Consider the following 288,358-nt stretch of genomic DNA (forward strand, 5'->3'; position numbering starts at 1 on the left):
CGATGATGTGGAGGTAAACCGGGTGACTTTCTTTTTTTCTAACAGTGTATGAAAAGCATTGTTCAACGTTTTAGTATTATTTAAATACTATTATTATTTTGAGTTTTTATTTTTTATTTTAGTTTAATTTTAAACTATAGATGCTTTTGTCATTCTTATTAGTTTTTTTTTTGTTTTGTATTTCTACTTTTTGTTCATTTCGAAATTGGTTACATTTCAAATTTTAATTTAGGCTTTTAATTTTCATTTCATGTCATTTTTTTGTTTAAATATTTCTATTTTTTTCATTTATTTGTATTTCAGTTTTATTTTTTTTGTCAACTTCAACATATTTTATTTCAATTAGTTGCAAAGGCAACATTTCTATTTTACTTTAGGTTTTTCGTTATTTTATTTTTCATTTTATTTCAGCATGAAAACTGCTGGTGTAGTTTTAGATTTATGTAATAATAATGATTGGTGCAAAGACTTCAGAAAGAAGAACTACAGACTTTATTGTTTTTGCAAACTGGAGGAAGAAGTTAAATAATTGTCTGTTGACAAAAATAATATTCTGTTTTGGAGTTATGCTTTTAATAATCCACATGGTTTTCATTACAATGCAGAGCACTTTTAATTCTGACAAATGTTTATTGTTGGAGATAGTGCATGTTTTAGGAGAATATCTGCAAAGAATCTTCCTCAAAAACGTACAGGAATCCTGGGCTTGTGGCTGCATTTATTTTTTCATGTTTTTTTCTGCAGAGATGGAATCGTTTTGGACGGCAGAAGACTACCATTACACTTTTATTCTGCCACTTTTTTATACGCACATGACAAATGAGTATAAATGAGACCATGTTAAATCACGGAGGGTGTGGTAAATTTTGATCCAGTTGCATCAGAAGGGGGTGTGTACATACTTTTAGCTATGTAGTGTATGGGTTGTTGACAGTTGTAGATAAAAACGTTTTGTTTTGGTATAATGGGAATGCTATAGTTTATGACTCAATTTGTTTTTCTGAGCTCTTCATCATGTTTAATCTTCTTTTACATTTTGCACTCCACTTATATAGTCCTGCTGTATATTTAAAGAACACACAGGCCTGGTTTCACAGACGGGGCTTAGCTTAAGCCAGGACTGGGCCATAGTTAAATTAGGATTTTAAAGTAATTTTTATAAACATGCCTTAGAAAAAAAAAAAAAAAAAACATTACTGGTGGTGTGCATCTTGAGATAAAACAAGGGCACTTGACATATTTCAAGATCAATCAGTGCAAGTTTCTTTCAGATGAAACAGCTCAGACTTACATTTCAGTCGGGGACTAGGCTTAAGCCTTGTCGGTAGCACTTTATTTTACAGTCCTGTTTCTCATGTACATACGATGTACTTATTATAGAAATTACAATAACTAGGTAGTAACTAGGCACTAAGCCTGAACCTACGCCTAAAGCTAACCTTAACCCATGTAGTTACCTTATATCACCTGTACTTTCTTAGATAAGTACATTGTAGGTTCACCTTAAGTATGTAAGTACACATACTGTAAAATAAAGTGCAGCTGGGGGTAAGTCTCTTATCTGTCTGTCTGTCAATCATCTGTCCTCATTTCTTATCTAGCCTAAATGTCAAAGTGCACTCAAATTGAACGGATGTTATTTAATATTTAATTTTTAACATTTCAATTTGAGTTTCTTTTGAACAAGGAGTAGCATTTTACATTTATAGTATTTTAATATGGTCATAAATGAAATGAGAGGGTCCATCATGAGATGATCGACATGCTTTCACTGGCTTCACAGCATTTTTCATGCAGCTCAACTTGCGTCTTCAGTAAGGATTTTAACGCTATTCAAACTGAATGGACCTCATTTCTTACAGATTCATAAAATCTGAAGCTTTGTTCTGGAGTTTTACTGAGCGCTGTTGGAGTGAAAGTGTTTAGTCTGGTGGGCTTGTTGCTTCCTGTTTTTGTATTATTGTGGTTGCAGCTAAAAATATGAGTAACTTGCGTGAGATGCAGAGACTGTAGTGTATCCATTTCTCCATCTCTGCCTAGTTTTTGTTTTTTTGTCGCTCTCATTGTAAATAAGGCATAAAACCGCTTTAAATATTCAAATTTATATCAGCTCATGTTTGTTTAATGAGTCTAAAGTTTGCTAAGACTCCGTTAGCTAGCAGACTAGCACGCTGTGCTAGCTGACCCCAAAATCTTTTTACACGATGTAAACATACAAGAAAACAGTCAGTGTTTTTTCTTTTCTTTATTGTTTATTTTTATTTGGCTTTAATCCGTCGGAATCCGACCGAGTCTGGAGAGCAAAAAGCTTCTCAGGTGAGTCTGACAGACATTAGCTCGATGCTAACGAACGAAACTCATGTTCTAACAGGTTGCAGTTTAACATTTTTGGGACATTCGAGTATGTTTTCAATCACTGTGTAATTTGTTAACCTATTAAGTATTGTAGAAGAATTTGAAAACCAAAACGAATGATAAATCATGTACTTTGACCCGTCTGGGCTGTTAAATGTGGTTGAATTGTGCTGGTTTTGCATTACTCCAATATAACAATATTCAATATATATGTATTCAATATATATATATATATATATATATATATATATATATATATATATATATATATATATATTTTTTTTTTTTTTTTTTTTTTTTTTTTTTATTATTATTTATATATATAAATACACATTTAGGATTTATTGTCAGAGTTTTGCCAACCTTGGGTCCTGGAATATTAAGTTAAGCTCAAACAAAGGTGTGTGTGTGTGTGTGTGTCAATTTAAAGGATTATATAATATTCTGTATGGAAATAAGAAATATTCATTATAAGATGACATCTAGGATCAAAACCAATCAGGTGTAAGTTTAGTGTTTATAGTAAATATCCATATAGGTGTATATGATGGCAACATGCACCATTACACTGAAATTAAGTTCATTTTGAACTTAAACGTGTAATTATGTAAAAATCTAGGGTCATTTAAATCTTTAATAAAGAAATCAAATTTTTTAAAATCTAATTTCTAATTTCATCTAATTTTTCCCATTATATTAAGGATGCACAAGTGTCACATTTACAGTATGCAAACACTATCATCATGCAACAGGCCACAATTTTGAGCTTTATATATATAATTTATTTATTTAATTGGTTAAGATTTCTAGCTTCATTTTGTTCTGAACTCTTTGTTTAAAATTCCCAGACGTCGTCTCCTACAGTCTGGGGAAAGCTGTCATGTCTCGCCTCTGTGTTTCTATATTTGTGTGTTCTGTTCTGTCAGATTGTATGTGGGAGACTTTTTTCACTCTCTTTGGCAACTACCAGCTGGATATCGGATGAGTCAAGACAGATTTAGTTTTAATTTAAGCTGCTTACACACACACCGTTGTCCTGCACTCTCTGCATTGCCAGGATTACGCTGAAGTCCAGTACCATTTGGTATTTAATATGGTGCACATATTTACCATGTTTTTGAATTGATGTTCTATGTTTGGTCTTTTAGGTTATAAGGTTCATAGAATAAGTGGATTATGCTGGTCATGTCACTCAGTGGCATTTATTTGCACCCATTTAAATGATGTAATTGCATCTTGATTTTGATTTCAGCCTCTGTCAGGATATTTGCCATAATATGCCGTGACGTGTCCGTCAGGCTGTGAGCACGAACAGGATCCTGTAACGTCAGCGAATAGAGAAGACATGGACAGCTCAGTCACCCTGTGGCAGTTCCTGCTGCAGCTTCTGTTGGATCCCAGCAATGACCAGCTCATCTGCTGGACCAATGAGGATGGAGAGTTCAAACTGTTGCAGGCGGAGGAGGTGGCTAGATTATGGGGCGCCCGCAAAAACAAACCCAGCATGAACTACGACAAACTCAGCCGGGCTCTGCGTTACTACTACGACAAGGTGTGTATTGTCATCAAGCACTTGAAACATCTCAGCAGTCAGCAGCTTTTTATTCACTCACCTTCATGTTGGTCCAAACTTTTTTGATGTTTTGAAGAATGTGTAAGATGTGGATGGGATTTGTCAAAATGTCAAAATACCATCATAAATGTGGTCTATACAACTTGTGATCAATATTCCAAGTCTTTTAAAGCTGTTATGAGGAGCAGAGTAACATTTTTTTCAGTTTTCGTAGATAGTCATGCCTTCCGTGATTATATTTTCTAATGATATTACCAAGGGGCAACATGTATATTGAAAATAGCAGAGGAGCTAGGACAGATCCTTGTGGCACTCCATACTTTACTGGTGATGGATGAGATGACTCCCCGTTTAAATAAACAAAGTGGTAGCGATCGGACAGATTGGATCTAAACCATCATAAGGCCTACCCTTGAATACCCGTATAGTTTTGTAATCAATCTATGAGTATGTCATGATCTATGGTGTCAAACGCAGCACTTAGATCAAGTAAAACTAGCAATGAGGCGCAGCCTTGGTCTGACGCAAGAAGCAAGTCATTTGTAATATTAGAAAGTGCAGTTTCTGTTCTATGGTGGGGTCTGAAACCTGCCTGAAATCCTTCAGATCTTTTTTTTTTTTTTTTTTTTTTTTTTTTTGCAAGAAGGAGCACAATTGAGCAGACACAACCTTTTCTGAAAGTTTTGACATAAACGGAAGATTTGAAATGTGTCTGTAATTTGCCAGTTCACTAGGATCTACTTGTGGTTTCTTAATGAGAGGGTTAATAACAACCAGCTTAAATGGTTTTGGGATGTGACCTAAAGTCTAAGTGGATATTAGATTAGATTAGATTCAACTTTATTGTCACTGCACATGTAAGGTACAAGGCAACGAAATGCAGTTAGCATCTAACCAGAAGTGCAATAAGCAGTAAGTACAGAATATACAAGGTCTACAATATGTACAATAACTATACAGGTATGTATTATGGACAAAATTTACAGATTTTAAATACTATCAGCATGATATACAGATAGGTGTACTATGAACATATTATACAGATGAAATATGTGAAGTGTATGTACACTATAGGCAGAACTATGAACATATGAACAATTTACACTATTGCAATGGAAAGTAAAGTGCATAGAAAATATTCCAGTGTGCAAATGGGTTATTCAGTGTTCCTGGATGAACAGACAGTAGTGCAAGTAATAGCATGTTTTCTGTTTTTGCTTGTTGTAAATAAATAAATAAATAAATCAGTCAGATGTAGTGATGAAGTGGGGGAGGAGTCTGTGTGTATGGTGTGGGGGGGTGTCAGAGGGCAGAGTTCAGCAAGGAGACAGCTGTAGGGAAAAAGCTGTTCCTGGATCTGCTGGTCCTTGTCTGGAGGCTCCTGAAGCGCCTCCCGGAGGGCAGGAGGTTAAACAGTCTATGGTCAGGGTGAGAGGAGTCCTTAAGAATGCTGCGAGCTCGACGTAGACAGTGTTTCCTCTGGATGTCCTCAATAGCAGGAAGTGGTGTTCCTGTGATGCGTTGGGCAGTTTTCACCACCCTCTGCAGTGCTTTGCGGTCAGCCACCGTGCAGTTCCCATACCAGACTGTGATGCAGCTGGTCAGGATGCTCTCGATGGTATATTTTTATATGTTCACCACTATGGCTGAAGACAGCTGGTTCTTCTTCAGTGTTCTGAGGAAGAAGAGGCGTTGGTGAGCCTTCTTGACCAGGCTGGAGGTGTTTGTGGTCCAGGACAGGTCCTCCGTGATGGTGGTTCCCAGGAACTTGAAGCTGGAGACACGTTCAACAACCAACCCGTTAATGTGGATGGGGTCATGCGTGCTTCCTTTCTTCTTCCTGAAGTCCACAATGAGCTCCTTTGTTTTACTGGTGTTAAGAAGCAGGTTATTGTCAGCGCACCATGTGGCCAGGTGCTGAACCTCCTCCCTGTAGGCAGTCTCATCGTTGTCACTGATGAGGCCAATCACCGTGGTGTCGTCTGCAAACTTAATGATGGAGTTTGATCCATGCACAGGCTTGCAGTCGTGGGTGTAGAGGGAGTAGAGGAATGGGCTCAGCACACAGCCCTGTGGTACGCCGGTGTTAAGTGTGATGGTGGTGGAGTGGGTGTGGCCTGACCGAACATGCTGAGGCCTGTTGGTCAGAAAGTCCATGATCCAGTTGCAGAGGGAGGTGTTAATGTCCAGGTCTCCAAGTTTTGTGGTCAGCTTGGAGGGAATGACGGTGTTAAATGCTAAGCTGAAGTCAACAAACAACATCCGTAGATATGTGTTGTTTTTGTCCAGGTGTGTGAGTGCAGAGTGCAGCACTGTGCATACTGCATCCTCTGTGCTCCTGTTTCTGCGGTAGGCAAATTGATGAGGGTCCCGTGTGGGTGGGAGGCAGTCTTTGAGGTGTGCTAGGACCAGTCGCTCAAAGCACTTCATAATGATGGGTGTGAGTGCTACGGGGCGGTAGTCATTTAAGCACATCGGGGAGGAGTGTTTCGGTACTGGCACAATGGATGTGGACTTAAAACATGTTGGCACAGTTGCTTGGGTGAGGGACAGGTTGAAAATGTCTGTGAAGACCCCTGCAAGCTGCTCTGCACATGCTCTAAGCACACGTCCAGGAATGCAGTGGGGGAATGGATGCTTGTGTGCGTTGATCCGGCTTAATGCAGTGTGGACATCTGTGGAGGTGAGTTTGAGAGGTTGGTGATCTGCTGAATGTGTGGTTTTGGTGGGCGTCTCCTTGCTGTCGCTGTTGAAGCGAGCATAAAAGTCATTTAGCTCGTTAAGGAAGGAGACGTCCGTGACCGTTGGAGTGGAGTTGCTTGGCTTGTAGTCACTGATGGCCTGGATGCCCTGCCACATGCGTCGGGGGTCAGAGTTGTAAAAGTGTTCCTCTACCTTCAGCTTGTAGCAGTACTTGGCCTTTTTGATGCCCCTTTTCAGGTTAGCCCTGGATTTACTGTAGGCCTGAGCGTCATCTGACCTGAAGGCAGTGTTGCGGGCTTTCAGCAGAATTCGCACCTCCTTGTTCATCCATGGCTTCTGATTAGGGTATGTTGTGATCTGTATTTCTGATGTAACTCTGTCAATGGTGGTGTTGATGTAAGTCAGTACAGAGGAGGTATAGATATCAATGTCCGTGTGAGAGCCACAGGCAGCCTGAGAAGCAAACATACTCCGGATATCCATGTAGGGCTGCTCGATTATGGCACAAATCATAATCACGATTATTTTGGTCAATATTGTAATCATGATTATTTAACACGATTATAAGGGGGCCATATGACCAAAACTTTATATGAGTAATTTATTAATTAGAAAATGATACATATCAAATATGTTTTTTCTGTAATAAAGTTTGTTATGACATCTACATTGTAGAGACCAGCGGAATTTCAAACAAACAAACAAAAAGTCCTCAAAATTATTGAAAATAATTAAACTGTCAGTAATAAAAAAGCAAAGGACAAATACAATAGAATAAAAAGATACAAATGAAACAAACTGTGCTTTAATGTTTTTTTTTTATGCAAGTCTCAAGCAGTTTACAGCCTACTACAGAAATGAATAATCAAATGTAAAATAAAACAGCAGTCTTCACTGTAAGAATTAAAGTTTCTTAAAGCTACAAAAATCCTTCACTCAAGAGCAGTGTGTGATTTTTGAATTTGTCTTTTGTTGTTTAATTAATAAGCACACAGTCGCAGCAGGAAAATAGCCCGCTGTCACTTTAAGAGCCGTGCAAATGTCATGTTACATGATTTTACTGATTTACACAGGAAATTGGGCTTTTATGGAGGAATGAAAGCGCAGTAGGGATATGCCGGTATCAAATTTTCATGTTGCGATTAATTGATCATGTTTTACCACGGTATGCGGTATTATCACGGTATTGAAATTAAGTTTTAAAAAAAGTGGTCATAATACAGTATAACAGGTTAAATAACTTTTTTTCTTATAACAAAAATAACTGAACATTTAAATACAATAAAGCAATACAAAAAATATATTTAAAGTTAAAAATTTTACAACCGATTAAAGTGCAAAAGAACTTTAAAGACCCATAGGTATCACTTTACAATAAGACCTCATTAGTTAACCTTGGTTAATGCATTAACATTCACAATGAGCAATAGCTACATTTGCTACAGAAGTTACTAATCTTTGTTAAAAAATACAAGTCTTAGCTCATGATAGATCATTAAATAACACAGCTGCAACTTTCGATTTTAACAATGTGTTATTAAATATTGGAATACCTAAGATTAATGAATGTTCAGAAGAATTTTTCATTGGCAGTTTAACTAATGAAGCCCTAATGTAAAGTGTTAATGAACAATAAAGAATCAAAACACTTTCAAACAATATCTAGGACATGTTATAGTCCAGATTAAAATAGAAAAAAAAATATGGAAATATATAAATATTATTTTATATTATTTAAATGTTTAGAAAGGAGCAGCTGTTTTTATTTATGGGGTTTCCAGGGTAAGGGCTGCAGTTTCTGCAGTTTAGCGCCATCTGCTGTCAGAGAGTGAATGTGCTTTCATTCAGCGCGTCTCTCACGTGTTCCTCCATGTGCTTCTTGTGCGTGCTTGTTTACATCAGAGTTCACACGGGTCTTTAAAGCAGCATACAGGCGTTGTGCATTTTGACCAGTTGATGGGAAAAGTATTCTTAAAATGCATTTAAAATTCTGAATAATTTGTAATATATAATTATTCTCGGTATTTGGAAGTGCCCATGATAACAATATCGTGCATATTAATTACCGCGATATATCGCATTACCGAATACCGGCACAAGTCTAAAGCGCAGCGCTGCAAAAGGGAGCGGAATGGGGCGCAATTATAGTTTTATCTCAATTATTGTATTTTTATAATCGTTGGTGGCCGAACGATCTAACAGATCGAAACCGAAACCGTTTATTTTCGATTAATTGCACAGCCCTACCTCCATGAAATGCGGACAACAACAAAAACAATTTAGATTGAAAAGCTAATTTAAGCAGTTAAAAAAAAAATCTAGACCAAGTGATCTCTTACTGCTTTTTATTAAATGAACAAATGTAGGCCTATATGCAACTGAAGTAGTGCAAAACAAGTACAGAAAGTGCATTCTGTCAACTTTTTTAGTGCATGCAATTCACAATTTAAACTATGCAACTGGGGAAAATAATTATACTGGGATAAGTATTTTATGTAATTTTTTTTTTTTTTTTTTTTTTTTACAAGTTTTTTAAGCTAAGAACACAAGTCTGTCAACTGTCTGCGGTTTTAAGAGAAGCTGTGTGGCATGAAACTATGTTCCCACTGACACTAAAAATCCTCTTAGATGGGGAGCTAGTTGCTGAAGCACATAGCTATTTCTTATATATATGTTGTGTGTTTTGTGTCATTTTTTGTGTTTTATATATATATATATATATATATATATATATATATATATATATATATGTGTGTGAATACCAAAGACTTTTGCACTCTCTCTGTCTATATTTTGAAAACTGGTAAATATAACAGTGAAATTCCCTAATAGTAATTCCAAATGGCTTATGTTTCTCTATTCAGACATCAGCGGTCGAGTAAGTGCATTTATTCAGCGATCACAATCGCAAACAATACAGTTGAGATCTCATGACAGAACACAGACCGGCTGAACGACACTTTCATTAGATCGCTAAACTCCAGCTTGTTAGCGGTTTCAGATCATCGGCGGCGGCGCTTCCGCAATGAGGAGTGAGCACGTGCCAAAATTATTCCGATATTATCGCTAATATTCGATATATCGCCCAGCCCTAGCTCCCACTAAGTCAAATAATGAGAAAGAACCAAATTGCCTATCACAGCTATGCTGATGACACCCAGATTCACCTAGCCTTATCTCCAAATGACTACAGCCCCATTGACTCTCTCTGCCAATGCATTGATGGAATTAATAGCCGGATGTGCCAGAACTTTCTTCAGTTAAACAAGGAGAAAACTGAAGTCATTGCATTTGGAAAAAAGATGAAGTTCTCAAGGTCAATGCTAACCTTGACTCTAGGGGTCTGACAACTAAAGATCAAGTCAAGAATCTTGGTGTGATTCTGGAGACAGACCTTAGGTTCAGTAGTCATGTCAAAGCTGTTACTAAATCAGCATACTATCATCTCAAAAACATTGCAAGAATTAGATGTTTTGTTTCCAGTCAAGATTTGGAGAAAATTGTTTATGCTTTTATCACCAGCAGTGTTGACTACTGTAATGGTCTCCTCACCGGCCTTCCCAAGAAAACCATTAGACAGCTGCAGCTCATCCAGAACGCTGCTGCCAGAATTCTGACTAGCAGCAGAAAATCTGAGCATATCACACCACCCCTCTGGTCCTTACACTGGCTTCCAGTTACATTTAGGATTGATTTTAAAGTACTTTTACTCGTTTATAAACCACTCAATGGCCTAGGACCTGAATACATTGTAGATATGCTCACTGAATATAAACCTAACAGACCACTCAGATCATTAGGATCGAGTCAGTTAGAAATACCAAGGGTTCATACAAAACAAGGGGAGTCTGCTTTTAGCTATTATGCCACCCGCAGTTGGAACCAGCTTCCAGAAGAGATCAGTTGAGCTAAAGCATTAGTCACATTAAAATGCAGACTCAAAACTCACCTGTTTAGCTGTGCATTTATTGAATGAGTACTATGCAATTGTATAATCATTTTCTATTCTTAACTGTTTTAAATTAATTTTAAACCTTTTAAATCTTTTCAAAGTTTTAAAAATTTTTGTTTTATTGTTGTGATTATTTTTATTATTATTATTTTCTTTTCTTTTATGTAAAGCACTTTGATTTACCACTGTGTATGAAATGTGCTATATAAACAAACTTGCCTTGCCTTGCCTAAAGATAACGATGAGTTGATAATATTGAGAAGCGGCTCTTCTGCTACAGGTAACAACTCTTTCAGTAATTTAGTGGGTACAGGATCTAATAGGCATGTTGTTGGTTTAGATGCAGTGATAAGTTTATTTGGCTCTTCTTGTCCTATAGTTGTAAAGCACTGCATTTTTTCTTTGGGTGAGATGAATGAAGCTGAAGTACTAGACGCTGTAGAATCTACATTTGTTGTTGTATTTCTGATGTTATCTATTTTATCAGTGAAGAAAGTCATTACTATTAAACTGTGAGGGAATATAAGATCATGTGGCATCTGGTTACTTGTTAATCTAGCCACTGTGCTAAATAAAAACCTTTGATTGTTTTGATTTAGCAGATGCTTGTATCTGAGGCCACTTACAAATGAGGACAATGGAAGCAATCAAAATCAACAAAAGAGAAATGATATGCAAGTGCTATAACAAGTCTCAGTTGGCCTAATGCAGTACACGTAGCAAGGTTTTTTTATTTTTATTATATAATAAAGAGAAAACAAATAGAATAGAAAAAGAATAGAGCAAGCTAGTGTTAGAGGACTTTTTTTTTTAAGTCTGTGAAAGTGATTTTGTGCCTCTTTGGGATGGCACAATAAATCGATGTTTACTTGGAGAGTGCAAGCTTCTAGAGGGCACATAAGTCTGAAGTAATACATTTAGGTAAAGGGGTGCAGAGCTAGTGGTGGTTTTGTAGGCAAACATTAATGCCTTGAATGCTTAAAGTAGAGGTCTACACTCTATTATAGCAACTTTTTCATTTTAAATATTCAGCTTTTTCATCAACTGTTAATTTCATTGAAGTTATTACATACTTTAGATTATATTTTTTTTTTTAAATATGTCTAAATTAACATGGAAAAATATTATTGGGGAAAACTGTGTAAACCGCATAAAATGGCATAAAAGTTGTCCATACAACTGTATGTACAACATTTATGCCATTTTATGTGGTCTTTCTTTTTTATCCATTTGTCATTATGGAGCTTGATAGTTCCAGTTCAGTTTATTTCACTTCATTGTATGTGGGGAAAAAAGCAGTGTGAATGCTCTGCTAAACTGTTTAAAATATATGTATGCAAAAAATGAATTCTAAATAAATTATGTAAAATTATATACAAATATAATATTTTATAAAAAATATAAATGATAAAATAATTATAGATTGGATGAGATAATCTTCCAGTGATTTCCCTGGTAAACACTGTTGTGCTCAATATTTAAATCAGTGTTTATTATAATTGCTGCTCATCACCCCCACACTCCTCCATCAGTTTTGTTGTTGTAAACACGCAATCAAGTCACTCTGAACTGAAACAAGAGGGTCACCGAGCCCGTTAGTGCAGTACGAAAGTCATGGCCTCTCGCTAGGAGTTGATTCTTGAGTGGGAACCGGGGGTTTGGTGCGCTAGCTTTTCAAGCCTCATTTTGGCACCACAGGTCAAGAAGTATTGTTTTCCACATTCTTTCTGGTCTCTTAACACAGGTTCATTTACTTAATTGCATGTTATTTTGTTTAGTCCAAGTGAGAGAGCGTAGAAGAATGCAACAGACTGGATTGTAAAAATGTACATGCGAGATGTTTTAGTTGATTTGTTTGGTTGATTGCCTAGATATATTTTTAGTTGTATGTAGGACAAAGTCATTCATCAACTAAAATAAACATGAATTTTTTCAGATTTTCTGTTTTTTCCTTGCAGAACATCATCAAAAAAGTAAACGGGCAGAAGTTTGTGTATCGTTTTGTATCGTACCCTGATATCCTAAAGGGAGATGTCATGGCCAGAATGGAGGGTGCAGACGGCGGCTCAAACGGACCTCTGCCCCTCTCTGACAAACCTGCAAATGTCTCCAGGGATAAAGACAGCAAAGCTGCCCCGGACCGAGGTGCAGGAACATTGGGTCAGTCCAAATCGTCTGGTCGGAATGACTATATCCACTCTGGCTTGTATACATCCTTCACGTTGACCTCTCTGCAGTCGGGAACGCAACTTTTTAAATCCATTAAGGTTGAAAATCCAGGAGAAAAGCTAATGGAGAACAAGGCAGCCCAGGAGTTGCCCCAGCCACCCACTGTTATTAAATTTGGGGCCATGCCACAGAGCAGACACACCACTCCGTCTGTTATAGGGAAGCCTGAACTTCCGACACAACAAGCCCAAGCCCCACAGCCTGATCCGGCAGAACCTGAGGCCAAACAGGCCGGCGTCTCACATGTAGTGTGTGCATTTGTGGAGAATCCCACCTCAGAGAATGCCATGATGGGCTTCCCGCTCTCAAGAATCTCTTCATCACCACTCACGCGTTCCCAGTCGCCCTCCTCTTCTCCGATGACGGATTCCCAGGAGCTGGTGATTGACAGTGAAATTGAGTCCCTCTCCTCACAGCCTTCAGAGTTACAGCTGCAGGTATGACACTTAGTGCTGATGCCTACTTAAGCAGGGAAAATACAATAAAACATAAATCATGTGGGAAGCAAGGTGGTGTGTCAAATCCTAGAAGATAAGCTAGCAGCTTTGAGGAGTGTTTACTTCACATTTGCTTTTTTCTGAAGCAGAAACATGCACAAGAAGATTTTAAAATGAATTAGGAATCTTTAGGCATCTCATGATTCGACTGTATTTTGATTCAGAGAGTTGCTGTTGTAAAACAATTCTTTATGAGATTCAGTTTTAAATACTGATAAAGTGTTCATCTCAATCCTATTAAAATTCTGCAGTGTATTGAACCTCGCAAACAGAAGAACATGGCCATCTTTCTCTCCCTGTCTTGATCTATCAGGTCCAGCCCACCTCTGTTTCCAAGGACATTGTTCCAGTGTCTGAGGTGTCTGAATCTCCACTGCGCAATCTCAGCGGAAAGTCTAAGAAACCCAAAGGCCTGGAGTTGATGCCCACGCTGGTGGTGACCAGCTCTGACCTCAGCCCTCTCAATCTGTACAGCCCATCCCTCCCTACGGCCTTACTGCAGGTCAGTCTCCTCCTGACCTCCCCGTCACGTATGGACAATGCTGTTTTTTTTTTTTTCTGTCATTGATTTGTTAGAATCATCAGACCATCAGCAAATGTCGTGTCTGGTCAAATTATCTATCAGTCTCACTAAAAGTACAGTATATCCTCTTGTGCAGTTATTTACTGTTGGTGCCTTATGTCTTTATTAATTAATATAAAATTGCCTACAATTTAAAATGCGTAATATGCTTGCTAATGTAGGCAAGCTGTTGTTAAAAAAAAAAAAAAAAAAAAAAATAGACCAATGAAAATAAAAATCACCTTCTCTGAAGCTGTGTTGTTTAAAAGAAAATGACCAATTACAACCAACATATATTATATATATATATATCTATATATATATATATATATATATATATATATATATAATATATACTTTTTTTTTCAAAATGTGTGGTTATCCTGAACAGGAATATGATGAGGTCTAATTGAAGTCCTTTTGGTTGCATTAATGTAATTGTGAGACAGTAGAGGGCAGTAGTGCACCACTCGAACTGCTGATGATGTGCCTGGAAGACACTCATTGGCTGTTACATGATGCTGATCATATGGTGAGGTTTAGCTGGATGCTGCTTTGATGGATCACCTCGTTAAGACTGCACAATCTTTGCATTTATGAGCACTCATACAGCCAGCCCCAGAGGATCAACCTCCTGCTGTCTCTTCAGCGAGATGAAAGATGAAATATACTATAATTCAAATCTATTATTTATTGTTTTTGGGGAAATGCAGCACCCTTGCCCTGTGATTAATTCTTATTGCTTCTTAAAGTCTCATTAAGCCACTTTTAATTAAACATTTATATTTCAGGGTTATGCCTCTTGCAAATGCAGTGTGCCACGAGCATTTGGAAAGGCATCTTTAATGAAAACAAGCTGGAGTCATATTGTATAAAGATCTGAAAAAGTTCACATTTGTTGCAGACACCCATGCTGCTCACACCCAGTCCACTTCTGTCAAATATCCATTTCTGGAGCACACTCAGTCCGGTGGCACCCAACAGTCCCGCCCGGAGACAGGGCACGCATACCCTCTTTCAGGTGAGCCCCTTGAAATTGTTTACTAAGTTAAAGGCTGTTTTCACACAATTTGATCCCAACCTCCTCAAAACTACAATCACATTTTATGATTTGGATTCAAATCACATCATCTGAGAGCACAACAGATATTCCTTTTCACCCAGAAATGGTGCTGGTGCTCAAACGAGCCCGTAATTCCACTGATTTGAGCAAGACAAAAATTATAAGCAACACGATACAGAGCTTTTAGTGAAAACAGCTTTGTTGAATATAATGGGAGTGATCTCTTTGTTAAAGGTTTAGAAAGACTGAGTTGTTTAGGATTCCCACGGTCCTGGAAAAACATTACAAATTTGCTTTATTTATTTTATCAGTTTTTATTGTTACTAAGCTTTTAAATTAATAAAAAAAATAATTTTTTAATTTTAGTCATTTTAGTACTTTAGTACTTACAGGCAATATTAATGTAGTTTTCATTCAAGTTTTTAAGTTAAATTTTTTTCATCTAATATTTATAGTAGTCACACTTTATTTTAAGGTCCATGTCTCACTATTAAGAAACCATTAACTACAACTATTGCCTAAAACTCCAAATTTGCTGCTTATGAACAGTTAGTAAGGTAGTTTATAAATTTAGCTATTGGGTAGGATTAGGGATGTAGTATATGTGACCCTAGAACACAAGACCAGTCTTAAGTCGCACAGATATATTTTTAGCAATAGCCAAACATACATTGTATGGGTCAAAAGTATCATTTTTTTTCTTTCAGTTAATGAAATCAACACTGGTAAAACCACCTTTAGACACATTGAGATGTTCACAATAAAATCACAATATTCCAAAAAGGATTCTTTCAGTTTTTTTCATTCTGTTTCTTTTCCTTTTATCAGTTTCCTTCTGTACTGAGTTCTGCGCAGTTCTCTGTTCCCGTGTATAATTTAGATGGCACCAACACGCCCGGCCCTCTCTCACCCGACCCACAGAAGATATAAGAGGGGGACAAAGACCAGAACACTTCATCTTTGCCTCATGTTCTTGATTGATAAATGCAGATTATGATGTGATGTCACTGATACTATTCCTTGGGATGTATATCAAGCCATCAGATACATCAGTAAATCTTTTGTTTCTATTTTTTAATGCGCTGGTCTTCAGGGATTGGCTCTAGTGCGACTAAAGCAGATGGCTGTCGATCTGCACAGCTGCCAAAATGGGATTTCATCGTAAAACGTCCATTGTTTGATCATTAGATTAGGATCCGGATTGAATTTCCTTGTGTTTTGTTTCTTGTGGAGCTTAAGACTTCGATCAGACGCAGAAGAGATTCTCACGTGACGTCGGCACCGTGTGTTTGTACAGCGAGATCTTTGTTCTGAATTGGATGAAGAGGGATTGTTTTGTACATAATCTAACAAGTTCACCTCGTCTCAGCTTGTGTTTGCCATTTGTTTGGGAAGTCCTCAAACAAACCTGCCTTGCCAAGCTAAACCGCCTCTTTGCCTTGTGATTTTGATAATGGTGACCTTTGTTTTATCTTGTACCTTTCCTCATGCTGCACTTACTGCCATGTGTTTAAATTGTTCCGTGACCACATAAACAGCACTTAGATGAAAACAAGCTGCACTTACTAGGGCTTCTGCTCCTATTCGTGTTTACTAGCCATCCAGAACAGAAGTGAACTAGTTGGCTTATTTTACTAAATTAATGTCACCCAGGGACACAGTTTGTGTCTACATCTTGAGTTCAGTGCATCACGCTGTAAAGCTAGCTGTGCAACCCTCAAACATATGTTCCTGACAGCATTTTATTATTCGAGAGCCACATGAACACAATCACTTTAAGCAATGATTACAATCAGAATCAGCAGAAGTCAAGTTTATTTGGGATAGTCCACCAAGTCATTCCAAACCTGCATGTCTTTCTGTTTTTTGAGGAACACAATCTTTTGGAGAACGTCCATGCAATGGAAGTCAACAACATTGGATCTTCATTCTGAGTAACATGATACAAATATCATCATTTGTGTTCCACAGAAGAAATAAGTCATGGAGGCTTGTAGCAAAATGACATTCCATTGATTTTTGGATCTCTTTATGAATATTGAGGGTAACATTCAGGACGTTCTTGATGTGACCCTCATCACTGGAAAACACATTTTAAAGTGACGACATCTATCATTAACCCCCTCATTTCTGGTGCTTTGAGCATGATGCACATTTTTGAGTAGGGCAGATTGGCGTCGCCCACGTTGCAATGCTTGATGGCGACTGTCTAATGAAGCGTGTTTCCAGACACGCCCCAACGCCATTGAACCATTACCGTAACACCACCAGATATGCCATGCTTATCATGCAAATCTTTTCATATAAACCATTTCCTCCTCTCTGAAAGACTGGAAGCCATTAGGAATGATTTCAGTTGAGTGGGAAAACCCAAAGACTTGCTTTACTCCAATAGACTGCCGATTCACCATTAATCTAATGGAGCGTACACAGCATAAAATGGAATGGAACGGCACTGGCTCAGTGCTTAAAGCCTCATCCCACCATTAGGATGGCTGGATTGCTGGAGATCGGTTGGATGTGTACCGTAACTGGATGGCTGGCTGTAAAGCCCAGGCCAAATGCTCAAAACCATTCCTGTATTTGTCAGCTTTCCCGGTGTTGTGCAAGATTCAATCCCCCTGCAGAATGCAATCTACCTTGGACAACAAGGCAAAGCTGTTTGTAATGTCCAGTCAGAAGTGTCTGTCCTTGTTGTAGCTGGTTAGCATGGTCCAGTTAACCTCTGCTGGTAGATTAAACCATATATTTTTCTCCATTGATGTTCATTCAGAACTGCCATGTGTTTTTGAAGGCAAGAGAGATATTTGAGTTCACATTATAGTAAATACATAAAACAAAAAAATAAATAAAGTTGCACTAAGTGTGTAGTTTACTGTTTTTGCTTTAATTTTAGTGTAATAAATGTGAGCCCTAGTGAGCATTATAGACTTCTTCAGAAACATAAAAAAAAAAACAACAACAACACCTTGGAGTCTTTTTTTCTTTTGCGCAATAGTGTGTGTCATATGTAATGTACAATTTAAAAGAATCATTACCACTAATTGTTAAGTAGTGTTTCTGATCAGGCATTGTATAGAATACCCAAACAAGTCCAGTGGAGTTTGTATTCTGAAAGAGAATTGAATATTGCACAACTGCAGTAAAGATCACTATCTGAACCAAATACTGCAGCCACTCTTTGCAGTCCTCTTTTGTTGCCAATGCAGTATCGGTGTGTTGTATTTGTAGAGCGTTTGCCAGTTTTACATCTCCAATTATAAACCAGTATAGGAAAATAATGCCCATATGTTGCACAATATAAAATTCTACCTCTAAGAATCTTAAAATCAACAAGCCATGATTTATAACTGACATGCATTAGATGCAAAACTGGAACAAGGCTTAAATGCTGACATTCAAATTGCAGAAACCGAGCTCTGTTAGTCCCTCCCTGTAGGACCACTTAAAGTGCAATGATAAAAATACAAAGGGATGTGTGTGTGTGTGTGTACATATATATATGTATATATATATATATATATATATATATATATATATATATATATATATATAAACAGGAACTGTTCAGCATCTCAAATTAAGCTCTCAGGTATTGTACGATTACCCACATTGTACGAGAGTTCACAAAGCTCTATGTTCATACCTAACATAAATTGATCGGAGTAGAAGAAACTGCTCTTTCACACTCATGCTAATGAGGTGCCTTCTAGTCTTGTTGTCTGTTGCCAGTAAAAAGAAAATTGGCAACAATTTTGCTAATTGTTTCTAAAGGCTATGTTTTGTCCTTTGCCGGCGAAAACAGCTACTAACTAAAACTTCAACTATTTATAGGATTGTTCTGCGTTTGACAGCATTTGTGAGCAATTATTTTGACTCCATTTCAAGAAATGATTTGCCTTAAAACCTAAATTGATGTAATGTAAATGTTTTAAATACAAGCTTAAGTTGTATTTAACCTAGAATATTCCTTTAACATATAACAAACATAGATAATAAGATCTAGAATCTATATTCAGATCCAGTGGAAAAAGGATCATATGAAATATTGATGGTTTACTCATACTTTCTAGTACTGTCGGGTTAATATTTTCAGCCTGTATGCTTAAATCAAGCATAGGGACATTTTATTCCTTTTTATAGCTGCCTTTGTAGTACAAGAGTGCAAACAGCTAACATTTATGTAGTTTTTTGTTATTATTAATTTGTACTGTTGTTTTAAACCTGCATGACAAAAATGAGATGTTTTGCAGAATGTCCTGACCATACAAAAAACAAAATTTGTGTTTAATATTTTTTTTTCTTTTTTCTGGAGCTATACAGTTGTTATGTGCAAAGAACATACTGAAATTTTAGACTTTTTCATATAAAATTACCTTTATGGTGCTTTTGGTATCTTTTTTGGACCTATAAATCTTCTACTTTCTTTGTATGGAAAAAGAGCAGCTCGGACATTCTGCAAAATACCTTCTTTTGTGTTCCACAGAAGAAAGAAATTCATATAAGGTGGATTTTAAAATATTCCTTTAGGAAAATAAGTTCAAATGTTTCATTGTACATACAGTAAGATGTGATGGGATGTCTGTAGCGTTGTGCTGTTGTTTTGTAGTATTTTCACTTTGACCTGTTTTCCCGAGGTCCTGTATTGCGAAGCGTCTTCATTTGCATTCCTGCAGAATTCAGGCTGTGTTTGATTGCTCTTGCCTGTATCGTGAGCACTGCACATGCAATTGCCTTCTCATAGAGGGATATTAAGTTGCTTAATGCCTTTTACATTTTGAATAATGGATTTTGTGCAGTGTGCAATGTGATTTGTTTTTTAACCAGTTTCCATTATTTTTGTTAAATGCTCTCTTATCCACATAGTTTTTTTTTTTTGCTGTTTGTCCACTTAGTCTCCCAGTGGAAAAAATGGGTTTATTATATATGTTTATCTGTTAAGCAGTGATGTTTTGTTTCTTCTGTTTGTTTGAGTTTGGTTTTCTCCCAAGAACATTTTGTAGCTATTGTAGCCATACTGAACATCTGTTGTATTTTAATGCGAGTCTAAAGCACTTAAAAAGATCTCCTTTCCCTCTCTCCTCGTTTTTTCTCTTTACTGGTACTTTGTTTTTTTTTTAGAATCTGTTGTAATGCTAATCTCATGTTATTAGTGGCTCCACCACCATAACACTCAAATTTTGGTTTTGAATCAACATTTGTAAACTATGCATTTAAACTCTTGCTGCAGAGATTTTGTAATTAATTTTAAGACTTTCCAACATAAATAAAATATATTTTATGATTGCTTTATTCGATTACTATAAGAATATTTTCTCTTTAAAGAGATTCTTACTCTAAAAAGTCAAAAAGCTCTATTTTAAAAAAAAATGGCACTTTTTACGAATAGGGTATAAACTGGCGTCATTTTTTGAGCAAGCAAATCACAGTCTTAAAGGGATAGTTCACCCAAAAATGAATTACCCTCATGGTGTTCCAAACCTGTAAGACCTTCGTTCATCTTCGGAACGATTTGAAGAAATTTTTAAATAAAGTCATTATTTTTGTTTTCTTTGCACAAAAAAAGTTTTCTCATAACACTACGCTTGAACCCCTGATGTCACATGGAATATTTTAATGATGTCTTCACTACATTTCTGGGTCTTGAACGTGTCAGTTGTGTTGCTGTCTATGCAGGATCAGAAAGCTCTCGGATTTCATCAAAAATATCTTAATTTGTGTTCCGAATATGAACGAAGGTCTTTTGGGTTTGGAAGGTCATGAGGGTGAGTAATTAATGACAGAATTTTCATTTTTGGGTGAACTATTCCTTTAAAGAGAACTATTAAGAATGTTCAAATATTATATAATATAAAAAGTAATTGATATTCAATTAAACTATATTAGATATTTTACCTACATGCTATTTAGCTATTCCACATCTGCCTGGAACCTGATTATCACATCATTCCATTTTGTAAATTTGTACACATTGTGTTAACTATATTCTTAACCATTCCAATATATACATACATACATACACACACACACACACACACATATATATATATATATTTCTTTTTATAATTTATATGAAATATGTTTGCCATTTAATACAAACCAACACTTGGCAAACTATCCCCTGCTGAGTGAAAAATAAGTATTTGCAACCCTTTTACCCATTATGGTATATTTTATTTGCATTTTATCGCAAGAGCACCACAACAAAAAAATACAAATTAAGCTTTTAACCCATATTCAGACATTTCTCAAATTCTGATGAGAAGTTTTTGGAAACTCTATGTACAATAGACATTTCTTTCTTATGTATCACAACATCTTCAATAATAATATCTTCAATATTTTAAACATGCTTCAAAGGTTAATAGTTAAAGTTTTGTACCCTATTCTTGGAAAGTGCCAGTGTTTTCAGAAATGTCGACATCATAACTGCATTGCATTTAGAACAATGTTTTGTTTCTCATGAGCAAATTTGTATTTTGTGGAAAAAAGGGATGATGTAATAAAAAGTGTGATTAATTCTACTGTCATAGTACAATATTGGCACCAAATGTTTTCAGTATTTTTGTGCAAATGTATTTTCAGATTGTCTCTCTCTCAAATGTTTACAAATTCTATGTTCATTGGCATACCTGTTGTACTAATCTGTGGATGTTGGAAGGGAAGGAAGATTTCTATAAAAAACAAATGTGTAACTCGTTTGGCTTGTGTGTCTTCATCAAATACAGCTGCAGAAAGCTGACCTCATTTATGCAGCGATTGTGTTAACGTTAGCAGGTCTGACACCTGCGTAAACCAGAAAAAAAATAAGAATAAAATTTTACCCAGGCCAAGAGAAATACGCTGACACAGCAAGCTCCTACGATCAGGATCGCCCACCTGAGTGCCGAGGTCACTGGTTTAGGGGAACCGTCAGACCTGAGGCCGTACAACACAATACAAGGAAACTTTTACAGGAAGACGGTAGGATGTCCTTTTTAGACCTTTTAATCTCCTAACCACAATTGTGTTATAAGCACTTCAGCTTTGGCAGAGAATTAATTAGCTACTGATCGTCAGTAGGGTTTGAGCGATTCCAGTACAATGCAGAGTTGCTTTAAAAAAAACTTGTAGGGTTTTTACATATTCAAAAAATACTGTATTTTATGTCATTATTTTGATCCAATGAAACCATATATATATTCAAGTGCTGATTGGTCAGTGTGTTTTAACAAACACCAAACCAACTTTTCTCTAGAAAAGTTATTGTATTGCACATATCCAGTGACATTGCTGCCATTGAGAATGATTCAATTGTGACATTTGTGCACAAGATCATTTAATTCATCAAAAATATTTTAATACAAAAATAAACATTTCAATTTTTTAGCTCTGTTGATTGTCAATGATTTGCATGATCATCCAAGGATATGTCCCTGAGTCAACAACACAATGTCCCTTTGCTCCTGTCATATTTTCGTCCATCTTCTCCATGGTTACGGATCGATGGATGCTTTCTACTCTGACCTGTCCCATGAGTTCAGCACGGCAGCAGAACAGGTCTTGATCCCATTTTCCTCAAGTCTTTCGGTAGGGGAGTTACTAGGGAAAGCTGTGAAATAAACGTGAAGATATGTTATAAAGTGACCTCTGCATTTTGCAAATGCATGATAAGCCAAACAGTTTAAGCTCACAGTACAAGACTACTTTTATGTAACTATGTAGAAGAGTATGGCTTAAGCAATGGTAAGGGTCATAGGTGTGATTCCCAATAAACACACAAATATATACTGTGAACTCTATGTAAGTTGCTTTAAATAAAAGCATCTTCCAAATACATTAGAAAAAGTCAATTTTCAGTTTGATTCTGATTACGGGCAATGACGTGAATTCACAGAGTCGACGCACCTTCTGTGGAGTTTTTGTGACTTTGCTGGACAAAGAACAGCAGAATGAAGAAAGCGAATCCCAGGCAGCCGAAGATCATTCCGCACAACAGGAAACTGAAGCTACCTTGATTGTGCATCACCTGAGGGAGGAAAGAGACTCAACAGTTACAAGAATAGCTCAACTGGTAGACCATGACGGCACTAGCAATGCAAAGGTCATGGGTTCAATTCCCAGGAGCCAAGATGTAAAAATTTAAGCCAGACTTACTGAACCCACGATCACCTGGAGTAACATCTCGCCCATCCCTGCGCTGGTCACCATGATTGTGGTGGCACAACCTGAAGATGAAACAAAACACAATCAACTCAGATTTTCTCTTTTTTTAAATCTACGCAATAAGTTTAAAAATACAATTAAAAAGAAAAACTGAAATGGTTTCTCAAAATTGTTGCAGCAACATTCAAACTGCCATTGAAATCTGATGACAACTGAACTTGAAAATTAGCTTGTGTTTTACTTACTTACCCCGAAGCATCCTAGGTGTATATGACTTTCTTCTTCCAGACGAATCCAGTCGGAGTTATATTAAAAATTGTCCTGGTTATTCCCAGCTCTATCATTGCAGTCAGCAGGTGTTACAGTTGAACAGTCCACAAGTCGTCAAATAAAGCTCACACATTCATAATAAAACGTGCTGCAGACGGCTCCGGGGGATGAATAAAGGCCCCCTGTTGCGAATCCATGTATTTTTGTAAGAAAAATATCCATATTTCAAAAGTAATAAAAACTTTTCTCTCACTTCCGTTATCTGTCATACGCAGATCCGTTACGGCGGATGACGCAGAACTTTATATATGCCTCTGAGATATGCTAGTGTTGCGAGTTTGTTTATAGGAGCAAAGGAAGCAACGTTTCCTTACTTTAGCAAAGGAAAACCAGTCTCCTCTTGATTTATATTAAAATCCTCCAACAAAAGTCCTCGGATTGTACTTCTAAATCATGACTGGCATTTTGTTTTGTTCTCTCTCCACATTCGTCACTAATCACGCAACGTCTTATGTTGGAACTGCTTCAGTGTATGACAGTCGGCGGAAGTGAGAGAAAAGTGTTTATTACGTTTGAAATATGGATATTTTTCTTACAAAAACTCATGGATTTACAACAGGGGGCCTTTATTCATCCCCCGGAGCCATCTGCGGCAGATTTTATTATGATTTATTGTAGACTGTTCAACTGCAACACCCGCTGACTGCAATGATAGAGATTAGAATAACCAGGACAATCTTTAATATAACTCCGAATAGATTCGTCTGAAAGAAGAAAGTCATATACACCTAGGCTGCTTCGAAGGCGAGTAAAACACAAGCTAATTTTTTTATTTTTGGGTGAACTAACCCTTTAAATAAAGCTAACTTAGGGCTTCAAGATTTGGGGGATAAAAAAATCCAATTGCGATTTTTATGATTAAAATGCAATCCCCCCCCCCCCCCCCCCCCCCCAAAACAGTGATTGTTTGTAGGTATGTATAGTTTGGCCAAAGACTTGGTAATTATACCTCAAAATGACTATAAAGAAATTAATATTAGAAAAAATTAATATTACAACATTTCACTGTAAAACAAAGTGTCAAAAACTAAGAAATCAAACGGAAAAAAATAACTTTTACAGTACAACTAAAATAACAATACCATGAGGATTAATTTAGTTAACTAAAACAAACATTTTTTACTTAAAATAAATGTTAACTGACATGAAATATATATTTTTCTCTTTTACCATTTAGTTTAACTTGATATACTACAATATCTAAAACTAAAAACTATAGTCATATTTGGAAAAAAAAAAAGATATAATAAAAATGAAGAATGAAAAATGGATACAAGATTATTAAAAATATTAAAATTTAAAATGAATACAAAATTAAAAACCAATTCAAAATAATAATACAATATAATTCTGTAGTATCTTAATGATACTAAAAGAACACATTGCCATGCTTCACTCTGGAACACACATGTATTTCAATAAATCACAACCTTTGCTATTTGACGAAAGCCAAACTGAAATTTTGTGTTTTTTTTTTTTGCTTAATCGCCACATTAACTCGCACTGCATTTTTTAATGCAGGTCCATTTAACACACTGTCGATGTCTCGATCAAAAAACTGAGTGGCACTTTTAAGTCAGGACTTCCCTTGCAACAGCGATGAGATTTCTCCCATTCATTTTTATTCAGATTGTCCAGGATTCATATGCATTTAAATATCTGTTCTGTTACAACCAGTCTGAAACCAGTCTGTTAAATTCCTGCCCAGACCTGCTAATGATAGAGGTATTTTTAATGATAATGACATTTTTTTTTTTTAATCGCTCTACCCTAACAGCCGCCATATCTGCGGCACACAGAGGGCACTCAGTAATTAGCCATTTTTTTTTAGATAATTTCTCCCAATGGGTTTGACCACTGGGTTTAAAAATGATCATCTCTGCCGTTAAGACACAAGACCTGTCGGGCCAAACCTTCCCAGAAAGTCGAAGGCCAATGGTGGAAAGAATTAAACGGGGCGGCTCCTGTTGCCTTCGGCTCAGCAGTAAACCTTGAATAAATACTCAACTTTGAAACCATCAGTGGCTACTGTCAAATCAATGAAAGCTGTGGACAAAAAGGCGATTTAACAATGCCGGAGACAGCGGCGGTCCATCTGTCGCAATACCTTTGTACTCCAGGACGTCTTCTGTGAATGCGAGCATGCAGGGGAAGATACTGCTTATAAATAGGCCGAGACAGCAGGTGCCGATGAAGAGGAACACACTGCTGTTGGAGAAGATCAGCAGCAGAAGCAGTGTGACTATCACACCCACCTAAGAGAGAACAGAATGGAGAGGATTTGCATTTGGACACGCGCCATCAACAAAGGCTTTGTTATTTGAGGTGAACAACCCCTGCTTCATCTGCGCAAGGAACGGATATTAAGAGGCCCACTGTCATATACTTTTGGTGCAAATTAAAGCGTGAAAATAGAAATGAGCCTTAGTCACACCAGATAAACAAATGTCCCGTCTGGCGAATGGACAGGGCAGAGCAGGATGCAGTACAAGGATGTTTGTTCCTGTCCAAAGTTTCCCTTGGTGCATCATGGGTGACACACCTTTTCTGATAGTGTAAACCTCTTTTATAGTCCATCTGGCTCAACAGCAGTCTGTCAGGAGAGAGTCTGTAATGGACTGACAAATGATGCTTTTCTAAGCTCCGCCCCCACTTGGTTGTTGTTGTTTAGAACATTTTCAACTAAATACGCAAAACTTTGTATGAGTTTTGGCCATATGTTAACATGTTTATTTGACGGCTTGAAATTGCAAAATTGGTTTCAAAGTGAATGTTTTTGAAGACAGGACCATTATTGTATGCATGTAAACTATGAAAACATCGATGATCAAAACTGAAATAAATAAATAACATGTAAAATAATAATAATAATATATATATATATATATATATATATATATATATATATATATATAATATATATATATATATATATAATATATCTATAACTATGAATAAAAATACATAAATAATATTTGATAAATCACATTAAAATTAAATATTATATTATTAACATGTTTATTTCTGTTAATTTTCACACTTACATGACCAGCCAAAAAGTGGCCCAAAACCCTCTAAAAATTATTACTGTATATTATATTATATTGTATATAAAGCCACTTTATGTAGAAAAATAAATAAATAAATAAATGTAGACAAAATAGGAACAAAAAGGGTAGACAAATCTAATTTATAATAGCTGAGTGGCAAATCAGCATATTAGAGTGATTTCTGAAGGATCATGTGACTCTGCAGACTGAAGTAATGATGCTGAAAATTCAGCTCTGATCATAGGAATAAATTACATCTTAAAATACATTCAAATAGAAAATCGTTCTTTAAAACTGCAATAACATATCACAATATTATTGTTTTTACTGTATTTTTGCAAAAACAAAATGTTTGCATACTATCTAGGGGTGGAATGGTTCAACTTTTTTCAGGGTTCAGTTTGTATCACGGTTTTAGAGTCACGGTTTCGGTATGGTTCGATATGTGCTATGTTTATGGAAAAACTACTTTCAAATAAAAATACAGAAAAAAAGAATATTCTGTCTAACTACAAGCAACAGCACAGATATATATATATTTTTTTAGGTAGGTCTAGCATTAGTTTTTAGGTACAGAAATTGAATAAAGTAATCAAATGTTATACAGCATTGCATATTTGACTGTATAAATTAAAGATTAATCTTTAATAAAGTAACAAAAGCTATTTAATCAAGAGCAATGACAGTGAGTGATTTATTTGATGTTGCTGTTCGATTAATATTAAGACTGTCACTTTAAGAGAATGCACTGATCCAGTGCACTGATAGAGTACGTTCAGCCGGCTATGTCTGCTATAGGATGCTTATTAAGAAGGGGGTTTTTTTGTAATTTTTTTTTTTGTTTGTTTGTTCATTCAAAATAATTAATAGAGAGAGAGCTTTATATCTGCGCGTGTTATGAGGGGTTTGGTTTTTTAGGATTAGTGTATGCACAAATCTTCTCACTGCACCCACAAGCTCGCATCCTCTGGCTCTTAAATGTTTAAACTGGCAAAGCTTAAATGAGTTTAGTTTAAACACGGATATCAACGTGTGCTGTTCAGGTCTCACCTGTGCGCACGCGCCTCAGCAACCGGGTGATGACGGAAGAAATGACTGCTCATATTCCAGCACATGGCATTCGCATTGATCAAGAGTGAATGGTTTGTCCACGGGTTGTTTTTTTTTTTTTCTTTCTCATCGCTGTTGTTGCAATGTACTGGAAAGCCAGAATGCGCATCCATCAACAGAAACATACATTAGCCAAACCCGTTTTTTTTACATGTTATTTATAAGAAACATAGCCTATTACAGATGTGTTGTCAGATTTAAGTTGAACCGCAGTCCTAGCGCGTGCTGAACCGGTTCGATTTTTTTTTGCGAACCGTCCCACCCCTAATACTATCTGGTTACCTTGTACACTTAAGAGTCATCAGCAACTTTTTTTTAAATAATTTCCACAAAACTGGCTTTAAAAGCAAACCAAAGATACTGACCTGACTAACGATGAGCAAGTGTACAGGTTTAAATCGATAAGACAGAGGAATGGCGGACAGTCGGCCGACGGTGATCGCCGCCCAGAAGACACACGTCAAGTATCCAGCGGTCTTGTGAGGTAGATTCATAGGGGGCGCCACTGCGTAGGTGTACACAAAGCCTGTGTATGAGCCCTGAGGTGCGTGAGATTAAATAATACATGAGCTCAAGTAATTAAGCAAATACTCTTCAATTACAGAGCTGTGAAGTGCTAATCCTACTTACCACTATACCGTCAGAAAAGAAGAGCACCAGACCCCCGAGGATATGGATCCCAAAGAAAGACAACGGAAAGCTGTGCGCGTTGCCAAGGAGACAGCAGCTGAACAAGTCTACGTGGCCTGAGGAGACACAAGAGCGGGAAGATTACAGAAACCTCCTTTCTGGATTTTATGCGCATCTGACGGCATGTTATTCCTGACATGTGCTTCAACAGTAACTGTGAACGTGGTCTGATCCCACACGGTAATTGATTCAACAATGTCAGTGGTGCAGAAGTTCTGGCGGGTTGGGATCTTACTTCTGGAAGTCTCTTTCTGATGTCCAGTGTCTTCTGACAGACGCGTGGTTCCCCAGGTTTTCATCGCTAGCACGTCTCCATCTAGTAAACGCCGACTGGGGTCTGATCCGCACGTGAACAGCCGCTCCCGATACATCAGGATTAATATGCCGATGGGTACAGGAAGCTTTATACAGAGAAGACAAGAGTTATGCATGTAAAAAGGACTTGTGATGATTCATAAAGGAATCGTTCTTTTGAACAGATTCAGTTTGAAAAGCATTTATAAAGAGATTGTTCACTCAAAAATGAAAATTCTGTCATTAATTACTCACCCTCACGTCGTTCCAAACCCGTAAGACCTTCGTTCATTCTCAGAATACAAATGAAGATATTTTTGATGAAATCCAAGAGCTTTCTGACCCTGCATAGACAGCAATATTATTCAAGGCTCAGAAACGTAGTAAGGACATCGATAAAATAGTTAATGTAACACCAAAAGTATTCTCGTAGCTTCGTAAAATTAAGGTTGGACCACTGATGTCACATGGACTATTTTAATAAATGTCCTTACTACCTTTTTGGGCCTTGAGCTTTTCCGTTGCGTTGCCATCTATTCAGGGTCAGAAAGCTCTCAGATTTCATCAAAAATACCTTTATTTGTGTTCAGAAGATGAACGAAGGTCTTACGGGTTTGGAACGACATGAGGGTGAGTAATTAATGACAGCATTTTCATTTTTGGGTGAACTAACCCTTTAAAACTCTAAAGAAGACTTGATGGAAACTATATAACCTCAGACAGCGCAGCAGTATTAACAAGTGTAAATAAATTTGATTACAAACACACAAATTATAAATGTAAAGGTATCCTTTTATTATTTCTCAGACAAAATCCTGAAAATTTTGGTAAAATTTAAAACAAACCCCAAATCAAATGAATAAATAACACGTATAAATGAAATAATATTTTAATGCATTTTAATCATGATCCAAACAAAGATGCAGCATACATGCAGCATGAGCAGTTTTTGATTTAAATTAGATTTGTATCATTTTGTTATTTGAAGCAAAAACAGAATGGTCTGACTTTAGCTTCATGAAACTATACTACATAAAACATCTAAATGAAACAAAAACAGAAGACGGCCTGAATGAAAACTCAGGTAGTGCTTATATAACAGTGGCAATATAAATACTGTGCTTATAAATACTACTATATTATTCATTATACGCATTATACTCCCCCCCCCCCCCCCTTTGCTACACTGATCAGGTGTTAGGTGTGTATCAGTTACACTAACACTATTTCTCCACTACATTATAGCCAGTGTGTAAACAGAACTGTTGGATGGAGTACAGTTGCCAAGGAGACAATCATTGATTCATTTCTTTTATTCAAATACCCTCCCAACTGCCCTTCCTTTGACATTAGAGCTGACAGAGCATTTAGTATGGCACACTTACTCCACACAAGTAGTCCAGCTTGTGTTCTGATGGTACACCACTCTTAAAACAAACTCGTAAAACTCAATACAAAAAAAAAAAAGCTCTTACATTGATGATAGCCATGATCCAGAAGGCATAGGAAACGTTAGTGACCACCTCTCCGTCGGTGTGGAGGTGGACACTGGACACGTTGTGCACATGTCTGCCTGCGAGCTTGTTCCTCAGATGTCTTAATGATGTTGCATTGGTGGTGCTGTTCCCAATCACACAGCTGGTCTCAGACAGGAAGGGGTCAGCGATGAGGGGACTCACTAAGGCTCCAAGACCCACAAAGAAGTGAAGGGCCTAGAAGAGATCAGAGACAACCCAGACGAGAAGGAGAGTCAGCAATGATGTTAGATTCTTACAAAGCAAAAGTTTTAGAGCAACTTTATAAAACACAGTTCTGATTGGATGTTTGTTTAAAACTGAAACAATGGTCGCTTCAGGAAGAAATCACAGGTGCATATTAATATGCCAAATTTACAATAGCAAGATGTTGCTTCCAAATGAATTATATTATATTAACAATTGTCAAAGTTTTTTTTTTTTGAGTTTTCATTTTAATTTTAGAATTTTTTAGCACTTTATATGTTTTTGTTATTTGTATTTGTTTTTTATTATATATTTTTCTACTTTACAGTTCAGGTTGAATTGATTTATTCTTTCAGTTTTAGTTTTTACTTATTAAGTTAACAATAATAATAATTCTATTAAGTTAACAATAATAAAATACTCTTAAAACAACACAACTAAAACTTATAATAGTTAACAGTAATAGCCCTGTGGTTTTTAGTGATTTTTACCTCATGATTTTATACAGAATCCACGTGTGAAAGGAGATCGATTATGTTTGATTACACTGATTACACTTACAAGTTTTTCTAATCATTGCTTTCTATGATATGATTGTAATGTAACAGCAGAAATGTTATCTTTCACAACATTGAGATCAAACTTTTTAACTGGCGGAGCAAATATAAGCTGTTACATAAATATGAACTTCCTCCTTAAGAAACTGGTAGAGCAACATCACACTCTCAATTATGCTGTTGCTCTGAATAGGACTGCAAAACTGGTGTGGTTTGCTTAAATATTTCTTACTGTTAAACATTTTTAACCCTTTTGTATACTAAGGGTGTATCTGCTTTTTACTTGGAACTGTTTTTAAAATGGTAGAGAAATCTATAGGATGACACTGAAACTGGTTCTGACACAAAATATAGCTTTTTTTTTTTTGCAAAATATAGCTTTTTTTTTTTTTTTGATTTTTAGTTTATTTTTTATTATGTTTTTGTTAGGGATGAATGCTGATCAGAAAAACACATCAGCTCAAATGAACCTACATTTAACCCACCATATCAATCATCTCCTTAAATATAATGTAAATTGCAAAACTGAACACCCACAATCCTTCACCACAGAGTTTCATTTCTGAGAAAATCCCCTTGGGTGAGTTTCTCTCCTCCCCAAAATATGACTAAACACTGGCAATGATGAGCTCAAGTTTTAATGTTGTTTTTAAAGTGATCTTGAGTGTAAATTTTGTTTGATTTTCTTAATGAGTAGTTTTTTAGTGAGATTTTATTCCATTAGAAAAACCAGTGTAGCATAGCATTGTACATGTTAATATATATATATATTCATATATTATATATATATATATATATCATATATATATATATATATATATACTATATTATATATATTATAAAATATATATATATAAATAAATAAGCATACAAACTATATAATATAAACTTTAAGTTATGACATTTCAAATATTACAGAAGATTTCCATTTCAAATAAATGCTGCTTTTTACTTTCTACTCAAAGAATCCTACAATATGACTGGAGAACTGATGCTGAAAATTTGGCTTTATCAAATTAAATTTTTAAATATACTGAAATAGTAAACAGTTATTTTAAATGGGAATAATATTTCACACTATTACAGTTTGTATTGTGTTTTTGATCAAACAAATGCAGCCTGAGTGAGCATAAAAGACCTGCATCCCCTAGCTTTTGAACGGTAGTGTATATACAGTTCATAAGAACTCCTTTTGTGTTCTAGAGAAAAGTCAAATAGGTTTTGAAGGTGGGTAGATGACAACACAACTTTTTGTTTAAAGAAAATGATTTGTATACATTGCGTGTAAAGGCTTCATACATGTGAATTGAACATTTCTGCCACAGCCTTTCAGACAAACACTGCAATCATGCAAGGTAAAAGATACCATTTTTACATTTTTTGGAAGTTACTAAGTAGAAACTGACCTGCAGGAAAACTGTGGAGTCTTTCTGGTAGATCTTGACCAGTTGTAGGTTAGAGATGGTGTCAATGACGCCCATGGCAAGACCAGATACAGCCAAGGCAAAGGCCAACAGGAGCAACTTATGGCATAGTGGGATGACGGCAAAAACCACAGAGATGGTGAGGCTGGACACAGTCAGCGCTGACAAAGAATGCACAAGCCTAAGAGAGAAAAAAAGCACTAAAATAATAGTACTAGTAATCAGGTTTGTGACAGCCAGTTCAGAATACAGCTACGAGCCTTCAGAATGTTTGCCAAAATACAGTGCATTCTCTAGAGGTAAAACTTTTTATAGTAGAAAACTATAAACAGATCTCATTTGAAACAGCCTCAGGTGTGTCTTTTGAAATAAAGTTGTTCTGTGGCGGGATTTTATTTTCAGACATCTCTGACTTTATTTTCACCTTGGCCCATTTAATTCCTGTTTGCATGCCTTATCAAATGTTGCTTTTACTGATAACAGGTGATACCAGTGGATATGTGACACTTGCATGCTTGATACCAGTTTTCTACCAGTCACGTGCTATCGGAAATGTCCCACTTAAGTTTGTCGTGTTTAAGTGCTTTATTTTCAGAAAGAATAGCCATCAAAGAGGATACAAGGTTCTATTTCTTGAGGAAGTCTTATTATAAAGCTAAAATGTAATGAAGACTTTTTTTTGTATAAAATGTAGCATCTCATTTCTTGACAAGCATATAAACATTACTCGCACTATTGCATTGCATACCATGCGCTTACTGTATCATCTTGCTAACATTTCAGTCACTTAAATGCTGTTTTCACTGAGTAAAATGCATAGAATGCATCAAATGATTTTTTATATACATAAATATGCATGACTGTAATGGCAAGAGAAAGCAGAGTGTATGGTCTGGAAAAAAAACTAAAAGTTTCCATTCAGGTCCAATTTCCATCTCCGATATCCGATATCACGTGAAAACAGCATTAAGTTGCATGCAACAAACTGTAAAATCAATAGAGCAGAACAGACAGAATGTTATGTGGTTAAATATAGTCAGGACTGTAAAACAGAGATAAAGATCTTTCTTTTAGAGGGGAGTAATAAAATAATCAGAGATAATAAAAGTAGTGTGTTTGATTTTTTGTTGTGAGGAATAATAGAAGAAAGTGTAATGATGGCACAAGTTTCCAAATAAAAGCAATTAAAAGAGCACAAGAAAGCCACGCTGGCTGTAGTATCCACATAGTTTTACTTGTTTTTCAGTCAATAATTCCATGTCTTAGAACTGTGGTGTGACCTACAAAATAATATAAAGAGTAATTATCAGCAGTTATTTGCTTATAGCCATAGAAATCACTCCGCTCTTCCTTGAATGTTGCTTTAAAGGAGCAGATGTTGTTCCTAACCTTTTTGAACCCAATTCTTTTAAAATTTGAAAATTTCTTTATCACATCTTTATCTGTCAGGCAAAACAACAGTAGGGCAGTGTATGTTTTCATGGCTTGCATCCCAGATAACTGAGACAGCACGACTTTAATGAGCACATGACCACTACTGGGATTTCCAGAGAGAGGCCACGGATGGGTTAGAAACCGATCAGTCCTAAAGAAATCAAATAATCAGTTACGATGATTAGAGGCAGTTTACTATCATGCAGGATGCATTTAAAATGCTTTATCTAATGAGGAAGTGTAAGATACATGGCTGGGAGAGGGAAAAAAAAACTTCTGTTGTCACACTACATGACTTCCCCCCAATTTACAGTCTTCTGGGAGTGTGTGATCCTCAGTCGTTAAGTGTATGATGGCCAGTTTTCTTCTGTGACTGTTTACAAAGTCGATAAGTGTATGATGCCCAGTGTAGTGTATTCCAGCCTTTACTCTTTCTAATAACTTTTAAGCACAACTGTATCTTTAAATAAGTCTATAGAGAGAGCAGAACATAAATTGTTACTTTTGAAACAAACAAACAAAGGTTACGAAAGTAAACAGTTAACCATCTTCTTGGTTATAGATTAAAATGTTTGAAACATATTTCTTTTGATTTGTGTAGGAATCCAGATTACCCAAAAAAGCAATATGGTTTTTAATATCAGCCCCCATACAATTCATTATTATATCAGTAATTATCAGTATAGTAGTATATATCAAAACTCCTTCAAAAACAGATAGATAGATAGATAGATAGATAGATAGATAGATAGATAGATAGATAGATAGATAATCTTCGAAAGCCCTATTTTTCAGTTCCTTATTGTTTTGAGGAAGTAGGCTAAGTAAATGTTTTTCTCTTAAAAACTGTAAAACCACAAATAAAATATTATATGAGGAAGCTGCCTTATAACAGGCCCATTCAACCTTTTTATTCATCATAGATATTTATGATTACAGTGCATATCTTTGGGGGTTAAAATGCCCTTTTTTAAATATTTAAAATAATTTAGAATTTTTTTAAAAGTACCAATATTCTATATTACATTAATGTAAGAGCTGCATGTGCGGCATAACCATTAAGGTCGGGGATATAAACTGGGATATTTTACATTGAAATATTTTAAAATTAATTTCACCATGTCCTGAAACAGTTTAAAATTACATATCAGCCATTCAAAAATAAAGAAAAAAATATATAACAAATTACAATAGATCTCTTCAAAACACTCACGTTTTACTGAAGAATCCTCCAATGGTGCTTCCAATAAAGAGGCAAAACTGTTGGGAGAAGAAGACCAGAGTGATCTCCTGTAGCGTGGACTGAGTTTGACATCTCAGGTCCAGGATGGTCGGACCCAGGAAAGCGACACATAGTCCAAAACTAAAGAAAACACTCCAGTATGTGAGAGTATGCTGCCAGTTACTGCGGAATAATGCGCAGATCCGCTCATTAATCAGCTGCTTCATGCTGGAGAAAGTTTCTGAGGTGTTTCTGGAAGCATTTACGCGGTGGAATTTATCCTGGGTGTGAGAGGAGACTTGCCTGAAGTGATAGTCGCGTGTTCAGAGTCGATTCTTGTCCGATTCGCGATTGAGTTGTTCATTCAAATCGGCCCTTTTGAATGATTCAGTCTGAACGGACCCGTTCGTGGAGAAACGCTGGTAAACATATTTTAGTCATATTTTGCATCAAGTATGTAATTTATGTTTTATGTGTGTTTTTTTTTGAAAAGTCAAAAAAAAAAAAAAAAAAAAAAAAAAAAAAAACTAGCAAATTATAATCTTGTACAGCGCCCCATTAGACATAAATTTAAACATACTTAAGTCGTTATCAACGTAAAATATTACATATATTGGCCTACAGTTAAATAAAAAAATATATACCAACCATACGACGACGAACATTTAACTTAGGCTAATATTTAACTGCAATAAATGCCACGCAGCGACTTAATTGTGGGAACACAGTTGGATTAAGAATTATTTAACCTAAAATTATTTAACCTTCCAAACATAGTCTGTGCTTCCAACACTATCAGGAGAAGATCAGTGCCACAGGTTTTATCAAACCTGGTCCTGGTCAAAAATAACACTATCGACTCATGACTCAAACGAACCGGTTCAAGAAAACGAAGTGATTCATTTAAAAGATTCAAACAGATCCGTGCAACAGGTGTGTTTCCTATTCCCCAACAGTTTGGTCGCCATCAAAGTCAACATGAATGTGAGGGAAGGTAAGAAATCACGCATTGCTGCCTGGAGCGTCACGCATATTTGGACTGTTTTGTTTTATAGATATTTTCATGTGAACCCTACCGAGTGCATCTGACAGGTCCAACGAGTTTTTTTTTTTTTTTTTTTTTGGGTCGCAGCTATGCTAACAACGCACACACTAATTTGCACACAGGTTTATCTTGCTGTCCAGGAGACAGTATAATGCACTAGACCAAATCCTATTTCAAGTTTACTTTGTGAAGTGTACTAATGCCAAATAGCACCATTCAAGACAGTAAGACTATTGTTTGAGACGAGGTTAGTCAACATTCCCATGGTTCAACTCAACGTCATAACTTATTTCGTTTATTTAATTATTTTTGGCATTTTCGCAGTCACAATACATTCAGCTTCAGAATATCATAATAGAATAGACAAATCACACAAAATATTCTGTCACATTTCATACAAAAATCTAAATCTTTTATAAAACATTTAGACATCATCTAAGTTTTTTTCTGGCAAAAGTTCACTGAGAATAAAGAAAACACATTTATATATTAATTCTTTTCAATAGAGTATTTAAAATATTTTCATTTACCACAAAACACATAAATTAGTGCCGCTGCTTCATTAACGTTAAACTATAACCTATAGCTTTTCATTTCTGTCCACTGTAAAACTAGTTTGTGCTCAGTGCCGTTTACAACAAAGAGTCATAGTGCTTTCATTTTTAAACTACAAGATACAGTAGGAGAAGGTGAACAACATTAGGTTTCAGGTCCAGGACACTTGCATGCCATGTGCAAATACGGAGTAGCAATTAGATTAAATGACAAAACGAATATCTGCTTGTGCAATTACTTGAAAGGACCGAGATCCTTGAGGAGATTGAAGTAGATGGTTTTTCGAAAGGCGTAAAATTGGACCCCATCATCTCTTACGGTCTGCAAAAGGCACCTTTTGAAGATTTCATAAATTTGTAACTAGTTAAAGATGCTGTAAGCGAGTATACCTTTTTTTCAAGCCAGATACACTCTTTGCCTGTCAGTCATTTTGTGGACAGGGTGGGATTTAGACGAATTTGGCTCTAGAATCGCTTACAGCACCTTTAGTAGTTGAACTTAAATGGTATCATGACAGAATTCAAGTAATTCTCTATTCAATGGCTCAAATGTTTATACGACAATTTACATTTTTAATGTGTCAACTCTTCTCTGTATTATAGTATTGAATGAATGCTTATGAAATAAACCGCAATATCAGCTTGTGCAGTGACTCATCAAACACGTATGGCAAAACAAGTCAAACCTCAAACAGAAATGAAGGAAATTTTAACTCAATGGAAAAAGTAGGACATGAAGCTACCATGTTTCTTGCACATACACATACACGCACAATTAAAAATACTAAGAATGTCTGAAAATACGACTAGATCCAGGCGGAGAAGAGGCTGAAGTCAAGTCTAAATGTCTTTAGCTTTAGGATCAGTGTGGTTTTTAGGTTTGGAGAGATTTGACTGAGCCTTGGTTACACTTGTAAGCAGCTCATGACTGAGGATGATTCACTTCTATTCAGTCTGTTTTCTGAAGTACAGACTAATAATTTGGTGTGTATGTGAATCGATGCCTGCATGCACGTTTTGCATGGAGAAACAACGCTATTTGCTTCATAATGGTTTTGTTCTGGCGATCTCTTCATGCACACCACTTTGATTCCAGTCTTCAGAATATACTTTGTCTGCGGTTCTTGCCTCGACCTGGATTTGGAGAAAATGACCCACTGTTAGACGGAGTAGGCAGTGCAGGTGAGTATGTTTTAAAGCATTTAATCTTACAAGTTTATGGATGGGATTAATGTGCATGGCTAAACATAATCAAGTTGCGCTCTGCAAATTGAAATGAGTAATGTCAAAGCAATGGAATTAAATACCCAGCGGCTGGAATACTGAGCTCTTGTGTCCCAGATCCTTCTGTAGCTGGATCTCCCTCAGTGAAAACACAGACGAGGCTAGAGAGGATGGAAGACAAGGGGGGGATGATCAAAGCAAATGTATTGTCTTGTTTGTTGTTTCATCAAGGTGAAAGGCAGATTATAAGACTCGTTTTGAGGTGATGTTATATAGAAGCAGACTCTAGAAATTATGAAAATATTGGGATAAACTCACTGTCAGGTATGGAGTGAATGTTGTCGCCCAGAGTCAGGAAGTAAGAGTGTCTCAGAGAAGACTCGGCCGAAATCCGGCGCTTGGTGTCGTACTGAACAGAAACAAAAGAAAAATGAGGCGAAAACAGAGAATTGGTGCATTTTTTATTGGATAGGGTTTTATCGACCCAGTGTATTTATGTTGCGTATGTATTCGTCGGACTACATATGATAAAATTGTTTAAAATAAATTGTAAAAATATAAATTATTATAATACATGCAACCAGTGGTGGCTGGTGGAAAATTGTCTAGTTGGGGCGCCACATCCAACAATTTTAGCATACATTTATCCCAGTATAACAAAAGGAAAAGTATAAAGACTTGAAACATTTTAAATAAATATAATTGTTTTACCAAGCTTTTTTTCAAGAAAAATAAAAACATTTGGTTTTTAATTTAAAAAATAATAAATCACAATTGATGTATTGGTCTACGATGCAACAGCAAAAACGGTGAGAGAAAATGAATCTTACATTTATTTTCTATACATTTATAAATATCTACAAAATAAGCTGCAATTCCAAGCGGAGGTGCCAACAGAAAACTAAAATACCAGTCGCCTTAATCTGACTGTAATGTTACTATATAAATATATACGGATCTCCATTCAGAATTATTAATAAAAGCATTTGAATTTACATTCTGAATTTGTCGAATGCAGCAATCTGAAGGCAGCTTGACATTACCAGTGAACAGTTCCTCTGTCAGTGTGAGTGCTGATGCCCGTTTGTATACATAAACACCACTGACCATTGCAAACTCTTATGAAAACAAGCTTCTTCAGCTAGTGTCCACATTATAAAACATTTGGCAGACATGCGGCCATAGCTACTGAAATGTGCTTATAAAGCTATCAGATCACACTAATAATAACAGGCTTGTGTTGGTAAGATACTGGTTTGCTTTATTCAACACCCCCCATCCCAAACACACACACACACACACACACACACACACACACACACACACACACACACACACACACACACACACACACACACACACACACACATACATGCATGCATATAATATACATTTCAGAATGTTTTATATTGTAGAAGAGAAAGATTACACGTTCGTTTTAGTCAATTTAAGTTTGAATTAAATTGTTTTATCGATTTTTAGAAGTACAGTAGATACTCTCAAAGCTAACAAAAAATGCAATAAAGTGAACTTGAACACTGATCCTTTGTGACGTGTGCGCATGCGCAACGCTTCTTTCAGTGGTTTGTGCGCTAGGCTAGAGCGCGTTACAGTAGCCGCCTGTGATCTTCCCCATCGTGTGTGCTCTTCACTAATGACTCGATTTGAGCACAGCTCCCCTGACTTGTTGATGCCTCAGCTATAAAATAGTTTTAAATAATGAAGCACCCATCACCCTGCTGTCATCTCACACAAAGTTATAAAATTGTCAAAGTTTGGCGGTGTTTCAAGTGAGCAGAGCGTTTAGAGCGCATTGTGTGAGGCTGACGGCGCGATCAGTCAGCGGGGTTTGATGAGAAACAGGTGCACGGTTCGGACTCATTAAGGCCGCTGTCACCATTAACGAATCGCGCGCTCTGCGGTCTTTCATCATAATGACAGGTCAGCGCGCACTCAAGCTGCGCGCACCATCAGAAGGCGCAGAGAGAGAGAGACGCATTCTACACAAATACCTCATTCTACCAAAAATACAAACAGCACACAATCTTAGACCTCCCATTGACTGCTTCTTCTGTTGTTAAATTAAAAGAATCGTAACTATTACACACTGACCCTACCTCTTTTTCATGCTTTTTACCATCTGACACCATCAGGGTACAGTTTGAAGTTATAGATTTTTTAAAGACATTATTTGGCACATTTATACATTAAAAAAAAAAAAAAAAAACATTTACCCAACTGTCATACTGGAGACCAAGTGTATTAACTTTAAAATGTTGTAAATTAAGCTAATAGTTTGATGGTTTTAGCTGGTTTCCAGTCTGACCAGCCAAAAGTGACCCAAAGCCCCTCTAAAACCAGCACAAAAAATAATTAAAAAAAGTCTGACCAGGTTGGAAGACTAAGACCAGCAAACCCAATTATTGAAGAGATATCTATCTATCTATCTATCTATCTATCTATCTATCTATCTATCTATCTATCTATCTATCTATCTATCTATCTATCTATCATTAATTATTTATTTTATTTATTTATTTATGATCTGCTGGCTTCGACCAGCTAAAAAGGGGTCAAATCCGTCTAAAACCAGCAAAAAGATCATTCTTTTTTAAAGAAGTGAATAAAGACATATTTATTTAGTTGCTCTGAATTATAAATTCCAAAAAGATCTTCTCAGATTTTGAAGACATTTTTTGTTTATTTTTATTTTTTGCATTTTTTTGTCCTGAATTGTGTACTGAAAAAGAAAAAAAGGAAAAAACTTAGAAATTGCTGGTAAATTTCAGAATTAACTACAGAGTAATGGCAAGAAAAACATTAATTACATTTTGAAGTAGAAAAAAACTGTAAAAATATTTTTTTTTGTAAAATCTACATCAATAATCTGTTGTTCATTCATTTTTTTCCAACTTCGAAAAATCTTTATTTACAATAAAATATATAGGCTAGTTCTACCACTTGCATGTATTACTGTATATGCAACGTATACTGTAGACTAGAGTCAGAGTGCTGTGATCAGCATTGAGTCTTTGGCCTGTGGCACCCCTCTTTGTTCAGTCATTCTCCCAACATAATCTTGAACAGTATTCCTCTGAAAGGTCCTTACTCTTGGCTGTACCTGAGTAAAGCGTGGAGGTGTCAGCCTGCGTTTGTTTACCTGTGTTTTGATAACGCTATAATGCTCCGTGCCTGACACCCCTGCCTGTATCAAACTAATTGGACCTGGAGGAGAGCAGGCAGAGAGGGGAAGTTGACACCATAATTAGCTTCTGAGCTCACTCCGTCTCGGCAGCGAAACTCTTAACAAGGGCCTTTTTTCTCCCGGGGATTTGTGGGAGCTGAAGACAGTTGCAGTTCCATGGCATTAAACAGCACCTCACTGGCCTCTGAGTCTGCACATGTGCTGCTGTGTTAGAAATTAGGGCTGTGTATCGGCAAGAAACTGGCGATACGATACATATCACGATATAATATATTGCGATACTGTAAGCAAGGCAATATATTGGGATATTTCTTATTTTAGGAATAGGATATATTTGTAGGCAAGCTGTCATTAAGAACACACCACCATATGCAAACAATAAAGTAAATAAATATAATAAAAACTGTTTAACACTGCGATCTGCATTTGCATTTGGGGGGGTGGGTATTGCTTAATATCAATTGATATTGCTTAATATCAATGAAAAATAAAGTTCTTACAGGATTCCTAAAGAAAACAAAACAATTGTAAAACAATAAAATAAATACGATAGTGGCGTGCCTTAATGCTGGTATTTCCTGTCACTGTTTAAGTTCAGAGATGAAGACTGCTATCTAACGGTCGGGATACGACCTCAAAATGAAACAACTGCCATGAATCTTGTATAATTTTTTTTTTAATTCAATATTCCATTTTTGAGAATCTATACAGTATCGCCAAACAAAATATCGCGATACTCACGTGTATCAATATTTTCCCCTATTAGAAATCACACATAAATATCTGGTCTAATGCTAGAGCTTGAACAATGATGTTGTTGTTGTTGTTGTTTTTCTTTTTTGTTTTATATGGATTTTAGTTATGATTGGTTGATTTTATTTGAATAGTACAGTTCATTTTTAATTGATTAGTAGTTGATCTTATTTTTAAGTTATTTTATTGCTTAGTTTTGCCAGAATAATTATGATTTTTGTTTAAATTTGAAATTATTCTGATTTCTTGTTGTTGTTGTTATTATATTTTAGATTTTTGATCCGATGCATAATGATTTATTAGTTAGTTACAATAATTGTTTTTTTTTATTTGATATTATTCTGATATATTACTATTATTATTATTCTGTTTAATTTATTAATAGTTGATCTTATAATATATCTTATTTGTAATAATGATTTCTAAATTTTGACAATAATTCATATTATTGATAATACATATACATGATTAGACTATTAGAAGACTAGGGGCTTGTGTTAGTAAAACATAAATTTGTAATATTTTGATATTATAATTTGTTCTGATTGCAAAACATATTTTGCATAAGTACAATTGCTTATTATTTATAGTCATTTTAATTATAATTTTTTAATAATTATTAGATTTTTGACACTATGCATAATGATTAGAGTAACGCAAGGTTAAAAACACAGTGTTAAAAAACATGAATATCTGTGACCAGTCTGAGTCTAACATTGTTATTGATAATAATAAAAATACTTATAGTACGAAAAATGCTGCTGATATGTGTTTCTCAGCTGAGAATGAGAGCTTTTACATAAATTATAGAATGTTGTAGGGATGTGTTGGAGACATTTATCAGAATAACCTGATATTAACCAATAGAAAAGTGTGAATATCACTGTTATGGGATTATTAATCTCTTATTATGCAGATGTCAACAGAATTGCATGCATAGTTGCATGGCTGTATTTACAGGTGCACACCTGGGGTTATTGTTATCATCTGTTAAGACAGCAGTGTTTTTAACAATAAATGGACACTTTATCAGATGTATAGACAGGACTTACTCACATTTTTCTATCGAAATAGGCAGTGATTTTCCTGTTTTATCCAGTGCTGTGATACCCGAAATACTGTCTTCCTGCTATTCTGCCAAATGTTGTCCTCCGATGACCTTCTTCACCAGCAGAGAGTTTCTAAACAGTACCACTGCTGGCTAGGAATGTGTGTGTTTTTGGACTATTCTCCATTATTTCTGACATCTGATATAGACTGGCAAATCCTCATATTGTGTGAAACTATTATCTCATATCTTATTGGCTCCTCCTCAACATTCCAAGAAAAGGAAAGATAACTATTGACAGAGCAGTGCACCTCAGATAATATATTTTCAGTAAGAATGTGCACGTACATAGCTAAAGGACTTGACGCTTATTTTATTATTATTATTTATTTTTTTTACCAAGGAGCATATGTGCTGCTTATTTTAAATATTTAGCAGGGCATAAATAATTAAAAGTGCAATGAAAGTGTAGATGTAGCTGTGATGAAAGTCCAGTGATGTTTCTTCATTGGAACATATTGAGAGAAATGTAGCATTAAATCACTCTGGATCCTCTGCAGTGAATGGGTGCCGTCAGAGTGAGAGTCAAACAGCTGATAAAAACATCACAATAATCCACACGACTCCAATCCATCAATTAACGTCTTATGAAGCAAAAAGCTGTGGGTTTGTAAGAAACAATTCAACCATTAACATATTTTGTATTTTTGTATCACATGACATTAATTGATGGACTGGAGTGGTGTGGATTGTGGATTATTGTGATGTTTTTATCAGCTGTTTGGACTCTCATTCTGACGGCACCCATTCACTGCAGAGGATCAATTGCTGAGCAGTGTAATGATAGTTTCTCCAAATCTGTTCTGATGAAGAATCAAACATCTTGGTTTTTTGGGGGGTAAACTATTGCTTTAATAATTATGAAATTGTGTATATTCTAAACATTGAAATTAATGTCATTAAATGGTTTTTGTAACCAAAAAAATAATAATAAAAAATAAGAAAGAAAATGTTCTGTACAATGCAGGACTTTTAATTATAAACAACCCAGAACCACTCACACTTGTGGCGCATTGGCTGAGGTTTCAAATTTGTTTGCATACTTGCATAAAGTATGTTTTTAGCTCAAATCAGAATAACCCCCCCCCCACAAAAAATAAAAAAATCCCCAGATTATTACACTTACCAGCAATAGAGTGGTAAGAAGATCTATTCCCTCCGTGTCAAGCCTTAAAAAAACAAACAAAAACAAAAAAACATGCTTTATATTACAATATTCACCATCTATAATTCATAGCATGCAAAGTCTCCAAAACATAGCCCTCTGTTTGTTTTTTATACATACAGGTGTGTTTTTGTTTGTACGTTTTAATTTAAAGAAGCCGAAAGCTAGTGAGTCTGTGGTGTTTCTGTGGTACCTGGGCACATGATTAATGAGCGCTTGTGCTCTGTACTGAGGAAACAGGTAGGATTTGAATTCCTCATTAGCTGTGATTCCGGGCCAGGTCTCCTCAGTCGGGGTGCCTGGTTACGGAAAGAAGTGAAAGTATTTTAGTATGTGTCCTACAGTGAGATAATTAGACCTCCATTCAGCCTCAGATGGGGCACCCACGACCACCCACAGCCCGTTCACTGACCGCCTTGATGCATATTGCATAAAAAATAGCAGATGTTTTGTTGATCTGGCAAACTCTGATCCGGTTGGCTGGCTTTGCACAGCTTCTGAATCAAATTGCACAGGTTGTCATGTTTACAGCTGGTTGCTGGAACGAGCGCTTTTGAGGAGCATGAAATCACTGTCTGAGAGTTTGCCAGCAATTCACTTAGTAGTAAGTAACGCTGAAACAAGTAGTTTTGGATACAAAGAAAGTCTACACGTTTTTGTGTGTGTGTGATTTATAGAAAGGCAAATGTTGAACAAGTCTGGTCTTGTCCTATATATTTTCTTTTTTGAAAGTAATTACTCTTATTCACAAAGAACCCATTAAATTGATCAAAAGTGACATTTATACTGTTACTAAAGGTTTTAATTTTAAATCAGCATATTAGAGGGTTTCTGAAGGATCATGTGACACTGTAGACAGGAGTAATGATGCTAAAAATTCAGCTTTGCATCACAGGAATAAATTGCTTTTTAAATATATTCAAATAGAAACAATTGTTTCAAATTGTTATAATAGTTTGCAATATTACTGCACTCTGAAAAATGCTGGGTTCAGCCAATTGGGTCATTTTATTGGGTTTTTAAAATATTTTTTTTACCCAGGTGCTGGGTAGTTTTTAATTTTATTTTTTTCTACCCAACCACTGGGTTGAGCCTGTCTCCGGCAAAACAACCAGCTGCTGAGTTACAGTGAGATCACAGGCTTTTTGAGTCCACTACAGGAGAGAGGTTTGATTTCGTCGACACACCGGCACGAAAATTAGCATTATTTTGGAAAAAAGCAATTACAGAGAACGGTTGAATACATTTTAATTAAAATGCTTCTTTTAAAGATGTTTTTTTGGTCTAAAATGCTTATTAAAGGAGTTTAAATGTATGTAATATTGTAAACTATGCTGTACTCACCCAAATAAATTAAATTTGTCTTTTATTTTGTCCATGGGTGTTCTTGCTTAATAATAAATGTTCATCTTTTGATTATTGTTGTAGCCTAGTAATTCTGTGTGTGTGTGTGTGTGTGTGTGTGTGTGTGTGTGTGTGTGTGTGTGTGTGTGTGTGTGTGTGTGTGTGTGTGTGTGTGTTTTTTTCAGTGCATTTTTAGCCAGCATTATAATAACTTTTAAACAATATTTGACTTAAATAATAAAAATAAAAAAAACGTACACGGTTACGAACAAAAAGTACTGAAAGGGAACCAAGCATGTTAATTATAAACATTTAACCCAACCAGCTGGGTCAAAATAACCCAGCATGTGTTCTGTTCAATATTTACCCAGCGCTGGGTTGCCAAAGAACCTAAATTGGATTGTCTTTAACCCAGCATTTTTTAGAGTGTGTTTTTACTGTATTTTTAATAAAATAAATGCAGACTTGGTGAGCAAAAGACATATTTTAAAAAAACATTTAAAAACCTAACTTTTGAATGGTTGTGTATAGTTGTTTTAACTAGACAAATTGATCTAATTAAAATGAGAAATGTAACTAATTTAAATATGCAAATGTAACCAGATTTTCACATTTGCCTTAAAAGACCAAATTTTTGGTTCCCAAAAGAACCTTTCTTAAAACAACTTTTTTTCCCCTCTGTGTAAGAACATTTTAATAATCTAAAGAACTTTTTTCCACTTTAAAGAAGCTTTTGTAGATTGGAAAGATTTCATGAATGTTAAAAGTTCTTCATGGAAGCACAGATGCCAATAAAGAGCCTTTATAATTTATACATAACAATTAAAATGACACAGAATGTATCTCGTACCCATGAGGCGAAATATCAGGTGTAGTTCCTCTTTGACAGTCGATCCAGGAAACATGGGACGGCCTGTCGCCATTTCATACAGGATACAGCCCACGCCCCTAGTGATACAGAGACAACCTTCATTTTACTGCTGAGTTATGATCAAACAATCTCTTTAATTTCAGTGCTGTTATTCTATACGTCAAAGCTTTTAAATGAAGCCAGCAGACATCATTTGAATATATCAGATCAGGACTGTCACAGATGTTTTAGATACGGCGTCTCTGAGAATATTCTCCTATCACAGTTTGACGTCTGCTTGACTGGAGGGTAGTTTCGGGAAAGCTGCGAGGTGGAGATATGGGAAAGACACATGTGGCTGCTGTCACGCTCGGATTGATTAGCCCACTGGACTAATCCTGAGGATTAAACACAACGGCATTTTTATTGAACAGGACGGCTTAGCTTTAAAAAAGCATTTATGTCCGAGTCCGTGTCAGCTATCCAAGGTTGCCCGAGGAGTGCGTGTCAGGGTGCGCGTGTGATGTTAAAAGGTTGTGTCAGGAAAGACAGAATTCAATTTTCTAACTTAATGTTTCTTCTGGAGGACTGATCAACAGTCAAGAGCTCTTTGGCACGATCAAAAGGCAGTTTGTAAATGGGATTTTTTTTTTTTTCTAAAACAAAAGGTTATGTGAACCCATTCATTTAGTTATTTTGACATGATATGTTGAATAAATAAAAAAAGATTGAATTGAATGTGTTTAAGTGCTGACAAAGCAAAAAAACAAACAAACAAACCAAAAAACCTTCCAGTGATGGCAATCATCTCAAAAACACTTTATAATAAATAAAACTTGACTCATGTTAACAGTACTGTATATAATAAATGCTTGGCCTATATGTAAAAATTTTCATCCATTAAAGTTTTAACATTAGATTAATGTGATGCACATTCATCAGTCATGCATATACAAAAAAATTATGATTTATATAACTGCACTAATTTACTGAATTTATTTAAATGCAAAATAACCAGGTATATGTAATTATCATACATCTAATTTACAATATGTAAACTGATCTCATACATTTTAATTAAGTGAATATTGCTTGTTCCACCGCTAGCCTTTTATTTTATCATTTTATTTTATTTGCCAATTAAATGTATTCAGTTTATTCAAATTAAAATAATTTGAATGAGTAATTGTATTATTATTTTTTAACTCATATTGATGCAAATACTAAGCTATGCCATGATTTATTTTGAGTGTACAGAGTTAAATTGAGTAAGTGATTAATGACAATATTTTCATTTTGGGATGGAGTATCCCTTTAAATGGCTACATTGGCTACCGTAGTTAAATGGCTCAATGTATCTAGAGAAAGAAAATATGAGTGGTGCTTTTTTTTTTACAAGTTACTGGTTGCTGCGATGTTGTTTACTGACCCAAGTCAAAAGAACCTGGTCTCCAGTGTATATCATGATTTTAGATTGTGGACTATTTTTGCATTTTTATAGTCTAGCATTGTGTATGAGCAGTATTATTAGTTTAGCTTGAAGCTTTCCTGATGTTAGCAACACATTGTGGCCGATGCCTTACTGTAGCTCTATTGTATTCAGTGTTTTCTAGCAGCGGTTTTTGGGAGAAACATCTTACCACATGTCTATCGGTGTTGAGTACTCTGTGGAACCCAGCAGGACATCAGGAGGTCGATACCACAGGGTCACAACCTCATTCGAATAGGTTTTTGTTGGGACAGATTTTGCTCTGGCCAAACCTTAACAAGCAAGATTAGAAGATAGTTAAGGCGATGAACAAACGTTGCTGGAGAGTCACATAGGAGACAGCTGCTGGGTAGTTTGCTAAAAACAAGTCAGATATTCTTTGTACAGTGTACCAAAGTAAATGCATCAGTGAAAATTCAGGCCTTGTAAGAAAGTCTCACCAAAGTCTGCCAGTTTGAGTTCTCCCTTGTCATTAATGAGCAGATTCTGAGGCTTCAGGTCCCGGTGGAGAATCTTCCTCTTATGACAATATGATAAACCACGAAGAAGCTGGAACATAAATATCTACAAGGACAGAGAGGCGGATGTTAGCTTTTCTAAACTTAAAGTACCAACAAAGACAGCATTTTTAAATGTAGACGGCTGCCTTCTAAGATGCCTAATTTTGAGCAAATTTTAAAGCAACATCACATGTATCCACTGCAAATTTGATATATATATATATATATATATATATATATATATATATATATATATATATATATATATATATATATATATATATAGTAATATTTTATATTTATTTTTAATTAGTTATGTTGATTTGTGTGGTGTGTTTTTAATAGCTTTTAATAGTTTTTATGTAGTTATTAGTATATTATCTATAGTTAAACTAAATGTTTTTTGAGTTCTTATATATTTTATTTCAGTTTATTTTACATTGCATTGAAAGGGATAATGAAATAAAAATTGTTGTGATTTACACTTTAAAGCACAATCCCAGAATGCATTGCGAAATGCATTTGAAAGTTTAAAATTCAGCTATTACTTTTTTTTATTCATTAGACAAATATCAATGAAATTTGTTTAATATAAAATTTAAAAGACCTTATTTTATTTTATTTTATTTTATTCCTGACACCATTTTTTTATCCATGCGCAACGTGATGAAGTGACATGCAAAAAGCTATTAGCTGTCAAATTAGAAAAGTTGATTACTGCTGTTAGTGTAGTTTTTATTAATTGATAAATTTTCAGCCTAAATTCCCCATTACCATAAAACATATGGGCTATTTCCAAATCATTAGATGCTGTTAATCAGTGTTTGAAATGTCAGCAAGAGATCTAATTTCTATTTAATTTTCTTTTAATAAATTGACTTATTAGTCATTAAAACAAACTAATTAGTCAATTATGGGTTCCCAATGCTCTAATTTCCACCAGAGTTTTCCCTATAGGTAAGAAAAATCACAAATGAGACCTCATTGTTTCTCTGCATGGGTCTGCTAGGTAGCCCCGCCCAGTGAAATCTCATTGGTCCAAAATCCTGCTCTTCGTAACTGTATATTGAGGCATATCTTTTGATTGGCTGTGATTTTGTCGAGCAGCTTTGTGCTCGAAATCGACAAATGACTTGTCATTTGAAACTTAGCAACATGTTAACATGTCACACTCTATCAGAATCAACCATCATGTCTCTATTACGATTTAGCGTTAGGATGCTGCTTATGTAGACAGCTCTGTTGAGTTTTTATTGGTATGCTTGTTGATGTTTTTCACTGTTACCTTCACATTGTGCATGCTCATTAGGTTTCCACAGTTGTCGAGGTACTGCTTCAAGTCACTGTCCTGCAAAGACAATAGGTTATGACTAGGGCTGCAACTAACGATTATTTTGATAATCGATTAATCGGTCGATTATTTTTACGATTAATCGATGAATCGGTTTATGTACTTATATTTTAGTTTTGCCAATTTTTTCCCCAAGTAAATTATTAACAAAGGGTCTTTATCATTCAACATAGACTTTTTAGAGATTTTAATCATTTTGCATTGTCATATCCTCATCAAAAACATACCTGGAGTTGTGTTTTATTATGTTAGTTATCCTTTGTCGAACTCTTCTGCAATCAAAACACTGACCCATACATACTCTAGCAAATTTCACAAGGAGGTTTCAAGTAATGTTTTCACCATGGCAATCCTTAGGGCTCCTAAAGTAGTTTAACATCCCGAAGAAAGCTTATTAAGGAATCTTTCAGAACATATTATCACGAAGAATAAGAATAAAACAGAATTAAAATTGCAGTAAATTGCATTTTATTATTTTTTTCCTGTAAACACACAGCTTATAACTGGGAAACAGCTTTATAGCTTATGCTGTGAAATCGTAAACAATCCTTCGAATAAAGTCCCAATGGCATCAAACCTGAATGGAACTCACATTTTAAAGTAAAATTTTAAGTAAAATCCATCAGAAGGTTGTCCAGAAAAAAAATTGGACACACAAAAAACCTGCTGTGTAAAAAAGGAGCAGTGAATACTTAGAAAAAAGTGCATTTCAAATACATTTAAACATTAACCTCTCTCAATCAGTCATAATTAGGCTGCAAGACTGAATTATGAACTGGTAAACGACAAAGCTTTAAATGTTAATTGTTAAAAAGCAATGTTATCAGCTTTTACGACTAAACATTTGCAAACAACATTGTACTGCAGAATCTACACAAATAAAAGTCTTTGCACACTGTGATTTTGATCGGATTTAAATATGTAGTGGTCCTTATAACAGTGCAAAATTCAAAAATGTAATAAAGCGATAAAATGTTAACAAAACAGCTTATGCCTGAACTGACAGGAATTCGACTACCTTTGGGAAATGAGGCAGAACACTATTCACTCATTATTTGAGAAAAACTTTGCATTGCAGTGCAAAAAGGTCAACATGTCCAAATGTTCAGGGCTTAACAGTTTGGCTTGCTCTCTTTTTGCTCCCACACTTTGGATGACTTCGTCCGATTAGTTTTATCTTCCGCTTTTTTCTTTTTGTTACTCGAGCTTACTCCACTGCCGCCTGCCTCACCCATCACGCTGAATGCTGCAGAGAGACGCTGTGCGGGAAGCACGTGACATAAAACGAGGCCAGCTATTGGCTAGTCGCTGCTTCTCCTGCTGTACTGGCTGAGTAAAACCTCCGGTGGCTCATTACTGCCACACTTTGGTCACCGCAGATTTAAAATATGCACGAAATGAGCCGCTTATGGCAAATAAAAATTATTTAGCAACGAATCGATTACTAAATTAGTTGACAACTATTTTAATAATCGATTTTAATCGATTAAATCGATTAGTTGTTTCAGCTCTGGTTATGACGTTAAAATGGCATTTAAAGCAAAGACTGGTCCTGTCACTTTGAAGAGAAATATATGTCAAATACCACCCTGCCCAAAATCACAAAGCACTGTGGGAAGAACTGTAGCCTATACAGATAGCTCCTCATAGCATCCAAAAGAAAGCTGTGCGAAGTGGCTTACCAGATACTCAAAGACAAGGGTGAGACATCTGTCCGTGTGGATGATGTCATGCAGCGTTACGATGTTGGCGTGTTTCAGGTTCTTCAGCAGCGACACTGGCGCAACACAACAACAATATGATGACAATGAGCACCAATAATTATATCCTCCAGCAGGGTTGTGCAACATCCGGAATTTGAAATGAAATTGGCTTTTGAAATTTTAATCCAGTTCCTGAATTTTAATCAAGCCAAACAGGATGCAGAATTGTTATTCAAATTAGAAAACTATTCTAAGAGTTGTTTTGTAATAATTCATACTGAAAAATGAGACAGTATTACCCATAAACAGACAACATATTTGCTATTTCTGGAAACATATTAATAGTTTATTTCTTAATAAAAGGCAAAAAAAAAAAAAAAAAAAAAATATATATATATATATATATATATATATATATATATATATATATATATATATATATATATATATATTTTTTTTTTTTGACTCTCTAACTCTAGAACTCTCTATTCTAATTATTTTTAATGTATTTTTCTTTTTTTATTAAGAAAAAAATCCCCCTCTAACACATAAACTCTATTTCTTTTTCTAACTGCTTGTTTTCTTATATATATGTATAATAAAAAGAAAACAAATAGATAGACCAGAAAAAGAATAGGGAACTGTTTTGCTATATGTACTGCATTAGGCTAACCTTTTTTTGGTTTTGATTGCTTCTATTGTCCTAATTTGTAAGCCGCTTTGGATAAAAGTGTCTGCTTGATGACTAAATATAAATATATTGAAATATTTTACCAATATGTGTGTACATATTTAAATATTTTGGCTAATGAATGACTAATAATGAAAACAAAAACCCTAATCATATTCTAATATGATGATTTGAAAACAGTTGTGCTGCTTATTATTTCTTTAAAAAAATATTTCATGAATAAAAACTTTCAAAAACAGCTTTTAAAAAAAATAAAAAATCTTTAGCAACATTATAAATGTCTTGAATGCCATTTTTGATCAATTTATTGTGTCCTTACTGAATTAAAAATCTCTAAAGAATTATATCTTTATATCTAATTACTCAATATGATTTATTTGTCATTTTAATTAAATAATTACTAATATGGATTTCTAAGAAAATCTTTTTTTATGCAATATGAAATAATTAAATATTAAAGGGAGAATGATTGCACACTTTTGCTGAGGTCTTCTGTCTCAACCTTTTCTTTAAAGAAAGGGATCCCCGTCATTTTAAATCTGAAACAAGTTGATACTTAAATCAAGTCTCAGAGCTGTAAAAGAACTCAATTTTGCCTAACCCTGATCTCTCCAGTCCTGACATGTTTTGTAATGCATTCCATCATGGTGTGTTCCCTTCAGCGAGAGCTCAGCAGCCACTGGGTGGCAGCCTTGCTTCACATGGGAGTTTTCCATTAGCAACCCCGCTCACGTACTCCATCTCATTTAGATGGAGTGATTCAGGATGGGTGAAGAAGATGCCTGTGGCTTGCCAGTTTAGAGTGTATACTCTTTGTGACAATGTGGGTTTTGAGCTTGAAATCATAGTTGTTTCTTTGAGGGAGGAGGACGCTACCTTCCCGTATGGCCGTGCATGGGGCGCCCTCTTCGTGCTCCAGACGAATCTCTTTCAGGGCCACCAGGTTTTCTGTGAGTTTGCTGCGGCCTTTGAATACTGTTGCGTATGTGCCCTGTTTGACAGACAGGAAGACAAAAATATGTCAATCTTCTGGGGAAGAGGAGTGGTGCTGAATAGATCAGTGGTACTCTACTTGGGTTTTGCTTGAGGACCCAGATTTCACTCTGGTAGCCCAAAATGTATTGCACAAAAGCAAACAGAATTGTCTTCTTGTGTAATCGCAGCAATATGACAAATTAAGAGTATGTTTTATTCTCAAATGTCTCTTGAATTTTGATGGACAATCGTTGGTTTGACGGCATGATACTCAACCTGTCTGCATCTGTCTGATTTCACAAGCTTCTACCAAGTGACAGATTAATTTGTGCAAAAATATTATAGAGGTTGACTTGAAATGTGGTCATTGATGTCAACAAGAAACCACTTTGTTTGTCCTAAAAAATAATTGTGGTAAATTGCATTGTGTTTTTGACTTCAACATTGTTTTGTCCAAAACTAATTCAGACTTACAATTCACTAGATGAGAACCACTGAATTAGACCAGTATGAAACTTCACACAGTCCTCAGACAGATCTGTGGGAGTGTTGATCTAGTTTCTAGTTTGGTTCGAGAGCTTTGTCTACCACAATGTCTAGAAAATCCAAACTGCTCTTTAAAACCCGTGATCTGTTGTCTATTAAAGTCATTTCATATTGACCGTGTTTCACTGTATGTTGGCTAGAGATGAGCATAGCTAGGAAAAAATATGTTCAAATTCCAAAAATGCTTTTGATGTTTTATGACACTTTTTGGTATACTATGTTTTAAGTGGATAATGCATTTATTTGGGGAAAAAAATACAGTCAAAATGTTTATATAGTGAAATATTTGTATAATTTAAATGTTTTCTATGTGATGATATTGTCAAATGTAATTGTATTCCTGTGATGCAAAGCTAAATTTTCAGCATCATTACTCCAGTCTTTATAGTGTCACATGATCCTTCAAAATCATTCTAATATGCTGATTTTTCAATAAACATTTCTTAAATTCATTTATTTAATATTTCTGTGGAAATGGTGATAGAAAGTTTTAAGGAACAGCCTTTATTCAAAAATCTTATGTAACAATATAAATGTGTTTACTGTCTCTTTTGATCACTTTATATATATATATATATATATAAAACCTTCAGTGGGTTCAATTTGGTTCAAAGTCTTACTAGGTACTTAGACCTAAGATTGCTCAAAGGCGATTGTCCTTGTAAATTGATAATTCTTATAAATTAATTTGTATAAAAGTCTGCTAAATGACATGCCTATTAAGGTTTATAAATGTGATATTACTGATATTTTACTCACAAAAGAGCAATTTCTAGCTGATGTAATATTTTAGAGCTGAGCATAACTAGAATAAAACCATATCACACTTTTAAAAATTGTATTAATTTCCCTGTCTTTTCCAGGCAGAGCTAAAAGCACCTTTAAACATTAATGAAAACATTTGTAACTGCTAATACAAAGATATGAAAACCTGCTTTACCGCCATTTGTTTCTTTATTGAAGTGAGTTCACTGCAGCCCGAGTCCAGTATTTTTCCAATACTTCAGGTTTTTCTCACGCAGTCATTAGATACGGTATTCCTTGGGGTTGTACTGTATGTAGTACATTATTTCTCACAATTTGCAATGTGCATGCTTTGTTGCACTTAATGGAAAATTGACGGGCTAGTCGCAGTACAGCTTTGAGCATATAAAGACTGATGTCTCTTCATGCCAAAAAAAAGCACATTAAATCAGAATCCACATTCAACACGACTCATATTCACTGTAATCGCCTGCGGGGAATCTCGTAATGAACACATTTGATTCTTCATTTCGATGGCTGCTGTTTTATGTTTTTAATTTTTGCCTATGGCATCTTTTTTTTTTTTTTTTCGCCAAGGAAAGCAACTCACCTCTCCTAGTTTGCCCAACTTCACATAGGTCTCCAGTTTCCCAAAGCCAATGTCCGACTGGAAAAGAATGGAATACAGTGTGACTAACATGTCTTCAGTTTGTTGAAATAGTTTGTTGACAACATTTATGAACCGTTTTAGAAGTTGTAAACAGTGCATGGATATCAGCATATGTAAATAAGCACATTGAAGAGCAAGATGTGCAAGTGAGGCTGTTGTTAGGGTTGCTAATATTGTTTAACGTGAAGTAGAACGAGTGAAGGGCATTGTGTAGGAACAACTGAGGTTTTTCTGTGTGTAGCAGAAGGACACGCTTAGACAATAAAAATAAAACATATTCTGTGAATGTGACCAATGTCTTGAAAGCATGTAAACCTGCTGTACATCAAGTTTTATTTTCAAAAGCAGTAGTAGGCCTATAGTTTGATAGTAGTTGAACTTAATGCTCGCTATAGAGTGTAATGAAGTAAACACACCATTCATTTTCTCCATAGTGAATCATCTTTGAATAGAAGGCTCAACTTAAAAACCTACAAGTCAGACCTACTGTGAGCTACAAGGTTGTTAATCAATATTATATGCTTCTATTGAAGACATCAGCCAACATTAATTCATTTTATTGCATTCAACAGTGGAATACCTGGTGAAAACTACATTTCCCATGATTCTGCAGAGAAATTTCCACCAATCACAGAACTGTGAATGATGTAGATTCAGCTTTCTTATACTCTCAAACTACTATTTGTATGCATAATACGCATTTACATTTCTTTAATTAACAACTTTAAATCAATACTTTTATTTTTTCCAGAGTTTTCACAATGCTTCATGTGATTGTTATTCTTTTCCTTAGTAAAGCCATTCATGGTTCATGCTTTATAGCTCTAAACAAAACATTAAAAAAAAATCCCTGTGGGAAAAATCTATGCAAAAAATACTTCCAGGACCCAGGCCACTGAACAAGCTTGTTGCAGTGCATTCTGGGATACCATCTGCAAAAACACATGTGTTGTTTAATATACAAGCCATTTTTTTTTTCTCAGAATTGTACAATACAAACTCACAATCCTGACTTTTTTCTCAGAAGTGTATGATATAAACTTGCAATTGCGAGTTATAAAGTCAGAATAGTTGGATATAAACTCGGAATTGCGAGAAATAAATTCAGAATTGCAAGATAAAAACTCACCGTTCTGAGAAAAAAGTCATAATTGTGAGTTTATATATCGTAATTCTAAGGTTTTTTTTTCCTTGCAATTGCGAGATTATATCATGCAATACTATATAACTCACAAATGCGAGTTTGTATCACACAAATCTGAGAAAAAAAAAACTCAGAATTGCGAGAGAAAAATTTGCAGTTACCTCATTTATTTTTTTATTCAGTGGTACAAATGGGCTTCCATAGTTTAAGATTAAAAAAAGAAAATAAATAAAATGGGTATCTGTGTACTGTTGTATGCCTATAATGCATAAAAATGTTTACTGGGTTTGAAGCTCTTATGTTTTTGAACAGGATTTGTATTTATGCACTGCAGACAGGTTTGCTTTTCTAGCAATTTTGTTGAGATATTAACTACATATTTATAATTAATGTTCTTTTTTTATTTTATTTTCGTTTTATTGTAGCTATTCAATTTTAAATGCAAAAAGTTTAGGAGGGTTAGATTTTCGTTTTTTCTGTAGTTATTAGTGTGAACTTATAAGTTTTGATTGCTAACTAACTGTCTAAATGAGTTTAGTTTGGTTACTAACCAGTGAGGCTCTTCTGGACATGCGACTGAGCGGTTTGCACGGTGGAGGACTTTCCATCTGTAACTTCTTCAGAAACTCTGGTGGGAGACGAACATCCATGGGAAGAGACATCCTCTTAGTTACATCCTGCACACACATCAAAGAGCTGTCAGCTATTAGCGTGCAGCTAGCACACATATGAAAACACAGCATGTCAAGGTGAATGTGACAGCTTTCTCCACTGCGCAACACAACTCTACGCCTATAGGCAGAGCTGACTATTCTTACCATGACGAACTCAGCATGACAATGAGAAAACCTGTCACTTTTCTCCAGTACGAAGACTCTCACTCAATAAAGGATTCTGGCATAATCTTAACACGCCAAGGCAGGGTAGGACAAAATATTGTATCTTACGACGAGCTGAAGTATAACCAACAATCTTCTTGCATTTAAGAAGCTCAGATGGAGTTAGTTTGTTACTTGATTCATCTCCATGGTTAGGACAGGCCCAAAAATAGCACGACAATGAGGGGGAATCTTATGTACACTGAAAAATGAGAGTACTCCCTGTGATTCCTGCCACTCTGCCTTGTGGCTGAGTTTGTACGGTCGTGCAATAAAACTAGCCAGTGATTCTCAATAAACCCAGTGAATAAAAAGTCCTCCTTTCTCTTCAACGCTCTCCCGTCATGCCTGTGGGAATAAAATAAGGGTGCATGGTGCAGATAAAAGGGTTGCGAGAGCAGAAAGAAGCCGACGGATTTGAAAATGGGAGAGGGCATTCATTCCAATTTTCCCCCTGTAGATTCATGGCCGCTGAATAAGAAAGCTGACAGCCGAGGCAAAGAACACTCCGAATGTGGAGTCTGTCTTTTGTGGTGCCGGACTAACTTACAGGTAATACTTCCACTCCATTTAATGATGGACTCCATCTTTCTCTTTCCTATCATATAGATACTGAATCGCTTGGTTGATTATGGTGGAAGAGAGGAGAAAAACAGGGAAGTTGATCAAAGCAGGCCTCTGATTAATATGTTGTCATTCAGCAATCCACTTGGCATGGTATATTTTGAACTTGCTTATTTATGGCACTATATATGTACACACCACATTTTCTGCTTAAATCCCAATACAATTAGAGAAAATTAGACCATTTCCCAAAATCTATAAAAGGTGCATAATATATATAATACACACACACACAAACAGTGGAGATCAAAATTAGAGAACAACCTACAATTTCATAAATTTCAAGGTCATTGCTTAGTCGCATTTGAAGATATCCTAACAGGAGTAGAAGGGCAGTTTTCTAAGCATATTTCATAAATTAATTGTATTCTGAAGCACGGTATAAAAAAATTCATTAGAAAGTTGTAAAATTATAATTTGATATTTGAAAAAGAACTCTGATCAATATTAGAGAACACTTACATACACCTACAAGTTATTGGTATTAATCTGGCGCCACGTGTTAATTTCCTTAATTATGAGACAAACACTATTTAATTGGCAGCATTCCTCTAATTTTCACTGAGATTGTGGGCTGCTCTAAGGTGACTGAAACCCTGCAACAGGAGGCTGTCCAGATGAAAGCCAAAGGGATGGCCCTTTCAGCCATTACAAGTGAAGTTGGTCATTCCAAATCTGTGATTCGAATATTGCAGCTTTACAATGACACTAATTCATTTAAGTTCCTCCTTAAAGACTGGTCATCCATGTAAATTCATGAGAAGACAGGATAATGCAGAGACTCTCAATGGCAAATCGGTTCAACATTGCAGCTGGAATTGCTCGCCAGTTCAGAGCTGAACAGTGTAAGGATCTGTCTCAGCACGAGACTGGCTCAAGTCTGACTAAAAATGAGCTCTGCAGTATGCAACTCATCAACAGAAATAATCAAAAGGCAAGCCTAACCACTATTGCATTCCCCTGGAAAAAACTTTGCACTCAAGAAACGAACAAAAGGGAAACACAAAAGTAACTGAGAATGCAAATTCATTCAAATATAATTCTTCCTCCCATCTTATATTTTTACCATTACCGTGTCCCTTTAGGGCTGAACTTATAATTTGGATATAACGATGTACCTTTAGGTGCTTGATAATAATTATTAATATTTTACGATTAAAAATGGTTGAGATGTTGTTTAAAGGGGTCATATGATGCGATTTCACATTTTCCTTTCTCTTTGGAGTGTTACAAGCTCTTGGTGAATAAAAAAGATCTGTGAAGTCGTATAGATGCTGTGTGTTGTGAAAGCGAAACTACTTTGTTTGGCCTTCCAAAAGAGGACGATATCCGCTTCGTCATGCCTGGGGCTGACTGTCTCGTCGCTCCGGCCGGACAAGGCATCACAATATGTTAAGATTCGTAACATTTCCGTCACACGCTTGAGGCATTCGGCCAATCACAACACACTGGATAGCTGGCCAATCACAGCACACCTCGCTTTTCAGAGAGATGAGCCTTGTGAAAATCGACGCTTTTCAGAAGGCAGGGCATAGAGGAGAAACAATAATGTACAGTATGTGGAAAATAATGTGTTTTTTAACCTTAAACCGCATAAACATTTCATTACACCAAATGCACAAAATAATGTTCTTTTTAGCAGCATCATATGACCTCTTTAATAAATCGCGATACAATTGGGGGTGGGACTGTGTGTTTATATGAATGTATCTTTGAGGGGAACTGACTATGTTTAGAAAAGTTTACATGGTATTTTCTTTTCATCTTGCCTCTGTATAATGCATATTAAATTAGTGTTCATAACCACAGTGCTGCTTTGTTTACAGTGGCAACTACAGAAACGCTGTATCGCCGCTGTTCCATAAGCACCACCTTCTGAGTGTATTCGCGTCTCATTCAGGCCGTCTGCTGTATTTGTTTCGATCAGATTTTTTTGTCAGATTTAACTTTTATGTAGTATAGTTTCACAAAACCTGTTTTAGTTTCAAATTTTGAAATTATACAATCCAATTTAGATTAAAATCTGCTCATGCTGCATGTATGCAGCATCTTTGTTTGGATCATAATTAAAATAGGCCTACAGAGGTTGCCTCTAATTTTAAATGGAAAGAGCACAGTCAAAGTTTTGTTTGTTTATATTAAAAGATTTCTTTCATTTCTGTTATTCATTTGATTTGGAGTTTGTTTTAAAACTACAATCTTGTTTTGTTATATTTCAGTTTCACAAAGAAATATTTAGCAATTTTGTCTGAGAAATAATAAGAGGACACCTTTTTATTTCTAATTTGTCTTAAATCTCATTCAGTCGTATCGTGAAATCAGTATAGTGAATCGTATCGCGTCATGAGTTGAGTGAATCGTTACATCCCTAGTTTATAGACAAAAACTTGTCATTGCTTTAGTACTATTATGTGACTAGTCTCACCTTAAAGAGAAACAAAGCATTTGATAACGAGGCTTTAGTGCCTCTGGCAAGGACTTTATAAAGTACTCAGACAAGATTACAAGCAGAGCTCCATCAAAGCCTCTGTTAAGAGCACTTGGCTGGGCTTTAGCATGGAGAAGGATGAGATGATTAAACAAGACTCACCTCCATGGAGAATCGGCGGTGCTGGACTTTGTTGCGGTACTGCAGTTGGGTGGGAGATTGAGCCTGGCTGTCTGGAGCCACTGGACTGGGCTGGAGACTGTGTAAACCCAGACTATTGGGCACCACACCTGTAAGACACAAAGACACGTCTTACAGTTACTTTAAAGATATATAGAAGATTCTGGTACCCATAGTTCTCACTTTATATCTTTTTTCACACAACTTTATCTGAAAATAGTAAGAAGATTTTTTATAGTATATTTTTGTATATATAGTTGTTTCTTTTTATCTTTTTTTCACACAACTTCATATTTAATAACTATAGATTTTTTTTTATAGTAGTAACAATGTTAATAATACTTATTATTTTTAATTATTGTGCTAGTATTTTCTGCCTAATAATGATAATGAATCTAAAATATTTAAATATAATGACTATTTCTGAAAACAAACATGTTAACATAATAATAATAATACAAAATAATAAGTTCTTTATTAAATTAAGTAGTTGTCCTATTATTGTCTTGTAAAATTGTTTGGGATGTGAATATAATTTCCTTTATTTTAATTTGGCCATATTAATAGTTAGCATCACCATAAAAACAAAATGTCTGCAGCGTTTTATAGATGTGATGTGCAGAATATGATTATTTTGTCAACACTGTAAGGATTTTCTGTCAGACTGTGGTTCAGTAGATGGAGCTGATAGTCAGAAACCATCCTGTAGCCTCAACTCATTCAATATTTATAATAAATCTTTGACAGTATTCTTGTATCTAAGGTTATTGAGTGATAGGCAAGGAAAAGCACATTTTGTGAGTGAATGGAAGAAGCAGGAGAGCATAAGCGAACACTTCTGAGCATGCTTTACCATAAAAGAAAAACAATCGCTTGATATACAGTATACAGTAAACTTTAATAATTATTTTTTCAGTTGTGTACCCACACTCAAAGTCTATAGGCCATGTTTTAGTGATCCTGCTATGCATTGTTTGGTTGTTGCTTCTATTATTTCAGAAACCTAAATGGCAACTGTAGCATTCATTAGGTCATAAGAGTCGTTTGAAGAGCCTCAACAATCTCTTGTGCCTCTCTTGAGCTGTAGTCGCCCCACCTCTTCTCTGATTAGCCTGCTAACTCAATAACCGTGAGGTCAGCTTTGGCATATGCTGATGACGGCATCATTAATCAAGCCCACCGCAGTTAGCAGAGCGATCACAATTATCACGCCGAGTTTCATGCATTTATGAGGTGGCTGTCTAAGTGCATGTCAATCCAGCCACCCCAATTAATAACGTCTGTGTCAACAGACTGTCAGCGCAAATCCAATTACGCCCCTATACGGCACGTCCGATAAGGACCCACAGACGCTACGGCTGACCCCCTTCGCAAGCACACGGCAGATGCCCACGGCAGCCTGGCATTATCACTGCCAAACCGTGTTTTCGAAGGTGAGAACGAAAATCAAAGTGGCTTTTCTGCTCCATCAGTTCAATTTGGACGAGGGGGCTTGACGGGCCTCCGGAGGCGTCAGGGTGGGAGCCCCTGGTCCATTTCACAGAGCCGTGGCGGCATAATTGAGATCCACCTCATTATTGGGCCGAGCCCGGCGCTGAATGAGAATTGCCTGCCAGGCTCATCCATTCTCATTTATGCCGGTCTCATCCTCTCCGGACCGCACAAATGAACTTATCGGAGCCATTTAGATGGGAACGCCGTAAAATGTCACATCTGGCAGAGACGTCCGGTCGACGCTGTCGCATTACCCATGGCTGTCTTTATTTTATCTGAAATGATCGCGACAGCTGTTTTGCGTGTTCCAGTTATGACTGAATATTAGGGCTGAGTTGCCAGTATCAATCAATCATTTTTTTTTAACAAACCTCATTTAATCTCGATATCCATTCTTTAATAACAAGGTCGATCTCTTAAGGCCCATTAACACTAAAAACAATAACCATTAAGAGAACTACATTAGCATCCACACCATAGTACTGTAATGTTCTGTTTTTTAATACATTTATGTCAGCTGTTGTTTTAAATGTGCAGTATGTTATGTTGCCAGTTAGTGGTTGTAATGGGTACTGCAGTCAAAATTTAAAATATTGATTCCCCACCCCCCTTCTCAGACTCGTGCTCATACGGGTTGCCAGATTGAGGATATGCCACAGGAACAAGCGCAATTCACAATGGAAAGGGGACGAGCCTTACAACATTGTTACAAGTTGATTTCACATTTTAATATACCTTTGGTTATAGAGTTTTTTAGACTGATGCCGAGGCTTTTTAGGTTGGATAGAATCTGCGATCACTGATGAAATTAATTTGCAGGCTTCCATGGCTGCAATATGCAATGTTTTCCACCTACTGGCAACCCACGGTGTTGCAGTACTATTGGGTAAATTAGCAGTGGGTGGAGTCACAAAGACCAAACAAAAACAGACATTCTGACACTGAACACACAGTAGAATAAATGTTATCTTAGCATGTTTCTTAAATATCTGCAAACATTGTATGCTTTAGTACAGTCAAAAAATTGCATACAGCTCCTTTAAATGCTTGATTTCATTCTAATTCCTAATGTTTTGTTGTGCATCAGCTGGAAAAAATTGTTCAGAGAATGATTCCTATGATTTTGTTTCTTTGTGCCGTTAAGAGTTCCATGTTCTCATTGAATTATAATGATTTTTACTTTAGTTTGTTGTAAACTTTATTTATTGGTATAGTTATCGTCATTGGTGTGAACTGGCTTTTAAGTCTTTCCTGTTGATGCATGAACAAAACTTAACTAAATATTTTTTGTAGCATGCCTGCCAACCAAATATTGCAGTTTTGTGATAAGAAACAATGTTTTAGCTTTCAAATTATGTCAATTTTATCACTAAATTCAAACCATAAATGACATTTTGTCACTATTTAATGTGCCATGACAGATAACTGTAGAGCATGTGAACGATCATCTCTTCCTAATTATTACTATAGCATGAAATAAACATAGATGAAGATCAGAAGGTATCTCATCAGAAGGTAATGGTAATGCATTAACCAAAGATAATAAATAATAGGACCTAATTGAATTGTTACCATTTTTTCCTTATCCTGTTATTTCTATTTTATTTAATTTTTGAAAAAATCTGTCTGAATAACAAGTACTGTACCTGAGATATATCCAGATTAACTGATATCGAATCAAGAGCTTGTAAATTGGAATCAAATTGTGAAATCTGTGTCAGTGCACAGCCCTACTGAATCTACAAGTGATTTGGAGTCAGACCCTGCAGTCGCCCAACTAATACTGCATTTGAATTCCTTGTGGTGTGCACAGGTTAATATCGACGGCTCTAATCTCACTTGGCATTTGCTGTTGTCCTGAGTTTGTGCAGGGATCAGAATCCCTCCCTGTGACAGGCCAGAGGGGTATTAGAGTCCTGACCCCAGAGCATGTGTCGACGACAGGGTCAGAAATTGGATCTGAACTGCTTGAGCGACTCGGGCCCCCACCAAACATCAAAGCCCATCTCATCTGATCCGGTCAGGCACACAAACTGACCTCCAACATCACGCTCTCACTGTACCTCTCCGCTCGGGCTAACAGCGACGTGATGAAAGGCAAGGATGACCGCCTGCATCGACTAGCTTGCCCAGACAGTCTCAATGCACAGTCACTGGTTTCTGTACTGACGAACAAGGAGGAGAGATGTAAAGCTTTGAAAATCATCAAAGCTACATGAGGGTGTGAAAGATCCAACTGTGCGAATGGAGGGAGAGACATGACTCTCAGGTCATAGATGGGAACTGACAAAGACTGGGACAGATGCTCACGTTTTGTTATTAATTAAGGCACCTTATGAGAAGAGGAATATCCACTGCATTGTTTTCAGATAAAGTATTACTAAAATATTGATGTCAAAATATGGTATACTCTATATTATGCCAAGAATAGTAGTCTTCCCTTTATATTGTTCATTCAGACTGATTGATGAACATGCCCGAACACAAAAGGCGGGATTTATTGCATGAACCAATCAAAGCCAAACATAACCAGTTTCATCCAATGATGACAGAATTGTCAGTTTTTGGAGATCATATTCAGGTTTCTGACCTTGTCACTGGTTCAGGAAAAGCCATGGCATAACTAATAATAATCACTGTCCTGGTGAAGGATAAAATGTCGGTTTACAAAACAGCTAAACAGTCACTTTGAGTATAAATAAAATGAATAGATGACAGATTGTCCTATTCTCCTTTTTTACTCAGTTTCATTTGTTGTAGCCTTTCATGCCTCCCCTCATTCTCTTTTTAAAACCCTTTTTAGGTGCACAAAAAATGACTAATGCTCCTTTATGTCAATGACAGACTTGAAAGCAAGAGTAGGCCTTTCTGGGCGATCAAAAGCCCGTCTCGCTCCCTCCCTCTCTGTATATAATGAGACTAAGGCTTCAGCCCGTTCCCTTCTTTATTTGGCGAACCTGAGTATCCCCATTAACATGCCAAATTGCAAGGATGAATCACAGTTTCCGTTCAGTGATATTTGATGTTTCAGGTAATAAGGGTGGCTTAGCACTTTCATATTCAAAGGCTATCATACTCGGGTAATTTGTTTTTTCAATGGAAAATCATTAGTAACAGGATTATAACTGCAAAGTGCACCCTGGAGGCTCTTCACTTTCTCAGCAATAGCATCGTTCAACACGTCGTATCAATGCATTTATGTAGATGTTTCCTAATGTTCACTCAGTAACGTGATTTCTGATTGGAGGATGCCAAAGACCTCAACCAATCATATGTCCACTTTACGTTTTTGGATTCTGAGCACAGTAGATATCTCAAAGTAATTTGTTTTCTTCATCCAGAAAGTGATTCTTCTGTAGTGATTTCAATTTCATAAAGCATGTTTAAAAACAAAATTTACTTTGAAGAACTGAACTATCTATAACACTAATGAGAAATCGACCATTCAGAAAAGATTTTTATTTTTTTTTTTAATCAGATTTTCATGTAATTGTTTTGCTTTAAATTAAAATGTGATTCATTTCGGAGCTACTTGATTCGTTCATGGCATTGTTGGAGATATTTTTGAAAAAAATTTGAAAAAGTGTGAGGTCACTGTAAGATATATACGTGTTGTATGTGTACCTTAGTAAACTAGGCTTCAGGCTCTTATGTATTGTGAGATATAGAGTGTACTTCAGCATTTAGCGATACCTCACAACTTTTCTCTCTCACTCTGAAACGTTTTTCGATTCCCCTAGCAATCACACACAGCCAGCATTTTTTTCCCTCCTCTATTGTTCGGCAGCATGAATCTCAACTTGTCTCTGATGTTTAAATGCATGCTGCCATTTAATTGCTTGTTGCCATGACAACGCAGACTGTTAACAAAGGCAATGTCGGGATCCGGATAACAAGAGATAGCTATTCTGTCTCTCAGGTAGCCATCTGATTCATCAATATTTATATCACATCCTGCTTTTCAGCAGATCTGAAATTCAATACCAGGTCCCCCACACAGCCTTAGATGTTTGTTCTCTCTCTCGCTCTCTCTCTCACACTCGCTCTTTCTCTATTGTTCTCATATTGATTTAATTGCATTTTATGTTCACGCCTGGCCTTGGAATGCAGCGGGGGATGGTTTTGCCCAAACAGACGGGTAAATGTTTTGCTATCCTTGATTTGTTAAGAGAGAGGTAAATGTCCCCTAGCCCACATATGCAAATTAAAAAAACAGACAAAGAGTGGAAAACTGAGAGAATGACTAGTGAGAGGAGCGTTGGAGGGCTGGTTGGTGTTGCGTTTCAGTAAACATCAAGAGAATGACGGTTAAAGGAGTAGTTCAGCCAAACAAAAAAGAAAATCCTGTCCTCATTTACTCACTTTCATGTCATTCCAGACCTGTAGGACTGACTTTCTTCAGTAAAAGCAAGAACAAAACTTCCTGTTGACTTACAGGTAATTAGGAGAATAAGAAAAAGCAGATATCATTGTAGTAAAACATGTGACTCTTGCATTATATTACAAGCAGGGCCTATATTGCTACAAATATAACTATGTGTTATATAAAAATATTATAATTATATATAATAATTAAATATTATTATTACTACTGCTACTGCTTCTACTACATGTATTAATAAAACCTAAAGAAATCACTAAAGAAATCAGTGGTGATTTGGTTCTCGAATTCAGCTATCGGCGTATCTTACATAAAGCTATCATACAGCTTCAGATGATCTGAACTTTAGTTAATGAGTCATATAACCTACTTTCATGATCCTTTATGGTGTTTCTGTGTCTTTTTATGGTTTATTCACTTTCACTGATTGTGTCCATATATACATATATTTATTCATGCATCCATCCACACATTTGTATTGAATAATGTTTCTATTAAAATATTTGTTACTCTTGTCTTGACCGCCTGTTCTTGATTCAAACTAGAGCAATTGATTCAAAATTAAAATCTGATTAATGTCATTATATGCTGATTATGAATCACAGTTAATCACATACAGAAATGTTTTTCCCTGAAGAGTTACGTTAAAAAAAAAAATTATTACAGCAAATAAGTAAATCATTGAATGGACATTACAAAAAATAATTTTAGAAGCTAGTATATTGTATTATTATGCGAAAAATGTCTGTACCTTCTGCGCCGTGCTCTTGCTGCTTTCACATTTTCCAGCTGATAGTCTTAAAGAGACGGTACCGCTTTTCATGCAAATCAATGTAATCTCAATGCAAATGCTACAAATGATGCATGTAAACAATTTTATGTAAGATTTGAATGACCATTATACACTCTAATATATTATGGCAATATAAAAATGTATGAATTTATTAAACAGGCTCCTACAGTTGGCTTTCAGTTTCATTATAATTCAGCAGTAGGCGAAAGAAACTGTTATATACTGCTTTCAAACCCCGAATGAGTGAGAGAGAGAGAGAGAGAGGGCGGCGGTGGGCCTTGCTCTCCTTCATTTGCAGATATGAAAAGCGAGGCCCTATCCAGGCTCATCATTTAAATATCACAGTGGCTGCGAGCTCTTTGATCTCCTCGGTGGTAATTGGGGTCGTAGCAGGCGAGTCATTTTCTGCTCTTTCTCTTTCTGGTCCTCTCGCGCTCTATCTGAGAGATTGTCCTCTCCAGGAAATCCAGCTACAATCTGGACTCCCCACCAATATTTCATATCCTTCATCTACCTACTGGACATGTCAAATCATATCCTGGCCTTCTCTAGTGACAAAATCCAGAACCGCCACTGAAGGTTTCAAGCAAATAGCTTGCTGGGCGAGCAAATACAAGGGGACGCGCTCAGGAGATTTGTCTTTCCTTCATTTCTTAGATGTCCAGTCTTGGGGAGAGATTGCGTAAGCGGTGAATTTTTGAGGTGAAATCGGAAAAGGGTTGAACAGTTTAATTTTTCCTTCTAATTTTTAATAATAGCTTTAATATTTTTAGCTGTGCTGCTTTAAAGGAATGTATTTATAAATGCAGAGAGGGTTTTCGCATGCAGACACCATGTTGTTATGCTGTCAGTATGGTAAATGCTCTCCATAGAGTTGCATCTCTAAATTCATCCGTTCTAAAGCACTGCTGTTACTGCTTTTGTAACAAATCTGTCTTCAGCAATATATTTCAAGGCATAATACTGTGTTTTATGTAGTTTTGTATATAGCTTATGGTTCTTTAAGCCATATATTTGTTGAATGTCTGTCACTTACTCCTTTTTGCATTCGGTTGGTGCTACGTACGAACAAATGACATTAAGACAAAATGCATCAAAACTGTATTTTTTTTCTGTTTTGTTCCATCAAACTGTTTTGATTTGAATGATTTTGATTTTCCTTCTTAAAATTTCAAGATTGATATTTTAATGTACAGTATATGAATCATTCTGATGGGCTCTTCACTGTATTAGAAAACAAATGGAACAGTTAATAGAAAATGTATAAACTCTAAAAGTCAATTCATAGATATCTAATGTATATAAATGTAAATTTATACATATTGATATTGTAATTTATATTTATCTATAATGAAAATACTAAATATAAAATGTAAAATTTAATATATAAAATATTTAAATTGGCTATTTATAAATACTACATATTATATTTAATACTAATCTGTAATATATATACTAAATATTTATTTATACAGTGCTTAACAAATTTATTAGACCACCTGCCATAATGAAGAGAGAAAATAAATATTTTAGGAATCTGTCAAAAACATGTTAAAAAATAAAAATACTATCATCATTTATTTACCAAATAACAAACTGAAACAACTAAATAGTCTTTATTCACACATAATAACAACAACAAAAAACCTTCTATATTTTATTTTTATTTTGTTTGGCCTCTTTCTTTGGCTTTGATAACAGCTTGCATTCATGATGGCATTGTTTTTATGTACTTTTCCACAGTCTCTGTTGTTACTGACTTCCAAATAGTTTCTAGTTGTACCCAAATACTTGCATTTGAATAAACTTTTGTTAACAATAATTCTATTTTGTATTAGAAACACTACTGTGACTAAAGAGGCTTACACATACTGGTGTGGATTCACCATTACAGAAACGTGAAAATTTATTTTGGTATTTGGTATTTTGGTAATCACCAATACGTTTAGTTTAGGGCAGCCCAAAGAGTGAGTCTCTTACGATCATCAAGGCTGTATTTATTTGATCAACAATACAGAAAAAAACAATAATATTGTGTAATATTTTTGCACTTTCTAATAATGGTTTTCTATTTTAAGGTCCTTTAAAATATTATTTATTTCTGTGACGCAAAACTCAATTTTCTCCTGTCTTCAGTGTCACATGATCCCTCAGATATTATTCTAATATGCTTATTTATAATCAATGTTGGAAATGGTTGTGCTGTCATTACAATTGCAACCTATATAGCTATGTTTCGATCACCCTGTTTTTAAGCGCATTTTGAAATATCGCATCAGAAATGAGTGATGGAAACGGCAATCTTCAGAAAAAAAATCCCTTAATTTCCAAAAATGTTTTTTATGCTTGCTTGAGGTGGTTTTTGACTTGTGCGAAAAAAGGTTAATGCGAATCATGGGAGATGGAAATGCATTTGCTGAATAAATTCTGCATGCGCATGGATGGAAACCTGGCTAATGTTGGATAAAATACTGAAGTAGAAAATAGAAGCAAAGCCCTGCAGTTTGACCCTTTGTAGTGTCTCCTCAGAGTCTGTGAAGAGGTCAAAAGGAATAATAGATATGTCTGACAACATCTTCATACAGCTAACTGTTTGAAAGCATCGGTTACCAGCACTCTGTCCTGAAATGACTTTCTGTGCACCGGGACATGCACTAGTATTTGTGCTTGCCCTGCCGGTAGGCTGCTGACCCTGGATGCCAGAGTATGTGTGTGTCCTATTTCTTAGAGGCCTCAGGGCTCAGACAGCCCTCTGCCCAGACAGCTTTCTCCCATTGGGCTCCAGCAGAGTCTGTCTGCACATCTAAACACACGTATCAGGTCTATTAAGAACCTTCCTACATCTCTGTGAACTTCCAAGAGCTCAAACCTCCCTTGAGGAATTGTATCGGAGGCTTATGTCTGTATTAAAGCTATCCCATAAGTCCCATGGGGCCATAAAACAGCCGGTGAGCTAGTAGTTGCTGGGAGAACATGAATTGGTTAGGGTGAATTGCCTTGCGACTTGTTTCCATTGTGTTGCATTTTTTTGATCACGTTCTGCTAATTTTGTTGTGTTGCAGCTTATGTTGTGATGTGCTAATTCCATTGTGTTGCGGCATGTTTCCGTTGTGTTGTGCTGATTTTGTTGTGTTGTTGCGGCTTTTTTTCATTGTATTGTGCTGATTTCGTGGTGTTGTGCAATATTGGGTGACTATACAGATTGGTTCAAACATGGCTATGCAACAAGGTCATGTGTGTTGCAACGACATGAGGGTGAGTAAAAGATGATATAATTAGAATTCCTTTCATTAAAGGAAACGAAACATTTGTCTTTGCTTTTTCTCCAGGCCTAACTTCCTTTTTCAAGTAGACATTCCCTGTTCGGAGACAAAAGCTCTCAACACATTAATAATGCAGAGAAATCGAGCTGTCATTGAAACAAAGGTGGCTCAGTGGTTGAGGTGAATCACTGATAAGCCATGTTGCTGTGCCCTTGTGGGTTTGGACCTTTCTCTGGGGTGGTGATTAAAGATCTGGGCTAGTAACTGAAAGGTTTGTAGGTTTGAACCAAGAGAGACCGCTTGTAAAACTAATGTTACTGTTAACCTAGCCAGTGATATTTTACTTCATTATGGGGTTACAGGTGACACATGCAGCTAATTATACAGAATTGAAACTAGGTCATCAGATGTTAGGCACATTTTGTGTCATAAGGCTTTGACCCGCTGGACTATAACTGATTATGTAGAAAACTATTAGGACTCCTCATTTACAAATTAATTAATAAAAGAACATAGAAGGCTAAATACTTAGACCAAAGACACTTTCATATGATTGATGTCAGGGCTTCCGTGCATATCCCAGCAAACATAATGCACTGCTTTGGCCATCACTGTATGATGTTAAGTCATGGAAGAGGGAGTTTATGTTAAGGTAAGAAAGTGTTCTCAGTAAACCGTGAGATTAGTGAAAGCAAATTAAAGAGGTGACATGCATTTGAGCCAAGGTTTTTTTTTTTTAATTGTTAACAAAAACTGTTTTGAAAAATGTTTTGTTAACCCACCTGCAGTGTTAGGGTTAAGAGACAATAGGTTTGTTAATAATTATATTTAAAAAAAAAATGGTGCAATTAAATATTTACTGTTGAAAAGTTTGGGGTCAGTAAGATTAATTTTTTTTATTTTATTTTATTATTTTATTTTTTTATTTTATAGAGAGAAGTCTCTTATGCTTACCAAGGCTGCATTTATTTTATAAAAATACAGTAAAAACATTAATATTGTTAAATATTATTAAAATTAAAATAACTAAATTTTAATCATTTAATAATCTTTTAAAATGTCATTTATTTCCGTTATGCAAAGCTTAATTTTCAGCAGCCATTACTCCAGTCTTCAATGGTCAAATGATCCATCAGAAATTATTGATTTGGTGCTCAAGAAACATTTATTATTGTCAATGTTAAAAACAGTTGTGCCGCTAAAAGTTTTTGTGGAAACAGTTGTAGAATTTTTTTTCATAACTATTTGATGAATAGAAACGGATTTTATTTGAAATGTACAAGGTATATATAATTTTTACAAAGACTTTCTGCAATTTGATCAGTTTGATGCATCCTTACAAAAAAAAAAAATCTTTCTGACACTAAATTTTAATGATTGATTGATTTGCTTTTTATTTACTTACTGCCATAGGGTTTGTTTATAATAAAAAATGGTGAAGTGGTGTAATGAGATGTCTAACAGTTCAGAGACTTAAATATAGAGTTGCACATACAGAGTTAAATTTGACTTAAACTTTGAATTTTGCAATGCACCATTAAATCTCTCAGGAATGCTCTGTTTTGTATCTGTTTTGTTTTTTGCTCCACAGAATTCATAGGAAACATGAGTTTTGTGAAAGGCCCTCAAGTCATTTTTGGTCTAGTTATTTTTCTCCTGACGTGTGTGCTTGAATATAAGCTATTTGATGTGCACCTGAACACCTGCTTCCTTGTTGTGGTGTTCATGTGATTGTTTTGATTCGTACCTCTGAGCGAAACCATTCAGACACTGCAGTCCTTGCCGTTTTTCATCGGAAATGAGCACACTCTTTATTCATGCCTAGCCAGAGGGCCACACAGACAGCTGGTGGTTATTTTGATGGCTGTCTCTAAATGAGATGCCTCTCCTTTCAGTTCTGCCCAACACACATTACATTCATCCTTTGCAGTATAAACTACTCAATGAGATTTAGTGTGTGTGTGTGCGTGGGTGTTTCTGGGTCTGTAATTATGTTCGAACCCTCCAAGGAATATGTCGAAAAGTCATTTTGTAAGCATTATCATTAAATATAGCTTACATCTTTGTGGTAATCAAGAAACACTTGTTAACTAAAAGACTGCGCTAACATTTGCATGATGGCTCCATCATGGGCGCCTCTCCATGGAGAATGACTCGGTTGCGTCTCGATCAGTGATACATCACAAATATAATGAGATAATGAGATAGACATGCTGGCAGGGAGGAAATATGAGGTCCGACTCCCTAACGTGACTCGGATCGGTTTCTTCCACATTAACCTTGCAGTAATTGAGTTCTTAAAATCTTAGGTACATGGGCGAGAAAATTGGAACGAAGCGCTCCATTTCTCAAGTTGTTTCTGATGCTTTTTCCATCCCGACCCGTAGACGGCTCTCCCGCCACGCTTGGCTTGGAGGTTCATTTGCAGCTGGAGGGAAGGGGACGGGGTAAATAGACGAAAAGCGTTCTTGCATCTCCTCCCCGCCTGTCCTCGGATCCGCTTCCTCCTTCCAAACTCCATCCTGCTCCAGCTGTCTCCATCGCTGCCGTGTCTCCCGGTGGTGGAGGAAGTAACAGCTTACCGTCCCATCAGCCAATGGGAGCAGCTGGTTCGTGGTGGGGGAAAAATTGGGCGTTGTGGAAACAGCTGTCTCAGACAGCTGAGGAACCTGATTGCTCCCCAAACAAATGTTTTGTTCCCAGCATGCAACCAGGTCCAAATCCCCATCCTGCCATGGACCAAGGGTTCATCGCCTGGTTTCTTATTCAATCTTGTGTAGCCAGAGTTTTGTCTTATAACAAAGTCCTATGCACCTTACAACTTATTCTGACCAGGAAATGCTTGCTTAGACAGGAAGAGATCATTGGAGTGACCAAACTATGCCATTTAGGGCAAATTTAGGGCAATTTGATGTCACTAATCTTCACTGTCAGTTTAAAGGGATTGTTCACCAAAAATTGAAAATTACCCCAGGATTTACTACTCACCCTCAAGCCATCCTAGGTGTACATGACTTTCTTCTTTCAGATGAATTCAATTGGCATTATGTTGAAAAATGTCCTGGCTCTTCCAAGCTTTATAATGGCAGTAAATGGTTCAAGATTTTGAAGCAAAATAAAGTGCATCCATCCATCATAAAAAGTGCTCCACATGGCTTCAGGGGGTTAATAAAGGCCTCCTGAAGTGAATTGATACATTTGTGTAAAACAAAATGTACATATTTAGAACTTTATAAACTGTAATCTCTAGCTTCCGCTAACTGTCATACATGCGTTCACTAGAGAGTGGTGTCCAGTGCATGACGTAGGTGTAGTGTAAGCTCCGGTGAGAATATGCTAGTCTCATGAGAACCAAGTTTTGTTTACAGCAAAGGAAAACCAGTCTCTTCTTGGCTTATATCCATGTATGTCACTTCTTACTGGAGCTTATGATAATTTTCGTGAGCCACGTGTGTGAAAACCAAGTGGCAACCTTCCGGTCTCTCTCGAAACCAACACGGAAGTGACTAAAACTGCAATTCATCGACTGGCCGCTAGATGCTGGCTCCAAAAGGGAGTCAGTGCCATAGACTCCCCATATTAAAATGCCCAACTTTACAGCAGAAAAAATGTGTTTACAGCCTAGTACAAAAAGTGGTTTTGGTCTATATATTAATTTTGCCCTTTATAACAACTGTGAAGGGGGTGGATTTTTTTTTATAACTCATCCGTTTAAATTATATTAAGCCTTAAGGTTCTGCATAATTAAGGGCGTGGCCACTTGAGTGACAGGTGGATTGCCGCTGCTGTCACCATCGTCACGCTAGGCGGTGTCCATTTTCGATTATCCGGGAGTGACATGCAGCCAAGATGGTGATGGGCGTCTCCGCGCACTTTGAGCTTCAAAAATGCTCTTCAGAAACCTACGGGTGACGCCACGGACACTACGTCCATGTTTTTTTTTTACAGTCTATGGTGAAAACCGTCTCCTTATTGGTCAGAATGTTTGTGTGCTGTTTAAAAGTTTGAGGTCAGCAAGATTTTATTTTAATAGTCTCCTATGTTCACCAAAGCTGCATTTATTTGATCAAACATAAAAATAGTAAAATGATGAAATATTATTACAATTTAAAATAACTGCTTTCTATTTGAATATATTGTAAAATGCAATTTATTCCTTTGACGCAAAGCTGAATTTTAAGCATTTTAATTAGTCCATGTGTTGAATTGCTGCTGAAGAAAAATTTCTTATTATTATTAATGTTGGGAAATTATTTTTATGTTGTGCTGCTTAATATTTTTTGTGGAAACCATGATTTATTTTTTATTTATGATTGATGCATCCTTGCTAAGTAAAAGTAATAATTTCTTCATTTCTAAAATATTGAATGGTAGGGTATATTTGTAGCTTCAGCTCATTTCCAAATTTGAAAATAGCTGGAGAACATCTCTGTGGGTTAATTGTGGTTTTCTTGCTGTACAATTATTCCACTATTTCTATATTTACAGTTTGTACAGGAACCAGGGCTAAGTTTGAAAAACATTATTGCCAGGCACATTTGACAGAAGAGGCACTTTTGATTTTTGTGGTTTGTACCTTTGTTGTGATGCTTAAAGTTGTATAAAACCAGACATGAAGGTTGAAAATTTCACTGGTTTTTACAAATGACATGAAACAGGATACACAACACTTCCATAATGTAATGCATTTCCAAGTGAAACCTAATATATATTCTTTCTTTTTTTTTTTTTTTTTCTACAATAATAATACTGTTTTTTGTTCATAAAGTTGATTGGAATTCAGAATAAAGAGTATAAACGCTCTTTCTTTAGAGTTAAAACAAGATACACACTGGCCAATAACAAGCATTATCGATTTATATCGCAAGACCGAAGGTGTGCGAAAACCCCTGTAGATCTTTGACACAGTCTTAAATTCTTAAAGTGGTCTTGCTTGTAGTCTCTCCCTTGAAATTCGATTTAATATTGACTCGAGAAGGCGTTAAGACCATAGAGCCAGAGAGCGGAGCAGAATTGTACTATTACCACTGCATTAATAATGTAGGCACAAAGATAAGCACCACTGTGAACGAAGAGCGAAGACGCTGGAGGGTCAGAATCCCGTTTCCTCCTCATCTTCTCCAGAGTGGCTCTGACCCCCGAGGTCCTCGCAGGCCGCTAGATGCATCTCTCTTCCATCTCTTGGAGAGGTTATCAAACTCTTATGGGCCACTCATTTTCCCGGCCTCTTGGTGAGATCTCATTCCATTTGAGAAAAATCCAGAAGGCTTCGAATTGCAAAAGGTAGCCTCAGTTGACTTTCGGTGATGCTTCAAAATTGACACTACAGTATTTACTTCCTTTATTAAATGTTCCTGCTTTTTATTGTGTGCAATTCATCAGTTTAACAAATTCCCATTTGATAAAATGTCCCACCCTAAATTTTATCCGGTTGAATATCCTGTTTCCCTCATGTTATGGATGTTTGGCATGTCTTTGGTTGAGTTTAAAAAACAAAGTTGTGTTAATCTTGAATCAAAATGTAGTTAGTTTTTCCACCTCAGTCAGAATCAGTAGTTTATAGGAATACATATATTTACTAGATTTTTTATGAACATCTAGAATGAACTTTTATTTTTATATTTTAAGTTTAAATTTTTAAATTAATGTTAAATTAATTAAATTAATTTAAGTTTTAATTTTGTTTAATTAATTTTTTATTTTGTCATTGTATTAGCTTTTAATAAAGTACTTTTTAGATTTCATTTAATTTTTATTTTGGTTTATATTTTTTTATATAATATTAATATTTTAATTTATTTAATCTTTATTTCAAGCAACAAAAATGTTTTTTTTTTTTATAGTTTTATTTTTACAGAAGCTAACAAGAGTAACCATCAACTTCTCCAACCAACATCTCTCCTGCTGACCTGATGAATAAAATTAATTCCTAAAGATCATCATTGCTTTCTGTATATTCAGTTTCACACAAAGATCCATCACTTTGTAAAAGTTTCATGTTTTTAATAAATCTACAATTTTACACTTTTTTTTTTCCTCTCTAGATTTATTATGTTTAAAAGGCCACAACAAAGCAAACAAACCTTAGATGCCAAAATCAGGATTAAATGCCTTTTGTTGTTATAAATTCTGGTTATGCATGAAATTAATGAAAAACAAACAGTTCATATTGTGGGATTATAGACTAAAGCCCTGTTTGGATGGGACTAGTGTTCCCTCAGGAGGTCAGGTGCATGTGTGTTATACAGAATTTGTAATTTTTATTTTTTTAATGCCATCTGAATCAGTTTTTTCACTCAGGCGTCCTCTGAGAAATCGAATCCTGCTGGATAGGACTATCTTTGATCATAGTATATATTTACCCTTCTCATTTGTTTTGACCTTTGTTGGAAACCAATGAATCTACTTTTCTCATTGTGCTACATAGTGCACTATCTTTATAGATTTGAACCAACTTCCTGGATAAAATAATGGTTTGTGATTCAAGTGAGTCAATAAAAAGCATCTGATCACTGTAGTAATGGCATCAGGTATGATCTATATAATAAGTAACACAAGTCTTGTTTATTCAGTGGGTTTCATGATGCTCGCGTCAGACTCTTGTGCTTTGAATGGGAGATGCAAAAGTCAAAAGCAAAGCCATACCTTCATTGCAGCAGATTTTGAGCTGGTTTATCTGTTCAGTAAACTCGTTCTCCTCTATCGTCTCTGTTCGTGGCACAGAAAGTGAGAAACGCCTCTTGAAGTTCTTCATCTTATTCATGTCGCTGGACCAGAAGTCCTGTGGAGGATGCAAGAACAGTGTGAGTTAATGTGTTATTTTATTTGAGATGATGATATTTGTTTTGTTGTGCTCTCTACATGAAAGCTGTCATGATTTTATTGGGCTCTCTTGTGCTTTTGTCTTTTAAAATGTAGCCGAAGTATCTGAGATTGAATGTTTACAACGTTTCAGAGAGATTTGCCTCTGTTCTGGCATCGCTTGCTGTTTTACGCTCTGTCAGAGCGCCAAGTTTGGTGTTGTGTACACAAAAACTCCAAAATAACAAGTCTGCATTCAAAAGTCAGAGATCTCAGTAATGAACTCAAATGTTTTTCATTAAATACCTCCAAGTAGAAATGATCTGAGCTGCTATCTGCATTCATTTTGTAGCTCTATACTCTTGCTTAAGGTCAGCTATTGAATCATTTGTGTCTGTTTTTTTTCTCCCCAAGGGAATTTTTGGAGAACAATCTGAGACTTTATGATTCATGAGCTATAAAAGAGCAATCTGTGTAATATTTTTTTCTCGGGGTAGTTCTATCGAAACAGATGTGTTCATATCTGTCCAACTAGGGGTGTGCGATATGAACATAACAATGATTTCTCTGTATTTGGGAGGACTTTGTCAATAACAATAATTAAACAATATTTTTCTGAGTGGGTTTTTGAACTGGTACTTTGGCTGGTTTAGACCCGTAATGGATAAAAAATAAAAAATAAATAAATAAAAAAAAATAGACTATAACATTAAAACTGCCAGTAGGTGGCAGCAAGTCCCTTTCTAAATGAGTGATTAATTTAATCATTGATTCAAACGATTTGAATGACTGTCTTTATGAATGGATCATTGAATCACTGACTCAGATTCATTCAGGAATAAATCACTGCAGTGTTGCTCTGAGACTCACAAATGTTCTAATCAGACTTTGGAACTATTAAAAAAACAATATTGTGTCTATAATGCAACTCATTCAATATTCTTGTTAGTTAGAGAAAGGGCAAAAATGAAGATCATTTTGATGTAAGACTTCTTTACTAATAAAGTGTATGGAAAAATGTACTATAATACACTTGAAAAGGGTACATTATGTCCCTTTTAAGCGATAACGTGGTTGCTGTATATGCATATGGACTAACACTCTGTTTAAAGAGACAGAATTAATAGATATTTAATAATATTAAATTTCTCCACAGCTGAAGTTCAGCTCCGTCTCACTGGAGCTTATCAAAATCTCCTGTATTCTCTTCCTTTCTGCTCCTACGTTACCAGGCAGAGCGGTTGCTAAGGGTTCCAGTGCTGTTCATTTAATTCCGGGTGTGAGATTGTGCTGTGTGCTTTACTAATTATTTTGAAAGTGGGAGACTAGCCAATACTCCCATTGCCAATTAGCGTCAGCTACTCCTAAAATAACTGTGTCTCAGAGACCCATTGTATCTCAAATGACTCTGAAACAGAAATGCAAAATAATAAAATAAATACTAATAGTGCTGAAAAAGTTCCCTTGTCAGCTGTGGAGGTGTTTCCCCCTCCTCTCAAACTTGTTCTCTGCCTCGCGTTCTCTTCCTCTTTTTGATTATAGTGGTTGTTTTTGCTTAGGATAATGATTTAGTCTTCCTGTCTTTGAAACATGACTCTCATAAGACAATAATTGCTCCATGCAGTCCCATCATAGGGCTGATGAAGCGCAGACCAGTGTCTGTCTGAATAAGCTCATCATCTACATCGTATTTATGGGATCTTACTGGTTCTAGCGTGAAACAATGTTTGACGCAATCTTTTGTTTGGGTTATAAGCATAGACCATTTATCTTGTTTCAAATGTTTATTTTGTCATCATTTGCTATACCCAGCAAAGTAAACCAAAAGATTGAAGGGTGATTCTCAAAAATCTGTATTTTCTACAAGCTTTTTTCAAGATAAATTTAGATGTCTTTCCAAAAAAAGGACACTTAGAAACTCCAAAAGGACACCAAAGAACCAAATGATAAGGAGCCCATATAAGCACATATGAAAGAAAAAAAATAATTATAAGAAGAATTCTTAAAAACATTCTAAAAAAGAATTGTATAGTATGTGTACAGTGCAACAGCAAAGAGCTTTTTTGCATTTTAGAGAAGTCAAGTTGCTGTACCGAACAGGACTACATGGAGATGCCAAAAAAAAAACAATCGCCTGCTGCCTGCATATACTGTATCTACTATGATGAGCGTGATTTCACCAAGTAAAACATCTTCCTGGATCAACATCATCCTTGTTGAACCCGGAACAGCATTCAAATCAACCAGTCAGAATTGAGATATAACTTTTCAGGAAATATCTGTTTTAGGCTTACAATCGGGGTTAGGTGTTTCTGCACCCTTGTTATTCAGCTATAATTTCATACTGATTTTAGGAACAAATTATGAGTAGGATTAGGTTTAGAGGTAGGGATTGGGTTAAGTCTATATTTTTGAAGTGTTGATGCAGGATCATCAAAAGATGTTGATCCAGGAACATGTCTTACTTGGCAAAATCATGGCGACCGATGCTGGTAGCATAATCTAATGGGTAGCACTTTTTGCTATTGATTTGTCCTACCTATCTTTTTAATGCAAGGTAGCAAAATCTGAGCGGGTAGCACAAATCGTCAGAACTCTGGACCACAACCGTGTGCAGTGTGAACGCTCTGATCCGTTAACATGGGTGTGGAAAATAATACGCACCGCAAACGCACTGCAAACGGAGTATGTGTGAAACAGGCGTCAATCAGTATGGAAAGACATCAGCAAAACAGTTTGTAAACAAAATGCCACATAGATCATTTCACAAAATATTGCACTATACTCATATTCTACTTTACCTGTTAGTCTTAATTATTTAATGTATGTTTAAATGAATCTGTTATGAGACATGTTATGAGAGCCACTGTGTAACTGAATATATTTTAACAAATAGAATTTTTTTTAATTTATAAGTTAATTTAAAAACTGCATTATGTGCAATTCACGTTTGCATATATATTTTTAAGTTGAATGTTGATTATTATATTTAAAAATAAATATTTATTACATTTAAGTTTGGTTAAGTTGTTAATTGTAACCTTATAATGTAATAGGGCTCCCTATAGTTTAAAGGATAAGCTGATGTAGATTTTTATCACTAAGAAAATTTTAATTATAAATGAATGTATTTAAAGAAAGAGCAACTTGCTCAGTAAACCACTATAAAAAAAATTATTGTTTTTCCACCTGCTGTACTGAAATCATACTGAACCGTAACGTTAAAACCGAAGTACATACCAAACTGTCATATTTCTGTACCGTTACACCATACATTATATATATATATATATGTATGTATATATATATATATATATATATATATATATATATATATATATATATATATATATATATATATATATACATACATTATATATTCACACTGCACACGGTTGCGGTTTGGTGTTCTGACGATTTGTGCTACCTCCCATTAAAAAGATAGGTAGCAAAATTGATAGCTAAAAGTGCTATTAATGTCCACAGCTACCCCTACCCTAAACACACCCGCCAATACCTACCCTTACCCAGGGGCATAAATTTCGTCTAACAGTTGGGAGGGACAATAAACATAAAATTTCTCTAGCGATTTTTGAAGGGGACACAAATAATACAGCTAAAATTTAGATTGTAGGATATGTATACACAGAGCAAAGCCTTAATACTATTAGTGCAGCAGGGAGACCATGCCAAATTTAACCCGATCTAATAAAAGTGCGTATAAATAGTATGCCAAATACGCATTTCCATGAGACCGGGCTTGCCAAGTTACACAACGACAAGCTGTTGTGGTCGCGCCGCGACAGCGCTAGTGTCCGTTGTATCCGTCACACTGTTGCCAAGTCTGTGGAATTGGGCTATTTTATCACTGTTGCTGCGGGTTGTTTTCATGTTCGTGGGTTGAAGCAACTCCAATAACATGTATTTTAGCCCCTGGAACTGGATTTTTACCGGGGAACCCCTCGTAACGCGGTTAGTTTGGGCTAGATTTGGTTAGCAGTTGGGAGGGTTTTGTTGTAAAAAACCTGGCAACCCTTTCCATCAAGCATGTAACGTTATTATTGCTAGTATAGTGACTCATCGAAAAATACATTGGCATAATCTCTATTACAGAGAAAATATTAATCCAACATTTAAGTGAATAAAATAGCCTTGACAGCCTTGGAATTCCACAACTATTGACTTTGTTCTCTCTCACCGGACTGATCGCGGGCACTCTAGTCAATGCTTGTGTTTGTACCAGCACGTTTCTGAACCGTCCCGGAAGTGGCTCTCTGTGGCGTTTATACAGCGATCAGTCATGCCACACCAAAGACTGTGAAAACACCATTTAATGTTTGAATTTCCTGGAAAAAAAAAATGCTGTATACCGAAAGACCAGTATGTGTACCGTTACACCCCTAAATATATATATATGTGTGTGTATATATATATATATATATATATATATATACATGCATACATACATGTACAACAACCCTTTTAAATCAATTACATATAGGCTATATAGCTATAATACCAGATGACAATTAGAGTGTGTATATATATTTATTTATTTATTTATTTATTTTAATATATGGCTGTTAATTGAGGAAAATGAATGTTTTATCACTGACCAGCTAACCAGCAAATACTTTAACCTCATGTGTGCCAAGAACTGGTGTCTGAACAAGTCTTTGTGAAAGAAAAATCTAACTATAAGTGTCACTGAAATAAGTCTAAAACTGTTGGATTCAAAGGGCAGAATATTAACATGATTTTTAAAGATCTCGATATCTTACAGTTTCCTAGTATTAATCACACACAGTGGAGATATTTTATTGATATTCTCTCCCACTTCTGTATTCACTCTGATTGAATCCAAAATCTCATACAAGTGTAATTGCGTCCTGAACTCCAGGGACCCTCCAAAGATGTGAGGGTGTCATAAGCAGATGTTAACCAAATCATCCGGAGAGGTGACCTTATATTCTCTGTCAAACTTCCTGTGGTGGCTGGTTTTTCCATCTATAATTTATTCTAATTGTTATTCTGAAGGAGAGTTTCATCTCTCTAATGCTATTGCAGATAAAACTGAGTTTGCGTTTGTCTGACTTTATTAATGTGCTGCCAACTTACTGACTCCCAAAAATGCTTCATGTACTTCAACTAATTCACAGCCTTCTCGTCTCATTTGACCGACCCCGTCCATCAGCCACCGCCTCGCTGCCTTTTGCATTTGCTACGTGCCTCAGTTCCACAGGGAATCACGGTGACTCAAAATAGAGCCACCTATCCTCCGCCGTGATGCCATCTCCTCCAGACACGTCTGAAGAAGCTGAAGGAATTTTCAGAGTGACTCATTCGGCGTTCTGTACTCACTATGCCCCGCAGGGACGCGACATCTCCTTGGCAGGGAATCTATTAATAGGTGTTTTTTTGGTTTGGTCGGTGGGCAGTGGCATATGGAGGCTGAGGGACTCTGTGTTCCTGGAGTGGGCTGCTTTCTGTTGATCAGAGATTCATTGAAGAAGTAGTGGTGATGGAGAAGCTGCTCATCTCATGTGTTCTGATGATCGTGCATTAGCCAAACTGGCGTGGTTTAATAGCTAGATGTAGATGCAGTGATAGTCTGTTACTGGCAGTAGCTGGTTAGGTTAGTTAGTTGCCTCATGTAAGCCAGTGTGATCTGCCGATTTGGTACACAAAGCCTTTTAGAGCAGTAAGCAGCAGTATGTTAAAGTTGTTACCATCTCATAGGTTCTGCAGAAGCACTCAAGATCGCTGTTTTCATGTTCATGTAGCCCAATCATCTTTAACTGCATGCATTAACATTATAAACCATCATAATAAATGTCATATTTACCTGTGCCCTTCTGCAGAAATGTACAGAAATTGAAATTGAAGTTATCAAACACTAAATTCTAAATAAAATATAGATGAATCCTTAAAGCTATAAAAGTTATTTTTCCTCTTTTTTTCTTTGTCCTTTGATTAATAGACATCACAGCAGTTGGTTATTAGGGTTTTTTTTGGCTGTTATTTCTTTAAGAGCTGCCGCTGCTGAACATGACACAGATCTGACACGCATCATATTTTCTCTTTTTACCTTTTCTGACCCACTTCAGGTCTTAAAGTCACTATTAATGAGTTGACGGGTTAAATCGGGTGTGTTAGATGAGTGAGACAGTGCTGGGCTGCTCCAGGACAGTTTTGAAAACCATTTCAGAGACATATTCTTAAATGTGACTCATATAAAATATATGTATGCATGCACAGTTTTAAGGCAACTTTAATCACCTTTTTACCTTCATGACTTAACTGACCACAACATTGCATGCACGTAATTTTGCGCTTTGATATGAAAGAATACAGGCTACAACATGCGCCGGTGCCTTTGTGCGTGCATTTGAAGAGCACGCGCTGTGGGCACAGTACCATTTCCACACTTGTTTGACTTGCACCTGGCGCTGAGGTGAAGTGAAGTGGGCAAAAATCTTACAAAAATGAACCTAAAACACATACATAAAGGTTATTATACTGCCTGCCAATGCTGGTCAGTAGTGCCAGCTACACAAAATATCCATCCCATAATAGGACTTATTCAGTTATTATGCATGACGCTCAGATTTGTTGGTCTCTGAGTTGTTGTTTTAATAAAAGTGCATTAAAAATGAAAAATATAACTTAAATTTATATATATTTTCTAGTCTAAAATAAGCTCACTATGGAGCCTTGAGAGCATGTGACCTAACATGCTAATGTCTTCTTTACTACTAAGTTACCAAAAATGTGAAGCACATGGTTAATAAATTTAAATTTTACTGGTTTAAAGGGATGTCATTTGACATCACTAAAATAAAATTTTGTTGGTTGAACATTAATATTGTATTTTAAATGCATTTTTCTTAGCGTCATTTATAAATGACGATATCCCATAGAGGGTTATACTGTATATAATTAAGATTTTCTTTTCTGTACATTTGTGTTAATATTCATCTTTAGATGCCTTATTAAAATCCTTGGAGCAGGAGTAGTTTTGTCATAAAGTTTCTTGTTTTCTGTAATTATCAATTCTGCATGTGTATGTGACCTAAAGGCCTACGGTGAATGAAATTAGTAAACTCCATGTGCACCCTTCAGTATTATTAATGAATGTAGCATGAAATTCATAAATTATTATAATATAAGCTTCAAAAGGGCATGCTGTGCATACAGCCATGTACTCCTCATGGTGACATTTTTTCTGATCTGACCCTCGAGTTAAAATTCTAATGACACTTATATCATATTAGAATTTAACTCTATTGTCTTTATCCACCTTATTTTGCAACGCGGAAGTAAATACAATAATGTACTACCTTATAATGGGTTAAACTTTCGTTTGGCTAGCTGGTAGGTAAGGAGCGTATGGAGCGGTGGTGTATTACACAGTGGGAGGATGAAATTAAGAAGTGGCCTGCCACAACTTATGAGGACATTTTTAATTATTTTGTTTTGTCGCTTGGTGTAGATGGGTCTTCGATGCAGAATTATAAAAGCACTGAGGCATATCAGTATTTGATTATTTGGTTTTTTGGTTTGGTGCTGCTACATGAAGCAGAAAGTGAATTTGTGTTTTTAAAAGAATACGTGAATCCATGTGATTGTATTGAGGATTTAGGTAACTGGTAAATGACTAATGTCTCCTTTGTCTCTTTCATCTGTAAAAGCACGTGTTGATAGTTTCAAAGTAGTTTTAAAGTTTTTTTGTCCTTATCTGTAAACTGATTACTATACAGTGCAGAATTAGGGCTGATTAATTGCATCCAAAATAAAAGTTCTAATAATATATATATATATATGTTTTATGCAAAATTTTATAATTTTATTTGGATGCAATTAATTGTTTGACACCCCTATTCAGAATGTTTTCCATTTGTTCCATGAGTTTAGAAAAAGTGACAAACTGACGAAAATGTACCTAGCATTGCTAAACTGTATAATTTTCAGTGGGGGAAAAACCAAATAAACTGCACCTTGACATTTTGATTGTATGTTTGTGTGTGTGCATATATAAGAAGAAAGAAGTAATATAAGATCTTGAAAATATTTGTGTAAAAACAGTATATTTAATGGTCACACTGAATAATTCCAAACAACTACACAATGTATCCAAAATTACTACTCCATTCTAAATTTCATATAAAATGCCATGGGATGTGGACTCTTATGTGCTCCTCCATTGTATCAATCCAGTAGGAGATAATTTGGCTTACTACACTCTGGGACACATCAAAGCGTTCAGCAAGATCTCCTTGAAGTAAATTCATCTTCAGCTTTATCATGGTCATCAGAATTTGATCCATTATGTGCATCTTAAAATTGGAAGTGTAGAATTGCTGGAGATATTAAACATGTTCTTTGAAGCCACGAGAAAAGGGTGAAGCCAGTGTACAATAAAGAGCTAGTGTCATTCTTGAGAATGGCAAGGGCTAAGGAATCTTCACTTCAACTGTGTTGCCTTGTGTAACATTATTTTATCCCCTTAGGAATAAGTGTGGTCTGTCAATGCCTGGACCCCCCACTGAGTGCAGGCATCACTGTACTGAAGGAGCAGCTGCAATGGCTCCGTTTGTGCAGCCTTATGGTCACCTTGCTCATCATCTGCAAAACACAACACTGAAGTCAGTCAGATGCTCAGGAGAAACTGATAAATTCTCCACCCCCTGTTTATAAAAAGTATTACAAAAAAGTAGCAAAAGTATTTTGTACATGGCACCATAGTGTTCCAGTCGCAGTACAGTGGTATTTTTATTCAGTACAATCACAGTACCTGGCTTTAAGTGAGTTGTTCTTAACCTGTATAAATTTATTTGTTCTACTGAACACAAAGGAGGATATTTGGAATAATGTTAATATAAAAAACTATTCTTGGGTCCCATTCACCTCTTACTACTATGGAAGTGAATGGGACCCATGATTTGCTTGTTACAAACATTCTTCGAAATATCTTCCTTTGTGTTCAGCAGCAAAAAGTAATTAACACAGGTTTGGTTAACAACTCGAAAGTAAGTAAATGACAGAATTTTAATTTTGGCTATCCCTCTGTGGGCTTAATTGTAACAATAGGAGTGTCAGCAATAAAGAAATACTTTAAACAATGTCTTTTGTTAGAGTACATAACTTAACAAGAAGCTGTAACATACCTGTTTGTGGATATATCCTGACGAGACGTTGCCACGGAGTCTTCACTGACGCATTGTTTCTCGAGGAATGGATGATTTTCCGTGGGTCAGCCATCAACGAAGTGGAAAGGTGGTTTCTTTAAGTTTAAGGCTTTTAACCAAAGCCGACGAGCTTCTTCTCCCTTTGGAGGGGTGTGCAAATCATAGGGTGCCCCAAATCCAAATTCAGCTCTGGTGCGTGGATTATGGTCAAAACAAATGTCTTGCAGGTTACGCTTGAACCAGCTACTATGACACCCCCTAACTACACAAAGTACGTCAGTCTTTCTGTGGTCCATATTAAAAGTAAACTAGACTGTAAAATCTACACAGTGAACACAAAAATACAGAATCACAATACAGCTACTGTTAGTGGAGGTGCTTTACTGGAAATCTGACACTTTATAGTTCGAAAATGGCGGTGCCCATGCTTCCGTGAAAAATAAGGTGGATAATCGCATTGTTTGCCCTTCCTCTCCTTCCAGTTGTTCAGTTACTCAATACATAATTTTCTCACTGTTGTGTCAATCTCTGCTTACAGTACATTCCCAGAACGAGTCAATAGGTAGTGGTGACTCTTAATTTAGCACTGCACTGTTAGCAAAGCAGAACACTGCAGTCTGATACGTATTGACCTCTGAATGAGTCTGTGGATGAGCCAGTGAGGCACAGCTGTGCTGCCAAACCTCCACCAAAAAGCCCCTGCTGTCCTTGACTACCCCTCTCCATCTCCCCCTCCAGACGCCAAGATCAAAGATCACATTAACATTGGTGAGACGTGCAAAGGCACTGAATGTTTAACCTTTCTGTCTGTGTGTGCTTGTTGTTTGCTGAAAAGGCTGATAAAAATAGACTCTTCATTTCCTGAAGAAGATTTGTAATCTCCCTGTATGGATTTTTGTTTTTATATGATATGATAGTTATATCATGCAAGCAAGAGTGTCATTTTTCCAAATATTAATGTTGGTGCATGAGCACAATCGCAGATGTTGTATTGATTTTATACAGATAAATAATTTTTGTCAGTATTTATTGTCCACCATAATATTGTAATTGGTGTGCTAACTACAGTTATGTTATAGAATGTCATTAATTTTGCGAAAAACAAGCAAAACGTTTTTTTTTTTTTTTTATAAATATATATTTCTAAGATATGATAGTTATGCAAGTAGCTATATTAACTTTATACAATAGTTCAAAAAACAAGGAGTTAATATTGAGTGAGTTACTTTTAAACATAGCATTGTCTGTTTGTTTGTTTTTCTGTTTTGCAACTGAAAATAGTTCCAAATAAAGTTGGATCAGAACATTTGTGCATCTCAAAGCAACATTGCAGTGTTTACTTCCAAATCAATCTATTTTTGGGTAGTCAATGTTTCAATACTCCATTCATAAAGACAGCCACTTGCTTTGTTTCTTAATGAATCAGTAGTTTTGAACAAATCGTTTGAATGAATGATTCAATAAATCACTCATTAAGGCCCGACCTGCTGGTGGATGTAGTGTATTAAAAAAAACATGAAGTAAAATATTGTTTAATTATCTTTATCATAAAAAAATAAGTCAGAAAACTATTGAGATATCATTTTTTGTCCTTATCACACACTCCTACCACCATGATGCTATAGTGTTGCTCTGTGGTCTTTTTTTAAGGAATAGTTCAGCCAGAAATGAAAATTCTGTCATCATTTACTCACCCTGAAGTTGTTAGAACAAGACACTTTGATTAGATCCACCTTTTCTCTCCTCTTTTACGCTTTCTTACCGGAGCAGCTTAATTGCTCATTGCCAGGAATGCATTCCAAATCAGGATGCACCCCATTTGTCTTCTTTACAGACTACAGATCTGGTTTTGCACGGACCAGAGAGCACACACTGGCACATTGTGTGCCCGGCCAAAAGGCAAATATCCATGCAGGTCTCATTCACGACCCTGCATACAAAGCGAAAAGTGCAACCAGAACTCCTGCATAGCAAAACACACTGAAAAACAAACCCTAATTTACTTTTCCACAGACTCCGTAGACTGGACACTCCGCAGGGTACGACGGTTTTGATTGGGAACATGACTTCCCACATGAAAAGATGTGAGAAAATAATGAGAAGATTCTGATCTCTCTGACAGAGTTTGGCCGCTCCATTCTGGCTCGCCATCATCAAATGGCATCTGCTCTCTTTCTCGTGCCAGATCAACTTGGCCCTCGGCTCTGAGTGGGAAAACCCATCATTTGGCAGCGGGACGCCCTTGATGGTGCAACAGTGATGTCTCAAGCTGCTTTCTCTACGGTTGCGAGTCAGAATAATTCGCCTTTTCTGCGTTCGTCCAAACTAGAGAGAAAACATAAAGGTTTTTTTTTTTTTTTTTGACTCATCTGCCTATTAGATTCCCACTCATGGCCGCGAGTGACAGTCACATGGCGCTTGATTTTGAGTTTGACCCCTTTTTGTTTCCCCAAAGAATCGTCCAGCCGCAAGGTCATCGTTAAGTGGTTATTGTTCAAAGAACGGAGCTCAAATCTAGTTGCGAGTCTGGTTATTGAATGCGTTACGAAACTTTTCAGGCATTCGCACGCCCTGCAGAGATTGTTTGCGACATTAAAAACAATGTTTTTTCTCCCATTTGGCTATGCTGCTGCTATTACAGTACTAGCATTACTGCACAGATGTCAGTCCACCAAGTCCATTTATTGAGCAATGAGAAAACAACATGACATTTGCCTCTGGCGAACACGGCTAAGCCCTCCAGCGGAGCGGCGTCAGTGCATTGTGGAGGCTGAGTACTGATGTACAGAGAGGGAAATCATTTCACCTACACTTTAATTGATGCTTAGGCACCTGTGGGTTCGGTTCATTCAATACTGCGGCTGATCAAATGCTAGTTTTTGTCCAGGGAGAGAGCATGCAGAGACGGCTACGAGGAGATCTCGGTGGTGCTGAATAGTATTGTGATTTGATTGGAAGGTGAAAAGGGATATCCTCGTCTCATGCACAAAGAAATGACAGCTTGTTGCTTGTAATTGTATGGAGGAAATGTCACTGGTAATCAGCTGTAGCGCAGAAATTTTTTGTCATTTTCAGCTTTTTGGGAAATAGCAGGGTTTTGATTTGGAAAATTATATGTATATATATTAGTATATGCATATTAGGATATTTCCTCAGGTTTTTTTCCTCTGTGTCATTGTTATTATTGATTTTGACTTGTTCACTGGGTGGTTTGTAAGGCACTTCCTCACAAATGTGGAGAAACTTTGTTTCTATACCAAAATAATTAATTTTTTTTTAATATACCAATATTTATTTTGTGTTTTGAGTCTCTTGCATCTTACATTTTTTGCATTAATAAATCAACAAATAAATTAATAATAATAATAATAATAATAATAATAATAATAAAGGAACTTTTTACATTTTGATGCACAATATATGCACCATATTGGTTATTAGGTAATATTAGTTTTTTAGTTTATTGATTTAATTCTTAGATTAATTTAAATGTATATTGGTTGATATTTAAAGTTGCATGCTCATTTCTGTTTTTTTTTTTTTTTTTTTTTTTTGCATTTTAGATTTACCTTTAGCCCTCACTAAAATTTAATCTAAAATGAAACAACCAGTTTAGTAACAATAGTATTTTATTAAGTTTAATAAGAAAAACAATGTGATATATGCGTTTGAAATATTTAAAGATTTGCTCTGCACTTATAGCAGCTTTTCTAGAAAACAACTCATCCAGAAACAATCATTATATTTTATACGAACCCTTGACTCTCTCAGTATGTGTCTGTAAAGAGAAGACCTAGATCCTGTCAGACGCCCAGGGGATCGACTGAGTCATTCATCTGGAAGTGCACCCCTGTAATATCATCTCAGGAGGAATAAAGGTGCTACTCCAGTAAAAGGAAAAATCCAGGAATCCAGTGTTCAATCTGTCCAGAGTCACTTGCATTGGCTTTTATTTTCCCAAACTGTTGAGATGATTTGCTGAGACATTGGTGTTAAAAATCGTAAAACCTTTAGGGCCTGAAACTGTGGGGTTGTTTTTAAAGTTGATAATGAAAGGCAACAGATAATGATGTGTTTTACCTCCAGATTTGCCAATATTCTGAGTAAAATGAGTAAAAAAACTATGGCAGTTTGAAGCAGACGTGTAATTTAAGCTTGCTGTTGTTTGAGTTATATTCAGTAAAGGGAGGAATGACTAACTAGGGGAAACACAGATCGTTCTCTTTCTCCTTATTGCTCTGTTTGAGTGCTAGTTTTGGGGAAGTCGTGAGGACACAGTGGAAGTGGAATAAACAGGACTGGTCGGGGGTCTGGACAGATTAATGAGGAGAAGAGTCCCCTTCCACACACTGGTCAGAGCAATAAAGAGTGTTTTACTTTTGTTCTGGCGTTGTAATGAATCATGATCTCTCACAGAGTTGTGGATAAGTGTTTCTGTATTAAAAACAATAATGTCTCCGTCTCAGTGGCTTCATGGGTAGAAATATGAGTGTGGAAATGGCTAGAGGAGAATTTGATTGTCCACAGGTGTCTCCTTCATAGCTCAGGGTAGATCATTTTCTCAGTAAAGTATCCTTGTTAGGCCTGTCACGATAACAACTTTTTGTTGTGCGATATATTGCCCCAGAAATAATTGCAATAAGCGATATTATTGTCATTTTAAAGACCATTTTCTTTCCTTCTTTTCTCTGTAAATTAAGGGTGCACACTATTGCTGAAAAACAAAATCACTACTTAGCAGTCAGATGTCTGTATGCACAAAGGCACAGATCCCTAAACAAGGCCATATCTGCAGATGAAATTTGAAAAAGCACTTTTTAAATTTGAACTAGCACCTCATGACTACACCATGTTAAGTACAAGAAGCTGCAAAAGACACAGGCAGCTTGTTGTTGCTGTCTAGGAGAAGCAAGTTAGATATTGAAAATATGTCATTGATGTGATAAGTCTTTCCAATGGGTGATTCGAAAAGATCATTTTCTCATCCATGCATCATATTCGGTACATTTACAACTTATGCATTTGTTGCCAGGTTCTCTTTAATCTAATATATTAAATTAGCATACCTGTCCGTAAGAAGATTCATCTCCATCATCTAAAGATGGTCTGCCTCTGCAATAATGCATTAAAGGCTACATTAGGAGCTAACCCAGATTCTCAGTTCTGACTCAAACCAAAACCACATAAAGACAGGCCAAGCTCAGTCCTGCGGTCAGATGAGTTTACGCCTCAGTGACAGGAGCGCTCGCTCAGATGCATGCTTTAGTGCCGTTTTACAACTCCCAATATGCCAGCACAGCTTTGCCCTTGTTTTTCAGAATGACATCGCTACAAGCAGTTACACTGCATTCCTCCTATCCTGCCAAAGCCTGTTCTTTTAGAAAGGCAAAAAGAAGAGAAACACTGTGACTTGTCTGTTTAACTATTGAGTTGGCACTTCTCAGGGCTACAGAATGGGAATAAAATATTTACAAATTTGTGGCAAAAAATTTAAATCTAAACGTCCTATGGACAGGAAAGTTTTATCTTTAGAGTGTTGACCGTACCTTTATACTACACAGACAAACAGCTTAAAAACATAAAATATCGCAAGATTAACATAGCATTAGATGTAAACTCCAATAAACATAACTGGCCAGCTAAGAAACTTTTTTGAAATAAAAAAAAAAGTCAGCTGTCATACAGTGAATGTCAGTTTGTTTTTTTCACTGTAAATTATAAGATGACTTGTTCTTTGCACTTCCATAAGCTACATTTAACTGTATTTTGCTGTAAAAATTACATTAAATGTCTCAGCAGGTTTTACTGTAGCATTTTTAGTATCTTACTGTTAAAATTACAATTATTTCTGATAGTGTATACCTAAGGCCAATTGTAGGGTTGAATTTAAGGGAGAACTTTGCATTTAAACAACCACTTATATTGAAAGATTTTGTTATTTGACAACTTAAATTCATTTAAATGTTTCATTTTGGGTGCCAGTGGCTCTCTAGTCATTTTATTATCTGGAGCCAGTGGTTGATTGAATGCACTGTAACTGACCTCGTACAGCGGCCTGTCCGGCCCTGGCGCTTGCGAAATTGAGACGTCCCCCTTAAGACGGATGGCGATACCTCACACGCATATCGCCCCAATACAATATTCCTGCCTGTCAAGCTGAAAATCGTACGACTAAACTAAGACAAATGGGTTCCATGGACACGAAGACAGCTTAATATTCGGCAAAGCTGAAAATGACATGACAGAATGGGCCATTTGTCATTGCCTTTGGCTTCACGGCATGTGTGGACATAGATAAAGATGCATATTACTTTGACGGTCACATTAGACTGGAAAGGAGCGAGCTGTGAATGATGCATTAGTAATGTTGTTAGTGCCGGTGTCATATAATTTTCCTTCATTTGTTCATACGCTTTTCATTACATGAGTAAACAGTTGACGTGGCTCCAAAATGCACATAAATCTGGGGGAGGGAGTGATTATATATTTTTAGAAAGCCTACCAGCAGTAAATGCCTGCGGTTCCCCGTCCCATTTAGACGAAGCAATAAAGACCACCTTTGTTTTCACTGTATGTGTCGCTATAACCAGTGCCAGAGATGTCTTGTTTGACTACAAGAAGCTCTTTTTTTAGTTGTGTAGATGCACTAAGCAAAAAAATGTTCGGCCGTCAAGCTCAAACAGTGGCTCTAGTTTTACAAAGACATAATAAAACACAACTGCCAACTATCAGCTTAAACGAGTATAATAGTTGTGCTAGTGTTCGTTCAGCTGGATCACAATTATGTGAAAAGAAACTAAGCCTGGTGAGAAGGAACAAACTGTGATTTTTATCGAGACTACATGGTCATTTTGTTGCTCTTTAGATGTGTTGGGTTTGTTTCCTCCTGCTGTGACGATTGCTAGCAGGCTCTAGCTGTTATCAATATCTTTAGCAATCTGTAAAAACAGCATTTTGCTTTGTTGGATATTAAGTCAAAATGTTGCCCTTTTGATGAGTAAAACTGGATTAGCTTGAAATGCTGGGCAACATTCTTATAAAGACCTTCCTTTATTTACTGCAAACAGCAGGCTAACTACTGTAAACATTACTGGGAACGAGCCTGGATGAGGCACACATGAACGTTAGTGCTTTTGCTAAGCTCTCTCTCTCTTTCTACTGATTTAACCTGTGCACTTTTGATTGCTTTATATTCAGTGGTTGCTTCTTCTTAGCTCAGGAGACTTAATAGGGTTTTGGATGAGGTTTAATGCATCTGCGTTTCTCCTCAAATGTCTTTTTATGCTAATAGTTTGGGGGGGTTGGGGGGGGGGTACAATCCAACACTCTCCATTAACTTTGTATAGCGGAAAGCTGCCTCCTTGTCATTTCTGACGATGCCCAAAAGCTGCTGTGTGACAAGGTGTACAGTAAACAAGCTAAAAAACCCCAGAACTACATTTTATAAGCTGTCAACCCCCAAAAACGAGCTTTTAGGACACAAAAGTAGAGTGCAACGTGTCATATTACTTTGAGAACTGCACCCACTGGAGGGAAATGTAATCGGCGTCAGGAAACATTCATTATTTTTAACCATGTCAAAGGATTATTTTACCATCCTATGTGAATCTGAGAGGAGGAGAACTAATTTTAAGAAACTAAATTTTATTGGTCTATGTCAGTGCCCCTTTTCCTTACCTTCCTTTTGTTTGAGAAATGATCCAACTGAACAGCCCAACGTGAAATGACCTGACATCTACAATAATTTGTATCCTTAAACGCTTGTTTTTTTGGGGGGGTTAACAGCTTATAAAAACGTAGTTCTGTTTTTTTTTTTTTTTTGCTTTTTTGTTGTACTTGTTGTGTAGTAGCATTTAATTTAGCATTGTTCTGTTTTTTTTGTTAAAAGTCAGAAATGATAAGGAAAGTCAATGGAGAGCGTTGGATTGTTTCGCCTTGGTGTGGGCGTGGCCTAAATGCGCTCTGTCTCTATAACGGACTGGTGTGTAAAACTCCTGGACGTTTTTTGAAGAGTCTATGCTGTGAACTTTACATATTTCACATACTTTTGAAAACCCAGCTTGTAATAGAATAAGCGATCATTGTCACAGTTGTAAACATGACAGCTTTCTTCCTCCATGAGAGGGTTTGGCACCAAGGCATCTTTGTTTCCAGGCAGAATGTTAAAGAACTCGACACACACCTCTCCTGGAAATCCTGCAGAATTCAAGCAGTCACATGACAACAAGTTTCGAACTCCTGAACTGTTTCCAATTTTGTGTGATATGCATCAGACTTTCAGCCAACGGTTTGTGAGCATGACATCTGAGGTTGAGACTAATATTAGCATAATTGTTAGCAAACTAAACACAATGAAAGATAATTCAGTCTGCATGAGGGGATATTTTCTCAACCTAAAATAAGTTTGACACCACTTGCTTAAATTTGCGATTTTTCTTTTCTATATGACCGCAACTGAAAAATGAATAAGTCATTGCTGGACAGAGTCTGTATAAGCAACAGCAAAGAAAATAAAGCTATACAGCTAAATGACTAGCCACCTGTGAAATAGGGTTTTCTGTGCAGGATTTAACACGTCAGTGTGTGCTGTGTTGAAGGAACCGGTCCCATGCTGGTTTGCTAGAGGCTGCACAGAAGTTATGACCCATAAATGGCCCCAACAAGCGATGATTTATAGAAATAAAAGTGTGATGACAGACTAACCTCCTCAGAGCTGCTGGGTGACTAGCTCTGTTTGCACTGTGGGTGGCACTTCCTCACCCTGATATTCACAGAGATAAGACTGATCTGAAAACAGTTTGTTTTTCTTTAAAATGCCAAAATTAAAGGATTGAACAGGGGAAGTTGGCCATAAATGACCACAAACAGACACATGCAACACATGGGGGACTTTACAGTGACTAACTTGTAGTGTTTGTCTATTATTATAGGTCTTATGTGTCACCCCTTTGTGATATGAGTCATCCCATAATCCAGGGGTCACTTTAAATAACTTTACTTGCCTTCAGATGCAAAGAAATTGGGTCATTATAGAAATCATATATGAAATTAAAATATAAAACTACAGGTTGTAAGATGTGGGATATGATCAAGTTCCATGAAAGCCGAAGCCAAATCTTGATTAACAATATTTGTCTAAGCTAAGCTAAACCTTTGTGGCTATAGCTGTTCACTATGTGTCAAACACTGCGTGTACTAGATGAATGCATTTTTGTGAGTGCTGCTTAATGCTCTTAATGCTAAGCTGTTCGGAGTAGTTATAATTGCTAGGCTGAGTGTTTTTTTTTTGTGTGTGTGTGTTGCTATGCAGTTGCTAGGCTGTTCAGATTGTATTTGTGTTGCTACGCAGCTGATCTTAGTGTTTTTGTGTTGCTATGCAGTTACTAGGCTGTTCAGTGTTGTTTGTGTTGCTATGCAGTTGCTAGGCTGTTCAGAGTGTATTTGTGTTGCTACGCAGCTGATCTTAGTGTTTTTGTGTTGCTATGCAGTTACTAGGCTGTTCAGTGTTGTTTGTGTTGCTATGCAGTTGCTAGGCTGTTCAGAGTGTATTTGTGTTGCTACGCAGCTGATCTTAGTGTTTTTGTGTTGCTATGCAGTTACTAGGCTGTTCAGTGTTGTTTGTGTTGCTAGTATGCAGCTTTTCTGAGTGATTTTTGTGTTGCTATGCAGTGGCTAGGCTGTTATGAGTGTTTTTTGTGTGTGTGTGTTGCTATGCAGTTGCTAGGCTGTTCTGAGTGTTTTTATGTTGCTATGCAGTTGCTAGGCTGTTCTGAGTGTTTATACATTGGATGAAATGTATATGGGTGAAATTAATGTTTTATGCCTTCATTTGATAACCAGAAAAATTTAAATACACAACACAGAATTTCTGAGCTCACAAAGCTACTTTAAGAAAAAATTAAATGAATAAATTAAATTGTGTTAGGCATTCAAATAGTTAGACATGCTAAAACACAGAATTTGGTAACAATAAAAAATATAAATAATATGGTGAGAAAACATGTATTTTTTGTTAAACTTTTAATAAATTGATGTGAAAATATATATACTATTAAAAAGGAGTTGAGAAAAATTAAATGGAGAGAAAAAAAAACTTTTTTTATTAATGTAGAAATCAGTTTACTAAATAATAAACTTGGCTGACTGCTACTTTAAAGGGATATTATTTGTGTTTTTTATTATTTATTTTAATGTATACTATATAATTTTGTGCAATTACTTGCCTGTCAGTTGAGTTTGTGGCAAAACCTTTTGCAGTGTTTACATGTTTATACCTGCATAAAATTTATTAAAATAGATGTTTAATTTCACAAAGTACAATATGATTTCAGAATGCACCTAAATTTTTTTTTTTTTTTTTTTTTGCATTTTGTGTTTTTCAGTTAAATAAAATAAAAATGTTCCCTATATATTTCATCATTAAGGATTTCTTTAAAAAAGTTGAAAAATCTCATCTCTTCTCATTCTCGTGAATCCAGTCTCGTGTCTCATAAGTGTCTCATCACACCTCTAGTTCTAGGCTTTTGTGAGTATTTTGTGTGTGTTTCTACACCACTTCAGTTTTGAATAATGGTTATTGCGTGCAGTTTCTAGGGTATTCTTCCTGGTTTGAGTGCATTAAGTACATTTTTTGTCTTTTTTGTTATTGGGAAGGTATTAGGTATATGACGGTATCAAATTTTCATGTTGCGATTAATTGCTAATGCTTTTATCACGGCATACAGTGGCAAATGCCATTAATACTAAGTCTATTCATTCGATCTATTCTTTTATTTGAAGAACGGTTGCATTTGTTCTGCAAAAGGTACCAGCTCTGACAATCTACAGACAGACATGTTAAGCTTATGTATATATGCATACTGTATATAGCCAGAGATAAAATACACAGCACACAATAAATTACGTTTGCCCATAGTAATTAAAATACACTGAACGCAGAACCTTTGTCTCTCTGTGCCATATGCCGTGTAATAAAGAACTGTTAAATTATGAGGGTCTAATTATTTGTCTAGTTAGCAGGCCATTCATCTCCTGTAATCACTCACAGATTTATAGTGATGCCATCAGTGCTCTGAAACCATGCTTGATCAATAAGCACTCAGTCCTATAAGTTATTTCTAGTAAATCAATAAGAGCCCTATAGAGACTTTAAACAGCAAAATAAGTCTGTGCAGATCAATAGTGTATCTCTCTTTTTCTCTCAGTGACTATTCAGGGTTCAAGTTATAAAAAGGGAGAAGGTTGAATCTCCCAAAAGAAGGCTTTATATGTGTAAAATTCATCTATTACAGTAAATACTTAATTTTGACTGTTTTCAATCTGCAACTGTTAAGATCAGTCAATTTTTTTTTTACATTTTATAATTTAAAAAAAATAATTATATTTACAAGTTTAGTGTCAGAATGATCACTGATTATCTAGTTGTGCTTGGTGCACCAAAATACAACAAACTTAAAATGAAAAACTCCACCCTGAAAGTCATTATATAATTTGCACACTGACTGTATTACTACAATAGAGCATGTGTCTCTCTGTGAATGTAATTAGCTGAATGTTAATTACTCATTATTTCAATTGCACATGTCTTTAAGTACTTAAGCTTACATATCAACATGCAATTTGTTGATTAGGGCAAACAAGGGCTGGGTGGTGTGAGGATATGTACCACATTGTATTCAGAGTTTAGATGCTTATGTTTGGTCTTTGAGCAAAATTGCACCTTACCATATTAATATAGAAATGTGCTCACAAGCACTATTCGTGCAATAGTATTTAACAATGGCTCATTCAATCAGAAACAGAGCAATACATTTTATAATATTTGTTTAATGTTGATACTTTTACTTAATTGTTATATAATATTACTGTTAAGCCAATTGAGACTTGTTGTAACATTTGCGTATCATTGCTCTTCTGTTGATTTTGATTGCTTTCATTGTCCTCATTTGTAAGTCACTTTCAATGAAACTTCTGCTAAATAATTAAATGTAATAAGGTGATTTATTAATTTGTTATGAATCATTTTTTGTTATGAAAAATGTTAAGTTTTGATTTGCATCCCAAAAGGTCCAAATAAGTAGTGGTTGATTAGTGTATAATAATCTTATAATATATTATTATAATAATCTTATATTATTATTACTATTATTATTATATGCTATATATATATATCTATATATATATATATATATATATATATATATATATATATATATAATATATATATATATAAGTGCTGTCAAACGATTAATCGTGATTAATCGCATCCAAAATAAACGTTTTTGTTTACGTAATATATGAGTGTGTACTGTGTATATTTGTTATGTATATATAAATACTCACACATGCATGGATATACAGTATGTAAGAAAGATATGTTATGTTTATTTATTAAATATATTTATATAATATATAAGTTGTACTAATATAGCAATATATTAATATAACTATATACATGTATATATTTTCAAAATATATACTGTATGTGTATGTGTGTGTGTTTATATATACATAATAAATACACTGTATATACACACACATTATGTAAACAAAAACTTATTTCGGATATGATTAATCACAATTAATCATTTGACAGCACTAATATATATATAATATATATATATATATATATATATACATATACAGTACAGGTCAAAAGTTTGGAAAAATTACTATTTTAATGTTTTTGAAAAGAAGTTTCTTCTGCTCATCAAGCCTGCATTTATTTGATCAAAAATACAGAAAAAAAAACATTAATATTGTGAAATATTATTACAACTTAAAATAATAGTTTTCTGTTTGAATATACTTTAAAAAAATAATTTATTCCTGTGATGCAAAGCTGAATTTTCAGCATCATTACTCCAGTCTTCAGTGTCACATGTAACATCCAGTCTATCACATGATCATTTAGAAATCATTCTAATATTCTGATTTATTATGAGTGTTGGAAAACAGTTCTGCTGTCTAATATATTTGATGAATAAAAGGTTAAAAAAGAACTGCATGTATTCAAAATAAAAAATAAAAAAATTCTAATAATATATATTTCTAATAATATATTTTCTTTACTATCACTTTTTATCAATTTAACACATCCTTGCTGAGTAAAAGTATTGATTTTATTTAAAAAAAGAAAGGAAAAAAAATTACTGACCCCAAATTACTGACCAGTAGTGTATATTGTTATTACAAAATATTTATATTTTAAAAACAGGAAAAAAAATTATTTTTTTTTTTTTTTTGATTTTTATTGTTTATTGTTTTTTAAAAATGTTTATATTTTTCTGAAAAAATATTAAGCAGCAGAACTGTTTCCAACTTTGATAATGAATCATCATATCAGAATGATTTCTAAAGGATCATGTGATAATGATCCTAAAAATTCAGCTTTGCATCACAGAAATAAATGATAATTTAAAGGATAATAAATTTAAAAACAATTATTTTAAATTGTAATAATATATCACAATATAAATTTTTTTTTCTGTATTTTTGATCAAATAAATGCAGGCTTGATGAGCAGAAGAAACTTCTTTCAAAAACATTAAAAATAGTAATGTTTCCAAACTTTTGACCTGTAGTGTATATATACATACATACATACATACACACATATATATATATATATATTATATATATATATATATATATATATATATAATATATATATATAGATATATATATATATATATATTATATATATATATATATAAAATAAAATTGAAATAATTAATGACAAAAAGCAATGTGTTTTTTTCTAAAACTTTTAAATCATTTAATCATTTTATTTTATTTTTAATTATATTTAAGATTAAAAAATTATATTTAGGATTTAAAATTAACATAATATTAAATAAAATGTATATATTTGTTATTATTGTTATTATTATTATTATTATATAATATTTACAAATATAAATTGATTGAATCATGATTAAAAAAAACAATGATTGAAATACTATATATAAATATAAATGATACAGTTGATTGTGATTATTATTTATGAGGGTTTTTTTTGTACTTGATGGAACTTTAGAATAAGACATATCATTTATTAACTATTAATTATTACCTATTATTAACTATTATTAACTTTTTTCATGCAAAAATATCGACAATGTGATTTCTTACCATAGTATAAATGGACTCATACTGTGATTAAGATTTTGGTCATTCCTCCCATCCCTGTTGCAAACTCGTGAAAGTTTCAGACATAAGTTGCGCAAGTTCATTGACAACATCCAGCATTTTGTTTTGTGTGATAAATCCGTCGGTGGTGTGAACGTTACTGAGAAGTGCTCGCTAGCGGTGTGAACAGAGGTTATTCGTTCACAGGACCGTGGGCACTGATGCCAGTGAGGCGAGAGATAGCAAGAGGGAGGGTTGTTTGTGGGTTGGTTGGACAGATGCGTGTGTGTGCTGGGCCTGTACTGTGGTGTGGTTTTTATGTTTTGTTGTCATTATTCTCTTCTTGTTGTCATTATTGCACAGCAGCTCTTTTGACTAACAATAACCATGCACAATACAGGCCGGCGTATGTGCATATTCATTCTCCCCATGTGCTATTTCTATCTAGACAGGGAATTTTGTGTTATTTCCATTTCAAAGCCGGAGAAGAAAGGCAAAGAGCACTTCTTTATAATCACAGGGCTCTGAAATTGTATCCCAGCTTGAATACAAACAACGGGGAAATTCTTGAAGGAGCTTTTGTTGTCTCCCGATACTTTGCTCCCTCACACCGATCCATTAACATCACCGGATCCAAGCACATGATATATGATATGTTTTGCTTAGGACATTTTTTTGCGTCACTGCAGCCGTCACTATATGCCAGGCACCATTTATCTCAAACGAGCAATAAAACCTCTCATTTGATGCTGTTCTCCTAGGCCAAATTGCGCAATTATCTTCAATCGCCTTCTCGAAGTACGGCTTCACAGCCGAGGAAGGAAATTAACTGAGTTAGAAGACCAACAAACCTCAATTGCTCCTCCTGAATACACAATTTAGCTTTGAGAGGAAATGCTGGCTGTCTAGACTGAGGTGATAATATCTGTCATATTGTCATCCTAAGGAACTCATAAACTTACATAATGCCATTGTCTTCACCACATCTCAGGTTTGTCCTCGTGCTCTCTCTGTCTATTAAATGAAGGTTATCTTCCACATGTGGAATAAAGTTTGTGGAGCAAATTATGAGGAGACTGACTGGTCAGCATGAGTAACTAATAAAAATAACCATTTCTATTATTGTCTCCACTGGTTTTCCAATTATAGCAAGGAACACACACATATATAGACAGTTGTTTTGTTTTAGATGAAATAGAGACTTTTGCTATTGTTTTTTTCTCCAGTGCACTAATGTTAATATAGGCACCAATTCTCACTATTAACTAGTTGCTTATTAGCATGCCTATTATTAACATATTGGCTGTTTATAAGTACTTATAAAGCATGACCATATTCTACATCCCTAATCATACCCAATACCTAAACTTCCCTTTCTAACTATTAATAAGCAGAGTTTATTGAGGCAAAAGTCATAATTAATGGTTTGTTGATGGCAAGCATTGGACCTTAAAAAAGTGTGACCTTAAACTCAAATGTTTCTCATCCAGTTCTACAAAGACCTAATGATCTGAGCTACTGTATATAACATTGAGCTCTTATGCATTTTAGTACCAAAAGCATTTTAGAGATAAGAGTTGCTGCTTAATGCAATTACTGTGGATTTCTCATGAGCAACATGTAGCCAGTCCCAAAGTTGTTTTAACATTTTAATAAAAGTAACCTTCCCTCAAGCAAACTTAAACATAATTTGCGTCTTTTCACATGCCCTCACTGGATCATCTTCATGATCACATGAGCTTTTCAGACCTTCTTCTCTGAAAAGTTGCACAAGTTGCTTGTGTATTCATGCATTCTCTGTTGACTCTTTCAAACAGCTCAACCTTTACTTGTTCGTTCTGTGGGAAACCATCACATACTGTTGCTTTCAAGATCCAGAAACCATAACTCTTGTCTGCTTGAAAAACTTTTTACTCTTACAAAGAGCCCAAAACGGCCTTGATAGGCTTTGTTTTTAAGAGTGCGGCCACAGCCAGTGGGCTGTTTGACTTCAAGATGCATGACTCGTTTATTAATAGCTCCTTTCTGCATTAATGAGACACTGCCAGCCGCCTAGTGTGCCTTCACACTGGTCCTGCTTCACACTAATGTTATTGACTGACTCTATTTGTGCGTTCGAGTGGTGTGCCTACTGTCAGATATGCTGCGATAAGCAGGCGTGTAATGTAAACATTGCAATGTGTCACTTTTAAGGATGCTCTCTGCAAATGTAGAGTCCCAGCCGTGAATCATGTGCATATCAAAGCCCACCCCGCTGAACACGCATGACCCCGAAGCCGCATATATTGCGTCAGCGTGTGGGTTTAGAAAGATGCAAAACCTGAATGGAAAGAGCCTTTATGGCATTATTCCAGTGCTAGATGTAGATGTACACGGTTTCAGCTTTTAAATAACAACATGGTCAACATCACCTCAAGCATGTCATTAAGTCAGTTCACAACAGTTCATGTCACAACACAGACACGGTTGCATACTCACAGGAGTGGCTGGAGTCTGCAGGAGGCAAATAGTAGACCGTCTCTACTCTACTCTTCCTTCAGTGTGAAAGGGAGGAGAAAGAGAAGGAGGAGGGCGGCCTCCAGGTCTGGAGGCAGTCAGTGCACCGCCAGACAGATAATCCAAAACTGGAGGTGTCTTATTTAGTCTGCAGCATGCATTGCACGCGTGCATGCAGTAGAGACAGGCTCAGGCGTTTGTCTCGCGTCCCTCTCTGCGCTCCCTCCTGCTTCTGCTCATGAGAGAGCCTTCTGACAGGAGGAGATGCCGGAAAACATAACAGAAAATAAATACAAAAATAAACACATACAGGAAGCAAATGTGTCTCTCTAAAGGATTTTATAATCATGCTGGGTCTCCACCCCCACTTGCCTGTCTCTCCTCCCCTATTGTTATAGCAACGGCCAATCAAAGCGCTTCATAACACAAGCCCTCTCTGCCTGCCGGGAGACTGTGATTCTTTCACACCGGAGCTTGTTCAATATGGCTGTGGACCAATAGTCTGTGTGTGTTGTGGATGCTGTTAATTAGCTGATCTGTCTAGTGGAAGTTTAAAGTGGGTTTCGCTGTACTGAGCTGTCAAACCTTTTGTTTTTTGTTTTTCTGCTTTGTGGTTTACCATCTTCACACGACCCACAGTTATTAGCGTGCGCTCCTAAGAGAGATATCAAACATGTCTGTGTAGACTAATTAGGGAACAGCTTTGAGAAAGTGCAGGTTTTCAATGGCTAGTCAGTTGCTTGTTTGGCTTTAATAAAGAAATGCACTGTTAAAAGACATTATTAGAGGTTAATATGTGCTGAAAAGTGTTCTTAATGAGTGTTGTTGTCTTGTTTAACAGTTTAATTTTCTAAAAATCTCTAACGCGAGATCATTTACTTGAAGCAACACTGCATGATGACATACTATTATATTAGGATATATTTCATCTTGAATATAATTTTTTTACTGCACTGACAGATTTTTTGACTTCTTGTTTATACTTAAAAAAGGTTTAAAAAACTGACAGAACAGTACAAAAACACTAGTGTTAAAGATCCATTCTCTGAAAACAAGTTGTTATATCTTAAACAGTGTTGCTTCTCTTTTTTTTATCTTTAAAGGAATTTTTGATATTTTACTTGGAAAAACAAACCCAAAATCACTCAAAACTCATGAAAATCTCAGTGTATGAATTTCTTTAATGTGAGAAAAACAGAATGAGACAATTTGCTTAATGTCCAAGCTGCTCTTTTCCATACAATAAAATTAACAGGAATGGACTCAATATACTCTCTCTCTCTCTCTCTCTCTCTCTCTCTCTCTCTCTCTCCCTCTCTCTCTCTCTCTCTCTATATGCTCTCCGCTCTCTCTCTCTAATATATATATATATATATATATAATATATATTTTATATATATATATATATATATATATATACATTATAACTAAAATTGAAATATAAATTCTACACACACATAGCTTTTTATTTTTATTTCAGTTTAAGTACTAGTTTTAATATTTAGAGTTTATTTATATATAATATAAATTTTTCATCCAATATTTATTTTATGTTTAAATGCAACAATTGTTGCAACCGTGTGAACACTAAATGCTTTAGTGGTATTGCAAAACTTCTGTTTTTGTGTTTCACCAAAGCAAGTGAGTCAAACCGGTTTGGAAGGACATGAGGGTGAGTAAATGATGACAAAATTTCTGAACTATTCATACGGTTTAGTTCTGTTCCTTTAAAACACAGAGGGGTGTTAAAATGCAGCTGGAAATTGACAAAATCCCTGTTAGATGTTGTGCGTCTCACAGCGGTAAGACAGTCAGAGCTCCTTTTCATTAAGCAAGCAGCTCAGATGTTCAAACAACTTCCAGCTTGATTTCAAACATGAGGTTTGTGGATGTTTGTGTGTCCGTGTGTGTCTTTACCTGCTGTATACATAGTGCACTACATATAGCAGATGATCTCAGAGCCAATGACCCGGACAGCAGTAGAACGAGTACTGCTCAGCAAAAATTAGGCATCCAAATGAGGTTTTCACACCTGGATTGGAAAAAGTAATTTCACTGAAATGAGGTTCAGAGAACCATGGGTACGGCAGAAATAGAGGATTGTGCACCTTTCACACATTTTCTGCTGAAGCATGTCAGCAGATTTTATTTTTTATGTTAGAATCAGACAGTAATTGATAGTGATGTTTACAGAAGACCACGACTAAAGTTACTGGTACAAAAAAGAGAGACTTTTCTGTACTTTCTTAGTACTGTATGTTCTGAACACAATTATTTTTAATGAAATGGTGGCTTTCAGTAAGGGATCATGTGCAGTTAGGCGATCATTATCGGAAAATAAACCCTCAACCCTGATGGGAAGTGGAGCATAAATAATGAAGACCTTAACTAACTAACTTGTAACCTTTTGTTTAATTGCACTCAAAAATCTTCTCTACTATCTGCTGTTATGCACTTCCTCTTCTTGTTGTTGAAGTTTGGTCAAGTAGCATGTCTGATATTGTTTTCTATCTTGGATGAATCTGTTCTTCTCCTCATTTGTAGGACACTTTGGATAAAAGCTTCTGCTAAGTGAATAAATATAAATGTAAATTGTTTTATAGGTCCTATGTTACTTAGCAGTTCAAGTGAAGTTTGTATATACATTTGAATCTACATTAAAATATAAGTAATTCATAGAAGTAATTATGCATTATATTTTTTCTTAGAGTAAATACAGACTCTGTACCGCTGAGTGAGCTGCCTTGCTGTTTACCGTCTACAAATGCAGCTGCCTTGTAAGATTGCAGCTCTGATGGTCCCTCATAAGTATTATTATATTATATTTAAGTCCTATTAAAATATAAGTACTTATTCTAAATATAGATTCTGTAAATGTAGACATTTTTCATAGCGTGACTTATTTGCAATGTATCATTTACAGTAGAAATTATTTTTACTACATTTCAAGTGCATATGTGCTATATAATAAATAAAATACTATAAATATAAGTTCAAAAATTTTATATATTACATTATATTATATTATATTCATAACATGACTGATTTGCAACACTAATTTCAAGTAGGATTTATTTTTTTTTACCATTTCAAATGCCTTTTTGCTTTATATTATAATTAATTTAAAATATATATATAATTTATAAATAATGAATTATATTATTATACTTATTTAATTTTTAATTATCATTTATGTTATGATTTAAACAAAGAGTGAAATTATGTGACAAATATTTACATTTTCTAAAATTATGACATTCTTACAGTCAATGTTTCCTTTAAGCTGCATATGCGCAGAAGAAATTATATGCCACGCACAGGACAGACAGACACAAATATGAGTTGAGAAAGCCATTTGATTGAATTCCAATGATATTCGTAATGCTCGGGCAAACCGCTATTGAGTCAGTGTCGCTGTAGAGATAGAACCAATATTTTCATTTTGGGGTGCAGTATCCCTTTAAAGGGGTGGTTCACCACTTTTTTTTTTCTTGGCTTGATTGTGTTTATGGGGTGCAATCTAACATGTTAATGCTTAGTTTAAAAAAAAAAAAAATTAGCTGAGAATTATTTTTATGTTTTTTATTCACCGCTCTGTCCCTGCTCCTATTAACACACTGATCATTTCTTGCTTTTATGAAGCCCCTACCTCAGAAATTGGCGATAGGCTCTGATTGGTTAGCTAGCCCAGTGTGTTTTGATTGTTGTGTGTTGTGCTAAACCACCTCTAGAGCGCATCTAAACTTCCCACCCCTCACCTCGGTGATATGTGCTCCGGTTGTATTGTAGACAACGGCATCGTTAATATCGCTTATCAGTTTGAGCCTGATTGAGAAGCTGAGAATATTATTGAAGAGGATCGTGCAGAACCTAATGGTAGGCCTATGTTTTTTGTTTGTTGTTGTCCAATCAGAACTCTGTACTGTAACAAGCTGTGCACAAGCTGAAGAAAGTGTCCATCATTTTTCGTGCAAAATGGTTCAAGCGCAACTTTAGAAGTTCTTTAAAAAGAAGACAACAGAAGGTATGATTTTTTGTTGATTAGAATTTAAAGACATTCCCCTGACATAATGTCATTACGCTGTATGTGTGACTGTGAGGGACTGAGAGATGATAGGAGAGCTCACGAGTATGTCACCGACTTTGCAAAACACATCTTGAGAGTCCAGAAGCATTCACTGCGCAATAATGTCTTTCGAGTGCAGTAATGTGGAGACAGATTAATCTCAAATATAATTCACGCAAAAAACACGATTCACACATGCGTAAACAATTTTCTCATGCATGAAACCTAATCCACGTACACACAAAAAAAATTCACGTGCGTGAAAAAAATAATATATATTCACAAAAAAGCAATTCACATGCGCAAAATAAAATTATATATTCATAAAATACATTTCACAAATGAAAAACACAATTCGTAGATATACAACTGTGCACAAAAACCTTTGAATGTTTAAAATGTACGAGTGTCTGAATGTACAAATCGTCATTTACTACGAATCCACTCGGATTTGTGTGTGTGTGTGTTTTTGAGACTTTCCTGGCAGAGCTCTCTTCCTACGTGGGTCTGTCGTACTCTTTAGCCGATCAGATGCGAGCTTACCATTCAACCAATCATATCATAAGCCACTGAGAGTGCATCAGAAGCTCGCAGGCAATCGGGGAGACGTCAAGAGAGAAGCCCATAGAAGCCCTGGCGTTACATTTTAAAATACTATACAAAATAATTAATCAGAAAACTTACTCCTGCTCACTCACGCCAAAGAACTCCCCGCTCAAGCTTGCAGTCTCTGCAAGATTAACGATGGCAGTTTGCACGCACAGCTACTAGAAGATTTACATCTGTCAGACAGGTTGCTGACGTCATCAAGCTTAGTTTGAGTCTGCGCGTCAGAAACGGAAGTTCTAAAAATTGCTAAAAAATGGGCTTCACTTGTCTCAATTGAGTTCCATTTGGGGTCGCTGTGTCCATTTCTTTTACTGTCTATGGGATTACTGATGTAAAGGCTTAATTTCCGTTCTAATTGATCCATATTGCGCAAAAGGTGCGCAGAATTGTGCTCCTTGAATGCACTCTCGGTGGCTTATGATATGATTGGTTGAATGGTTAAGCTCGCATCTGATTGGCTAAAGAGTACGACAGACCCACGTGGGAAGAGAGCTCTGCCAGGAAAGTCTCAAAAACACACACACACACAAATCCGAGTGGATTCTTAGTAAATTACGATTTGTACATTCAGACACTCTTACATTTTAAACATTCAAAGGTTTTTGTGCACAGTTGTATATCTACGAATTGTGTTTTGCATTTGTGAAATGTATTTTATGAATATATAATTTTTATTTTGCGAATGTGAATTGCTTTTTTGTGAATATATTTTTTTTTTCACGCACGTGAATTTTTTTTGTGTGTACGTGAATTAGGTTTCATGCATGTGAAATTGTCTACGCATGTGTGAATCGTGTTTTTTGCGTGAATTATATTTGAGACTAATCTGTCTCCATAGTTGGGCGGATCAGAATGCATAACCCAGTGAGCTGTTCTTGTATCACTGTCGGGATGATCAGGCAAGTCTGAGGTTGAATCAACTGAATGAGACTGAGGTGGTAAAGCGGTTCCATCATCTTTGTACAGGAAGTTAATAGGGAGCAAAAGATTCCTGTGCACATTCTTTTCTCTGCCCGTTTCTGTGTCTCTTATCCGATAGACATTAATTGGTGACCTTACAGACATCACTTCATAGAGATTGGACTCCCACTTATCTGCAATTTTCTGTTTGCCATGCAAACCTCAATTCGCCAGAAGGACTCTGTCACCAACAGTCAAAGGGGATCCCTTCACTTTCTGATTTTAGATCTTTGCATGCCGAGCTTGCTTAGTAGAACTGTGCTTCTGTGCAAACTTTGCAGCATGCCAAAGTCACTTTTAAGCCTGGATAGGAAATCTGAATACTTCATAACAGTCTCATCCCTGAGAACATGTTAGAACATCACATCGATAGGAAAGGCTGTGGTCTCATGAACAGTGCAATTATAACAGAATGTCAGCATCTGCAAAGACTGTGGCCACTTGGCTTTGGACTGGAGAGGTAAGGATCTTATCATGTTCCCTAAGGTTCTGTTAAAGCATTTGGTGATTCTGTTTCCCATAGGGTGGTAAGGAGTGGTATGTGATTTCTTAATACCTGCCAAATGTAGCAACTCCATCAATTTGCTCTCAAAACTCGAATGCACACGCATTGATGCACATACTTGATCCAAAATGCACACACCTAGGGAATCTGTAAACACAGAAGAGACCATTCCATAAATGATGAACAACCTGCTTCTCAGACTGGTTCTTACAGGGAAAAGCATAGGCTAATTGGGTAAAATGGTCTGTTGCTACCAGAACCTCCACACTCCTGTTATCACCCTGCTTTGCTATCCAGAAATCGATGCAGATGAGTTACATCAGCTCGGAGGTGTGCACGTTCTCACACAGTCTTTTGGTTCAGGGTTCTTGCCTACAATACACCGCATGTAATTCCTCACATAGTTAGCTATGTCCCGTATCATGCCTGTCCAAAAGAACCGTTGTCTGGCCAGCGAAAGTGTCCTGGAGTGGCCTTGATGACCAGCAGTGTCTTGCAGACCATGAAGCACTTCAGAGCATCTGGGACGATGAATTGATGCAACTTTTTATTCATGTGATTATCTCTCTTGACTCTGAAAAGCATACCATCTCGGATGGTAAGTTTATTCCAATACTTAAGAAGCCTTAGGACAGTACGAGGCTAACTAGCACATTCATGTTTCTCAGGACGTCGGTGTCTTTGAACATAAAAGAGTGCTCTACTCACAGTGTTATCCTGTTCTTGTGCAGCTGACAGAGTGCTCACGTTGAGTGCAGTAGTCTGGTCCACATTGATGAAATGCGGAATGCTTTCCATGCCCATCATCTGTCCTACACCTCCAGAACAATGCGCATCCAATACTGCAGCTACATTCTGTGAACTCAAAGCACCTGCCATCATCTGACCTTGGCCCCTAACTCTAGTCTCAACAGAAGGATCATCAACAGGACTTAGTACTTGACAGTTAGTGGTAATCTTGAATGACTTTAGACTTGTGCCGGTATTCGGTAATGCGATATATCGCGGTAATGAATATGCATGGTATTGTTATCATGGGCACTTCTAAATACCGTGAATAATTATATATTACTAATTATTCAGAATTTGGAATGCATTTTAAGAATATTTTTCCCATCAACTGCTCAAAATGTACAACACCGCTGTATGCTGCTTGAAAGAAGCATGCGCTCTGATGTAAACAAGCACGCATGAGAAGCACATGGGGGAACATGTGAGAGACACGCTGAATGAAAGCACATTCACTCTCTGACAGCAGATGGCGCTAAACTGCAGCCCTTACCCTGTAAACCCCATTAATAAAGCAGCTGCTACTTTCTAAACCAATGCAATCTTAGCATTTCTTCTTAATGTAAACGCACTGTTTGTGTGGTTTATAACTTTCACAGATATCCAGCCATCGCCCCATAAAGATGTGATGACTCGACTAACCATGATCTGCTTAGGGCTACATTTGGATTGGGTAGGTTCCACAAGCACTGTGCTTCCCACAGATGTCGCAGTGCCTACAGGAAGCTTGCCCCACACAAGATGTTCACTCTGGGGTTGAAGTGTCACACTGTGCTTGAGCTTAACGGTACCTACTTTGTCAGGTACATGATTGCCTCTCCATCGCTGTGTGTTGGACAGCAAAGAAATGAACTCTAGACTCTCATTCTCTCCATTACCGCTCGGTAGTGAGAGAAATTTCCAGTAGTCATTTGAATTCTTCAGGATTGTGAGCAGGCTTTTGATGGCATTACTGTCCAAGATCATCTCATCTGTTTGGCCTGGAATGATCAGCACAGGTATTATCATTTTACATCCGTAAACACAGATGGACAAATCATACATCGCCGTTGGTGTGACTCAATGACCACCACATCCAATAATCACAACATCATCAGCAGAATACTTTGACAATGTAGAAGCATTTGCCAACAGCTTGGCTTCAGCTGCCTCACTGATAGTGCAGGCCACTGAACCACTGTCGAGTAATAAGGTAATAAGTAATAAGACTGGCCATTTTCCACAGATATAGTAGTGTAAAATAATGAATCCGCTCTGGGGACTCTTTGTATTCCTTGAAAGACAGCGGTTTTATCAGGCGAGACACTTGGTTTATACTGTTTATATATATACTCATAATCTTGTGTGTCGAAGATGGAGGATTATCAATATGGTGTGTACTAACCTCTCTTGCGCACAGACCTTTCAGTTTTCCTGATTGTCTGAGGCGATTGTCTCCACCTAGGGCAGAATCGTCTGGAGTGACCTGGAGACTGACACTGAAAACATATTCAATGCTCATGACAATGTGTTAAGGCGGAGTGGGCAGCATTGTTACAGATAGCACATGGCAAAGCATCAAAACCTTCAATCCTAGGAAGTCTGCTGTAAGGCTGCTGTTTAGGATGGAACTGAGTTCTGTAAGTATTAGTCAGCAGGACTTTTTCAAGCATGTCGACGACTTTCTCTAGAGCAGAGAAATCTGTGCTTTTTGGCGATGCACTATACTGGTGGCTTTGAATGATAAGTTAGTTTGATAGTCATTAAGCACAGCCTGTACTTCATGGGCTGAGCAAGGTTAAGGTTATGGCTAAGTCTTTACTCGGGCAGTGTCTGATAAAAATGTGGACTATTTCAACACTGGGCTTGTCAAGTGTTTTACCTACAATTCAATTCAAGTTTATTTGTATAGCGCTTTTTACGATACAAATCATTGCAAAGCAACTTTACAGAAAATTAAGTTTCTACAATATTTAGTAGTAGCTTATCAGTGGTGACTGTCAGTTCATGTGCATATGGCAGAAATTTTCAGAAAAATCAATAAAAGACATAAACAAACAGACGATTAACACTTTTAACAGCAATTACGCAATCAAACTTATAGCAAAATGTGGTAGTTCTGTATGTTGTCTCTGGGTTAGCATCATCTGAGGTCCTCTGAGGGGTTGGCATCATCTCTTCTCAGGTGTTCTGGATCCAGACTGGAGCTTGTGTAAATCCTAGTTACCACGGGATATAAAAATCCCGTGGCAAAGCAGAGAAACAAATAGAAACATAATTAGCATAGCTGCTGTTCCAGCCAAGTAAAATTAATTAGTTTAACCCAAGCTAAAGAATAATAATGCACATTTGATCAGATATAACTGCAGTCCAAAATTATGAGATGCATTATTTGAATGCTTGGCCAAAGAGGTGTGTTTTTTAATCTAGATTTAAACAGAGGAAGTGTGTCTGAACCCCGAACATTATCAGGAAAGCTATTCCAGAGTTTGGGAGCCAAATGCGAAAAAGCTCTACCTACCTTTAGTGGACTTTGCTGTCCTAGGTACTATCAAAAGTCCAGCGTTTTGTGACCTTAGGGAGCGTGATGGGTTGTAGCGTGGTAGAAGACTAGTTAGGTACGCAGGAGCTAAGCCATTAAGGGCCTTATAAGTAAGTAATAATATTTTGTAACTGATACAGAACTTAATAGGTAGCCAGTGCAGAGACTGTAGTATGGGGGTAATATGATCATATTTTCTTGACCTGGTAAGGACTCTAGCCGCTGCATTTTGGACTACCTGTAGCTTGTTTATTGAGGATGCAGGACAACCACCTAGCAGTGCATTACAATAATCCATTCTAGAGGTCATGAATGCATGAACTAGCTTTTCTGCATCAGGAACAGGTAACATGTTTCGTAGCTTGGCAATGTTTCTAAGATGGAAGAATGCTGTTTTTGTAACATGGGAAATATGATTTTCAAAAGACAAGTTACTGTCTAATATAACACCCAGATTTTTGACAGTAGAGGAAGTAACAGTACATCCATCTAGTTGCAAATTGTAATCTACGAGATTCTGTGTAATGTTTTCTGGTCCAATAAGTAATATCTCTGTCTTATCTGAATTTAATAGGAGAAAATTATTGGTCATCGCAATCTTTTACTTTTTTAACACAATCTGTTAGCTTAGATAATTTTGAAGTTTCACCTGGTCTTGTTGAGATATATAGTTGAGGATCATCAGCATAACAGTGGAAACTAATCCCGTATTTTCTAATGATATTACCAAGGGGCAACATGTATATTGAAAATAGCAGAGGACCTAGGACAGATCCTTGTGGCACTCCATATTTTACTGGTGATAAATGAGATGACTTCCCATTTAGATAAACAAAGTGGTAGCGATCGGACAGGTAGGACCTAAACCATCTTAAAACCTGCCCTTGGATACCTGTATAGTTTTGTTATCTATCTATGAGTATGTCGTGATCTATGGTGTCGAACGCAGCACTAAGATCAAGTAAAACTAGCAATGAGATGCAGCCTTGATTTGAAGCAAGAAGCAAGTCATTTGTAATTTTAACAAGTGCAGTTTCTGTGCTATGATGGGGCCTGAAACCCGAATGAAATTCTTCATGGAGTTCATTTTTTTTGCAGGAAGGAGCACAATTGGGCAGACACAACTTTTTCTAGAAATTTTAGACATAAATGGAAGATTTGAAATGGGTCTGTAATTTGCCAGTTCACTAGGATCTAGTTGTGGTTTCTTAATAAGAGGCTTAATAACCGCCAGCTTGAATGGTTTTGGGACGTGACCTAAAGATAACGACGAGTTAATAATATTGAGAAGCGTTTTAGCGACTGCTACAGGTAACAACTCTTTCAGTAATTTAGTGGGTACAGGATCTAATAAACATGTTGTTGGTTTAGATGCAGTGATAAGTTTATTTAGCTCTTCCTGTCCTATAGTTGTAAAGCACTGCAGTTTATCTTTGGGTGCGATGGATAAAACTAAAGTATTAGACGCTGTAGAATCTACATTTGTTATTGTATTTCTGATGTTATCTATTTTATCAGTGAAGAAATTCATAAAGTCATTACTATTTAACTGTGAGGGAATATTTAGATCAGGTGGCGTCTGGTTGTTTGTTAATCTAGCCACTGTGCTAAATAAAAACCTTGGGTTGTTTTGGTTGTTTTCTATGAGTTTGTGGATATGCTCGGCCCTGGCAGTTTTTAGAGCCTGTCTATAGCTGGACATACTGTTTTTCCACGCAATTCTAAAACTTCCAAGTTAGTTTTTCTCCATTTGCGCTCAAGACTACGAGTTTCTTTCTTGAGAGCGTGGGTATTACTGTTGTACCATGGCAAAGTACGTTTTTCTCTAACCTTTTTCAATTTGATGGGGGCAACAGCTTCTAATGTATTAGAGAAAATAGTGCCCATGTTGCCAGTCATTTTGTCTAGTTCATGTGTATTTTATGGGTACACAGAGCAGTTGAGATAAATAAGGCAGGTTATTTGCCAATCTGTCTTTGGTGGCTGGAACAATAGTTCTGCCCAGATGATAACTTGTGGGTATATAGTTATTATCATCAATACGCAAAATGCACGATACAAGGGAATGGTCAGTAACATCATCACTTTGAGGTACGATATCTATGTCAGTAAGATCGATTCCATGCGATATAATTAAGTCTAGCGTATGATTAAAATGATGAGTGGGCCCGGTGACATTTTGCTTTACTCCAAAACAGTTTAATAAGTTAGTAAACGCAAGTCCTAATGCATCATTTGTATTATCAATATGAATGTTAAAATCTCCGAAAATTAGCGCTTTATCAGCGGTAACCAACAGGTCTGAGAGGAAATCTCCAAATTCTTTTAGGAATTCTGTATACGGCCCTGGTGGTCTATACACAGTAGCCAGAGAAAGAGATACAATAGATTTCTTTTGCATATCTGACAGTGTAACATTAAGCATATGTATTTCAAATGATTTAAACCTGTATGCTGTTTTCTGGGTAACACTGAGAATATCACTATATATTGTTGCAACACCTCCCCCACGACCAGTCTGACGGGGCTCATGTTTATAACAGTAGTTTGATGGAGTAGACTCATTTAGACCAATATAATCATTTGTTTTAGCCAGGTTTCATTCAAGCAGAGTACATCAAAACTATTATCTGTGATCATTTCTTTTACAATAACTGCTTTGGGTGTGAGTGATCTAATGTTTATGAGCCCAAACTTTAAAAATTGTTTTTGTTGATTTATTTTACGTTTTTCTGGTTTAATCATGATAAGATTTTTTCTAGATCCTACATTAAATTTATATTTTGACCTCACTATTCGGGGAACAGACACAGTCTTAATAGATTGGACAGTGCAAGTACTTCTAACATTTAAGCGGGTAGAACAAAAGCCATCATAGCAGTTATTTGAGAATTGGCTTACTAGTCATATGGAGTGAAGAGTCCTGGAGATGTTGTCCGACAGGAGTTCCGCTCCGACTCTGCTTGGGTGCAGGCCATCAGCGCGAAAAAGCCTAGGACGCTCTTGCAAGTATTCAGAAGCGACATCTGCTGCTTTGTGGAGTCTCAGCCAGTGCAAGGATTTTCTTCCTCCTCGGGTACGGTAGTATAAAAATCAGCAAGAGGAACAATAATCACAATACTTGACCTAAAAAAAATAAATTGTGTTGTTTCTTAATTCTTATTTGCCATATTATGATGAGATAAGTTTGCAAACAGCCTGCTTAGCTACAGCAGAGATCGCTGAATGCCGTTATACATGCCTATGTCCATATTAGGGTTTTCCTGGCATGTCACGTTACTTCTATGAGTCCATTTTGTACTTTCTGCACGAGAGAGCACCCTCCGGCTTAAAGTATGAATGAAACACCCCCGTGTATTCTACACTCATGCAGCTGAACAACTCTGCTAGTGCTAACGTTAATTCACCTATTTCTCCATCAACAGCAGCACTCCATTCTCCAGGGTCAACCTCCCCTACACAACAGTGTACAGGTACATCAATCTACGTTTTCCTACTATGTAGTTGCCTAGTCACTGTTGTTTATTTCGTTTATGTGGCCGATGAGCCAGACTATGACCAAGCATAGTTATATACTGTCCACTACTGTACTACTAGCTACTGTCCTGCTGATTTGATGCTGTCTATCTGTCAGATGTACGCACGCATGTGTGGTGTGGCCGCCATGCTAATGCTGTTTTTATCGTCATGTTCTTAACACTGCTTATAATGACATACAGGCTTATGCTCTGATTAAATGGTGATGTAAATTCAAGCAGGTGTAACTGTTAGTTGTGTTGGCCTATTTTGATAACAGATGCATTTTAGGCTAGGCCCACCCAGATTGTAATTCCTGGCTACACTAGTGGTATTATGGGCATAGAACGGTAACAAAACTCTGAGACATTTACATTCACAAACAGGTCAAGTAGTGTGCAAACTCTACTACATGGGGAACTGTGAAAGAATTCACATTTACATTTATATACTGTGTATATATATATATATATATATATATATATATATATATATATATATATATATATATATATATATATATATATATATATATATTATAAGCCAAATAAATAAACTGACCTCAAAAAGAGAATTCATGAGCAATAACTGCTTTATTTTTATCATGTCATATATCATATATCATATCATATCATATCATATCATATATTATATTATATTATATTATATTATATTATTATAAAGAATTGAACTGTTCTGAATCAGAATCAGAAAGAGCTTTATTGCCAAGTATGCTTACGCATACAAGGAATTTGTTTTAGTGACATGAGCTTCCAGTACACAGAGACAACAACACCACACAAAAAAAAACTAATTTCAAATAAATAAATTGTATGAACAGTTGTGCTATAGATGATAATGGAATAGAATATAGTAAGATGCAGAGATGTACTTGGATGGGGGGGTAACAAATAATATAGGAATATTGCACATTTTTTGCATAAGAGGGAAACATTTAACTGTTCATGAGGTAGATTGCCTGGGGGAAGAAACTGTTCTTGTGCCTGACTGTCCTGGTATTTGCGGCGCTGAAGCGCCGGCCAGATGGCAAAAGTTCAAAAAGGGGGTAACTTGGATGAGAGGGATCCAGAGTGATTTTCTGAGCCCTTTTCCTCACTCTGGATGTATACAGAGTCCAGATTTTTAAACAGATTGAGATTTTTAAATAATTTTTAATAGAATTTCTTGGGAAGTCTAGGCTTACACAGCACTGTAAAAAAAAAAAAAATCTCAGGTAATCTAAAATGTGCATCATTTAGTTGCATAAAGGATCAACTCAAACATAAATAGCACATTAAAATTAAAAGTTACACACTTTTTTGTGTGTGTACTGTACTGGTCTGATGTAAAGTTTTTTTTTGATTACAATTTTTTGTAGAATACAATATTGTTTTTGGTTTTGTTGATGAAGTGTATAAAAATTAGAGGGAACATTTCTTACAATTCATCACAGTTCTAATGGAATTATTTCCACCCTGAAGAACTGCGGTACTTGTTTCTCAAGGAGACAACAGTGTCAGTGAAGAGACATGACATAAAAAAATCAAAAAAACCTCAAACAAAATACTTTTGTGTCATTGTTAACCAAGCTGTAATTATCATACTGCAAATATATATATATAAAATAAACACCAGATCTTTGCCAGATCTCCCCCTAATGTCGCCTCTGATTCTACCTTACACAGTACCTTAAAAATGATTATAATTATTATTTTGAATGGATAATATTGATATTAGAAACTAGGATTGTTTACACAACAGGTTTCATAAATGTGATGGTTTATCAGCTTTGATGATAATAATAGCGTGAAGTAGGGTGTTAGTGAACCGTTATGTTTCGTGGCTCTGTTGAAGCTGTCAAACGCCTCTGTGCTGTCAGGACTGACAGAATGATAGGATCACATGCACCTCTGTGATGGAAACTACTGGAACACATCAAACAACATGATCAAAGCCTGTGTTTGCCTCAGAACCTTGTTGTTCGGTGAGCGGTACAAATAAGTTTTATATGCTGAAGTTCAGTGTCACTTTCCTTCTTAATTTCAAATGGAAAGACTTTGTTTGTGGAAATAAAAGCAGCAGTGAGGATCTGATGGTGAGCTCTTTCTCTAAAAGACTGCAAACATTAAAACCAGCCAGTGACCCTTAATCGTTTCAGGCGCTTGTAATGGTGTGAAATACCAACACACTTTTATTTTATAGCATGATGACGATACACTTTGAGGGCCACCGACGGTAGGAAAAGAAGAAACAGTAACTGCATTATACAAACCCGATTCAAAAAAAAGTTGGGACACTGTACAAATTGTGAGTAAAAAAGGAATGGAATAATTTACAAATCTCATAAACTTATATTTTATTCACAATAGAAAATAGATAACATATCAAATGTTGAAAGTGAGACATTTTGAAATGTCATGCCAAATATTGGCTCATTTTGGATTTCATGAGAGCTACACATTCCAGAAAAGTTGGGACAGGTATCAATAAGAGGCCGGAAAAGTTAAATGTACATATAAGGAACAGCTGGAGGACCAATTTGCAACTTATTAGGTCAATTGGCAACATGATTAGGTATAAAAAGAGCCTCTCAGAGTGGCAGTGTCTCTCAGAAGTCAATTCCCCCAATGCTGCGGCGAAAAATAGTGGAACAATATCAGAAAGGAGTTTCTCAGAGAAAAATTGCAAAGAGTTTGAAGTTATCATCATCTACAGTGCATAATATCATTCAAAGATTCAGAGAATCTGGAACAATCTCTGTGCGTAAGGGTCAAGGCCGGAAAACCATACTGGATGTCCGTGATCTTCGGGCCCTAAGACGGCACTGCATCACATACAGGAATGCTACTGTAATGGAAATCACAACATGGGCTAAGAAATACTTCCAGAAAACATTGTCGGTGAACACAATCCACCGTGCCATTAGCCGTTGCGGGCTAAACTCTATAGGTCAAAAAATAAGCCATATATAAACATGATCCAGAAGCGCAGGCGTTTTCTCTGGGCCAAGGCTCATTTAAAATGGACTGTGGCAAAGTGGAAAACTGTTCTGTGGTCAGAGGAATCAAAATTTGAAGTTCTTTTTGGAAAACTTGGATGCCATGTCATCCGGACTAAAGAGGACAGGGGCAACCCAAGTTGTTATCAGCGCTCAGTTCAGAAGCCTGCATCTCTGATGGTATGGGGTTGCATGAGTGCATGTGGCATGGGCAGCTTACACATCTGGAAAGGCACCATCAATGCTAAGAGGTATATCCAAGTTCTAGAACAACATATGATCCCATCCAGACGTCGTCTCTTTCAGAAAAGACCATGCATTTTCCAACATGACAATGCCAGACCACATACTGCATCAATTACAACATCATGGCTGCGTAGAAGGAGGATCCGGGTACTGAAATGGCCAGCCTGCAGTCCAGATCTTTCACTCATAGAAAACATTTGCCGCATCATAAAGAGGAAGATGCGACAAAGAAGACCGAAGACAGTTGAGCAACTAGAAGCCTGTATTAGACAAGAATGGGACAACATTCCTATTCCTAAACTTGAGCAACTTGTCTCCTCAGTCCCAGACGTTTGCAGACTGTTATAAGAAGAAGAGGGGATGCCACACAGTGGTAAACATGGCCTTGTCCCAACTCTTTTGAGATGTTGATACCATGAAATTTAAAATCAACTTATTTTTCCCTTAAAATGATACATTTTCTCAGTTTAAACATTTGATGTGTCATCTATGTTGTATTCTGAATAAAATATTGAAATTTGAAACTTCCACATCATTGCATTTTGTTTTTTTTTATTATTTGTTTGTTGTTTGTACTTCGGGTTTGTATCTTTTGAATCTGTTAAATTTATTGAAAGTTTTGATGAAAGTACAGAATACGTGAATACATTTCCTTTTTGTTCTATATGATCTTTGAAAGGTCTTGATGATAGTGGAGTGCTGTTAGACTAAATGCAGTATGTATACTATGCATATTAAATGTAATTTTTAATGTTTAATCACATTATGTGGTTGTAATAATTTTTTATTAATATTTGAGGAGCAAAATATCCAGCTTCTCATTACAGTGACATATTTTAACACCTTTTGAATAATTTGACAACATCACAGCTTGATTGCAAATGATGCAGCTGTTCACAACAATTAATTGCCTTGACTTTCCTTAGTTTTCTTCATATATTATGTCTCATATTTCATCTCGGACTCTTCAGAGACATTGTTGTCTCCTTGGTAACCAAGATGGAAATCAACATGGGAAAAAATGAAACTTTTTTTTTTTTTAATTATTGAAATTTAGAGTTTTGCATTTTTACCGCTCATTTAAAGTTTAATAATTCATTCACTGACTGTTTTTTTTACACAGACCCCACTGGTCAAAAGTTTAGAATAATTACATAAAAAAAAAATAAAAAATGTTTTTACTGGATCAAAAATGCAGTAAAAAATTATATTGTAAAAAGTTATTACAATCTCAATTTACTGTATTTAATATATTTTTCGATACATACATACATAGACACACACACACAAACATTGTCATTTAGCAGACACTTTTATCCAAAGCGACTTACAAATGAGGACAATGGAAGCAATCAAAATCAACAAAAGAGCAATGTCACATTTTATTTTATGTTTGAATAAATCCATCAGGCTTTTAAGACAGCCACCATAAAACCAAAAAAAAAAAAAAAAAAAAAAAAAAAACGAAGTAGAAATATATTTAATTGTAACTTTATTATTTTAAAAACTTCATTGTGTAATTTTAGCAGTTGTACTACAAATCAGTCACTTTTAACCTTCAATATTAAAGTAGTACCAACTGACTCTTAATATATATTTTACAGCATTAGATGGTTCTTATTATCAATTTTAAAAACATTTTTTGCTGCTTAATAATGATACTCTTTTTTTTTGAGCCATTCTTTGACTACAAAGAACAGCATTTATTTCAAATAGAAATCCTCTATCGTTTGTGCTATAAATGTTTTACTGTCACTTTTGATCAATATAATTCCTCTTATAATGAATAAATATTTGAATGGTAGTGTATCAGGGTTTGGATAAAAAAAATGTTTCTTGAACATCAAATAATCATATTAGAATGATTTCTGAAGGATCATGTGACACTGAAGACTGGTGTTATGATGCTGAAAATTCAGCTTTGCATCACAGAAATAAATTACATTCTTAAACATATTCAAAAAGAAAACAGCTATTTTAAATCGTAATAATATTTTACAATATTGCTGTTTTTATTGTACTTTTTATCAAATGCTGATTTTTTTTTGTCAAATGCTGACTAAGCACAAAATGTACCATAGGCGGAATGTTGGATTGCTAACTGGTTAACTTAACTGAACATAAAAGACTTCTTTCAAAAACATTAAAAAAAAAAGAATTATTCCAAACTTTGGCTTGTGCTTATAAAAAAAATTGACAAATAAAAGTCACATTTTTTTGATGTCACTTGATGTCAAACATGAAATTAGCTGAATTTCTAGATTTCTGCTTTGCATGCTGGAAAATGCTGATACTGTATATAGTTGTACTTGGCAGCACTAGACTGACAATAATCAACATATGAATTTAAATCTGACAGAACAGAGTATTTTTAAGTGAGCTGTGTTAATAACATCAAGCCTTTTCTCCTGAGTCACTCAGTCGACCAACCTGGAAAACTCTGCTGACAAAGAGACCGAAACAGCCGAGTGACCTTGTCGGGAACGAGAAAGAAAGAGATTGAGCAGCAGAGGGACAGGGTTCTCTCCCGCAGGCAACACGCTGAGATCTGATTAGATCAGTGATGCCCTTCACAGTGAACTCGGATACGAGCGGGGACAAACGAACGCTCCAGAAAATGAAAATCTATTTCAGGGGGAGCGGGCACCAAACGGCCGGGGTTAATATTTAATGAACAAACAGGAGTGTGATGTGGTGGCAAGCTGTAGGACCCGCCGTGTTTGCACAAAAACAATCTGCAGCTTTTTTAAAGAGCAGCTTTGATTTATGCGGTGAGAGGAGACACCCTGGGAGAGAGGACATGTCTGATGGAGTCTGTGTGGGGAAAGCATGGAGTCAGCACTTTGACTGGATAACAAGACTCTTCATCAAGGTTTCCCCTGTGAGAGAACTCGTTTCAGTGGCTCTCGATCGATTTAGCTGTATCCTCTTCTCATTTGGGAGTGTGGTTCCTTTGTGACGGTGTGTAGAAGTGCCTGATGGGAAGTCTGCTGCTGCTCTTCAGAACTTTGGAGCTTCTGTTGAGATCTTTGCTTTTTTAACCCTTTAAAGCCTAGATACACACTTTTCTAATGCCTCTAAATGCGTGATCAACAGTTTTCTGAAAAACCTGTTGTACACAATCTACATGCCTTCTGTCATCTGATTAATTAATTAATTATTATTATTATTATTATTTTACATTTTTTTCCTGAGAAATATTTACTGATTCTTCTTCTTCTTGATATCAAACAATTCCTTCTCTTCTTTGTTATTGTTGTTGTTGTTCTTCTTCTATCATAAAAATTCTTCATCATCAATGTATTCTTTCTCTTGTTATCTTAAAAGTTCTTTTTTTGGTTCTTCTATCATGTAATTTCTTCCATCATTAAAAAAATCTTCATCTTTATATGATATCATGCAATTTCTTTTTTTCTTCTATCATACAAATTCATCTTTTTCTGATATCATGCAACTTCTTTTTCTTTCTCTCTTTCTTTCTATTATTCAATTTCTTCATCTTTTTCTGATATAATGTATTTCTTCTTCTTTACTTTTTCTTCATCATTATCATTATCATCATAAAAATTTACCATATTTTACTGTCTTAAAACGTTGCCGTGAACAAATCCAGTTCACTCCATTCCAAAGAAAAACTTTTCTTTCATCAAAATGTAATAACTTTCTCAGCCCAAAAGCCATTTAGACGTTCACTCAGAAATATGTCACAGTACAGAACTAAAATGTGCCATGAATGTCTTATGTTGACCAAGTTTAAAATCTGTTTAATTAACTTTAATAATACTCTAATAATCCTAAGACTTATAATAATCATTTATCAGAGAAGTGCTGTAAACAATCACTAAATACAATAAGCTTGTTTATTTACTTGTTGATTAAAAGGAATGGGTGAATTGTCTGCACTCTGTGGTACAAGAAATATAATCACTCCGCAAGGTCAGAAAATAAGAGTGATTAAACTCCTGGTGGAAATTCCATCTGAACCCAACCGTGAGGTGAGCAGAAGACAAAGGAACAAACTGTGTTCTTGAGATTCCTCTCAGTTAATCTCATTCAGATCTCGGTGAGGCTTAATTCTGATTAGTGACGCTCTTTGTCAGTAGGCCGCATGCACACTGCGTTCAGTCAGGGCCAATTGCTAGTTTTCTGATGACCTTAGTGGCAATAAAAGCTCCATTATCAGACCGTGATGCCATCATTCCATTACACTGCGTGAAGATGATATATTGTCGCAGGCCGGAACAAAAGATACTTCACAATAGGTGTGACTGGTGGCCTCAACATTCTGGGAATACTTTCAAGTTTTTCTTTTTTTTTTGGAGAGAAAAACGATTCTTAGTCCAATAGAAATATATATTTTTATTTAATAAAAAAGATGAGTTTGTCCATGTCCCTGTCATATTGGGGAATCCGCACCTTTAAAAAAAGTCCATCCTCTTTCGTGACAACAGATTTGTTTTGTCTCTTCAGTGGTGTTCTGCATTATATGTCACCCCGTCATGTGCTGGTCCACCCTGTCATCTTGATATTTTACAATAATATTTTAAGTAATAATTCAGTCATATCTATATAATTCAGTGTGTTCAATAGCTAGGTGTGGGATAAATAACATGCAAACAAAAAAACTGCATCCAAATATCACAGTTTTCTCCAAATAAGAAAAAATACATGTGTGAATTGTATGAGTTTTGTTCAATAGCTAGGTTTTGGGTGAATTATTTTTTTTATTTTTATTTTGAATGCTTGCAAATAACCCTGTTTAGGAAAGAGTCATCATACCTTTCAGAAAATATAATTTGCATCTTAATTTTGCAATGAAAACGTATAACAATAAAACACAGTGTATGCCCATGACAGGGTGGACATATCTTATGGTTTATGCTTCAAACAATGGGTTATAATTATCTAAAAGAAAATGTGTGGGAGCTCAGCTAATATGTTTCTATAATACTTGAGTGTCTACTATTTATGATATCACAAGCGAATGGGAAATTAAAACCAAAATTTAGTGTGAGGTATTGTGAGGTTTGAAAGGCACTTTACGGTGATATTGATCCCGTTTCTAATTTATTTCAGCATAATTTAAAAGGCAGTTTTACTTGAAGGCTCAACACTTGCTAACTCCACTCAAATGCAACACAACTATTGTTCTCGCTTTCACTTGCTTTCTCCTCTCAGAAGAGCCTCTCTCATCTCATGTGAAAGCGAGAGCAGAAGAGCAGAACTCCCTTCAGCTGTGCTGCTGCGGCTCAGCAGCGCCGGCTCCAGGTTTCACCACAGCAGCTCGGAGACGCTGAGGGATGAAAGGCACTAGCCTCTCTCAACAAAAGCATTAGTTGGCCTTTGAATTATGCAAGTTCCACACTTAAAGGAGCTTCGAACTGATATTTCTTAAGTCAAAGAACAAAAGAGATGAAAGGCAAATGCGTCCCTGTGAAGACAGACGGCCACTATTTCATTAAGACTGGATCTTCATTCAAAGAGGCTCATCTTGAGACAATAAAACCGGGCTTAATATTTTACAGTTCTCTGCCAAGGATTTCTTCCATCTTTTCTCATATGTTAAACATATGATGAGTAACAGCCGACAACATTAGCAGTCAACTAGCATTTCTAATAGCTCTGATTCATATGTCATAATGATTATACAACCTTATAAAGAAGGCTGAAGAAGACTAAAGACCTTAGTCAGAAGACACCGCGTTTAATTTTGGGAGAATGAAAGCAAGGTCATGAGACAAAATGATAAGTCTGAAAATCTGATCCATTTTGCAACTTCTTCTAGCCAAGAACCACCCACTTAAAAAGTAAAAAAAAATCTGATTGACATTTAAAGCAATCAAACAATGTTAGCTTAGTTGTTACATGTCATTTAGGAGCAAATAATGTGTAGTTGGTTGACTACTATGTAGAGTTTTTTTTTTTACAATCAATTATATTGAATTACCTGGATCTGAATGTACAGTATATCTATCTATCTATCTATCTATCTATCTATCTATCTATATATATATATATATATATATATATATATATATATATATATATATATATATATATATATATATATATATATATAGGTATATGTATATATATATATATATATGTATATATATATATATATATATATATATATACAAATATATGACTGCTAAAAGGCTGAACTGTACGTGGCTTATTAGAAACAGGTATTAAAGTGTATAATAATTGTAAAATTTGATGCTACTAACTTGAAAACCTTAGCCTAATCCAGTCTGTTCTCTTCATAATTGCTTATTGTTTGAAGCCTTTATCTAGTAAACCTGATTTTGTTTCTAGATGGACCATTGCATCCGACTCCCGGAAGATGTGTAATGCTTACCAATCCGATTGGAACTGCCAATTACCAGCTCTGACCTTCCTTTCAGTATACAGTATACCAGAATGTTCGGTGCGATGACGCTTTTGAATTGAAACAACAGATCCCTATGGGGCTATTCACACCAGGCGCGATCATTCGCAGTGCAAAAAAAAGAGAATTTATTTATTGTCACATTCTTAATATAATTTCAGTTAATTCTTCACTGGATTATGTGATCTGGAGTGTCCGTTTTCTTCCACGTGCACAAATGTTATGTGAGTCAGAGCGCGTTCACTCTCTAGATCTTCTGTATTAAAAAAAATCATGTGAAACATATTTCTACACATGAAGCAAATAGACATATGATTGACGATACATTTTCTGTATGTGTTTTGTAGGCAGCTCATGGTATTTTTTATAACGATAAAGGATGTTTATGACAATAAACACACAAAGAGTCCTTGTCTGCCTATTATTGAATCAAAATCCATTATAGATCACAATCGGAAGTTATTACAAGCACTCGATGATAGTTTAAAATGGGTTTTAAGCAACAACAATAATAATTGCATACATTTTCAAATGTGGCTTAATGCTAATTGAACTTCTGTTTGTATTTTAAGATTTTTGCTTGTAAGCATTATAAATAGTTTGTGTTTCTGGCATAGAACCAAATTTTATTTATCTTAATTTAATGCTGTACATTGAGCAGTGAACAATGTTAAGTCAAAGTCTCTTTAAGACAAGTCATTTCACTCAGCGGCCATCTTTGAAACACCTCTCAGGCATGCAAGTGAAGCTCCTATCTCTTTGAATGGAGAAATGTCAAATTCTCCAAAACAAAGCTTACAATTAAATTACATATTTAAAATCACCAATGAAATCTGACAACAACTGCCTTATAAATATTGTTTTTTATGCTCTAATAGCATTAAAAATAGCGTATTTTTCCGGCTAGATCAGCCAGTGTGCATGAGCAGTCTCAGAATGGTGACTGTTTCTATAGCAACCAGAATGTTTCTAACGGCAGTTGCAGTGATGCGCTTGCTTTAGAGATTAGCGATTGGTTCTTTTACTCAGAAGGCAGGGCTTCGTTCGATAGCATATTGAGCGTTGCATTTTTCCCCATTCAAAACTGTATGAGTGACACGTCTTGGGTATTCTTGGGTATATCTTGGGTATTTTATTCTTTGGTTAAGTTCATATATGGGATACATATCTGAGGAAAAAGGCATTGTTGGCTGGCGCCACCTAGCATGCAGGCGTGAATTAGCAGAAGGTGATCAATTGTTTCACGCTCTGTGTGAAACCACCGATCTTTGGTGATTCGGCTCGCTTTTTCACATCGCGCTCAGTGTGAAACTGCTTTAAGGCTATAGTTTACCTGACAACATCTGCTGTCTATTTATGATATGTTTTACATACATGTGATAAGAGTTACTGTACTTAAAATGACAGAAATCATCTTTGGCAAAAATTTTATTTGAAGCATAATTGATTTTTAAATTTGGCTCACGTCCCATTTGTTTACATGGAGATGGTGGGGTTTACTGCAGCCAGGCACCAGGGGGTGATGGAAATGTTTTGGCTTCACTTTTCAGGACGTGTTCAGTTTATACCAAAAATATGTTTGTATTAAAGATGCGTATATATATTTTGAAGAATGTTAGTAACCAAACAGTTGACGGTAGCCATTGATTCCATAGTACTATGGAAGGCTACAGTACCATCAAATGTTTGTTAACAAAGACTTAAATTTGTCAGTGAACTACCCCTTAAGTTCTCTTGTTTTAAAGGGAATTTTCACCCAAAAATTAGTATGGGAAAAAAGTCCCATCAAAGTCAATAGGGACCAACAACTGTTTGGTTACATACATGCTTCCAAATATCTTCTTTTGTGTTCAGCAGAAGATAGAAACTCATAAAGGTTTGGAACAACTTGAAAGTGACTAAATAATGGCAAAATTGTACATTCTTAGATACTCTGCCTGCAAAATAAGTCAAAAATACTTGTATTAAATAGTTGTTGTTGTTTTTTTTTTTTTTTTTTTTTTTTTTTTTTTTGCAGTGCACAGCCTGATTTTCATTTATGTCAATCTAAATAATGCTGTTTACTCCATTTAGAGTTTAAAAATGTCCATTTTGGGATGCTAGAAGTGAAACCAGTTGGTAAACTCTTAAATTTGGTGTCTCACCACTGATTTGTAGGGTGACATATTTCACATAAGTGGCAGAGGAACTACTGTACATAACCAGCATGCATATGTGGTAACCTGCAGAAGTGACACATTGGTTAAACTGCTGTTTTGCTATTTGTGCTCACCTGACACTTATTTTTAACTAGCATGTCCTTCCAGAGTTATCTTTAGGGTTTAAATGAAGTGTGTTTAGCATTAGTTTGTCTGCGTTGGCAGCAGTCCTCTCATTAAGCTGATAGAAGCTCAAAATAGTCTACGCAGACACCTCCCCAGCAGTGTGTGAATTGCCTTTACACCGAGATAATTATGGCTGTTTTCAGTGGAACGTTTGTTTGCATTTTTTTCCGCGCTTTTATCTGTGGGAAAATAAAGCAAGGCCTCAGGAGATGCCGAGACGTTTATTTCCCTCTGTCGAAAGTTTTTTTCCGACTTGTGTTCTGAATCTCATCACAGAACAGGACAGATGTGGAGCGGGGAGGGCCGGTGGTGCTCCGTTAACAACCCAAAATCGAATCTGTTGCATAAGCATGTGGGGTTACACTGAGTGAATGATGTACAGCGAACTAAAAACAATTCTGAGTAGATATTTCTCACTGGGAATAAACTGCATTACAGCTAGTTTGTCTTCATCCTCCCATTCCATCATTTCGGCTGTCATTTTGCACTTTCTTCTTGTTTCAAGTAACGTATTTACACCTTCGGTTGTAATACATGTGTTCTTTAATGCCTTGGAGCACTAAACGCACTTGTGCAATAAATTTGTGATGTTTTATGCATGCGTTTCTTTAAAGCTTCCAATCCGTGCAGTTCCTCAGCGAAGACATTTAATGTCCTAGATCACGTCTCGTTTCCTCAAGCCTTGTTTTCCATCGTTTTTTTTTCTGCAGGATGTTTTTCAGTCTTTTTTTGCATATTATAATTGTTTCCCCTAGCAATAAGATTAAATGGAGAGCAAATTGAGATGTTTATTCAGCTTTATCCATTTCATTATAGAATAGATCTCAGCAGTGCCTCAAACTGTGCTCAGATTTGCCAAGGTATCAAAGTTTCTCATCAGGTTTTCCAAAGAGCAAATGCTCTCAGCTGCCATGCAGCAGTTTTTCTGTCAAAATAAAAGATTGATGGTTTAATGTTTGAAAATTAAGAAATTAAGACAACCATAAATATTAGTATTGAAATATTTGCAATACTATATAAATTATTATTATTTTTTAATTGCTAGTTTTATAACACAGTAAAATTTACAATAGTAATATATTTTTTGTATTTTTTTTAGTATTATTTTTTATTCCTTTATAGTCACATTAATAAAATCACACGTTTTTATCAGAATTGTTTTTTTTTTCAACATATTGTGCAGCCACACTCTGTTTTTATTGTACGTTGACTATTGCATAATTTTCTCCAGAATTTTAGGAGAAACATACGAAGCAGACTTGACTTAAAGGATGAAGCGTGTCATTTCTGCACTGCTATTTTAACATCAAAACAAAAGCAGAAGCCTTCAGGTCTCCTGAGCGCTGAAAAAGCGAAGTCTGAGCAATAACATGTTTCTCGGGGAGTGTTGCTCTATTTCTCTTTATCTGTCCTCTAAATACATGTCTGCACCCCCTTCATGCATCGGCAGGCTTTGAGTTCTCCGGCTTTCTCTCTCTGTCTCATCTCTCTCCTGAACCCTCTCTCCTCCACATCTTAAACCCAATCAACAGCTCTCGCTTCCAGCCCGCTAGCAAGATGTCTGACCTCAGAGAGCGAAAGAGAGAGAGGATGAGAGGACAGATGAACAAATGATAGAAACGAGGCAGAGGTTGAGAGTGGTAGATTGATATCAGAATCAGAGAGAGAGAGAGAGAGAGAGAGAGTGATGGGGGGTTTAGGAAAATCAGAGGATGATATGAAGGAGAAACAGGTTTAAGAGAGTGACAGTGAAAAACAAGCTGTTAGACTGGAACCAACAAAAGACGACTTACAAAAGACCTTCAAAGTTTTCACAGATAGAGGACAGGTATAATGTCCTCTAGACGAACACGTCCTCTAGTGATTTAGATGATTCCTGTTTAATCATTAACATAATTCATTAAATATGATTTAATAAGAGGCCACAGAGATACAAGAGTTATCTTTTGTTAACTTACAGTGTAATAAATTAATAGATACTATAGATGGGTGGGTGGATGGATAGATAGATAGATAGTTGAGCAGATGGATAGATGAAGACATGTATAGTCGGATGCATGGATAGATAGTCAGATGAATAGATACATACTGTAGATGATAGATGGAAAAATGGATGCATATTCAGCTGGATGGATGATGGACAGATAGATAGTCAGGTGGATAGATAGATAGATAGATAGATAGATAGATAGATAGATAGATAGATAGATAGAAGGAAAGAAAATAGAAAGGAAAGAAGAAAGAGACGAAAGAAAGAAAGGGAAAGAAAGAAGAGGACAAGAAAGATAACTTGTTTATGATCAGAAATTAAGTTGTTTGTTTGAAGAAAGAAAAGAAGAAAGAAAGAAAGAAAGAAAGAAAGAAAGAAAGATAGATAGATAGAAAGTTGGACAGATTTTTTTCTGAGTGGCAATGTTATAGAAATTCTTTCTATTTTTCTTTCTTTCCAAAGCTACAGAAACCCTTCTACTTACGACCCTACCACGTGGCTACGCGCTTCCCCAGCAGCAAGAAAGGCCCCAGCGAAAGAATGGAAAAAGCACACAGACCGCAAAAGAACGACAGTTTTTACGGCCAGACCAGACCATTCTCGTTTCTTCGGCTCTTCAATGTTATAGAAATTCTTTCTATTTTTCTTTCTTTCCAAAGCTACAGAAACCCTAAATATAATATAGCAGCTGTAGAATCTGTGGCATCTGAAGTGCCAGAAATGCTGTTGCTCAGTGTGAGCTGATGTCACACTCCTCCACTAGATGGCAGACCAGTGTCACGAGCCTTTGCTTATGGAGCAATTCAAATATCATCTGCTGAAAAAGGCCATATACCATCACACTCCTATAAAAGCCAGTCATATTGTCTGTATTACAGTGTACAGAAATATTGGAATTTTTTTTTTAGTAAAAAGATGCTGTGGTGCCTTTCTGATGATACTGAATATAATAGACCATCTTTCTCAAGAAACCACGGTAAAGCAGAATGTGTTGCCCGCAGACATATCTTGAGTGTCAAGGTGATGTATAAAAGATTTGAAGAGCCTCTTTTATGTGTTCTGTGTGTCTAAAGCTAGAACAAGAACTGAAATAAGAGACAGTAGACATTGTAAATCAAAACTCAATGAAAATTGTCAACAAGTTTTTGATCATGCAGAGCGCCCTGCGCATTTTGAGGGCAGAGGCAGGAAATTGCGGTTTGAAATCAGACAAAAGTCCTTTGATTCCGGGAGACATAGAGGTCAGTGCATCGCAAACAATCCTCCGACAATAGTCTTTTAATGAAGAGTGTTTCCAGCTTTCCGCACAGTTGGTTATAAGATTGGATATCTAATAGTACCACCCCCACTTTTCCATACCCATAACAATTCTCAACTGCCTGTTTGAATAATTTCAGGGGTGTAGCGTCTCGCTAAAGGCTATTTAATTTCACAGCGTATTCTCTGTTCTGATCTGTGCATGGGAATACAAATGCAGGCTTCTGACTGTCATCAATAGAGTGCCCGACTAATTTGAGAAAAGCGGTTTCATTAAAACAAGTAATCTGAAAAAATCCCCACCACTTAATTCTTGGAATCTGCCAAGGATTATTAACTAACGTGTGAGAATTAAGAGCACCGGGATGCATTAATGGTGCAGTTTGTTGACATTATTTCCACAATATGAAGAATTTTCATTTTGGCCGGATTCAGTATGTGAAAAAGTGTCCAACCAGAGGACCATTTTATTGCCATTTTGTTGAGATTCAATGGTATTTTCAGATATATTTACTTATAATATCAACATTGTATCAGATGCTTTTTGTAAAATTCTTTTGGATGAATAAAAATAGAAACCATTTTAGATGTACAGAGCTATAAAATGAATGGATAGCTCAGAAAATGAGAAATGTTTTGAGTTTTCCCTCAATAAAATCCTAATTTGCTGCTTACTGATATTAAGGTAGTTGTTGTAGTAGTTATGTTGCTAACACTTTAGATGAGGGAACGCTCAATATTAACTAGCTGCTTATTAGCATGCATATTACTAGAATATTGTCTGTTTTAGTTCTTATTAAGCTCATATTAGTGCATGACCATATTCTTCATCCCTTAACCCTAAACATACAGTAACTAGTTACTATCAGTAAGCAGCAAATTGGGAGTTTATTGATTAAGACTTTATAAGATAACCCACTTTTGAGGAGTACTTGGGACATGGAGGCTGAAAGTCAAATTCACTTCTTGAGAGCAACATATCACAAAGGTAACACCTCTTTTCAAATTGTAATATCAGAACCTTTATTACTTTAGTGTTACACAGCAAGGCTGCTTTAACAGCACTTTTTGGAGAATAGTTTGGTAAACCTTGACCTACAGCTACAGCATGAAAGAATAAGTAAATAGCTGTTTGGTTACTGGTTAGCATTAACCAGTAGTACATACTCTTAAATCTAGGATTCCATGAAGAACCTTTAACTTTCATGGAATCTTTCCATTCCACAAAATATTCTTAACAGTGAAAAAGTGGTTCTTCAGAGATTAAATAAAGAATTTAATAAAAAATGGTTCTTTTAAGAACTGTTCACTGGAAGGCTCTTTGGGGAACCGAAAATTGTTCTTCTGTGGCATCACAGTGGAAAGCTCCTTTTGGAACCTTTACTTTTAAGAGTTTAATGTGACGTTGCTAAAAAGAAAAATAGTGTCAGATGCTGAGAACATATTTTGATGGAGAAGTAAACAGTTGCATGTTGAATGTTAAGACTGTAAATTACATTTCTTGGATTATATCCATTGTGCAGGTGTTCTTCCGTGAAAGTAATTATGTTCAATCAAGTCAACGCACCAAGTTACGAAGAAACACAGATTGTATTCCCACAAGTCCACAAACACATTACTCACTATTAACCCCTTTTTTCCCTACATATTCACATATTGGCTCAAAAAGCCCAGCAATTCAAAAGCCACAAAACTCACCTCGTCTTCTTATCGGCTGAAATCCAGTGACATTTGGGGCCGGTGGCCACGTCATTAGCAGATCGACCTCTGTGGGAGCAGGTGGAGGGGGTAGACTGTGGCTCTGAGTCAGTGTCAGGGGCAACACCGTGGGCAGAATTTTAATAAAGCAGCTCGCCCATGTGTCACTGGCGTTCTCTCCATCTCACCCGGTGAAAAAAGCGATGACACATAGACCAAGCATCCGCATGTCCCTGTCTGAGCCCGTCCCTGCCTCCCCTGCCACCCCCGCATGCATACGCTCTTCTGGCAGGGAGCGTTTTGTCAATCCTCGGAGAAATCTCGAGGTCTAAAAGCTGGAGCTGTAAGCTAGTCACATCCTGTCTGAGGGCCAGATCCTCAGAGGTTCTTACTCGACTTTTTTCTTTTTTCGAAAAGCTCGGTTGCAGTCCAAGCGTAAGTCGCCGTGTTGAATTACAAGTGAGAGGAGACCCGTCAAGTGAGATCTGTCACGTCAAAGCCTCTCGATGTGAGTTAATGCTGATTAATGGAGCCCTTCTGTGTGGCGGTTTTGATCCATGAAATGACATGAATGGATGTTTGCTTCACACAGACACGTTGCTTTCACCCGACTGTCATCTAAACTGATTAAAACACTCTGACTGAATGGAATCGTGGCTCATTTCATCATTAAATGATGGTTTTCTCAGAAGTTGCTTGCTTCTTTAACAAATATTGACCACAGTTTTGACAAAATACTATAATTACTCCAACTATTAATGGTTTTTATGGTGTTTCCATCGCTGTTTATAAACTTTTTGCCTGGCAGGTGATCAAATCCTCTAGTCTTACACTGAAGGAGGAACTTAAGCTAGATCTTAAGACTTGGATAATGGAAATAACCTGATAGCTGACCAAAACAACCTAGCAGTAGATTTTGCACAAACATTTTCTTCAGAAACTCTAAAAACCTTGCAGAACATTTTGCCATTTAAGTGATATTTTGAAAAACACTAGAGACTTTTATTGTAACAGTACCTATAGGTATGATATTTTATGTGAAACTATGATAGAATAGGTTAACTATTTAGCTGTTTACCAAGTCGTCTTGGAGCTTGGATTAATCAACATTGATTTTGGTTGGAAATAAATAGACTGGTTCTGTTGGATTCATAATCTTTCTTTCTTCATCGCATATTGACAAAAACGGTAAGCTTTTAGCACAAATGCAACAAAATGAAAAGTGTCTTGATTTGTAATTGATGCTTTATCTGGATTTTATCATTTTTGCATGACTGCGGAGAATTTGTTTGTTCTCACAAGAGCTTACTGCAAAAAATTTTTTTATTTAAATGCTGACTATTTTTGGCTTAGAAATATCTAAACATAATAAACAGTTGTTTTCTGAAAAAAGTATTAAAATTTAAAAAATAAACTTGTTTTCCCTTTGAATTAAGTTTATTTTTCTTAACCCATTGACAGAATGTGTGTGTGTGTGTGTGTGTGTAAGACATTTACTTGAAAAGCAAAATGACATATATTTAGTCTTATTTTCTAAAAGAAGCATCGATTTTTAAGTGAGTTTTTTCTTGAAAAAAATACTATGCCAGTGGGATAAGAAAAGTAATCTTGTTTTCACTTTGAATTAAGTTTATTTTTCTTACCCCGCTGGCAGATATTTTTCCTGTGCTAAGCAAATCTTAAACAAGCCTTTATATCTTAAATCATTTTACTTCTCAAGTAAATGTTTCTTGATTTCTTGAGGAATGTTTAGATATTCATACTATAATACAGTAAGTATTTTTTCCAGCTAGCTTTATCTCTGTTATCAATAAAAAAAAATTTTACAGTCAAGATTCATAATTAAACCTTTATTATGACCTGTACCAGTTATCATCCTCCATTTGTTAATTAACAAACCGGCCAACTCAAAAAATCAGGGCTCAAATAAAACCGGAATTCTTTTGTAAATATGATCATTCTTTATACTGTAGCTGATACATGCCATTTTTTAGTGTTAAAATACTTTATCCAATCCCAGTTTCTGTAAAGATACAATTGGCAGGGCTATATGTTTGGTTTGCAATGGAAGATGGGGTAAGTGTTTGTGAAACCAGGCTCAGAAATTACGTTTCACCTTTAATAACTCTAATATATGGATATGGTATCATGACAATGGCTGTATATTCTTGTACACCCACAACCCAAGTCAAATAAGGTTGTCTTCCCTTTTAGGGATGTTGTAATTCTCAACACATCCCAAACCCCGGGAGATCATTTCCTCTAAAGTTTCACTTTGAATCGTACAGTAAGTTCCTCTCTCGAAAACTTAGTACCTTTCTGACAGACACTGCAGCCCAAAGCTTTATATAGAGCGGAGAGAGAAGAAACATTCTGCTCCGCTCCGATTGTCTGGATAACAAAGAGAAATGGCAGATGGTGTCAAACTTCCTCACAGCTGCCACATGATAACTAGTGAGTGAGAGAGTGTGTGTGTAATGTGTGTTGCCCCGGGTCGCATGTCTCAATGTCTATCACACCAGTAAAGTAGATGTTCTATTCTGCACCTGATTCCCTCATATAGAGCAAATGAAATCCTGTAAAACCCATTTCGTAGAGGACACACTCTGATAACACAGTAATCGCGCTCGCAGAGATGTGGCCTGACTGCAGACACATAATTCCAATGTTTTTTTGTTGTTTCATTTGATAATTTTTAACCTGCGAGCGCATTCTATACGTTGCGCGATTCGTCTTAGCTGTCAAAGATCTCAGAAGAAAGCGATGAGACATCTGTCTGGGTTTTAATGTGAAGGAGAAAAGGGGGAGGAAAAGTAGATATAGAATCAGAGATATTGGGGGGAAAAGTAGTTCCTTTCCGCGCTCGGTCCATCAGAGAGACAGAAAGAGACAAGGAGAGATAGACGCAATGAATGGACGAGCTGAAAGGAGAGTGAGAGCGATAGATACACAGCTTTAAAAGACAGAATGTGTGTGGGAGAGAGATAACACGAGACAGGGATGTCACTGAGATGGAGAGAGGGATAAACACAAGCGGGGACATATGGAGACAGAACGGTGGTTAGAGAACAGCGTATATACCATTACGCATGTAAAAACACGTATGCACACTTATAGAAGTAGTTCTCCTGAAAATGAAAATGCTTTTGCAAACAGCCCTAGATTGGGTTTTAACATTGGTTAAATCTTCACAAATTAATGTTCATCCTTGCCAGTCTGTAGTGTGTGTATATAATATGTAGATGTATGCAATTTCTTTTAAACACATAGTTGGCAACACTTTAGATTAGGGAACAGATATTCACTAGTAACTAAGAGTTTTTCTTCAATAAACACCTAATTTGCTGTTTATTGATAGTAAGTGAGGCAGTTGTTGTAGTATGTTATATGGGGTAGGGTTAAAGGGGTGGTTGACTTGAATTTTTTTAATGTTCTTTTGAGTTTTTTTTGTTTGTTCATTTATTCAGTATCTGCAAATTTATGAAGCTGAAAGTTCTGTTCAAATGGAGATTTTGAAATTATGGCAGTTCAATGCCTACAAAAACGGCTCGTAGGGAATACAATAAGTTACTTCCTGGGTTTGTGACATCACAAACCCTAATAAACCCCGCCCCTGGAGAGAAGAGGAAAAGTTGTTGCCATGCCATCAAAACTAGTGGTGCACGAAAAATCTATTCATATATGAATCACGATTCTGTCTTCTAATGATTCTAATGGATTCACAAGTTTCACAATTAATGTTCTAAATTAGCGGTTCTTAATACTGTTCCTCATGTCGCCCTGCTCTGCACATGCTCTGCTCTGCATATCTCTCACCTAATTCAGATCATCAGGTCAGCTCCAATAAACTGTGTTCCAATTATACACTTTATGTGTATAGACAGACAGATATTTTTCACATAGCTATGAGAAGCGTTAAACATGGACACACACACGGTTGCTGTGCTGTATTAAAGCTTTAATCAGGATAAAACCGTATATTAAAAGCTAACAGAAGCAGTAGCATTTACAAATAACAGCGTATCTAAAAGTATAAGACAACAACACAGAAAAAAACATACCATTAAGAGCCATGCTTGCGCAGGTTCTGCTCGATCCTCTTCACTAATATCTTCTGTGTCTCAATCGGGCTTAAATTGATAAGCTATATTGACAGCGCCATTATTTACAGTACAACCAGAGCACATGCTGCTGAGCTGAGGGGTGTGATGTTTCAGTTTAGTGTTGCAGTTTAGTGAATCACAACATGCTTGGCCAGCTAGCCAATCAGAGCCCATTTTGTATTTCTGAGGGAGGGGCTTCATAAAAACAGGAAATCATCAACGCGTTTATAAGAGAAGGGACAGAGCGGTTTAGAATAAAGGTAAATTATGTGAAAAATAATGTTTAAAAAAAAAAAAAAAAAAAACTAAGCATTAACACATGTTAAACTACACCCCATAAACATAATGGAACCTACAAAAAAAGTCAACCACCCCTTTAAGGGATTTAGAATGTGGACATGCAGAATAAAGCATAAATATGTGCTTTATTAATACTAATAAACAGCCAATATTCTGGTAATATGCATGCTAATAAGCAACTAGTTAATAGTGAATAACGTTCCCCAATCTATATTGTATACTTTTAATTTTTTTGAGCTTTGGAGCAAATTCTTCATAACATCTGTAGATGTATAAAGTTGGATGATTATATGTATATTTATGTACTATTCTTATTGTTCCACTTTACAATAAGTTTGAATATGTTAACATTAGTTATGAAATAACAACAAACAATACTTACAAACAGTATTTAGGTTAATGTTAATTTCTACATTTACATCTGAAACATTTCCAGTTATATAGTTGTACGTAATAAACAAATAAAATAATAAATATTTTATGTATTTATCTTTAAAAAAAGTATTCAAATATTATGTAAGAAATTAACAAAGTAGGAATTATAAATTAAATTAATTTAAATTAAATTAAATTAACTAGTATTTTTATTTATAAATACATAAAATATATTTAAGATTTTTTTTTAATAATTATATATTATATTATATTTATTATATTATATTTATTATTATTATTATTATATTATATTATATTATATTATATTATATTATATTATAAAACCTGTTCAAAAGTATACTATCATAACATAACTATGACTTTTGTCTCAATAAACTCCTAATTCGCTGCTTATTAATAGTTTGTAATGTAGTTGTTAAGTTTAGTTATGGGGTAGGATTAAGGGATCTAAAATATGGTTATGCAGAATAAGGCATTAATATGTGCTTTATAAGTACTAATAAACAGCCAATATGCTAGTACTATGCATACTAATAAGCAGCTAGTTAATACTGAGAATTGGTCCTTAAAATAAAGTGTTACCAAAATAATAATAGCGTAATTTAAATGATAAAAAGTGCATTGTTAGTTCTTGATGCCTACTGCATGAAGTAATATTAAACATATTGAAATTTACTGTAAAGTATTACCATAAAAACACCAAATTTAGGTTTATGAATCTGTATATATGCACCTTAGACCGTAGAAAATATGAATTATTATTAGCAGAGAGATGAAATGCATGAATTTACATAAAAGCTTTGGGGCTATGTTATAAATTCCAGAAACGTGACCCAGAAAATTCTTTGAAAAACAAATAATAACATTCTGAGACACAGAATATTGTATGAATAATTATTTTCTTTAAAGGAAATGCCGGTATATATAGTCTCACTTCATGTAGGGATGCAAGGAACTCAGCGTGTTTAGCAGGATTGCATCGGTTCTAAATGTCGAATGTGTGATGTGAATATGATGCAGGTCTTGGTCACTTCAGATAGAGGTGAGGGCCAAACAGACAGCGGGTGACCAGGGCATCTCGCCGCCGGTAATGGAAGCAAAGGATTCTGGGATAGATTGTGCACCAAGGGGGTAGAAAGAGAAAGATGGGGAGATATGTTATGATTGACAGTGAGGGAAAGAGAGAGAGGAGGCTTGATTCAGACTGATTCCTGCTGTTCTGCCCGCCACACGTCCTCAGTCTGTCATATGTGCACATGTTGAGGGGGATGCTGAATTCATGCACCCGGCGCTCGCTCACATTCACGTTACTCATCCGCCGTGTGTGTGTGTGCGTGCAAGGGCTCCCACGTACAAACAGGAGATTGTCTCCCACTGTTCTCTTTCCATTAAAAACCAACTCCCACTGCTCAACGAGTGCCATGCGCAGTCGACCGAGGACGTATGCGCAGTCGACAGAGGGCGTTGTATCTAGACGTGTATATTGACCGCGAGAGTTTGACTCGTTTTAGAAAAACGGGCAGACTGCCACCGTATGTGTGAATCTAATCACTTGTAGTCGTTTAGTAATCAGCATAAAGTCTGTTCCTCATTGCAGCTTATTCAGAAGAACAGACTGTCTGTCTGGTGTATAACGTGACCAAACACTGGTTTGATTATTACTGGTTAGTAGTTGAAATGCATTTTATCACAAAAACACACTGGCCTGGAAAAAATGGTCCATTTGAAATATTGCATAACAGTTTTTGCAAACATGCTAGAGAAAAAAAATAAAAAATAGGGGAAAATTTGTGTAGACTTTGTGATCAAAGTTTCTGTCTGTTTAAAATTAATGAGTACTTTAAAGCAAGTCAGTTCACTCGACGACTATATTATTAACGCCCCCGGCAGCTATTTAAGCCTTATATAAGAACATCCGCTGTCTAGATGAATGGGTAAAGACTTGACTGTTTGTCGAAATTCTGTTTTAATAAGGTAAGAAATAAATACGACAGTAAAGGTACCATAAATTTTGTCCTTGATGTTTTTTATGCTGACCAATGCTGCTTGTTTAATCAAAAATATTTATTAAACATTATTAAAGTTTAAAATAACTGTTTTGTTTGAAGTGTCACATGATCCTTCCGAAATCATTCTGATATGCTGCTCAAGAAACATTTCTTATGTTGAGAACAGTTTTGCTGCTTTATATATATATATATAATATATATATATATATATATATCTATATATATATATATATATATATTTATTTTTTTTTTTTTTTTTTTAACTGAATCTTTGATGAAGATCAAAAGAACAGCATCCGAAATAGAAATCTTTTATAACTAGGGGTGGGCGATATGACCAAAATCTTATCACGATATGAGTAACTTTATTTGATGGTAATGATATTTATCACAATATAGTTATTTTTGCTTTAAAAAGGTCTTTGATAGCCAAATTTTTTATACCATAGAAGTTTCATAATTCTTGTCACTTGTGACAATAACACTAAAAAATAATACTAGACTTGAAAAAAAAAACAAGTTCACTGAAGACATGTGAACGGTCAGTGATTATATAGGAATAAGAAACTAATTACAAGCAGTAGGACAAAAAAAAACAGCAGAACAAATAAATAATAAATGCTACAAATACTGAATAATGTAATCAAATTAAAACACTGCATATTCTTCCTGTAAATTAAATAAATATTTCTTCTTATTAAAGTTACAAAAGTGATTTAGTCCAGAGCAGTGAGAAATTTTCTCTCTTTTGTAGTTTGATTAACATGAATGACAGACAGCAGGAATATTAGACTCCTGTCACTTTAAGAGCTGCCCGGATCCAATATACTGTTACACGTTTCTTTCTCAGCTGTTTGTTTTCACTTAAGATCTAAAGTACTGTGTTTACAAGGATACTTGCAAAGACAGGCATTTTGACACAAAAGTGTGTGTATTTAACTGTTCAAGGCCTATAAAGTAGCAACAATAATTCCGTTCACTACTCCTATGTTTTATGAGCACCGTCTATAGCGGAATGAGCGCATATAGTGAATTGAATTCTCTTTTGCTGCTTATTGCATTACAATGGCTTAAAATCACTGCTTAAAAATGCATGTTTTTTTAATCATCACGTGAGCACCGCAAAACATCTATGTTGACAGATTGATAATCCAAAATCTCTACCTGGTCGCCAACGGCTCATGATTGTTTTTCATGATCATAGCGTGGGAGATTATAGTGAGAGATGTTTATTGGTTGTCTCTTTTGTTTGTCTTATTTATGTCTGTTTGTATTTTGTGAATTTTATGTATGGTTTTTTAAAACAAAATCAGGTGATTGATTCCTACAGCTGTATATTGTGTTTGCATTAGGGTATTGTTATTAAATTAAACAAACAGGTGATTGATTCTTATTATTTTTTATGTTTTTTTTTTTTTTTTTTTGGAGTTTATTAGTTTAATTTGAATTTTTGTGAATTTTTTTATTTTATTTTTTTTGTTTTATTTGTTTGTTTTGTTCTTAAAAACAAGTTCTTCCTTATTTCGATTTAAGCATTTCCCTCTATTTGTGCCTGAATTAATATTCCTTTAATGCCATTGGATTAATATTGCTCTTACAGATAATTGCACCATTTTTCCACTTAAATATCTAAAAATCCTTGACATGACAAGCAACACCAGGATATGAGACTAGATTTTATTAATTGTGTTTTGAACATAAGTTCATTTTTTCGTACCGCACTGGCTGAGACAAAACATGCTTATATTTATATACAAAATAATATCCTATGCGCTGTTGCTTTTGACCTAAGTGCACCATGTTTTAAAGTGTCATGAAACCCTAAAACACGTTTTAAGATGTTAACATATATGAACAGGTTGCACATTAGTGAAAACTACATAGGACTCATTATTTATATTATTAAGGGAAAAGTGGTTAATTTTTTTCGAACTATTTTTTTTTTTCAACTTGTGGGTTGAGTCAAGCCAAAAGCTAATGATATCAATTACCATTACGTTTTCAAAAATAAAGAGCGATACATAATATGGATTCTGAAACCCTGATCAGTCTCTGTTTAAACATATACAGATGGATTGATTTAATATTGCCACTTGCCATTGTGTAGTGTTTACTACTTCAGTGTTTACTGCTACTTCAAGCAAGTGAATGTGGAGCAGGTTTGAGTGGAGACAGGGGACTAATCTGCATATTCCTGTTTCCTGGGGTGTAGAGTGACATTGAAGCCATTATCAAAGCTGAGTTTTTCTGTAAGTGACTAAAATTAGTAACTTTGAGGGACTCTGAGGTGAAAAACAAATTAAGCAGTAGTTTTATTTCCAGTGTACCATGGTATAAACCACAACTTACATGAGTCAGTTGCGAAAAGCCACCCAATGAAACTTAAAACTGACAGTTTCAGTCAGCACTTGCTATTTTTCTGTGACCAGGCGGATGGGAAACAGACGTGTGGTTCTTGGACATCTTGAATCTGGCTTGCCCTTCGAGACAGATTTTTGTTTTTGGAAACGGTGTGTGAAATGACTAGTGCGTGTCGGCGCTGTACATTATACAATGCCCTTTTGAAGTGCGTAGGCTAGTGTATGTTCTGAGAGTTCTTACCCACGCTGCCTCCTGTGTGTCATCAGTGAATGAAAGGCCCTCGTCTCGTTGGAAACATGTGAGGGAAGAGCGCGTCAGATCTCCGGCAAGCTCTGGCATCAATTATACAACTGACACCGGCGTGAAGTGTCTCTCTCCGTCTCTCCCTGTAGCACATGTAGCTTACGAGACCATAATGAGTCATCCATCTTAATTAACAAATGAATGGTACGGCGTCAGGAGCGACTGTCACGCTTGTTTACGCGCCATCTTGCCCTGCTGAGTTTCGCCTTTGTGTCAAAGCAAACACGCGATATTGCCGACTCAGAACTCCTGTCACCCAATTAGCTTTGAATGATCGTAGCGGGAAAAACGTAACGGCGGCAAATACTCCCGGGATGAGTTGAACAAAGAAGTGTCTCTCTCTCTCTTTCACGCGCTCTCGTTCGGTCCCTCTCTTGTTTTCTCTTCAAGGGTCCCCTCAGGGTTCCCACGTTGCTTTTTAAATGAATAGCCTGCCCCGATAAGGACTATTTGTTTGTTTGTTGCGGTTTCCTAATGTGTGCCTGTCTATTCAATATCCATTAGGGGCCGGCGTGAGGCGCTTGGCATCCAAATGCAAAGTGACAAAAACACCTTGATGTGGAGTTTGTTTTCTCTCTCTCGGCCGTCGCGTCCTTTTGTTTAGGATGGAGACAAGCGTCCGTCTTTGTTAAGGCGGCTAATTGCTTCTCTGGTGGCGCGGCTGTAGCTTTGGCTGTCTGGTGGCTGATAAAGTATTGATTGTCTGTCTATGAGGAGGAGAAGAGTGTGGAAGAGGTTAGAAGGGGATAGAAAAGGAATTAGGTTCTTTGCACTTGCTTCTACCTGTGGCACAAAAGCGACTTGAGTTTAGTTGTGAAAGGACAAAAACGCTGACCATTAGTTAGCTTGCAGGCTATAGTTTTATAACAATGCCGTATTACGAACACTGTGTGCTCCGCCACAGCCATAGAAAGAGCAGCATTGTGTCTGGAGAGGAAATTAAACGCTAATGAGCTTCTCAAGCTTCAAACTTTCACCTTCGCATCAGCTGCTGAAATTGCATTGGCTGTAGAGATAATGCCTTTTGACCTGCAAGAACGATTGATTTCAGATTCACCTGAGAAAGCATCGAGAAGACACATCAAAGCAGTTAATGAGGTGGTTATTTTAGAATTGTGCAAAAAAAAAAAAAAAACAGCTTAAATCACAGAGCTAGTTTTTCTTCTTTTTAATGATTCTGTTAAACTGATTCACAGTGATTTGAGAGTGAAACTGAGGTGGGTGGCATGAATCATATGCCATAAACCAAATATTTAAAACAATTTGTAAATCCCATTTCGATATGTAGCATTATTTAAAAGATTTTTTAATGTGCAATGTACTTGGAATGGAAGGAATCTGCTCGAACATTGAAAATGTGGACTGGCCTCCTCAAAGTCCAGACCTCAACCCCATCGAGCAAATTTAGGGTGAGTTAGTAAATAAACTAGACAGATCTATTGTACAGTCAAAGAAAAGCTGTTGGCTTGAGTTGCAGAAGGCATGGGATAACATTAGTGCTGAAGTTCTCAGGAAATATATTGACACTATGCCAGAGAGATGTGCTACTGTAATTGCTGCAGGTGGACATACCAAATATTAATGTTAAAAGTAGATAAAAACAGTACGACTCACTTCAGCTGATATTTGTTGAATTAATTGTAATTGCTGCAGGTGGAAATATATAATTATGATATATATTCATGTATATATATAGTATATATATCTATAGATAGCTTATATATAATAAAAATTTATAATAGTAAAAATATTTATAATTGTACTTTATTTTTTTTATAAAATAATAAAGTTTGCTAATACTATTATATTTTTTAATTAAAAATAATAATTATTAAATAAAAATACAATTATTTTATAGTACACTTGCAATGTAATGCTAATATTTAAAATATTTTATTTTATTAATTTTTTTATATTAATGTATAACATTATTAAACCTAAAATCTGCAAGCTTTTTTGTTTGTTTTTTTGGGTTGCCGGCAAGTAAGTGTATGTATTGAAGGTTTTAGCACTGCCAAGTGCAGCTTGTCAGTGAATCAAATGTTTTGCTTATTTACAGTTTTGTGTATTTGCTCTGCGGCAGCGCATAGATTTATGCATTTAGTTCAAATGGAAATCTTGCAATATTACAGTTAGTCAATCTAAAACAGTGATTTTGCATTAATAGACGTCAACCATGTCAGTGCGCAAATGAGCGGCCTGAACTTATTTACCCAGCACATTTTTTATTTATTTTTTTGATCATGCATGTGCACCTGCGCACCATTTATCTGCACCCCTATTTAAATATATATCATGCTATGAATCAAGCCATGTACAAGGTTGTTCTGGTAGAAAACTTGCTTCCTTCTGCTCTGACAATGTCACCCAACTCTGAGGATTGGGATTTTCTTGCAGGACAGTTCTCAATGTCACACAGCCAGGTCAGTCAAGGTGTAGATGGAGGACCACCAGATCAAGACCCTGTCATGGCCAGCTCAATCTCCAGACCTGAACCCCACTGAAAACCTCTGGAATGTGATCAAGAGCATGAAAGCTGTAATTGAAAATCAGGGTTATTCCACCAACTATTGATTTATGAACTCTTCCAAAGACAAAGCATTAGTATTGTGTTGTTTAAAAATGACTGTAAACATGTTTTCTGGGCATTATTTGAGGTCTGAAACCACTGAATCTTTTTTGTAATTTTGACCATTTTCTGCAAATGAATGCTCTAAATGACCATGTTTATTTGAAATGTAGGAGAAATGCTGTTAGTAGTTTATAGAATAAAACAAAAATTGTTCATTTTACTCAAACACACACACATAGAAATAGTACAAAACACACAAACTAGTCATTTTGTCATTAGTCATGACACCACGGAAATGCTTTATAGATGAGGTTGTATGCTAAGGATTATTTGCAGTTCCCTTTTTCTCCACACTTTTGCTTTCCAATCACTTAGATAAAGGTTAATCTTTGTCTCATTGGTCCATAAAGTCAGTTCCAAAACTACTGGCTCACCTTTGTGCTTTTTTGCAAACTCTAATCTTGTTTTTCTATTTTTGGTGCTGTTCAGAAGTTTGCATCTTGCTGTGTAGACTCTGTAATTCTGTGTCAAAGTCTCCTGCGAACAGTTTGTCAGAGCATCACCCCAGCTTTCTGGAGGTTGTTGGTGATTTTACAGACATGTATTTTAGGGTTCATTTTCACAGCTTATATGATTTGTCTGTCATCAACTACTGTTGTTTTTCTCAACCGATCAGGTCGTCGTTGGCTGCTGCTGTCGCTGGTCCAAAGTTTTGATTTCTCCTTGCCCTTTGTTTTTGCTATAGCTCTAATTAACTTCCTCTTTTCTTTTAGCATCCAAATTGCTTGCTTTTCTCTCAGAGTCGGCTTCCTCGTCTTCATCCTGGTTTGTGTGTCGTCATCGAATGCAAGACTTAGAATGCAGAAGCAATGGATATAACTGGTATGACACATTACCTGCTTTTAATATCTGAAGAATTAATGCAACAGGACACAGCTGAACACTTAGAAAGACCTGTGAGGCAACTGTTCCAATACTTATGCTCACATCGATAGAGGGATGAAACTCTAAAAGTGCTGATCTTCTTAGCTGGTAAAACATCTATGTGTTGAATCACCCAATAATAAAATGTGAAATTCTGTAGTTTTGTCTGGTATCCATCTTTTAATCAGATTTACAGAATTCTTGACTCCACAGCAAACAGAACAATTGTATTACAAATTTTATTTCTTTACTGTCCCAATACTTATGAAAAGCACTATATATATCTATATAATATATATATATATATATATATATATATATATCTATATATATATATATATATATATATATATCAGTGAATCGCTGCTATTAATTGTATTTGTTTTATCTTCTGAATCAGATTACTTGGCACTCAGAATAAGGAGTAAGACACATAAACAAAGATAGCAGCATAGCATATTTTCAACTCTCTTTTCATAGGCAAGCAATAGTAGTTCTTGTTTTATCAAGTGCTTCACATAAAATCAGAAAATGTAGCATGAGGCTTCTGAGTGCACTATTAAGTGATGAATTGGTTTCTTGAACTGATTCATTGAGACAAACGAAGCACTTCACTAAAATGCATTGGACTTCCCAGTGCTGATGTCAAATAGCAGTGACATGATTAAAATCTAGTTTGGACCAGCAGCCTTTTAGCCTGTGTGCTTCACTGCAGCTCATTGGCTTCATCTCCACTTCATTAGATCTGTAGAATGGTCCCAGATCCCAAAATATTGGCCTGGGAGAGGAAAGAGAGAGCTGGAGACACTTTTTACATTCTCTGAAGAAAATGTGAATGGTGCATACCCGTGCAAAACTAGTCACCATGATGCTATAGAGTGTTGTAGGTGGTTGTCAGGTTGTCAACTATATTGTTGCTAGGTGTTTTGAGTGTTTTAGCATGTTTCTGTATGATTGCTAGGGCAATAAAAGTGTTGAGAATACTTTTAATGAGAATAAACATACATATATAATTTCAATGCTATGGCCTTTGTAGACATTTAAATTGTGTCAATGCCAATCACCAGTTTATTATTAATATTCATATTTTTATCCTATTCCAAAAAGTATGGCACATTTTCATGGTTCAGTACTGTTTTTTCTTCAATAAAGTTCAGGATTATTACTCTTATTTTTTTTTTTATTAATTTTTTTACATTTCATTTAGTATCCATTTAAACTCTTTCCATGCTAAGTTTATTTATATATATATAGGTGCATCTCAATAAATTAGAATGTCATGGAAAAGTTCATTTTTTCAGTAATTCAACTCAAATTGTGAAACTCGTGTATTAAATAAATTCAATGCAAACAGACTGAAGTAGTTTAAGTCTTTGGTTCTTTTAATTGTGATGATTTTGGCTCACGTTTAACAAAAACCCACCAATTCACTATCTCAACAAATTAGAATATGGTGACATGCCAATCAGCTAATCAGTTCAAAACACAACCAACTGAGAGAACCGCAGCCTTATGAGGATTGTCAAGCAAAACTGATTCAAGAATTTGAGTGAACTTCATAAGGAATGGACTGAGGCTGGGGTGAAGGCATCAAGAGCCACCACACACAGACATGTCAAGGAATTTGGCTACAGTTGTCGTATTCCTCTTGTTAAGCCACTCCTGAACCACAGACAACGTCAGAGACGTCTTACCTGGGCTAAGGAGAAGAAGGAACAGGGACTGTTGCCCAGTGGTCCAAAGTCCTCTTTTCAGATGAGAGCATGTTTTGTATTTAATTTGGAAACCAAGGTCCTAGAGTCTGGAGGAAGGGTGGAGAAGCTCATAGTCCAAGTTTCTTGAAGTCTAGTGTTAAGTTTCCACAGTCTGTGATGATTTGGGGTGCAATGTCTTCTGCTGGTGTTGGTCCATTGTGTTTTACCAAGAAATTTTGGAGCACTTCATGCTTCCTTCTGCTGACCAGCATTTTGAAGATGCTGATTTCATTTTCCAGCAGGATTTGACATCTGCCCACACTGCCAAAAGCACCAAAAGTTGGTTAAATGACCATGGTGTGCTTGACTGGCTAGCAAACTCACCAGACCTGAACCCCAGAGAGAATCTATGGGGTATTGTCAAGAGGAAAATGAGAAACAAGAGACCAAAAAATGCAGATGAGCTGAAGGCCACTGTCAAAGAAACCTGGGCTTCCATACCACCTCAGCAGTGCCACAAACTGATCACCTCCATGCCTCGTCGAATTGAGGCAGCAATTAAAGCAAAAGGAGCCCCTACCAAGTATTGAGTACATGAACAGTAAATGAAGATGGTGAATTGGTGTGGTTTTGTTAAATGTGATGCTAAGTTGGTCTTTGTGCATTGAATTTATTTAATACACAAGTTTCACAATTTGAGTTGAATTACTGAAAAAAAAAAAAAAACTTTTCCACGACATTCGTCTTTATTGAGATGCACCTGTGTGTGTGTATATATGTATTTATATAATATATATGTGTGTGTGTGTGTGTGTGTGTGTGTGTTATATGTGTGTTGTGTATATATATATATATATATATATATATATATATATATATATATATATAAGATAGAAGATAGATAGATAGATAGATAGATAGATTTATATAATGTTGCCAGCATTTTTGATAATTTCCACAAATTTTCAAGTTTCATTAAAAAAAAAAAAAAAAAAGCAACAGATGTGTTTTTGTTAAACACCATGTCTGGATCAAATTCAGAATGATGATCAAAATGTGATGGAATATTGGTTAATCAACACCCCCAAAGCTTTCACAGTCCCTTATCAATTCCTGGATCATCATTTTATTTGGTAACATTGGGCAGGTTTGATTCATATGCTTTCTGGCGATCACGTTATTTTACATATGCATCTGCTTACATATGCTATCGCTTGTTTCTGCTGCTTCTTCACCATGTTTTGATTCAAACGTTCAGTAGTCTTACAGAAGATGTGTATTAGTGCCTCCTACCATAAAACAGTGAAAACATGGAAATTCGTCCATCAAACTCCATCAATGGCTGGAATAGAGTTAAAAACTATTGGTTGATTAAAAAAAGTGTGGTCCAACTTTTTGGTTGGTTGTTTGGTTAAATCAATCAAGCACCACTAAATGCTGTGTGGAGGTTAGGGATGGAAGTTCAGCAGATCTTAAGAGAAGGATCAAAGCGAAAAGACCTAGGAAAACCTTCCCACCATCCGTGCACAGACTCCTCTCAGGCGATGTGATTGCATTGATGGCTCTTTGTTTTGTTTATGCGTTGGTGTTCGGGTCAGTCAGAGTTAGTGTTTGTGAGGCTGACATTAGCGATGGGAAGGACCGCTCGCCAAGAGAACCGATTGTTTGTTTGAGATCAGTAGTGGTCAGTGGCATTTGTCTAAGCTGTGAGTCAAGGAACAGCGTGACGTTGGTGTTGCCGCGGGGATGAAATGACCTTACAGAGCCCATAGATCAAGAGTAATAGGAGACACTGGTGTCAGTAGAACATTTTAAACTTCCTAAAAGAGCAACTTGTTTCAGTTCAAACGTCACTGCACGGCTTTATTAGTGTGGCAGAGAACTGCAGAAGCCTGCAAGGTTAGTCAAGAAACAGGTGTCAGGGTTTAACATTTAGGTGTGGGAGAATTTTGGGTTTCAGATGCCAATTTATGCTACATCCAATAATCATGTGCATGTGTTTTAATGTCTTGCAAAGGCATTAGATATTTTGAAAACTTTCTATATATTTTGCTACATGTATTTAACAATTGTGCTGTTTCAAATTTCATAAAGGAAATGCTATCAACTGGCTAATATAGACAATATAAGGTTACAGACAATAATGTAGGTTTTGTTGAAAATGATTGTAAAATCATTATATATAAAATCTATGTTTTTTAATATTTGTATTAATTTTTAAATTATATATAGTGTTATCACATCCGTCAAAAGAAACATTGGAATATTAGAACCCAAATTATCAACATATACTCATGGCCATTAATCACTTGACTGAATACTTGCCAGCTAAGAAATAAATAAGTATTACCTTACAATCTGTTTTTCAAATCCACATCATCTGAATATCCCAATATGAATGTCTGTCAAAAAATGACATGCACAATGCACAGTAGTATTTACAAAAAGAAGAGGTCAAGCGACTACACGCATTTGACTGTCACCACTTTCAGAGAAGAAGGAGAAAATGTTGGTCTGGGCAGCTTTAACATGCTGTCTGTCAGAGACGATAACGCACATAATACATTAAGACACACATCAGTAGAAATTGAATTGGAATGATCAGAGAACTGTGTGAAATATTACACTGCACGCTACTTGCTTAGCAATGCACTGGCAAAGAAAAGCTCTTTTGATTATCGACAACTAGATATCGCAATAACCGACTGTGTTTTTGATCAGGCATTGAAGATTTAGTGATTGTCTGCTGATAGAGGCACAGTTTTGTTTGTCCTTGTTAAACTGCTGCTTTTAAACTTGGTTGTGAAATTTGATTATTATTCATGTAAACAACCAAATTCAGAACATCATGAGGCAAACAGAAGAGTAGGGATGGCATGTACTGTACGTGGCCATAAAGATGAAAACTGGACTGATGTTCTTTGAATTATGTAAACCTTAGTTTATAATGAAAGAGATTTGATAATGAGCTTATGCATGTAAAGCTTTGAATGCATTCATATATATATATATATATATATATATATATATATATATATATATATATATATATATATATACAATCTGATCTTTCAATTTCAGTGTTTCTATATAACGCTCTAACACACACATTCCCACACACCCCCAAAAGTAACGTCCCCAGTTAGAATCCCATCAGAGAAACAGGTCAAGAGGGTCAATATTTACAGCATCAAGCCCAGATTGCAATTACCTTCACGGAGGCCAGACGGCAAGGAGGGAGGTGGCGGCCGCAGAGCAGTTTAGGATGAGCCGTGATGCGATAACCCCCCCCCCCCCAAGATTCCTTCTCTTCTGATTGCGCTGCTCCCCAGCCTCCAGTGTGGCTAACACTTGTAGAAATTACCTGACAGAACCAATTTAATGTTATTACCCAGCCACGTGCATCCAGCTGTCTCGAAGAGAGGCGTTCATCGAGATATTGGAGCAGAGCCTCAACCTCCCCACCCTCCCCAATTTATTTCTCACAAATGAAAATGAATTATGCATTTTCCAGTGTCACTCTCGCACATAAATGCCGAGAACACATTCGCCTGCTTCTATTACTTGCAAAGGCAATATGAGGCAGATACTTGTTGAGATGATGTTGTTTAAAACTATCAACTTGCCACCAAGTTTTATTAGCAAAGGGCTAAGGTAGAACTATGCACTGTGCAGTTTAATTGACCTTTAATTAGTTCAATTTACATGTATGCATCTGGCAAATACTTTTATCTAATAATTGGAAAAAAAAATCTGTGATACATTGATACTATTTGAACTATGACCTTTAATTAGTTCAATTTACATGTATGCATCTGGCACATACTTTTCAACGTCAAGCCCGTTTAATTCCAAGAGAATGTGTGAACACAGTGCAAGCCAGATGCTAATATAGATGAATGTTAAAAACTATAATAAATCATCACAAAATAAATATTACAAGAGATATTTATAATATTTATAGCATTAGTAATAAACATATTTATGCAATTATAAAAAAAATACATTTTAAATACAATTAAATTATAAACAATATATAAACGTGTATATACAGTATTGTGTATGCATATCATAGTGTATATAAATATAGATTTTATATTATACATAAAATATAATTATTAGATATATCTAATATATGACATATATTAAATAAAGTTAAAATATATCGAAAAAAATATAAAAAGTGTATAGTAATATCATATTTGTTTCTTACATAGATAAAATTGAGTTGATAAAAAAACATTGTTTAGTACTGTACAGTATATCCGCACATAGTACATCTGAATGTTTATATGGGCAAATCAGTATTTGCATTTTAAATATTACAAATGCAATTAACATAAGCCACATAAACAGTGCAAAATGTTAGGAGTGACAAATGTGATTCTGCATAAATTATTATTTTATCCAAAGTACTTGCATTGCATTTGCATTGCATCAGTGGATGCTCTCCGTGGGAATTGAACCCATAAGCCTACTATTGCGAATACCATGCATTTCTATTCGATCTACATGTTATTGGCTGCATTTTCTTCAGGTTTGTTATTAAAATCACCTTCCAGAAAATAGCAAAGGTGTATGAACTCGAGACTGGCTGCATTAATGTCTCCACATTTCCAGTTCTCTCACACGTTGCTCATTAGAAATGGCAGAGCTTCATTGCCCTCATCAATACAAGACTGATATTCTCGCATGAATGCGTTATATCTATAACCGTTGTCCCCCTGGTTGCAAATGGCTGTCCTTCCACAAGGTCGTCTAACATCTGCCAACTTAAGAATTCTCCTCACATTCTCGCTAATCCTTAGCATTTGAGCTGGCAATACAAACAAATTTAACTCCGCCTGTAAGACAGGCTTTTGTAATACCCAGCGGAGTGTTTAGTATTCTAGCCATCATTCATCACTGCATCCCTATTCTCTACGCTGTCCTTTCTGTACGATACTGTAAGGAAGCGGGAAAGACTAGCATGCTAACCATACCCATGAACAGAGAAAAATAAGTTGGCCTTTCTTTTCCAGACCCTGATTCGTGATGCTTGGAAAGCTATTATCTCCTGCTAAGCTGCATGGGACGCCTGCGTACCATCGTGATGGTGATAAGAGGAGCGTGAGATGGGTCCTGTGTGTGCTCTGGCAGTAAGTAGCTATTAGGGCGATGACATTTTAGTGGGGTCTTATTGACCGTGACATGCACATGGATGAGTTTGGCTAATGGGTGTCAGGCCCACGTTTTGGCACCCCACACCCAGAGGGCTGTCAAACAAAAATAATAGCCCATAATAGCCTGCTAAATCATCTCATTTTCCATTGCACTTTTTTTTCAGATCGGGACGTAACACATATTTGGATTGGAAAATACGTCAGAAAACACAACACTCTGGATGCCCTCAACAGACTCTGTACGTTTCTCTCGGGTCATCAGTACGTGATGTTGGTAGGATTTAAGGCTTGTGCACTATACAGAATTGAATTGAGAATGGCATTTGAATTCTAATTCAGCTGGTAAGGTTAAAAATTTAATTGAATTGACTATATGCAGAATTACATTTTGAATTTGCATGTAGATTTAAATTTCATTGAAACTCTGAATATTGACTTTACAGAGCCCCGTTTGAAAGTTGTAAAAAATGTTTGCAATTCCAGTTTGAATGTTTGCATACTGAGAAAATGATGGATGGATGAATAGATCTAATCACTGGTGTGTGTTGTGTGTGTATACTATATATATAATATATATATATATATACTAATATACATATATATATATATACATACATACATACATACATACATATATACATACATAATATCATATACATATATATATATATATATATTATATATATATATATCTATATATATATATATATACATATAATATATATATATATATATATATATATATATATATATATACATATACATATACATATACATTCATATATACATATTTTAATTTATCACAAAAAATTTTTACATGCCCAAGTCTCATCCGCCTCATAATAGAAAGATGCTTGACATTTCTGGCCTTTGGTGTTTCTAGTCAAATTATTGCACAGCTTAATCCTTCGAATTTACTTATATTTTAAAAGTTTTAGTTTAATTAATTCAATCAATCTTTTTACTGCTTTAACAGCTTGAAAATAATATATGTATTTTATAGTTATATTCTAATATTCTAAAACTTTAATACTTGATTTTATTTTTTTGCACAGAGATCCAGAGGTGTAAAATATTTGAGTAATTTTCTTGATTACTGTACTTGAGTATTATTTTGGGGGATTTGTACTATATTCAAGTACAATTTAAAATGACTACTACTACTTTTTCTTGATTACATTTCTGAAGAAAAAAACAGTACTTTTTACTCCTTACAATTTTATTTCATCTTGAAAAGTACATTATAGCTTTATTTTATCTTAAGCACATTTAATTTGGTAAACAGAAGCTCAAACGTGCATGCTTGCCGTGAGAACCAATAATCATTGTTTTAACGCATCAAGCACACACATTTCTACTTCAGTTATGACTTTCATCAGGTAATGTCTGGCTTCACAAGTTCACCATCAAATCTGAGGAAGCATATTGAGGTAGCAAAGTTGTGTTTTCCCAAGAAAACGTTTATTCATTATTCTTTCTGTTTTGATAGAGCTATTAACTGTGTAATACATTGGCTGAATGCACAAGATTGAGTGCAAATAAAATCAGTGATGAGAATTTAAATACAAGTAATATTTTTGTGGGTGTGATTGTTTTTTTTTTTTTTTTTTTTTTTTATTAAATGTTACAAACCTCCAAAAAAGTGTTTAAATGAACATTGTATGTTAAATTAATTGTAATTCATGTTTAGTGATGTTCTTACCAGGTAGTGGATAAGTTGTATTTATAATATGTCATTATATGACACATTGAATAGCAATTAGGACTGCCAATTAATATTTTTTCATCTTAATGATTACATGATTTGCTCATTAATTAATCTAATTAGTCACAAATAATTACTTATAAATATTTGCTGAGAAAAAAACTATAAATGTCCCGAATAAACAATTAAAAGTTGAATTATCCTTTCAGACAGTGACGTTGAATAGACAACACAAAAAAGTTGGTCTTTCCATTAATGTTGTATGTTTTATTTCCATGACTCTCCTCATTAATTCAACACTCTTGTATTCTGTCTGGAATATGTTTCTAGCCTCTGCATCACATCCTGCTCTTCAAAGGGAGAGTTCACCCAAAAATGAAAATTCTCTCATTATTTACTTACTCTCATGCTGTCCCAGATGTTTGTGTCTTTCTTTCATCAGATGAACACAAGCAAAGATTTTTAGTCCATTTAATGCAAGGGGACAGGGCCACTTCAGAAACCGCACAAAGTGTAATAAAATAAAATATTTAAAATATTAGTATTTGTATTTTTTTTTCTTACACATGTCTATCGTTTTGCTTAAGAAGACACTGATTCATCAACAGGGGTTGTATGAGTTACTGTCATATTCACTTCGTGTAGTTTTTGAAGTGTCATTTTTCGATGTCCCATACACTTGCGTTATGAAGAGAGATTTTTTTTTTTTTTTTCTAAAACTTTTCGTTTGTGTTCATCTGATAAATGAAAGTCATATATATGGGATGGCATGAGGGTGGAAAGGATGGAGTTTCCTTTTAATCCCATTCCCTCTATTTTTTTGTTTTGTTTTGTGTGTTCCTCTGTGCTGTTTTTTTTGTTGCACTAGATAAATGCGTTTACCCTGTGCGATTGCATTTTGTCCCTTTAATCAAACTTCTGTATGTCTGTCAGAAAAAAAGTACTTCTACTTTTTAATACTTGAGTACAATTTAAAGTTGTACTTCTTTACTTTTACTTAAGTATGTTTTTGGCCAGATACTTTTAATTGAGTAAAATTTTCACTGAGTATCTGTACTTTCACTTGAGTAAAATTTTTTAGTACTTTTTCCACCTCTGTAGAGATCTAGTCAGTAGTGGCAGATTTCGTAAAGCAAATTATTTTATTAACATTCAATATTTATATTTTTATATTTTAAAGGTGCTGTATAAAAGATTTTGACTCTACTAAAGCATAAAAATACCATAATATGTTTGCAGATATTTAAGCAACATGCTAAGTTAACATACTTGTTTATCTGAAAAACAATGCTTCAGTCAGTTATTCTCCTTTGAAAATATGCGTTCAGGGCCAGAATGTAGGTGTTTGTTTTGGTTTGTGAAACCAGCCCACTGGCAGTTTACCCAATTGGATTTCGGCACCCCAGTGTATTTCATTTTGTTCTTCGTCTAGTGTGCTCGTTCCTATTTGTGTTGTCAATCTGGCAACCTGCGTGTGCATCAATTCTGAGGAGGAGGGGCGGAGTGAAAAAACCCTCTCCAACATTTTGAATTTGGACTGTAATACCTAGTTCAACCACTCGGTGTCAATCCTACATAAAGCACCTTTAATGTTTAATATTTATATATATATTTTTTTTATATTGCACAGTAATATATGTATATATTATTAGATAATAGATTAGATCTCTATTAATTAGATCTATATTGATTATATCTCTAATAGATAGATTTAATAAATAGATAAATATATTATATATTCACTATTTAAAAATATATATATTTTCTTAATTATCATTTAATAAAGAATACTTAATTTCCCAGAATGCATTACCTGTTAAATTTCTTTGAATTGCAATTCAGTAAAATTACTCTCCCTGTCATTCCAACTCAAATTCAAGCTTCCTGTCTGTTGTGGCCAATTCACTTCCAATCCACGCTCATTAATTAAAATGGAGTCAGTTCTTAAATTCCGAATTTTGCACCACCCTGGAAGAGATTTCATATTGCAGAGGTTGAGACCAGAGGGATATCGGCAACAGGAAAGGCTCGGGCACGGTTGCTTTCCCCCTGTGTGGCACTGGGAACGGGCTGCCTTGAGTAGTGGCAGTGCCACGGGCTACCAAAGTGTGAAATCGCTCGGTGGTTATCCCATTACGCTTCATTTGTCAACACACCGCGCCATCCCTCACTTTTGACAAGTTTCTTAACCGCTGGAAAACAGTCAGGGGCATGAGGCAGGGGAAAGATGGCTCGCGCACGGAGGGGGCAGGGGCGAAAGCCTGTTCTGCCGCATCTGGAGCAGGATTGTAATAAAGCCAGGCGCTGCCATGGAAACAGGAGGAGAGACACCCCAACATCCTCCGAGCAGGGAGAGACCCTGAGGAGCATCTCTCTCGCACTCCGTCTTTGAGCGTGGCAAATGGCCCAGTGCCTCCGACCCATGCAGAAGCAGGCGCCTTGCCAGCGAAAGGGGGCCAGATAAGGGTGCGTAAAATTAGCTGTGGCTTCCAGAAAAAGAGGGGGAAATGTGCAACCTAGTCCCCCATGAAAGGAATTTCACACAGACGCTTCTATCGCATTTTCCCGCTCCGTGCACCGTGACTGCCAGTCCCGCAGTCAGACGTCCACGGGGCGAAAAAGACAAGTACAAAGGGTCGACCGTGTCTGCTGTGGGTGCAGGAAGCAGCATGCATTATGGGATTGGGTGGCACTGGTTCCAGCCTCCTTTTCCCAGTTTTCTGCATTAAAAAAAGGTGGCACCTGCACCTGCCGGTATCCTTAACGGATTACTGGCCGATTTGCACGGTTAACTCGTGCGCCCAGCTGTTTTCACACAGCACATCTTCTAAAGGAAAGCCAGAGTTCTCCTCTTCTGTTTTTCACTGCTGCCTTTCAAGTGACACCAGACTGATGAAAGTGGAAGAAAAAAGGAGACAGCAGCGGTGGCGGGGAGAGAGAAAAGGAGTTGCGAAATGAAAGAGTTGACTTGTTTCCCTTGAGGGGGGTTTCCCTCAGCCGGCGTGTGAAGTGATGCCCTCAGTGATTCATGGGAAATTTACACATTGAGTGTGAAATGCCCCTTGGCTCACATTAAAGATTGGGTTTTAATATCTGACTAATACAAAGGCTTAATAAGATTCTTTTTTCTGCCCCCTTTCCTGCTTTCTGTGGGTTTATTAGGGAATTGATGAAAGAAGCAGCTGGCAAATGTCTGGCTTCGTATTTATTCACAAATGGATTTGAAAATTGCCTGTATGCAAATGGCTTTGTAGAGCAAAGCTTAATTCCTCTTCTGAGAAATTGCAGGAATGTGTCCGTATAGCCCTCATCTGACGCAACCATTGGTGTACTTCAAACAATAATTGTTTACCTCTCTGAAATCCTGATTGAAGCACATTCCATGTGTCTCCTTTCACGATGCCTCGTCTTTGCTCTTCAACTTGGAGGTCATTGGAAACCACATGGGCCTCTGTCCCTTGTTCAGTTTTACAGGTCTCGTTGTTCTAAGAACTTCATGCTTTTTCACTGCGACAAACTTCCTGCCCTGTTTTCATTCCTCCATGAACGAGCAGCTCAGGAGACGGTCAGACTGACAGTGGTTGATTAGATCTGCCTCCTGCTGAGCTTTGATAATTCGTAGCGAAGGAAGCACAACAGGAAGTTTTTTAATATTCAAATGCATTCTTCCAAATTCTAAAAGCAAAGACGAGAGATAACAGTCTGACTTTACTCAGAGCAACAGGGCTCTTTGTAGTCCAGATGTTGCAGGAACTATGATTATCATTACTTTTTGTGCCCCACTTACACCTTGAATAACATTCCTGCGTCTCTCATTTAGACATTGCCTTCCCAGCTGTGTCTGTAGGCACTCTTGGCCCTGTGGACTTCACTCAATCACTAGTAAATGATATTTGCAAACTAAGTTCATAATATATATAGTATATAATATATATTGATATTACATATATAAAATGATATAACACATACTCTTTCAGTATCATTTCACATAATTAAAGGTTGATGCGTGTTAAAAAAAATGATTCACAATTGATATTAACTTTGATTTTTCTGTTTTCTTCACTGTCTCTCACACTCTTCACCAACACTGTTGTCTCCTTGGTAACCAGGTAAAGCACACCAATTATTAAAAAACTATTAGTGACAAAATTGTTTATTGTGACTGTGGTGAAAATGACACCACATTATTTATTTATTTATGAATTTGAGAAACCATTTAGAAATAATTTGCATACAACAGATATTAAATGGTATTATTATTTATAAAAGGATATTAAAAATATATTAAAATTTCACTCTTTAAAAATGTTACTAATTTAAATGATCTTATTTATAATATAATAATAAATAATATTAATTTACAATAATTAATTACAGTAATAATAATATTAATTCATTTTCAGAATGGATTTTCATTTTTAAGATTTTACGTATAAAAAAAAAAATAAATATATATCTAATATATATATTATATATATATATATATATATATATATATATATATATATTATATATATATATATATATATATATATACAATGAAGAAAAAATCCCACTCAGTCCCACAGTTTTCAAAAACACAATATTTAATGTGACGTTTTGGTCATCTGACCTTCATTTGTATTATTTGAACACTGTAATAAATATTAATATATAATAAATATTATATTTTGATTTTTGTTAAGTGTTTTTTTTAGTAAAGTAAAATTGTAAAAATAAACAATATAATTGAAGATGTAGGTATGTGGCGTTGTTTTAATGTGGCATTGTTTTGATGTGGAGTTAGCTGGAATCACTTAGCATTAATAAAAAACAATTTTTATGACACAAGTTGCCTGTAGTTGAAGAAACACCAAGGTATGGATAGCATTAGCATGCTTGGTAATTCATAGTTTCCTGCACATTCCAAAGCAATGTTTATATAACAAATGACGGATCTAACATGTTCTCCATTCATCTTTGTAGGCCCACCATTGTAAAATCCAGTAACCATCACCAGATGCGACCACTCCACTAAAGTGGAATACGCCAGAACGTACGACTGCATTCATGTAAGATGCGTGGTGAGAAAAATCACAAAGATGAAGTGAGTTAAGATGCTGTTTAAGGCAGTCGGTGGACTTTCATGATCTCTGGCATATATTTGACGTGCTCAAAAGCCTCTCGCTCGTAGGGGCTCATCATTCCGCCTCACAGCGACTGTGGCATCCAGCGGTAAAGTAGAGATGAAGTGTAGGATTACACTGATGCCTTTCATCAGCACGTAACCTAACAGCAGCCGCATGAAAGGGAATACAAGGTAGTCTCTGGCGTCTGGAGACACCGCCCGTTGGCTCCGGGTGCGTGGGACGGCTCTGTGATGTGTCCTTCCCAATAATCCTCAACGATAAACTTTGCTGAGGGCTCAGCCAACGGAGGTGGCAGCTCTGAGCCTTCCCATTTTTCCCCCCTCTTTTTTAATTGCTTTTATTACAGAGCCATTGATCGAGACTGAGTTGGCGTGGAAAAAGAAGAAGAGCGATCCTACGGCGGCGCTTTGTTTACCGTGAAGTGCGAGGTGTTGAGTCTTTGTAGGTGCTCTGCCTGTCAGCTAACTTCCTTTTCATCAGCGACGTGATGGCTGTTTGGTTGCTTGTACGTGGCCTGAAAAGTCAGAGCGGAAGATGACCAAGTTTTCAAATTAGTCAGAGGACCATATACCTTCAGCTTTGGATCGACTAACAAGAGTCAGCTGTAAACACTCGTACTGTCGCGGTGTGTGTAGTGTGTGATCACCGGCTGAATCCCGGTTTAATTAAATGAGGGTTAGGTGAAGGGTGTCGAAGCGCAGATGGTGTAGGTGTGGGAACTGGAAGTGTGTGCACATACCTTAATCGCTTCCTGTGGGAATCGAGTCGAAGTGATGGCCGTGGTCTCTGAATGACAGTTTTATTGCATTTATAATGTCTGTATACACAGCAGCGCGAGGTGAGAGTCTATGAAAGAGAGGGAGAGAGGGAGACAGAATCGTTGGCTGTCACTCTCCGATCCCCCTTTTCCCCTCCCCGTGCCTCTGGCCCCTCACTTCTGTCAATCATATTTGTGAAAAGGGCACTGGCTCTTAATACGGTGAATGACAATGATTTTTTTAATAATAATAACCTGGATCCGCTAGAGGAGCAGGCGAGGGCATCCCTTTATATTCTGACATTTAAGATAAGCAAACTTTCTCATAACGTCAACACGGATAACAAATACCCTAGAATAGCGCACAGTTGCCCTTTAGTGGGATTTGCACGGCTAAGAGAGTTTGAAGCCATCTAATTATGGCAAGTATAAGCATCGTGCTGGTCAAACTTCCTCTCAGACTTCGCTGTGAGTTGGCTTAACTAGCCGGTGAGTCATAGGCAAGCAAAAAAACTCACGTGAAAACAGTCTGTACTCTTACAAAAAGGACAAACATTATGGCAACCCATAGGAAAATGTTATTATCAGAGGTTGCTCTTGAGGGAGTTCTCAGTTATGTGTCATGTAAGCTGTTCTCGGGAGAAATAAAAACAGACAAATGAGTCAATATTTGACTACAGAGATAATATGGAGCTATAAAATGAATGTGGATAGCAGCTCTTGGAAGAACTGGATGAGAATCATTGAAGTTGATATTAAAGCAGGATTTTTGATTGCAAACCTGAGCGCAGTTTAAGAAAGTGTTGAGATTTCTTCTACAATGTGTGATCTGTGAGGAGAAACCTCTGAATAGCAGGTGATTTTTTTCTGTTTCTCTGTTCAAACTTGATGAAATATGGCCAGTGGGGAACCACCTAGTAATCCTTTGAACATCCCAGCAACCGAGTGGAACACTAACTCATATTTTTTTCGTCTTCTTCAAAAAAGTAATTTTAATGCTTTTACTTATAATAATAATAATAATAATAATAATAATAATAATAACTGTAACTCTATTTTTGGAGAAAATTATCATCTGTGGTGGTAAATATTTATGATGAAAACCCCTTTAACTGAACTTAAGAACTAAAAAACCTGTTCAAGTACTACAAAACTATGAATCTAGAAAACTAGGATTACCTTATTATAAGTTTAATAAGTGTAAAACCTCTAAAATGAAGTCTAGGAACTACAGAACTTGTTAATGTTGACTTCCTCTTTCTATTTCACAGCTATTCACATACATAGTTAAGATGGTAGTAAAGTTTTATAAATGTAAACATTATAAAAAAAATTAATAAATAAATACTCTAGCAACCACCTAACAACACCAGCATCACCAATGTTTCTTTTGAACAGGTAAGTACCACTCAAATTTTACTCTTGTAACAATAGCTGTACCTGTGTGTAATGAAAGCTATGCTAATGCTAGAGTTTTAGCTTACTAAAATCAAGCTTAAGAACTTCAAAACCTGTTGATGTAATACCAGTCATCTTCCACCTCCTTTTCCAGAACTGTTCACAAGGACTGTGATGAAGAACTGGACTAGTAAACAATCACCTTTAACTCACCCAGAATGTCCTACAAGGACTGTGATGAAGAAGTGGGTTTTTTTGAAGAGGCACGTTTTCTTCATACAGCTGTACCTTGGTGTGGAAATAACTATGCAAATACTAAAGTTTTGGCTTTCTAAAATCAAGCTACAAAACCTGTTGGATTAATACAGTACACATTGTCGTCTTGCTATTCCAGAGCTGTTCACAAGGACCGTGCAGCTCTAGCCTTGGGTGAAGTGTGTCGAGGCCATTTGAGAGATAGAGAGAGAGACTAACAGAATAAAGTGGAAAGGCCTCTTGAAGGGCTCGGCTTCTTTTTACAGACAGATGGAGCAGAAAGTGAGAGAGAGGACACCTGCTGGTCCACAGCACTGCCCCCCTCCTGCTTCTCCTTTTCTCTACCTCTTTTTCTCACTCCTGCATTAGAATTCAGCATATCTTCTGCCTCGTCTGAGTGAGTGGGTTACTGAAGCGTGTCACAGTAAGAACCAGTGAATGATAATGAACTGAACGTGTGCGAGAGGGAGGGGAAGAGGGAGGAGATCCGAGAGGATTCCAGTAAGCTGGCTCTTTTCTTAAATCGCGGATAGCGAAAGAAAGAAAATAGTGAGGGAGAGAGAGGACGAACGAGGTTGTCGACTGAATCACCACCACCTCCACCACTTCACCACTCCTTTCTCTTGGCACGGGGGAGTGAGTGTGGGACGGGACGCCCCACACTGTTCCCTCTCCCCCATTCCCGTCCTCCACCAGCAGACCCAATTCTCCGAATGAATTCATTCATCATCTTCCCTCCTTTTGTCATTTTCATGTCAACCTCCCTCCGCTTTATATTATTATTTTATTTTCTCTCCTTCTCTCCCCCCTTGTTCTCTTTTCCGAGCTCTCCCACACACTGCTATCCCACTCGTTTTGTCACAGCCAAGGAAAAGAAAATGATCGGCCGACAAGCTGTGAGAGCAAAAGAGGAACACCGGTAAGAGGAGAGCTCCGTCCGGACGTGGAGCTCAAAGCTGCAAGAAGCCGGTCCCCTCCTGATGGATTATCCCGAGCGGAGAACTCGGAATGGCAGAGAGAAAAGACCCGCGCTGAAAACCTGAGGGCGGGGGGGGGCGATTGTTCTTGTTCTTTTCTAACATTCAGATAGTTCACAACTCGTTCTGCGTTGTTTAATTCGATCTCTTGTTTCTCGCTCGCGTCTCCGAACCCCCTTCCCACCCTCTCTCGTCTCTGATTTGGGACGTTCTGGCTGCTCATTGTGAAGAATTCTTGGGACTGGGCTCTGAAAAGCACTTTTCAATCTAATTAATTCCTTTCTGAGCCGAGACTCGAAAAGAAGCCTTTTTTCCCTCTTGGTCTCCCTCCTTTTAAGACCTAAATAATTGGAGCCGTGGACTCCACTGTAACCGTGCCACAGGAGCAAGTTGGACCAATCCGGACACAACACCTGGTGCAGTGTTTGCCAGAGGAGCCACCCGCCCCCTTCCAAATCACTTTATTATCTCTGGGAGGGGGGCACAACCACCCAAGCCTTGGGCCTTAGTGATCCGGATATGCTGAAGAAAAAATTGAAAAAGAGAGACCTCCAAAGAGATGAAAGCCAAAGCAAACTTGGTCTTTGAGCCCAAATACGAGATCTTGATGAACCTGACACAATGAGAGACAGTTCTGATCTTGAGACACTTGACAGTCTTGGGTATCTGCTCAAGACCTACAAAACCAGCTAGAATAGATGAACTATCATCTCTTTCCTCATTTCTTGTCTTAACTTAAGTCAAATGTTAAGGGAAAAAAGCAGGTGTACCACGAATTGGCCTTTTGCGCTCAGTTCCAAGGCTCTGAAGAAACTTGGACAAGACTGGAAATCCTTTCTTTCGCTGTATTGTACTTTTTTCCCTAGCCTTTTCTTTGCCTCCGCCCCCCTCTTTCTACGTGAAGTCATTTACTGGGGCACTTTCACTCCCCCCTTCCCCCTTTCGGAAGCTGAAAGCCGTTGATCGCTAATCCACGGCCGTTTCATCAGATTCTCGTGCTGATTTCTACATTGATTGGCCGTCTACTTAAGAACCTCTCTGGCTCCCTCCTCTCGCTTTTTCACTCTCCTTCATCCACTTCTCACTCTCTCATCCCCCTCCCTCCTTTTCTCTCTCTCTCTCTCGCCCTGCCTCATTGTCTCTGTGTGCGGCAACAGTGCTGCTGGAAGCCAGTCCTTTTCACTGCTCGCCAGACAGAGGAAGGCAGAGGTGAGTCCCGTCAAACGCCATTGCCCAGTCTGTCTCTGACATTGCTCTCTGAATGTGAATGTCCATCATTGTGTTCGTTTACTTATACTCAAAGTCTGTGTTGTTGTCTGACACAAATGTGATTTTTGTGTTTTTCCTCATTGTTTTGGAGGTGTGTGTGAGTACGTTGGTGTGTGGTGGTTGGCTCCTGGCAGGTGTTTTTGGTGGTCAGATGCAGTTTTGGGCTGGTTACTAGAGTGTGTGTGTCTGACTGGGATGCTTTGCTGCTCTTGGAGCATTGCTGTCGTTGCCTTATCTCCAAGTTCAGCATGCAAAAATCCTTCAGGCTCCAAAACGCTCTGCAAAATGAGAGAATCACTGACCGGTGCCTCAGTTTTATATGCTTTACGTAGTGCTGCTGTATATGCATCCTTGCATAGTTACAGGACTCAAATTAATAAATACATACATATAAATATATACATATAAATATGTACTTAAAAACTTCTAACTTTAATTCTCAAACACACTCTCAGAAAACATGTATTTCACTATGGCAAATGTAGGTGTATCCCCAGGGCTGGACCGAAATAGATCCCAAGCTAAATCAGGACAAGCACCAAGACTCCATGGAAAAAAGGTGTTACGCACGACCAGGCTTCCGCGTAAAAACAGAAAATGAATTAAAATACAGTGTTTTAATGGCGATAAAGAAAAGACAGCCTGAAAACAAGCAAAGGTGGATTTAAATTATACAGGTTTTGTGTGTTTTATCGTATTTTACCGCCGTCTCTCCATTTGTCCCATAAAAAGCTGTTCCCTCACTATCACCTCATCCCTAAATTGGATCACCGATATTGCACCAATACCCTCATCTCTTATTGGATGCTAATATCTGTTATTGTAAATACTTTATATACAGTGTATATATATATATATATATATATATATATATATATATATATATATATATATATATATTACTTTTTGTTCAGTATGTATTGTCTACCGTCTGCTACTGTTTTCTGTTTTTTTTTTTTTTACCATCACATTAAAACCTCTTTGTTCTACAGACTTCTATAGAGACCTTGGTCTAGCATTGTTGCTTTTAAGTTGTTTGGTTTCCACTGGGGTTTCTTGCGGCAGCTTAGATGACTTAAGTTTATCTTCATTTGCTGCATGGGTGCCGATACAAAAGAATGACATGTTTCCTTATTACTCCTCACAAAATGTCAGCAAATGTAGCTTAAGCTCATATAAGACAACAAGTGGAACCGTAGACGGTTGTGCAGAGTCAAAAGACATCGTAAAGTGGATTTTCACAGCTAAACAGGATTCCCTCTACATTCAGGGTTTCCCTGCCACTTTGAGATGGAAAGTATAATGTGTCTGTGTGTGTGTTTGAGCGGAGGGAAGGGGAGGGGAGTCGGACACACATGCTGCGAGAGACGATTGACAGTAGCTAAATTGGTTCAGACACATTAGGTTGGATCTATCCTTTCTATGCAGCGGGAATGGACACCAACGGAGGCTACGATATATGTTGTCGTCTCAAAAGCAGCAGGTCTTCTGAATCCTGTCCTATCGTGTGAATGCCTGTCTGCATGAACAAAGGGGTCCAAAAGGTTGAGGGATAGTTGTACGCACCCTACGTGACACAAAATACAATCCAGCAGTAACAATAGCTAGCCCGTAGTAAAAAATAGTGATTTCTGTGTTAAAAATACCAAGAGTGGCAGAATGGAAGTGCAGAAGCGACAGGGTCTGGCGGTCTCACTGAGATGCCGGTGTCCAGAGATGGCAATTCCTCCACACCTCCGCGCTCAGATACTTAAGATGACACCCCTGACAGCCCCGCTGTCAGTATCAGACTCTGCCGAGAGATTATCATCCGCCTCGAACAATGTCTCAGAGTCCTCTATTGTCCCTTCCACAACTCTCCAGCTGCACTCATTTGGTTTCCTACGATGGTTTTCCAGGGAACTCAGTGACCCTGAGGACAGGTTTCAAGATGCTGCACAAGTCCTTGACATTTAAACTTGAATTCAGAGTTCATCTGGTTAAATCGGTATGGTTTGGATGTAATCGCTCTGTTGTGGTTATTTCAGTGATTTTGGAGGGTAGAAATCGTAATTTGCTGCTACTAAAGTATAAACTGTTTAAAATGCAATTTTGGATCCCATAGGCAATCAACCATTACATCATTCTGTAGCCTGTTGCTGTGGGCGTCACCCTTTGAGAAGGGTGGCGTGACTTTTGCCGCCCCCCATCCAATCGCTGTTTATACCTCCTCTGCCCAGCTGCATATTCAGGGTGTGGCACATTCTCTCTGACAGCCATCATTCTGTCTGTTTTGTCATTCAGCTTTCGAAGTCGAAGAAGTTAAAAATATAGTTAATCAAAAAATTACAATTTTCTGATTATTTTACTCAACCCACGTGCGTTGTTCCAATTCTGTATGACACAAAATATCAAATTAGCTTTTGAAATATATTTTTTGTGTACTGCAGAAGTCAAACTGGTTTGGAAAAACATAAAAGTGAGAATTTTCATTTTTGGCTGAACTGTACCTTTAAAAAATACAAATTTTCCAGAGTAATAAATACCAGTTAGTGATTTATACTGATTTTACATTTACAATATAGTTGTGGCACCCCACGGTGATGTCTTAAGCTCGTTTCATTTCGTTTTTTTCTTTTTTTTTGTCAGATGAGCATGATGTGATTGTGTTTTCGAGGGGGGAACCCTGCCTAGTGCATAGCAGCTGCCAGTCTTGTATCAAAAAAGAGGGGGAGAGTTGAGCATCCTACGTTTGAATGATGAGAGCTCTCCAGCATACAGAAGCGTGGTCATACTGAAGCCCATTCACTCCCTAACATTCCCTGGCTTTTACTCATTTTCTTTGAAGAGGGGCACCCACCAGCCTCCTTTCGACGCCTCCCTCCTCCGTTTTTATTTATCCATTCTCTCATTTTGCTAGTAATGACTCTCTCCCATCAATTAGGGTAACCCGTCGCCAACGTTCCTGAGGTGAATGAATACATGATGATGCCTCCTCTGCCGGCCCTCTACTCCTGGGAGGTGCAAAGAAAAAATCAGTGTGATCTTGCAGGGGAAGGCATTTGCCAGAGATAAAGCTAATTTAATCTGATGAAATGTGACATTTGGTGGCGGACGCTCCCAGTCGGCCAGAGTGCAGGTGCTGCATCAAGATTAATGAATCACCAACAGCCCATCCATTCGCACCGAGAGAGAGAAACGGAGGGCGCAGGGGGTAGGGCCGGCGAGAATGACTGAGATGGAGTGAAAGAGAAAGGGAAAAAGAAAGAAACAGAGAAAGAATCGTTGAATGCGATAGAAGACAGCGGTTGGTGGGAGGTCAGGTACTCTGTGAAAGGAGGGCGTTGAGCTGCGTGCTGTGTTTTGTCACCGGGGACCTGCTGCAAGAGATTGAGAAGGCGGCTACCTTGATTAGAAGTGAGAGTTCTTGCTCCCCATCTATCTTTTTTTTTCATCTTTGCGTTCCTCCTCTTCATTCCGCGAGTCCACTGCTGTTCTGAACCGACTTGTATAAGAGGCCACGGCTTGTTTATGCACACATATGTGCGAGTATGTTTACTTGCGTAGTTAACGACGCCCACAGTTGGTGGGGAATTTCCTCGCGTGAAGCGCGCGCCGGTGCCAAATGAAGCAGATTGGCACTTTCGACTCATGCCAGAGCGTAATAAATACTTACGGCCTCTCACGATTACTTCTGCTTGGAATTTCATTAGAAAATCAGGCCTATTAACTCTAAACTATTAGCTTTTCAAGTCAACATTGCAGTTATGAAGTGCTCACTTGCCTTCTGCTAGCTGAGATTTCAATGAAAGCAATTTTTGAGTAATAGTAGAAATACACACAAAATATTAATTATATACATATATATATATATATACAATTATTCAGAATTTAAGTCTTAAATATACATTTTCTGCATATTTTAGATTTTTATTTTGCATTCTGAAAATATTATTTGATTATTTATCATTTTATTTATTATATATAATTTATATACTATACAAACACACAAATTAACTTGGTACAAAAAATTTAATTTGCCATTCTGATCCAATTAGAATATCCTAAACTAGGCACTATGTTTTAAAATGAAAGACTTTGGTCCCATTATAGACAGGTAGCAGGTGAGAGGGCCTTCGGATTCCCCTTCCATCGGTTTCCGATATCACCTTGACCTTCTTGTCTCCTACCTGGGAGGGTGACAGGATGTCCTCATTAGAGGAGGAAAAGAGGGCGTTCTGCATTCACCAGGGGACTTGATTACCATATAAAGTGACAGTGTACAAAAAACAAAACAGTAATATGCAGTAGGAATCTCAACTTTTGACCTTGATGAGAGATACTTTGCTGCGAACTGGCTACATATTAGCTTGATACTGAATTATAGTTCCCAAGAGCCATCTGTACCCACCGAACCGGTAACAGTATCTTTTTCCTATGCAAATAGAGCATTTATGCGGAAATGATAACCAGAGGAGCTACAAAACCTGCTGTTTGCAGGAAACTGCACCTCCTCTGCAATCACCAAATGTTTTTCTCAGTATTTCTGTGAGTTTCTTGCATATTTATCCGTATGGTCTTGAGATACTGCATTGCGTTGCGTCATAGTGACCGCTAGCGCTAAATCCAGGCGAATTGTTAGCATAAATCCATGCTGACACTAGATCATAATACATATAAGGGTTATACAATGAGCCAGTATAATAATAACTTAATAACAAAATAAACACACAAAAAATTAATGCAAACTATTGATTTTAAGTTTAAATGAGAGTGACAAGGGACTCTGTTGCCTGGAACAACATTCCATTATGCAAATAACATCTGACTGTAGAATTCCATGATTGGCCAATCAGAATCAATACTTCCCTAGAGCCATGCATTGATCAGAAATGTCTCTAAATCAGATTCACTTAAGAATACAGACCTTCTTTTATACTCACCTCCACTCACTGACATCCGGTTCAGTTTCACCAGTCATGTAGTGAAACTCTGCATCTGTGGCATTTCTGTAAAAGCATTGTGACCTTTTCTTACCTGGTTACGCTGCTTGGTTTTTCACCTGGTTACTTGAAGATAATCCTCCGTGAGCAAAGCACAACATCACTTACCCGCACATCACTGTTTTTATTTAAGAGCGATCAGATCTAGCATGTCAGGCCGTCTCCACAGGAGGCAGAAATAGGCTTTTCCTCCTTTTGAGCTCCTCATTCCAATCGGCCGCTTGAATTTCTTGCTTTGAATGTGCTCTCTGCGGAGAGCTTTACTATGTGGGCCAGGATCTTTCCATATGATTAGTGAGCCTGATAAATGGGACTGTATAATTATGTTGTGACTATTAAGGAGTAGCGGTTAAGCCGTTCTATAAGAAGTGTGTATATAATTACATGCCGTTTTATCAATAGGGTTGTGCACATCTCAAAAGAGCTCATGCTGAAGGCAGCTGCTCTGTAGTGCTGGGCAGCACAAAGACCAAATAGAGAGTCCTCTCTCTCGCTCTCTCTCGTATCTTTCTTTCATATCCCCGCTCTGCTTAATCCTGTGAAAGATCCATTTGCCATATCCTAGTGCTGCTTAGTGAGGTTACGGTGGCCTAGCGGTTTTGAGATTTGGGCTGCTAACACAACGGTTGTGGGTTCAGTAATACTGAATACATGTATGATATATTGAATATTAATGTTAGTAATACCAAGTTTACTAACAACATGAATATCGCAATACTTTTAAATTTAGTTGTAATTTATTTGGTCATTTAATTTTTCTAAATATTGTTGTAAGACGGTTTTCGCACCCGCTTCTTGTAAAATGCTTTGATAACATTTCTGATTCAAACATCAGTGACAAAAATGTTCATAGAGTTGCAAAGCTACTAAGTCAATCCTTTTTAGTCCCAGTTTTACATGCTTAAAATGTCACAGCAAAAAATCTATATTGTTTGTGACTATATATTAGTAATTTCTATCTATCTATCTATCTATCTATCTATCTATCTATCTATCTATCTATCTATCTATCTATCTATCTATCTATCTATCTATCTGTCTGTCTGTCTGTCTGTCTGTCTGTCTGTCTATCTATCTATCTATCTATCTATATATATTCTCTTGAAATATTAAAAGAATTATTTTAATATTTCAAGAGAGAAGAGAATTAAGTGTGTAAGAGATTCATTCTCTATTCTCTATTGCTCTTTAAACTGCTTTAAACTGCAGGTTGCCACAGCAGAATTATAGTGCTAGTATAAATAACCTGCCTCAGTAAAATGTGTGTGTGTGTGTGTGTGTGTGTGTGTGTGTGTGTGTGTGTGTGTGTGTGTGTGTGTGTGTGTGTGTGTGTGTGTGTGTGTGCGCTAAACATGTACCAAAAAAAACAGCAACAGAGCCCTGAACATTCACTTTTAGAGGTTCTGAATTTCTATTGTCTTCCTCTAGAGGGAGCTGTTGCGTCCAGTCATTATATAGCAGCGTAAAATACAGTTTTGTGTTTTTAAGGTCATATCTGAAAGAGGACATCGCACCCTGTGGTTTCTTATTTGCTGCCACTTCATCGACTTAACCTAGACGGACAGGTAGCCCTCATTTACAATGCTAGTTTTGACCACCGGTGGCCTTCACAAAGAGCTGTTTGGTTGTGCTCTCCTCCTCTAGAAAAAAAGGGAAAGGAAAAAAAGAAGGAAGGGTAAAAAAAAAAAGTGCTGTAAGTGTCTTGAATGGAGGCTTTGTTACAGGGTCCAGGACCCAGCATGAGAGGGCTGAGGGCAGAGATGGATAGTAATACCTGGCCCCCCTGGTGCCTCAAATGCCTCAGTGAGATACCACCTCCACAAACACTGCCTCTGTCCGGCTCTCGTCCCGCTTTCCCTGCCCAGCTTTTTGTGTTTGAACAACCAAAGCTTTTTTCTTAGCTTCACCCCCCACCCATACACACATACACCCTTTCCCGCCGGTCTTCCATTTTTCACACAAGACCAGAGGGAGGGGTTGTCCAGCTGTCCGTACTCACCTGTGGATGGTGAGCTGGAGATTTGGGAGGAAACAAGAGAGCAAAGTGTTGCGTTTTCTTAGAAAACCCTGAATTTAGAGAGGTTTTGGTGTAGTTTCTTGGAGACTAGTGGAAGAGAGGACGTGTGGCCCACAGGATCAACCAAGAACACTCAGCACAGCTAGAGGAAAGGTCTGTTTTCCCCCTTCAATATGATCAGAGATTGTTTTCATTGCATATCATGCAAATTAGTTTCTAGAGTGGGCTATTCACTTGATCAAAATGATCACAAATTTTCAAAATGACACCGCAAAAATGGAAAATGTGCCTTAAAACTATTTCTAAATTATTTTGATTGGTCTAACCTAGTTTATTCTGGTCATAGAATTATCATTATTATTAATATTTTATTAATTTAATGATTTAATATAAAGTAGTACTTGCAGATTACCTGACAACACAAAGTGTGAATAATGTTTACAGATTTACAATGTTAAATATTCACACTATATATATATATATATATATATATATAATAGTTTATAAATAATTTATTCTATAAGTAATAAAGAACTAATTGTATATTTTGTGGTTAAAAAGACTGTAAAAAAAAAGAAATGTGGCATACATTTTTACCTAATTTGACACATATCAATGACTTTGATTGGTCTAACCTTGCGTATTCTGATTGATTTGATCATAGTAAGTAATATTTTTGACTTTTTGGCAGTTAATTTAGCTGAATTGAGCATTTTAGGATTATTTAAAAGCATGACGTAACTCATGTTTACAATGTTATAGTTTTTAAAATAACATCATTAACAGTAATTTATTCTAGAAGCCACTAAATGGTATATTTTTGTCAAATAATACACAAATGTTCAAAAATTGTTAAATTAACTGTAAAAAGTGAAAATGTGGAATAAATACCTGATATGGCCATCAGAAATGACTTTGACTGCTCTAACCTAGCAAGTTCTGATTGATTTAATCACAGTAAGTAAGATTTTTTTTGACTTTTTGACAGTTAATTTATCTGATTTAATTTAATTTTGTGTGTTTAGATTGTGTGAATGATTTTTTCAATGTTACCTTTTTATTTATTTATCTTTTAATAATTTATTCTGAAAGCCACTAAAGTGTATATTTTCATCAATAATACATATTTTGTTCTAGATTGAAGGTACAAGTGGTGGCTGTTGATGATGAAATGTTAGTGCTATTCCAGGAGACAAGATCCCTGTGCTGCAAACATAAGCAGTCTATGGATTCCCAAATACTTTTATCCGTGTCTGTTTTGTACAAAAGTGAATTCAAAAGCTTGTCGACTGAATTTCCAGAGTTGTCTTAACCTTAATACACACTCAGAAGATGGGAACTTACCGCCTCAGTGCATTTGCAAACAGTGTGGCTTTTCATTCTAAGTTTTCTTTGTTTTTCTGTTTTTTTTTTTGGGGGGGAAGAGTATGACTCACTTCTCCTCTCCCCTTTCCCTTGTCTTCCTTTCCGTCGCTCTTTCTTTTTTCAGACAGTTTTGAGACAGATCTGTGCCACTGATCAATGGCGCTCTGCCTCACTTTTTACCAGACACTTTCATCTTTCTCAGGGTGCTTTTCTGGCCACCGTCCATTTCATTCTTCACCGGCCAAATAGATCTGCGGAAGGAGAGAGATTGAGTTCTTTTTGTTTGCTCGTTCGTTCCCCCTCATTGCGTTTTGAAAGGACTGACGCACACGAGACAAAACCAATCAATTGCCCTCTCTGTGGATCTTTTTCGAAACGACCGATAACCTGATCGAAACATGATGCTGTTCACACCGGAATTTGATCAGTGGCTAGAAAGAGGGTAATAAAATTTATCACGGCCGACCCATAACAGTATATCACATCGTACCCTTTAGCCCGTGTTCCCGGCGAGACGGAGAGCTCTGAGATCAGATGGATGGCTTTAAATTGTAGAGAAAGACAATGGTAATAGGCTTGTGGTCAAACTTTGTTTCTCTGTTGACTGTTAGGATTAGCTGTCGGATTTGGTCCCTCACGTCCACGGCTGGAAAACCGTGGCTTATCTTTTCTGTCTTCCCAGGAAATAAATAAATAAGACTACTGTCTGTTGCCACAGAGATCTTGATAATGGCACAAATCAGCTTAGAATCCCCTTCTGCACAAACCTATCTCCCCCAGGATGTTGAAGGCAGGGAAGGACTTAAATCTGTTTTTCCCCCTCTTCTTTTCATTCTGTCATTCTTTGGAGCTCACAAAGTCAGAAGGAACTCCCCTGCTGAATAGGAAGTGAGGATTAAGCTGTTCCTCCAACAAATAGCCAATCTATCATATTCTCTATTCTGTGTATCTGTCAGTCTCGCTATACAGTATATCTATCTATACAACCATTCAAGAGTTTGGGGTCAATAAGAATTCGTTTTTGAAAGGAGCTCACCAAGGCTGCATTTATTTGATCAAAAATATGGTATAATATTGTGAAATATTATTACAATTTTAAATAATTGTGCAAAGCTAAATTTTCAGCATCATAACTCCAGTCGTCAGTGTCACGTGATCCTTCAGAAATCATTCTAATATGCTGATTTGCTGCTCAAGAAACATTTAGTATTATTAATATCAGTTGTGCTTTTTAAAATTTTTGTGTAAAGCATGATTTTAGGATTCTTGAAATGTTCTAGAAAGTTTGAAAGAACAGCCTTTATTTACATTTTAAATTCTTCAAAAAAAAATTATATAAATAAAAAAATAAAATAAAAAATGAACACATTTGCTGCACATTTCCTCCACCTATGCTTTTTAAACAAACAACAACACGCATACATTTTTGCTCTTCAAAATGTAACCTTGCTCCGCCTACAAAATCTATTTCCTTTTTGACTGACATCACCAAAATTTCTATTTTGTTTTAACCCCCTAATCATCTGATTCCAATTAGTAACACCCATTTTTTAATGATCCAATCAGTTCCTCATTAATAAATCAAGCCCCTCCCCCCATTTTTTCTCTTATGTTCTATTTAATGTTCTGAGTCACATTCACTTTAATAGAAACTAGGTTTAATTCAATGGTACTTAAGACTTATGAAAAGCTAAAACAAGGTCATTGTGGTTTAGAAGCAAACAACAAGGCAGTAATGAAATGCTGATGCTTGTTGCTAGCGGTGCGCTATGAGTCATTCCAGTTAGGATGGTTAATAATTTATTATAGGATTTATATGTTTTGCCTCACAAGTAGTATTTTCAACTTCCCTTAAAAATGAGGTGAAAACAAATCCAATTTGAACAGAATATTCAAATTTTGCAAAGGCCTGTGAAGCAGTGCTAGCTTAGCTCATTCGCTCAGTCTGTCAAGAAATAAAATTCCCCCTGAGGGGTTGACATTCAGGGAGTCACTTACTCCAAGGAGCAGATATCAGCTTCACTCTTCATGTTTTGTGGCTGGTGTTTGTGGTCTTCCTGTCAGCACTTCGGCCCGTGGTTTTATCTGACGCCGCCACATCTAGCTAAACCCACATTGGAGTTCCTCTCCACGGTAGACAGATCGATGCTGAGGGATCGTGGGACCACTGGGCCGTTCAGCCGGGCTTGTCAGTGCCACACAGAGAGTGATTGAGAGTCTCTCCGGAGGGCTTCTGAGGTGGGGAAAGCGTAGGTCGAGAAGGAAGGAAGGAAGGAAGGAGAATGGGATGGCTGGAGTGTCTTGGCTGTCTCACTTGGTCACTGCTGTGTTTTATGGCTTTCTATTCCTATGTGATTTTCTTCTGTCATGTCACATAGGGTTCAAAGCCATTGGGTACAGAGTGGAAGCTCAACTGAAAGACTGAGGACCACCTGAGAAGGTTTTGAACCATCCTTCCACATCGGGGCAATCTTAATTGAAAGTTTCATTAAAGTGTTTTCATTCAACACCATGTCCTAACCAAGTAATTGAAATTTAAATTCAATTCTTTAAATTTTTAATTCAATATTACGCTTTTAAAATGACTTCTTTGAGCTAATCTGGCTTTTCAAACGCTCCCCACCAACCGCCTCTATTTTTCATGATCCATTCAGTTCCCCATAGATAAAAGGAAGTCCTGCTCATCACTTTTTTCATTAAATATCTTATTTCACTCATCAAATTAAAGAACTGCATCAAGCCATGCAGGTAGCAAACAGCAACTACAATTGAAATTTAAAGTATAACTGAAAAAGTGTTATCTTTAAAAAGAAAAATTAAGGTTTTTCATGAACACATTTAATGTTGGCTTGATTAAATTTTGAAGTCTTAACAAGATGGAAGAACATTTGGAACTTAGTTTCTCAGAATTCCATTTCCTTTGAAATTTCTCTGATTTATCATTCAAAATTCCAATTTGAATTCAAACTCGTATACTGAAAATGAATTTAATATTAGAAATTAAATATATTCTCATCAGGGTTGGTCTAATTTCATAATTGAAGAATTGGCACCTTTTAACCCTTTAAAGTTTTTCACAATATATTAAACATCTGGATACATTTGTAAATATTGTATCAGAGGGAAACCATGCATCACGTCATCAACCCGTTGATTATCTCTTATAATATAGCCTACAAGAAACAATTCCGTTAATAATCAGAACATGTATATGTGTGCAAGTTAATATACACTTGCAATTTGATTGTGGCCATTAAAATGTTGCGCACCGTAGCACCACCACAGCGCGTTTCCTTGTTCCACAGTGTTTTTTGTGGATCATTGTGCATTACATTTCACTTCTCTGCCAGCACAAAACACCACCTCAACTATCGTGAATCCATTTTCGTAATGAACTTAGCATTGAGTCCCGGAGTGCAGTCACGCTTGTGATGGGCTAATTAGATATGTAGCTACGATGAATAGAAACATTTTTTTCTTCTCGTTGACAACTATGACATTACAGCATTCAGGATGTGGCAAGCCTGCACAATACTGACAATAATCCGTGATTCTTTTCCTTTCTCTCTCGTTCTTGCTGTCACACACAAGTTGTGCCCTTGGGCACTGTGTCTGTAGGCTTGTAAGCCCCCCATTGCACTGTGGCTGGTTTTTGTTCCTGTGGCTGGCAGTTTTACCCGAGCGTCAAAAGCACAGCGCCAAACCGCCACACCGTCTGCTGAGTTAGGCTGTTTTTAACAAAGCCTGCAGTATTTATCACCAGCTTCCCTCTCTTAATTAGACTCATTGGGAGCAGCGCGGGGAGAGTGAAATGTTAATGTTTTATTTCCTCCCAGGCGCAATATCACCTCTGCTTGTTATTGTGATCAGGGCAGGGTTTGCGGTGCTACCTGGGGGAATAACTGAAAGAAGAAGTAATTTGGACAAATAAAAAACCGGCAGTGTTAAAGCTGGGAGTTTTTGTGTGTGTGTGTGTGTGTGTGCAGTCAGACCAACCCCCACTGGTTCGCCGCACCATGAAGACTTGTCGATGCGTGAGTTCTCAACAGTCAGATAAAAGCTTTCTCCGGGTTTTTCCATGTTAAGTTCATCCACTGCTGAATTTTCGTCCAGCTTTGTTGTAGCTACAGAGCTGCACCTGACACGAAATAATGACAATAATAACACTTATCGACTGCAAACTCAGCAACCGCTGCTTTTCCACTCAATTCTCAAACCACTAAGAGTGCCACTCAAGTGCCGTGTGCATAGACACTCTCCCAGAAGCCCTGCCGAACTGACCTTGATTTGAAAATAATCACAGACGTGCCACATTTGCTTGGACTTTAGCCTTGAACTGAACTCCATTAGGGACGTTCAGTCTTGGTTCCAAATATTCAAATCAGTTTTTACAAATTTAAATTTTGATCATATCAGGGGACCGCTATCTAGAAGATGGAGTCATGATGGATACAACAATATAGTCTGTGTAACTTGTTCACAAGTCCATTCTTATGTAAATTGAATGATAATGCACAATAGTATAACAAACAATATATAAAAGGTATGGAAATCTTTCCCTTATGGAATTTTTCTTAAGTAAATTTAGCGTTAATGCACAATTATGCAACAAAAAACACAAAGTTTGGTTTTAGGAATATATTTTGGTCATTTTTGTGTTTTTGTACCATTGAATGGTAAATATTGGCAAATACAAATTTTTATATTGCATTAACCTATTTCCAATTTTTTATTTTTTATGTGTGTTTTTTTTTGTACTAATGATTTTGTGACAGTGCGACAAATTACATAATAGTTTTTTACTCATAATCGTTTTTTTTTTTTTTTTTTTTTTGGGAATAATTCAAAGAGAAATGAATTATTTTTGCAATTGATAAAAAAGGCCCCGTTTAATTTTTGGTGGTCAAAATCTTTTTCTCACCAGCATGTTTGATTTGGCATCATTGCAGAGTGTCTGACTAATTCATGAGTTGTTTGACTAAACCAGGGACCCTCAGGAGTGCAAATGGAGGTCTGCGTTGTCTAGGACGCGGGTGCTTGTGGTTTAGTGGCTTTAAGGTGCTTACACGTGTAGTCCTCATCACTGGAGTGCCCTCAACCATTAGTGGCAAGTACCCTAATGGGACCATGGGGACCATCCACAGTTCTGCAAAGTCAAATACATTCAGCACAGTCCAGCCCAGTCATACTGCTTTTCTTTCCATGTCCTGCCGCACATCTTGACACACACTGTTTAATTTCCCAGCACCGCTCCATATGCATACGCACAATTCTGTTTATCATACATGGCAGGATATAGACTCTTTTTGAAGGGGTCTATATATGAACAAACCGCCGTTCACGTATTCACATGCACGTGTGCGGTGCTTGACCTTCCTGCTTCCGTAAGACTTAAGACTGAAGATTTCAGGCATCTCAATTCCCAGAGCAAAAGCCGCACTCGAGTTAATTGCAGTCTGCACAGGATATGATAGCTGCGATTTTGCCCTGTCCTCTCACAGGAAGCTCATCAGCGCGTGAGCCGCTCGGCTCAGCCAGCCGAGTCCGAAATGCATTCAGCATGTAATCTCCTCTCTGCAGAACACAAGCAAACCTACAGCCTGAAACAATGCGGTGCAGATAACGCGCCAGTCATGCTGAGGTTCTGCTTTAGCGCGTTTTGCCTGTATTATGGCCCTTCAGAATTACGTTATTGAACTTCATAATTGAGAGACTCTTGCATTTTCAGTTCATGACGTCCAGTGTTTAACAAGCTTTGTTGCGAGAGAATAAAGCGGCAAATTCACTAAACTCTTTTGCGCGAACCATTTGCAATAGTTTAATCGCGCACTATCTGTGCTAGTACAGCACTGTGCCACTTTTAAAGTATTTTAATTAAGTGACTGTCAATATTTTAGTGTAAACACACCTTCCTATGTAAATATTTATTATATTATATTTATTACAGATCATGCTGGCTTTGTTGCAAAAAAAAAAAAAAAAAAAACAAAGTTTACATTTATGCATTTTGCAGACCTTTATCCAAAGTGACTTAAACTGTATTGAAGGTATATAGTTTGTTCATGCATTTCTTGTGAATCGAAACCATGGCTTTGACATTGCTAGCACCATGCTCTACTGTTCTATTGTAACATATTTTAGGAAAGTCTTTCAAAATGTACATAAACTTCTCCTGCTATATATCTTCATCTTTTTAACAAAAATTTAGTTTTGTTTGATCTTGTCTTTTAAAACAAAATTTAGTTTTGTTTCAGTGTTGTCTTAAATAATTTTTGTTTTCTTTTTTAAAAAACAAAATTCTGTTTCAATTATTTTGTAAATAATGATTTTAGATTAAATTTTACATTTTATTTTATAAAATATATAATTTTAATTTTATTAAATATATATATTCACACACAAAAATTATTTTCGTAATTTTAACTAATCAAAATTGTATTCAATGTTTTTTATAAATTTGCGCTTTTACCTTAATTGCTTTATTTTACTTCTCACTTTTACTTAAAGAGCACTGAGATTTGCCAGTAACCATGATTTACTTGACTGGTACCTACATTTCTCTTTCTCTCTTTCCATCTCTGCAGGTTTGTGGAGATCCAGAGATAGGTAGACTATGCCTCAGTTCACCTTTGCCTGCTTCTGTGGCCTTCATGGCCTCTGCGGAAGGAAAAAGAAGAAAAAGGAGCAAGAGAGACCACCACAACAGGACTATGAAACTGAGGTTTGAGATGATGTCTGGACTGGGAAGATTCTCAAGGTTTCAGTAGCTCACAAAGGGAACCAGATGCAGGACATGACCTCGATGTCGGTCCAGATGTCAGGGCTGAGAAACAGAGGCGATATCAGAACCCTGTACATGATTTTAATGTACTTACCTGTAAGACGATCTGTTTATTTTCACAGTTTAAACACTGAAAGAGCAGTTGAAAGTACAAAGGTGCAGGGACGTACTGTTGCACTTTAAAAATCTAATTTTAAATATATTAAAATTTATATTCACATTTAGAGGTCCCAAAAAGCATTAGTACACTTTTAAAAAATTCATTACCTTAGATTGCACAATATAAAAAAGTTAATAGGTTAATAGATAGTTCATATTTTTACTAAAATGTTTGTTCTGATAAAATCCTTTGCTTGTTTTATCCAACCTGTTTTAATATTTTTATCAAATATAATAATATCATATGTTGTTATCTAATGCATTAAAAGTGGCTACAAATATGTGAAAATAAGTAGTTTTGGGGCCGCTAAATGAATGTATAATCTGTATTCTAGAGTACAGAATAGAATGTATATTCTATTCTATGTATATTCCATAGGGTATTTTTTGCAAGCATACGCCTCGACACACGCTGAATGTTGAATCTTGATTACCATTTAACACGTTTAAATATTGACTTATTCAATGCAAATACGCCTGGAGGCAACTGTTGATGCCAAAAATTCCTCTACAGACACATTATTATTACTATTATTATTACAGATATATTTTGGTGAATGTACATTTTTGTGTTTATTATAGCGGCTTTAGAAGCAATGTCTCGCTATAATTATAGTTTAAGGTGAGAAATTGATATTCTTTCAACAAATAACATTAACAGGGGTCTATAGCACCTAGATATGGTGCCTTTATCTTTACCAGTTTGCCTATTAAATGCCTCCAAGGTAATTCGCAAATGCCGCCACGGTAAAGGATGGCTACCATCTGTCATTTCTCAGTAACATTTCAAATCTGGCCCTGGGCATGTTTCACCTGACTTCCCCTCAATTATTGTGCGGAACTTGGAGACGACGCACCATGAATTTGAATGAAACGTCTGGATGTCGTTTGTGTGTCCTAGGGAGAAGTGAGTCTGGAAAGTGTTCACGACACTACATCAAAGCATGTAATCAGCCAGAGAGAGGCTTATTCACGCTGTGAATTGGACCTTACCAATCATACCGCACCAGAACTGGCTGGCAAAGCCACGATAGTTGTGGCCGTGAAACGTTTTCCAATAAGAAAAAAAAATGATTTGGCCGTCTCAGGTCGTTTCAGGTTGTTCACATGGACCGCCCCCCTGAAGCCGCAGGCTTTGCTGTAGGGTGATAAATAGGAAGTTTATTTCCAAATACATTTCTGGCTCTATTTTTCCCCTCAAAGATTAATGTGGTTGCAGGAGTAATTTACCATGATTTACCGTGCAACACAAAAGTCGGTCTAAAACCATGACGGGAGCCATTTTTTCCAGCCATCCTCTTCTGCCCAGCATAGATCCATAATTGGCACTATTTTTAGTACTTTTATGCACGTGTACCCCCAAACCTGTGTGTATAACCGTCAGATCCACATTAATATATTCAATTAAAGTGGAATTTTAAAAAAACTCACCATGGCAACCAGTCTGACCAAAACTTTGGCCTTTGGGTGTGAGGTTTGAATGGGTTTGAAAATAGTAATTGTGGCGGTAAATGGCAGCCCTCATTAGCGGAGGTGATTATGCAGTTCGTGCACGCGCGGATGGGGCGACGCAATTAATCTTTCTCAACAGGAAGCAGTCCAGGATGACGGATGCCCTAAATCTGATGTCACCGAAACAAAAGGCGGAAAAAAAAAATCAGAGACTGAAACTTCGGCTAATCGCCTTAAAGCAAAGGCTTATGAAAACAATTTTAGCTTAGCTTTGTTTTTATTACGGGGGGATCTTTAATCAGCTTTCTCCTGTATTCATAACTTAAGAACTCCGAGGCTGTATTTATGTCAGAAATGGCTTTAATTCTTATTGCGTTTTTCTTTCTTTCGGATATTTGTTTTGACCCCAGAGTCAAGCTTAAAAAGCTGGCGAGTCGAATTTCACATCCATTAAATGAACATCTCTATCAAGCGCAGGCTGAATCGATTTCGCAGAGGTGAATGTCTGTTTATCGTAGCGGATCTGCTCTGTCTGTGGGTGGACCTGGTTTAATGAGCAAGAGATTCAAATGACCTCAAATTATTATCTACAGTCACGCTAATTGGCTGCGTGTCTCTCACCGCCTCTGATAGCACCCTCTCTCAAAACATGCGTCGCAGGAAAGTTCACTCCTGCAGATTTTGTCCAGTTTTGAACCAGTTTTTAATTTACTCCTGTCAGCAGGTAAAATGTAATTATGACCTAGGTGTTTTTATAGATAAAAGCAGAAAAGAAAAGGGATGTGCACAGACCTGATGTATTGTGATGTTAAGTGAGACAAAAGGAATAATTCACCCAAAAATTACTCTTTTGTCCTAAAGATAAAATGGAAAATTTCTTTATTTTGTAAAACACAAATGGAGAAATTCTGTTTTCCATACAACAAACATGGGGGTTTATTTTTACTCACAAAAATCGTTTATTTTGCACAATTTTTACTTGACCTTTTTAAAGGTTGCATTAAAAGGCATCATTTTTGAACAAGTGCAAATGAGATTTGTTGTCAAGTTAAATTTATGTCTAATGACTAATAAATTAAGAGGATTTTTTGTCTAATTACACTGGTAGATTTTTTTATCACTCATTTTAAAGGCATAGTTCACCCATAAATAAATATTTTGTCATTATTTACTCACCCTCATTTCATTTCAAAAGTGTTTCTTATGTTGAACACAAACAATTGTTAGTCCGGATTGACTTCCATAGTAGAGAAAGAAATACTATGGAAGTCAATGGGAACCATCAACTGTTTGATTACCAGCATTCTTCAAAATATCTTCTTTGATTTTTAACATAAGAAAGAAATGCATATAGGTTTGGAACAACATGAGGGTGAGTAAATGATGACAAAACTTTCATTTTGGGTGAACTATCCCTTTAAGTATAAATAAGATGAAAATAAGTTAAGGGGGGAATATCTAATTGGCCTAAGCCAATTTTTGCCATATTTTATTCAAGATACTTTCTTTGAAAACAAGTCTTAATTCAAGTTCTAAAACTAATTTTTGGGCTGTGTTTTACTGAAGTTCTAAGCGGCCATCCATTATAATTTTTTTTCCTTTTTGTTTTCTCGTTATAACGACTTAATTTTCTCGTTATCTCGACATAACGAAAGTCGTTTTCTCGTTATAGCGACATTTTTTCTCGTTATCTCGACATAACGAAAGTTTGTTTTCTCGTTATAACGACATGAAAGTTTTACTGTTGCTATAGTAACGAACTCAACTTTGACAGGCATCTGATGGACAGCCATGCAGGCGCTCTTACTGTAGCCTATTTTCAGCAAATGTTGCTTCGCCTAGGTAATAATAACGTCTACAATACTGTAAAAATAAAGGCTGATCAATCACTGTTGATTTTTTCCAGAGACAGTACAACGAACGTTTTGTTTTTTGTAATTAACGTTTAAATGGCAACACCGCGCCATTAGAGCTGCTTGGATTAAACTCACTTTTAATTTTCCCTTTATATGAAATAAAATTATATATAATTTTGTATTTGTAGTAGTCATTATGTGGCAGATATCATGTGTGTTACAAGCTTCTGTTTGAAAAAGAGCGTTCATGTGTTACGTGTAGTGTATGTGTGTTGTAGAGAAAAAACCATTACAACATTACAGAACAAAACTGAATTAAATTAGCCTATGGATTTTACATATACATCACATTTCTCATCAATATGGTTAACAATAAAGATTAGTAATAAGGAAAAGAAGCATATCAGCCTACATCGTTAAATCCCGCCCTAGATAAACAGAACATCTCCGCTTATTAACTACCTAATCATTAAATTAAAATTAAATTTAAATTAATCGATATATATTGGTGCAAACAGAATACAGTGATGTCAACCTTGGTTTTGATAAGCAGTTATTGATGAAACAGAATGCGTTGGTGAAACTCATGCATCTAGCAGGAACTTAATACACAAAATATCATATTGATTCAAGCATTTTAACATTTATGAATTAATTAAATGTCAGTAATAAACAAGACTGCACAAATTTATAGCGATCACGAGGAAGGCCCGCGTTACAGTAAAGTGGATAGTATACAACACCCCATCAGTTATATTTAGGTCTATAGTGCCACCTGCTGGCGCAGTTTTGTAAATTCTTAGAGAAAATTAAGTCGCTATAACGAGAAAAAACGAACTTCGTTATGTCGAGATAACGAGAAAATTAAGTCGTTATAACGAGAAAACGAACTTCGTTATGTCGAGATAACGAGAAAATTAAGTCGTTATAACGAGAAAACAAAAAGAAAAAAAATTATAATGCATGGCCGCTTAGAACTTCCGTAGTGTTTATCCTTTTTGGAGTAAAAATCACAGTCCACCTTTGTTGTAGGGAAAACAAAACATTCTATCATCTCGTTTTCTGTTTCCCAGAATAAAAAATAATAATACGAGGCTGGAATGACATGTGGTGAGTAAATGATGACAAAGTTTTCATTTCAAGCCATCTATTTCTTTATGGGCTTCTTTCTTTATTGAAGATGAGATCGCCATCGGGCCGAAACGAAGCGTCTCATGCTTCATTTCTCACCATACACCATGAAAAGTTTCACGTTTCTCCAAAGCAGACAGCGAGAGAGACTAAATGAGAGTCAAAGAGAGAGGTCATACACGTCGCTTCTCACTGATGGCAGCGGTCCCTCTCGGCGGTGACAGTCGGGATGTCTTCTCAGCATAATGAAAATTAAAGTGGGTTTCCTCCTCTTAAGTTACCCTAATTAGCCAATCGTCCAAACGGACAGGCGAGGCGATGGCAGTCTCTGGTAGAGAAGGGTGAGCGGGGAAAGTGAGATTGTGTAATTGCAAAGGTAATGGATTTTGTCAGGAGCACCTGTCAGGGCCCTGGTGAAAACAGACGCTGAAGCCAGAGAAGGGAATTGGAGTCAGGATGCCAGCGAGCAGAGCCTCATCCAAGCCAACCTCACCTGATTGCCAATTTGTGCGAGTCTTCATACATCAAGCGGCTGGACACGTGTGTTAAGAGGCCCGGTGGGTGGCGCTTCCGCGGGCGAACCATTAAAGAATGTGTCAAAGTAAGAGGGCAGACCGGAGAGATTGAAAGATAAAACCCACAGACGTTTAATTCCCAATTTAATGTGTGAAAGATGAAAACGGAGCGCGCCACCATACTAGATGGGGGCTCGACTGCACAGAGTTGACGAAACTAGACTAGGCAGCCTCATTGGCGAGAATACGGCCAAATGAGGAAAAAACCCAAAGCAAGAAGGTAGAAAAATACCAAATGAACAGCCTGGGCGACCGCCGTCTCCCTCGTGTGAATATGGCCAGGTAATAGGAAATGGAAATGTTCCTTAGACGAAGTGCTGTTGGCATGTGCTTTAAACTTTCGTCTTCCAGATTGCCGTCGGCTTTTGAATGTTGTCAGACCTTCCAGAGCAGCTTCAAATAGAAGTCAAGTATATAATTCAATTGGTGCAGAAGATCACATATCCTCTCGAAAACGCTTCGTACTTTGAAATAAACAAAGTAAAGTAAAGTTGTTGGAATGAAGAATCGATTTGAATTCCTTCTGCTGTCGAAACTACCATCAGGGTCTGCAATGCGGCTCATTTGTGCAAATTGTTGTTTGGAAACAGGCTGTTTTAAATAGTATGGAATGTATTGAGGATAGTGAGTTGATGCGAACACATTGATGTGGAATTCAGCCATCAGAAATGAAAGATGTGATTCGAGAGCAGTTTTAAGAGAGACTGTATCAACATTATAATGAGACAAGCTATCCCTAATGAAAATTCACCATGGTAACCATAGTTTCCACCAAAATACCATAGTTGCTATTGCAGTCATTACTGCAATAAACTGTGCCAACCACTGTTTATTGAAGCCAACGTGAAATCAAAATAGATGCTGCTTGCTTACTTAACACATACTCCTGGTGTTATTATAAATGTGTAAACTTGTAAAATTGTAAACTTATGTTCTCAGTTGACATTACTAGTCTTATTTTATTTTTCAGCTGTCCTCTACAAACGCATGACTCTGTTCTGGTATGTAACAACCACTTTTCGTGATCCAATCAAACCCTGTTGGAAAAATCAGCAGCACAACTGTTTTCAACATTGATAGTAGCCTAATAATGTTTCTTGAGCAGCAAATCAGAATTTTACAATGATTTCTAAAAAATCACATGACATTGAAGACTGAAGTTGTGACGCTGCATCACAGGAATTAATTACGTGTTATATGTTAAAGTAGAAAACAGTTATTTTTAAAATATTGTGATAATATTACTATTTTACTCTTTTTTTTTATCAAATAAATGCAGCCTTGGTTAGCAGGAGAAACCTCAAACCCAAACTTTTGAAGGGTAGATTGGGAAAAAGACATTCTATTTGCTTTTAAATGCATTGGGCAAGTTCTGAATAAAGTTTTCGCCAGCAAAATAACCGTTCTGGGTTTCACGCTGATAGTTAATCTTAATCAGCTTTCCATGAGTTAATCAATTACACCTCCCCCGAAATTCTGTCTATCTTTCCCCCTCCCCGTCAGACGCGAGGAGGGAGCTTAGATGAACACTGATTGCGGTGAGAATAGCCCTTTCACTTCATCCGCGGAATGTGAGACGGCTGCCGAGTTTCGCCAGACCCGTATAATTCGAGGTTGCGGGAGACAAACAATCGTTCATTTGTCTTCATTAATGTGCCTTTCTCTCGACAGCTCGCAGCACGGACAATGGAAAATATCTGTATTATAATCCATCTTCTCATTCCCACAATGCCTCTTGCTCTTTGCGCAATGAGGTACGCCCTATTGATCTGTTTGTTGTCTTTTTCATTAGCGCGTCGCATTTGCTCTTTACAGAGCGTGTGTGTAACCATCACGCATAATGATTCCATTTATATCGTTTCGTTTCGATAAAGAGCCATTTTTCTGGTTCGGCTAGGAACGGGGGCACTTTTGTCTCCTCCGCTGGCTTCCACATACAGACGGAGCCGCGAGCCTTATGTTTTTCTTTTGTGTAGATTGACTCGCACACCCTTTCAGCAGCTTTTGTGTGTTTCGTCTCATTTGGGAGATTTGATGAAGCGGCTTAGCGTGCTTCCTTGCTCCCTCTCTCTGGCTGTCTTTGGCATTATCTTCCAACGCCCGAAATCAGCAGCCGTGGCAGGCGCTATGCCGCTGTAAGCTCCTCACTTTGTTCCAGGCACAAAGTTACATTATTCATTTGAGTGAATCCCGCAGGCAGCGAGCTCTGGCGTGCTGTCAGGAGGGGTGTGAAGGGAAAGCAAGACTAGGTGGTACGCGCTGTTCCTAGCGCTCTAAATAATACAGATATAACAGAACAGGTACGACGGAACGTGAAGACGAACGCGGTCCCCGTTTATTGTGCGAGGCCTTTTCCGCTCACCTTGTGCTCTTCATCAGGCAGCTTCCTCCTCTTCAGCCGAGCTTATGGCAATTTTGTTGATTTAAACCGTATGTGCACGTGCTCATGTCTGTTCCACAACCTAGTGAGATGCCTCGCTGTCTACTGCTTAGACTGGCAGCAACAGCTTGAGATACGTTTACTCTACTAGTTGAGTAGAAATGGATGTCATTTAAGCGTTTTGTGACTACTTGAAAAAAAAAAAAAAAAAAAAACCTTAAGACAGCATCCCAGCAATCATGGAACCTCATGAATGAGTGATTTGGAACAAATCATAAAATAAAAAATCTATGTTGAGGAAGTTTATCTATCCATATACATACATACATACATACATACATACACACACACATATATATATATATATATATATATATATATATTTATACACACACACACACACACACACACATACACATACATATATATATATATATATATATATATATATATATATATATTTATTTTAATTTATTTATCCAAAATCTTGCAGTGTGTTCTGCGATTGGCCTTCTCAAATCTTTTCTCAGAAATTGGCAAAGGATGCATGTGGTGCTGCTTTACAATTTGGCCAAAAAAGAGGCATCTTAGAAGGCAGCAAAATTAATTTGCCTACCTTTTGGAACAGCCTTCACGCCTTTGATCCCTCAAAATGCCTCCTCAATAGGTAGCTCACTTGGTTCTGGAACAGAGCGCATCTTTGCACGAGGGGAACATAAGCAGTTAGCCACAGATGTGTGGCGAGAAGCTTGTTTATTTTTCGTAATCAGGTTTACGAGCCCCTCTTTCACTCGCCTCGTCTCAGGGAAGGATGAATTTGGTATGCATACTGTGCATCATGCCTCAAGGTTAACGACACTTCAGAGGAGTCAGAAGCACACAGAGAAAGAGAGAGCAAAATATTGCACAATCCCCCCTATTAGGGGAAGGAGAATACCATCGCAGAGCCAAAGCATCGGCCCACATCTACTCAGCGTGACATGTATGTTGGAGGCCAGGGTTAAGACAGGACCCCTACCCCCGTCTGAATGTGTGTATGTGTGTGTGTGTGCTTGGGATGCTGGGCACGTCTTCGTCCGATGGATTCTTCCGGCCCGGGGAGCCTCATTAGAACAACTTGTGCAGCAGCTTTAAAGCCGGGATAAGCTTAGCAGGCAGGCGCTGCCGATAAAAGAGTTATGTATCACGTTCTTACACAAGCATGACAAAAAGCCCCCTTATCCAGGTGCCACGCAAGCCTGAACTCCTACAGCTCACTGCCGAGGACAACGGTGCTGAATCTGTGCAAATTGTTCTTAGTCGATCCTTCTGCATTGAGAGGAAACAATAATAAGTTTGTCAGAAAATGGAATGGATTTAGCCAGGGCTTTTTGTGATTGTAATACGCTTTTAACTTGATTTGTTTCAATGCAATATGTCTTAAGTCGAAATGGAAAAAAAAATGACAGCTAGGCTTTAAGGCATAAATTAAGTCCGCGGAAATAATTTGCTTAAACTGTGCTTAATTCTATTCCGAGCCTAGCACACGCATACATTTCACGTTTTCAGAGGTTGTTTTAGTTTCTTTCCCTAAACTCTGAAAACCAAACAAATATTTTGAGATCCAATATTTTTTATTTGCTGTGTGGCCTGGACCGTGTTTTCTCTTTAAATTGGGTTTTCTTAGAAGAACGTATGCGATGCTGTAACCTCTTTTCATTGATTTGCCATTAATAAAATTCAGTGTACAGGGGGAAAATACAATATCTGACACTGTGTCCAAATCACAACACTGGTACTGTAATGTAAATATATTTCTGCTGCAGACGGTGGTATGTTGGAGATGTAATATTCAAAGTGTACTGCCATATCAAAGTCATTTTCCTTCTATTGTGCACTTACTATCATTGCTGAACATGAAAGTGAAATGTACTGTGTGCCTTTATCAATATTAATGAGGAGGTAATAATGAATATGCATTTTCATTCCGGGAGAGCCATACAGCTAATAAGCCATGATCTGGTGAAATGAGATGCAAATGTTTTTCATCAATAAAATATATTACTGTGAGTGCTTCTTGTGTATGCATCTCTTCAATGCTTACAAAAGATTATTCCCACAATCAGTTCTCATATGAATGCTTCCTTTCGGTGGCCACTTCCAACGTGGCTACCAAAAATCTCAGATCTGTAAGAAAAACGATGCCTAATAAAAGTACACCCCGATACTTTTGAATAAAACATCTTTTGCACTGTAAAGAGACTCCTTTGTGGTTCCTTCAAACAAGCATGCTCTGCAACTGATTTTTGGTGTGAATCTCCCTCAAAGGTTTATTAATGTCCTCACACTAGCACCTCTGACTAAAACTTTTTCACACAACACCTCGTTATCGTTCCTAATGCAACCTTTATGCACGCGCACTCATGCACACCGTGTAGCTAGTTAGCACTTGTGTTTTGGTTTGATTCTGGGCTTCCGCTGTTGCAAAGCGGATTGAGGGGGATTTCAGGATTTCTTCAGCATACTGTAGATAATCCTCGAGTGTCTCCATGGTCTGATCTCTTGGTTAGTGTCTCCCCGGATCTCACGGCATGGCCAAGCTCCTCGACCTCCCCCCCTCTCAATCCGAAAGCGATGGCAGCTCTCCATCAGCGAAGAAATAGAAGTCCTGTTCTCATTTACAGGGGCCAGAAATCATTGGTGTGAAAATCGGTCGTCTTGGTCCCATCAGGTTAGTGCAGTGAAGAAGGGCCAAGACTCATCGATTTCTCTGAAGGATCTAGTAACCTAGCAACAAGCTCTGGCCCAGTCCTGGAGGACAAACTCTTAATCCTGGTAATTTCAATAGTTGCTGACTAAATGCAGATTTAAAGTTTTTCATTAGTTGTGGCTCTATGTGCAAGATCCATTTTTATCTCTGCTCTGCGTTACGTGGTCACTTTCTGTATCGTCATTTGGTCATAAGAATGTAATATTCAAACACACTCTTTGGCGAAGCTCTTAATTAAAGCACTACTTTCTTATAGTGCTCTTAAAGTTAATTATTTTTTATTTGTATTTTTTTTTTCTTTTCATGTGGTGGTTGCAGCACCAAGGTTACAGATTCAATTCCAGGCAAACACACAGTGATAAAGTTTTTATCTTATTATTAGTCACTTTGCATATTTACAGATATAGATATAGAAACAGTTCACCTTAAATTAGAAATGGTCATTTACTCACCCATTCATCATTCCAAATGTCTATGACTTACTTTTTTCTGTAGAACACAAAAGCAGATGTTTAGCACAATGTTCATGCTGCTCTTTTCCATACAACACAATGGAAATGCTTCTAATCAATCTTAGCACATAAGGATTCAAATTTATACTGTACATACTATAAAACAGTACCTTTCTAAAGTTTAAAGTTTTCATTTTTATAAAGAAATTAATACTTTAATTCAGCAAGGCTGCATTAAATTGATCAAAAGTGACTGCAAAGACTTCCACATTGTTATAGAATAACAAATTCTATTTCAAAAAATAAATGCACATCTGCAGCACATCTGTTTTCAACATTGATAATAATAAGAAATACTTTTTGAGCAGAAAAATGAAATGACACTGAAGACTGGCTTAATGACTGCTGAAAATTCAGCTTTGAATAACAAGAATAAACTACATTTTAAAATGTACTGAAATAGAAAACCATTATTTTGAATTGTAATAATATTTCACAATATTACTGTTTTTACTGGAGTTTTGTTCAAATCAATGCTGCCTTGGTGAGCAGAAGAACATTAAAATCTTACCGACCTCAAAAATTTAAACGGTAGTGTAATCTTAATAGGATATTGTACAAAACTAGTTTTCTCATAAGGGTTTTAAAGATGTTTCCCTTCGTATCTTTTCTGTAGATTGATTGTGTGAGCCGTCAATATGCCTTACCATTTTTCCTGACAAAGCAAACTCTGGAAAATTACAAGAATGGATGTTTGCAATCAATACAGCCTGCAGATACGAGTATAACCCAGAATAAATTTCCTCTCACTTGAACGAGAAGGGAAGACATTAATGTTTGAATATGGAATATTAAATTCAAGCCAACAGATGCACTCATCTGCCAACAGTATTCTGACAGGTGTTTTGACAGGAAAAGGATATGGATATGCTCATAAAAACCCCTTAGTGACAATGAAATTGCTTTGGAGGACATTCTCACTTGAAGTCCTCTAGATTAATCCACTTATTATTATAATTTACAGTAAACTTTTGGTTGACTTGCTTCAGACAGTTAAATAAGAACTCATACTGCAATTCTTTATGTGCACAAGATTCACGTAACTATAAACATGATTTAAAGGAATAGATCAACCAAAAATATATATTCTGTCCACACTAAGGTGACCAGATTTCTGAAACTGGGGACATTTATTTGTTTAGTGGTGAAAACTTAAAGGTGCAGTGTATAATATTTAGGAGGATCTATTGTGAGAAATGCAATATAATATACAAAAATATGATTTCAGAGGTGTATAAAGACCTTACAAAATGAACCATTATGTTTTTATTACCTTAGAATGAGCAATTTCTATCTACATACACCATGGGTCCCCATACAGTACATGGAAGTCGTTATTTTGCACCGACATGTTTCTACAGTAACCCTAAACGGACAAACTGCTCTACAGAGCATGTCTGTCACTATGCTGTTCTTGCGAATAAAACATTGACACAATGATGAACAAGTAACAATAATATTCGCAATAACATCGGTTTACTGAATAATTAAGTAAAAAAAAAAAACGCAAGATTCTCAAGATCCTCACCGCTAGATGCCTCTAAAATTGACACAATGCACCTTTAATTGCAGTTTTTTCCCAACACGCTAAACTTTAATTCGCAACATGCTGAACTGCTCATTACACGTTTTCTCCCCATAGATTGTTGAAATCGCTAAACATGGCTTAATGGACAAAGACATTGATATAAAAACCCAAATTTGGTGTATCTAAATATAGGCTATACTGCAGTTAAGCAGATGCCAGAATATGAATGTCCATTGAATTGCACGTAAAGCATTCTCCTCCAATAGAAAACCATTATAAAGAAAACGTTTAATGCGGCTTAATGGAGGAAGACATTGCTATAAAAAGAGCAAATCTGGTGTATTATTAAAAGTATGTACTGTGTACAGGCAAGCAGATGAGCCCAGAATATGAATGCAATGCACGAAGCTTACATTAAGCATTTTCTTCCCTCAAAAAACAAAAAAACAAAAAAACTGTTAGGCCTATATAGAAAATGCTTAATTTTGCTTAATGGGGAAGTCATGGCCTAATGGTTAGAGCAGGGATCTCCAACCCTGCTCCTGGAGAGCTACCATCCTGCAGACTTCAGTTCCAACCCTGCTCCAATACACCTGTCTGTAATTATCAATTAGCCCTGAACACCTTGATTAGCTGGTTCAGGTGTGTTCGATTGGGGTTGGAGCTGAAATCTGCAGGACAGCATCTCTCCAGGAGCAGGGTTGGAGACCCCTGGGTTAGAGAGTCGGGCTTGTTACCCAAAGGTTGAGTCTTTGTACCAGCAGGGATTGTATGTGGGGGGAGTGAATAACCAGTGCTCTCTTCCATCTTCAGTACCACGACTGAGATGAGACCCTTGAGCATGGCAGCAAAAAAAATGGCTGCCCACTGTTTTGCCACTTTAAGCTTTTCAGGATGTCCCAAAACGGTGCCTTAAACTGAGCACTGACCATATTTCTTTACACTTGAGTCCAAGTTAAAAATAAAACTATGAACTTCTCCATTGTATATGTACAGAGGTGGGAACATTGCAAGCTGTAAAGTAAACAGGAAGCGTTTGAACTCAACAGGTTTTGCGAGAGAACACAACTGTTTTGTCAGCGAATACAAAGTTGTGAGATTTTTTTTTTTCTCCTATCCTGTATTTTTTTTTCCACCACCATGTCGCTTTAGGGGCTTCATAGCTTTCTGTAAATGTACAAAAAAAAAAAAAAATTACTGGGTTGTGACAGCGGGACTTTCGAAAACGTTTTGAAGGTGCATAGGTAACTGTCTTCAGAAACATTTCTTGCTATGCTGGTTGAACGTTTCTTCACATCCCCACAGCAATCATTAAATTAAGTGGTCTAAATGTATTTTATGTATTTATATATTCTGTGAAAGGTTAAGGACCAAGAAATGTTTGTCCAATCAAAATATTCGGTCCGAACATTACGAGAGGCTTTCCTACCTGCCTGTCAACATATGCATTTGCATACCACTGCACACCCGGTTCGCGCAAACAGGATACATCATCAGCGCGTTCACGCACGCTGTGCAGACAGAACGAGAATGGCAGGTTGGTTACAAAACGAAACTGAACACCTAAGAGCAGAGAGCGAACACACAAATATAAAGCATATTTTAAAAACTTAATTATAAATGTATATTTATTTGTTACACATTAAGAACAATAAGATAGGACATTTCTGTTGTTGCCACGTTGTCATAGTAATATTACCATTGAAGATAATGAGGAAATTACATTGTCTTTCATCGCTCCCTTCACCAAGTGCATTCCAAACAGCTTCATTAATGCCTTGCTCCCTCCAAAGTCTGCACTTCAAGGGCTATGCCCTTCGTAGTGAGTAGGGCAAAAAGATGCTAACTTCTGTTTGGAATTTGCCCAATTACTTACTACACAATTGCCCTGGTAACCAGCAGGTTATGATGGTTGGGCTTTTTGCAGCATATCTGTGGGCTGTTTTAAATGTGCTGCACAACAGGGACATTTCCAGGGACCAAAAACCAGGACTGTCTGGTCATCCTAGTAGTCCACACTAGTGAATGATACTGTACTGATTGTTAAAAGTACCTTAATGATGTGCCTCTATGTTTTTGGTTTCCTCTCTCTCTAAACAAATTAAACTAAGAACAGTAGGTGCTCATCATAAACTCACCCAGATCCTCAGTGGCAGTCCCACTACAAGCTAGGTCTGATGTATTAAGGCTGAGGAACAGAGTGTTTTGTACTGTCGTAGGTTTTTCTTAGAGTGGGTGAGCGAAGAACATGGACATATGTTACTATGCGTAACATATGTACGAAGAACATATTTTACTGCTATTAACAATGACTAAAAAAAGTCTGAGGGAACACTCCTATACTGCTCATAGATTTAGGACACGTATTGATTTTTAATAGTGGACTTCTTTGTATCCAAAAGGAAGAAAATGAAATTAGTGAACAATCATTTCAGAGGGTCTTCAAAGCCGTTCCTTGCTTCCTCATTACTTATGTTCCTCGGGTTTATTATAAAGTGTTAAATGTGCATTGACACTTCATTAAAGTGTGATAAAACTCTCATGTAGCCAAGAGGAGGTAAGACGGTGGTTTGAGGATTTAATCAGCTCAAGTCCTCGGCTTATTAAGGGCCACAAACCACCCAGCCTAATATTAATTATATTAAATGAACGTTATTTTGAGTTTAGCTCTATGGACACCATCTTTGAGAGCAATATCAGAAAGAGAAATCCACCGACAAGTATTCTGTTGGCAAATGCATTAAAAATGTACTGCTAAAAGGGTGATTAAGGTATCTCTACAGCTCAAAACACACATTTCTGTATGAAACAAATAATGTAATCACTTTAACAAAACACATTTTTGTTTTTAAACGCTCTGCAATGTCTTGCCCACAGACTTCCACTGTAACTGCAATACTGGAAACTATTGTCTATAGTAATCAACAGCATGTCACAGATGAGTACACAGAGCTGGTTTCAAAATTCCTTTAAGTTATTTAATATTTCATTTTTATCTACTGTTACACTAAGTACTTACAAAAGTGGAAATAAACTTTCATAGTGAGCATATGAGAAATATGAGTGTTAAACAGTGCTTGCAAACTCACTAAATCACTAACACTGGTTGCCAACATATTGTCTTTCTTTTTAGAAAAATATTCGAAGTAACCCACTGACCATGACAACTGATGACATTATAAACAAAAAACTAAATGCTACATACAAATAAAAAGAGAAGACAATGGTTACTGCTTGACTAAATTAAGTCCTAAAAGGCATTTGAGATGCAATCAGTTTACTTTTGGCTCATTGACATATGACTTCATTGGATCTGTTGTAAAAATAACTGAATTTTAATGGCTATCTAAAGTGTCACACACTATTACACACATATCAATTCAGCTTCAACCTAGGCACATTAAAACACTAGAGAATGACTGTACACATGCATTTCAAGATGAATAGACTCGCAGTTCAAATTCAAGTGTTTTGTATTACAGACATTTTAATTAACAGAGCAACAGATCCAGTGAAAAATATGTCCCAATGAAATGCTGAAAGTGGACTGATTGTGTTTATATATCAGCATTAAAAAAACATTAAGATGGGCAAAGACTCCACAGGAAAGTTATCTAGCCGTTAGCGTCCTTGATGTAGCAATTCTATTAGCATGAATACAGGTCAGTTGGCGGCCCTAACTGAAATATGATTGCGATACACTGCATAATGCAGTTTGAATATAAATTTAATGAAAGCTTTGTTGATTTGACGTTGCACACTGGCAGTAGTTCTAACTCGTTTTTGGCCAATGGGTAGTTAGTAATTTGGCTCTCCTATGTCAGGTCAGCTCTGAGGCTGAGAGAGCTGTTCAGTTCAGGGCAGCTCTGCTGAGAACTACTGGCAGATCTGGGCCAGCTGTGTCCATGAATACCATAGACCTCATTTCACTGTTTTATCGCACAGGCCATCAAAAACACTCGAAGTGTGTGGGATGTGTGTCAGATGGAAGGAGGAACAGTGTATGGAGAGTTGAGGTAAAATATACAGCAGTGTCACTGTCTAGTCAATGCGAGAGTTCTCTTACCTAAAAATTATATTTTTGACTCTAATTTTGTTCCAGACCACTATGCTACATTGTTTTTTCCACAATACAGAATTTAAAGAATTTTTGTGAAGCCCAATCAATGACAAGTGACTATAAAAGCTACTACAAACATAGTATACAGTGCACCTTTACTTTTCAGAGTCAGTGTTTAAGTATTTCCTGTTGAAACATGAAGATTGCGTGCAAAATGGGACCAATTTTCTTCTCTGTTTTCCTGGACTAGAAAGACTATACATTGTACCGTATATTGGTTAAAAATGTTTATTTAGCCAACTTTAAGCAGTATGCTATCATACAGACCCAAGCTATAATACATTTGGGTTTTGATTTTTAAAGGAAGTATATTACACTGCTTTTATTCTATGGTGTTTCTTTTGTTCTTTTTGGAGTTTGATACAGTAGCTGTGGACATGCTGTAGGCTAAAGTAGATGTGACATGAAATCACATGAGGGTGAGTAAGTAATCAGAATTTTTATGTCTGAGATTTTTGTGCTGCGGGATGATGTATTTTTGTAGGCCAAAACCAGGAAATGAGTTAGCATTTTAGTACCCAAAGTCAATACCCGAATTAAGGTCTGTGGTTGACACAAAGATATTTTACCCACACATTTTATTCTATGACATAAAATACATCATTAATAAGCACTTGTGATTTTGTTTTAAAGCTTTTACTTGTCTTGAAAAAAAAGCAGTTTGTCAGTGGAACCTAAGCGATGCCAATGTCCGGGTTGACCTTCAAAAATACATCATTGCATCACACTGTTAGCTTACCAAATCTAACTGCTTTCTTTAGATTCCTACAGTGCATTAAGATACATATCAAAATACCTCAGCCAAAACTTCTCATTTCGCTAATTTCCTTCCTATCACATCCTAAGCATTCTTGGATAACCACAGAGGTAAACTAGCACTTGTAAACATTATTCATTAATGCTCTTGCTGATGTTATTAATTGTGTGCCAGCCGTTAGCCGTGCTAGTTGAGTTTGTGTCTATACAGTGGGTTGGCTGGTTGTTAAAAAACTCCCATCCTTCTCAACCATGAAATATTCAGTTATCTAATTAGAGAGAAGCTTAGTGGTTGGATGACGGCCTTATTTCTCACAGCACGGTGGCGTTTGTCTGATTAGGTGCTTCCTGTCGTTCTTTACTCAGCTCACGCTGATACCGCTGCACTTGACGGGAAGAAAACACACCTGACAGGGGTTTCACGGAGGGGACATGGTGTGCTTGAGGATGGATGTGTGTGGGTATGTTGGGTGGGGGATGAGCGGTCGTGCTCCAGTTGGCACACCTTGCATCACATTACATTTCCGCCCACGTCGAAAAGCCACCCGAGGGGAAAAAAGAGCGCGAGAACAAACGACTGGGTTGTTTAGATCCGGCTAACGGCCTCAACGTATCAAGTTTGCAGTGTCTGATCTAAATGCGAAGAAAAATGGGGAGGTCTCATGCAACCCCTTATTACTCTGTCACTTACCATTAAACAGCTTGGGCTCCCCACATCACCCAGGCATTTTATTTCACTGGCTTTTTAATGAGAGTAAAATTGCATCCATCGCCGAATGTGCCTCAGTAATTTCAAGTGCATTAAAAAGAGGGGAAACACTGTTTGAATTTGTTCTGCAATGTTCCCTGCACGTATAGGAATTATTTGATTATGAAAAGTTGCTCAAATGTTTACAGAATAAAATTAGATTTTGGATGGGCTGCTGACGCAGAAAGTTGTCTTTGATCAGCGAGGAGATGTTTGCTGTTGGTTCAGCTGGTGTGTATCAAAATCAAGCTGCTCCGGGATTAACACGTACCTTGTAGCTATAATCAAACTATGGTCAACAAAACTGGGTATCGACATGCTATGATGCAGCTGGGAGTGTGTGAACATAAATTAAATGAGTCTTAAAAGTACACGGAAATTTATATAACCATTCTTATGGAAACTGTCATATTGACAGAATAATTTTACTAATTATTTACAAAAAAAAACTGCCCACTTCATGAATGAGACCCATTTTTGCACAGCTTTTTTGTTTTAGTTTTGTTTTAAATCTAAATTTGAGCTTGTACATTTTTCCATTGGGTTCAAATTTCAAATCCTTTATGCCGAAAAAACTTAGTATAGTGACTGTGGTCAGTATACATGTAGGATAACAGAATAGCATACAAACAAACTACAATTTCTCCACTATGTAAAAATGCACAACATACAGCAGAGCATTGCATGCCATCCCATGCTGTATCCCACAATGCAATTTGCTCAAATTGACCATCAGTTTCCAGTGTGACAAAGAAAAGTTGAATCAAAATTGCAACAATGATGACAACAGTGTAGCATATAACTAAAAAGTCCAAATGTAAAATGTAGACAGTTTCATTCTTAGTACACATTTATGGTCTTATTGTGCACTGATAATTTGTACCAGTTTTACAACATTTCACAATCCAATCAATCTCCAGCAGATAAATTCAAGTCTCACCCTACAATATTTTCTCATTGCGTATCTTGTTCCACTGATGAATGTCTCATTCAATAATAAATAGGTAAATGCATCTTGATTCTGTTCATTGCAATGTGATCTTGGATTTTGCAATACTTTAAAAAACAGTAGACTGTTCATAGCAAGTGGTAAGTTAGTATTCCATTCTGAACTTCTGTACATTTGTACTGACAGATACAGGAGTATTCTAGGAAGGCATGTAGTCCAATCCTGAAGCCATCTTAATCAGAGAATGTTTTCTTGGATAAATCTAAATCCTGCTTGTCAGCTTGTCACCATGGCCGCATATCTTTGTTTTGCCACATCGTTTGATGTGCTCCATGCAGAAGCAAAGTTAGCTGTTCAACAGTTTGTTTTGGTGCTTTATTAAAAACAAATCTCTCCCTATTGACAGACCCCAGCAATAAAACAATGCACTCTGCACGGCTTAGCAGAGCAACGCTACAACATCCAGAAGCGGAGCGAGAGAGAGAGAGCAAACAGTAAACAAAAGTAACTGTTTGCTTGTGTATATTACAAAAATACACTTCAGCTAAAGGGTTAGATCCCCTATGGGATGGACATTTGTTATCATCGAGGACTATGGCAATGTTAACGGTGCTGAAATAAAATAAAACTGACATTTCCAAGCATAAAGTCCTTGACAAAAACAGGAAGATGTGCACTAATGGGATTGAAAGGCAATGCTTGTGTTTGTTGAATTAGTCATGTTTATTTACAAAAAAGGTTTACGGTTTGTTCCATCTAAACAGGTTAAAGCCAACATGAAATTGAAATTTCGCATCTATGGTCTTCCAAAGAATAACACTGCACACTTACATTCAGATTCGGATCTGAAAGCCTACATTTTACAATCAAATCGATTTCCAAGTCACACCCTACAGTATTTTCTCATTACTTATCTTATTTCATTCATAATATGTCACATTGCAGAAATAAAATGGGTTGTAAATGCTGTTTGTTGTAATATGATCACACTTCTTGCAATATTCAGGTTCTCAACTTAGGTTATGACCCATATATAGAACATTTTGCAACCCTCTTCCATTTTGTGTTTTGTCTTGAATTTCATTTAAATCTGCAAGCAAACCCAGTTTTGGTGTTCTGGGTAATAAATAAATAAATAAAAGTGTTTAAAACAATAAACAGGATGTTTCTGATCATTTGATTGCTGTTTTCTCCGATGTTGTTTTCTCCTCAAACAGACTGTCAGGTCTTTGTTGCGTTGTTCTATATATTGTGTAATATGCAAATGTTATACTGCAATGCAAGTTCAAACCCACCCAAACATCCCTGAACTGCTTAAATATGTGCTTCATGTACTCAGATGGCTGCCAAGCGCTCAGTTACATTTGAGTTTGTAATCAAGCTGGTTTCATCCGAATAGAAGCACTTATCTGAGCATCAAGACTCAGCCACCCCAGCCCATCAGCCCTCGCCGTAAATGAGTTTAATCAGTGTGCTAATTATGTCATTTGGTACATTTAACTCAGTGTGAAACTTTGGGCTTTATTGTGTAACAATCTATTGTTCCTCTCTGTGATTTAAAAGTGGCGAGCTAATGTCATGCTTAGTACAAGATTCCTTTGTTTGGCATGCCTTCAAACGGGATTCTGTCTCATTTTGTGTTATCTCAAGACACTTTCAGAAGCATCTTTGTGAGATGAAATACGGGCTTGAAGTGAGCAGTGAAACAGTGCCACCTTTTGACTTATGGCAGCATCACGGTCCTTCTTGAGGCTTTGAATGTCCAATTCCAGCTATTCCATCTCAAAGAAAACGCTTGGCTTCAGGTCAGAATGGAGCTACTGCCAGAGACGAGATGAACAGAAACCCCCCGTCCCCATGAAAGATCGATGATAGTTGCCTGAAAATGCATTTTATTATAATATCGACTGGCCTGGTTCTCACTTCTCATATGAATAAATAATAACCCAAGATGCTCAAAACCTCACAGAGGTGTTTGATTAATTTTCTAAGCCGGATAATTCTTCTGGCCTTTCAGAGCAGCCAATAAGCAGGGGTTATTTGCGCATGTATGATATTTTCATGTTTTAGTTTCCACAAGATAAAGCGTATGCCTGTATAAATGGAAAAATTATAGGTATTCTCAAATACACATGTATTTTATATGTTTAATTACTATGGTACTAAATGATTATATTCATGCACCACGGTATTCCAACCTAAGGCATTATTCCAGTTTCCAAAAACCAACCCATTCCCTTGGTGCCTTGTCCAAAAACCATGGTAATTCTGTGTGAAACCTGTGTGAACAACCAACACCGAATACCAAAATGCTTCCTTTCTAATATCTTTTATACTGCAATAGAGCAGAGCAGTGTGATGCAACTAAATTCGATTTCTCCTATTCTAATTCCCTGTCCACACTGAAAACAAAAATGCTTGATATGACTTAATCTATGTGCTGGTTTAACAATCTAAAACAGTGGACGTCTAAAGTATGACACAATCTAAATGTTATCCATATGAACAGTCTCATATACAGATCTCCATAAAGTAGCTCCATAGCAATCTCTATATTAGACTGTTCATATGGTTAACCCGCACTACTTTCACACTGTGGACTCACTTTCTGTTCTTTCATACAAATGCAACTTCACACGATTTTAGTTAATACTGAAATAGTAAAATTGAAAAATAGTAAATATTGAAAATCACCTCAGAGGACATGAGTATAACAAGTCATGATGAAAAGGAAGTAACGACAGTGATTAAAAAAGGAAAAGTGTTTCCTTTGCGTTTTTTGCATACAGATGATAACGTTGTCAAAATGATTCCCATTCACACGGATCTGCAAATCAACTAAAAACGCTGCATGCCAGGCCAGTAGTTGTCAATGTCACTTTGTAAAGAAACACTACGAGACTATATACTGAACGCAATATGCATGCGCCTGACCACCATTTTCACAGATTTGCGTTTTTTTGTAGTTTACATGGAGACAATAATGGTATTGTTTAAAAAAAACTTGCACTTTAAAACCCCTTTTCAAATGTTTGTTTTCAGGGTCCCAAAATGCCATTGTCAAGTTAATGAGTGGAACGTATAACAAGTTTTCACTTTTTGGTTGAAAACATTGTATAAATAGCCCCTATCCTTCAGACATGCCAGAAAAAATGCCAGCCTTTTCAATATTTGCCCCTTTCAGCCACTGGTTAACAAACAAATAGCCCCAACCCACGCCATTGGTTGAGTCAGTGCTGTTGTGTTGGGCAAGATGGGTCAAAACAAACAGGGGAATTTTCATTGGGTAACAGTGTTCATAGATTTAGAGAAAATTAACTTGTAAATTGCTAACAGTTGTCGTTAGACTTGGGATAAGTTTTTTAAAGTTTAAATGTTAATGTACAGTATAGTAAAGTAATATGTGTGTATACACACACACACACACACACACACACACACACACACACAGGTGCATCTCAATAAATTAGAATGTTGTGTAATAGTTCATTTATTTCAGTAATTCAACTAAAAATGTGAAACTCGTGTATTAAATAAATTCAGTGCACACAGACTGAAGTAATTTAAGTCTTTGGTTCTTTTAATTGTGATGACTTTGGCTCACATTTAACAAAAACCCACCAATTCACTATCTCAACAAATTAGAATATGGTGACATGCCAATCAGCTAATCAACTCAAAACACTTGCAAAGGTTTCCTGAGCCTTCAAAATGGTCTCTCAGTTTGGTTCACTGGGCTACACAATCATGGGGAAGACTGCTGATCTGACAGTTGTCCAGAAGACAATCATTGACACCCTTCACAGGGAGGGTAAGCCACAAACATTCATTGCCAAAGAAGCTGGCTGTTCACAGAGTGCTGTATCCAAGCATGTTATCAGAAAGTTAAGACTGAAGGAAAAAGGGTGGAAGAAAAAGATGCAAAACCAACTGAGAGAACCGCAGCCTTATGAGGATTGTCAAGCAAAATCGATTCAAGAATTTGAGTGAACTTCACAAGGAATGGACTGAGGCTGGGGTCAAGGCATCAAGAGCCACCACACACAGACGTGTCAAGGAATTTGGCTACAGTTGTCGTATTCCTTTTGTTAAGCCACTCCTGAACCACAGACAACATCAGAGGCATCTTACCTGGCCTAAGGAGAAGAAGAACTGGACTGTTTCCCAGTGGTCCAAAGTCCCTTTTTTCAGATGAGAGCAAGTTTTGTATTTCATTTGGAAACCAAGGTCCTAGAGTCTGGAGGAAGGGTGGAGAAGCTCATAGCCCAAGTTGCTTGAAGTCCAGTGTTAAGTTTCCACAGTCCGTGATGATTTGGGGTGCAATGTCATCAGCTGGTGTTGGTCCATTGTGTTTTTTGGAAACCAAAGTCACTGCACCCGTTTACCAAGAAATTTTGGAGCACTTCATGCTTCCTTCTGCTGACCAGCTTTTTGAAGATGCTGATTTCATTTTCCAGCAGGATTTTGCACCTGCCCACACTGCCAAAAGTTGGTTAAATGACCATGGTGTTGGTGTGCTTGACTGGCCAGCAAACTCACCAGACCTGAACCCCATAGAGAATCTATGTGGTATTATCAAGAGGAAAATGAGAAACAAGAGACCAAAAAATGCAGATGAGCTGAAGGCCACTGCAAAAGGAGCCCCTACCAAGTATTGAGTACATGTACAGTAAATGAACATACGTTCCAGAAGGCCAACAATTCATTAAAAATTGTATTTTTTTGTTGGTCTTATGAAGTATTCTAATTTGTTGAGATTAATTGTTTGTTTTTTGATAAATGTGAGCCAAAATCATCACAATTAAAAGAACCAAAGACTTAAACTACTTCAGTCTGTGTGCACTAAATTTAATACACGAGTTTCACAATTTGAGTTGAAATAATTGAACTTAAATGAACTTTTCCACGACATTCTAATTTATTGAGATGCACCTGTAATATATATATATATATATATATATATATATATATATATATATATATATATATATATATATATATATATATATATATATATATATATATATATATATATAGGCCTATATACATAATTGCTAGTTGGTGGTTAATAGACCATCATGACTCGTGATTTTTCTTTATTGCATCACACGCTTGAGGTGTAAACAGCTCGGTTAATTATAATGGAATCGTTCTAGTTTTGCCACATCCCGTTGTGCCACACACTTGCCGCGTCGACACGCAGCGTTTCGCTTGAGGAGAGATCGGTCAGTCGGTCTCTAGAGCCCCTGCTTCTCCTCAACCTGGCTGCATTCAACCTGTTCCTCTCACCTCTTTCTGTAGCTTTTGGCATCACTCAAATGCCGCTGAATAACTAACTCACTCTTCACCTTTATTCATGAGGCGTTTCATCTCTTCTCTTCATGTGTCAGTTTCTTCACAGCTGTCTGGACAGGTTTTATGGAAGTCCAGGGTCCCACAGACAGCTCTGGCTGAAATATTTTTCACTGTGTGTTGTTGGGAGCGTTGTAATGAATGGTGCCATTCAAAACCAAAATGCCATAAAGAAAAGAGATGAGAGCTGGAGAGATTGAAATGGCCCAGGTGACCGACTCCAGACTGCTCTGTCCTTGTAAAACTTTACCGTGGTAAGCATAGTTTCTGCTCAAATACACTTTACAGAGAGTACTGTGGTGGTACCAAGTTATATCAGACTTTAATGCTATGAATTATGATACTCTGACCGTGCTTATGTACATGAACACAAAAAAGGTATGCTTAGAAGTACTTTGGAGAGCCATGAAATATGTATAACCATGGTACTGTCACAGTACTTTTTCAAAAGGAAATTTGGTAGCACTTTATTTTACAGTCCTGTTCCTCATGTACATACTATGTACTTATTATAATAATTACAATAACTATGTAATAACTAGGTACTAACCCTGAACCTACCCCTAAACCTAACCCTAACCCATGTAGTTACCTTGTATTACCAGAACTTTCTTATATAAATACACTATAAGTACACTATAAGTACATGTAAGTACACGTACTGTAAAATAAAGTCCAACCGGAAATTTACATGGCACTCCAATGTGCTTTGACCATGGTAAGCGTAATTTCCATGGTACTGTGATAGCTGGTACCTTGGTACTTTATAATATAACATGTTTTTGAATGATAACAATACTCATGTACATAAATACCACAAAAAGTGCTACCATGATTACTCTGGCGTATATATATACCATAGTTTATATCAAAATGATATGGTATTACCACTATCACTGTACCATTGCACTGCCCCAGTACCCTCTTAAAATGGTATTTAGATGGTACCCGAAGGTACACCTAAAAATCTAAATGTTGGTGTTATTCATGTTAAAGCCATAACAACATGGCTAAAGATGTGAATTTACATTCCTAAAAAAATTCTCCTAACCATCTATAAAAAAAAAAATACACTAATGCTGCTTTAATTACCCACAGATTATGTCACATCTGGCTCTAAGGTATAACCTTGCAACAGGCAAAATAAATGCTTCTTTATTGCAACAAGAACAAAAAAGCATCATATCTAGGTCTTGTTGTTATTCTGTAACTATGTCCTAGTTATGGCAAAATGGCCTATTTGTGTATGGCAATATCTCACTTGAACATCCCACTCCTAATGGCTGTTTTATTTTAAACAATGCGTCTCAGTCCCTGGGCATACTATTATCAGCGAGTGCAGTCTTCGGGGAACGCTCGATGTGACGGCGCGTGGGAGGCCAACTCCAGCTCCACTCATCTGTCACCTCATAAGGGTTTCCATGGCAACCAAAGAGCGCATAGCAAAGTAATGAGGCAGCCCATAATTGTTCACCGTGACCTTGCTGATCCCATCAAGGTTGTATCCCTTGCCTCGGTGCTACGTGTCTGCGCAAATGTTAATGCGAAACCATCAGATGGATAAGATGCAGTCCCATGTTTAGGCCGTTTGAGTGAGGCTGGACTTAATCGGTTTTACAATCTAGCTGATATATAGAGTATCATCCAGGGGATGAATCATCACGCTTACGTCTGCCATAACCCGATTAACACAGGGGCTCGAACACTGCAATTTTGCAATTACACACAGATGCCAAAAGCCTCTCAGTCTTATTTATCCATATTCGCTCTTCTGATTGGCTTGTTTTCTTCAGACAATCAGCTCCTTCCTTCAAAACTGTCGCCGGATGCAGGACTTGGCACTGTCTCTGTCTGTGTTTACCTGTCTCTGGAGAGACATGACAGGTGGCTGAAATGCACTGTGGTAACAGCCATTAGTTATTTGCTAAACTGTCGTCAGCTCTCTCCGGATTGAATTTGGGAAAGACGATTTAAGGTGAAATGGGATGTTGTGTTTTCTGTCAGAATTACATGGATTTGCTGCAGGTTACATGCAACACTTTAGCAACTAGGAAGTCATCATTTTAGATATGGTTCAAGTGCTCACATAAGGCTTTTTGCATGCTAGAGTCATCATCGTTTTTCTTGTGCCTGTGTCTTTTTCATATTTTGGCCAAGAGCGGCTGTTCGTCAATAGTGCATTCTGCGCTAACCTAATTAGGGTGCATTTAAAAGGATTGCAGTGTATTTGCCAAGACCTCATATTTGTTTATCCAGAATAATCGCTTCTAATGATGATGTTTCCACAGTTGTTGAAGCAACTGGAAGTTTTTGAAATGTAAATTCATGCACATGAGTCTTATGGGCATATGTTTTCAGCAGAAGCGTTTTCTCTGTGACTAACTAATATCTTCAAAGAGTCAGAATGTACCTGCAGTTCAGAACATCTTATATAATAAGACACAAGTGAGCAAAAATAGTTCTGCAGCTACTTGCAGTTTTAATACTCTGAGTAAATTGAACTTGTGAACTTGTAACCCAATTTAGATTGAAATTAAAATGTAGAAATATCCATATTCATGTGGTTTCACTTTCGATTTTACAGTAAGTCCCACAGGGTGGGGGGGGGGGCAGCTCAATAAAGGTGCAGCTGACAGATTCCAACATTCTTCAAAATATCTTCTTTTGAGTTTAACAGAAACAACATGAGGATGAGTAAATGATGATAAAACTTGGGGTGAAGTAACCCTTTACTGAGATTGATTGATTGATTGATTGATTTTTAATTTTATTTGTTAATTTAGATTTTCCTGTGGGACCCTTTATTAACGCACTTGTTTTTCTTCATACTAAGAAAAAGTACCCTTGTAAACTCAAATGCTATCAGTAGTAAATAGTAAATAAAAAATCAGTAAAAACAGCAATATTGTCATTGTCATATAAAGTTTAAAAGAGCAGCATTTATTCGAAATAGAAATGTTTAATAACATTATAAATGCCTTTACTGGCATTTTCAATCAATTTAAAGCATCCTTGCTCAATAAAAGTACTCATTTATTTAAAAAAATCTTACTGACCCCAAACTTTTGAATAGTAGCATATGACAACAATTGACTCTTGAGAGAGAAACATCAGTGATAAAAGCGATACTGAGAACCACACGTCTTCTACGCTGCAAAAGAGCAAACTTTATGCAATAAAACTTTCCTTTGGAGTAAAACTGACTAATCTGATGTGTATTTTTAAAAGGAAAGTCTGACAACGTCACTCAGCATCCTTGACTTACAAAAGTGTTAAAGCCTCATAAGTTAAAGCTACAACAGAGATCTTCACAGATTGCTTAGCATGAATGTCAGAAATTGAAGGATTACTTTGTACTTCAAGGAAAGTGTTTCCGTCGGAGTGTTTTGGGAATCAACACTCCTCACCTCCCTTTTGTTTTGTTATTGTACTCTTGCTTGTGGCATACAGACTTATATTGGTTTAAATTAAACCTGAATTAGGAGTAGATTGTTTTACATTTTCTCAAGAAAATGTGCATCTGTAAACAGTTTATTATAAGAATGATTATGTAAAATGAAATGAGTAAGAAGCCATACAAATTGAGAAGCAGATGGTGTGAGAATACTAGTCTTAAGTATGAGCAACAGTAATAGTGAGGCTTGGTTTGGCAAACACCACTCTGGCTAACCTAACGGTTAAAAGTAAACGCAGTTAGCATGTGAACCATTACAACCTTTTACTAATAGAGACAGAAAATCAATTGGGTGCTTTATCCGACTTCAGAAACTGGTGAGTAATGAAGGGAAAGGCTGAAATAATAGGGTTTTAAAAGAGAAAATTGCTAATATGATGTTTGCTAGAACAAAGAAGTAGCTTAACTGCACAACTGGCTTAAGAGTTAGCATGACATGAATAGCAATACAAACAAAATTAATTTTCAGCAAAGGTTGGTTGGTTCTTGACTGTTTACTGTTTTTTCTCCATTAATATCAGTCACAAAAATGACAAAAAGGTCAAGATATCTGCTTGGTTGGCTTGGTTTGTTGTGGTAGGCACTTTACATGGCACAAATCAGTACTTTGTGTGTCTGTGGGAGATATTGACAGTGGCAGAGTATATACCAGTGTCATATCTATCAGTCTTGAAGCACTCTTGGGAACCGTACACCCAGGGCTCATGAGGCCAGAGTCTATTTTCAGGTCTCATTTCATCTTGGTCCGGCAGCGGCTGAGATTTGTACCAATTAAGGTGATAAAGACAACAGGCTGCCATATTTCTCTCTACACCAAGGCTGGAAAATTCAGGCCAGCGAGAATCCTTGAGAGACCGCTATGATGAATACTCTTCTTCCTTCACAGGGCAGTGCTGGGTTGCAATATAGCACGCTGACCTTTCTCATAAGATCGTTTTGCTGGTAAGATTCATTTACTAAAATCCCAGTATACGCATTAATGCTGCATGGGGGCACATTTTCACTTCTTATTGCCTGCTCTTCGAGTGGACTCAGCGGGAGAGCTTTTCCATCCACTCAGTTAGGGCTTAATTCGATGTGTTATCAGTGCTCCAGTAACCGGTTTGTGGCCAGAGATATGAAGCGGACACATGCAGTGATGGATGTGTTTTTGTGAATTTAAAGAGCTCGCCGTGCTGTCAATAGTTTGAAATCGCTGTTTCACACTGCTGTCCTTGACCTGGCTTATATTTTCATTAGGAGCCTCTTGACGAAAGGCACTGTAAATGAAATAAAGCCTGAGCCGCTGATCTGATACTGATGAAAGGTGAATGAGTCATCGTCAGAACGGGCCTCGCTAGAAAGTCACCCAAGAACTGAGTGGCGCCATGCAGAAAATCCAATGAAAATACTGAATGATACATCTCCCTTTAATTTATTTCATGTTTAGAAATACAATGTTGGGAATAGTGTTCTTTGCATTAAAATACATACATAAAATTGTTCATTGTCTGCTTTCAAACACCATTTGACAATTATTTTTAAATCTAGAATGGCATTTAAGATTATACTGTAAGTTATACTGCCACATGAACAGTGTTGGGAAGGTTGCTGGAAATTTAATAAGTTACAGATTACAAGTTACCCTATTTAAAATGTAATATGTAGTGTAACTATATCAGTTACTTTATTAAAGTAACAACAGATTGCATTTGATTACTTTTCTACATTTTTAACGAATGTTTTCAACTATAAAACATTTTATACCAGGCAGGGTTAACCCCATGGTAGTACTCAACAGTGATTACTGTCATCACTTGAATTAAGATTATAATAAATGTATGTTAAAGTACAGTCTCCACAAAATCAGACTTTAGCACCTCTTTTTACTTTGAGACCATTCTGAGGTTAAATACAGATTGAAAGTCATAACAAGAAATAAATATTAATACAAGAAATACTCAGGTGTATAACACACACATTTCTTTCCAGTCCTCCACACTCACTGAAGCCTTGTTCGCACTGCCAGTACTTGGTCACTGCATGTCGCCAGTCATTGTACTGCTCAGTTTCTAGTAGGCGTTCCTTTTTCTAGTTGCCCTAGTAACAGTTGTGAGCATCTCTGCTGCCAAGATGTCTTTTCATGCCATTCCATGTTGGGATTGAATGTGATTAAATACGTTTTTTTTCTTTCTTTTTTCAGTTTGTTTGTACAGCTGATCACAAATGAGATGTATTGGCAGTTTAAATGTCATTCTCTGTTGATAATTTGCTGCCAAAAATCTGCCCACAACATTTTGGTGAAGGAAGCATCTTAGCAAATGCAGAGCATCACACAGGCAACAATCTACAGCACTGTAGCATTGTGGTAGAGTTATGCACAGGCACTCCTTCAGAAAATGTACAGTTCTACTCTTAATTCTCGCTCAGATGTCAACAAACTCATCATGCCACTGCACATGAGAGGCCGAACTGCTCATCCACAGTGATCTCAAAGTGGTATTTTCCAGGAAGTGCGGAGGATAAGTCATGGTGCCTCATCTTCCACTTTCACACCTGAGTTACACTCTGCCCCAGGCAGCTCCAGCTTCCACTATTAGATAAAAGTCTGAAAATACCAAGCATCACCAAGAGAGCCCGCCAGGCCATGTCTATCACTCGATAACTCCACACTGCATATAATGTCAGCATCAAATTGCTTGAAAATTGTATTTTTTATTATTATTTAGAATGGAATGCATTAGGACTTGTATGAGAGCTCATTTTTATTAGTTAACTAGTCATGTACTGTAATTGCAAAAAATAAAGTAATTCTAAAATAGTATTTGCAACTTTTTATCGCACAATCTGACTTTATTTCTTTATTTCAGTTATTTTCTGCAATTCTGAGTTTATATCTCACAGTTCTGTTTTTTTCTATGCAATTCATACATTAAAAAAATAAATAATAATCAGAATTGTGAGATATAAATTCAGACTTGTGAGTGGTTTGGGTTATACGTTAAAAATGTTGTGTGTGGTTTTAAGTAATTTTTTTATAAATTGTAGTTTTATATCACAATATAGTTAATTTTGCTTTAAATAATGTCTTTATGATATCAAAATGTTTGATACCATAAAATGTTGATTATATTTGTCACCAGTATCAGTATCACAAAAGAACTAATACTAGCCTAAATTAAAATAAATAAATAAAGATCACTGAAGACAAGTACACAGTCAGCGATTAAATAAGAATGAGAAACTAATAGGACAAAAATCACAGTAGAACAAATAAGTAAGAAATGCTACATATATTGTATAAAGTAATCAAATGTATAAAATCACTGCATATTATTCACTGTGTAAATTAAATATATATATTTATTCTCATTATAAAGTTACAAAAGTGATTTAGTCCAGAGCAGTGAGAGATTTTCTCTCTTTTGTAGTTTGATTAACATGAATGACAGACAGCAGGAATATTAGACTGCTGTCACTTTAAGAGCTGCCCGGATCCAATATACTGTTACACGTGTTTTTTTTTTTTTAAATGGCACAAATCTGGGAAGAAAAACCCAAATTGTGAAATGTAAACAAGCAATAGCGAGAAAAACAAAAACAAAAGAGAGATGTAAACTCAGAAATGTGAGAAAAATATTCATAATTGCAGGTATAAACTCAGAATTGTGAGTAATATTCATCACAGAATTAAAAAAAGGTGGGGGAAAAAAGGTAAAGGACTTCTTTCTCACAGTTCTGACTTGCAGCTGCAAGTTTATATGTTGTAATTCTGAGGTTTTTTTTTTTGTTGTTGTTGTTGTTTGTTTGTTTGTTTGCAGAAATTGAGTTCCATAGGTTATGCATCAATTCTGGCTGGTATGTGAATGCTTAAACTGAATTTCAGGGGAATGTTCCTGAAACAGAAGTCACGTGATCCACATTAAGTCGACACAGACTAGACTAGTCCCTAGTAGGTATTCTTATTATATCAGTTATGCTGTTCTGTTATTTGGCTTCATAATTCACTGAGACTCTGCAGTCTGAAATACTTTCATCATCCCAAGGAGTGCATAAATCAGCGCTAAATTAGCAGGGTGTTTTTATCAAGAGGCTGCAGCGAGACTGTCTGGATGAGGCAGACAGAAAATGATCACCAGGACGCTACAAATTTCTCACCCCATGCCCTCTCGTTAGCATTTCATCCCATGCATGCTAATTATGTGGTATGTTAATTTTTGTGATTTTTTTTTTAAATTGGCAATCAAATTCCACAAAATGTGTTTTTTTGTCTGTACCAAGTACCATCTTTATAATTAACTCACAGTTGCCATCCTCCGCATGAAATCTTGCCCATGGACGAATATGAACATCTACTGTATGATGTGAAGAGAGTACAATTGGATTACGGAGACTATTATGCCCAGTTTTGGGGTGATTTTTCATGCATGATTTTACCTCTTTTCTAAATTTAGTTAATCAGGACCAGATAGTCCCTGCTGGCATTTTTCTGCACATATTTTAAGAGACAAAATGCAGAATTCTCTGTAACGGATTTAAAAGTATTCCAGATTCAACTAATAAGTATGCCAGAAGTACATTAAAAAAAAAGAAAACTTATGTCAGACTCTGTTCCAACCTTTTATTTAAAGAAAATGTATTTGAAAATCAGACAAAAAGATTTGAAAACTTAAATGAGGGAAAGAACTACAATCCCATAAAGCACTGCAAATGACAGTCCAATTAAAAACTATTAAGTATTAACTATTAAGCAATATAATGTGGGTTAACAGGTTGTTTTCGCTCTGATTGAGAGTTAATACTAACATTTAAAAAAAAAAAAATCTGGAAACAGTAGCAGTTTTTGTGATGCCCTTGGAGACATTAGACTCTGTTAACATCCTAAGAAAAATTGCTGAAAGTCCTTGTGTGTGTGTTACAAGTCCAGAAAGACTTAATAAGGTTCTAATTTGACCCCCATCACCTCAAGCAATATAATTGCATCCCACAGTAATCCTAAGATCAAAGGTTCTTTTAAAACTTTTGACACCCTACTTAGTTCACAAATGAGAGTCGCACAACGGATAAATGGAAAACACCCAAGCATCCCTTCAGATGATGTGGAATCAGTCATGATTGCAGCTTCTGATTCCTGCTTTTTGGTTTCAGACATCAAACCATGCCCCAGGCACCTGCTGTTCTCTGTATTGTAGTTAATGTGTTGTCCTCATGCTTGGGAAGCAGCATCTTCTATTACAACAGCACAGTGCAACATAAAAGTGGCATTTCTTTTGACATTATTCATTATTAACGACACTTGGTGGACTGCGGAGCACAAAACACGTCTTTTATTGTGTGCGTGGGTGTACATCTTTCATGTTTTATCACAAAGACGCCCTTAGTGTTGGACTTCTCGCCGTAATTACTTCTCGTGGGTTATCTGCACAAGCGGGTCAGGTCTCCAGTGGACTTGGCAGGCTACGGCAACATAAGTCTGGACAAGCGGTGGTGGAAATCTAGGGCAACTTGGAGCTTGATGTTGTGATTGGCATCGCCTGGTTCAAAGGAAGGACTCGGGGAGCTATATATAGATTAATTATTGTTGCACAAAGACGTCCTTCTGGAGTGTTTGCAGATAAGATGTTTACAGACTAGGCTAAAGAAGAGAGGAGGGGGACAGGGCTGTGTGCCATTCAGAGCTGAATCAAGAAAGCCTTTTAAATGTATAAATGGAATTTGAACAGAGGTAGCAAACAAGATTTGAATTTGAATCTGCATACTGTACATTTGCTGAAAAAAGGCTCAGTTTTGATATGAATTCATCTTAAACATTTTATCAGACGCTGCTATTTCTAGAAATATTTAATAATAAAAATAATCAGTATTTAAACCTAATACTGAAATTTAAATTGTATTTATTTTTATTATAAATGTGGTAGATATTTTGAATAATGTTGACAATAAAAAATCTATTTTAATTAACTAAATTAATTGAACTAAATAAACTTCATCCATTTAAGGCAATACTGAATTGTAAAAATATCTAATCAATTCTAATGTATTCTATGTTTAGAAGGCATAATTGAAAATTAGTCCAAATTAATTAACCTTAAACATTTTATCATACACATAACATTTGTGCTATTTTTAGAATTAGAATTTTTAGAAGTTTAAAATTTCTTAAATATTTTTTTATTTATGTATATATATATATATATATATATATATATATATATATATATATATATATATATATATTACTTAAGAAGTGTGTGTGTGTGTGTGTGTGTGTGTGTGTGTGTGTGTGTGTGTGTGTGTGTGTATATATATATATATATATATATATATATATATATATATATATATATATATATATATATATATATATATAGTATTCTAGGACATAATTGCATAATCAGCCCAAATTAATTATGTATGTTTTTTCAAGAAACGTCCCTGTTGAATTTCTTTAGTTAATAAATAATAATTCCATCTCAACTTCCTATGGGGCGTGGCCAATTTGGTTCAAACTTCTTAAATCTAAAGTGATCCAGTTCTTAAATGCGAAATTTTCTGTTGAGGTGATGAAGATCAGCAACAACACAAACCCCAAGAGAAACGACTCCTGCAACTTTTCATTTCCTCACAGGGAGCGTCATTTGCGTAGATGTTACAATGAGATGGACTTACAGTATGTAGGTTATCAGACGCACTGGAGCCCCCTTGAGCATTTCTGAAATTAATGTCAGAATGACGAATATGAATGGCTGCGATGAATATTTCATGTGTGACCCATATGAGGGAACGAGAGAGGGAGAGAGCAGCAGAGATGCTGAGACGCTGAGAGGGCTTCGGCGGAGCCTGAGCTGCTGCTGCTGCTGCTGCTGATGCGCGGCGGCTGACAGACACAGAGGAAGAGGGAGGGAGGGTCTATTCCACGCGTGGATTATTATTGCTCCGCATCGAGCTCTATCCATAAGGGAAGCAGCCGAGGAGAATCGGAAGAAACCGAAGCCCAGACCCGAAAAGTAAGTGATTAATTTCCAAACCTCTATGCTTTGATGTGATGCATGTACAGTATAGTGAGGTGATCAGTGTTTTCACTGTTTACACTTGACAGCGAGCTAGCCTACACTCTATATCGCAGTGATACTGTATATTTACTGTAGGCTACAGTATGACAAATCAAACTACTGTACTTTGTTATCCATTGTGTCTGTTTTCGGCAATTAATGCAGCTTATAGCCTAGGCTACTGTTTACAGACTCCATTCAAACTTTACTGTGTGGATAATGTCTGAGATTTGTTGAGGCTTAGGCTTTTGTAAGAAACGTAAGATTAAAGTTAGTTAATCTCTCGTTCACTTTTAATTAGTTTGAATGTTAGCTGCTGTGATGGGACCATCATTGTATTTGCATACTAAATCGCAATTGGTCTTCTTTCCTGTATTTATTTTGTAAGCATTGTGGCTGTTCTTATTTTCTTTATTAAAAAAGTATACTCATGCACTATTCTATTCTGTTTTGTAGTATAAATAGCGTAAATAGTGCGTTTAGACTGCAATAAGGAATGACAAAATAACATTATAAAGCTCATTCCTACATACAGTACATAGTGCCTAGTTACATAGTGTATAGTGCATCATTTGGGACACAATTTATGTTCTAGTCTGAATGCAGTCTACTGTACATTAGTCATGTTGTCATTGACATGTGACCTACCAGCATCAGTTGTGTCACCCCTCCCGTGGCTTCATGGCATAGTAAATGTCCACTGGAGTAGTAGGTCATTATTGTACTGCTGTAGTAGGGAAGTATGCATATTTGGATGAGTTTAAAAACAGATGGTTCCATCCCAAACTCTCACAATTTGTTGCGCTAATGTTGTTGTATCTACTAAAGAAACATATTTTGATTCCATTGGGGGTCAATAGTGTCACAGACATAACATCCTTTTAAACTTTTTTTAAGTTGATTATCATGCACTGCAAACAGAGAGCTATGATGTGACATTGATGTTTTGCACAACACAGTACCAAAGCCTTAAAACTTTATAACTATAGTTTTTACTGATATCAAACTGCAGTAACAAAAATATTGTTTTCTTTTTTATCTGGAATTGACCAGATTGTGAAAAGTGATTGTTTTATGTCAGAATATGGTGGGGGTGGAGAGGGGCTGAAAAGTGAGAGGGCTTTCCAATTTAGTTTGATTCAAAAATGAAAGTCATTTCAGAAGCAGTGCAAGTTATTACATTTAGAGAAAATGATTAAATATGTCTAGGAAGCAGTGCAAGTTATTACATGTCAGGTGATTGTCTTCAGAAATGATTAAATATGTCTTCAGAAACATTTTTCAGGACCAAGAAATGTTCGTCCAATCAAAACGCTTGGTCCGAGTGTTTTAATTGGCTTTCCTACCTGCCTGTCAATGTATGTATTAGCATACCTCTGCACTCCCGGTCCACGCAGACAGGGTACGTCATCAGGGGGCGTGGCTTTGAATGGCGATTTGAGGGAGGGTGGGACGTTCGCTTTCAGTGCTTTCAGGCTAAAGTTAGCATTTTCCAAGATCTCTGGGATCTCCTACTGCACCTTTAAATTTTAAATTTAAGTTGGAATTTATAAATTTATGTTCTAAAATATTTTTCCAAGCCATATATTTCAGTTGAGAGAAGACAGATTTTTATTTTATTTGTTTTTTAAGTTACCATAACATTACTGGTGACTCAAAGTGTAATTTTCACTCAGTACAGAAAATCTAAAAGAATGTTCTGTAAAGGTTTATTCCTAAGATTTACGCAATGTTAGTCAACGTTGTTACCACATTTGAAGCCCTTTTTGCATACTTAACTATTTTTTATTTAAAGTGGCAGTCCGTAACATTTGTGCTCAAAATTTACAACATTAATATAATAAGTGAGGACATCATGAATCCATTTTCGGGCTGCAGCTTTAAAATAATAATTGAGCGCAATAAGACCAAGAACATGCATTCAGAACGTAAATAGGGTTCATTTTGACCTTAAGGTAACTTTTGACAGCATACCTGTGAATGTCAGGCAGGCTACAGTAACTGAATTGGACGTTAGTAGGTCAAATGGAAAATAGAGCAGTACTAGTAAGCTACTTTTGCTTGAGATCTCTCACCCTTTGGTAAAGATGTCACACCTTCATTCACGACGACAAGACTTTTAAGTATGGATCGCATTTGTCTACCTGAAAGGTCACAGCCTTTTGCGAGCAGTCAGTCAGCCTTCTCATTTGAATGCAGCGGATAATGTGTATTAAAGGTTAGAGCACTTTGACTCACAGCTCTCTCGCAGGGCATTTTCAAAAAGGGGAATATTTGCTCTGCAAGCTTTTCCCCCAAAGCTCAGACTAGCCAATTTCTGAAGACTGTTTCAGCCTGCTTTAAACCACGACTGCATAATGTCTGCCCGCTCCAAATATTAACTGTCTGCAGCAGTGACAGCCTGCCAAGTTTTCAGAGTCGAGCGTCAGTGATTTCTCGCCGTACTGGTGTCTTTAAACACCACGGGGAATAGCCGGTCTGCTGATTAAGGATCCGCGGCCTTGGACTCATTCATATTGTAGGAAGGTATTTCCATAGCAATTAGCTATGAGACCTTTTGGCTCTCGCTTTAGAGAAATACATCCCCAGCTCCCATTTGTAATCTTCCTGCCGAATCCTCATTCGGACCAGTCTCATCCACATTATTATCCCACTGCATTTATATTCAAATGGAATGCTGAAGGCCTTCGTAATTGAATCTAATCCACTCGGTTTGATCAAAGGCCTTTTACAGGAGTCATAGTTTAATTTGTTGAATCAATGGAGCAGCTATGGTTTTGTCCATGCCTGACCTAGATTTCTCTGGGTTTTATTACACCGCCTAAGTTAGCCGGCTTTTTTGGGAAAGTGTGTTGCAGGGAGTTTCGAATATAAAAATCGTCACGGTAAGACAAACGTGTTTTATGTAATCCTCCAGGGAACGGCGATGACAGAATTGCATTAGGTTCTGTATCATGCGCTCGTGCACTGAATTCAGGGTTGCTATGGAAATGATCTGCTCTGCTACAGTTGACATTGGCCAGACAATGAGCACAAAGGATTAAGGAAGCAGCAAATGAATAAAGAAGAGGTCAGGTATAGTATTCTCCCATTTAGCTCTGTTATATCATGATCCTTTGAAACTAGGCGTGGGAGGTGGGAGCAAAATTAGATTGAAGGATGGGCTGTTTTATATCAGGATGATGTTATATATCACAATATAGATTTTGTTTGTTTTTGCTTCTTGCTGGAAATTTTACGAAAAAGCTTTATATATTAAATAATGCCTATTTTGGGGTATTGCAGTGAGATACTTTACAAATGAGAAGTGCTTCCTCTCTAATGGTTATTTTTTTTCTTTTTATTTGGAACTTTGTGGTGAAAAGTGAAAAGATTCAAATTATGAAATGCTTTAAAAAGTACTATTTGTAAGAGCCTTATTTCTATATAAAGATGTGCATTTAATGAATGATATATTTAAATATTTCTGAAAACTTTCTATTATACTGTATATCTTTATGATAGTGACGTCATTCTGTGAAGTAATGTTCATTTTTGACATACTCTATAGAGCCTAATGTACTGGTTTAATATGAAGGAAATTTCCATTTTGAACAGGTGTTTTGAATTACATATTTTGAATTATGCATTGTATTATGTTGTGTTTTAGACTTAAAGCTAATATTAGGGGTAGGCGATATGACCAAAATCTTATATCACAATATGTGTAATTTTACTTCACGGTAACAGTATAGTTATTTTTGGTTTAAATAAGGTCTTTATGATATTACAATTTTTGATACCATAGAAATGTCATAATTCTTGTCACCAGTGTCAATATCACAGAAAACTACAAAAATAAAATAAAATTAAGCTCACTGAAGACAAGTAAACAGTCAGCGATTAAGATTACAAGCAACAGGACAAAAAAATGTATTGCTTCCATTGTCCTCATTTGTAGGTCGCTTTGTATAAAAGTGTCTGCTAAATGACTAAATGTAAATGTAAAAAAAAAAAAATACAGTAGAACAAATAACTAAGAAATGCTATAGTATAAAGTAATCAAATGTATAAAAACACTGTATTCTTCACTGTGTAGCCTTTCTTCTTATTAAAGTTACAAAAGTGATTTAGTCAAGAGCAGTGAACAATTTTCTCTCTTTTGTTGTTTGATTAACATGAATGACAGATGCAAATATTAGACTGCTGTCTGCAAGTATTAGACTGCTGCGAATATTAGGAATATTAGACTGCTGTCACTTTAAGAGCTGCCTGGATCCAATATACTGTTCCACATGCGTTTTCTGTCTCAGCTGTTTGTTTTCACTTAAAACCTAAGTGAGTGTGTTTACAATGATACTTGGAAAGATGGGCATTTTGACACATACAAGTGTGTGCATTTAACCGCTCAAGTCCTATAAATCGGCAAAAATAACGCTTTCACTGCTGATTGCATTTTAATGGCTTAAAATCACTCTTTTTTAAACCACAATGCTTAAAAACATGTGCAAGTGATCAGTTTTCGTGACCACATACCGCAGCAAGTTCATGTGAGCCTGTAACAGCGACAGAGATGATAGTCCAAAATCTCTGCTGATTGACAAATTTCTGCCGATTTTCTGTTTTTGTATATACAGAAGTATATTAAATTGGAATGATACCATTTTTTTTTCCAGTTTCCAGTAAATTATGTTAATAAACATTCCTAAATGAAGTTACTGAAATATTAAATATAGAATATGGAATATTTAGTGAACTCAAGCTCGCATATCACAGAGGTGAAAAGAAATTCCAATTTCATTCTAAAAATGTTCCAATTTCATTCTAAAAATGGCATTTACTCCTATGATTAACCAGCATTTACAAGAAGTTAGCCAACATTGTTTTAGTGTTTCCTGTTGGGTGTAAATTCTGACCACATATGAAACCTTTTTTTGTCATTTTTCACTTATAGATAGCTTACATAGTGATTCTAAATACTGCAGTATGCACTCGTAAAAAGAACGATTATTTATTGCCATCAATGGTTCCATGCAGAACCTTTAACATCCATGAAATCTTTTCATTGCACAAAGGTTCTTTATAATGGAAAAATCCCTCAGACTATTATAAATGTTCTTTTTGCAATACAAAAGAAATGGTTCTATTAAGAACTGTTCACTTGAAGGTTCTTTGGGGAACCTAAAATGGATTTTCAATGGCATTGCTGTAAAAGCTTCCTATATTTTTAAGAGTGCAGCAAATTTTCTAACCGCTGACACGTTTCTATCATCACACAGTATTGTCATAACATTTTGTCTTATTTGACACTGAAAGCAAATGTAAATTGAAAAGAAGATGGAACAGAGAGTCCCCCGTAGAACTATAACAACGCTCGGCAGATAGACCCTCCCAGGATCATTTTGTTCTGATTAAGAACTGCACTTTTGTGGACTTTAGAGTTGGCGCTGTTTGAATTCAGAGAGGCTAATTAAATAGAAGTTGATAAACGCTTACCTGCTGGGGCCTTATGGATTCACCAGAGGAGGGAATGACAAGAAGACCTTAAATGGATAATTTGCGTAAAGTCTATTGGATGATACTCGCAGCTAATAGCGCAGGTTAGGATACAATGAGGTGCAGAATTAAGCCTAAGTTATGTATTGGGGATGGGAGACTAACTAATTAAAAGTTTGAAAAGGATGCACACTGATTGTAAATGACTTCGGTGGGTGCTCGTAGGCCTACTGTTGATCTCAAGCTGTTCGAGCAGTTAATTAACCAAAAGAAGAAGACATGGCGGAGCAAATCATTACAGATTGCAATTAATGCGATTTGCAAGCATGCCAAGAGTGAGCAATCCCGCTTCGTTAACAAGAGAACGTCAGCTCGGGTCAAAGGGGTAAGATCGCTGTGATTTTTGTTTGTTTGTTAATACATCATTAAAAGCGAAGAAGGCTTCAGCGCAGAAGCCCCGGTTCCCGCATCTTGAGATCGTCTCATTGTTTCTATGGCAACCCATTTCTGCATACCAATTCGAGGGGGGGAAGGAAAAACGAGACTTGAGAAATATGTCTTTCCTTGAGCTTTCTTTTAAGTTTCTGTCTTCTCTTGGATGAGACGTACGACAGCTTGGCCTGTAAACGATGGTGGAGATAGTCGAAACCCCAGGTGAAAGACTGCGATTGGAATACAAAGGCAGGGAAAGAAAGGCAGAGGGTTGGACTCTGAGGAAAAAACCTTCTCATCTCAGCTCGCCTTTGACAGTCAATTTACATCTGAGAATATCTCCCCAAGTTACAGCTCGCCCGGCTCGGCTTCATGGCTCTTTGTAATTGTTACGTGAAACATTTATTTAAATCTGAACTGATAATCTACACTACAAACGCGCTTCAAAAAGTTATGTTTTTGTCGGTGACTGAACATCAAACGGCTAATTGGAAACAGATCCATTTTTTCACATTCGAGAGGGATTTTATCGTAGGATCAAGGAATTTTAGGGGATTGTCTTTTAAAAAGCATAAAAAAGGCTGGTTGACCAAGCAAGGCTTGCTGGTTAGACTAGATAAAAATCTTAAAAGTTAAAAAGATCTTTACCTATTAATGTGTTTTTTTTTCCCTACTTTTCATGTTATGAGTTTCATTTGCCTATCAACTTCATCTTTTTCTTAAAAGCATTTTATTCTCAGTTGTGAAGCAACCTTGAGCTTTTGGAAGGGTGCTTAATAAAACATTTTCATGTTTTTAATATTTTTTCACAGTTTTATATATTTTAAAATATATATTTCATATAAAAAGATACAAATGTTAATATATAAATATGATAAAACAAAAAATAAAAGTTTGTGATCAGAATTTTTAATATGGTTACTCAGCAAAGATGCATTAAATTAGTCAAAAGTGATAAAAATATGTATGATGATACATTTATTTCAAACAAATACTGGTCTTTTGAACTCTAGTATGAAAAATATTAGGCAAATGTTTTTAATCATAAATATATAAACAAATATATGAATAATTAAATAAATATATGTTTTTCATTATTACGAACTAAATAAAAAATAAAATCTAGGAAATACTGCAGCAAAGCAGCATATTGGAATGATTTCTGAAGGATCATGTGACACTGAAGAATGGAGTAATGATGCTGAAAATTAGAGAAATAAATTCCATTTTAAAATGTATTCAAATAGAAAACAGTTATTTTAAATTATTTCAAAATATTACTGCTTTTACTGTATTTTTGATTAAAATAAATGCAGCTTTGGTGACAGGGTTTGTAAAGTTTGAGGGATTTTTCTTATAACATGATGTTTCTCAATCTTTTAAAATCGATTGCTCCCCTTTGTCTATGTTTGATGTTTAATATACTTGAGGAACGGGATTTTTGGTCCTGTGAGCACCCTCAAGATGGCAATATGTGGAAAGAAAATGAGAAAGTCTGACAGAGTTAGTGATATTTTGAACCTGTGTGTCAGCGCAAGAGAAAGAGACACTGAGAGATCAGCTCATTTTAAACTGTGATTGGACTTGATGAAGTGTTCACCATTCTCAGGGGTCTCTGTGTAGTTAACACAATCACTAGAGGACCAGAGCTCTCCACCTGTAATAAGCCAGTTTAATCGATACTATCTGATACTATCTACAATGAGAACAGAGTGGCCAAACACTTCTACTCGGTGATCAACTTTTCAGAGAAGCCCATCAGAGACTCGGCATCCACCTGAACAGCTACAAATGGCACTGAAATGGAAACATTTCTGAATGAAGGTCCTGTAAATTGAGACGCGTCCTGGCAGATTTGTCACACTTTCTGATGACTAGCATTGTAGGCTAATTACAGTATAGCAACACTATATAACTTTACTACAGTTGTCAGTAGTGTGGCAGTAGCTCAACTCTTTTCAAAGTAGTGTACTGTAGTTTAAAAAATTATGAAAAATTTCAAAAATACATTTGATCGAAAATACAATAAAAACTCTATATTGTAATATTTTATTACTATTTGAAATATTACAATTGTAAAATATTTTTATTTAGTATTTATAAATAAATGTATTTTCTTTATCATTTTAGTTATGTATTATTTAATTTTTAATTTTGTATTTTTTATTTTGGTTGTGATGCATTTTATCCCAGATTCTTTCAAAGAACAGCTTGTTTACTTTTTTGTGCTTTCTTGTCACTTGATGAAATTATTACAGCCTTGCTAAATAAAAATATTTCTTTATTTAAAAAACAAATAATTAAAAGTACACAAAACAATTAAAAATAATCTTATTTACATCAGTTACTCAAAGTTTCCCTACTGTGGACAGATGTCAAGCGAGGGTCAAATTAAGACATAAATAATAGTTTCCTTTCACATAATGAAGCATCTTTGTTGTGCACATTTAAAAACAAACAGGTTGTTCAATAATAATTGGATTTCACTTTGAAGCTAATGTGTGGTTTGTTGACATCTGCTTTAATGATTAGCTGCAATACTTCTAATTTTTTTCCCGTTATGTTTAAGTCTTGTGCTCAAGCGAGGGTTGTAAATGAAGGTGACCTGTCGTACTGGAAAGACAGGGACTGAGGGAGATATAGTGCGGTGAAGACCACAGTTGCCTGGATACTGGATGCTAAGCCGTGGTACAACAGCCCACTTCAAGCTCATTGTGTACACAGCTGAGGAGAGAAGAACAGTTGTGTGAAATTGGTTGCGTCAATTGAATCAAGTGATGATGCTATTCTGGGCCGTCTTCCATATCTCTGCCTCCACTTGGATGAAAATAGAACATAAAAAAAGTGTTTGCATATCTTAAGCCATGGACTTCACAGCCATAAATAACACAAAATGTGCTGTTCTTTGTTTGCTGGGATACATTTTGTAACAACTGTGAGCTTTTCTTTCTTGGTTGAAGTCTTTGATATGCATTAGCCGTCTGTAATTAGTCCCTGTATTATTTGGCTTAATATGATTACACAATAATTGTAGCACTGTAATAAATAGTGCTTTGTATATAAGTATGTGCTAAAGGGAAAACAAAAACAAGCTTTAATTACATTGCATGTTTGTTTTTAGCAGAAACTATATCTATTTCACTCTCAACTATACTAAGAAAGTCATCATGAAATAAAGATGTATTTACTTTATAAAGTGCATTGTATATATATATATATATATATATATATATATATATATATATATATATATTAATTATATTATAAATATAGCACTGAACTTGCATAATGTACAAAGGAAATAATTTGGCTATTATCTGATTGTTGGGTTAGAATACGTTTTAAGGTCCAGTTTTGCCATTAATGATCCATTAACCACGAAATTTGCCTCAATAAACTCCTAATTTGCTGCTTATTAATAGTTAGTAAGGTAGCTGTTAAGTTTAGGTACTGAGTAGGATTAGGGATGTAGAATATGGTCATGCAGAATATGTGCTTTATAAGTATTAATAAACAGCCCATATGTTAAAAATAGGCATGATAATAAGCAGCTGTCAGTAGTGAGAATTGGAACCTATACTAAAGTTCTACTGATTGTTAAATAAATAATGGACAGATTAATCAGTTATCAAGACTGTTTGCCCTAATAGCAGATTCTAGGGCAGACAGCCAAGAATAAACAATCAAAATACCAAGAAGAAACATGCAGGCTGGAAATGCAAGACACTCCAGTGATGCCTCATATATATTCAGAGATGTTATGAGATGAGTCAAGCATCATATCCCAGTCAGCTGTGGGAATAGTAGGCGACAGAGAATATATAGACATTGCGAATGTTGTAATCACTGTACACATTGTCATAATTGCTGCATGAATCGCATACAGCAGATACAGTAGTGACTACTAAACTTCAAAACTGTTCTAGATGTGGGCTGAATGTAGAGTTTGTTTTACAGGAGCTGACGTGAGGAAGCACAGCGACCGGTCGGGGTGATGACGGTGCCCTCGGCTCATGAGTTTCACTGGCAGAGCCTGGCATGTCTTTCCAGCGCCCGCGTCTATCACTCATTGGCTGATGTCGGGGGGCAGTTGTATATGGTGGGGGGTTGCGATGCTTCGGGTCGACCCACCAGTGCTCTCGAGCTCTACTCCCCTGAGGTGGACCGCTGGCTCAGTCTCTCTCCGATGCCCACGCCGAGAGCCGGAGCGGCAGTGGCTGTCTTAGGTAAGCAGCTGCTAGTGGTCGGGGGAATGGGGAAGGACCAGCGCCCCCTGAAGGCCGTGGAGGTGTATAACACAGAAGAAGGCAAATGGAGGAAGAGGTGCTCGCTCAGAGAGGCATCCATGGGGCTTTCTGTCACTGTTAAAGGTAGAAAAACTTATTTTATAATCAACATGGAGTGGTGTTCACTACAAATATAGTCAGTTATTAATTAAAAAAATGCAAGGACTTTAATTTTATTCATGTAAAATGAATTGTTTAATTCATATCTTAAATGAATTTTATCGATATGATATATTAATAATATATTAATGGATAGCGAAAAGTGTCTCTATATTACAATTTGAAGAGAAACAACCGAAAACAATTAAAATTCTGATGAAATGTTGTGAAGATAAATATAAATATTAAAAGAATACATATTGAATTTTGTATAAATACTACCAGTCGAAAGTTTGGAATAATTAAGCTTTTTCTTATTGAAGAAGAATAAATGCTTATGGTGGCTGCAATTATTTGATGTAAAATACAGTAAAAACAAACAAACAAAAAAAAAAACAGTAATATTGTGAAATATTATTACAATTACAAATAACTTTTGTAATTTAAATTAAACGTTTTTCAAAAACATTGCAACTTAAATCTATGTGTGTATGTGTACACACACAAACACACACAGTGAACTGTTGATATGCATAAATGTATATTTTATACACTAAAAAAAGTAAGATTTTCTTAAATAATTTTCACTCAGAAATTGCTAGTAAACTTAAAAATTTAGAAAAGAAACAGTTAACATTGAATTAAACAATAATCTTTGTTTTATTTATGACTGAACTATTTTTTAAACCTTTTGAACTGTTTTTGAAAAAAGTACAATTTAAATTATATTAGAAAACAAAGATTTTTGTATAATTCAGTGTTACTTGTATCTTTCCTAATTATTTGTGAAGTTTTCTAGCAATGTTTGAGTGAAAGATTTTTCAAAGAAAATCCTACAGCTTTTTCAATGTTTAAAATATACTTTCTTTCATTTGGAATCATATGTACTGATGAATTATGCAAAATAAAAAAGAATGTGTATTAAAGAATGAAATAAATGGTTTTATTTCATGTTGACTTTAAACAACAACAAAAAAACATGTCAGTCACTTTAAATAGTCTCCTCTTTTTAGCGACAGTTCTGTCAGCACATGACATTTAAAGCATTTATTCATTGTTTACTTGACATTGTACTTGACATTGTAAGATGAAAGAGTTGTTCAACAGTTCTTTGTTGTAAACAAAGACCTTGATTTGACTCGCTTCACCTCTGTTCAGACGGCAGAGCTCTTACTGTTGGGGGAATGGGAGCAGACCTCCTGCCTAGAAGTGTTCTCCAGCAGTATGACCTTCGCAAGGATGTGTGGGCACTCCTTCCGGCCATGCCCACCCCGCGCTACGATACTAGCGTCTGCCTACTGGGCTCCAAGATCTACGTGGCAGGTTTGCTGAGCAGAGAGAGTCCTTGTGTATCTGCAATCTACCCTTGTGCATTAAATACTTTACGTGTGTGTGTGTGTGTGTGTGTGTGTGTGTGTGTGTGTGTGTGTGTGTGTGTGTGTGTGTGTGTGTGTTTGTGTGTTCCTGACCTTGCTGTAGTTTTGGGGACAACACTGCTGAAAATGTCTCCTGAAGTTTGCTAAATCTGAAAAAAACTAATTAATAAGAGGGCTTCTGCAGGTCTTAGAAAGTCTTTTACAAATTAAGGCCTTAAAAAGGTCTCAAAATGGAGCAGAAAGTTGTAAATTCCTAAAGTCATAGCATTAAATTTTGCATATACTGTTAGTTTTGTCTTGTTTTCCAAATGTCTACATCCTCAAGATATATTTACTTGAGAAAATGAAGATATTAGGTCATTTTCTGAGAAGCTGAACAAAGCTAAGTGGATTATACTTACCCAAGAACAAATACCCATCACTCGAGTAGGAAAACTTGTTTTGCTTTGAATTTTTCTGTGCCCACTGGCAGATATTTGTTCTTGTTTTAATAAGTTTCTCTGAAAACAAGACTTCTTATCTTGCATCATTTTGCTTATCAAGCAAATGTGTCTTTATTTAAAAGTCTTTAGGCATTTGCAATGGAAAATAACACAAAAATACTAAGGAAAAGCATCATTTTTTTTTTTTGTAGTGTGATCAAGAGGGTACAGTAAAAGATATTTCAGTATTCTAGCAGTTTTTGTAAAGTGTTTTTTTATGTATATTTGGCAAAACTTTTTCTAATACAACTTGTTGTTTAGGCATTTATATTTAGAGAACATATTGATATAATTTGTTACCTTCGATTTTTCCTTCACTTGGTCTTAAAATGGGCTTTAGTTTTAGTTGTAATTTTATAAAACATGCAAAAAACCTGAAATAAATACTCCAACTGATAAACAAAGACATGGGCTTTAGTTTTAATTGTAACTTTATAAAACATGCAAACAAACCTGAAATAAATACTCCAAACGATAAACAAAGACATAAGTGGCTTATAAAATTTGTGTTTAATTCAAAATATGCCAGATACTTGGTGTTATTCACCATGCAAAAATGACCATTCACCATCAATATCTGTGTTCCTTCAGGAGGACGTCAGTGTAAGCGTTTGGTGAAGGCGTTTGAGGTCTTTGACATGGAAAGCCGTACCTGGTCCTCTCTACCCAGCCTGCCTTGTAAGAGATCTTATTCTGGGGTCTTATGGGACAGCGCCGGGCGTCTCTGCTGGTTGGGAGGGCTCAGACAAGGAGGAATACACCAAAGGTCAAAGTTTACCAAGAATGTTAACATCTTTGACACCAACCAAGGTAAATTATCTAGACATGCCAACAGTATGAGTACAAGTATGTCTCTCATATTTACATCCAAATGAACATTAATTTAGATAGAACAGCACCCAAACTTCAAATTGAAGCTATAAAATGCTTTAATGGTTAGTTCACCCACAAATGAAAATTATCCCATGATTTATACGCCTTCAGTCTATCTTAGGTGTATGACTTTATTCTTTCAGACAAATACAATCAAAGTTTTATTAAAAAAGTGAATGGGGGTTGAGATTTTGGAGGCCCAAAAAGTGCATCCATCCATCAAAAAAGTGGTCCACATAGCTCCAGGGGGTTTATAAAGACCTTCCAAAGTGAAGCAATGCGTTTGTATAAAAAAAAAAAAAAAAAAAAAAACCATGTTTAAAACTTCATTAACCATAATCTCTAGCTTTCGCTAACTGTCATACACACATTCACCAGGGAGTGCGTGGCAATCGTGGAGTATCATCATCAAGTAGTTTTTTGGGGAACTATCACTTTAAATTGTCTGTATTCAATCAGATTTGGGATTATTAAGATTTTATTTCAAGAAATTAATATTTTTATTTCTTTTGATGTTTTTTATTCATCAAAAAGCTTTCATAAAAATATTATGCAGCACAACAGGAAGACTGGATTAATGGTGCTGAAAATTCAGCTTTGCATTACAGTAAAACATTTATTTAAAATATATTGAAATAAAAAATATTTCAGACTATTACTGTTTTTTTAATCATTATTATTGATAAAGTAACTGCAGCCTTGGTGAGTGTTAAAAAAAAATAATGAATACGTGAATAGTGTATTTTATCCATGTTGCAATGTTGAAAAAAGACTGAAAGGTTGCCAATCGCACATATAAAATCAATATCCTAGACCATCTTAAGCAGGCCCGGAGACTAACTGAGACCATTAAACCATCTTAGGCTGGTTTAATATGTTTTTTTCCCACAGGGTTTTCAGCACACAGTGCATTGCAAGAATAGGCTTAGTGTTGAAAGTCTGTGAATACGGTAACCGGTGAATATAAGCACCAAATTAAATAAGCTCTGCTTGTGCATGTGGCATGAAACAGACATTAGGTTTAATCTGTGAAATCGCTAAGAAAAATTGTTTTAGCTGTTGAATGCGTATCAGCAAAAATGTTTCAATGCACAAATATATTAGTAATCTTGATAACTGTTCCCTTTTTATTAGATTTTTTTTCTCGGATTAACCCAAAAAAAGGGGGTGGAAAGATACAAGGTGTGACAAAACGTAAGACCTGCTGAAATGAGTTATTGATTTCTCTCCAGCTTCTCACGCTTTTTCTTCCTCTGCATCATTTCCGCTCAAATTTGATCTTTTCTAATCAGATTTAGCAGATGGGAAAATATGACTTTTTTGGCCCCAAGGGCGATAAAAAAGTTCCTATCGTAAGTGGGCAGCGAGGAGGTCATCTTGAACAACTGAACTTTGCACGCTGCCGTGTGAATCATTTCTTTCTTTTTTAATTATACCATTACTGGCACATGTGTCAGTCAACAGGTGCGTGAGCCGCCGTTCACAGAGCACCATGAGGGATTAAGCCTTGCTATCTAATTTCCTTCTGCCCAGATCCGCCACTGGCAATAAAGCCCTCGCGTACAAGTCTCCCAGTCTAATATAACTAGGCGATAAGATCATGGGATAGGAAGGGGCGTTAAATGATGCTATTCAGAAACACATTGTCATCCCTTATCCAGAGCTCATCCTGATAGATAGTTGAGCCCATCTGCTCTTTTGTCTTAACGCTGGCTGCCGTGGAGAGGGTTATATCCCAAGAAAATCCCAGTTCTAGGCAAGATGGATGTGCTCTTTATTAAACATCCAACTTGACACTGTATACTTGCTAACTGAGCAGCGGTAGACCCAGAACAGCATGTTTTTATAACTTAATGCCAACTGAACAGGCACCAGGACGGACCCCACCACCTGTTTGAAGGGAATATGAGTTTGCATCTGAATAAAAAGCATGCTTGGCATCAGAAAAAGTGAAAGGGCATCATTGTTCAACAGAGAAAACGTCTGATTTTCGGCCAACAACAGTGTGAGCGTTGCACGCCAAGGGCTGAAATCAATATCCTGTCCAAAGCTGACAGACCCTTCATTGCTCATTCAAGTCGGACACTTTGATCCTGATCCAAATTGCCAAATTAGCAGCAAAACATCAATAAATGATTTAACTAAAATCAACTGAGAAAAACAAACTCAGTGAGCATCCTTGTCCACTGACTACATAGGCCGCTACCATTAAAGCAGCTTCCTGGATGAATATTGCGTAAGGTCTTTAAATACCATAAAGTTGTTATGATCTCTCAAAAAAGGCGATGGAGTTGTAGATAATCCACAAAATGACTTTAATTATAATCCACACGAATACAAGGAAGTAACTCTGGTAGCAGAAACACATGTAACACAAAACAATAACTGACAAACTACTAAACAGAAGGAAGAGGCGGAGTGGATGGAGGGAGGAGCCAGGGAGGAGCCCGGAGCAGGAGGAGCCAGATGGGAATCCAGAGCCCAGTCAGGATAGCAGCCCACAGTGGAGTCGACGGCAGGAGGAGCCATGTTGGAGTTAAGGCTGACCCCACCAGGGGGCCGACTGACGGAGACTGAGCTGATGGAAGAGGAGACCAGGATGGAGTCGAGCAGATGGAGAGCCAGGGCGATACTGAGGATCCGGTAGGCCATGGCGGAGCTGAAGGCTCAGGCGACCGAGGCGGAGGTGGGGCTCAGGAAGACCATTGTGGAGCCGGAGCGACTGAGGATGGAGGCAGAGCCGGAGGAGAGAGAGCATGAGAGTGGGGGTGAAGCGACTGAGGATGGAGGCAATGCCAGAGAAAAAAAAAAGGGAGCCTGGGATGGTCGACGACTGACCAAGGCAGAGCCGGAGGGACGAGGGAGCCAGGTGAAGCTGCTGGGATGATGGGCCATGGTGGAGACGAAAGGAGCCAGGAGCCAAGGTGGAGCCGATGGGTCGGAGGACCGAGGTGGAGTCCGGGTCTCGAAGGCAGAGATAGGGGATCCTCCAACCTCAAGGTAGCTGGTGACAGGAAGTCCCGAAGCACAACTGACCCACCTTCCCTCCAAGCCCTCGATCTCCACCAAAAGTCCCTTGAGAACGGATGATCTTGTTGGTTAATGCACTTAGTCAGATGATGATCGAGGCTCAGGCTCCGTGTCGATGCTCAGCTCAGTCGCAATGGGCTCAGGCTCTCTGCCTGCAGTGGGCTCAGGCAGTAACTCTGTGCAGTGGGATGACGGCTGGCTGGCTGGCTGGCTGGTCTCTGGTTCGTGAGTGGGGGTGAAGATGTCCTACTCAGCGAGGCAGATGGAGAAATACAGTCCATTTCTCTTCAGCACCCACTCTGCAAAAGTGGCGAAATTCTCCTTGGGACCGTTTGCTGGCAGGCATGCCTTACACTTCCTGGACCGCTCGATCTGCGTATTCTACATCACCACCCTAAGCAAGTGGTCCGGGAAGTGTGTAAGGCTCGCCAGATCTAAAAAGTCCCTTGTATGGTCCTCCAGTGAACAGTCCTGTTGCTCCAGGCAAAGGAGTTGCACAGCTGGGTTGGCCATTCCTGTAGGAGGAGGAAAACAAAACAAAAAGAAAGAAAAATGCAGCTATTTTAAATACTCGTTTCGTAAATACAGCAAGCGCTGCTTTGTTTACATTTCGTATATCTGCATTTATCTCGTATATCTTTGTTTCGGTTTCTCCTTTTCAATGATGAATATATACTATTAAATCAGAACTGACATGTAAAGCAAACAACAACAGTTTGTCATCCTTTTTACGTAACTTTTTTTTTGTTTTTGTTTTTTTTTTTTTTTTTTTTTTTTTATACAGCAGTGACAGCATGATGCTAAATTAATGATGTTAGAACTATTGTGTAGAAAGTCATTACTGGATCAGTTTTAATTAGGATGATCTTTTTTCAAATAAATAAATATACACTGCTCAAAAAAATTAAAGGAACACTTTTGAATTTGAGTGTAGAATTTTTTATATTAGTATTGTGTGATGTTGATTTGGTTTGTTGGGTATTGGTGTGGTTTGTTAATTAGTTTAGGGTGCTTTGGTGTTAATAAAATGAACAACAGGTGCAATAGATGGGCAACCATTAGAAAACCCCCAAAACAGGAATGGTTTTACAGGTGGAGGCCACTGACATTTTTTTCCCTACTAATCTTTTCTGATTGTTTTTCACTAGTTTTGCATTTGGCTAGGGTCAGTGTCACTACTGGTAGCATAAGGCGATACCTCGACCCTACAAAGGTTGCACAAGCAGTCCAACACCTCCAGGGTGGTACATCAATATGTGCCATTGCCAGAAGGTTTGCCGTGTCTCCAAGCACAGTCTCAAGAGCATGTAGGAGATTCCAGGAGACGGGCAGTTACTCTAGGAGAGCTGGACAGGGCAGTAGAAGGTCCTTAACCCATCAGCAGGACCTGTATCTGCTCCATTGTGTGCAAGGAGGAACAGGATGAGCACTCCCAGAGCCTTACAAAATGACCTCCAGCAGGCCACTGGTGTGAATGCCTCTGAGAAAACAATCAGAAACAGACTTCATGAGGGTTTCCTGAGGGCCTGACGTCCTCTAGTGGGCTCTGTACTCACTGCCTGGCACCGTGTAGCTTGATTGGCATTTGCCATTGAACACCAGATTTGGCAGGTCCGCCTCTGGCGCTCTGTGCTTTTCACAGATGAGAGCAGGTTCACCCTGAGCATGTGTGACAGATGTAAAAGGGTCTGGAAAAGCGGTGGAGAATGTTATGCTGCCTGTAACATTGTTCAGCATGACCGGTTTGGTGGAGGATCAGTGATGGTCTGGGTAGGCATATCCATGGAGGAACACAGAGACCTCTACAGGCTAGACAATGGCACACTTACTGCCATTAGGTATCGGGATGGAATCCTTGGACCCGTTGTCAGACCCTGCGCTGGTGCATTGGGTCCTTGTTCCTCCTGGTGCACGACAATGCCTGGCCTCATGTGGCAAGAGTATGCAGTCAGTTCCAGAAGGATGAAGGAATTGATACCACTGAATGTCCCCCACGCTCGCCTGACCTAAATCCAATAGAACACCTCTGAGACATTATGTTTTGGTCCATCTGAAATTGCCAGGTTGCACTTCAGACTGTCCAGGAGCTCAGATCTGGGAGGGAATAGCCCTGGTCAAGATCTGCCCCAGGACAAAGTAGATTGTCTTGTTTTTGTCATGCATGGATACTGTCACGTGGGGGCCTTACAAACTACTGAGTACCATTTTGAGTTGCTGCAATGAATTTTCAGCTTAATGGACTAGCCTGCTGCATCATTTTTTCACTTTAATTTTGAGTGTCTTTGAATTCAGCCCTCTGTAGGTTGATCATTTTCATTTCCATTAAACAATGTGGCATCTTTTCATTCCTAACAAATTACCCAGTCCAGTATAGATATCCTGCATTATATTTTTCCCCATTGAGATCTGATGTGTTTTCAAAGTGTTCCTTTAATTTTTTTGAGCAATGTAATGTACACACATATCAGAGAGGCAGTGCCTCCTCAAAATATTGGATAAGAAAAAAATCACAGTACAAAAATAAAGCAACACCAATATTACAAAATATAACATTAAAAAATATATAAATCACTAGTTTTTCTAAAGAAACACTGTCCAACGCATTTTTTTAGATTTTTTTTTAAATGTATGTACATTCCTAACACTCTACTTTGTACCATTTTGTTACATCAAGACTTGAAATGACTTGAAATGCCCTGAAAACATGATCTGTGGGTTTTTTTAGAGAGTAATTAGCTTGGTGAAATTTGAGGTAAATCAACGTGTCTGTGACCAATATTTGCTGAGCTTTGATGACTGCCCTAGTGAAAAATAAATGTAATAAAATGTATTTGAAATACATTTATTTCATGCTAAGTAGTACTCCAAATAAAGTTCAATTATAATTTTTTATATCAGTAAGTTTCGAGTGATATGTCAATAAATACTATATATATATACATATATATAATATATATATATATATATATATATATATATATATATATATATATATATATATATATATATTGCTATACACATACTGTATGTATGTACTGTGTGTGTGTGTGTGTGTGTGTGTGTGTGTGTGTGTGTGTGTGTGTGTGAGAGAGAGAGAGAGAGAAAGAGAGAGAGAGAGTACTACTATCAGAAAATATTAATAATTAATTAATTAATAATTGAAAAAGAATGTTATTTCTCTCCACTCAACCAACATTTTTTTTTTTCACATCACTTGTTACAGTGCATTTTAGGGTTGCCTGTTTTGTGAAAATTGTCTGCAATGAATACAACAAATTGTGTTGCTCTTGCATTTTGAAATGGTTTTGATCAGTTATATATACATAAGTGCTGTGAGCATCTGCATTCATGTCTTTGCAATCAAAAGCTCATCACATGTTTTTCAACAGTATGTAAACAAGCATGGCAGAAGGAGTTGGCGTCTCTCAAACAACCATCATTATTCTAATGCCGTTTGTGTGTTATTGGCTGTGATTGTGCTTTTTGGCTGATTAGGTTGACTGAGAAATGTAAATAATGTGCCAAATTAACATTCTACATCTGTGAAATACAGAAAGCTGCACAGCTCCAACTTCCTTTTCAAAGCAATTAAAGTGTTCTAGCTCAGTAATTTTTTGAAGAAATGGTCCTTGCATTTATTACGGCAAGCCATTGGCTAGTTATTAGACATATATTAGATCCTGCAAATGGAAAACAGTCTGTCAGCTTTAATCGACAAGCTTGCAGGCTCTAATCTGCAGGAAAGCCCTTTATTTCCATTTCCTCTTTAGACATTTTAGGAAAAGCTGTCGAATGAAACAGTTTCAAATCACAAATAAGCCAGTTAATTTTCTTTCACTCATTGTATAAATCTGATTTATTGTGTCAGATTTTAAATCACATCGTGTTAATGATGAATAGTGTGTAATTTATTCTAAGTTAAAATGCTCTCTTGCATCCTATTTTAATGTACAAACTATACGTAAGCCATTGCTAAAATGACATCTTGTAAATTGCTGCTAGTGGTGCAAGAATTACTCTCTTCACCTTTAATATTTAGCATTTTATTATTGTTATTTGTGTCTGTTTTAACTTGTAGGAACTTGGTTGAAATCAGAGGACACTGTACCCTTGAAAACCAAGCGAGCAGACTTTGCCGCAGCCATAGTGCGAGGCAGAATGATTGTGGCGGGAGGCCTAGGTATGGAAGTTGCATCATAATATATTTATCTACTGCACAGTTGCTGTCACGGTTGGTGTCATCCAAACATCTGCTCTCTTCCTACAGGCCATCAGCCATCAGTGCTGGACACCGTCGAAGCCTTCCATCCCGAAAAAAGAAAATGGGAGAGGCTGTCGCCCATGTCGACACCACGTTGCTCTGCCTCCAGCATTGTGATCCGTGATCGACTACTGGTAGTAGGAGGTGTCAATCAAGTCCCAAGCTCCGCCCATGAGATTCTATATGTAAAAGAGGAGGAGATTCTTTAACCATAGAATTATAGGTTTACACATCAGAAAAAGTTGCCTTCAATGATCAAGTAAAACACAAATTTTCACTCTAAATGTGTGGTCACGTTTACCGTTGCTTGGTGAAATTTTGCATCAAAATCCAGTCTGCGCAATTGGGAGTTTCACATGAGGGCGAAAAAGTTCTCGATTCAGTTTTCACTCATGTTCAAGTTGGTTATGCAAATCCGTCATGCTGAGCAATAGAAATCTGCTACGCTATTGACCTATCTTGATAGTTGGGATTTTTGCAAAAAATTCGAACACAGATTTTGCTTGTTTGTATTAGTCACACGAATTTGCCAAGCTAACCTACAGAAAACTGCTGGGCTCATGTAGCGAATTTTCATAACTAACTTGAATACTAGCAAAAACTGTGTGAAGAAGTTTATCGTAACCAAGCAGCTTCCTATTGGTTAGCTCAGTGAATTGACAGGACTAACTTCTCTGTGCTGGGAACTATATTTGCCCTCATGTGAAATTCCCAATCATGTGGAATAGATTTTGCCAGCAAAATTTTGCTAATGTGGCCGCACCTTAAAGCCTGAAATATACTCTACTCAAATACGCAAATGTGAATCTTGCAATGCACTGCAAATGCAATAGGCGAGGGTGTAGTTTCCTTCAAACATTTGTCTTAAATTGAATTCAGGTAGCTAGCTACAAACATGTAAATGTAAAATGTAATTTTTGCTAGCCCTATCACATGATTCTCTTCAAACTGTTGCTCCGCTATGACAGTAGTTTAGCTGAAACAGAAAAATGACTGTAGAAGACGTTTACACTGATGCCTACTATAGCGCCCCTTGTGGCAATGCTGACATATTTCATATGACAATGCATGAAATCAAATTAGATTTGGTGTTTATGTACTTATGTAGAGATTGTTTTGAGCTAATTATCAGCACAACAAGGTTCTTGAATGCTCGACTGTTCAAATAAATAAGCTGCACTATGCGACTAGGAATAACTAAAGCACATTAGAGGGAACAACATGTATTTTAGTTCCACGAAGCTCACCGTTAATTCCATTATTACAAACTGCACAGCAACGACAATCTGCCTTTTAAAGCCAACAGCACCAAACACCCTCTGAATGATCTAAGCCAACAACATATATGCACAAACACACATTCAGAGACACAATAAATCAGTGTTTGAAATAGAAACAGATTTAGCAGTCTCCCTATAACAGTGTCTTGAGATATTTTTAGGGTATTTACAGGGTTGCTAATTAATCTACTGCTATTTTTAGCATGATCATTTAGAAATACAGCAGATGTCTTGTTAATAAATTGAAGAGTTAACTTTAGGATATTATTTGTGCATACCTCACTGCATTAGTTGTTTAGGAGGTGTTATGTTAACAGATTTTGGTGGTTTGTATGATGAATATTGTTGGTTATTTTTCAATCATTCTGGTCAGTTTCATCCTTGTCAAAGGTAACTTGCACTGCTGTAGCAAATACATGCAATCCTTATTCTATATATTTACAGAGTCTTCAGCAATTTACGGTAGCATCAAGTACTTTGTCTTTAAAAAACCCCTTGAAATCAAAAATAGGTAGTTTTGTAACCTAAAAAAAAATAAAAAAAGAAGAGCCTTTCCAAAGTCCTGCCCCAACATGACCAAAAACTCCAAGGATTTCATGGGGTTTTAAATACTATACTAATAGGATACTGAGTGTGTTTACATGCATAACAATCCCGACAATGCAAGAAACGTTTACATGAGTTTAGAAATGATTGGTTTGCATACAGTATGCACACACTAAATAAACCACCAGGATTGTGGCTTAAACCATTTATGACCTTCAACTGATAAAAGAAAACCATTTGTGTGTTAACATGACCTTACATGCTGCTGGGTTATTAAGCATAATCAGTGTAAGACAGTGCAAGTAAACACACTCATTGTCAGTACAAGGTTCAGAGATGCGGTATTTTGAATTGAAATAAAGTTGAAAAGCCTTTAGGGAAGTCATCATAGCTGTGGCCAATATCATTAAATGATGTTTACTTTTTTTCTATTATGATGTTTTCACTTAGCAATTTGCTTTCATTTTGTTAGAATAATGTGTCTTGGATGCACATAGCAATAAAATGAAGCACTGTAATATGTGGTTTTCTACAATGCTTGAACATTTGTGGTTTTGCCATTAAATGAACTTGTCTCCTGCTCGGATCTTCTTTTTTCCTTGTTTCTTGGTTCAAATGCACTCTTATCTGAGGGAACAACCGTTGGGTCCAAAATTGCTTCATCAAAGTTATTGTAAAAATGCAAAAAGTTGTGGAACAGTGAGCGTTATGTCAAATAGTGGCTCACTTACTCGAGTCTTGAGCAGGATGGTGGTTGACACAGAATGAGGAGCGACTCCAACCGTGTGGTTTGTTTGTCTCTATTGATTTGTTTCACCTCGAGCAGAGGTGAAATGTGTCTCGTGGTCCTGTCGGACACACTCAGACCTGCTGAAACACTGCAGAGATGCAATTAAAAAGTACTGCAGTGGTTCTTCACAGTTTATCTGCAAAATGAGGCTAGTGCATGTTACTATGTGCTTGGAAGTCCAGCTTTCCAGGAAGAAGTAAAGCAGTCTTAATTTCAACATATGCTGTCATACAATTCACATTTATCAGTTATAAGAAATGAAATGATTGGTGAATCATTACAGTACAAACATGCTCTGTCCAACTTGCTTCCTAAAATGCTAGATGTAGCCTACCAGAAAACACAAATGTTATATCATGAACAAACAGCAATATTAGTTACAGCTTTAGTTGTAAATTTGTAGCTATGTCCACTCATTCCCTTCGTTTCATCCTGTGCTCCAGTGTGAGTGCAAATTGGCTGCAGTGTCCGATTTGCGAATCGTTCATTTGATTGAACCAATGTGTGCAATGTGTTCCGATTTGCGAATCGTTCATTTGATTGAACCAATGTGTGCAATGTGTTCCGATTTGCGAATCGTTCATTTGATTGAACCAATGTGTGCAAATTAGTGATGGGTCGATGGAAAGATCAGACTGAACTTTGAGTTTCTTTCAGCAAAAGGACTAATAGGCTATGCTATTTCATTCCTTGAACTACGTTCACACAGCAATTTCTGATCATACTCTAAGCCATTATCATTATGATACAGCGAGGCAAAGATAAATGATAAGAAACAAAAATGTGTCTACCTCTCGATTCTCAAGTCATTCATTTGTCACGTGACAAATGTAAAACGAACAAATAGTTCATAAAAAATTATTGAAGGACACAATGATTCTAGTGCTGGTGTAAACATAAACATTAAAACCCATTATAAACGTGATATAAACATGATTTGTAGTCGTGTCCTTTTTTCTTTCACTTTCTCAACGAAACAGCATCACACACCAAGGCCTTGAGTGAGCAGAGGCCGGAGGTCTAGAGTGAACCACAGCCGGCTTGAGTGAGGAGATGCGGGCGGCTTGAGAATGGCTCGGCCGGCGGGTTCTACGAAGGAGCAACTTTCGGCAACCACATGTGACGACCCCGGGCTGGACGCCGCTTCATCCACGGTGAAAGCCGATCCAGCGATCCACAGTGCAAAGTTGATGTATTTCCTCAGCGACCAGCATGGATCAGCCCCAGGCATGACGAAGCGGATATCGTCCTCTTCTGGAAGGCCAAACAAAGTAGTTTTGCTTTCACAGTGAAACACACAGCCTCTATACGACATGGCGGCGGCAGCAACAACAATACTACAACGAGAATAAAAGGTTTGCCTTCTTTCTTTGCGTGAACATTTGGGCAGCGTTATGCAAATCTTCCCATGTAGTGATGTAGAGATGTGGGGGCGTGTTAGAACGAGCCGTTTCGGGGGGTTTGGTTGACTCAACTTTTATAAAGAATATCTCTTTGGATTTCAGACTAGTCTTTGCAAGATCTTCTTTATGCACCAAGAGCTTGTAACACTCCAAAGAGAAAGGAAAAATTTAAATCGCATCATATGATCCATATAGAGTGGATTTTTTTATTTCTCATAGTATTATATATTTAATTTATAGAACTGGCTTGCTGAAAAGTGCCTAAAACAACTCTAAAAGCCAACAAACCAGATTTACTGTGCTGGAAAACCTGCTAAAACTGTTACAGGTTTGTTGTGTGTGTGTGCAGGTTGTGAATATGAATACAGCTATGGAAAGAATCAATGACTTTGAACCAGTTCATTGAAGTGAATCGACTCACTCACTTGAAGTGAATCTTAGTGTTAACTCTGACGTTACTGGTTGGTAAGCCTGCATTTATACTGCTTACCACTTGGTGACACTGTTAATCAGTTTATGTATGCTTAAAGTCACTGAACAGTCTTGTTATACAAATACCTATTTAGTGTGGCTCTATATTAATATGCAGGGGCGTCGGACTGGGGGTAAAACCAGTACTGATTACCAGGGCCCCAAAGGAAGAGAGGGCCCTTGAAAAGTCTGGAATATATTTTATTTTACCTGGATATTTTCATGGGGGCCCATCAGGACTGCCTATGCATAGGGCCCGGGATCTTGTGCAGCGCCCCTGTTAATATGTACTAATTATTAAAGTTATGACATGAACTCTAGAAGTTCTAGGAATAGCTGGAACATCCGGAATTCTGCATTGCACTCGATTTTATAAGCGGACTTGCATTATTTTTTAACAGGCACATCATTTTTGTCTAAAGTGAAACAAATCTCTAAACTGTCAGAACTGTTCCTGTTCTAGACATGAAGGCACCCTGAGGGCACACAAGGTGAAATGTTCTGGGGCTGAAGTACCTTTTTAAGATGTGATACATGCGATCAGGCTACTCTGTAACCAAACCTTCCTGTGTGAGGTGCCTCCTGGCTTCATCAACCTGGTCAGTATTCTGATCACGTGACCTCGGCGAGCTCAGGATCACCGGGTGGCCGTCGGGGATGACTTTTGCACCTCAGTGGAGAATTTTCCACATTAGCTGTGTTAAGCTATCTGCAGCACACCTCTGAATGTGTTAAAGAGAACTTTAATGATGTTTAGGTGTAAGAACAATGGGGTACAATTTAGCAAAGTCTGTCTAAAGTGGAAAATGCGTACACTCTGTGCTAAACATGACTCAGAATTGGGAACAAATTATATGATTTTTTTACTATTTCAGAGAACATGATTGCAACAAGCAGGGTTTGAAATAATATTCTGTTATATTTAATAACAAATCGAGTGGTCTGATATAACACAATTTTCATTCCTCATATTGAAACAAATAGAAGGCATGCTGCTACACGCTGAAGCTAAGTCACATAATGGGATTTGCAAGCTTGAATCAGATATGTAACTCTTGCTGAGTTTGGGGGTGGAAAGAGTAGCTGGAAGAAAAATATAGCAAACGTCTTTATCTACCAAGAAGGTGTTTGTCATAATCATGATGTAGGGCTAAATTTGTGAGTCTTAACCACCTGGGGTCTTTAAATCTGGACAGATATGAGAGTTTATCTCTGAAAATGGAATATAGTATTATCGTTAGTGGTGCTTGCTATATTTGAAGTTTGTATCAAACTTGGGCGCATAGTTCATCCAGCACCTCATGAAATAAGATGCTTCATATTGCATGGATGTTTGAGGAGAGCTGTGCTATTACTTTTCTAAACAATTGGACTTATCATTTAAGTCTGTCAAATGATAAAATGGGGAAAATGGCTTTAAGGAGAGGCCCAAACTATCACATACTGTTGCAGACACTTAGAAAACCCAAGCAAATGCATAATTAACATGCTTAAAATAACCATTAAAAAACTTAAGTTTATATATTATATATTTATATAATTTATTTAATAATTTAATGTTTTTTTAAATACTGTTTATCATATAATAATATGTATTTACTTTATATATTTAAAGTATCATACTTTACACAAACAGAGGTATGTATGTAATATATAATAAACATACTATATAATTTAATTAATAATTTTATTACATTTAACCTAATTGATATGATATTTTATACATGTCCTTAAACTAATATACCAGCAGGACAAAGGTATGAACTGCATAGTCACTAAGTTGAATGATGTTATATATAATAATACTTATTTCTAATATTTTACACAGAGGTGTGATATTTGATATTTATTATTTACATAATAAACATACATTTTTTATATATATATATATATATATATATATATATACATATATATATATATATATATATATATATATATATATACTATACAAAAGTACTATATATATATATATATATATATATATATATATATATATATATATATATATATATATATATACTATACAAAAGTACTATTATATATATATATATATATATATATATATATATATATACACACACAAAAGTATATATACAAAAGTATATATATATATATATATATATATATATATATATATATATATATATATATATATATATATACTTTTGTACATAGTTTGTGTTTTATTATTATTTAAGCATATTTATTTATTTATAGATTTATAATATTTAATCATATTTAACACAGACAAAGGTGTGATATCACGTAACATTAACTTGAATGTCAGTTTGTACCTTTGTCCTGCTGGTATATTTGCAGTTTAAGGGCATTTATATTTGCTCAGCCTACACACTGAGGTAGATCCTTGCATGTTCTTGGTGGCTGGGTAATGACCAAAGGTTTTACTCACGCTGACATTGTCCTTACACTGAACTTGATGACTGCAAGGTGACCATGTATGTCCTCAAATTGCATAAATGTAAAACTAAACCTCACACGTTTTTAAATTATAGCCAACAGGGACAAGAACATGTTAAATCAGCAGTTATGGCTGAAACTGATGAGGTTCTAAAAAAATGAAAAAACAAACCCTTGGAACATTTTATTTTGATTGCAATTAAAAGTGAGTTTAACTTCAGAATAAATGGTCAGTATTCTAACCCTCTCATTGTGATTATTCCAACTGGTAAAATTGTTTTTTTCACGTGGTCTATCAAGGTAAACAAGGTCAGGAGGTACATTTCTGCACACCTGTAGTAAGACACAGAGCTCCCCACGATCAGATAATGCCAGCAGAAATATGGGCAGTTTTGTTGTCAGGTAAGCAAAGCAAACAGTTCATGTTTCCAGTAACTCATGACACTAAAGCTGAAAGGAGGGCATGTCAGGAAGGCCAGCGGGTGTTTATCATACGTCAGATGCTATTATTTATTCAGAATGATGACCATGTAACTCATTGAGCTGAAGTAATGGAAAATATAATGCATTGAAAAAACATTAAATACTTTAAGTGCTACCACTCAGGAAAGGAACAGGGTTATTATTGTTAACAAAAAATAAAACCATGCAAATTTCATTCCTTCAACAGAATATATATATATATATATATATATATATATATATATATATATATATATATATATATATATATATATATATATATATATATATATATATATATATATATAATGTATGTATTAGGGCTGTCAAATGATTAATCACGATTAATCACATCCAAAATAAAAGTTTTGTTTACATAATATATGTGTGTATACTGTGTATATTTATTATGTATATATAAATACACACACATGCATGTATATATTTAAGAAGAATATGTTATGTTTATATATTAAATATATTTATATATAATATAAAATATAAGAATATAAATATATAAATGTATATACATGTAAATATTTTCTAAATATATAATTTATGTATGTGTATTTATATATACATAATAAATATACCCTGTACACATACATATATTATGTAAACAAAACTTTTATTTTGGATGTGATTAATCGTGATTAATCATTTGACAGCCCTAGTATGTATATGAAGAGTTCAGATGCAGAATGAGCATTTTTATCAGGCACGTATGTGTAGGTTCAGTAATTATAGGTTCTTTTCATTGCCATTAATAAGTGAAATAACTGAACATAAACATAAAAGCTTGAAAAAAATGCACATTTTAGAAGAAAATTTCAGATGGCACTTAGAGGCTTTTGCATCTGAACTCTTCATTCATATATATATATAAACCTTACACTTATTTTATTTCAGATAGTTGCAAAGCTTGTTTTCATTTAAATTAACATGATGTACTAAAATAACTAAAATGGAATTAAAAATGAATAAAAAAATAGACATTTAAAACAGCATTTAAACTATATAGACATATTTAAAACTAAAAAATGACAAAACACAAATTACTAAAACATTAACTAAAATTAAACTAAATTAAAAGAAAATATAAAAATAAAACTTAATTCAAAATATTTCTAAAAACTTGAATAGCATCTCTATAAAAATAACATAATGATGGTTAATATATGAGGTTTGTTATTATAAAACTTTTTAATTTTTATGAAATTCAAAAGACACTATAATTTTCTGTCTCTCATTTGATCGTAAACTGGTGTGTGAACTTAGGCCCAGAATAAACAGATGTAATCTGTAAAATCAATTCTTGCTGTTCTTTGAATGCAATTGAAATATGTGCAGTTACGCAATTTGTGGCATTGAACCTTGTGCCAAATGTCATGTCAAATGTGAGCGGTGTTCACCCTGCTCTAAAATAGAAGAAATCCCCTTTACATAATAGAATTTACACATTTGGCAAACTATTTTGTTCTCCACAGTGCATGCAAGGTTTACTTTTTTATAGTTTTGTTTCCAGTAACATATTTCTAGTGCCATGATATAAGGTGTATATAATTTAAAGGGATAGTTCACCCCGAAATTAAAATTTCATTTTGAACAGAATTTTCATTTTTGGGGTGAACTGTCCCCTTAAGAGACAATTTACATTGTTTAGCTGCTTTAATACTAGGTGAGTACCCAATTATACACTTTAGTAACAGACTGTCCAAATCCAAGTGAACATTCCTAAGACGGAGACAAAAAACAAAGCACAGCGGACCAATCTGGCAGAGATATCCAGAGAGATGCCAGGAGAGAGTGGTTGTCATGATGCTGTTGATATGGATGGATTTATTTAGTCTTGAAAACACTTCAGCACATTGCTGGTCTTTAGATTTAGATGCATAGGGTTATCACTTGACTAGAGCAGGCTGCTCTTATCTCAGACTTACAGTAGTGAGCAAAAATGATGAACCCTGACTACCGAGTAAAGTAAGTTTCTGTTACTTTAGTCTCAAACTAACATAATAGTTTAATCCCAAACATACGGATGATAAAACCATTCGTCTTGTGTGAGGGGATGCTATGGGTGTGAAAACAGCAAGATATGGTGTGACAAAAAATATTGCACATCTAAACATGGTGTTCTGAAAATACAGTATTTCAGTTTGATTTGCAAAAGTCTTGTTTTTTTTGCCAAACGAGAGAATATTTCTGCCAAATGGTTTGTGGCCAGACATAAAACAAGGAAACAGTTTATATGATATAAACTGAGAAATAAACAACAAAGGTCTGTATGGATCATCAATCCATGTGTGGAATAAAATAATTTATACTACCGAGCAAAAATTTGGGGTCAGTAAGATTATTATTATTATTTTTTAATTAATACTTTTATTTAGCAAGCATGCATTAAATTGTCAAAAGTGACATTTAAGTTGTTCTTTTGAACTTTCTAAGAGGGAAAGTTCTTAGAAAGTTGAACTGTTCTTCAAATAGTCTAGAGGAAAATGTATTGTAGTTTCCATAAACATATTAAGCAACAGCAAAAATAGTAAATGTTTCTAGAGCGTCAAATCAGCATTTTAGAATGATTTCCTTAGGATCATGTTTTACACTGAAGACTGAAGTTATGATGCTGAAAATTCAGCTTTGCATCACAGAAATAAATGTTAAAATATGTTAAAACAGAAAACAGTAAATATATTTCACAATATTGTTTTATTTAAGTTTTGATCAAATAAATAAAGCACTGGTGAGTATGACTTTTGAACAGCAGTGTATGTGGATTAAAATGTAAATTAAATTAAATCTTTCTGTTGGTTCCATATACCCAGATCAATCAGTTCACATTTTAATCAGCATGTATTTGTTTTATTGTTTTGAAATTGTGTATTATGTACTGTTTCTGGTCACTGCATAATTATAATCTATAATTATAGGTGTAATTATACTCTGTTTTTCACTGCCGCACATAAAGTACAATAAATCCTGCTGGCCCCAGGCATATAATTATGATTCTATTCTATTCATTTATATTCTCTTCTACTGGGAATGCATTGACAGTGATGTTTAACTTCTGAGTTTTCTACTCACATTTCTTAATCTAGACGGGTCTTGTTGAAATTCATCAGTGACCTTTACATTCCATTAATTTAGAGCAGTTCAACAAACTCTCACTTTCTATCAGCTGATCTGTACTTACTGAACTTAATGTGACTGAATTTAACTCCAAAAACTGCCTGGTTACTCTTTCAAATTTACTTGTTTATCTGCATGCTTTGGTTGGTTCTCGTGAGAATGGTATTTTTGTAGTACACTTCTACAGTGAATGTGTCATTCATGATCTACAAGCACCTATAAAAAAGGACATCACAAGTCAGATAATGCTGTCTGACGAGACATATAAATCAGTTATCTGTAAGAGCATGTCGGACCTTTGAAAGTGTCTTAAAAACAAATATATGCTTCAAAATACAGGTCCATAAGGTCACTAAAGACAACAAGCCTGCATAAGTAGCACAGGGTAGTAAACACATTCACTTTTGAAATAATTTTTGTTCCTTTGTCAGAGGGAGACAAGAACATCCAATTCAAAACCACAAAGGACTCAGTTTTGATTTCTTGTAAACTGATTTCTTAGATCCTGCCCAAGGCTAGAAGCTTTACAAGTTCAGGTTTTCAGAAACAGCTACTTTGGAGTTCACAATAAACATTCTTAGTCCTCTTATTCTTAGACATTCTTGTTGGCAAGCAGAATAATAACTCTCAAATGAACTTTTCTTTTCTTGTTTTCTCAAGTCCCCTGAGAAGCACTACTGAGCACAGAGCACCAGGGGATCTTGTTAGGGGTCAGTTTGTGGATCGTGTTGATGCCTTGGGGTGTAAGCATGTTATGGTGTCCCGGTTGGCCAGCTGAGAGCAGCTTCCCATCATCCCGATAGCTCTCAGTATGAAGCCATGCCATCTGACTTCTCCGTGCTAAGGCTTATGCTGCATGTAAGAAAAAAAGTTTTAATTTTGTTTTCTTTATGCAGGCATTCTACCATTAATAAATAAATAAATAAATAAAGTTTTAAGTTTTGTTAAATGCACTTTTAAATCATATACTCCTGTAAGGTTTTCCAGTGGTTCTTTGGAGTCCTTCTATTATAATCTTATGGCTGTATAGGGTTTTCAATTGTTATAATGGTTCTTATGAGATATAAGTTTTTAATGTTCTTTTTTAGGTTTCTCAAGTCAGTGTTATGGTTTCCGCATCTTTAAAGCACTTTAAAGCATATTTTACCACATACTTCACACACACATGCTGGGTTTCCATGTTTTATGGGGACATTCCATAGAAACTGTATATTCTATTGCCTTAAACCAAAGCTACCCCCTTCAGAAAACTTTCAGCATTTTTAAAAACTTCATTCTGTATGATTTAAGCTTGTTTCCTCATGGGGACAAAAAAATGGCCACACAAGGACAAGGATTTCAATTATTGCCATCTTTGTGGGGACTTTTTGTCCCCATAACGTAGGGTTTACCAGGACCATATACACTTAACTATATAGCCTACTGTACATACAGTACATAGACATACATAACTATATAATATTTACTGTAAATAACACCATATATTCTATTAGAATATAGAATCCACTAGCATCCATTTAGGTGTTTCTTTTATAAAAGCATAAAAAAACAATCTACAGTATACACACACATATACATATAAACATATATAGGCCTATGTATGTACATATGTAAATATTTCCTTTAAATGAATAGAAAAATTAATAACGGATCAAATACAACCTTTCCAGAGACTGCTGCTAAATTAAACTAAATCTCTTTCTTGCAATTGAATAGTAGTTACCTTAATAGTTTCCTCTGAAGAATAATTCATATTGATTCATTTTCTATGGGTGCACTGGGTGCAGAATGTATTACAGCCGTAGGAAACATTTTCAGGAAGACAAACATAATTTAGCCTAGTTTAAATGATTATTCAGGGTGTTGTTAAATTAAAATCAACCGCTTCCTGATGCTTGTAAATGAACTCGTATTACTAAAGCAAAGGCTTGTCTCATGAATATTAATTATATGCCGTGACGCTCGGCTTTCTGATTGGATGAAAAGAAGACTCTGGGCAAGAGTGCGCTCGTCAGTTCGCGAAGAAACGAATTCTACTAGGGCGAAGGCTGTGGGTTCATGAATATTAATTACGTTGCGTGACTGGACGCTTCGGAATGGTTACCAAGCAACGCCTGTGCGATCTATTTAGATATTCATGAGCTAAGCGTTTTCAATAGTAGGATTCGTAATATTCGTCAGCGTTGCCCGCCTAGCAACTCCCTCCTGTCATATAGATGCGCAGGATCGAGCGCGTGTCAAATGAAACAATGTAACGGATCAGAGTTGACAGCCTCAGACGAGAGGTTACTGATTAATCTCAGACCGGCTCCATAACCATAGATAAGGGCTCGAGATCCGCATGAATGACGGGAGAACGACCGTCTTCTTTTCAAGGTAGGCGCAAGAGGTGATTAATTTACCTGGGTCTTTTATACCGTATTGTTAGCCGTTTAACTGTAATGTCTTAGGCAATTTATTTTGCTTCACTGGCAATATATGCGAATACTGCATTAGCTCTCTTCCAATGATGTGCTTGCAAAGCCGTAAATGACACTTGATTAAGTAGTGGTCTAATATACACTGAGTGTATAAACTATTTAAAACTATCCATTTAAAAAAACAACAAAAAAAAAAACTTAAAATTCTAAATTTAAAGGTTCCAATCAGAGCAGAAAACCGTTACACCGCAGGAGAATCTTTGACAGTTCCAGAAAGAACTTTATACTCTAGTTTATCTTCAAAAATCTGTAATACTCAGACCACTGATCCTATATTCTAAATTTGTTTTAAAGGACTTTCTAAATCTCTAAAGAAACCATATAGCAAGTCATGAACTCATGTGCACCACAGAGCTTTGATTTTTAAAAGAGCCAGGTACTAGGCTATTACAAGTTTGTACTGTTTGTCCCTAAAAATGTGTTTTCGCCACTTTGTTCCAGTCTCTGAAGTCTTAAATGAACAGAATAAACTTTCTTTACTGAGGGATATACGAGCGAGGTGTTGATGCAGAGCGAAGCAGCACCGAGCTGTGTTAATTTACGTCGTCCCATGCTGCGCTGGATTTGATCGGACTACTAAATAGGGATTTTGTTTCAGTGTGGAGGTAATGAGCAAACTGTTGTTGGCTCGTATCCCCTCTTCCTTCTGCCGTGCCGAAAAGACTTTTCTGGGTGCTTGTTTCTCTGAAGAATCGCCCAGAATGTTTCGTCAATCATGACACAGTCGGTTTTTGAGGTTTTTACGCCCGGCGGAAAGTGAATGTCGTCATATGTCACTAACGCGATGTTATTATGGAAACTGTCCGATCTATCTATCTATCTATCTATCTATCTATCTATCTATCTATCTATCTATCTATCTATCTATCTAATCTAAGTTTAACAAATTTTTCAGTGTGTTAAGTTATGCACTTATAATTTACTAATTTACTAATAAAGTGTAAGAGCTCAGTCATTTTTAGTCAAGTTTATGGGTTTTCGGAATTTTAACTTGATTATCCTCTTAAGTTATTACATAAAAAAAGCTTATTGCTCTTATGACATTTAATTTAAATTAGAGCAGCAATTACACCTAAGTTTTTAATTTAGTACTGTAGGTTGACAGGCTATACAGTATCTGTCTCAAAGTGTATGATAACTACCGAAGGAAACTGAACAAAAAATACTTTTTAAGAGCTTAATTAATTTAGGAACTTATAATAGACATCGTTCCCTTTGGCAGGTGACAAGTCGACCTTATCAGACTCAGGCATTTCAGTGAGTTGTAACATTACCCTGGCTCCAGAGACCTTTAAATACATTTCAAAAACCAATTTACCACGTGGTGTAAAGTGAGACGTCTCCAGCCCTCCAGCTGCTCAGAGCTGGTTAGAAAGTTTTAGCCAAGTGCCTCCATAAGACTCTAGCAGTGGATGTTCATTATAACCCTCAAACCTATTTTTCTGGTTCTTTTTGTGACATTTTGTGCTTGTGAGACATCAGCTTTGTGAAGAATATTTCACTTGGATATTTTTTTGCACACAGACTAACATGTGGCTTTCTGTTGTTATGTCTTAAAGGAAACTTTGCTTTGAATGGGGAACATAATTTGCATGCTACCCAAGTTCAGGCAGGATCTTACGCAAGCCTGGAGACGGGGAACGCACCTGCCTCTCTTCCTCGACCTGTAGACTTCATTCATCAGGACCAGCCGTCTTTAATGGGATGAACTATCTCCAGAGATCAGGTGAACGGCTGATCTAAACTCAATTAAGAGCCTCAAGCTTCTTAATTTCTTCTTAATTGACACTATACATCCTAAGGCCTCCGCATGGTACTCTGGTCGAAAGATCAAGACAAACTGTCCGACATGTCTGCCGGGACGGAAAGGATAGAGATGAAGAAGGAGGGGGCGCCGCCAGCGTTCCACCACTCCAACGGGTCAGTCCATCCGATTATACTACCCGACAACCCCGAGGAGGTGCCCCAGACCCCCGGGGAGTACGAACTCACAGAGGTGACCTCCATACCAGACCCCAGTGATCAGGAGAATGAGCGGCCGGACATGGTGGTTCTCGACTGTCGGGCCAACGCAAAGGGCCAGAGGGAAGAGGACGCGCTCCTGGAGAACACCAGCCAAAGCAACGAGAGTGATAACACTAGTATGGACCAAAGCCCGGTGCCGCCGGCTCCACTAAAGGAAACGTCCTTTTCTATTGGACTCCAGGTTTTGTTCCCTTTCCTGCTGGCAGGGTTTGGGACAGTTGCAGCTGGCATGGTTCTGGACATTGTTCAGGTGAGTAAAACCCAATTTCTTGGTGTTTAATGTTGGATTACAGAGTTAAATCAATCAATTCAATCAATAAAAAGATCATAATATTTGAATATATGTGAATATTTTATATTCCAAGTTCTGGAATATAGCTATTTTTTATCCAAAGAGACTTAAGTACGCTCTTAAAAATAAAGGTTCCAATAGGTTTTGTCATATTTTGGTCTCCCCCCAAAAAGAACATTTCAGTGAACCATCGTTCTAAGTGTAAATAACATTTTAATAATTTAAAGAAATGTTTTTTTTTTTTCTGTGCGTGTAATAAAAAGGATCCATAGATGTTAATGTTTCTTCATAGAACCATATATGCCAGTAAAGAACCTTAATTTTTATGAGTGTATTTTTCATCTTATTTCTGTTTAAAGAAGCACTCTATTAAAGCATAACCTTTATAAATGTTAAAAATGCTATAGCAGCTCATTCTTAGGTTTTGCATGCTTGTGATGCCATTGACAGAATGCCATCCGTCAGGGTTTTTCAAATGCTACCTGGTACTAAGTGCAAAAGAGCATGTCAGAAGCTGTTCAGAAAACAGGTTCTTTCCAAATAAGCAGTGAACACGTACTGTTCCACGCTAAGGGGTTGCCCCTAACAGCATGTGGAAGGGTTTAATGTTGAGTTTTTATGAAGAGGAAATCTGCAGAGTTGAGAACGAATTGGGTCTATTTTCAGCCAGTGACAAATTGCCACTGAAATGCATTAAACTGATTGATTGATTGATTGACTTCCTGCATGTGTGTTTTTATGGTTGTACATATTTTTTAAAGGTCAGTCTAATAAAGATAAAGGCACCAGTCAACAATACCATAAAAGATCCCATTTAGCTTCCCCAAAAAACCTTCAGTGAATAGTTCTTAAAAGAACGATTTTTTATTAGTGTGAAGAATATTTGAATAACCTTTTTCCACTATAAAGAACCGTTTTCCACTTTTTAAGAAATTGTAAAGTTTTTTTTTATGGATCCATAGATGCCAACAAAGAACCTTTATTTTTAAGAGTGTAAGTGGGTAATCTGTACTACCTACAGAAAATGTGTTACACTACAAATACAATATGACTCCATGTTGTACCCTGTTAGATGAAAAAATGGTTAACCACTTGGGGTTTTCCAAAAACATTGTGGGTACAATCTCTGAAGAGGCGTGTTGTTCCATGTAATATTGACCTCACTTCCTCAGTTTCCTCTGTGAAAGATAGAAATCACATATTTAAAAATCCAAAGAGTTTATTACTTATTGTTGTTTTTTGAGGAAAGGGTGTAGACCTGTGGATTGGCGTAGGGTCATTTTATAACCAATTGTGAAAGAGAATTCACTAGTTGTTATTCACGTACAGCATTGTAGAAGCCATGAGGTTTTACTTCACTACATAATACAGTCCAGAGCTCCTCACCCTTTGTAGCCTTAAGCAGCATGGAAACTTGTTTTTCAGCCGACTTCATGATTTTGCCTTTTACCCAGCTAATGTGGAATGTATTGTGCTAGAAAACCTCTAGTCAGACCTGTTTGTGCTAAAGTCTAAATGTGTGAAAATATTTTTACCACAAGGACAACTGACTAAACATTACTGACAGGAAGCCAGTTAGGGTTTACCACATCCACCGTCATCTCATTTTGACAGGATTCGATGCAGACAGACAAGCATAACCTGTCCTGTCCTAACCTTCCTTCAGCTGAGATCTTATAGTGAAATTCTGTGTAGTTTACTTGAATGTTGTTCATATCATTGGCTTCTATGATTCACAAGTGCAGCTGACTTTTTTTGTGTTTTGTGCCAGATGGCCTGCAGAGTAACTGTGGACAGGAACAGGTGCCGAAATTGTGCTAGTGTCTCAAAGATCAAACAAATGACTTGTTTTGTTTGCTAAGCTGCTATAAATAATCTTAAGTTCCTTAAAAAGTTAAAGGGGTCATATGATGCCCTCTTTGGAGTGTTACATGCTCTTGGTGCATAAAGAAGATCTGTAAAGTTGCAAAGACTAAAGTCTCAAACCCAAAGAGATATTCTTTATAAATGTTAAGAATCAACCACACCCTCCTAAAACGCCTCATTTAAACACGCCCCACATGTCTACGTCACGATGTGGGAAGATTTGCATAATGCCACCCAAATGTTCACACAAAGAAAGAAGGCGTAACTTTGATTCTCGCTATTGCCACTGGCGCCATGTTGTGGAGACGCTGTGTTTCGTTGTGAAAACAAATCTACTTTGTTTGGCCTTCCAAAAGAGGACACAACTAGAAATAAGTGGTTAAGTTGTATTTACAACACTGTTCCAGAACAGCTCAACCCAAATATTCAGATGTGTGCAGCACATTTTATGGAGGACTGTTTCCTGATCCTGGGAGAGTAGACTACAGTGCCAGCTGTTCTGACTCTAAGTCTTTAAGTACATTTACATATGTAAAGGATGTTGCGCAGCGCAAATCTGTGAATGAATGTTCCAAAGTGAGGTAGAGTAGGGAGCAATGAACACTGTGTAGGGACCATGTCAATGGGAACACAGTTCATACACGGAGCTCACTTCTAAAGAGCTGATTATCTGAATCAGGTGTGTTAACAACGAGAGACATGCAAAATATACAGAGCAGAGGGCCGCGTAGACTGGAATTGAGAACTGCTGGTGTAGAGTAGCTCGTGTTGTTTGTCATTTCTCCGATCACAAATGCAGACATGGTTTTATGTTTTATGCGGCGTAATGCAACACAACGTTTAAAAACACAGTATACGTGTATAAACTCATTATAATCCGTAATTATGTCCCCACTGGATGCAACAAATGCCTCGTGTGTAATAGGTTTTATTGTTTTTGTCTTGTCGCGCCGGTGTCCCGCCATCACAGTATGGCAAGGGGCGTAACATTTCCGTCACACGCTTGAGGCATTCGGCCAATCACAAAGCACTGGGTAGCTGGCCAATCAGAGCACACCTCGCTTTTCAGACAGATGAGCTTTGTAAAAAAACAACGCGTTTCAGAAGGCGGGGCGTAGAGGAGAAACAATAATGTACAGTATGTGGAAAATAATGTGTTTTTTAACCTTAAACCACATAAACACATTTCAATACACCAAATACACAAAATAATGTTCTTTTTAGCAGCATCATATGACCACTTTAACATAAGATTTTAAATGAATATGTAGCCTAGCCACGCTACTAAGGCTAGTGTCAATATAACTTAGGATTTAGGGCAGGGATGCCCTGTCCTGTTCCTGGAGGTCTACTGTCCTGTAGAATTCAGTTCCAACTTGGCACCCCGGGTTTAGGGTGTGTTCACATCCTTTACATATTTATTTTTACTTATCCTTCTGTGTTGTTCATCCCACATTGCAGTGTTACACATTTATAGGTATTCAGGTATTTATTAATAGTTTGAATTTGTATTTTTTTTTATTTTACTAATTTGTTATATGCTTTAGTAATTATATATATATATATATATATATATATATATATATATATATATATATATATATATATATATAGTTACTAGCCAAGGTAGTCTTATTTTTCATCTAATGTTTTTATTTTTATTTCAGCTTTTTAAGTTTTATTAGTTTTAGTTAACCATAACAGCACTGTTTGTGCTATGGACACACAGTAAATCATGCCTCAAATTATGTGGCTTGTTTTTACTTTTTAAATGAGCAGACTAATACAATTTACGTCCCATAGACTTAAGTCAGTAAGCAACCATCCGCAATACTCTAGCAACCAATAGAATTCACTGGAAACCACATAGAAACATTCACATGCAAAATTGGTTGAGCGATGGTCAAGAAATAATCTAATTTTCAAGACAGTTTCCAGATTATTAAAGGGATAGTTTACCCAAAAATGAAAATCATCATTCATTTACTCACTCTCATGTTTCTTTCCTCTGCAGAACGTAAAAAAGGTATTTTAAAAAAGTAAAGAAATTAAAGTAAATGAACTCTAATATTCTTCAAAATATTTTCTTTTGTATTCCACAGAGGAAAAGAAAGTCCTACACTCTTTAAAATAACAGTTATTTATTGGCACTGATGGTCTAATGGAGAGCCTGTAACATCTATGGAGCCACTTAAGGTTCTTTATAGTGGAAAATGGTTCTTTAGATTATTAAAATTTACATTACACTAAGAAAATATGGCTCTTTTAAGAAGTTTCTGCTGAAAGGCTCATTGAAAAACCCAAAATGGTTCTTTTATGTTATCTCTCCGAAATCCCCTTTAGGAACCTTATTTTAAAGGGGTCATATGATGCGATTTCAAATTTTCCTTTTTCTTTGGAGTGTTACAAGCTCTTGGTGAATAAAGAAGATCTGTGAAGTTACAAAGACTAAAGACTCAAATCCAAAGAGATATTCTTTATAAAATTTATATATATTATAAACACTCGTCCACTCCCCCCTGAAACGGCTCGTTCTAACACGCCCCCATATCTCTACGTCACTATGTGGGAAGATTTGCATAACGTGGATCGCCCAATCAGCTTTCACCGTGGACAAAGCGGCGTCCAGCCCGGGGTCGTCACATGTGGTTCCTGCAAGGCCAAGGTACGCTCCTTCGTAGAATCCGCCTGCCGCACCATTCTCAAGCCGCCTGCCTCTGCTCACTCTAGACCGGCCGCGGCACACTCTAGACCGCGTGTGTGATCATGTTTCATTGAGAAAGCGAAACTACTTTGTTTTTGCCTTCTAAAAGAAGACACGACTAGAAATCATGTTTATATCATGTTTATAATGGGCTTTATGTTTATGTCTCGTCGCTCCGGCTGGACAAGTTATCACAATATGTTAAGAGGCGTAACATTTCTGTCACACGCTTGAGGCATTCGGCCAATCACAAAGCACTGGATAGCTGGCCAATCACAGCACACCTTGCTTTTCAGAGCGATAAGCCTTGTAAAAATCGAGTGGTTTAGTTGTGATTGGTGTTTAGGAGAAACAATAATGTATAGTATGTGGAAAATAATGTTTTTTTTAACCTTAAACCGCATAAACACATTTTATTACACCAAATACACAAAATAATATTCTTTATAGCAGCATCATATGACCCCTTTAAAGAGTGTAGGTTTGGAACAACATGAAGTTGAGTAAATAATTTTTTTGATAAACTAAAAAATCGTAGCATGCATATAGACCACTGCTGGTTCACCGGTGTTAAACACAACCGAGGTTGGTAGAACGTCTTCAGAATTCCTCCGTGACCTTACACACTGAGCCTTGGAGACCAAGGTGCTGGAACCGAGGAGCGTTGCCAGCCAACATTACACAATCCTGCAATCCGAGCCCCCCCTTCGGTTGCATGCCTGCACTGCTGTGCGTCAAGTTCGCAGAACCCTTGGAGGCACATGGAGGCATTGGCCAGGACTGTGCTGTTCCCTGAAGACAACATCGTACTGGGGGAGGAGGGAGATAGACAGAGTAGAGGAGGTTCAGTCAAAGGGAACCGAAGACAAAGTGGCTGGGTGCCAGCTCCCAATTGATGTTCGTTCTTTTTCAAAAGTGGCCCCTGCACTGCCAAAGACTCAAGGAAAAAGAAACGGCCATTAAAACCCACCCACTGGAAGCTGCACCGCTCGAACTCCTTAACTAGTGCTTTTTGCTGCTATTTGTAGAAGATTTTGTGTTGTTGTGTTATGTTTACCATTTGCTTTTTCTTAAACGTTATTTTAGCAGTGCCCGCCACGCTTTCTCGCTCTCTCCATGTGCTGAAAAGATGCTAGAATTGATTCAACTAGTCAGTGTCAGGCCTGTAATTGCTGTGCACCAGTGGGAATGAGTCTAAAGATAAGCACTCCTTCTGTGTATTGATCTATACTGCCTGCTGCCGCATTGCATCTAAGGCACTGCAGCCTAATGGAAAAAAACAGCCTGCCAGTTACCGGAGTCATCAACTTCATACGTCTCAAGTCAGATACTTGGAAAAGGTTCAAATGAACGAGAGCATCAGTAGATCTAAAATTGGCCTGAATTTAACTTTGGATGATAAGATGATAAGCTCAGTGTTATCAGAGATTTTCTCATTGAAAACTATTTATATTTGTTGTGAATGGAGAGGTTTTGTTTCTTAGGGTATAATCATACATGCAGTTATGGCTCAGCAGATATAATAAAAAGATATTTCTGTATCAACTTTGTCTCAAAAAAGTTCTATAGAAAAATAGAAATAGACACAAACAAGTCAATTGTTGACATTCAGTAAGACTGGAGAGCTATAAAAAAAACTGAGTTCATATTTAGTGTGGACGATATGGCAAAAATATATTTTACAATTGTTTCCATTTAATGTAATGGCTTTCTAGGACGTATAATTCAGATTTTAAAGTATCTCTCATGTGATTTTTTCCTTCCAGTGGAGTGTGTCTACTATGAACGCACTTATTTTTTTGTACACTAGGTTCAATCAAATTTTCCATAAAAAAAGACTATCAAATTTCAGCTCATGATCAAAAGCAAAAAAAAAAAAAAAAAAAAAATCATAGCTTTACTTCCAACGTAGTTTGCAGAAGATCTCAGGCTGTTGGGCTTTAATGTTCAGTGAATGTTTGCACTAAAAAGTGTCTCTTTCTCAATAGCATTGGACGGTATTCACAGAGGTGACTGAAGTCTTTATCCTGGTGCCTGCTCTCCTGGGCCTGAAGGGGAACTTGGAGATGACCCTCGCATCCAGACTGTCTACCGCGGTAAGTCCTTTAGTATACAATTTACCACATGAGTTTTCCAATGGGAATGATTCAGTAATTTTTTGAGGAAAAATAGCTTGTGTATTCTTTCAGTCACCATAAGATGCAGATAAAAACATTGAAAAAAATGGGACCTTTAAATAAAATCATGACTTTGAAAGGAATTCTGGGAAAAAACTACATACGCAAGCGTTTTTATCGACTTGTATCACTGAGATGTTAAAATCATTATCTGAATTTCATGACGCAGTTTCACTTGCATTGTATTCTTTCTTTTTTTTTCTGGATGGTGACTAATATTTACTTTGTGCAACTTTCAGAGGTGTGTTTGAGTTTTATGTAACTTCAGCTTAAAATATGAAGAATCATTCCTATATCAGAATTAATGCAGTAATATTCTCATCTGAAGGAAAATATTGCTATACCAGGGTTAGAGTATTTTAATAACTAGCCTTTGGTGTTTTGTGTGTGAGATGTGTGCTATTACGTTTAATTCAAGAGACATAAAATTTTTAGCATGCAGATAGTAAAACTGTCTTTCTCTTTCAACTTTCCTGTATAAACACTCTAGCATTGCCCTGGCAATGACCACCGTTTTACTACTGTTCAAAAGTTAGGAGTCAGTCAGAGTATTTTTTATTTATTTATTTATTTATTTTCAGCAAGGATGCATTAAATGGATCAAAAGGGAAAGAAAATATGTTTCACAATATTCACAATATGTTAAAAGTTTGTTTGCTCGTTTTCATTAGTTTTTAACTGTATCTCTGTACTCACCAATGTGAAAATTAAACATTTTCACAGTGCTTCATTGTCCTTCGCTGCAGTATGTTAAAAGTAGGGTAATAACTTGGGCCATCTGCCCTATTCTCCGAGAGCTTAATAGGACGTCATGTAGGACACTATGGTCAAATTAACATCATTTTAATCCTGTTAAGCACATGACCGTGCACTTCCCCTAGTTTCGCTCAGTACTCACTCCGTGTGTCTCGGCTAGACGTGGATGTGCCAGGTTTGTGGCAAAGCCAGACATTCTTCTGGGCTGTGGTTCTCTGAGCTCCCACCACAAGATTACAGATTTAATCATAACACATCCTTAAGCAGCCCACGGTAGTTGGTTAAATCTGGGAGCAATGCTGTCAGATGACATTGGTTTGCATTATTTTTGTGAGCGATGATTTAAAGTAACTATAATTAGTCATCCCAAAGTTTAATTTTGTCATCATTTGCTCCTTTTCATGTCATTTTGACCCTGCATTCTTGTTTTAAGAAAATAATGTGGTGTAGGAACAACATGAGAGTAAGTCAATTATGTGAACATGCTTGTTTTTAGATGAACTGTACTTTTAAACTATTCCTACTAATTACATACCTTGTTAAACACTTTAAATTAGGTGCAAACCCACACTGAGGGAAAGTTTGTCTGCTGTTTGCTGGAATCCAGTGATTCACAAGTAATCAGGTGAACAGAAAGTGTCAAGCCCGCGGTCTTGAGGTCGTCTGTGAGCCGCTGCTAATTATCAGCAGATTAAGAACACTGTCAGTTTCTAATGCTCTTACTTCAAAAGCAGAATGAATTCCTTTCGTAGTGTGAATTAGACCCACATGACCATATTTTCAATTTCTTGCCTTTGAAAATGATTCCTCTTGTTCATAGTTGGTGTAGATTTTTGTTCGTCTCATTGTGGGTCTTTTTGGAGCATTACAAACTTGACCCATTTGAATAGCTTATCAAATGGTTTGACTAATTTTCAGTCCTGTGTCAATTTATTTTCCGTTGCAACAGGAACTTGACGTAGGACATATCAAAGGGCTTGTACTTTTTTTATTTTTAAATAGCGTTCAAAGGTTTTGCCCTTTTTTAAAATAGCTATGATTTGCTACTCTGTGGCAAGTGACATTCCTAGTGAGCATTTTATTGGGCAAAGCTTTAGAGACTGTATAATGTCATAAATTCTTTTGGCTCATTTTTCTAGTAGAGAAACACTGTATAATTTAAATGTGTATATTTTCTAAATTTTATTTTGTCAACATGGCCACAAACAGGCCATGAAATTTAGTTGTTTTGTTTTGTTTTGTTTTTTTTTTTTTTTTTCAGAAAGAATGCATTAAATTGATCAAAAGTTACAGTAAAGACATTTATAATGTTTATAAATATTAAAATTTTAAGTAAATGCTATTGTTTGAACTTTATGTCCTAAAAACTTGTATCACAGTTTAATATATATATATATAAAGCAGCACCACTCTGTTAATTATGTTTCATCACTGAAGACTCTAGTAATGATCCTGAAAATTTAGCTTTGATCACAATAATAAGTTACATTTTAAAATATATTCAGATAGAAAACAGTTATTTTAAATTGCAATAATATTTCACAACATTACTGTATCATAGTATTTTGATCAAATAAATGCAGCCTTGGTGAGCATAAGAGACTTTAAAAATATAAATAATAATAATTATAATAATCCAATTATTATTATTATTATTAGTATGTTTATTTTTACTGCTTATTTAATTCAAATGTTCTCTTTGCCAGAAAGAATGTTAAAAAAAAAAAAAAATTGTGTTTCTGATTCTAGCTATTTTGAAATATTAGGTAGTTAATTCTGCAGCGATGTGTTGTTTGTCTTGTGTCATTGCACAAAGCCTGGAAGGTGACTAACCGCTCTCTATACAGTATTCCAGTAATATTAAGTCAGAGGGTGTTAGCTCTTGATCCTATTAAGTTTTACATCCCGTAAACCCTGTGCTCGCTTGACAACTTGTTTGTCAAAATGTTATTGGTCACATAAACGTGTATCTTATTTCTACAGCACAAAGCACCTAGTCATGGCTTTCTGCCATGCGGCATTTTATCTGAGTTTGTGGACTAAAAACCAGACTAAACGTTATGTGTCTCCAGCAGCTGCCTCTGCCAGAGGTTCCTCCCATGTCTGCTTCAGAAGTGTGTGGTTTATCATTTGTAGAAGTGTTGTGTGCGTGACCACCGCCGTGTTTTGCATAGAGTGATTTGCGTAAAGCTTATCATCATTGCTCGGACCCCCACTTATCAGTAAGCGACAGCCTGTTGAAGGAATAGTTTACCCAAAAATGAATTTTTTTATTTACTTATAGTACTACATATCATTCCAGTCTTGTATTATTTTATTATTTCCGTGAAGCACAAAAGTCTAATATTAGGCAGATTGTTCACACTCAAAAAATCACAAAAGCAAAGCTCCATAAAAGTATCATAAAAATAGAGCTAGTGTGACTTATTTCAAGTCTCCTGAAGTCATATAATATAGCTTTGTGTGAGGAAAGATCAAAATAATGTCACTTTTCCTCATTCCCTCTGGCAAAGCCAATTATTCACATCCAATTTGTGAACAAGTCATACTTATACTTCATCTGTTGGGCAATAAAACATCCCAAAAAATAGTAACACCACAAAAAATACATTGTTTCGTCATGTTTTTCAGTAAAATACTATATATATATATATTTGTTTACATAATATATGTACGTGTACTGTGTATATTTATTATGTATATATAAATACACACACATAAAGTATATATTTCGAAAATATTTACATGTGTTTACATGTATATATTTACATTCATATAATTTATATTATATATAAATATATTTAAAATATAGACATAACTTGTTTTTTCTTAATATTATTAAGTATATACATAATAAATATAAACAGTACATGCACATATGTTCACATATATATATATATATATATATATACAAACAAAAACCTTTAATCATTTGACAGCACTAATATATATATATATATATATATATATATATATCTATAATATATATATATATATAAACATACTTCAAAATATTTTATTTTTAAGCAAAATATTTCTAATATTTATAATATTGTTTTATAATATAACATTTGAATATAATATTTAATATAATAATATTTTATAATATTAATATTTATTTATAAATGAGTAATATTTATGCAAAAAAAAACACTTTGCTAGAAAGAAAATGTATTACTTAAATGTACATGTAATTCTTTAGAGTAAAAATGTTTTCAAGTTCAACTCACAGACTCATTCTGATGCTATTCATTGTAATTCGCTGGAAAAGAGTGACCACCACATTATTTTGAGTTCAGTGGAAGACATGAAGTCATGAGGGTGAGTAAACAATGACAGTATTCACATTTTTGGGGAATAATTTTTTTAACCTTGCATGAACAGTGGAAGTAGCCGAGCCAGCTGTGTTTCCCCTTCACGCTGTGTGTGTGAGCGCTACACGAGGCAGGACGCAGTGCGGAAGAATCGCTCTGACCGCCGGAGTGGGGTCACCTCAGCGAGCAGCAGGCAGTTGGCACCGACTCAAAAGCTTCTTCCTTTTGCCTCATGGAGCCCCAGTGCGCGCACACACACACACACACACACACATACACATTTACTTCACTTAAACATAGGCGACAACCGCCCCACTAACGGCCTCTCCTGCTTGCTTTTTCCTTCATCCTGTTGCACAGGATATTTGTAATATACTGTAGTAGCGTTGCTAATTTGCTCTTATTGTAGTTTGAGTTAGAACAACAGTTAGATTTCAGGAAAAAAGAAAGAATCAATGTTTTTCCTTCTAGTGAACGCTAAATGGACTACAGTTATTTGTAGACACGCAGTAGGCTGTTTTATTACTAATGCTAATGCTTAGGGTTAGTGATCTAAACAAACCTTGAACTCTGAGAATTGAACTTCACTTGTAATGCATCCTGCCTCAAACTGCGCAATTTGTTTAGAAAATATTATTTTTAGAAGTGATCACATTTGGGATTTTTTTTCTGTTGAGCAATAAAACTTAAATTTTCAGTGTTTTCCAGTAAAAATTTAACTTGAAAGCAAAATATTAATGCTATGTTTTTTATTATTTATATTTATGTAAAAAAAACTATTAGGCCAGTTGCGTAATCAAACATCCCAAATATTGGTTACACTGCAAAATAAATTAAATTAAAAGCAAAATATTTATTTGTTATTAATATTCAAATTTGTGTTAAAAATAATATAGAATTTAAAATTCTGTTTATTTCTGCAATGTTTTTTATTATTGATGTTTATGCAAAAAAATATATATTTTGTCTGTTACCAGAACTGCAAATAAATGCAATGTTTTGTCTTGTTTTGAATTAAACAAATATATGTAGTGTAATATTAATTTATTTTGTAATTTATTTATTCAACATAAAGTGAGGTTTAAAAAATAAAATAAAAAAAATAAAAACTATTTTGTCTGTTGAGCAATAAAACACCCAAAAAATAGTTACACTACAAAAAAAAAAAAATTTTCAGTAAAAAAAAATACCTAAAATCCTTCAAACAAGCGAAATTTACTTGAAGCTAAATATTTATTTATTCATTCATTTATTTGATTGATTAATTGAACACAATTTTGTGAGGATTTGCCAATAGGGTAAGAAAATGTATTATTTATATTTATGTATATGTAATTGTGTCTTGTTTGAAGGATGTTTATACATTTTTAATAGAAAACAGACTTAATATAAAAAAATATTGATTGTAAAAAAGGTTGCAATGTTAACTTAAATTAAAGAATTGACTAAAGTTGTGGGCTGCTTTCAGCCAGGAAGTAACCACCTAGTGACCATCAAGAACAGCCTAGCAACTGCATAGAAATGTGTGAAAAAAAAAACAAAAAAAAAAAACACACCCGGAGCATCTTAGCAGCAGCAAATGAAACATCAGACAACACCCTTGCATTGGCAGTGACTTTTATACTGGCAAGCAGTGCTCACATATTCTTCAGAATATGTTAAAAATCTGGTTTATTTTGTGCTGCAGTGTGTAATTGAGTTTTTTAAGCAGTGAAGTTCACAGGAAGCTCAGAGGTGCTACAGCTCTTTTGAAACATAATGAAAGGCTACAGTGAGGTGCACTGAATCTCTAAAAGAGACTGCTGGGCTGTCAGCCTCTGTGAAATGCATTCTGTCCACGTACTAAAGCTATTCTACTTCCTGTCTCATTTAGGCAAGAGCACTGGTTCCTCCACATTTGTGTGTTGGGCTGATGTACTATATTTGCATTTAGGAAACTGTCTGCCAAAGTGTACCTTTTCAGACATCATGTAGTGCTGATGTGTTTACAGTTCAAATAGGAATTTTGACTTGTCCATTTTTGAATATCATTCCTGAATTTTTAAATAGCATGCTGTACCATATCTGCAATATTTATTCTGTGCATAAAATTAAGGGATGCACCCTATAGCACTACAGTATGCTAATATTCCGCTGCAAAAGCCCATGATTTGATATGCTGTTTTATTAGCATTTACGTCAACTTCATAAGTATGCTATCATACTGATAATCTTAATGAGTTAATATCCAGAAAACATTTTGTGGTTTGTTTCCTAAGACACAAATATCCTCCTGAGGCAGGTAGTTTTGTCCCATCTGAGTGGGTCCAGGTCAGGAAAGTCCTCATCCCATGATACAGACAGCTTCTGTTGGGCTGGAGCCACTTGACATTAGTGTCTGTACTGAGAGAGATGAGATAAGTAGGGAGAGGAGGATAAGATGCATCTGTCCATCTCATCAAGCCCTCTTTTGTCTTGTGAACTGACCACTGTTTGTTCTAGTGGAAGCTGGACCGAAGGCGCCTGAGCACCAGCAAAATGTATGTTTCCTACCATGTATGTTTCATTGGTTCATTTTCATGGAAAGATCACAAATTAATGATGATCCTATCAGCACTACTAGCTGTTTTGTGGTTCTTGAAGACAACATGAAATATCTCCTGCAGTGTACTTCATGTATTTCAGAGTGAAACAGAATATCCAGTGGGAAATAATGTAGGACTGAGATTTGTTTTAACCACTGAGATTTAATTGGATCATGAAATGTTTAACTATGATATTATTAGGCTTTTGTATACCCAAAGTATTCCGTTTTAGCACACAACCCATCCTACACCAATCATGCTATGAATGATTCCTCTAACCATGCAGCTTTTCTGAGCGATCAGCTGTACGATGATAAAAAAAAAGAACAAGCATCTAAACTCTTAAGCAAGATTGGTGAGAGGAAAGTGTGCTGTGGTTAAACTATAATGGGAACATTTGTAAATGGACTTCCTGTGTTCTCTCCCCCCCCCCCACCAGGCTAATATTGGACAAATGGATACGGCCAAGGATATGTGGAAAATGATCATGGGAAACCTCGCACTAATTCAGGTTGGAGACCTTCTAAAAATATCAATCCTGTTTGTCTATGTACATGCCAACTCTTCAATTCACAAGGCTTTGTTCAGACCAGCAGAGGAAATCTGGTTATTTGGCAAATCTGACTGTGAAATAAGCAAATAAGGATATATAATCCGATGTTTACATACCACATATGAAGTTTATAATTTTAAAATCTTTTAAATTACATTTTTAAAGTCAGATTTTGAACATATGTAATGTCATCAGTGTTATTTTAGTACTATTTATAACTATTATAGTATCTAGTAATATTTTGAATTTACTTTTTTTATATTTCCGTTTTCTTCTTTTTTTTTTAATATTTATTTATTTATTTATTTATTTTTTTATTAGGAGTGCAAAAACATAAAAGATTTATTTTTTGACTTTTTTTAACCTTTTTACTATGATAGAACAGATCAGAACTGACAGGAAGCAAAGTGATAGAGAGATAAGGGTGGGATCAGTAAAAGACCTCAAGTCGGGATTCGAATTTGGGACACCCGTAATGCAATGGTGCTGTTTATCGGTGGCCTCAATATATTTTTCAATATTTTTAATATTCATTTAAGTTTATTTTTTCTAACATTTACATTTTATTTCAGCTTTAATTTACTGAAAATTATTTTGAATAATTTAATTTTAGTTAACACTGACCATTATATGCCGTGTGTGTCCAAATGCATATTTTTCACAATCTTTCCTTATGTAGTGAACTATATAACATTCCCTTTGCAGTGCATGTTAAATTAATGAATGAGTCAGCAGTTTTAGAAGAAACAGATCAGATTTGATCCTTTACAGTCGGGATGGTCATCCCTAAATATATGTCAGATTTGTGCACAATGTGTGCGCCAGTCATTGGCACTGAGTCACATGTCATATGAGGTTTGACTTCTCCAGATTGCATGCTTGACTAAACAATTATGTAATGATTGGGTGATGTATTTCTTGGAAATGACCCCTAAACCCAATAATGGCATGTGTACACTAATGATGAAAGAGAACAAAGTAAACTTGACATGAAGACTTTGAACTTCAGGGGGTGGGAGGATGTTTAAAAGAGGTGTCCGAATTCATCGTGCCCCTCCTGATTTCAGGTTCAGGCCACAGTAGTCGGCTTCCTGGCTTCCATCGCCGCAGTCATTTTTGGCTGGATTCCAGAGGGTAATTTTAAGATGGGCCATGCCGTCCTGCTCTGTGCCAGCAGTGTGGCCACTGCATTCATCGCTTCTTTGCTGTTAGGTAAGAGGGTCGTGACATCTACTCTCTTAAAAATAAAGTTTTTTAATGGCATCAATGGTTCTATGAAGAACCTTTAACATCCATGGAACATTTTCTTTACACAAAAGGTTCTTAATAGTGGAAAAGGGTTATTTAGATGTTCTTCATGGTAAGAATTTTTTTTTAATTATTTTTAGAAGTGTTAACTGAAAGTTTCTTTTGGGAACCATCTATGCCATTGCTGTGAAACCCCCATTTTGGAACCCTTCTGATACTGTGCACTTTAGACTACATTTGTGTATGTGGTCACATACCAAGAACCATAAAACATTTTCACAATGTTGCAGTTTGCAGTTGCATTTAGATTGCATCTCAGTGCAATGTGTTATATACATCTTACAGTGCACATTTTGGTAAAAAAAAATAAAAAAATAAAACAAAAAATTTAATCAAATATATAATGTGCTGTGTATGTATTAAAGTTGCAATTAAAAATATATATATATTTTAGTTGCAAATGCATCTCAGTTTAATTTATTTACAATAAAAATAAAGAAAATATAATACCAGATCAGCTTTTCCAAAACATAAAAATAAACATATTTATATATATATATATATATATATATATATATATATATATATATATATATATATATATATATATATATATATATATATTACATTTCAGTGCATCAATGGATGCATTACAAAAACATTTTATACCATGTGTGTATATATATATATATATATATATATATATATATATATATATATATATATATATATATATATATATATATTAGGGCTGTCAAATGATTAATCACGATTAATCACATCCAAAATAAAAGTTTTCTTTACATAATATATGTATGTGTACAGGGTATATTTATTATGTATATATAAATACACACACATAAATTATATATTTAGAAAATATTTACATGTATATACATTATATATATTTATATTCTTATATTTTATATTATATATAAATATATTTAATATATAAACATAACATATTCTTCTTAAATATATACATGCATGTGTGTGAATTTTATATATACATAATAAATATACACAGTATACACACATATATTATGTAAACAAAACTTTTTATTTTGGATGTGATTAATCGTGATTAATAATTTGACAGCCCTAATATATATATATATATATATATATATATATATATATATATATATATATATATATATATATATATATATATATATATATTATGTCACCCTAAAAAGACATTTACAAGCTGAGGTGAATAGCAGCTAATGCTTGCTTTTGAACCTGGAAAGACAAAGCAGCTCTGAGGTCTCATTTCAGCACTAGAGTGGAAATATATCCTCCAAACAGGAGGTATCTCCTGTGTTACTTCCACCATATTAACGCTAACTTGACAAATCTTTCCTCTCCTCTTCCGCCCAGGTCTTATCATGATCGGGGTTATCATTGCGTCCAGGAAGGTTGGCATCAACCCAGACAATGTGGCCACCCCTATTGCAGCCAGCCTCGGTGACCTGATCACCCTGGCGCTGTTGGCTGGCATCAGTACTGGCCTGTATAAGGAGCTCGGTGAGTGGACACCTCAGTTCTTTGGCTGAGCTCTTTGGGAACATTGCCGTTATCGGATATCTACAGTCAGTGATTTTGTGATCCAAGTGCAGGCAGATAAATGAGCAGGCACACTAAAGTTAGTAGATTCACATACATTTTAGTGGATAACTTATAAACTGAATGGCCTAGAAATGTAATTATCTTTCCTCTGTTTCTGAGTTGAGTTCAGTGGAGGAATAAGAAACTATCTTGGCAGCTCCTGAAATGAAACATTTGCACGTCTTAACTGAAGATATCAAAAGTCAGTTTCTTCTTTAATTAGCAATGTTTTGCCACTTTCTGTATCATAAAACTCCTGCAGAGTAACTGCCACAGTCAGGGAGAAAAGGGCATCTCAACCCTTGCTTTACTTACTTACTTTTTCGACAAAAATCCAGAAGAAGAAAGTGCAAGTGTAATAGAAGAGTGTCTAAGAATAAGCATAAGTATGTAAATGTTTATATGCTCACATTATATGTACATTGTATTTAGATTTACACTAGCATTGAAAGGTTTGGGGTCTGATTTTTTTTTTTTACAAAATCAATACTTTAATTCATTAAAGATGCATTACATTGATCAGAAGTGACAGTAAAGACATTAAAATGACAAAATTTCTATTTCAAATAGCTTTCTAGCCATCCAAGAACCCTGAAAAAATCTATCAGTTCCCACAAAAATATCAAGCAGCACAGCTGTTTTCAACACTGATAATAAATCAGCATATTAGAATGATTTCTGAAGTATCACGTGACACTGAAGACTGCAGTAATGATGCTGAAAATTCAGCTTTACATCACAGGAATAAATTATACTTTAACACATATTCAAATATAAAACAGTACACTTAACCGTTTCTTCGGTTGAGGGTTATTGTGGTTTTTGTGTACTTTTGAGTAGTACATTGAGTCAGATTTCCCTAAGTCATCATGCTGAGTCATGTTAGAGTATAGTGGAGCTTGTTGGGGCTTTTGAACACTACCTGCTTTGTGAGTTTGTTTGGTGCACCTAGACTTAGACTCTGCAGTCTCTCCCTTCAGACTCCATAAACAGACAACACCAAGTGGCAGCAAATATTCTAATTTAGATTGTGCTTTGCAATGAAACAACACAAGAGCACATTGCTCCTGGTGGTGGTTGAGGAGATACCCCTGACAACGTAAAGCAATGTAAAGCGCTTTGAGTGCTTAGAAAAAAAGCGCTATATAAATGTAATTATTTATTGTTAGTAGAGCATTCTTGTGGCAGTCCTTTTGAAAGCATTATTGAATTTTGTGCATGACAATGTGATTAATCTCGATTAAAAAAATTAATCATTGCCCAGCACTAATATATAAATATATATATATAACCATTATATACAACATACTGTATATATATATATATATATATATATATATATATATATATACAGTATTTAGCCACATATTGGTGTATATGTATAATTTATAACTTAAATTTAAATGTGAATAAATGTAATTTTTTCCCCTTCAACAGAATTCAACGATTATGCCAACCCAATGGTTTGTGCCTTCTTCGTCGCCCTGACACCCATCTGGGTACTTATCGCCCGGCGGACACCTTCCACCCGGGAAGTGCTGTACTCAGGCTGGGAGCCTGTCATTATAGCCATGGCGATCAGCAGGTAGGAAGAACACTGATTAACAGAAAGAGACTTTCATTCCTCTTTATGATGGATGGATTACTCACGTGCGGCTGACAGCAGTATGTCAATCATTCACCTGACTCCACAGATGCAGTATCTTTGTGTCGTTACAATTAAATTTGACTTCTTTTGAAACAGTGTTGGAGGCCTCATTCTGGATAAGACCGTATCTAACCCCAACTTTGCTGGAATGGCAGTTTTCACTCCCGTCATCAACGGTGAGACTCCTTATCTCCTCGTATCTCATGATTCAGTGTTTCCATTGGTTGTGTTTACTAGCCCTCACTAGGACACACCAGAGATCATTGCACACTTTGTTTGTTTTGCCTTGCTGCAGGTGTGGGCGGCAATTTGGTGGCGGTTCAAGCCAGTCGAATCTCCACCTACCTGCACATGAACGCCTTACCCATAGCAGAGCCAAACCCAGCCCCACGGAAATGTCCCACTCCCTGGAGCACGTTCTTTGGTTCAGGTGAGCGATGTAAACAAACAGCAGCCCTATTGTTAGCAAAGACGTAATCACTAAATATTGATAGTTACATATTTCCCTGTATTGTGTCTCAATAGCTATGGTTCCATCCACCTATTTTTATGTGCATTTTGGGGTATCGCATAAAAAAACACCAAGATGCACATAAATTGGATGGAAATTGGATGCTTTATTCGCAAAAGTTTTATGCAATATTCCAATTTTGCACATACATTTAATTCGTAACTTTGGATGGAAGCATAGCTAATGACTTCAGTCACACTCCTGTAACAGTGCTTACACTGATTCGCCCTACATTTACTCTCTCATCAGGTGTGAACGCACGTTCTGCCAGAGTGCTCTTCCTCCTGGTCGCTCCTGGTCATCTGGTCTTCCTCTACACTATTAACTCTATGCAGGGTGGACACACCACTCTCACCTCTGTCTTCATTGCATTTTATCTGGCCGCAGCTCTGCTTCAGGTATAACTGAGCTTGTTTCTCATTACAAGGAAATGGTTCGAATGTTTTATAGTATAATCTATAGTTAGATTATTTATTTAATAATCCATCAGTCCATTATTTTGCGTCCTCTGACACATTCTCTTGTCTTTCGGTCTAGGTTGTGATCCTGTTGTACCTTGCAGACTGGATGGTAAACTGGATGTGGCATCGAGGGATGGATCCTGACAACTTCTCCATTCCCTACTTGACCGCTCTGGGAGACCTGCTGGGGACGGGCTTCCTGGCTCTGTGTTTCCACATCCTGTGGCTAATTGGAGATCGGGACACAGATGTGGGTGATTGATCCACACTGCTTCCTTTGACTCTGTCCAAGCAACACAAACGTCTTTATTTATAATGCCACATAGAGAAATAATATCTATATTGTTATGGCTACAATGGCTACCATGATTATATTGATGACAATTTTGCTTTAGTATTGATATGTAATTTCGTTGTTGTTTAGCTACTGGGAGAACAAGGATCCTCATTATTTTTCAATGGGGATGTTCGGCCCAATTTTACGGCAAGTCGCGTTGGCTGCATGTAAAGATGACATCGACCTAAACTTGAAATATTTGACGAGAGGCAAACAAACATAGAATGCTAAATCACCAAGTGCTACAAAATAGTGATTTGATGGTGGAACTGAATCTCAAAGAGGACCTTTTAATGATAAAACGCATAGAAAACAGCCCTATTTAACACGCAATGCTACGTTTTCATGATCTAAATTTGCTTTAATAGCTCTGCTTATGGTTACAGAGAGAAATTGTAACCTAAAGTGCTTTATTGTTTCATTGAAATCCCTGAAATACTCAAGTTGTGCAATGAAAAGGGTTCATGGGTTGTTTATGCTCAACACCTAAAGGATAAAATATCAGACTTTGCCTCATTTGCGTAGGTACATTTCCGTTACGTACACAACACTTTCACCCAGTCAGAGGCCTGTAAGATTGTTTTAAGCTTCTCAGGCTGTAATTGTGAAGTCCACATCCGTTAATCTCCTAAATCTCTTCTGTGGACTCAAAATACTGGGACAGTTCATGTATTTGTAGTGATGGTGGTTATTTTAAAAGGGCTGTGAGTTAGAAAATGGCAGTCGGGACCCTTTTTATCAAAGCAGAAATCATATTTGACTGTACTTTTAAAGGCTTTCCAAATCTAAATTAATATTCTATTATATAGAGTATGTATACAGTTGACCCTTTGCTAAGCTCCGCCTCCCTGAATGAACTGGAGTCTCTATGATTTTTAGTAAAGTGGGCTCACAAAGTCTTCAAAATTAACTGGAAATTATTCTCATGTGAGTTGAAAGGAAGTATACATTGCAAAGCACTTTATCTGCCTTTAAAGAAATTAAATTACCCAGTAACATGATTAAAAAAACGCAGAGCCTGCAAACTCGAGGCAAAAACGCTTATCACAAGTCAATTAAAAAGAGAAAAGGCCCATTTCATTGCTCAGTTACCTTATGCATAGGCTATATTTTTGCATAATATCTTTAAAGGCAGTCTAAAACTACACTATTAAATGATTTTTCGAGGTTGTGAAAACTCCTACACCAATTTTGTAACATCTTTGTTTTAATGCTAAGCTTAGCAAAGAGTCAATTGGTGAATTTAGTTCGTTTAAACAAAAAAGCATCTGCTCGTTGACAGGAAATGTGAAATGCTCTGCCTCAAAAAGCCTTTTTATGATACGACCGAAGTATTTCTGTAGAATTATGCAAAAAAATGCTTCTAGAAAGGGCTATTTAGATATCTACACCTCTGTACCACTGCACACTAGCTTACAAAAGTACTGTTCAACTGGCTCTCCGAATATGATTTGAAGCCATGCTTGATTAAATTCCTTGAAAGAGTTTCTTTCATACAGAAGAGGAGAGAGGTTTTGTTTTGAATGTTTTTATGTGTTTAATGGCACTCAGAAACACTTGAAAGGCTAACAGGAATGCTAGCAGCTAATCTGTACCTCAGTTCTCGGCCATACAAATCTCTAATCAGTAGTTGACAGTAAACTAATGTATATTTTAATGACTAGCAAGGTCTTATAACGAAGCTGACCTCCAGTTATGGATGGTGTGTTAATGTTAGCCTGCCATTGCTAAAGGGCTGCGTAGAAACATTGCTTAATTTACGGACGTTTCATATAATTCACCATATATTAAACATACCCACTTTGTTTTTACTGTACACTTTATTTTCTGTCCTTAAATGTCTGTTTTCTTTAATTGTGCAAGTATGTTAAGGCGAGTTCTAGTTGATGTCACAATAGATCACTGTGCACAAGATGTACTGTAATGTGAGAGTTTGCCACAAGAGGTCGCGCTTGTGCAAGGAGAGCATGCAGCTCCAAAGTGCAGACATGTTTATATCACAATTATGCGTTCAAACATCAGAAATATTACTGTGTAACTGATCCTGTGCTGCCATCGAACCATGACAGCTCTCTATAGTTGTGAATATTTCTTCAAGGGATGGGAGGCTTTGTTTATTTATTTCTATAGATGTGACAAAGCTTTTTGTAAATAATATATTTATTCTATAAATGTTTATTTTTCATTTTGTCGCATTTTTCTTTGAATTGGACCAGTAGAGATGTTTACTGTACATTTATCAGTCTTTTTTTTTCTTCTTCTTCTTAACAATATATCAAAGTTTGGTGCCTAATATCCAGCAAAACCTCACACTCGATCTGGTTTGGTGAATTGAGCATAATATGCCTTAACAAATCACAAGCAAGGCTCGACACATAGGTATTATAGGTCTTCTGATTTGTCTTTTTTCTATGAGATTTTTTTAATTAATGGAGTTGATTTTCATATTGTATTCTGTTGATTTGTGTACACAAATCATCCCATCTGTTGTGTTTTTTCGGGGAAAGATGTATCGGTGGTAAAGTTATCCAAAGCAAAGCCACTGAGATCCCCATGAGTTTTAGAGGAAATTAATATTCACTTGTGGGTTGTCTAATTTGTCACATATTCCCTCTAATCTGTAATCTGCATAGAACTTCCTACAAGAAAACGTAACCTTCCTTGAGTTAAATTGGCCTTGAGGGTCAGATCCCAGCCTCTCAAGCAAGACTAAAGCAAACTTACCAGATTATCCAAGAGTGTACAGCTAGTAATGGTAACTGGTTATCTGAGTTCTTTGATTTCTTCCCCATCAGTTTCTGGCCCAGCCGCTTCAATCTGACACTGGTAAGGGGACCTAACAGAGGTACTTGTAAATTGCTGGAAATAAAGTTTATATTATTTCGTATGACTGCCCTGTGCTTTTCAGTTTTCATTCCATTTGACACACATGCTTAGTAGTAAATAATGAAAAATCACATTGACATTGACCGAATTGATTGAAATAAAAATGTAAATTGTATCAATACTGTGGCTTTTATAGCTAAAAAATGTCTGCTACAGCATTTATTGAAACTGAGCTGCAAAAACTCTGCAGATTAATAATTATATACAATGTCTGTGGAACGTCTGTTTTTTGGGTTTATATATATATATATGCTGTAGTGCTGTCAAACGATTAATCGGATCCAAAATAAAAGTTTTTGTCTACATAATATGTGTACTGTGTATATTTATTATGTATATATAAATACAAACACATGCATGTATATATTTAAGAAAAATATGTTATATCTGTATATTAAATATATTTACATATAAATTATGTAAATATATACATGTAAATATTTTCAAAATATATACTGTATTTGTGTGTATTTATATATGCATAATAAATATACACAGTACACATACATATATTATGTAAACAAAAACTTTTTTTTTGTATTTGTTTATTCATTTTAAATATATTATGTATATATATATATTTTTTTTAACAGTACACATACATTTTTTATGTATATATATATTTTTATTTTTTATTTTGAAGGAAGTCTGCTAAGCTCACCAAGGCTGCATTTATTTTGTTAAAAACACAGTAAAAACATTAAATATTATTACAGTTTAAAATAATGGGTTTCTATAGATAGATAGATTGAATGTATTTTATTCCTGTGATGCAAAGCTGAATTTTCAGCATCATTACCCCAGGCTTCAGTGTCACATGATTCTTCAGAAATCATTTTTAATATGCTGATTTGCTGCTCAAGTAATATTATTATCAGTGTTGAAAATGTGATACTTTTTTTCCAGAATTCTCAGGATAATAAATGTCTGATAAGTAAACGTTTGACATCATTGCCGATGACCTTGCATTTGGAAGTTACTCCATGTTACTTAGATGTTGCTCTACTATCAGAGTTTATTCTGTTTCACTCTTATCATTCATAATGCAGAGGAAGACTTCAGCGAATCATCTAGACACATAACTCAGCGTGAGAGCGGCTCGGTCAGACTGGTATAGGAATGATAGGGATTGACACGGATAAGAGTGGACAGGGACAAACACCTGCACTGAACAGTGAGGCCAAAGCTTGTGTGGATGGAGAAGGACGTTTCAAGATGTTTCTAAGTGTCTAAATACCTTTCACTGAATGTTGTTAAGAGTTTCATCCGCACATCAGAACACAATGTGCCTGATGCATGAGACACACACTCACACTGAGGCTCTTTGTCATCTGACAGATGTCTGGGGTGGACCTTCACAACACTAAACAAAAAAACAGTTTATCTCTAAGAACAGATTATTTCTATTACATAATGTGACCTATAAAGTAGTAAGAAGTCCCATCTTCTAAAGCCTTCTGTACCATAGTTAATACACATATTTCCAGGTCCTATAAATAATGTAATTTAAAAAATGTTAAAAAATGTTTAGCCTATTTAATCATATTTAATTTTTGCTGTGAACTTGTTAATGACTTTTAATGTAAACATAAGACATTTTACATTTTAGTAATATTTCAAAAAGAACATCATACTTTTTGCCCATATAAATATCAGCAACTGCACTAAATTGCATATTTTTGATATTCTGATTTTGCACCTAAAGTTGCTCTCTCTCTCTCTCTCTCTCTCTCTCTCTCTCTCTCTCTCTCTCTCTCCTCTCTCTCTCTCTATATATATATATATATATATATATATATATATATATATATATATATATATAATAAAAATATATATATATTTTAAAGATTTTTTCTGTTATTTTATATATTTTGTTTCTTTCTAAGAGTGTGTGATCAGATGTCCCTGAACTCCTATGTGAGGAGTCACATTGTCTCATCTTGTCCTCAGCGACACATTGTAGCAGCGCGGAATGGAAATGTGACACTGTGTCACATGGACTGACATCACATAGATGATGTCATATGATGATATATTCAGATATCAGATATGTCACATATCCACCTCCACATGAACATGCACAAAAATATAAATGCTTTCTTAAAAAAAAATTTTTTATTTTGTATCTTATCAAATATACAGGTATTATTTTATAGCACAGATATAAATGTTAAGAATCATTATGCAAGAGGGTCATATGAGAGCATAATGTTTCAGATTAAGTGCTTTGCAGGGAAATGACTGTACTGTATATACACACACTGAGACTGAACTCTAAAGTGTCTTATAATGTGCACTTATTCATATCTTGAACATAACAAGTGGAAACATTTCAGGAAACTAATATGTCATTGGACAAGTCAAAAATAGAATTGGCCTCTTGTTCTATACAGAAGAACAGATTAAGACACTCTTATAATGTGCACTACACTTTTACATTCAGTTCTTGAAGATGGTAATCCACTGAAGAGGTTATAGAGACACTTGAAGAGGTAACCCTAATTATTTATTTTATATGAATTTTGACATTTCTGCAACCCTTACCACAATTTTGGAACATGTGAATATCGTTTAAAGCAACTATAGCCTATGTATTTTTGGAACTTGAAGCCCCAACAGTTAGATGAGTGGAATTCACTCTCGTGAAAACGTTGGACAGCTGTACATTGTGTGACTATCTTTTGAAGAAGTTGTAGAGTTTTTATATATATATATATAATATATATATATATATATATAATATATATATATAGTCTATTAGTATATTAAAAGTCTTCGGCAGTCCAGCCATTTCACAGAATTTTGTAGCCGCTCACCAAACTACTTACTGTACTGCATACTAACTTGTTGCGATGGGAGAAACAAATCATTTTAGAATGAAGCCCCAACAGTTAGATGAGTGGAATTCAATATGGTTAAAAGTTTGGAAGGTTGTGATATACCACGCGCTGGTGACGCCTGCTGGTCAGAACGTGTAAATGCAACAAAAACTCAAGCCAAACGCGCTTAAAAACAGCTTTTACCAACCCCCCCAAATTTTTTTTTATTGAAGGTATAACCTATTAAATGCAATTAACGAATAATAATTATAATTATTAAATTGTAAAAAATAATTAATAATTATTTTTTTATGGATGTCTTGGATTAACAGGCCAATAAGAGACTGTTAACTACTACTCGTCCTTTTAATTATACAAAAGTCTGATTAAATATATCTACAAATTTATAAAACTGATCCAAGATAAGGTAAAAACTATAGATACTGGTTCGATGGTTTGCCAGAGTTTCAAAAGCGCCTGTAACTACCCAGAACCGATGTTTGGAAAGAAACAGAAGCCATTCTCCTTGTGTTATGTCAGTGTATTATAATGATTTTGGAATTGATATTTTAAGATCAAAATTGTACATACAGTTGCTTTAAACCCCCTGATCTGTGAAATAAATAAGTAACCCACAATGGGTATCAGGGCAGCAGATTTTACATTAAGAAGGAGCAGGATAGGCACCAAATATTGTATGTTATATTGGTACTCTTTTATTTCTTATAAATTAATGAAAAATATTTGTTTGATAATTCTTATTACAATAACTCTGGTAATAATTAATGTCTTAAAAAGCAGAAAATAACAGAACGCCAATCTGTACTCTCATGTAAAGTGTCTTAAGTGGGACATCTGTAAAATCTCAGCAGGACATCAGAAGGGGGTTGGATGTGTTTCGGTGACCTGAGGTCCCAGAAGGTCGTGACCCAACGCTGACCTCCTCTCCTCCATCCAGGAGGTCACTGGAGAGGAGCTGCTGGCACAGTGTGTCCACCACCAGAACCACCGGAGTGCAGTCTGAAGGACAGACGGGGGTTTATCCAGCAGTTTCACATGAGAGAAAACAATGGAAATGAAACTGAAAGGCAGAGCATACCATGGCTTTTTCTAGTACACAGATCTAGTGTGTTGATCAGTATTTTCCCCAAGATCCTGCGAGAGACTCTCTGTCAGGGGTCAGAACACACAAGTTAGAGGTTTAAAGATTGCAAACAAACAGACAAGTGCGTAACAGAGCTGAATCACTAGGTGGCAGTGTGGACTTTTGCAATGCAAACAAGCTCAAATTACATGTACTGTATATGACAAACACTATACATGAAATAAACAATTTCACACTAGAGGGGCTGTATACAAATACAAATTCATCAATGCAATCTTTCATTTCCAATGTGACGATGCACAGGAAGTCATATTAACCAGGTAATTTTTAACTCTCTTTGTTTACTCATTATTTGATTTGACTGTGAAAAGTCAAGGCTTTGTACATTAAAATTGCAAATTAACCATAAAACGGTAAGTTAACTTAGTGAGGGCATGTGCTATTAGCATTGCACATACTACTATTTGAAATGTTGCATATTGTTTCACATGTTTGTAAAAGAAATTGCAGGCAATATATATTGTATAGTATGTAAGATGTCAGTTTTACATACTTTCTAAATCATAAACACCTTAAATATATTTTATAAGTGTCTTTTTGATGTCTGACAGGAAACATCCTATAGACGTATTGCAGATGAGCAAACACCATAACACTATATTTCAGATGTGAACATGCACATCAAATAGATATCTCATGTGCTATGAGCATCAATATCGCCTTTCAACCCTCACAATACTCAAAAATTTTGGTTTTAATTTCCCATTCACTTTATGTCATATAAATAGTAGACGCTTAAGTACTATAGAAACATATTAGCTGAGCTCCCAGATTTTTTTTTTTTTTTTAGATAATTATGGGCCATTATTCAAAGCATAAACCATAAGATATGTTTCCCTACATGTTATGTGACTATTAACTGACATCAGATAACTACATTACTGAAATATTAAAATTATTATTAATAAATATGTGTTCAATTATTGAAAAGCTCAGGTGATACTTTAAGAAAATATTTTTGGTCAAAGGGGTTCAACTGACAAAAAAGTTTATGAATCCCTGCATTAAATAATAAAGGTTTTCTTCAGGCACAAAACCATAAGTAGTTTTATAGATACATATAAATACATAATTATATAAATTTAAAATTTTATATAAATATAAACTTAATATACAATTTTAATAAAAAGTTGATTTTAAGTAGTTAAACACATAAACCATTTAAATCTGATAACATATAGAATGCAAAATATTTATGAATAAATATAAAATTATATACCATTCCATGTACCACTGACTTCAGTAAGCAACTTAGAACACACTTCTTACTCAGAAATCTGTTTCTGAATCTAGTTCTCACTTTATGTGGTATCTGCAGCAGTAATGTGAGCGCATCAGTCAGTCTCTCCTCCAGCACTGAATGATAAACTCTCGAACTCTCCTCTTTCTGCTTCATCTACAGTATGACGTGACAGAGAAGGCAGGCATTCATTAGAGATGATGTGCTGTATGATATTCCATTATCATAGATCATAGATTGTTCTTTAACTCTCACCTTTCCCGCTTGGTTTCCCCTCTCATCCACTTGAGGAATCCACACACGTGCTTTAGTGTCTTTGCTGTGAGCGGAGCTCTGAGAGATAAGCCAGTTACAGATAGAAGCTTTCTGACACCTGTGGAAGAATACAAGTTTGTGAACATGTCAAATCAATACATGGCAAAAATGCAGAATTTTTTTTATTATTATTTATTTATTTTTACTAAAGGTATATTCACCCTTTGGCACAGCTGTGTAATCTGTTGATCAGACGTTTCACCTCCAGGTGGCAGCACTGTCCTTCATCTATGCTCCTCTCCTCCTCTTCCTCATCAGATGCTGCCCGACCCTCTACTGACCTCTGCAGGTCTTCCTCTGCACAGAGATGTCACATGATGAGATGACCACTACTGTCTTTAATACGGCTGCTTGCATTCTATTTTGCAGTAGGTACTGTGCACAAAAAATGTGGAATACTTTGATTGTCAAAATGTGTGGTATACAGCAAAGCACTCGACGTGATGCACTTGTAGTGTGACGAATGTACTTGAAGTAATCTCTTTTTTGACTTACTATTTTACTAGGCTATCAAAAAAATACATTTTAAATATTGTCTGTTTCTGAAACTGTAAAGTCATGTATATTCTTTAATTAGATCACATTATTTAAAAAAAAAAATCTTTAAAAAGTAGCTAGCGCACAGTATGCAGTATGCAGAATTCCATGTAGACCACATCCACAGCTATACTGATTGTGCATGCAAAACGTAAAATCAAATTCCATCCAGCTTAACAAAAAGTGTAATTTCTTTCATTCTGAATGAGAAATTGATTTGTTTATGATGGTTTTTGATCCTCTTACCTCTTCTGGCACCATCATGACTGGTAGGGGAGGGAAATCCGGACCCACATGTTTCAGCAAGTATTTCAGTTTTGTTCATATTCAGCTCTGGGCAGGTGCACTGGGCCCTAAGAATAAGTCATACAGCACAGTAAATATGATTAAATAAGCTTCTGTGCAGATGAGTCAAGATGTCTGGAATCAAAACATTTAATATCACATAACTGATAGAGGATGTTCAGCACGCTGCGTTTATTGTGCTGCTGATGCATGAACAAGTTTGATAATTGTCCCAGCAGAGTGTGTGGATTTTCTGAGTCAGGAACCTGGCAGGTTTCGACCTGCTTTTCCAGGTGAGGAATGAGCATTACATCACCGCTCTGTGATGCAAATAATGAAATATTAACACAGATATTAATCTGCTAAGCATCGACTGAAAGCCAACAATCTACTTGATTGATTACAAAGTAAATGTGAGCTAAAGTTTTATAGCACATTTGGCCATGTAATGCATGCTGGAAATGGCTCTAAGAAGCGTATTAATTCATTATACTTAAAAAAAAAAACACTTTGGCTTGTGTAATCTCTAATGCTCACTGCATTGCAGTAAGAGGAGTGTTCCGGAAACCTGTCATTATTTTTGCAACTGTGGTGCTAAAATTACACATTACCTGTTAAAGTTTAGGCATTGTTAATTTAATATGAATTAACCTTTTTAGTTTGTAGAAATACAAAAAGATACTAACAGATGTAAAGTGTTTTGTGGCTTTAGTCCTCGTTTAATTTCTCGGTCCTTTTGAGACATTTCTTAATTATTATGTTCATAGATCGAGACAAATGAAACAGCACTGTAAAAATCACTGTCCACAAACGTCTTTGATCTCTGACTGTCCAACATACCTGCTTAAGCATGTGTCTGGACCCTATATCCTTCCTCACAGGATATAATAAGACATGTAGAGTTAGATGTTGTAATAGATGATTTGCTGTAATACTCACACTTGAAAGCGAATGACTAATAAACATTTGCAGGAAACTGTGCCATCCTGTGTTATTAAAGCAGCTCATTAACATCTGTCAAGGGAAAATCAGTCATGCCTGTGACAAGCCCTGCAATGCTGCTCCTGTCCAAACTGTTTCATAGCCAAGCACTGCTTCTTGACTCATCAACACTAAAGCATCAAGATTTTCTCTTGATTATGGCTTCTCATCTCGGAACGCCCTTGTGGTCTGCTCTGAGTCTTAGAAAAGTCCTGCAGGGCCTTTTCTAACATTATAAATCTTTACTGATCAATTTATTTCATCCTTTTTTTTTTAAATTTATTTTTTTTTTTTTTTTTAATGAATAATTGATGAATAAAAATGTATTGATTTATTTATTTTTTTTAATTTGTTTTTTATGTGTGTGACTGAAATTATAGCATGAGATAAATTAAAGATCTACCTGAACCTCTCCAGCTGGCTCTCCAGACTCTGGACTTGTTCTCGGAGCAGGTCAGCTTGACGAGCCTGGTCTTGTAAGGTCCTCACACCCTGCAGCCCTGCGGCCAGTGACTCTCTGGCCTCTTCTGTCCTCTTCTTAATCTGCATGTTTTCAGTCCGGATGCTGTCCAGCATCTCCTGCATCCTGCTAATCTCTCCATAAGCCGCCATCAGCTCTTCCTCTAACCTCTGGTTAAACCTCATGGCTTCCTCCAGCTGTCCATCTCGAGAAGCACGGATCAGTTCCAGCTCTCGCAGGAGGTCTTTAGTGCTTCTTCTGGAGTCCCATTCCATGTGCTTGGATTGTTGTGTTTTTGTTTTGCCGTCCTGTTTTTCATGGGTTCCTCCAGCAGTATGTTGGGACGGCATGTCTTTTCGGCGTAAGGCCACCTCAAGTGCCAGACACCGCGCGTCGCTGCTCTGGAGGGCTGAACGCAAGTCCTCCACCAGCTCCCTCAGACTGGCGTTCTCCAGCTCCAGCTGGTCCTGCCATCTCCTCTGAGGGTTAATATCCACTGAAATACAGTAAAAATAGGGTCTTCTTCAGTAATGACTAAACACAACAAAAAACAGCTTTTTGCTTTCAAAATTATTCATAGATATTATAAATTATTAATCAACTATTTTAATAATTGCATAATATAAATCAAGACATAAATTTTAACTATTATATACAGTAATTATTATAATATATTCATTTAATAAATATGATAGGTATTTGTTTTATGTTTTATTATAATGTAATACAATATAATTCAAATATTATGTTCTTAAGTGTGTAAAGTCATTTATTATAATTAAATGACATTTTTTATTATGAAGATGATGATTGCTCTTTAACGTTTACTTACTACTTTTTTAGTTTTAAAAAAAAGTTGGGTTCTTTGAGGGTCTCAGTAATATTCAACACTGCAATGATTCAGAGAAATTAGAAATGATTTACTAATCGGTTATTTTAAACACTAATTGTGTAAATATAACTTATTGCTTACATTATAAATGTAATATATACTAATTATTAGTATATTCCTATAAATTCATTTTGTACTTGTTTTTAAAAGATTTAAAACTTGTATGAAATATGATCAGTAAATCAATCAGTGAGGTTTATTTGGATTATAAGCATTTAGAAGTTGTGTATGCAATATGAATTTGTTTTATGGCACAGACACTCATAAACCTCCCTTAAATAAATCTTCATTATTCATCATTAAAGGCTCGAAACGTCCCCTAAGGCTTGAGTTTTTGGATCGAAAGATACAGCTGTTAAATTAGTCCACTTGTCCTGACAGCTCAGGTGTGTGTGTGTGTGTGTGTGTGTGTGTGTGTGTGTGTGTGTGTGTGTGTGTGTGTGTGTGTGTGTGTGTGTGTGTGTGTGTGTGTGTGTGTGTGTGTGTGTGTCTCCTACCTGCGTTTCTCTTGGGCTCCACAGCAGAGCTCTGCAAATGATCCGGATTCTGAGAGGGTCCGGATCTCCTCACTGACCTCCTCCGGTTCTGTTGCTCGGCAGACAGATCAAAGCTAACGCACTTTCTCCTCCGGACGCGGGGACACCGGAGTCTGATCTCCCGCTCGATGTGCTCGGTCTCCTCGCTGACTGGAAGTCGAACTCCCGTCTGTCCTTCCTGCGCTTTTAACGAGAAAAACCCACAAAGCCGTGCGTGGAAATCTCTAAAGTTCAGCACCAGAGGAAGTCCATCGCAGATATCCTGGTGCTCTGAGGTGCCGGTGCTCTCTGCGCTCGTGGGGATCCCCAAAATCAAACACAGACTCTTAAAGTCCTTCTCTGAGACGAGGTCATCACCGTGGTAAAAGGCGAGGTGATGAAACACCTCCTGGAGATACTGGTCCACACCGGTGGCCAAAACCACGATCTCGTTTTCCACGCAGGGATCTGGGCTGAAGTGGTGCGTTAGCGCGCATTTGAGCCACTCACTTTTACGCGCAGCGCGGATCCGCGAAACCTGCATGACTGCGGAGACATCCACAAAACACCCGGGTTTCTACATGCCCACCTCCTTCAGACAACTTACATCATTGTGCATTCACAACATGTGCTGCAAACTATTGGAAACTTACCAGATAGGAGTATAAAAAGTAACACTTTACATTACAGTGCCAATTTTGTACAGCCTATAACATTTTGCCTAATAATTAACTTGATTCAAAATGCATTGTTGACTTTAAATCCTTTCCTCAACGTCTTCCTTCAGGGATTGTGGTTGTGTGCGTCTCCAAAAGACACACTCCACCCTTTGGGTTGACAGAGGAGGTGTGTGTGTGTGTATGTGTGTGTGTGCGTGTGCGTGTGTGTGTGGTGTTTTCCAGGGCACGTGAAAGCTTTCAGATCTGTCCAATCACTGCTCACTTCAGGCTGAGGATTTTTGGACCTTGACCAAGAGAGTGATTTTCTCTGGAGCTTGAAGACACTTAATACAGGTAGTGTGGACTCTTGTATATGGCAGCTTTTATCTAAGTTTACAGATCACTTTGAGGAGTTTTCAAGCATGACTCACTGACTTACAAGAGACTAAAATGAAGCAGGTAACACCCATGCAGATAGCCTATAAGTCATGTTAAAGCCCTAAAAACAAATATAAAAATCCATAGAACTGTTTTTTTTTTTTTACATTTATATAATAAATGCAATGCCGTTTCCACCACATCTCAAGTTTTTTTTTTATGTGTTCTGTGACATTTCATGACCTTTTAAACATTTTTATTAAAATGGCCATATATATATATATATATATATATATATATATATATGTGTGTGTGTGTGTGTGTGTGTGTGTGTGTGTGTGTGTGTGTGTGTGTGTGTGTGTGTGTGTGTGTGTATTCCTTTTTGTTACTTGTTTTGATGTATATAAAATCATCTTTCTTATTCTTATATTAAACTTTGGGAGTAAAAAAAATATGCAGTCTATGGACTTTTATATTGATGTTTTTATTTTTCTGTTATTTTAGATCATCTGATCATATATCATACTGTATATCAGAATAGGAATGGCTGATATGGATCAATATGCCAAGTTTACAAATAGCTAGTACATCATGTTTCTGCATCAGAAATAGAGGTCTGCTATAACTGGAGACACCGTCTCTAAATAAAACACTAGCCACCATTTAACTAGTGTATGTGTCTAGTTCTGCTACATATCAGTTTATCTGTGACACTAGATACTTATCTATGTAATCACAGCGAGAAAGTGGCATATAGCTTGAGTCACAAGCCTTTGTTTCTTGACTGGAACTTACAGTAGGTTGATATGGGGTGACTTCCAGTAAAAAAGACCCTTGCAGACATGTGATACAAAAGTCCTGTGTTAGTGTCTCTTAGATACCAGTCCGGAAATAACTGTCCTCACCTTAATAGCCTATCATCTTAGTTCATGACAAATACTGTCATCCCACAGCCAGGAAATACTCCCACAAATACACCTGATAGCTCATTCTGTCATGTGACAGATTGTATTTTCCCACCAAACCTTTTTTCCTGTGTAGTGACTCAGAAAAATGCTTTTGTTGAAAGGTGAGTGTAAGCACTAAGGTAAAGTAGCCAGTCATTGCTAAGGTGTATTTTTTTCAATCTCTGTCCTACTTTTGTTGTTATGTCTTAAATCTACTTGAATCATGTTATATCTCTTTGTGAAGCACTGGATTGTCTATAGATGTGAGATATCATGCTATCATACATTTGCTGCTTTCTGTCAGGTCTTGATGAGACAAGTCAAGACTCCAGACTGTGACCTATTTTACAGAAAAGCAGACATCATTTTTGTCAGTCGTGGATCACAGACGTGTTAGTCTTCATCTAAAAGGGTCCATTAATCTTCTAAATTAGAAATTGGCTCATAAATTACTCCAGTTGTACTGTTGTCTGGTACAAACACCATTAGATTATGAGATTATGATATATTATTTATGACTTTCATAATTGCTAATGTGTTTTTAGGTATTTTTATGTATTGTCAGACATAGTTTTTGTAATACTAAAGTAAATTATAATTATATTCATTTAAATATATATATATATATATATATTATATATATATATCTATATATAATATATATATATATATATATATATATATATATATATATATAAATTTATCTATTATCCATAATTAAACATCTGATTTTGATATTAATTGGCATTGTGTTGCTGCAGTGTTTTAAAAGGTTTTTATAAAATGTTCATCAAACATCAGTAATTAGATTTTTTTTTATTATAAAATCACTATATATAATATTGTTTATTGTATTATCTGTTATTAGTATTATTAAAGAGTGAGTGATTATGAAATCTAAAATATATTTCTTAATGATCTCTTATCCACAATAAAACCACTAATTATGATTTCAGTTATTATTTTTGATAGTCCTCTTAACTAGTGTCAATCTTAAGTCAGACCTGCTTGCTTTGAAAAATCAACTTTTGGCCCACAATATGGAGAACAGCAAACATCCCACATCCATCTCAGTTAAAGATTACCCAGAAACCTGTTTAACTGCTTCAGGTAATCTACGGTTAAAACACCAACATCACAAATGTGTTAATTGTTTTCCTCTTGTGTTTGGCTACATTTTATTGCCACACTTTATATTGAAAGAAGTTGTCAAGATAAGCAAAGCACAATCTAAACACAACACGAAAGATGGTTGCAAGCAGACTAAATGAGTCTCTCAGAATAAATCCTCTCAATAGGCTTCCTAATGATGCATGAAATCAGTGTCATTTATTTTGACAGCTTATTCTCTGTAATCTTTTTCAGTTTACTCTGATTTTCAGAGCCGTCCCTAGGCAAATGGGATCGAAATGCTGTGCATGGAAAATGAAACTCCCCTGGATCTATAGAGAATCACAGCGAGCCATTCACATCCAAAACCTGCAGCTGCTCTTCGAAAGCTTGTTTACTTTGTTTGAAAGGAGCTTATTTGACAATGAAAGGTTTTGGAGCCCATGGCATTAAGAGCAGGGGTGTCAGGGGTCAAAGGGCCACGGGGAAAAGATACAGACCATGTTTCTGGAAGGTCATTTCTCTTGGGATGTTGGCTTTTGTTCAGTCCATATGTGCTTCTGTGAGTCAAACTCAATGCAAGTCTTGAGCAGGTATAGACAAACACCAGATCTCATGCATAACACCTTATCACACCCTTCCTTGACAAAGATTTGGTCTCAGAGAAAATATCCCAACTCATCTTAGGGATGTCCAGGTCTCAGACACTGTTGAGATGTCTTCTGAAAATCCAGATGCAGAAATTAGGAAATCTAAGCAATTTTAATAATTATACATTTTACATTTTAAACAAAATCAAAAACAAAAAAAAAAAAAAAAAACAAAAAAAAAAAAAAAAAAAAACAAAAAAAAAAAAAAAAAAAAAAAAAAAACAAAAAAAAAAAAAAAAAAAAAAAAAAAATATTTCAAAAAAAAAAGAAAAAAGAAAAAAAAAAAACCAAAAAAATCCTTTTATCAAAAAAAAAAAAAAAAAAAAAACAAAAAAAAAAAAAAAGAAATGCACAAAAGACTGCAAACAATTTAATCAAAAAAAACAAAAAAAAAAAAAAAAAACACAAAAAAAAAAACGAACCTCAAACCAGATGCAGAAATTAGGAAATCTAAGCAATTTAATCTCATCGCTGTCTAGGAGAAACTATTTCCAAGAGATCTGATTTTCAGTGTAAATTTTATGTGTTGAGATGTTTTCATTTGTCTCAGATTTAGACGTTTTTGCTTTCAGAAGTGCTCTAACATACATGTGCAGGCATTCCTCTGCGATGTCTTATTGATTTCTTTAGAAGGACTGAAATTCCTACAGTTCTCCACACAGTTCCTTATCTTACCGATGTTTACAACCGCCAATAAAAGACACTAAATTCATGTTTGTGTTCCACCATTGTACAAACTTTGTTGGGGTACACAGTTTTACCTCTGCAATAAAGATGGACTTCAGTTTCTAAACCTCACTGGAACTTTTTGAGATTACAGTAAGCTAGTTGAATAAGGCGTCAAAGCCATAATATGGATGAATATTGCCTGGCAAAAACATATTTCACCAGTCATCCACAAGTCCATCAAAATGTTTCATAAATTCTACATGTGCTTTTAACCACAGCAACTTACTGTAATGATAATTGTTATAATTGTTATATTTATCTCTTTATCTCTCTTTAAAAAAAAAAAAAAAAAAAAAAAAAAAACACATATATATATATAGGTAATGTAATCAGACTTTTTGATTACTTTTAACGTAACTTATCACATTGATTTAAATAGGATAATATTGTTTTATATTGATATTAAAATGCAAAGAAACTGTAACCTTTTGTGTATAATACAATGTACAATTTCTTACTTTTTGTGCATGTGAACCTTTTGAAACTTTTAATTTACTTTCATAAGCACATCCTGTCCAGCACCCATGCAGGTTCTGTCCCTAGTTGTTGTGCTTTTATATAACTCCTTCCATGCATTTACATTGTGAATTTTCACACTGAATGAAGGCTTAAAACTTTGAGCAAACAATTTATTGAAGCGCTTTTCTTTCTTTTATAATTCATGGTGTATGTGTTTCCGCCACCTGTTTAGTGAGCCTCTCCTTTTCCTTCCAAATGAACTAGTTTCTCTTTTACACCCTTCAATGCAATTGTCTACCTTTGGCTTTGCAGACAACAGATGCCCCACACAAAAATATAGGAACAGTAGATTCCCCAGCTTTTAAATCAGGTATTGTTCCTGCTGTAAAGGCCACAGCAGCTCTGGTGGATTTACAAGAGACCCGGAGGGCCGTTTAAAGCGGGATGTGTGTGGCCCGACACTCACCAGAGCTGTTTAAAATCATCAGGGCTTGTCTGTGCAGAGGGAGGATGATGAGGCACTAAAGGAAGACAAAAACTCTGAATGCAGTGCAGATGGCTGCTGGAACTTCACATCCACCGTCCACAGACTAAATGGGGCTTTAATGATGTCACTTCTGTCACTTCTTAGTGAACCAGCCAAGCTTTAGTGAAATAATCTGGGAAAACCTGTGTGAATAATAGACATTTACATTTATGCATTTGGCAGACACTTTCAAAAAGTACATTAAAACTACAGTACGTTTAAGGTATGCATATAAGTTCACACATTCCATGGGAATTAAACCATGTTCTGCTGTTTCAGATGCAGGAATGTTGCATGGCTACATGATGATAGCAGTGTTAAAATGAAACTTTTTTGTGGCTGAAAATATCCTAAAAGACCTTGAATTATTATTATTATTATTTTTTTTTTTTTGTATTCAAATAAATGTAACAAACAAGAAATGTGGTTATTTAATTATTTTATTTATTATTTATTATTTATTTTATTTTATAATTATTATATTAATGTTTTGAATTAGCTTTAATTTCACTTTAATTTTAGTTTAGGTTTTAGTAATCTTGTTATGTGCTTTTGTCTATTTTATTACTTTTAGTTTTTTAAATATTTCTCTTTAGCTTTGCTTTATATTGATTTTAGTTTTAATTTTAGTAATTTCTTATTTTTCAGTTTTCATTTTAATTTTAGTTTAAGTATTATTATTATTATTATTATTATTATTAGTTGTTGTTTATTTCTATTTAGCTTTGCTTTATGTGTATTTCAGTTTTAGTTTTGATTTTAGTTTAAGTTTTAGTAAATGTATCTACTTTTCTCATTATATTTTTATATTTCTGTTAATTTTTTTCATTATGTTGATTTCAGATTTAATTTGAGTAATTTCCTATTTTCAATTTTCAGATTAATTTTTAATATTTAGTCATTTATTATTTCAATTTAGCTTTGCTTTCTAACCTATTGATTTCAGTTTTAGTTTTAGTCATTTTAGTACCTCAACCTAAACTTATTTTATTTCAGTTATATGCCAAGGCAAAATGTATGTTATTTATGTATTTGTTTGTTTGTCATGCAATATTTATATTTTATTTCAGATTAAAAAACAACAACATTAATACTTTTAGTTTTGTAAAATAAAATAAATAGAATAAATAAATAATTATTTAATAATAAATAAATAATAATAAAATAAAATAGAATACTATTCATACACATTTTTATGCAAATTATTAATGCATAAAACATTGCTTGCATGTACCTATGCTGTGCACTGTTAAGGATTTTTCTTTGTGAAGCAAAAGTGCATCTGTAGAGAAAGTGACTTTTAAAGTGTCAGTTTTACGGCCTTCTTGTGGGGTGAAAAGAGCCAGTCATGAATATGTTTGGAATCCCATCTGTCTCCTTTTTGTTAAATTACCCAGCATCTGTATTTGGTTATTGTGCAGGTAATAATTCACAGAGTAGATCTGTGTGTATCAGTGTGTTTGTTGACACAGAAAGAAAACATGTAAATGTAAAGTGTGCATGTATGCTTGCAAATGTGTGCATGAAAAAGTGAAGCCAGGACCAACTTTACTGCACAAGAAGTGTCAACATGAACTTTGAAAGGGGAATTTGTCTTGGGTGTGGAGATCTTTGGGTCACCCAGGAATAAAAACCCTGTATAGTTGAGTTTCTTTTAAAGAAAACAGGTAATTTATCGTCTGTTCAGTTGGAGGGCAAATATTTCCTTAACTCTTATTAGTATTGCATGAACT

At 36.2% G+C, this 288,358-nt stretch overlaps 5 protein-coding genes, 1 long non-coding RNA gene and 1 pseudogene across 12 annotated transcripts; 4 read left to right on the forward strand and 3 right to left on the reverse strand.

The window, feature by feature from the left end:
• The first annotated feature begins 1,548 nt into the window (after window positions 1–1,548).
• On the forward strand, window positions 1,549–20,011 carry LOC109094268 (annotated as a pseudogene).
• Window positions 20,012–21,678: 1,667 nt separating this feature from the next.
• On the reverse strand, window positions 21,679–35,785 carry LOC109084050 (major facilitator superfamily domain-containing protein 4A). Of its 2 annotated transcripts, XM_042733764.1 has the most exons (11): window positions 35,560–35,785; window positions 34,903–35,330; window positions 32,238–32,436; window positions 30,029–30,265; window positions 28,495–28,660; window positions 28,200–28,315; window positions 27,935–28,108; window positions 25,517–25,664; window positions 23,071–23,141; window positions 22,822–22,942; window positions 21,679–22,525 (listed from the first exon to the last, which is right to left on the reverse strand). In XM_042733764.1, exons 2-11 carry the CDS (start codon window positions 35,136–35,138, stop codon window positions 22,431–22,433), a joined length of 1,563 nt encoding a protein of 520 aa, XP_042589698.1. In that variant the 5' UTR covers window positions 35,139–35,330; window positions 35,560–35,785; the 3' UTR covers window positions 21,679–22,430. The 2 variants fall into 2 exon arrangements, with proteins under 2 accessions (XP_042589698.1, XP_042589697.1); XM_042733763.1 differs by lacking the exon at window positions 35,560–35,785 and having other exon boundaries at window positions 34,903–35,351.
• A 16-nt stretch (window positions 35,786–35,801) lies between these two features.
• On the forward strand, window positions 35,802–161,537 carry LOC122138881. 2 transcript variants are annotated; one of them, XR_006155858.1, is made up of 5 exons: window positions 35,802–35,905; window positions 37,607–37,692; window positions 57,311–57,402; window positions 152,182–152,298; window positions 161,466–161,537. It is a non-coding gene; the product is annotated as an uncharacterized LOC122138881 (long non-coding RNA). The 2 variants fall into 2 exon arrangements; XR_006155857.1 differs by lacking the exons at window positions 152,182–152,298; window positions 161,466–161,537 and adding an exon at window positions 63,390–64,874.
• On the reverse strand, window positions 36,036–132,947 carry LOC109079852 (cyclin-dependent kinase 18-like). Of its 2 annotated transcripts, none has more exons than XM_042733766.1 (16): window positions 132,499–132,947; window positions 76,659–76,794; window positions 60,065–60,192; window positions 56,524–56,649; window positions 54,769–54,825; window positions 52,770–52,884; window positions 51,182–51,276; window positions 49,434–49,496; window positions 48,089–48,212; window positions 47,800–47,920; window positions 46,160–46,257; window positions 44,159–44,264; window positions 43,927–43,969; window positions 38,053–38,143; window positions 37,818–37,895; window positions 36,036–37,644 (listed from the first exon to the last, which is right to left on the reverse strand). In XM_042733766.1, exons 2-16 carry the CDS (start codon window positions 76,774–76,776, stop codon window positions 37,610–37,612), a joined length of 1,398 nt encoding a protein of 465 aa, XP_042589700.1. In that variant the 5' UTR covers window positions 76,777–76,794; window positions 132,499–132,947; the 3' UTR covers window positions 36,036–37,609. The 2 variants fall into 2 exon arrangements, with proteins under 2 accessions (XP_042589700.1, XP_042589699.1); XM_042733765.1 differs by lacking the exon at window positions 132,499–132,947 and adding an exon at window positions 102,611–103,014.
• Window positions 161,538–213,231: 51,694 nt separating the features above from the next.
• Window positions 213,232–236,431, forward strand: LOC109079809 (kelch domain-containing protein 8A-like). Of its 3 annotated transcripts, none has more exons than XM_042733767.1 (6): window positions 213,232–213,664; window positions 223,574–223,986; window positions 225,160–225,324; window positions 226,451–226,669; window positions 233,841–233,942; window positions 234,030–236,431. In XM_042733767.1, the coding sequence occupies exons 2-6, from the start codon at window positions 223,611–223,613 to the stop codon at window positions 234,230–234,232; spliced, it is 1,065 nt and encodes a 354-aa protein (XP_042589701.1). In that variant the 5' UTR covers window positions 213,232–213,664; window positions 223,574–223,610; the 3' UTR covers window positions 234,233–236,431. The 3 variants fall into 3 exon arrangements, with proteins under 3 accessions (XP_042589701.1, XP_042589703.1, XP_042589702.1); XM_042733769.1 differs by lacking the exon at window positions 213,232–213,664 and adding an exon at window positions 216,584–216,784; XM_042733768.1 differs by lacking the exon at window positions 213,232–213,664 and adding an exon at window positions 216,584–216,779.
• A 10,279-nt stretch (window positions 236,432–246,710) lies between these two features.
• On the forward strand, window positions 246,711–271,959 carry LOC109101513 (solute carrier family 41 member 1-like). 2 transcript variants are annotated; one of them, XM_042733771.1, is made up of 12 exons: window positions 246,711–246,914; window positions 248,565–248,731; window positions 248,808–249,280; window positions 255,881–255,988; window positions 263,143–263,214; window positions 264,324–264,468; window positions 265,888–266,034; window positions 267,553–267,700; window positions 267,860–267,939; window positions 268,059–268,193; window positions 268,524–268,672; window positions 268,812–271,959. In XM_042733771.1, exons 2-12 carry the CDS (start codon window positions 248,710–248,712, stop codon window positions 268,995–268,997), a joined length of 1,665 nt encoding a protein of 554 aa, XP_042589705.1. In that variant the 5' UTR covers window positions 246,711–246,914; window positions 248,565–248,709; the 3' UTR covers window positions 268,998–271,959. The 2 variants fall into 2 exon arrangements, with proteins under 2 accessions (XP_042589705.1, XP_042589704.1); XM_042733770.1 differs by having other exon boundaries at window positions 246,711–246,901.
• A 2,942-nt stretch (window positions 271,960–274,901) lies between these two features.
• On the reverse strand, window positions 274,902–286,989 carry si:ch211-112f3.4 (EF-hand and coiled-coil domain-containing protein 1). Its single transcript, XM_042733772.1, has 9 exons — window positions 286,566–286,989; window positions 281,150–281,713; window positions 279,704–280,256; window positions 278,281–278,387; window positions 277,659–277,794; window positions 277,438–277,555; window positions 277,243–277,338; window positions 275,877–275,946; window positions 274,902–275,797 (listed from the first exon to the last, which is right to left on the reverse strand). The coding sequence occupies exons 1-9, from the start codon at window positions 286,582–286,584 to the stop codon at window positions 275,643–275,645; spliced, it is 1,818 nt and encodes a 605-aa protein (XP_042589706.1). The 5' UTR covers window positions 286,585–286,989; the 3' UTR covers window positions 274,902–275,642.
• Window positions 286,990–288,358: the final 1,369 nt, after the last annotated feature.

Source organism: Cyprinus carpio, chromosome B11 (genome assembly GCF_018340385.1).
Source record: "Cyprinus carpio isolate SPL01 chromosome B11, ASM1834038v1, whole genome shotgun sequence".
Taxonomy (NCBI): domain Eukaryota; kingdom Metazoa; phylum Chordata; class Actinopteri; order Cypriniformes; family Cyprinidae; genus Cyprinus; species Cyprinus carpio.

What these genes read in the sequence shown, in the direction of transcription:
- si:ch211-112f3.4 (XM_042733772.1), bottom strand. An exon ending in GGAGCCCAAGAGAAACGCAG is followed by an intron (nt 280,257 to 281,149) that starts GTAGGAGACACA and finishes ACTGTATTTCAG; the next exon opens with TGGATATTAACCCTCAGAGG. An exon ending in TCATGATGGTGCCAGAAGAG is followed by an intron (nt 277,795 to 278,280) that starts GTAAGAGGATCA and finishes ATCTCTGTGCAG; the next exon opens with AGGAAGACCTGCAGAGGTCA.
- LOC109101513 (XM_042733771.1), top strand. Translation starts at nt 248,710, where the DNA reads ATGAACTATCTCCAGAGATCAG. An exon ending in TGGCCTGTATAAGGAGCTCG is followed by an intron (nt 266,035 to 267,552) that starts GTGAGTGGACAC and finishes CCCCTTCAACAG; the next exon opens with AATTCAACGATTATGCCAAC. An exon ending in TGGCCGCAGCTCTGCTTCAG is followed by an intron (nt 268,673 to 268,811) that starts GTATAACTGAGC and finishes CTTTCGGTCTAG; the next exon opens with GTTGTGATCCTGTTGTACCT.
- LOC109079852 (XM_042733766.1), bottom strand. Translation starts at nt 76,776, where the DNA reads ATGAATAAGATGAAGAACTTCAAGAGGCGTTTCTCACTTTCTGTGCCA. An exon ending in CCCTTGTCTTTGAGTATCTG is followed by an intron (nt 49,497 to 51,181) that starts GTAAGCCACTTC and finishes TTGTCTTTGCAG; the next exon opens with GACAGTGACTTGAAGCAGTA. An exon ending in CATTCACTCCATACCTGACA is followed by an intron (nt 37,896 to 38,052) that starts GTGAGTTTATCC and finishes CATCCTCTCTAG; the next exon opens with CCTCGTCTGTGTTTTCACTG.
- LOC109079809 (XM_042733767.1), top strand. Translation starts at nt 223,611, where the DNA reads ATGACGGTGCCCTCGGCTCATGAGTTTCACTGGCAGAGCCTGGCATGT. An exon ending in GCTTTCTGTCACTGTTAAAG is followed by an intron (nt 223,987 to 225,159) that starts GTAGAAAAACTT and finishes ACCTCTGTTCAG; the next exon opens with ACGGCAGAGCTCTTACTGTT. An exon ending in CATCTTTGACACCAACCAAG is followed by an intron (nt 226,670 to 233,840) that starts GTAAATTATCTA and finishes TTTAACTTGTAG; the next exon opens with GAACTTGGTTGAAATCAGAG.
- LOC109084050 (XM_042733764.1), bottom strand. Translation starts at nt 35,138, where the DNA reads ATGAAGCAGCTGATTAATGAGCGGATCTGCGCATTATTCCGCAGTAAC. An exon ending in GGATCATGGCTATCATCAAT is followed by an intron (nt 28,661 to 30,028) that starts GTAAGAGCTTTT and finishes CTCTGTATAAAG; the next exon opens with CTTCCTGTACCCATCGGCAT. An exon ending in TCACAAAAACTCCACAGAAG is followed by an intron (nt 22,526 to 22,821) that starts GTGCGTCGACTC and finishes TTTATTTCACAG; the next exon opens with CTTTCCCTAGTAACTCCCCT.